The sequence below is a fragment of the Chiroxiphia lanceolata genome, chromosome 7 (assembly GCF_009829145.1).
Source record: "Chiroxiphia lanceolata isolate bChiLan1 chromosome 7, bChiLan1.pri, whole genome shotgun sequence".
Taxonomy (NCBI): domain Eukaryota; kingdom Metazoa; phylum Chordata; class Aves; order Passeriformes; family Pipridae; genus Chiroxiphia; species Chiroxiphia lanceolata.
In genome coordinates, this window is record NC_045643.1 from 4,155,943 (window position 1) to 4,441,449 (window position 285,507).

General features: G+C 45.3%; 7 protein-coding genes across 11 annotated transcripts; 4 read left to right on the forward strand and 3 right to left on the reverse strand.

The window, feature by feature from the left end:
* Positions 1 to 2,206: 2,206 nt before the first annotated feature.
* On the reverse strand, positions 2,207 to 75,794 carry PCNT (pericentrin). The gene is given in 68 exon segments (XM_032692841.1): positions 2,207 to 2,606; positions 4,716 to 4,843; positions 6,261 to 6,417; positions 7,106 to 7,194; positions 8,299 to 8,537; positions 9,253 to 9,417; positions 11,517 to 11,593; positions 11,596 to 11,615; positions 11,880 to 11,974; positions 11,977 to 12,074; positions 12,077 to 12,158; positions 12,780 to 12,809; positions 12,811 to 12,831; positions 12,833 to 12,927; positions 12,930 to 12,986; positions 12,989 to 13,427; positions 13,429 to 13,467; positions 13,469 to 13,498; positions 15,281 to 15,411; positions 15,414 to 15,431; positions 15,945 to 16,100; positions 16,103 to 16,150; positions 17,968 to 18,096; positions 18,099 to 18,150; positions 18,152 to 18,163; positions 18,762 to 18,935; positions 19,184 to 19,381; positions 21,593 to 21,747; positions 22,180 to 22,276; positions 23,006 to 23,533; positions 25,928 to 27,046; positions 27,295 to 27,465; positions 27,898 to 28,050; positions 29,366 to 29,536; positions 30,776 to 31,003; positions 33,223 to 33,243; positions 33,782 to 33,901; positions 34,329 to 34,558; positions 42,646 to 42,789; positions 43,334 to 43,496; positions 44,758 to 44,969; positions 45,450 to 45,661; positions 46,468 to 46,619; positions 47,200 to 47,346; positions 50,165 to 50,329; positions 52,127 to 52,360; positions 53,006 to 53,582; positions 54,587 to 54,687; positions 54,690 to 55,064; positions 56,060 to 56,298; positions 57,089 to 57,305; positions 57,830 to 57,888; positions 57,891 to 57,907; positions 58,179 to 58,210; positions 58,212 to 58,441; positions 61,468 to 61,579; positions 62,110 to 62,246; positions 62,845 to 63,019; positions 63,194 to 63,252; positions 65,322 to 65,577; positions 66,491 to 66,667; positions 66,888 to 66,980; positions 67,066 to 69,540; positions 70,155 to 70,319; positions 71,971 to 72,114; positions 72,860 to 73,039; positions 73,818 to 73,868; positions 75,486 to 75,794. Coding segments are annotated over 68 exon segments (13,425 nt in total). The 3' UTR covers positions 2,207 to 2,562.
* A 5,463-nt stretch (positions 75,795 to 81,257) lies between these two features.
* Positions 81,258 to 94,600, forward strand: C7H21orf58 (chromosome 7 C21orf58 homolog). The gene is made up of 9 exons (XM_032692823.1): positions 81,258 to 81,336; positions 86,508 to 86,579; positions 88,118 to 88,175; positions 88,980 to 89,047; positions 89,663 to 89,806; positions 90,250 to 90,364; positions 91,775 to 91,914; positions 93,281 to 93,461; positions 94,515 to 94,600. The coding sequence occupies exons 2-8, from the start codon at positions 86,517 to 86,519 to the stop codon at positions 93,434 to 93,436; spliced, it is 744 nt and encodes a 247-aa protein (XP_032548714.1). The 5' UTR covers positions 81,258 to 81,336; positions 86,508 to 86,516; the 3' UTR covers positions 93,437 to 93,461; positions 94,515 to 94,600.
* Positions 94,601 to 96,394: 1,794 nt separating this feature from the next.
* On the forward strand, positions 96,395 to 105,976 carry KMO (kynurenine 3-monooxygenase). Its single transcript, XM_032692799.1, has 15 exons — positions 96,395 to 96,562; positions 97,683 to 97,752; positions 98,947 to 99,044; positions 99,955 to 100,044; positions 100,267 to 100,315; positions 100,915 to 101,002; positions 101,547 to 101,712; positions 102,173 to 102,244; positions 103,382 to 103,503; positions 104,270 to 104,417; positions 104,838 to 104,895; positions 105,000 to 105,082; positions 105,336 to 105,437; positions 105,528 to 105,587; positions 105,758 to 105,976. Exons 1-15 carry the CDS (start codon positions 96,509 to 96,511, stop codon positions 105,929 to 105,931), a joined length of 1,434 nt encoding a protein of 477 aa, XP_032548690.1. The 5' UTR covers positions 96,395 to 96,508; the 3' UTR covers positions 105,932 to 105,976.
* A 1,428-nt stretch (positions 105,977 to 107,404) lies between these two features.
* Positions 107,405 to 119,813, reverse strand: ITGB2 (integrin subunit beta 2). The gene is made up of 16 exons (XM_032692794.1): positions 119,694 to 119,813; positions 114,479 to 114,551; positions 114,060 to 114,148; positions 113,576 to 113,759; positions 113,193 to 113,363; positions 112,749 to 112,990; positions 112,260 to 112,415; positions 111,974 to 112,069; positions 111,751 to 111,840; positions 111,415 to 111,555; positions 110,978 to 111,162; positions 110,017 to 110,261; positions 109,580 to 109,799; positions 109,209 to 109,414; positions 108,932 to 109,098; positions 107,405 to 108,668 (listed from the first exon to the last, which is right to left on the reverse strand). Exons 2-16 carry the CDS (start codon positions 114,546 to 114,548, stop codon positions 108,606 to 108,608), a joined length of 2,325 nt encoding a protein of 774 aa, XP_032548685.1. The 5' UTR covers positions 114,549 to 114,551; positions 119,694 to 119,813; the 3' UTR covers positions 107,405 to 108,605.
* Positions 119,814 to 123,135: 3,322 nt separating this feature from the next.
* FAM207A (family with sequence similarity 207 member A) lies at positions 123,136 to 178,862 on the forward strand. 5 transcript variants are annotated; one of them, XM_032692826.1, is made up of 5 exons: positions 123,136 to 123,187; positions 125,264 to 125,372; positions 161,637 to 161,790; positions 164,988 to 165,053; positions 166,414 to 167,045. In XM_032692826.1, exons 1-5 carry the CDS (start codon positions 123,149 to 123,151, stop codon positions 166,538 to 166,540), a joined length of 495 nt encoding a protein of 164 aa, XP_032548717.1. In that variant the 5' UTR covers positions 123,136 to 123,148; the 3' UTR covers positions 166,541 to 167,045. The 5 variants fall into 5 exon arrangements, with proteins under 5 accessions (XP_032548717.1, XP_032548716.1, XP_032548715.1 ...); XM_032692825.1 differs by lacking the exons at positions 123,136 to 123,187; positions 166,414 to 167,045 and adding exons at positions 123,545 to 123,772; positions 178,225 to 178,862; XM_032692824.1 differs by lacking the exon at positions 123,136 to 123,187 and adding an exon at positions 123,563 to 123,772.
* Positions 178,863 to 180,389: 1,527 nt separating this feature from the next.
* Positions 180,390 to 181,268, reverse strand: LOC116789399 (translation initiation factor IF-2-like). Its single transcript, XM_032693201.1, has one exon. It carries the CDS (start codon positions 181,266 to 181,268, stop codon positions 180,390 to 180,392), a length of 879 nt encoding a protein of 292 aa, XP_032549092.1.
* A 27,607-nt stretch (positions 181,269 to 208,875) lies between these two features.
* Positions 208,876 to 252,145, forward strand: ADARB1 (adenosine deaminase RNA specific B1). The gene is given in 11 exon segments (XM_032692788.1): positions 208,876 to 208,895; positions 215,725 to 215,799; positions 222,133 to 223,064; positions 231,709 to 231,823; positions 233,692 to 233,860; positions 234,361 to 234,509; positions 235,110 to 235,278; positions 244,750 to 244,904; positions 244,907 to 244,930; positions 250,372 to 250,550; positions 251,312 to 252,145. Coding segments are annotated over 10 exon segments (2,097 nt in total). The 5' UTR covers positions 208,876 to 208,895; positions 215,725 to 215,771; the 3' UTR covers positions 251,489 to 252,145.
* The last annotated feature ends 33,362 nt before the right edge of the window (positions 252,146 to 285,507 follow it).

A 285,507-nucleotide genomic window follows, 5' to 3' on the forward strand; every position in this document is an offset into this window, starting at 1 on the left:
CCACAAGTTCCGGTGTGAGTGGGTGTGGCAAGACACCACGGGCATGATGAACTTCTGGCATTCCTGCAGCCTCCCAATGACTTGGGCAAAGGCAAATCCAGGACCTTGCCTGTGGTCCTACCAGGACTGCTCTGCCAGTAAGAATAACTTTCCTGGAACCAGAAAACAGGCAAGAAATCTGGGGAGAAGTTTTCTGCGCAAAACAGCTACCCCACTTGGGGTGATTGGGTTTACATTGGTATCACATATGGGGTTTCCAATTTCTCTGCTCATGTTACTGAGGTCAACATGTGTCCTGTGCGACTGCCCTTCCAAGGGCACAGGCACATCACACCAGCACTGGGAAAACCACACTGCTTAAAATTTCACCCCCAATACCAGGCAGAAATGTTTCTGCTTCCACTGTCCTTCAGAAAGCCATCTGTGGTATCAGGGAGCTGGTGGGAACGTAGCCACAGGTAATACCTATAGCTCAGATCCTGAAAGACTGCCCTGCCAGGGCTTGGGAAGAGCCCTGCGTGTCTTGGGACATAAAAACCCCCCTGTAGATTGATTAAAAAATGTGCCAATGCAAAGCCAAATTCCCTTGAAGCAGAACTATCCCTATGATGTGCCAACCACCCTTTAAAAGGTAATTTTACATGTCTAACTAAAAGTGTCAGATTTTAAAATTAGTCATTAATTTGGATTTGCAGTGTCAGTACTGAGTGGCTCACTCTGAGCAAAGGCCCTCTGGTATCACAGCCTTGCTTACAGTCAACACTGAACATTCAGGTGTGAGTATGCAATTACAGATTTGATTTAGTGCCAGTTCTGAACTCTGCTCTAGAAATGTGCATTGTTCCCAACAGAGCATAAACTCATGCTGTGCTAAGCAAAAAGGGCACCAGCACCATTCAGTGTGCAGTTTGACAATGTTGCATCGAGTCTTAAGACTCCTAGAATCTGATTTTTAAAAGAATTATGATGCACTGAGCCAGCATAAACTGTCAGTTCAAACTGGTTTAGAACTCTAGACCAAAAGGATGAGGAGGCAGTGGGAAAGGTCTTACCAACATCCACAGGCAGTAAATCACCAGTTTGCTGAAGAGCCAGGACAGCATCTCTGCTGTATCCAGCATGGTTCAGGTACAGCAGTCCATCAAGCCGGGCCCCATGTAATCCAGACTCTTCCTTCATTTAGGGCTGATCCTGGAGCTCCACAGCATTTCCTCCACATGGCACAGACACTCTTGGCACTGCTCACAGGCCACAAACTGCTCCTCAGCCCTACCCTGCCCCTCGACCAGGCTCATGTCCCACCCCACTTCTTGGAGGCCAGGCTCCTCTATCTTCAATCTTCTATCTCTACCACCTTTTTTTTCCAGAGAACTAAATGGTGATCTACCTGACAGATACATAAGGGCTTACCAGGACCAATATGGGATAAAAGCAGTTAAATAAGCAATAAAACAATCTGAGACAAACACCAATATATAACTGTCAATACCCTGTAGAGAAAAATCTTGTAACAGGCTGCAGCAGAATAATCTGCCTCCAGAAGAGATTTTTCTGATGCTCCAAAGTTAAATGCCACATCTGCTTCAAAGGTAGATCATGTTTCCAGGGGTTTAAAATATTTCTGGTATTATAATTCTGCCTATACTTTTTCTAAAGAAATACAGAAGTATCACAGAAAGAAGTCTTATTCAGCATGATATTTGGAATCTCTCTCATTTTTGCACTGAGACATTGTGATTGGAAATGGATTTGCCACCAGAATGCCTCTTTCCTCTCCTCTGACCAACTTCATATACATTTGGAACTGCCCCCGTGAAGGTACCTGCACACATACTGGACAGAGGATAAGATTTGCAACCAGGTGTTTCACTAACACTAGAGGTAGATACAGTTCAGAGGTTTTGTTTGGTAGGTTTGGCCAAAAATGCAGAGTTAAACAAAAGTTATGAGCCTTTTGAACTAAAGAAAGGAAGCTAAAAGTGTCCAGAGTAAATAGGACAGACTGAGGGAAGGAGAACTTACTTACTGTCAAACCAGAAGAGCAAACCCTAAATTCACAGATGGCTACAGGTATCTTTGATATTCGTGACAGTATTTGAGCTGTTCCTTTAGTCAGAATGATCCTACAGAAATATTAAAGCCCAAACAATTTTAGGAACAGCAAGATGAGTAAACAGGTAAGGTGAAAACAAATAACCATACGATGTAAGAATTCACTAATGAAATGCCATTTTAATAACTTTTTTTACAAGGAATCCATCTATACACTCTAGAAAAATAAACACCACAGAGACTTTTTGCAGCTTACAATACAGTGATGCAGTCACACTTCAGCTGTTAACTTAGAGTAATTTTACATGAGAGTGTAAAACATCATTCTCAGAGAAAAGTAAGTCCCTCTTAAGTACTAAAATATAATAAAAAGAGTCATATAAAAATCTGCTGTAAAAGCACTGCCCTTTATTCAGTTGCACAGGAGATTGATTGCAAGTGCCTCTGTTCAGTAAGGACCAGCTCAGAAGGAAGCAGTAACTCACAGGACAGATTTCATAAGCATTCCCATCACTTTTTCATGCTTCTCTGACGAGGAGAGCCTGGCACTTGTCCTAAATTTAAAAAAAAACCAAATGAATATTAGAAAACTGCTTGTGTTATGAAGCAACAGGGTGCAGTTAGCAGCACGTAAATTTTCTCAACGTGCTTCACCGAGCTACACTGAAAGCAATTCCCATTTTCACAAGCCACTTAGGAGCAATGCAAAACAGGATTTGAAAGCTTACACGCCTGCCAAAGCAAACCTTTACACACTGGGCCCAGTGCTCCATCACAGGCCTGCTTTATCCACAGTGACAGCTCGACTTTGGCACTCCTGTGGTGACACTGTTGCTGGGCAAGATCTTGTCACTGAGTAGATGTCCTAAAGTTCATTAGAAACTAGGAAGTCATTTGGCTCACAGAACTGTTCTAAAGGTTGCAATGTCACTCTGTAATGCCTGACATCATTGTCCTGGTAACATGGAGATGACAGAAATTATATGCACTTTCCACAGAATTTCTATTCATGGTGTCTCAGTTATGGAATACTTATTCCGCACTTGGAAGCAAAATGCCTTCCTTCAATAAAGGCTATCAGGTTTCAAGTTTAAAATTTATTTATCTATCTATCTGTATCTGCCATATAGCTGCAGTATTTGTGGAAAAGAACCCAACTCCCACAAAGTCATAGTAATAGAGTTTCTAGGTAAAGCCCTGCTGAGAATAATGTCGAAGTTCCCAAACTATTCCCATGGAACAGGTTGCCCAGGGAGGCTGTGGACTCGCCATGCCTGGAAGTGTTCAAGATCAGGATGGACAGGGCTTAGAGCAACCTGGTCTAGTGGAAGGTGTCCCTGCCCATGGCAGGGGGGTGGAATGGGATGATTTTTAAGATCTCGTCCAACCCAAACCCTTCTATGTGGATTGTCACTGCAGCTGCTGACTTTAGTGATATTTGGGCAAAGGCTGAAGGACAATTACAGGAGGCAAGCCCACCTGGGAAACAGCAGGTTATGCTTAGGCAAAGAAAAATGTAAGGTGTGCATGTGCAGTGTGGGAAGGAATCCAAACACACTCTACATCCCCTCAGTGCCACAGCTAAATATCGACCTGGTCAGCTTTTCAGCTTTTGGCTGCAGTCCAGAAAATAGGTGGAAGTGTTTTAAATAGCAAAGCTAAGGTCCACTACAATCCTTTGAGTGCTCTTTGATCAAGCTTAGAACTGGATTTACCAGCCTCCAGATCTTTTTTTTTTTAATCTATTATGGAACATAAGGAAGTGATAAATGAGGGAAGAACAGGAAGGGAAGTTTGTGCTGCAGAGAATGCCCTGCTCAGCTATTACAACAGCTGCCTTTGACTCTAAAGCAAATTAACCCTATACAAAGCTTCATTTAAACTGCAACACTCGCTTATTTAGACTTGGAAACAAGAGTGGGGACAGAAACCACATTAAATTATTCAGCCTTATCTCTGAAAAATTTCACTATGAACTTATTTTGAGAAATGGACTAGTTTTAGATACGATTCACGAAAAGGTTTCCTTCCAGAAACTTACTTAATCGTCCCCTACCAATCATTATAATTATTCACTAAAATGATGTTCTTTATGGGCAATATGTACAAAGAACCTTGTGGCCGGAGTAAAGAGATTTCTCTGAACAATTTCTCTGCATTCTGTAGGCCTTGCTTGACATTGCTTCAGAAGCTGTAAGCTATAATGTTTATACTTACAGACTGTGTAAAAATATGCGATGTTTATACTTGTTAGCTGTGTGTCTAGTTATATGGTTTGAGAACATAGTATGTTTATAGTAAGAAAGCCTTGAGAAACTAGAGAGAAAGGTACACCTGCAGATTTCGGAAAGCCCCTAAAGGCAGATTAATTAGGAAGGGCTTTGCATGCCAAGAATGATTTCAGGTCGCGTGGACAGAACATCAGGTCCAATGAACTGGAGACATGAGATGCGTGCACAGACTGAGCTATCCAATCACCTTCTTGTGAGCATGTACCCTGAACAAACTAAACTGTATAAAAGTTAACTGATTTAAATAATAAACTGGACATTGCTTTGATCACATTGATCGTCTGCCTTGTCTCTGTACCTCTCCATCAACAGAACTTTGCAAAAATCAACCCAGACTTCTGGGAGCTGTGGGGGCAAGAAAGTGGTTCTTACCTGGCTGCATCCCCCCCAGTCTTTGCTGGATAACCTCCAAGCGATGGATGTATTCTGTGAGCGATCGTTCGGGATCATGAGGTGGCACAAGTGACTTTTCTGAAGCTGAACTTGGGGACGGATGCAATCTTAAAAAGGAAAACAAATTATTTTCTTCTTCTCATGCTATAGTCTCAAATATACACAGTAAAGTTAAATTCATACAGGCAGGAATTCCGGGCAAAGAAAAGTGGAACAATAGTAAACACCACCACCACCAAAAAGTTATGAATACAACAATATAGACCGGGCAGCTTTGTATACAGGGGAGTCAAAAGAAAGGATGCTTTGGTAAAAGCTGGAGTATCTCTGAATCTTTCTCTACTGAACCACAACACAAAGTCCCTTGGGTAAGAAAGATGCAGTTAGAAGTGAGTCCAAATGGCCAAGTGAGACAAGACCCTCTGCACAGAAGGACCAAGGAGGAGCTGCATCCAGAAGTGCATGCTCCTCTTCAGCAAGGAAAATACTATCTTGAAGGCCAAGGTTGAAAAAGGGGCCCCTTTAGATGGGTCTCCTTTCTGGGCATTAACAACAAATTCCAAATATTAGCAGACATAAAGGACACTGCTATTTGTAGTTTGGATTTACTCCTTTTCCTTGCACCTTTCCATTAGCAGGAGGTAGCTCCTATCCATCCCTTCCTTCTGTATAGCTTTGCCAGGACACAAGAGCAGCAACAGGCATTGTTTAGCCTACCTTGGATCCACATCAGACCTGAGCTGCCACTCACTCAGCCACACTGAGCATCAGCCAGTGCTGCTGTTATTAACCTCCTGTTACATACCACACGGGTGACTTTCCTTGGCAGGGCCGTCAGACCCAGACACGTGTCATGACAGAGGAACAGGGTGGGGCAGAATTAAGTCTTTTGGGAAATGCATGCAGGTCTCCAACTCTCCAAGATGTTTTGTTAAATTCCATGCAAACCACAACACCACCTGGCTGTCACGGCAAGCATTGTCTGTGCCCCACATCAGTCAGCAATGCTAAAAAAACCTACAATAATTTGGAGAATCTCCTGTCTTTGCGTATCCCCAGATCACCAAAGCTACTTCTCTGCTGCTATTGTTTTTTCTTCATTTTGAAGAAAATTCTTGCCTGATCGTTGGGAGTTTCTAATTTAGCCATGAGGTTAAGAAACAACACATTCCAAGATGATGGGACTGAGACCAGCTACCTCCCATGTCAACTCCTGCAAAGGCAACAAGAATTGCCCTTCAGAGCAGGCTAGCAGACACAGCCTCTGTAAATTCTGTGCTCTGCCCAAATTAAATTGGGGAACACCACTAGGAATGCTCTCAGTCCAAGAACATCAGACACAATGCTTAAAGCAGACAAGAAGCTTTATTCTCCTGTACCATCCTGAAAGAAATAAAAACATTTACTAGATCTAGGAAAACAAACTCCTCTTCTGGTTCAAGTACCTCCTTTAACGAGTGGTTCCATTTTTATGGAAGGCTGTCTATGGGGGGGATTAAATCCAGGCAGGGATGTCCGACTGACCTGTGTGTGAGCAGAAGAAGATCGGGGAAGAGGCTCCCAAATCTTGCAATGCTGGTTCTGTGGCACAGCCCCACGTCCCTGTCCCGGGTAGGGGGAGAGCTGATGGGAACAGCTGGGGGCTGCTGCTCTTTCAGAACTTCTGTTCTAGCACCAGAGGCTGTGGCAAATAGGAAAGGGTTAAAAAACATGCGCTGGGAACCATTCAGAACAGGCTGTCAGAAACACATCCAATACACCCACAAGAACTACAGCAGAACACAGTAAAGTTTGGGTTTGAATGCAGATAAATACACTTTCTACAGCTAACTGGTTTTATGGTTTGGTTTGGGGGTTTTTTTTGTTGTTTTTTTTTAATCCAGATTTAACAGAAGTTTGACGCTATTTTGTAGTGAGGTTTTAGAAAGTTCAGCATTTGAGCATTCAAGTTTCCTAGGAATCACGCCACAGTGGGCTTATGCAAGAAGTTGGTGCTTTTTTAAAAAATAAATATTCCCAGCAACTTAGAAACAATGAAAATTATGTAGTATCAGGTAATACAAAATGCACTATTTCATCTGAATTTTGTTTAGTGTTGAAAAGGCACAAGTAATGGAATATTACATTAAGGGAGACAGTTCAAAGTACTGGGTGATGCATTAAGATGTTAGTTGAAATTCTTACAAAGACACCCATAAGTAACTCAAAGGAACAGTCAACTGTTCCTCAAGTAACTCAAGTCCTTACTGACCTGCATCAGAACATCCATCCATCTGCTCCACAAAATAAACAGATTTTGACACTTTCAAATGAAACACATCACTAAAGAGAAATTACAATAAAAACAACACACTTGTCCAAACACTTACCTGTGTTACCTCCTACACTGTGAGAAATGCTTTCACCCTGTGCGCTCTTCCTGCTGACTTTGTTCCACTTTTTCACCAAAAACTTTAACCTTAGTAAGAGAACAAATTTGTACAAGAATTAAAAATACACAAAAATACAGTAAATTTTAATATTATTTTTTGGTATAGAATACACTAAACAACGTAAGTAACAATCCCTGGGGGAATGAAGGGAGAATTCTTTAACTTCAGTCTTTGGAATGTAGGTTTTATCCCATTTTACCCTGCAATGATCCTTGACCTGCTGAAAAGGTTTGCCTGTTTTGGCTGTGCTCCTCCTCTCTGTTCCTAATCTCTAGAGAGAGCTCTGTGGCAGCTCTTCCTACCTGAGAGAAGTTTGGAGGCCACTGCTGATATTGCCATCATTATGGTATTCATGTCAAAGACATTGTGTCATCTCCTGAAAGAAACTTGCTACTAATCATTTTTACTAGACAAGGAAATCGCTCAGAAATAACCACCTATTACACTTAAAACTACTTTCTTTTTTATTAAATGGACTTAAAAGCCATTAGGAGATGGCATATTGTCTCACATACAGCTAACAAAACCCATTTGGTAGTGACAGAGCATGACAGAATCACGCCCAAGGAAATACAGGCTGCTGGATTCCAGAGAGAACCGTCCCTGACAGATCACGTTCTGATACAAGACAAACTATCCAGGGAGACCAAGGAGGTCAGCCCTGAAAGGACATTTGTAATGGCTGTGCACTGGTTCTAAAACATACTGCAGTTTTTTCACAGAATTATGGAATGGTTTGGGCTGGAAGGGACCTTAAAGCTCAGCTCATTCCACCCCCTGCCATGGGCAGGGACACCTTCCACTAGCCCAGGTTGCTTCAACCTGGCCTTGGACACTTCCAGAGATGGGGCAGCCACAGCTTCTCTGGGCAACCTGTGCCAGGGCCTCACCACCCTCACAGCCCAATACTTCCCAATATCCAATCTAAATCTACCCTCTTTCACCTTAAAGACCTTTTTTATACATCTTTAGTTTACTATGGATCAAACTCGGACAATGAGTCACGTTTGAACCAGCTTTGGAGACTGCTTTTGCTTAACATTAATGCAGGACAAGCCACAGGAGCTATCAACTTTTGAAATTCCCAGGGAAACACCACGTATGAGAGACAGGGAGTGTTTTTGCTTTACCTTGATATGGCAATGATGGCCCTGACCGCACACCTGAACTTGGTGAAAGGCCGGGACCGGGACCCAGAGAGCTGCAGGTCTGCAGGCGAGGGGTAGATCCCCATACGGGCAATGAGAGAGAGGGTTGCCTGCTCACAGTCCTGAAATCCACCCAGAAGTAGCAAGAGGTATTTCTTCTGATAAACTAGAGCCTTTCTAAAGCTCTCTGCTCGAATGTACTTCCTGTATAATCTCTGTAACTGCAGAAAGAAAAGGAAAATTTCTGATTTTGTCACAGCTGCTGTTGCAAAAACCCAGCCACAAACAAGCTGTCTTCAGGTCAAACATCCAGGTTGATACAATTCTGTACACAGGTAAAGAACACCCAAGTTTGGAGTGCCGACTGCCTTAAATGTCCTGACTGCTTTCAAGCAAAACTGTGATACTCAAAACTCTAAAACAGCTTAACTCTCTAACAAAGAAAATAAAATGGGCTTTAAAAAAAATTAGCCAGAAATCATGTGGGGAGAGATGCCTATCAGATTTGATTACAATCAAGATTAAAAAGTATTTAAGATTAGTGGGGTGGAGTTTAAAAATAATGGGTGTTTTCTATTTTCATGCTTAGACAAGAAATCTGAGTCTCCCTCTCATTTACAAGTAGGAAGTCCAAAGATCCAGGTTACTTTTGGTGCAAGAGTCTGTCTGCCACCAAGGAAGTTCCAAAGGAACTTCTCTGACGAAGTACTTATGGGGAAAATTTCTAATTTAAAATAATACATAAAACTGTTAATCTATAAAATCATTTTTTAAAACAGCAATTGAAGATTGCAGCAATAAGTGAAAGATAAATACCATCATCTGATAGATCCTTTTATCCCCAGCAAATCAGGTTGAAATGACATCTCCTGAAATGACACTGATGGCTCTCCAAGCTCCAGACAGCCCCTTTTCTGGCCATCCCCATCATTTTACCTTAGGATTGGAAGTTTCTACCACTGGTTTGTTTTCAATTTCAGCATTTGCTTTTGCCAGTTGGGATTCAGCCTGTTTCAGTGTGTTCTGCAGCACGTTCCTCTCTCGCTTCCAAGCCTCTCTTTCCAGCTCTTGAACAGAGTCACCATCATCTGTAGATCTGATCTAAAACAGAAATCAAAAGGAAGTGAGCCACGATGGGTTTACTTCCACAATCAAACATCTCAAAAGAGTAAACCCCAACTTTATGACAAATTAAAACTAATAATAATGAGCCTGAAAATCAGCAATGGCATTCAGGTGTTAAACAGTACAATGGGAAATTGAACTGCATGAGAAGCCCTTCTTAAGAAGTAAGGAATTTTTGTTCATCAAGCTATCTCTTCTCTGATCAGCCTTGCAGGGATCCCATTCCCTTTAATAACGGTCTCCTGAACCTTTTGAAAGGGAAACACATCATCTGACTTTATTCTCTATCCACAGGCAGCACAGAAATTGTGAAGAAAGATGTCTGTGTACATGCAAAAACAAGTTGTACATACAGCAAAATCAAGCTGTGAAGCATCTACAGAAATAAATTCTTAAAAAAAAAAAAAAAAATCACGTTCAATCCTCAGAAACTGTTGCCCAGAGAAGCTGTGGCTGCCCCATCCTTAGATGTGTTCAAGGCCAGGCTGGATGGGGCTTGGAGCAACCTGGTCTAGTAGAAGGTGTCCCCACCCATGGCAAGGGGTGGAACGAGATGAGCTTTAAGGTCCCTTCCAGCTCAAACCATGCTGTGATTCTGTGAAATTAAGTTTTGTGGTAAGTCATCTCTTGTAAGAATGAGACTCAGGACTCCAGGTCCAACTCTTCATGAAAGTTCTGCCTTCATAACCCTCTTTTATCAACTGCAAATGCAATGGTCAACAGTTACATCAGTGCATGATGTAGACCATATAAGAAAGAAAAGTAATTTAAGGCAGTTAATGTTTTATCCCTTGAAATAAAATCTATACATTAGAGAAGATTACACAACTGAGCCCAGTTTCTCCAAGCAACTTATTACAGCCTAACAAGGTTGTGCTGAAATATCTGAAGGAGTTCTACATAATTCATCTATGCACTTGATATCCACTGCACCACGTGGCATCTGATTGACCAGATGACTCCATATTCATTTGGGTAGAGATTTTTCACTCTGGCATTCTGCCAGGTTCCCTGTCCATTATTCCCTCATTTATCACAACTCAAAGAGATAACAGCAGTGAATTCCCTTTGGTCTCCAGACCATGTGGTTCAGTACCTTAAAGGAAGGAGATATTCAGGAAGGAGACTGAAGGAAAAGGTGATTGTGGAGGAAAAAAAAAAATCCAAGCCGGAAAAGAGAGCAGAGAAGTCTATGTAGCTATGTGACTGCAAAGCTGACAGAAGGAAAATATTGACTGTATTTTGTAAGCAGGTAGACACAGGGAGAGTTACAACATGCCCAGGCAGCTTGTCACACATTAGACTTGTGCTACAAGAGCACAGGAGGGCAGAAGCTACAAAACCATCTTCATGTATCAGACAGTCCATAACTCCTTCTCAAAGCTGTGTTTTCTAGAGATCAAGCAGGTGAGAGAAGCTTCAAACAGAAGCCAAAGACTGTTAGCCCTAAATCCCTAAATTTTGGCTGAAATGTGGTAAAAGATCTCTGTCTATTACGAGAGAAAGACATAAAAGTGCAAAGTTATATGGGGAATCAGATGGAATCTAAAAGTTATGTTTTCATGATGTATTTTGTACCAATAGACCTGAGTTCGGTCTTTGAGAATCCCTGGGCTTGTGTAAAATATTTGCAATACTGCAAATATAAGTCAGAAGAGCCCTCCCAAGGTGACAAACCACTATTGTGCTTTTTTGGAAAGTACTTGACATTTTGATGAAAAACAACTGTCTCTGGATGCTTAAGACACTGCAGCAACACATCCCAGGCCTTGTGATCCTTGGACATGCTACATATCTAAGAAAAAATTGCTGTCAGAAGCAGACCCTGGAATACAACAAAACAGCAAGAGTCGGATATTAAAACTTGTTAATAGAATGGTAGTGTGAGTACAGGAGTACACCTTCTTTCCCATTGCCAAGGCAAACCAGAATTTTCCTCAGAATGTTTTATTCAAAAACAAATGGGAGGGAGGAAAATCAATCTATCAATCTATCAATCAAATTACACATGTGCTGCAATCCAAAGAATACAGAAAACCTTAGTGATAACAACAATACATGCTATTTTCCTTAACCTGAGATGTAGGAGACAATAAATCTGATTTTAGTTCCCTTAAGGTCTGTAGTAAGGAGGCCACAGCTTCATCATTGACGCAGACCAATCATGAACCGTTCTGTTAAACAGAAATACCCTTTTCAGTATCAGGTTGATTTGTAATAATGTTAAAGCACATTTGATTCTTTCTCCCTACTGGATGATCTTTAAGTTGTGAGGCTTTACTCATGCACTATTCATCACACAACTACCAAAACCACAGAAATCAGCAAGTTCCATTAATTTTTAAGAATTAAAAGAGCACAGGGCTTTCAGCCATGACCGACACAGGTTAAGAAGCAGGATGGGAAAGTAAACCACTGTTTTATGAACAACAACTCACTTATCTAGAGTTTATAGATGAACTCGTTTCAGATGCACAGCTACAAAGAGCAACTGCTGCCTTATCTTCTCCAGCTGTTGCTGCTGCTGCAAAGGGGGGTTTCCCAGTTTCTTTTTGTCACAGACTGTCTGGCATTCCCATCTTTGTTTGAGGTACACAACAGCTCTTGCTGACGGTTTGGAGTTGGAGGATTCTTTCTCTTTCTTCTAATACTGCCAGCATTTCCTGCAGTTCTCTATTCTTTGTTCATCCCTCCGGTGCTGGCCGTTCCAAGTTTTGCTATTTGACAGAGGTAAGTAGTAGTTAATTGCGTCTTATGCATACACGACATCAACACCTAAACAGCATATCCATCTGGGTGTTCCTTAACTCACAGATCACTTTTGGGGGAAGGCCTAGAGCACTGCCTTCAGGGGCACCAGGAAGGCATTTAATGACACTGGAGTGGGCATTAACTCCATCCACCTTCTTACTGGCAAGTCTCCACAGAGCCTGCAAACCTCTCTCCTCTGTTACAATTGAGAGAGCTGAGAAACTAGAAGGGTGAAACCAATACTGTCACAAGCCATGATTAGGAGCCCAGTTCAAAATAAGGGCAATGGCATGAAACCCAGTTTAGTGTCCCATCCTGCATAGTTTAACCCCCATTCTTCTCTAGCTGTGAATAACCAGCAATTCCCAGCACGGAAAGATATAAGATCAACCTCTGTCAACAATAACCCAGACACACCCCTGAAACAGCATGAGAAATGGCAGGAAAAGAGATCCATCTAATGCGTTTTCAAGAATGCTTGTGTTTAACATAGGGAAACATTTCAATTAAAGAACATCATCCACAGGGGCTAAATCCCAACGGGTGGCTTTTTCAATCTAAGGCAAGACTCACAGAGACATTCTCACCATTCTCTCCTGATCTCTCTGCCAGTCTTTTCTGTTTCTCTAGCTCTGTCTGTTTGCTGCTGTCCTCCCACTCTCTCTCCCTCTCCTCTTCTTATGCTTATCTTGCTCTTCAGCATCTTGAAGAGCGACTGCAATTGTTCCCAGTCGCTTTCATCTTGGCCTCTCTTTCCTTCTGGGCCTCCAAGGAACGGATCCACTCTTGCTTTGAGCCTGAAGAGACTCCAGCATGGCTCGCAGTTTGTCGCTGACCTCCCTCTCCTTCTGGGTTTCCTCACAGCACATCTGTACCTCAGCCTCCAGCTGCCTTTTGGACTGAAATGGCCTTCTGATGCACCTTCTCAATAACAGCGCTAGCTCCACAGTCCGGGACCTCTCTTCTTCCAGTTGGGCTTGGAGCTCTTGGACGAAGGATTGTTCCAAGCAGGCAGCTCCTGTGCTGCAGGAAGCACCTTCTTTCACTCTCAGGCTCAACTGCTCTGTCAAAACACGTTCGTGGTTCAAGGAATCCAGGAGCTCCAATGAACGGTTCTTCTCAGCATCCAAGTTTTCTGTAGCTCCCGGAGTTTTGGTCTGTTCCTGGGACAGCAGCGCTTCACAGCGGGAGTGCTCGATCTGCAGCTCCTTGCGGAGATTATCGGTCACTGTTTTCCTCGTGCTCCAAGGACACAACCAGCTGCCGATTCTGCACCACCTTGCACATCCAGGGCAGCCTGCAGCTCCTGGGCAGGACAGGGAGAACACATCAGTATTCCAATACAAGCACTCATTTGTGGGGCTGGCTGGCATTCAGCAATTTCAGCCTCCTGTTTGAACCATGAAGATATTCAAGACTTACAATAGAGTAGTTCAGCTATTAAAAAGATTAATTTAAAACTAGGAGTGACAGAAAAATGCCTGTTAGCAACCTGGCACTAAGTAACAAACCCAAAGATTGTCATGTTAATATATTTGCCAGTACATTATTTCTTCTTCAATTAGTAAGAGCCTCATTAGGAAATCACTATTCTTTGCATCACTCGGTCCCATTAATAAGTGACATCTGAAGCAGCAATAACTCATGTTGTTTTTAAAAAGAAAAAATCTAAGCAGTAAGAGTAGATGTAAAACCTTGGGATTTTGCAGCCCATCTCTTTAAGCACAGAGACTGGAAAAAATAATCACAGAATGGTTTTAAGTTGCAAGGGACCTTCAAGACCATTTCATCCCAACTCCCCTGCCATGGGCAGGGACACCTTCCACTAGCCCAGGTTGCTCCAAGCCCCATCCAACCTGGCCTTGAACACTTCCAGGGATGGGGCAGCCACAGCTTCTCTGAGCAACCTGTGCCAGGGCCTCACCACCCCTCACAGGGAGAATTTCTTTTTATTCCTAATCTAAATCTACCCTCTTCAGTTTAAAATCCTCCCTAAGTCCATTTTGGGAGCCAGCCTCTCTTCAGAAGGAAAGGCAGGGACTGAAGGGGCAGTTCCAGGGCACTTGCAGACAGTCAGACATAGCACTGCTGTCCTAGGAGGGGGGTTTACCCTGCCTCTCCCTCCCAGCACCATCTCTCCTCTCCTAGAAAGCCAGGTCAGATGCCAAGTGGCAGCAGCCCCATTCCATAACAGGGCTTCAAGATGCTTTGTGAAAGCCAGACTAATCTGCTATACAACTACCCTTGTGGCAATGCACTTTTCTCCTGGTCTCTGCCCGCCCTGCATGAGCAGCTTTCCAAAAAGATGGAGGATGTAAGCAGCATGTCCTACCAAGCAGAGCAATAACAAAAATCCCAACAAAACCCATCCACAACCTAAACACCTACCAGAAAGAGGATGGGAGAAGCCAGGCTACAAGGAAATAGTCAGAATTGTGTTTCCTCACGGCATTAATTAGAATTGTTTGGAGTTCTTTGATAGAGATTAGTTTGGAGATTTAAGTTTAAAAAATAGTTTATGTTAAATCTTCTTCCTTTTCCAGTCACTGTAGGCTTTTTGAAGCACTGAGTCATTGCTATCACAGTCTTGGAGAGAAAGCTGGTTCATTTGTTTTCTGTTCAGTTTAGAAGGGAACAAGACTTGGTTAACCTCCAAAAATGAATGTTATATGGAAAGGCTCCAGTTGCTCTCTGCCAAGCCTATGTATCAATGGGTGGTTTTCTTTATAATCTCAATGATCATACCATCACACCCTTATGGCAAGTTTGCTCTGGAACCAAGGGTGCAGTTCCACAGTTGCAGAATCTGGCTGTCCCTGGTCAGCAAGGGGGCAGTACACAACAGCTGAAAACAGAAAATGGGAAAGGGAAAAACACTAAGAGATGTGGGGGGGGGGAAAGGCTTACAATTCTGGTTTATTTTCTGCACGTGCAATTAATGAAAGTAACTGAAAGCTTTAATTCTGTGAAAAAAATGTGCTGTGCACATTCAGAAGAGGTTTGGGGGAGGTTAACAGTTACTAAACAAAAAAAGACTCCATAAATAACCTGCTAGTTAACGTTATGCCCCAGGGGAACTGGGTGTTACCTCCAGAGCCTTGGTCTTTTCATCCTCTGCTTTCCTGTGCTGACGCTGTTGTTCCGCAAACCAACCTCGGAGCTCAGATTCCTTCAGCTGTTCAGCCTGCAAGTCTCCAAGTGCAGCTGCCAAATCCTTTCCTTCTTTTCCAGTTCAAAAACTGCCAAGTTCAAAATGACATATCTGTGTTCAGAACAAAACATCCTTCACCAGCAACTACCAACATGACATTTTGGGTTGTTTTCCTCTGAGTTGGTCTATTGATTTGTTTCTTGAAGGTGGCTTCTGCTCTTTCTAAAGAGAGTCAGTTTTCAAGTCGCAACTATTTAGCATCTGAAAGTCATTTACCCTCCCTGCAAGCCAATCTAGAAGAATTGCCCTATTTAGTAACAACTAAGATAGGGAGAAGTTATTTGTCCTGGCAGAGCAAAGCTGTTGCCCTGTGAGAGGAAAGAAAAAACATTGGCATACACTAGGAAGCGAGTGGAGGAAACATACCCAGGGATGACAGAAGCTAGTAAAGAAAACATATCCCAGAAAAGTGAGAGAGAGGTTAGTTTTCCTCCCTATGTTTCCAAGTGTTAAGCCATTTGGTGTGTCCAATTACTACAAAGCTTTCTCGCAGACCTGTGATAAAATCAAATAAATTAATAAATCTACTTCTCACCGTAACTGATTTTATTCCTCTGAAGCTCTTCCAGGGATTTCTGCAACCTTTCGTTCTCTTGCTTACTTCATGAAGTGCCTGATTTCAGGGCTGCTTTTTCTTGGTTCAGGAGATCACATGTGCCAGAGGCTCTTTTCTGCTCTTCAGAGAGAGTCCTCTGCAGTCACTTACAATAGATTTTTCCTGCTGAAGCTTATATTCCAATAATGCAACTAGGACAAGAAAACTTAACACTTATATATATTATAGAAAAACTGACAAATATTATGTCCACACTAATTCAAATTGGGGGGGGGGAATCAGCTGTATTAAAGTGTTCTTGTCTGGAGAATTAATTCTTTCAAAACATGAAAGGAAAGATGCACAAACCACTGCAGCTCTGCTGCTAATGGACCAAGCAAAGTGAGCAGAACACGAGAGCTGGTGGACTATGACTCTATGATTGTGATATACGTAAGTAACCTGTTACTAATGGATTCTAACCCCAAGCAAAACCTATCCACTAACAGATCTATTTTATGGCACGAGTCACTAAATAAACCTATCTTTTGCCAGCTCTGTTCAGTAGTAGAAACAAGTTTCCCCCAAATTTGGAGGTTGTCATGATGAATGTACCCATGTCTGCAGTATTATGTAATGTAAATATGTTATTGTAAACAAAATTAGCAATAAACTTCTGGACTTCCAGAGAATTCCCTCTATTGGACAGTGCATGTGTTGGTATTAATAAGTTTTTTAAGTGGTTGAATGCTGATGACAGTAAAGGGAAAAAACAAAAACAGGAAAAAGCAGTGCTTTGCTTTGAAGATTATGTTTTATTTGATCAAGGACACTTGCATTGGTTTCTTTATTATCTAAAGGGAACCTGCAGTGAAAACCAGGCTTGCTTATTTAGTCAGGCACATGGCTTAGGGGTGGGCTTGGCAGTGTTAAGTTTATGACTGGACGCCACGACCTAAAGGGCTTATTCCCACCTAAATGATTCTGTGATTCCATAGTAGCAACATAATATAAACATTTCCTGAAAACAAACAGAGATATTTTACTGTCCTCGTTGGGTTTTCTCCTGTAATGCACTACTTGCATACAGCTTCTATTGCTTCAGGCTATTTTAAAGTTTCATAGAATCATAGAAAAGCACTGGGGTTGGAAGGGACCTCCGAGATCATCAAGTCCAACCCTTAATCCACTACCACTGCGGTTGCTAGACCATGGCACTAAGTGCCACATCCAGTCTTGTCTTAAAAACCTCCAGGGATGGAGAATCCACCACTTCCCTGGGCAGCCCATTCCAATGTCTGACCACCCCCTCTGTAAAGAAATTCTTTCTAACATCTAACCTAAAACCTCCCCTGGCACAGCTTAACATCAAGCCCTCTTGTCTTGCTGATAGTTTGCCTGGGAAAAGAGACCAACCCCCACCTGGCTACAACCTCCTTTCACGTAGTTGTAGAGAGTGATGAGGTCTCCCCTCAGCCTCTTCCAGGTTGAACAGCCCCAGCTCCCTCAGCCTCTCCTCATAGGACTTGTGCTCGAGTCCCTTCACCAACCTTTGTTGCTCTCCTCTGGACCTGCTCCAGCACCTCAATGTCCCTCCTGAGCTGAGGGGCCCAGAACTGGACACAGCACTCCAGGTGTGGCCTCACCAGCACTGAGTCCAGGGAAGAATCACTTCCTTGGACCTGCTGGCCACACTGTTCCTGATACAGGCCAGGATGCCAGTTGGCCTTCTTGGCCACCTGGGCACACTGCGGCTCAGTTCATTTTCCTGTCAATCCAAACTCCCAGGTCCCTCTCTGCCTGGCTTTCTCTTTTCTTTCCACAAGATTTGTCTTACTACTGATATTAGAAAGAAAAAGCCCTTCCTCTGCTCACATTGCAGGCAACCTGAGTGCATTAGTAAAACTGAAGAACTGTACAGCACCTGCTTCTTTGCAAAACATCTTTTTTTGCCTTTACCTTCAAGGCAAAAAGGAACTGACGCAGAAGTCAGAAAGAACTGACACAGCAGACAGATAATAAGAGTTACCTTTCCTCCGAAGGTGGTGCTCCTGTTTGTTCCCGTGATCTTCTGCATTGGTAAGAGTTTCCTGTAACTGCTGGAGCTTCTCCTGGTTCTGCAGGTGTGTCATGCGGAGCTGAGCTCGGAGGTCCTGGATTCTGAGAGCAAGCTATTCCGGTCCGAGGAGAAAAGGTGCTCTACAACCATCTGTCCTCTGCTCCTCCTGGAAACAACCAAGGCCTGTTCAATCCACAAGGTTATTTCCATCTGTTCTGCAAAGATAAACTCTAAGGAAAGGGTTCCAGCAGCAGTCAAGTTTATACAAAAGCACTGTATGCTTCATACTAACTCAAAAGGTTAACATTATGTAAGGAACCCCCACTTCACTTCCTTTACATTTTTAAATACATAGCAGTTACTACAGACCATCTGGCCACAACCTAAAAACTAAATATATCAGCAAAAAAAAAATCCCAGATTCGGAATTAGTTCAATATATATCCTTGGCAAGAGAGGTCTGTGAAGCTCTGGATAAATGGGAGGGAAGGAAAGAATTCTATCAAATATTTCTTACTCACTATTCCAGTCTTTCTGAGGTCATCTAAAATAACCAATAGGTTTCGTACACAATGTGCAAAGTCTGGGAAAAATGGTAGGAAAGCAGAGACTCTAAAACCCTACTGATCCCACACCATCTGTTTTAATATACAAGATAAGATTTAACAACAGAAGCAATAAAAAAAAAAAACCCACAACTTTAAAAGAAATAACAGGGAATAAGAAGTTATTTATGGGTAGAACACTTTAAGAGATTTTCTTACTTGCTGTTTCATTATATACTCCAGTTTTTCCATTAATGAACCTGCATCACCAGATGCAGGATTGGAGAAGTGAGACTTCAAGTCAATTTGCAACACGCTTCTCTCCTTCTCAAACACGCTCTGTACTGCTTGCAGAAGCTCTCCTCTCCAGTCAGCAGCAACACCTGAAGTTTCCTGTTAAAATAATTCTTTTTTAAATGGCATCTCTCTCAATCTCTAACCCAGTGTCTTTCATACCTTTACTGTGTAAGAGTATACCTGTTAACTTAAGCAGACCAAAAGTGTTTAAAGAGAACTGTTTGAATCTCAGAAAGGAAAGAGTCCCTTACTCCTAACACACACACACAAACCTCATAACAATATACATTTCTGTATATAAAAAACCAGGTTACCCTGCTTTAAAGGATATTTGATTGCCATACCTTGTCTCCTCTCTCTGCCACCTTGCCAAGGTAATCCCTCAGGGACTGTATAGCATCCAGCAGGGCTAAGCCCTCCTTCTGCCAGCCCTCCACCGCCACTTGTGTCTGAGGAACGTCCTTCAGCTCCCTGAAACCAAAGGGATGTTCTGACAAAGCCAATATTTTGCGGCTCTCCTCATACACCATCTTCAGCACAGTCTGAGAAGGTAAAAAAAAAAAAAAAACAAAACCAGAAATGGAAACAGGCATCAGCATCCTGAGAGAGTGTAAGAAGAGGATGGGATAGCACTACAAAAATAAGGTGGCTGTGTACATCAACATGCTAATATGCAAGTAAGGCATAATTATTAATATACAATTATGCCAGAGGGCTGTACTTTCACTTTGTTGTTTCTGAACTATTTAGCTAACCTTCCTGGGAATAAATGAAATTCTGTCAAGTCTGAAGCCGTGTAGCTAAGCCACCAGAAAACTGAATTATGAATTTAGAAAACTTTGGCTTAATTTAGCCGATTATGTACAAATAACATCTCCCAAAATAATCAGTTTTAATAATTTACACAGTGGAAAATTGTTTCCTCTGACACTGTCAGGCCAAATAATATATTTTAAATAAATTCCCTCTTCACAAACTATTACATCATGCACAGATGTTTCCTGGCCTCTTTCAAGGAAGGTCACTGGAGATTTAGGTCCTTTTCTTACACACATCTCATTAGAAATATGCCAGCTTTCATGTGAAGCTGTTCCTCACTGCTACTCACTTTAACAACAACAACAACAACAACAGAGCACTTTTCTTTAACTCTTGATATTCTTTCCTTGCACTTATTTCAATGACTTAACTTTTGAACCAACTTGAGTTGCTTTTCCATCACTGGAACCAAAATAGTGATTACTTCAAGAATCAATAAAACCTTTAGTGAACAATAACATCAAAAGCACAAGTAAAGTGTTCAAACGAAACATTTAGTACTGGAATATGCACTCAGATCTTACAGCCAGTAAAGTCTAGATTGATGATACATAAAAGAAACTAAATAAAAAATAAATCTGTTACTTAAGGTAAAATAAAATTCACTCTTCTATGATGTCTCTGAGACTACACTTTAGAGAATTGTTGTTTTTTTAGATACAGAATCATAGAATGGTTTTCAGTTAGAAGGGACCTTTAAAGACCATATCTAGTCCACCTCCCCTGCCACGGGCACGGGGGACATCTTCTATTAGTCCACTTTGCTCAAAGCCCCATCCAACCTAATTTTGAATGCTTCTAGGGATCTAGAAGCACCTCCCTGCACAAACTGTGCCAGTGCCCCACAGCCCTCACTGGGTGCTTCAGTGCCTCTCAGTAAGGAATCTCCAATTAATAAACACCTTATGTGCTTTTCTGGTAGCACTGGTTCTAATGGCAGCAGGTGGTTGCACCAGCTTTGCATGGTTGGCTTTTCCTGGATCACTCCAGTTACTCCATATGCTCTTCCTTCTCCAACCCTAGAGCATCATGTCTGTTATGAAGGGCCCCTGCGGAGGGCAGGGGAAGGTTCCTCCTTCTGACTCGAGCAGCGATGAAGTCCCAGTCTCCTTCATCCTGTGAGATCTGTGTCAGTCAGCTGAAGTGAGTTTGAATTCAGGCCTGCCTTGCCCCTGCACTGCCTTACTGTACTGCACAAATCTTCCTACACTGTGCTGAGCAAGCTGCAAGAACCTGCTAAGTGTATTAGGAGGCAGCACTCACTTTCTAGGAAGTGTATTTCTTCTAGTTTCTTATTACTCAAGAACTCACTATAACCTACTGCACTTATCAGTCTCATAGGTGAGAATTTCTCCCTTTCCACAGCTGGAATTCTTGGAATGGCTGAGAGCTTGTTCAGCTTGCTCACCAAACCAAAGAATGCCAGGTACACACTTTCCTCAACTTGCCTTTCTGTCTAGAGTGAGCACTCACTGCGTAGTCTTCTGTGTATTCCTCATGCTCCTTGAAGTGACTCTGAAATATCCCTCCACACCTTGCAAAGGTGTTTCCACAGCTCTCCATCACATCAGAATGACAAGAACAGGCAGGGCAGTATGATCTCAGCTAGCTATGGTTGCTCCTGAAACAGCTTTCTGTGAAGCCTCCAAGACAAACCCATAAAGCAGATCAACCAGGCCTTGAACCACCACATTCTGAAACATCACCAGTGCTGTCCTAGCAAAACTAATTCAGTTGCAGCAAGCACAAGCAAATGCCAGTAATTTTGCCACAAGAGATGAAAAATGACTCAAGAACCATAACCAACTCAAAGTTTAAAGCATTACAGAGCAGTTTTCAGTGCAAATGTAGCAGCCAACTCCCTTTCCTGTTAGCACTTCATTTTCGCTGTCCAGTTTTAATCTGCTGCTCTGCTTGTATTAATCATACATTACCTTCAGCTGTGGTGAAAGTACTTCCTTCTCTTTCACTGATTCCATAATATCTGGGAACACTCCACAGTACCGCAGATAAGCCATGACACTGGCATCTAGGTGGTCTGATGTTTGGAGCTCCTGCTTTAGTTTAGCTGCCAAATTTGAGCTGGTATCTGAAGGAACAGACAACCCCCCCACGCCCACAAGTGTTATAAATATGAAAAGAACCTGAAACCAGAACAACCACTTGCAAAATAACCATGATATCTTCTCCCAGTCTGAATGCAGGGTCCGATCAAGTTGGTTGGTTAAGATTTTAACTAACTTAAACAAGTTAAGAGGCAGGAAATTGTGTTTAGCACCAGAGAAAGTGTTGTAGTTAAAAATCAGGACTCAAGCCCCCTGCCCCCTTTTCAGTATATGAAGATGAGAAGGTAAAAGCAGGCACAAATATACAAATGTTTCTAAACAAAGAACACCCTGTCAGAGGCACAGTTTTCCAATAAAAGACCTAAAAGTAAAAGAAAATGGGAAAAAAGAGGAAACATAATGTTTTTATAATAAAGTTAACATAAGGTGAAAGGAATCTACAAAGTTAAACTTACTGCTGCCACATCCACTGCTCATCACAGATGCTCTTGATCTTACATCATCTTGTAAATCAGAAGGGGTTAAAGTCAGGTTATCAGCCTCTCTCATCTGCTTGGAAATAAAATTTTCACATTTATTTAGTTTTCTGAGTCCAGCTGTTGTTTTCTGCATTCATGATAACTTTGTTACTAGTGCAGATCTTAGCAAATGCCTACTTGATCATAATATTAGAAATGGCAAATACCACGATGAATGCAACCCTGGTGCTCTCTGGAAGCCATTCCATCTCAATTTTTCCCTCTTTTAACAGTCTTAAGAAACAGATGTGTATTTATATTTAATTGCCCCTCAAAAGCAAGGCATAAAAATGTACAACTGAAAATAAATTTTCTTAAGTACAGACTTTATCTTCCTGTGAAATTACAGGATATAGACAATATATAAATATATATATATACATACATAATATATAAAATATTTCCATTAAAAAAAATTCCTCTATTCTCCAATTTTGAAAGAGACTCTGCTAACACTCAACAACAGATATTTGTAAGTGGGGAGCTGTTTCAGTACACTGAGTACTGTGGTAGCAAAGGTTTTACAGGTTTTAGCTCAATTATGGCACATGAAGTGTTATCACATTTTATCAAGTTGATAAACTTTATCAAGTTTATCAGTTATTATCACAGTAAGAGAGGAATTAACAACATTACTGGACCCACCCCCAGCACTGTGTAGGTTTCTACTCCTTGGAGCCAATGGCCCATCAAGGATCCCAGGGGGACAGAGCTGAGCAGTCTTGTTTAATAAGAATTAAACCAGACTTGAAATAACACTTACCAAAATCTTCTTCCGCATGTCTTCGTCATCATCAACAGAATAGGTGCTTTCAGAGAAACCTGGAGATTTTTTGTCTACTCCCACCATTGCATCCCCACTGCCATTGTCAGCCAGCCTAGAATATCCCAGTGATACAGAATTATCTCCTTGCAGGGATGACCTTGTGTGCATAATTTCAAAATCCGTGTTTTCAACTTCTGAAAAGGGCGTCAGGTGAAGCACTGGTTGAAGTTCCATGCTTGAATCTTGTTTTCTCATGATTTCAGGTGAGCCCCAGGAACACATACTTGCAAATAAATTCTGAAAGTCTTTTGAAATGTCTTTGTCTATGTCCAAATTGTGTTTTGGAGAGTCAGGTGTTTGACGAATTTCCAGCATTTGCTGGCAATGCTTTTTCAAATCTTGATCCTCTTCAGAGCTGTAGGTCACATCCAGTTCCTGAAGCAAGATGTTTTCTTGTGATTGCTTAATCTGAGTTTTTGGATTTGTGCTGTGAGTTGTCAAGTCAAACAGAACTTCATCTTTTTCCTACAATGAAATAACACATATTAATTGTTTAATGGAATTTGAATATGATTTTACAAACTGAGAAACGTGTTTAAAAAAGATCTTTTAAAATTGGGTGATTTTTTCCTTCAGGCGCTTCATCTAAGTAATTTTAAGCTAAAAATTTGACCTCTTCAATTCTGTGGCTGAGTCTAAATGATGCACTATTTGAGAAGATATTTTAGTTTACTTTAAACCTGTCGACATGGAAATTTAATTTCATCCTCCATACCTCTTACATTGTCAGATACAGTGAATAATTGTTTTCTCTCTCATCTCAGACCATCACCTTAATCCTTTTGTGTTAATCATCCCTCTTAGCTAAGTCCTAGCCTATTTTAAGCCTAGTGCTGGCTGCAAGTACTTCCCTCTTCTCACTGCTCCTCCAGCTTTCATTTTAATACATTTCCTGATTTTCACACTGCTTCCACTTTTGAACCCAAGGATAACAGTATGAGGGTTCTTTGCTCCTCTAAGAATGCTGCCAATATTGTACTTTTTCCAATACTGGGATGAGCAGATCCATAGGAAAAAGTCTATTGTAATGAATGCTTGAAGACACAATAGTTTACTTACTTTGACTCAACATTCTCCAACTTCGATGACCATCCCTCCTCAGCCTGCTTTAAAACTCTTAACACTTAAACTATGGAAATACATAATACTGACATACAGACATCAATTAAACGTTTCAGAATCTGAGTTTCTACTCGAAAAATTATTTTTAAATCATTTAACTGCCCCCAGAATTCCAGCAAAGCTTTATGTCCCTCAAAATTTTACCAGCTCTCTCTTCACTGAACCCTGAGTTACTTGGGTTCCTTAAACAGGGATCTAACAATCCCTACCTGTATAAGCAACATGGTCCAGTAGCCATCAGACAGAAGTCTGCTGCCTTGTACAGACACATTCAGTGGTCTGAAGTATATCAGTCTGCATAGGTCATTCAACACTCTTCCCACCTGTTTCCTTTTCCTGAGGGATTTCTGGGACAGACCCTGAATGTACAGTATCCCCTACGCAAATGGCACTGATGGAAACTAGAACTTCTAGGCAGATAAAAATACAAGCACCAGGAATGGTCACATTTTGCACAGCTACGCTCTTCATTCTACTTTAAGAATTAACACGTCATTTTACATGTTAATTATCCTATAATTTCTTTAAATAAGTCAACTACCTTGAACGTTTATATCCATATCATACTGCCAATCAGGACCCCCAAAATCCGCATAAGCACTCAAACTCTTTTTTCATACAAGCCCTCTTACTAACACTTATCACCTCTATAAGCCAGCCTTAAAAGATGGTAAGTCAATGCATGACAGCTCTTTGAAAAAAGGGTCACCTGGGTCCTACTGCTCTCTAAAATTGAGTGATTGAGTTTAATAAGATCAGGTTATTTGGAGCAACTGGTTCTAGGAAAGATTCAGAATAATTACAAGAAAGAGTCACAGATTCCTAAAAAAAAAAAAAAAACAACAAAAAAACCAACCAAAAAAAAGGAAACGAAGTATTTTCAAGTAGTTCCCCAATACAGCCATAAAGGATGGCAAACACAGTCTTGGTAGCTCAGGGTGGGTTGACCTTGGTTGGCTTGCAGATGCCCACCCAGGTGCACTCTCAGTCTCCCTCCTCAACAGATGAGGAGGGAAAAAATATGATGGAAAGAGCTCATGGATGGAGAAAAAGAAAAGGATATCACCTACTAACTACTCTCACAGGCAAAATAGATTGTACTTGAGGAATACGTATTTAATCTATTGCCACTCAAATGCAGCTGGATGGCAAGAAACAAAGACAAATACTGAAAGAGCTCCCTCCCACCTTTTCTCCCAGGCTTGCTCATTGATCCCAAACTCCTCTTGCTTCTACCTCTGCTCTAGCATGGTCTTTTCCATGGGCTCTTTCTCACACTTTTTTCCCCCCTTACTCCTCACTGCTTGTCCAGCATTTTGGTCTTTGAAATATGTTTTTTCAGGCAGTGCCACATATATGGATAGTGGGCTTGGCTGTGTCCTGTGGTGGACATAGCTGTGCCCAGCATGGAGCAGCCCTGGGCCCCCTGCAGCTCCCCCACTGCCATCTCCTTGTAATCTACACCCAAAACATACCTTAGGATCCATGGTCAAAACCACACCCAGCTCAGAAAAGCTGGATAAGGTTTCTGTGGGTGCTTGCCCTATTCTTAGCCCTTCCAGGCATCCATTTGTAGCTATTGCTGGAGAAAGGACAGAGAGAGACAGACCCTTCAACTGACTCACCACAGCCATCCTTATGTCACAGTATTCACCTTCTCCCTTTCTTACAGCACACAGAAGGATAAACTATAAGGCTTTATACAACAAAAATACTATTAAGAAACAAATCATATACCAGTTTAGCAGTAGGGGAAGCCAGTACTGGGAATGACTGATCATTATTTGCTTCCAGTTCTTCTAATTCCTCCACTCCCTTTTTAAGGACTACTCCTTTTCTTTCTCTCTGGCAGAATGGTTTGAGAAAGTTAGTCCCTTTGTGACCTAGTTGCTCCTTTAGCTTGTGTGACTCCAACTGGGAAACTTCAGCTCTTTCCGATCGTAAGGCTTCAAGCTCTTTCATATGGGCCTTGATTTGATCTTTCAGTTTTACAGTGCTACCTTGTAGTTCCTTGATTTCTCTCAAATAAGCTACTTCTTTCTGATTCAGTGCTTGCACCTGGAAATCCAGTCTAGAAACTTCTAATTGAAGACTATAAACATCTTGGGCCTGACTTGTATCTTTCTTTTCCAACTCAGTCTGGAGCTCTGCTGCCTTTTCTGTTAAATACTCCAGCTCGGTGGTGTCAGCTTCTCTTTGATCCGCCATTGTCTTAATCTGCATCTCCTTCTCTAGAATATTTGCTTCCTTTTCTCTCACGGTATCTTCAAGTTCTTGAACTCGAGATTCAGTTATCTTTGTTTCAACCTCTCTCTGAGACAAACATGTTTGGGAAAGGCTGTATTCTTCCTGAAGTGCCTCATGCTGGATTCTCAGAGAGGCTAGCTCTGCAACATACTGCTCTGATGACTCTCGCAACTGTTGGCATTTTTTCTCCAGAATTTCCACTTCCATTTTGAACTGCAGTTCCTTCTCTTCCAGTTGCTGTTGCAGAGTTTGTCTAGCAGCTGAGACAAGCTCCAGTTCCTCCTGAAGTTCTCTCACTTTGGAGAGTAGTGATGCACTGCTTCTGTTTGGATCAGGATCATCCTGACAATCCACCAGTCCCTTCTTCAACTCATTCTGAAGGTTTTCCACTGGCTTTCCCAATGCAACCTGATAGAAGTCATCTTGGTTGTCACTATCTTCATGACAAACTGGTCCAAACTGTGCCAGTTCTTTTTGAAGCTTCTCAATTACTCCATGGAGTTGCTCTACCTCTTCATCCTTGTCCTTGCGCAACCTCTCCTGGTCAACGCGAAGGTGCTCGACCAGTGATTTGAGTTCTTCAATTTCAGATTTTTGATCTTCCACAAACTAAACAAAAGGATAATGACTGAATATTACTGCATGTAGACACAATTACTATTGCACATAGAGTTTACATTTTTCTTCTGAATCACACGTTCAACACCAGAAAGAACCGCACACTTCAGCTGGTAGCTACTCAAAATAATCTCTACTTTCCTAAGAGAGTTATCAAACAGATTTCATTTACCATAAGATTCTGCTCACCTTGCTTCCCCCAAAAAATCAAGCAATGAACATACAGTAAGCACTCTTACTTTATTCTCCAGAGCATTCTGTAGCTCGAGCTGGAGTCTCTTCATCTGCTCATTCAAGTGATCGATTTCTTGATTCTTTTCTTCAAGTAGTGCTTGTGGGAATGACAAAGCTGAGGAATCATTAATACCCAGGTTCTGACTTTGCTTCACATGAAGTTTTGTGAGATCCTCCTGTCCAGGAAAAGCAATAATCTCATTAGAAAGGACTGACTTCCTCTCTCAACCTAATGGCAGAACAGAACTAGGGGCTTTATTTAAACATTCTCCTCTGTACTGTAACATTGAAGAACTCAGGAACACAACTACAGCTATTTTATTTGAGTTTGTACCGCCAGATTAGACTGCCACAACCCAGAAAATTACCCAAGCTTCTGATTTAAATCAAATGTAGAAGATAATGCTACAAGTATGAATCTAGAATATTGGTGGGCTTTGGTTCTAAAATACCCAGCATTAGTCTTGTTTAACAGTAATGCAATATTCCCCTGGCAAGAGAAACAAATCAATTATCTGTTTACAACATCATGAGATGATGACTATAACACTCAAGACAGAAGGTTTCTGACATTTTAGCCAGTGCACACTAGAGCTAAGGAAACCTACCTTCAAGTGTGCATTCTCTACCTGAAGCTGGCTGATGCTGGAAGTGCTAAGGTTTTTTTGCATCTTTAACTGCAAGTTCAGCTGCAATATCTCCTCGTTTTTGCTGCTCAAGTTATCTTTATATTGGTGTAGTTGGTCTAGCAAGCTTGCAATCTAAAAAAAAGAAGAAAATGCATAGTTGTTTCAATTAAGTTCTCTTATTTAAGTAGAAAAGATAAAAGTTCATTCGCTGTCTTACTTAATGACAACAAGTAACTTCAGCAATTTCTATGATTTAAACTCTAATCAACCTGAACTAATGGAATAGCTGAGACATAAAAACAGAGTGAGAAACTTGTGTTCCAGCTCCTCATCTGTAAAACCAAAGTACTGCAAAGGTGGGTTTCCATTTTCTTTAAAAAAAAAAAAACCACAAAACTAACTGCTCACATGAGATATGTTAACCTGTACTGTGAACAACCAAGGCTTGACTGATGTAGTTTGCAGTAACAATAGGAGACATATTTGCATTGGATGTGCAACTTAATCACAAGCAGTTAACATAAACACCATTCTCCTCCTCCCAGAAGACAAAAATTAGCATTGAAGTGCCAATCCCACTAAGAGACATCAAACAGATAAGTCAATAACCACATATTCCTGTTTTTGAAAGAGCAGTGGAAGCAGTGTGATTTTGCCATCCACAGGTTTTATCATCTCTTGCCATAATGGGTAGCAAGGTATAGGGGCTTAGGGAATCTGACTATTGAAGTTAAACTTCATAAGAGACATGGAAATCCCATCTGTAAGAAATCAATTTTTATTATCTTACTGCTCTTGAAAGAATGGTGTACAATTGACTGGAGGATCATCCCATTTTTCTTCTTTGCATATCCTGAACTGGACCGGATGTTTCTATATCATAGATATTATAATAATTATGTAATAATAATAATGTAAACATACAGCAGGGTTTTGTATGCATCCGTGCATGTAAATCCAACAGAAGTTCCAAATAATGTGACAAGAGCTATCCCTCATTCTCGAAGTCAAACAACAGAAGTTCCAAATAACGTGACAAGAGCTATCCCTCATTCTCGAAGTCAAACAACAGAAGTTCCAAATAACGTGACAAGAGCTATCCCTCATTCTCGAAGTCAAACAAAAAGCTGTCTACCTTCTACTCCACTTCAACTTTGGAAGGAAAGGGAAATCAGTTTACAGCTGATACTGATCAGTCTCAAAGCTGATGAGAACCATCACAAGACAGTTTCCAGTGGGAAAGGAGATGAGTACAAAACCAAGTAAGAAAAAGGAAGGTTAGTTAAGGCCAAAGCACAGAGAATTCTGGGTAAGAAGGCACATTTATTAATACATTAAATCATTCGGGTTTTGAATGAATTAAATTCCCAGCTATAAGTGTGTACAAAATATTTATGCAATTACAAGAGCAACTCAAGAGTCTGCAGGACTCTACTAAAGCTCTCACCTCTCTCTCCTTGGCCTGAAGTGCTTCCTGCTCTGCCTGTAGCTGCTCCTTTAGCACAGGGGCAGAACTGCCATCCACTGGCACTCGGTGCCTTGCTTCATCCAGTTTAGACTGCAGGGCAGAGATCTGGATCAGGTTATTGTACTGCTGCTGTTGCAATGCCTCTTTATCCTGAAAAAAAAATATTCATGTTAGAATTAATTGCTGTCAATATAGAAACTTTCCTAACCAGAACAATGCTGCCAAAACACTTCAGCGTCCCTGACAAACCCAGTACAGGAAAAGCACATAATCTCAACAGCCTATAAAGAAATAGGAATTCAAAACAATTCAGTGTTTTAGCTCACTGAAGTTTTACTCCTTTATTTTTTCTAATTAAAAAAACCTTGCCAACAGAAGCACCACAGTCTCCATCCAATCCAAGGCAGACAGAAAATGAATGGGTATGGCTTTTGTATGTGTGGATAAAACCACAGAAAGGCTTAAGCTGGGAAAGGTCTCTAGAGCTCCTTGGTCCAGCATCTGACTCAAAGGAGAACGAACTTGGCTCTGCTCAGGGCATTCTGATACAGCAGAGGCATCACTGCCACTCTGAGCCCCCTTTTTCAACATCTGGCTGCCCCCAGTAGGACCCCTTCACCCTACCACTGAATTGGGATTCCCCCTGTTGCAGTTTATACTCATATCTTCTCATCCTTTCACTATGCACCTCCAAGTCTGACTCCACCTTCTCTATAACCTCCTATTATGTGACTGTGGGCAAAAAGATCTCTACAAAGCTCCCAACAATACTCAATCTGGGAAAACTGTTGGCAGGAAACTGAACATTTACTTTAAGATGGTAGAAAAAAAAGTTAATCAAATATTTGTTCAAAGACAAATACTTTTGCTAAATGGAATGTAATTCTTAACTCTAAGCTGTGATTAAATCTGCAGTAGTAACAAAGCACTAAAAACTTCAGATTATGGTGAACAGATTTGGCTTTAAAGACACAGAGCAAGAAGGGCTACAGATTAAGATAATATGACTTTAAACATAGGGACTTACGAAGACCCTCAGTGTTTAATATTCAGTAACATCACCTTCTCAGAAACTTCCAGGCAAGCACAAGAGCAGCTCTGAACCACACAAGCATGACAACTATTAAAAGCAAGCTCCACAGTAAGACTTGGACTAAGTTTTATTAGTAGCGTATAAGCTACACTACTTACAAGCAGTACTTAAGTCTCTATAGTGGACTTGGAGTATGTAAAACCAGATTTTATTTAAAACTGTGGCTGTGATATCTGCCATTAATACACCAGTTTAACTCACCACTGGGTGCGGGGAGTCACAAGCACCACCAATAACCCCTACAAAGCCACTGCCACATAATGCCAACCCCACTTCAATAAGGATTTAAAAATTACTTGTTTCAGTTCAGTTTCCACTTTCTTCATTTTCTGCAGCTGTTGTTCCAATGAATGTACAGTCTTGGAGACCTCAGCACCGCTGCACTTCAGCTCTTGGATCTGTGCCACCAGTTTTTCTATCTCTTTATCACGAGCTGTAATTTCCTGGTGTTTTCGCTCCTTTTCTAATAACAGTTTATTGTAATCATCCATCTTCTCCTTTAGTTCTGCTTGCAAAGATTCTACCTTTACAGAAATCACAGTGTACATACATTCAGGCAATATAACAAACTTTCAATTGGAAGCAGGAGTGATTTTACTTAAAGCAGTGGAGTTTTACTACAGTCTAAAGAAGTGCTAAAATCCCAGGTGAAAATAAAACTAGACGTGGACAGAAAGGATGAAAAAGTAAAATTAACTTTCTGAAATCTTGTTTTCCAAAGGGAGCAGCTCTTAGGTAGACATTTGATTTAATTTTTAATTAAATAATATTTGCAGTATTCTCACAAAATACTAGATGAAGGCATGCTCTCAAAGGAGCCTTGTGGTGTGGGGGATTTGTTTTAAGATTAAAAAAAACCCCAAGACTACATGAATTATTATGAACAGCATTAGATTTATTTCTGTAACCTCAGAACCCTCTTCCAATATTCCAAGGAATTCCTGTTTAAAGGAAGATACCAAGAACTGAAAGACAAATATGCAATGTAACATACCCAATGCCTACAAATCAGAGAGATTCCCAGGAGTCAACATAGGATAGGTACTTCTTTTTCCAAAAATCATTTAAATACGAAGAGGATACCAATTTTGAATTTGAGCTCACTGAGATCCAACCATACACAGCTGCAGGAAAACAGTCATTCATTCATCCCAGTAATCAAGGTGAAGGCAAGGCTAGGAGCTTTGGTGGGGGTGTGTGACAGAATCTACCTCAAGGCATGATAAAGTCATTAAGCACATTGAAAGCAAGCTCAGGCAGGAAAGCAGTTGGAAAGGAGAAATAACCTGGTCAACACCAATGAGCAAGGAAGATGAAACTTCACAAAATAAATGCTTTGTTCATCAGTAAGTGTCTGAATTGATGCAAATCCCACTTGGACATTATAAAATAAAAATTCTTTGCATTAAGACAGAACTTTATGTCTTCAAAGTATTATACAGATACTACTAAAGCAGCAAAACACACTCTAGCCAAATAGAGAAAAAGAGTCAAATTAATAAGCATGGAGAGTGTCAGAGGCTGGTTAAGAAAACCAAAAGTGATTAACATCATATTTTCAACTGCTTACAGGCACATAAACATTTCCTTAATTATGTATGTATCTTACTGTCTTCTCATCTCATCAGCAACTGACCAACTGTTAAGCATAACACAGTTAAGGCCTTATAGTAAAGCTTTTGGGTATAGAAAAATATTCTAGAAGTCTAACCTTTCTAATGCTATAAAATTTGGACATCAGAATCCCAAAACTATGACACTTCAGACATGAAAAGTGTGATTTTAACACCACATTGCTAGGAAGCTGGTATTGCAATCCTGTAGCTAAGGAAAGAAACGCTTCCACAACCTTCACCCTCACGGAGCACACTGCAGCTCCCAAATACCAGCCAGCACTCTTTCCCCAAAATAATCCCACTCCCACATACCTCAAGCCCAGTGAACAGCAGAGAGGGCAACTGTGAGCTTGTTATAGCTGCTACATGCAGGAATTAGCAGTTCACTTGAACTGGTGTGGTTTGCAGCGAGTTAAGCGCTTCCTGATGTTACAGCTGCATTAAACAACCAAATAAATCCTGACGTTTCCTTTTTGGCGTGGAATGCCTGCATTCCTCACCCTACCTACAAATGTCACTTGCTTAGTTACCATCCTAGTGTGTCTTTCTCCAAGTTAAGTTTTCATCCTTTCTGAAAGGGGTTGCAAAGCTACAGCAGTTAATTTTTTCACACGCCCTCCAGCATGGAAAATTTGCTCTATCAAAGATGCGGTTGCTCTTACAAGACAAGTTTTTCTAACACTGAGGTACACAATTCCATAAACTATACATAAATAAACAGATAGAAATGTAACTAAGTAGTTTACACATTGAAGTTTTGGTAAGCACCAGGTCACAAACAAAAGCTGAAGGCTAAGGCACAGTATCACCACCATTCCAGTATCTTTGTTCCATATACTCCAAACCTCAACTTCTCCTTTCATGACAAAAAGCTCTGGTACAGTGAATAACTGCCTGTAATACCTTTGAGCAATAAGCCAGGAGAACAAACTATTTATGCAAAGGAAATTAAACTGAAAGCAGTTCCTCATTCCCTGAAAGAATTCTGCCACCCTAAAACCTGTAGCCTTAGCTCCAAGTCACGCCTTGACATATCAAGAAGAGGAGGAAAAGTTAAAGCAGATCTAGAAAGGATTGAAAGTAAAAGGAAAGAAAAGTTAAAGAGATGTTCATGCTGTTTTCCATACCTGTAGAATCAATTCACAGTTCTGTATAATGTTCATTTATGTGAAAAAACACAACCAACCAAAAAAAAGAAAAAGAAAAAGAAAAAGCAAAAGTTAATGTTTGAAACCAAGCATCAAAAAAATGAACATGTGTAAACAAGGGCTCATTATAAACCTAAATAGGATGTTCTTTGCAGACAAAGAACATCTCTATTATAACTGCTATAGCTGGAAAAAAATAAATACATTTAGAACCCAGAAGTCATCCCTCAGATGTGCTCTGTAGAGCAGAGTGTCTCTAGTGTTGTCCTCCTGGTTCACTTAAATCAGACTCAGAGGCTGTGAAACCTTACTGTAAAGCACATACAACAGTTCTTTCCATCACTCTAACAAATAATATAAGTGCATTCTCACTGCCTAAATGTAGTTCAGTCAGTTGGGGAAGAAAAATCTGCTCTCTGGGCAACAACGGAGGGGGGGAAAAAAGTCTCCCAGGAGCCATATCTCCAAGAAAGCACAGGTTTTGTTATTTAATTGCAGTAAACAAACTCCTTTGGTCATTAAGTGTTATTTTACTCACTCTGTATTCTCTGGGCTGTCCTGAAGTCTGTGATTTTGCTGACAGTTTTAACTGTTCTTCCAGTTTCTGAATCTCCTGCTGAAAATCATCGCGTTCATGTTCTCTTTCTATAGCTTGTTCCTGTAAACCCAGCCAGAGAGAAAGAAACTTGGCATTTCATTACAATATTGTGAACAAGAATGCTTTGGGGGTTGTTTTTGTGGTGAAGAAACTGTCCATTTAAAAATAATTAACACCTTCTAGTAGCCCTGAAAGCATATCTACAATTACAGAGAAGGGAAAAAAACCCACCTTTTTGACTTCAGTGTACATAAAAACTACAACTATCAATTAATAAAAAGGAAGAATTATCCTGCAATACTACAGAGAGGGAATTGAAAAAATTAACTTTTTTATTTCTTTTATGAGACTAGAATACCAAAGTCTTAATTTCAAACAAAACTAAAAATATACCATTTTAGGAACCATCTTCTAAGTTGCAGTCAAAAACCAGGAGAAGAATTTATCACCTCCAAACCCATGGAAATGTGGTCCCAGGCTCACTTACGTCCATGAACTGCCGCTGGTTTTTAAGCTGTTTTTCAAGAACTTGAATTTGCTGTTTTAATTCAGCAACCTCCAGTAACTGTGTAGCCAGGTCCTGGTTACTGTGCAGCTGTTCTTCCAGTTCCACCTCCAAAACCTTCATTTGAGAGCGTAAGTTGGAATGGTCCTTTTCTGCCTGACACTGAAGCTCTAATTTCTCCTTTGATAAAAATTCTACTTCCTTGAGTAGACCTGAACAAGAACACAAAAATAACAAAAGTCTGTCAGTGCAGGGCACAAAAATCAAATGTTTCAGATGAGATTAAATTCAGGTATTTTGGACAGCATCAAAACAAAGAAAAATATTCCTGAGATGGGCTAGAAGAGACACAACAGGAATTCTGATGCATGACTGCTCATGGGGTCTCCAAAAGCCATCTTAATAAAGGAGGCCAGGGGTATCTGTTCTCAATCCCTAAGTGAATCCTGGTTGGAGACATTCTAAACCCTTAGAAAGCTTTCACCTTCACCCCTGGAGACCTCCTAATTCCAGAGAGCCCCATCTCACCTGATCAGGAATCCTTCAAGTTCACTCCCTAGGTCCTCGCCTTCTCAACCCCAGTTCCACACTCTTCTTGCCCCTGAGGCTCTTTCCAAACCACACCAGTCCTCAATCCTCCCAATTCACTCCATTCCAGAGGTGCTCCATCCCCAGGTTTAAGCCCCAAACACCATTGTCAGCCACCTAATCTTTCATACCAACCCTTCCAACTGTCCCATCCTTTGCTGCTCTGTCCTAAATCCTTGCCACCCTTCTTTCCCAGTTCTCTTAATCGAGCCAGCCAATATAGAATTCTTGATTCCTCCACACTCTCATGCCAAGATCTTCCTTAGACATCCACTATCCAGTTTCTCCATTACTCCCTGCCTCATGTCATGCTGGATATACTGCCCCTGCCATCTATACTGGTAAATTAGCACCCAGTCCATCTTTCCAGTGGCCACTGGTGCCCAGCCCAACCCTGAGGCCAGCTGCTATGAGAAAGCAAAGTTATTGTATTTCTCTGAACCAGAGTGGGGATTAAAACCTGCAGAAAAATCATGCTTACAGAAAATTGGTCCAGTTCTCAGATTACAAAGGGAAGAAACACCTGGGGAAAAAGATGGTACATCTACAGACTGCAAAAGCATTACCACAAATAGGAAAATGTATATAGTTTAAATTATTTAAGTTATCAAGAGTTAATTTATAGCTACAAACTGAATTTTCAATCAGTTGGATGCACTCAATACGCTGTTTAGGGGGCCAAAACTGAGACTCTACTGTGAACACTCATGAAGCAAAGCTACTTTTATGTAAACATAGAGTATGCTGAGTATGAAAAACAGAAGCCTATTTTGTATCAAAGCAAGGTCCTGCAAGAGATCATCATTTTACTTTTCAAATGTTCCATCATCACCTTAAATGTTTTCAGTCAAAGGTAAGTCTAAGGACCTTAAGTGGTCATCCAGCCCACTTTCCAGAATGGACAACCACAGCCTGCCTGCAACATTTTTTTCTAGGGTTTCACTATCCACAGGTATTTAATTACATCTCTACACACTTGAAAATAAGCAACATTTCCATATTCATGCTTAAGAGGATAAGTGTCACAGGTTTGGAAACAATATTTACACTAAACATTGGGGAAAATGTCACCATGGTGAGGATAATGGAACAGAATGTGCAGGGTCTGGGAAATCTCTGGCTCTGGAAATCAAACAGGCTGGACAAAGAGAAACAAGGAAAGTAGATTCTGATTTGGGACAAAAGTATGGACTACATGAGCTCTCGAGGGCCACAGCAACCCCGTGATTCCAGGATTTAGTCACACTGGTCTCACTGCAGCAACTATACTTTCTCTGCATTAAGACGATATTAAGATATGCAAGTAAAAACTAAGAGGTTAATTGAGCAAATAAAAACTCAGCACACATGGAACTGTACCAGATTCTTTAATCAATTTGCTAAGCACCCATGGCCACCTTCTGAAACCAGCTGAAGTGGACATAAAATTGCTCCTTGGTCCCTTTGCACAGCCAATATGAGAGCATGGCACACCTAGCTGAAGGAAACACAAACCACTTTATTTTGCACTCACTCTACACAGCATGTTAGCCCTGCCCTCTCTTACACATTAGTATACTGGTACTGGGCTCCTTCTGCCAGTTTAAGTTTGCTTTCGGCTGATAAATACAAATCCCACACAGATTACAAATCTCAAAAAGCTCCCGTCCTGGTAAGTACTTCCTGTCTTTGAGAGATTGCAGTTGTCGATTACAACTACATTCCCCTCTAAGCACTCATTTTGCACATGTACAATTACCAGGAGCCATGGACTATATAAAAACAACGGGGCCACACTCTCTACCTTTTCTAGCATTGTGCTAAATAATCACAATAAATATTCATAAGTTCATTGAGTTGTGGATGTAATTCAGGCTCTGGCAGAATGCATGAAATGAAGAGTCTCCCCCAGTTTCTCTCCCAGCCCCCTTGCAGCTGCATTGGATGTATCATATATCACATGTACCATGAGATGCAGCAGAGCAAGCAGCTGAAACACACAGAAAAAAGCCAACAGTCTGAATTCCACTAGGAGACAATCCCAGTCACAGCTGCAAAACAGAGGATATCTTTTGCCAAGAGTTGGGTTTTGGCAGGCTGGAGATGGGAATAATGGGAATAAAATAGCACTCTATAGTGTATTTGGTTACACATGGTGCAGAGAGGAGGGCAAGGTCCTGTGCACACTGTTATTTGTGCACCCAGAGGAAGGTCATGGACGTAGACAGACCCTGTGAGAAAAGAACTGACATTTGGGAAAACGAGCACAGGAATTTTTCCTTCTATATCCTAAGAAACATGGCTGATGCCTTCCCTTTAGCTTCCAAAGGAACAGTAGTGCTTTCTGAGGAACAAAATACTGATTAGATAACACTGAGTTACCCAGTCACAGTCACCTCCTCAGACAGAAATGCAAGTTAATGGAAAAAAAATAATTAGGGAAACGGATTTTACCTGGAATCAGCAGTATTTAATAGAAAGCAGGTATCAAATTTTGGCAATCTCAGTAAGTGCAATCTGTTTGACCAATTTTTGACCTTTTTTTTTGGTTTTTTTTAAGCACATGTCCCCAACTGTATAAATAGAATTTCAAGCAACACAAACAGATCACCAGCTCACAGATCTGTTCCTTTGTAGACAAAACCTGCTATTTTATTAATGCTTATTCAAATCATGCAATTCCCCTTCAGTAATGCCGCAGCACACTCCTCCCCACTCCCAAAATCATTAGCAAATGCCAAGCTCCATTCTGAGTGCATTTAATTAGCGAGGCCATTCTACTCACATTAGTTACTCCACATCAAAAACGGGAGGAGGCGTCAGCTTTTCAAGGAATAAGCCATGTCAACCCAAACAAGATGATTTATATTTATCACGTTTTCCACCTACTACAAACAATTCCAAGCCAGAGGAAGAGTACTACAGATGGCTGGGGTGGGAGAAAGGGGATGAATTTTAGGACTCGGCACTTGCAGCAAAAGTAACTGTTCAAGTTGTAACGAGTTGCTGGCAAGAGCTGGGCTGCTGCTACTGGGAGAATGTCAATCCCAAAATACACTGTAACCAGCTCAGTTATACATCCCCTCTCTTTCAGAGAGCAGCAGCAAATTTCAGGACAGTGAGGCGGTCACCAAAAATAGGTTAAATAAAAATAGTGTTTGAGGGAGATCTGAACGGAGAGAAGGAATAAAGATACAGTAACAGGCAAGACAGCTCAGTGCAGCTTTTTCACTCCAACAGGAATTTACCCTGGTAACCTTTTATTCACTTGAGGGTTTTGGTTTACCCAGCTCACGCTCTTCTGGGGAAAAGTCTAGAAACAAGAGACAGTGAATATACAAGAGAACACATCTATGAATATATATATATGTGTGTGTAAATAAAATTAATCTAAAAAATTATAGGAGAATTATATTTTAAGTGGACCACAAAACAATCATAGCAACTAAGAATGTATCAGATCTAAATGTCAGCCACTCAGGAGTTAAGTGTGCCTACTTTAGTTTAGGAGGAAAAAAATAAAAATGCCTTTTCCAATTTGGCACCTACAAATTTTACTTCAGCAACAGACTTCCAAAGTCAATGTATAACTCCACAGATCCTTCTTGCTTATTTTGGGTTTCCTCTTTCCTCCCATAATTCATTCTGCTCTCCTCTTCTTTTTTCTGACCTACCAATCTTCTAAAATCACTAAAAATCTGTATGGAATACAGATAGGGCCTACCTTTTCTTTTTGGCATAATTGTATTTCATCTTTATTATGACACAAAGCTCCTGATGATCTACATTGATTCATGTCTGTAATAGGACTAGAGCTACTACAGAAATGGTTTTACATTATAACCCTGCAAGCTTGTTGCAACATCCTTGGCCAGTCACTTCTGCATTTTCTAAGACAATCAATACTATGTTTTTGCAATTTTCACTATATAGAGGTGGAATAATCAATGCCTCAAATCTTCCTTTTATCTCCTGTCAGGGGATCTAAAGCAGCATTTGGCCCAGCAGGACTCCCTGGCACAGGTCCTGCAATCTGTCACACATTTCCATAACCCACAGTCGTACTTGTGTTCAACACCACCAAGGAATGATTTTGCATTTCCTATGGGATATGTTACTCAATGCCATAATCACTGCTGTAAAGCAAGCACAGCCCCTGGACCAGTTTATGTTCTGCTGTCTTTCCCCTGAGGAAGAGAGCTCAGAGACAGACACAACTATTAATACTAACTTAGGTACTATGCATTTAGTAGCAATATGACATGGTGTAATAATTTCAAACTGAAGAGGGTAGACTCAGACTAGATAGAAGATAAGAAATTTTTCATGATAAGGGTGGTGAAACACTGGCAGTTTGCCCACAGTGGTGGTGGATGCCCCATCCCATGAAACGTTCAAGGTCAAGTTGGACAGGGCTCTGAGCAACCTGGTCTAGTGGCTGGCGACAGGGCTGGAAGGCCTGTCCTGTGAGGAGAGGCTGAGGGCTCCGGGTTTGTCTAGGCTGGAGAAAGAGAGGCTGAGGGGTGACCTCAGGAAACTGCTCCTGAAACTTCCCAAGGAGGGAATGTGGGGAGGGAGATGCTAGTCTTCTCTCCCTGGTTTTCAGTGATAGGAGTGTGGGAATGGTTCAAAGCCACACCAGGAAAGATTCAGAGTGGACATTGGCAAGCATTTATTTACCAAGAGGGTGGTCAAACCCTGGAACAGGCTTTCTAGAGAGGTGGTGGATGCCCCAAGCCTGTCAGTGCTCAAGAGGCATTTGGTCAATGTCCTTAATAACATGCTTTAACTTTGGGCTGACTAAAAGTTGTCAGGATGGATTGCTCTAAGTCAGTTCTAAGTGAAAATATTCTAGTCTGGTCTAGTCTAGTGGAAGATGTCTCTGTTACTACAGGAGGGTCAGACTAGATGACCTTTAAAGCATCCTTCCAACACAAATAATTCTATGATTCTATGTACAACATGAGTATTTTGATTGTACTATGCTTTAAAGGTCAAATGCAGAACCACAAGAGCAGGACAACGGCAGAGTTGAGACTCGGAGAGGCAAGAGGCAGGTAACAGTTTTTCACTAGAAAACTGTTACTTGCTGTCTTTATTTCTGACCTAAGCATGTTGCCCTGTGTACAACTCCCTGTTACACAGTCTGCTCAGTCAGAAAAGATCTATGCAATATAGCTGAGGGTGGCATTGTGGTGACACAGCTGAGGGTAGTGTAATGTTGGCGTTACCAGAAATGGAAAGGCAGTGATCACAAACAGTAAAATTTCTACTAGAAGATAATACAGAGAAATTCACTTACAGAAGTACTAGAAGGGCACTAAGGCTGCTAGTTCAAGAAGTCAAAACTATATAATGCCATTTAAATAATTCACAGAGTTATCATTAAGAAGCAGCACAACCTAGTCTTGAGTTGCTTTGCAGTGCAAATCACATAACTCTGAACTTTCTCCTGTTAATCAAAAAGTTATCTTATATGTAAACCAGCTATACTACACTGAGATTCTTCAGGGTCTTTATTAAATCACTGCTGTCACTGTTAAAATATGTGCTCTTTCATTTGCAGTGCAAGTTTTCTCTTTTTGAATATTAGTAGACTTCATCCACTATGTTGAAGAGTTTCCCCTTACACTACTCCACTTCCCCACACAAGCTCCCTGTAATTAGCTTACATCATATCACCTACTTACTTGATTACTTGCACCTACTTACCCGAATATGATTTAGTATTTCAGTGGCTCTGGCCTGCAGTGAGTCACCCTAAAAGCTTAAGATCCTTGCCTCACCTTATCCTCTGCAAGAGCACTACCTCATTCAGCTTTTTCAACCCATATACTTTCCTTTAAAAACCTAAACAGTCTCTATCCTTGACCATTAAAATTCTTCCCGTCACCCTGACCGACCACGTGTGTGTGTTTGGACAGGACAAGGCTGGGGAGCAGGGGAAAAGCTTATGTCTGAAACTGAGTACACATCATCACAATTCAAATAATCTTCCAGAAGAAGTTTATTTTTTTCTGTCATTATTAAGCTATCTCCTTAGTCCTAAAAGCAGTCAAAAGCCTCCAAGCTCCAACTCTTTCGACTGCAGTACCAAAGAACCAGCATTTCAGTTATTAATTAGGTGCCAATTACCTGTTGCCACTAAGTGGAGTTAACACACGCCTCTTATTTGCTTCAACACTTACAGAATCATAGAATCAGCTGGGTTGGAAGGGACCTCCGAGATCATCAAGTCCAACCCTTAATCCACTACCACTGCGGTTACTAGGCCATGGCACTAAGTGCCACATCCAGTCCCTTTTTAAAAATCTCCAGGGACAGAGAATCCACCACTTCCCTGGGCAGCCCATTCCAATGTCTGACCACCCCCTCTGTAAAGAAATTCTTTCTAACATCTAACCTAAACCTCCCCTGGCACAGCTTAACATCGAGCCCTCTTGTCTTGCTGATGGTTGCCTGGGAAGAGACCAACCCCCACCTGGCTACAATCTCCCTTCAGGTAGTTGTAGAGAGTGATGAGGTCTCCCCTCAGCCTCCTCCAGGCTGAACAGCCCCAGCTCCCTCAGCCTCTCCTCATGTGGAGGACTTGTGCTCGAATCCCTTCACCAGCCTCGTTGGTCTCCTCTGGACCTGCTCCAGCACCTCAATGTCTTTCCTGAACTGAGGGGCTCAGAACTGGACACAGCACTCCAGGTGTGACCTCACCAGTGCTGAGTCCAGGGGAAGAATCACTTCCTTGGACCTGTTGGCCACACTGTTCCTGATACAGGATGCCATTGGCCTTCTTGGCCACCTGGGCACACTGCTGGCTCATGTTCAGCTTCTTGTCAATCCAAACTCCCAGGTCCCTCTCTGTCTGGCTGCTCTCCAGCCACTCTGTCCCCAGCCTGTAGCACTGCATGGGGTTGTTGTGGCCAAAGTGCAGGACCCGACACTTGGCCTTGTTGAACCTCATCCCATTGGAATCAGCCCAACTCTCCAACCTATCCAGGTCCCTCTGCAGAGCCCTCCTGCCTTCCAGCTGATTGACACTCCCCCCCAGCTTAGTGTCATCTGCAAATTTGCTGACGATGGACTCAATCCCCTCATCTAAATCATCAATAAAGATATTAAATAGAACTGGGTCCAACACTGATCCCTGGGGGACACCACTAGTGACCGGTCGCCAACTGGATGCAGCTCCATTCCCCACCACTCTCTGGGCCCGGCGCTCAAGCCAGTTCCCGACCCAGCACAAAGTGCCCCTGTCCAAGCCGTGGGCTGCCAGCTTTTTCAGGAGAATGCTGTGGGAGACAGTGTCAAAGGCCTTGCTGAAGTCCAGATAGACCACATCCACAGCCTTCTCCTCATCCACCAGGCGAGTCACCTGATCATAAAAGGAGATCAGGTTGGTCAGACAGGACCTGCCCTTCCTAAACCCGTGCTGGCTGAGTCTGATCCCTTGTCAGTGGGTGTTGTGTGATTGCACTGAGGATGATCTATCCCTTTCTAACTAAGCACAGAGCTACAGCAGTACTGTTCACTAACAGCATTATCATCTTACAAGCAAAGAACCAGCTGCTTTATTTTACTTGCTGCTTTTACAGGAAGACCCTCTCACGTCTGTGCCAGTTTGAGCTGCTCACCGGGTCATCAAACCAAGCACTGATTCATTACAGAAACACACTGCAGCCTGCCCTGATAGGGGACAACTTTGTTTTCCACTCCAAGTGCCATACTCACTCCTCACCAAGAATTGCCTGCTCCTGGGTCAGCTCCTGGAAGCGTTCCCGCATGTTTTCCAGCTCCACAACAAGGCGACGCTCGGACTCCTCTTTCAGGTTCAAGGCCTCTTCTAATGCAGCTTTTTCTGTGACGTAGCCTTCGATAATGCCTAAAATCCCAAGTCAGAATGCAAATAAAGACACGGACAAACTCATCTATAGGGAAGAAGCAGCTTGAAAACATGAGTAAGCAAGTTTTGGCAAATGACCGAAGGTGACATGGAAAGGAAGAAGTAAAAGATGACTTAAGTTTACACTGTAGTTAGACTTTTTGAAGTACCTTAAGGAATAGAATACATTAACTGATACATTTTAACAGATTTTACAAGGCTGCCATGTTACAGAATGTCTCCAAGTCTACAGAATTCAAATGGGGATCATTAAGCTTCTGATGGCCTGGGATCAGCTCACAACATCCTGACACATCCTCTGCTGGGGGCTGAGGTTTGAAGAACAGAATCTCCAGAAAGGAAGATCAGATGTTAGATTCAGAGCCCAAGAAATCCAGGCCATAGAAAGCACAGAATCACAGACCAAGCCGAGTTGGAAGGAACCCACAAGGATCATCAAGTCACACCACAGGTATTGGGAGGAACGAGCCATGAGTAAAGGACACTGAAACCTCATTAAATTACATTAATTTCATTTTCTTACCCTCTGCTTTATGAAGCTCTAGTGCCAGCTGGTTCTTGGCCTCGCTCTCCTCGTTGAGGCACTCCATCAGCTCCTGGTGCTGACTCACCACCTGGGCAGTCTCCTGATTTCGGCGGCTGAACTCCTCTTCAAACTGTGCGTGGTTTTCATGCATTTTCTCCAGCTACAAGTGAAAAATTTCCCCAAGCATCAGATCTCAGATACACATGTAGCGTAATAACACTGCAGACATTTCAATAAAAACCCATCTATGCAATAAGGCCCAAGTTTTGAAGTTTCATTTCAGTACTAAGTTGACTTTGCCCAAAATCTCTGAACAATTATCACAATTGAACAGTATATAAATACAAGGATGTTTGTATGCTGCTATCCACATATTCCCACAACATTTTAACATCAGCCTGAGTTTTCCTGAACCTGTTTATTGATGTTGGAGAAGCATTGACATGAAGTGCAACAAAAACCTGTCAAAAAACCTCCCCTCAAAGTTACCAAATGAATCTAAAATGCTAGTTTAAATCTACTTAAGGCAACCAACTTATTGCCTTCCCACAGGAACTGCTAGAAGGCCAAATATATAGCCTTAAAACTGATTTCACATCTTCAGTGTTATATATAGAATCGTGGAAAAGTCTGGGTTGAAAGGGACCTTGAAGACCACACAGTTCCAAACCCCTGCCATTGACAGGGACACCTCTGTCCTAGTTAGAACATCTGGGACCAGTTCATCACTGTATGGGTATAACCCAAAACTGCGTATTCTATAGCCTTCCATGCCATTTCCCAGAAACTGTTATCAATGAACCATTTACACCATCTGCCCATAGAGCCTGACTCCTCAGGCTATAAACTAGGTGTTAAGAGGTCTGTGAGATAGGAGGATGCTCTTGTCCTTACACCCTTTGTGGAGCTCCCCACCCTGAGAGAAGTGCTGGGCATTCCTGCCTGAACTGGAGAATATATAATCTTGGAGTCTTGGAACTTTTTTAACCACTCGTGGATCCAGAGGAAGATTGCAGACCACCACTCGACCAGACTGCAACCACCACTTTTGACCAGACTGCAATCACCACTTTGACCAGACTGCAACCACCACTTTGACCAGACTGCAACCACCACTTTTGACCAGACTGCAACAGCACTCTCACCAACAGTTTTTCCCCTCTCCTTTTACTTTGGACTCCGGGGGCCCAAAGAACACCACTTTGTTCATGCCCCAAGGTGCTGGGTTATACACTTGGGTTTTGTGGGTTAAAACCAATTGTTTGTCTGTATAATCGTACTTACTGTATTATTTTATTAAATTGTTATTCTGACTTATAATCTCTCTTTTGAGTTGAGTTTGTTTCCCCTGCTGGTTTACCTTTAAACCAGCACAACCTTCCACTAGACCAGGCTGCTCTACATAGATTAAAAAGCTTTACTTGTTTAGTTGACTCTGTAACCAGTTCCAGAAGTCTCTCCACTGCAGTGCGCAAACGATGACAAATTTTCAGTATCATTTCTTCATTTTCACACGCCAATTCTGGCTTTGCAAAAACACTTTCACATAAGTACTGGCTCAACTCAGACCCCTCATCAGCCCCTGGAGACAGCTGGTTGTGTTCTGTGAGAGTTTCATCAAGCAGCTCCTCTACTGAAAACAAGCAAGCTGTTTAAAAACACACACACAAAAAAAAAAGACAGCTAGCAACAAAACCAGTCACTCAGATAACAACTGACATCAGACAGTGACCTTGGTTGGTCCTGGAGATGTACAAGGTAAACCTCAGACACATCAACAACTCAATGTCAAAAAATCACCACGGCTTTTCACAACGTTTGGGATTATTATTCTGTACATCAGGACCTGAAACTCCACATTCACCAAGTCCATCTTTCCTGTCCTATAATCCACCCAGGCTTTTCCAACAACGTTTTAGTAGTTGCACTATTAAAGAACCAAATTGAGACAACATGATATGCACTGTCTTAAGTGTGGAGCAGCTTTGAAAGACACAGAAACATTGCAACAAGAGATATCCTCTCTCAACTTCATCCATACAAAAGGAAAGGAAAAGGCAGTTTTCAAGAACATGAGCTGCTGATGTATCCAGGTTTGCCGATTTGGACTCACCTTTCTCTAGATGGTTTTCTCTGGCTTTGAAATATTGCATAAATCCCATTTCTTCCACAATAGTGTGAGCTTCTCTAGAATCTCCAGAAGCCAGGCTGTCATCAAGACAAAGACCAATCTTGCTACAGATAAGGTCCTCAATAGCTATTGTGGCCTTCACCAGTTCCATAAGCAACTTCAAAACCTGCTGATAAGATTCGCGCAGTTTTTCCCTAGAACGAAAGCACATCCAACACTTCAAAAATTGCATGCACTTGATTTGAAAGACACTCTGAACCTACTGAAAAGCTGACAGTCTAAAATGGGTATTTTGCCATAGTTTGACAGTTATCAGCAAAGATGATTCAGGTGACTCACAAAAAAAAACCCCAGGTAATTGTCAAAGAGCTGGCTCACCAAAACACCTTTGTTTTCTCCACAGGTAGATCATACTGCAATCCCAAGCATCTGAGTCTTCCACATTCATGGAAGCACCAGCAAGGAGTATACATCTACTACTATAGTATCAGTGACATCAAAATAACTAGGGGTGCTCTGGCAGAGCTGACAACAAAAATTGTATTTCTGAAAACATTTTAGTTTTAAGCAAAACAGTAAGCCAGTTTCCTAAAGATGAGAGAGAGGGAATTCTTCTTAAAGCTTATTCAGCATGACAGTTTCTCCAACCCACATATTCCCATGACACATCAAAACAATCCACATTGCACTGAGAGGTTTTGTGAACAAGAGGCTTTCTCCATTTCTTAGATTTTTCTGAGATGAGAGACAGTGGAAACCCCAAAACGCCAAAATCTTCACCAGACTGCACGAAAAAGAGCAAGAAAAGAACCCTTGCCAGATAGGTTGGTAATTTTAAAAAAACTTGAAAAATTTGCAAATAAAACTAGCATATCATCCTAAACTATTAATTTGAGCTGGCTTAATTTTGCCTGATTATTGATTTCTTTATGAGAAGTGAGAAAACAAGCAAACAAAAAACCCCAAGCAGTAAACATTATGTAACCAAAGCCGAACAAACCTTTCCTCCTTGGATTGCTCAATATCAGATCTCAACAAGGCTACCAAATTCCCTCCTTCTTGGTTTTCCCTGTCCTGCTGTTGAAGGAGTGCCTCCAGTTCAAAGTTGGTCTCCTCTATTTCATGCTTTAAAGACTCCACTTTCTTCTCCAGCTGTGGAAATGCAGTGACAACGCAACAAAGTCAATCATTTTGCCTAAACTTTGTTTTATAAACCCTATCTGAAAACAAGTTTCTGGAAAAATTACTATCTCCTCATATTAGTATGCTCAGATGACACCTTTATCCAATTAAAATGAATGCATATAAAAATAAAAATACATGTATGTATGTATACACCCACCCCTACCTCCAGATTTTGCTGCCAAAACAAATTAGTGGCATTTTGTTAGAAACTGTCTCATAAGTAAACAAAAACAAATAAGTCAAAATATCTATTGGGGAGGAAACTGCAAGGAAAGAAAAGCATTCTGCTCCAGTGCCAACCTTCTGACACCTCATCAAATCCTGCAAGAAGAGCTGGAATCAATAATGCACTGCCAGTAGGGAAATTCTCAAGTGTTACTCCTGTTTTTTCCCCTAAACAGGAAGGTCCAACAAAACAGTTTAATATACCACAAGAATTATACATGCAGTCCTTCAATATACACCTTGAGACAGAAGAGATCACTGTGCTAAAAAAGCCAACCCCAAAGCATATTTAAAATCTAGGTTTAAGATATTTTCCACACACCTGGATAATTACTGCTGTCTTTTCCTGCAGCTGGACTGATAACATCTCTTGCTCCTTTTGGTGAGCAGCCTGTGCCTTCTCTCTCTCCTGAATCAACATCTGCTCCTTGTCATGTAGTGATGCCTTTTTTTCAGCTTCAAATTCATCCTGCAGAAATCACATACGCTTGGATTTACAGAGAGAGGAAAGAAAACCCCCAAAACCACAAACACCACCACCATCCTCCCAGAAAAACCCCAATCAAACATCCCCCCTACTTTTTTTGTACTCTTCAGAAGTACACACTTTACCTCCTGGATTAACGAGCAGTGACTTACACAGTCAACACCCCCAGTCAACAAAATCATGCTCAAACCATGATCAAAATCAAGAAAAGTGTGGCCAGCAGAACCAGGGCAGTGATTATCCCTCTGTACTCAGCATTGCTGAGGCTGCGCCTTGAGTCCTCTGTCCAGTTCTGGGTCCCTCACTTCAAAAAGACATTGAGGTGCAAGTCCAGAGAAGAGCAACGGAGTTGGTGAAGGGTCTGGAGGGTAAGTCCTGTGAGGAGCAGCTGAGGGAGCTGAGGGTGTTTAGCCTGGAGAAGAGGAGGCTCAGGGGAGACCTTGTCATTCTCTTCGAGTACCTGAAAGGAGGTTGTAGCCAGGTGGGGTCAGGATCTGCTCCCAGGGAACAAGGGACAGGACAAGAAGAAACGGCCTCAAGCTGTACCAGGGGAGGTTCAGGTTGGACATCAGGAGGAATTTCTTCACAGAAAGGGTTTTCAGGCTTTCATAGAAGGGACTGCCCAGGTTAGTGATGGAGTCCCCATTCCTGGAGGCGTTTAAGAACAACTGGATGTGGCACTCAGTCCTCTGAGTTGACAAGGTGGGGATCAGGCACAGAGTAGACTCAATTATCTTGGAGGTCTTTTCCAACCTACATGATTCTGTGAAAGCACTCTGAAGGAAGGGATTATTAGACATTGCCCACTCCTGCATCAGCAAATAGGGGAGGGGAAACAAGGTCCTGCTATCCCTTTCCAAACAGAATCATAGAATACTTTTGGTTGGAAAAGCACTCCAAGATTACAAAATGCAACCATTAACCCAGCACTCCCAAGCCCACCGCTAAACCAAGTCTCTAAGCACCACATCCATGCTTTTTTTGAACATTTCCAGGAATGATGATTCCACACTGCCCTGGGCAGCCTGTTCCAATGCCTGACCACTCTTTCAGTGAAGAAATTTTCCCTTATACTCAATCTAATTCTCCCCTGGTGCAACTTGAGGCCATTTCCCCTGGTCCTGTCACTTGTTACCTGGGAGAAGAGGTTGATCTCCACCTCCTGTCTACACCCTCCTCTCAGGGAGTTGTAGGGAGTGAGAAGGTCTCCCCAAACCTCCTTTTCTCCAGGTTGAACACCTCCAGCCAATCCTCAGAGGACTTGTGATCCAGACCCTTCCCCCCTCCATTGCCCTTCTCTGAACATGCTGAAGAGGTTAAGAGGCTAAAAGGAACCCAGATTAGTGATTGTTTCTGCAATACCAGAATTGGGAAATGATCACAGTATAAAAAAAACTCTGGCAATTTTGTCTATGAACACCAATGCATTCCAAGGTGATTGCCAACTATTTCTTACACTGGCAAGTCAAGAAAACAGTTATTCCCCAGAGCAAGAAATAAGACTTCAGAACAGAGCACATGTAGTCACCTGATCCTTTGCAGAAGACTGAGTCAGTCCTTGCACTGTACTTAGCAGTTAAGAAGGTAAAAAGTGAACAGACACAAAGGAGTAGGAGGACTTTCCTTGACCTAGAACGCTGAATTTGCAGACAGTCTCTGAAACAGGCCTGCGTGTTGTTCTCAGATCCACTTAAAGTATCAGACCATAGAGAGGAATTCTGAATACTAGAAATCTGCTAGGCAAGGCAGAGGGAAGGAAAGAAGGAAACTGGCTGGCATGAAGACAACTGCATAAATGAGCACAGGGTAGTGGGCAGGGGAGGACTTGTAAAAATATGTATCAGCACACAATGCAGCTCAGCCTGACATTCCAAATAGATCCAGCCAGTCTCTTCTGAGACAAAACACCGGTCATTAAGCTTATGTGGGGGGAACCCATAAACAGCTGAACCTGCAGGAGAATTAGCCCTGGCAAAATTTCAATAAAAAGTGAGGTTTCTGGTGTCCCAAATGCTAATTAGGGCAGCATGAGAGAGAGAAAAGCAGGGACCACTTTTGGAGTATCTGCATAACACTCAGTCTGGTCCAGCTTCTGTGAGCTGAAGGCTGGGGTTCAGCTGAGGACAGCAATGTCAAATACACCTGCAGCAGCTTTTCAGGACACGCTTGTGTCCTCTGTTTCAAAAGAGAGTTGCACCAGACAGAGGGAAGTCAAAGAATGGTCAGGACTAGACAGAGGTCAGAGGCAGGAAACATCTTGAAGATGCTTATCATGATGGAAGTTTAGAACTCAAATGATGAATCCGTGAAAGCAGAGATTAACAACAACAAATATCTCATACACAAAGAGCTCACTGTCATCACAGACTTAGTAAAAGCTCAGATAACACTGAATATGTTTTTGCCAAACACACAAGAGTACAGTAGACACAGGATGACAGGCCAAGGGCAAAGTCTCTGCAGACACCAAGAAGAAATGTCTCAAATGACAAATTGAACATGTACACAAGGAATGTTGCTTAGAGTAAATATTTTCCACTGATTTTTTGGTTTTGTTTGAAGGACACCATTTCATATCCAATTCAAAACCTGAAAATAACCCTGTAGTAAATACAGCTGCTCACATCACACTGCTTTATTTCCAATGCTACCTTTCTAGTTTCTAACATGGCGAAAGCAAGGAAAAGATTTAACTCAGCGTCATTTTAGACACTGAAGAACAGAAATTTACACCAGTTGGTCTTTTCCAGCAGAACACTCTCCCAGTGCATATTCAGAAGTGCATTTTCACAGAGCCTACCTTCAGCTGTGCAATCTGCTGTTCCAGCAGCACTTCTGACTGACACTTCAACAGCTCAATCTCATCCTGGAACTGAAGCTGCTGCTTCAATTTTACCTCCTCAAACTGAGCCAGAAGAGCTTTCCTCACAGATTCTACTTCAGAGGCCGATGCAGAAGCATACAGCTGCAGACAAGTAAGGAATATAAAGTATTTTAGACGATAATATTAGAATTAGGGAAAAAATAAAACCAAACTAAACCCATCAAGCTCAACCAAATTCTTAAAAGCATGTTCACAATCCTCAAGGTCATACAGGGCTTCTTTCTATCATCATGCTGAGTACAGAAAAAGAAAGCTGATAAAAATAGATAAGAAGCAACTTGGCATTAGGTATCAACCCTGTATTCACAAGAATATCAGATCAGACTAATAAAGTATTCCTTATTCTTTCCAACAGATACTTCCCCAAGAGAAATTCAAAGAAATAAGGAGGAAAGAGGAGGAAAGAAACACAGGGAGAGCATATTTTGTTAAGAAGTGATTTCTCTTGTTCAAATGGGAACAAACAGTACACAGCTATATTTAATGCAATTATGAGATACAACAGAGAAAGGTTTGAGGATTTTTTTCGTTCATTTGGGGTTTTTTGCTTATTATTCTAAGTAGTAGTCATCAGAATGGTCATAAATCCTCTTTCTAGGATGAAGAGCTTAAAGACTGAGTAACCATTAGAACCTCCCAGAAAACTAACAAAACTACCTTCCTAGGCAATCTATTCTTCCAAAAGTGATTTGAGAGTTATTTGGAACACTATCCAACTTTCAAATTAGTAAGTGAAAAAGCCAAAGTTAATTGTATTTTAACATATTTTTCGTGGTTATAGCTGGATAAAGCTCATTTTCTTTGTGATTTTGCCTGCTACATGAATGTAACATATAACACAGGAAAGTGAAAAGTCTTCATCACTCATGGTTGCTTGCATGCACAGAAGTCAGACTGCATAAAAAAACTGAATGAACAGAAGATCTTAATTCCATTTTGATGCTTAAAGAGAACTTAGCATAATAATCAATCTTTTTAGCATTCAGTATCAAAGTAAACATCAAGCTTACACATAAACATTCCCAACAAGAAGAAATGTCAAAGTTTTAAGAGCAAATAGGAATATTTCTCAACCTCACTGAGAAATCACATTTGGGAAAGTAGTACCTACTATAATTTCTCTAAGAAAAGAAGAAATCAGTGTTAGAAGAAATAAATGTAGCAACGAATTTTTACTTAAAAAAGCAGTTGCTTTCCACAAATGGTTAATGACCTAAATTATTCCCTACTCCACCATGGCCAGTCTTCACGAACGAAGATTTGGGAAAGGTCTTTACCCTTCAAGCCTGCGCAGTGGATTTTTTAGGTGAGACACAGTGTGCGCTGAGCTGAGCCCACCCTTTAATCCTAAGGTTCATCTGCCAGGGCCGAGTGAGCTTGGACAGTGGCAGCGAGGTCCTCAGGACGTAGGTTTGTTTAGAGTGACCTTCTCTTAGATGGATGGCCTTACAGGGCTGACGAGCTCCATCTGCCCGAAGGAGTTCCCTGACCGGGAATCGAACCCGGGCTGCGGCAGTGAGAGCGCCGCATCCTAACCACTAGACCACCAGGGGTCCCTAGTTTTAAATCAAAATGGCAGCTTTAAAATTTTGAATTGAAGGATCTCAAAAGAAAGCAAGCCCAGCCCAGCCCCATAAGAGAGTACTGCAAACACGGGGCTTAATTTTTTTTTTTAAAAAATAAGTCTAATACACATATACAAATTGCCTTAAGTCCTTTCAGATAAAGCAAGGCCTAAAATGTAAATTTGTCTCTTCATATCTACTGGCACTATTAAAAAAACCCCAGAAGCATCTTAGTTCTAAGGTTAATAAAACTTGAATTTACTTTAAGATAAAGCATGGATTATTTGGTTTTAGGTATTAGCGACATTCTGACCTCTTGTTCATGTTCATGCTGTGCTTTTAGTTTCCCCAATTCTTCTTCCAGCTCCCTGGAGTACTCCTCCTTATGTTTCCTAATTTCTGCCTCATGAAGATCCTGAAGCTCTTGCAGTGCCTTTCTGTGCTTTTCCTCCATATGCAATACTTCCTCACGCAAGAGATCCAGAGCCAGACGTTTTTCTTCTTCCAGCAACTGCCTTTGATTTTGAAGAGCTATGTTCAAATCATCCTGTGTAAGCATTAATTAAAAAAGGGGAGGGGGGGGAAGAAATCATTACAAGTATCTTTGCAACCTCTTTGTACAACACATGTCCTGCTTCTCCTCCTGTATCAAAGCTTTTCCAAGTAAACAGGAACAATACTGCCTCGTGAATGATGAGCACACATACATATACATACCCTTACAGCATTTAAATGGGTTTATTTTTCTTGTCTACTGAAAGTTTTGTAAATCCCTTACTTATTAGGGAGGATCTTTAGATTCCTAGAGATGTGGTTTAACCTCCAAGATTACATTTACTTTTTTCTAATCACCTTCTGAAGAATTACACGGTAACTCTGTCAGAGAGAGAAGCTCTGAACCGCAAAATGGAGACTTTCAGGTCTGAATTCTGCTGAAAGATTTACCTCATTTGTACCTTTTCCACACACTGGAGATACAAAACTCATTAGAGTGAGCATTTGGGCAGGAGGCAACAGATTGGCTTAATTTTCAGCTAGAGTTCCTATTTCAGCTCTCAATGTGGCCACACACAAGTGTCAGTGCTGGTACAAAGAGGGCATAAAAACGTACCCTGAGAACTAGGGAAAAGGTGATCCCACACAATGTACCACGAAATTTTCACCTTCTATGACAGGTTTCTTCCTGACTCACCTTATGAGCTTCTTCTGCTTCAACAGCCATGGCTTTAAGCTTTTCCATATGAACAGTAGCTAGTTCAATTTTCAAATTATTCTGGGAAAGCTGAAGTTCTTCAGCATGCTTTAATTTCAGCATCTCAATCTCCTGGACCAGGTGTGCTTGATGCAGTTTATCCTGTTCTTGGAGCTGTTCCATGTGCTGCAGCTGTAGCTTCTCCAAAGCCTGACTATGTTCATCTCTTATATTCTGAATTTCAGACAGGTAGGATGACTCCAAGGAATCCAGATTTGATAAGTGTTTAGCCTCCAGCTCATCAATTTGGGCCTGATGCTTTATCTGTAGTTCAGCAACACAACCTTCAAGCTGAATCTGCTGTTTACTTTCCAGTGTAGATTTAAGAGTCTCAATTTCAGCTTGGTGTTTTGTTTGAAAATCAGCTGTCAGAGACAAAATTTGCTGCTTATGCTTCTCCTGTAGGTGCTGACTTTTGGAGTTCCAGCTCATCCACATGTTTCTTTTCAGCTCTTGGAGAAGAATCTCTTGCTCGGTTGTGAATTTCTGAGTCATAGCTTTGTGTTCCTCCATAAACCTGTATTATTTCCAAGAAAGTTAAGAAACTATTGTCAAAAAGGCACTGCTTGGTTTTTTTTTTAATAATTGAACTAATAAATAAAAATCAAAGGAAAATAAATAGATCCTACTTGCCTCCACAAGTTTTCCTTTATGCTCAAATACAGAACTAAATTCAAAGCAAGCCACAACAATGACTTCACAGCCACATAATTAAGGGTTTCTGCAATGTCACTTGTAGTATCTGGTTATTACTCGAGAGACCCCTATTAACTTACTAAAACTAAACACTGACACGTGAGAGCATCTAGGACATGGTATATACATTGCTACCTCTCAAATATGTTGCCTTCAAGGCAATGTCATAACAAACACCTCTAAAAACTTCTGCTAAAGACAGACATAAAACCACCATGGAAGCATTATGTGGGATATGTGGGGGCTCCTCCAAACTCATCTCTCTGAGGTCTGCTCAAAGTTTGATGCAGAAATAACTGTCTAAAGTGCTGCCGCTTGCTGTAATCAGTAACTATGGTATTTCTGGATGCAGACACCAATAACTAAAGAGCAATTAATTATTTAAAAGTTAAGTTTCTGCGCTCAGTGTTTTCTTACTGTCATTATTTCTCCAATCTTGTTCTGTGAGCAAAAAGTTTGCTCAAATTCATTTGAATCTTTGGAAATATTTAGAGAATTTTTCTACTTATCTGTCCTGTCACACTTCCTGTTTTCAAAGCCTGGCATATGATCTTCAGCTGGTGTTGTACTCTTAACAGGCAGAACTTGACTATGTTTTCTCTGCTAGACTAGATGAAATGCATTTACATAAAGCAAAATTATAGAGCAAGCCATAATAGACAGCATTCCTGTTCCTTGGGACAGCAAGCCTTACATATGTAAGTTAGTTAGTGCCATCAAGTGACAAATCTACACCACTACCACTCATTAAGTTTAAAACAAGAAAAAGTAACCGTAACAACGAGTGAACCGGTAAGGGAAACTGCTCACACACTCTGGACTTACTTGTTTTGTGCTTCCATAAGTTTCAGTGCACATTCTTCCTGCAGACACAGTGTAGCCTTTTCTATTTCCTTTGCCATGAGGGCTTTGGCTGCCTGCAGGTCCAGCCCTCGTGCTGCTGCTGGGCTTTCTGCGCAGCCTGCGCACTCGCAAGGCTGTCCTCCAGTTGCTGCAAGTTGTTTTGCTGCTCCTTCACCAGCTTCTCCAGTTCCCGAATTCTGGCAGCTTGGTGATCTCGAAGTTGATTCATTTCAGCTTCACGAAGTCCAAACTCTTTTTGCAATTCTGCTTCTCAGATTCTGCTCTGTTTTTGCAGCTCGACACGCAGCAGTGATAACTTCTCTTCTGCTTGGATTCTCTGGGCCTCACTTTCGCATTGCCATTTCTTCTCTTTTTCTTTGTACATAGTCTCTATTTTCTGGACTTCTTCTCTGGCTTCTCTTAACTTATTCTTGTGATCCTCACCAATTTCGTATTTTACCTGTGAACGCAATTATTAAAAAAAAAAAATGAATAAAACACCAAAACCAAACTGAAGTGCATGAAGTGAACATTCTCAGGCATTTAAGGTCCTGGAGAGATTCAATTCTTGTAGTGAAGTAACCCTTCCTAATGAAAGTAGGTTGAAATGGCAATTTATGAATTGACATGCATTAAATTGAATGCATTTTTGAGAAATAATTGGGGTAAGGAAGATAAGAAAAAACTAAGGTAAAATTCTAGCATTAATATGGTACTCTACATTGTTTTCTCTTTAGGTCACTTTTCTTTTCAGGAATTCAACTTATACAGCTATGGGCACCTTAGGTATTTATATTGGGTATGAATAAAATTCTCTTTTAAACTTCTCCTTCTACATTCCAGTGGTATTTTCCATGTAGTGTCCAAGTTCATGACAAGGGCAGTTCTTGGACATAACACAAAAGCCACATAAAAAGCATGTAGCATAAAAACAGAAGCCAAAGCTTCTGAGCAAATGACTGTTCAATGAAAGAAGGCAAAAAAAAAAAAAAAAAAAAAAGACTTTCTCTGGTTTTCTTCATCGTTTTTTAAGTCTGGAAAAGGATACACTTATCCATCTCTTTTTAAAAAGGGAGGAGAAGAAGACTTGAGAAATAAGAGCTTAATCTATCTAATTCTCATTAGCATTCAAATACTGCAACAAATTAAACAACTAATTAACATCCAGTTTAAGGTTATCCTCAGATGGGACAGCTGATTTAACCAGTAAGAGGGACAGTACTACGTAGGATTCTCTCAACTGTAAGACTTTGAACAGGAAGGTACAAGAGCTACACCAAAACAGACTTGTATTCCAACGTTTGTGTGTATCCAGGCAAGTCCATTTAAAGCTGAAGCCACTGTCCCTAACCCAGGGACATTTAAAGGCAAGTGCTGCCTCTGCCTCCCTTGGACCTCCCAACAGATCCGAGCTTGCCCAAATCTACACCAAACAGTTCTGTAACACAAATTAACCTTTTCCATTTCTTCTTTCAGATGCTTCTCATTCTGCTCAGAAAAATCTTTCTGCTTTACAATCTCTTCCTTTAAGCACTTTATTTCCTCTGAAAGCTCTGCAATACGCTGTTTCTCAGAGCTGAGGAGAGAGAGCTTGGCTTTGTGCTCCTCCTCCAGCACAGACACTCGCTCAGCCACCTCCATTTCAACCTGACATGCTGCATCATGAGCACTCTGGAGACGCAGTTTGGTGATCTCTGGAAAGAAAAAAAAAAGTAAAATAAAAACCCAAACCAGACAATGAAATGACATTCTGGAATTTATTTTATTTTAACAGATCCTACTAATGCACAGAAATAAAGCTGAATATTGTAAGCTTTACCCAGGCTAACTACAGGACAACAAGAATCCCATATCAGGATGATTTTATACTCTGTTCCACCTATGGAATTTATCAGTATCAACACACACAGAACAAATCATAAATCCTGTGGCCGGTCCTCCCTCCTTATTTGTAACAGCCACAGGAGTTGACTGTCTTTTTGGGTAGTGTAACAGCAGATTTATGGAAGTTTAATCTCCTCTTTTGTACATACTATTTACATAAAGCATTTCCCCAAAAATCAGATGGGACAATCTCTAAACGTTCTAATTTAAGTAGTTTTGACATACTGTCTACTATTAAAAATAAATAAAGATAACTGCGAATTAAAAAACTGTACTGATCCTTTCAACCAACATACAGTTGAATTATAGTTATAACAATATGTGTTAATTAGTTAACCGTAAGTTACAGATTTTAAATCCAAGTGTTTGTGTGACAGTGCCCTTCTAGGCATCAAAAATGGAAAGCTGATCCTTTTACAGTTTTAGTAGTTTTTACTACAGAATAAACAACTTCAGATCACCACATCTTTGGAAGTACAACTCAACATGCCCATAAGTGCTCGATAATAACAAATTTAAACAGATAAATCTGTTTAAAGAAAAATATAAGCCACACAAGCAGCTTACCATTTTCCTTCCCACTCTATCAGACCATCCTACCTTTAAAATGTTCTTCTGAAAGCTGGGCACGGAGTTGCTCAAGTTCTAAACAATGCTTTCTCTTCATAGCCTCAATTTCTGTCATGCATTTATCTGACAGATCCATCTTCATTTTCATCAGGTCCTCTTTATACTGAAGTGCAAGGGAGGATCTTAAGGAATCTAATTCATGCCTGTGTTGTTCTTTAAGTTGTTGCTGCAGACAGGCAAGTTCTTCCTACAAGTAAAGGGTTAGGAAGAGATCTTAGGAAGAAATCTGTCAATGAGAGGAAGGAAAATTCCTTTTTGAAACTTAGTCAACTTGAAACAAGTTGAGCAAAGATGTCAAGATCTTAAATTACAACAAGGTGCACGAAAATAGGTGCATAAATGAAAGGGGGACCAAGCTAGCATCTTGGTCTAAAGAGAACAGACAGTAAAGAAAGGCACAGTTACTATCAGGACTATAGAGAAGAGAAACAACAATTCTGCACTTGTGTAGAAGAGCTTTGTAGATGAATTCCTTACTCGTTACAGGATAAGCCAAAAAGCACATAAAACACATAAAATTACAGAACACTGTTTGATCTGTCCTGTTGGGTTGAGAACTATTTTAAGTCAATAAATCTACTTGTCAAAAATAATTAAGCCTTACTAAACGTCTGAAATTAATTAACTCTTTGTAAGAGCAAGGAATTAGACATCTATGTTCACACAGGTCATACAATGAACAAGAGAACTTTCAGTATATCAAAATCCTACCCGATGCTGATTTAGCCTGATCAAGTGCAACTCTTCTCTCTTTGTCAGCAGTATCTTCAAAAAACTGTGACAGAAGAACTGAGAAAAGGTTTTAAAGTTTTTAAGATTGTAACATGTCATGAATTGAGTTAAATTAACCTGATGACTTGCAGTGTACTACTGAAAGTAGGCAAAAAGCAACTACACAACTGCTCAGGGCTGGGCCCTCATCATGTCCTCACTATGTTTCTAACTACCTAATGCTCAATCTCAGAAGTGTTGTAGAGGCTAACTCCTCTTTTGCATTAAAAAAAAATAAAACGGAAGCATGCTGTCATTGCATGAGATGAAAGGAAAAAGAATAGATCACCTGATGTCTCCTGCCTGATCTTGACTCATTTCCCAACTCCGATAGTGAATAATCCTTCAGTTCTTGCAGTCTCTGATGCAACAAAGTCAATTCTTCTCTGTAGTTTTCTTCAGCAACTCTTAACTTCTCCTCAAAATAAAGCCTCAGTTGTACCAGTTGAGTTTCATGCTCATTGTTTCTTTGCTGACGCTGCTGTTCAAACTCTTGTTTAACGCTCTATTCCTTTACCTGTGATGCACGAGCCAGGAGCTGCTCTTTTAGCTCTGGAATGGAGGCAAAACCAACACAAGCACTAAGAATATGTATCTTTAGGCTAAGTAATTCTGTAAAGGTCAGATTTAGTTGCTGAATGTTGCGGTTTAGGAATGGTATCCCCCAATTAGTACTCCCACTAAAAAGACCATGAGCTGCTCCCCTCTCCTCCCTCTACAATGGGAGGCACAAAGGGGTAAGATCATGGGTTGAGATCAGAACAATTTGCTGGAAACAGCAATGAGGTAAGAAAACTAACAGTAACAGCAACACTATTAATAAAAAGTGTACAAAGGAGAGGATGATTCACATGGAAAAAACATGTTCATGGTGGACCTGGGGTCCACCATTAACAAACGGTGGGCAGCTTCCCCCTTCCACCATGTCCTTCTTCTCAGAAGCCAGAGAGTCCCTTCCCTTGCCCACAGCAATGACCTGATGTGGTACAGAATAACCTCACAGCCTCCAGAATAACCTCCAGGCTCTGCCCCCTCACAGCTACTGAAAAAACAATTCTGTCCTGGCTGGAACCAGGACACTTAGACAGCAGCAAAAAGTTATCCCACAAGCTACGTAAGAAAATGAACTTCTGAAAGACAAAACTTCTGAAAGACAAAAATGTGACTTCCTTTGAAGTCACATCTCATTTACACTGCATTCAGAGAACCCATCCTCATGATGAGAATCAAAATTATCAGCAGACCGCTAGTCCTCCTCGTTTCCTGCAGCTCTAGTCTAGTAACATGCAGAGCCCTGCACTATTGCTTAAACTTCACACCTGCTTGTTGTAGCACCCAGAAGCAGTGAATTAGTCAAAGTAATTTAATTTGCTCCAGACAAAACTACCCAAACAGAACAAACTTAGTACAAACTAAGCAGAAAAACAAAATCACGAGAATAAAAATAATAAAATCAATTCTGGATTACTTCATTGATGGTTTGGCTGCTCATCGTGTGCACAAACAGAAGCTGAACTCACTGAATTAAGAAGAACCATCCAACAAACCGGAATGGCAGCAGAAAGCAGCTATCAAAGGCTGGTTCAGCAAGCTGCCCTCCTTCCAGGGAGCGAGGACAATGGCCAGCACTGCAGCCTATTCAACAGCCCTCTGAGAGCTTTCTTCCCCACCTTCTGTATTAAAGCAGCAGTAACATACCAGAAAGTTAAAAGGTCAGGGGAAAAAAAAAAAGGACAAAAACCATGAGGAAGAGTTTTCCAGATAGTTCAACTTTCCAAATAACTACAGTTAGCTGAATCCCCAAAGAATCAACTGAAGAGGGAACTGCATTTTAGGCAGAAAGAACTTGGTTTAATTCTTTGAAAAGAAAGAACTTGCTTGGAGAAAAGCAGCTGCTTATATTACACAAAAAGAGAAACTTTAGAAACAGAAACAGAGGATGCCATCCAGGAGCAACACAGCTGACTGTCACACTGTGTTTTTTCTTGTAGCAAGCTGGAAAATGCACACTTGGAAGGAAAAAATTCTCACAATGAACATTCAAATAGAAAGAGTAAGAGAAGAAACAAGTGTTTAAGGCCAGGTTGGACCTGAGCAACCTGGTCTAGTGGAAGGTGTCTCTGCCCATGGCAGGGGGTTGGAATGAGAAGATCTTTAAGGTCCCTTCCAACACAAACCTCTCCATGATTCCACGATTCCGTGAAGCAAGTCCATGGCTCAGGCCTGCTTCCAAAGGGAGCAGTTGCCAGGTACGGGGACCGGTGGAAGCGGAAATCAAGTGACAAGAAGGGACTGGTAACACCATCAATGAGATAGGTAAAGGAAGTCCAATCTGCTGTGGGTAGGTTTTGCCTAATCAGCAAAGTCTACTGGCACAAAATTAACCCCCCAAAAAAGCGTTTAACAGCTTTGAACTAACATGTCATTCTTACATCAGAGCAGTAATCCATGATCCAGCTGCTATGATTTGAATCCACCACCAGGAGTCCCCCATCAATCCAAATGCATTGTCAAATGATCACTCAAGTGAAGAACAGCAGAGCAAAACAAACACTAAGATCTCACACACCAAAAGAGAGATCCTCACCTGGACCACAGGCCTGCATTCTGGTCTCACCATCTTCAAGTAAGATGAAGAAACAGAAAGCGTCCAAAGAATGGGAATGTGAGTGATTAGAAACATGAAAAGACATTTGAAAGGTTAAAGATTAGGGCTACAGAGAAGAAATATTCCAGTAAATACTATAAAGTGCTATGTGCTATAATTCTGTAATATCAAAATAAAGTTATGAAATAGTCAAGCCTGGCTAGATAGAAATTTTTTTAATGTATGACCCGAACAAACAAACAATAACCTCACAAAACCCTAATATACTTCAAAAGCGATTTACAGTTATATTATTCAGAAAATCTGAAATTGTATTTGAAGCACATTACATGTGCCTTCTGTTTTAACTACCCCAGCAGAAGTCAAGAACCTCATGTCACCGTCTCAACACAAGGTGAACAGAGGCAGAGTCAAGGTTAACTCATGGTCTCTAGGTTTTTTATTTTTCTAAAAGTTCTTCTTTCATGTATTACACATCTCCTTGTGCACACATATCTGAGACATGTTCATCTTCATTTCAAGCAAAAACCTGTCACCTCCAATCACTACACTGCAAAACCGGTGGTTTTATTTAATACACCTGGATCTTGAAACAGAAATACAAATAGGAGCATGTTATTGCACTGACCAGATCTTCTCCAGTTTTTAACTACATTATACCTAATTTGACATTCCAATGAAAAATATTTGGTTTTCACTAAAGATTTTTATAGTGTGCAGGAAGGGAGGGGGAAGGGAAAGGAAAACCACAGGAGCAAGCTTTTCCCCACAGTCACACCATGCTTTTTGACACTGCAGAACCTGTCATCTGACACCTCTCACTCCAGAAACAGACCACTGGGGTACAACGCACCGACACTGTGGCCTATCTGTGTGTTTCTGGTACATACTTCGAAGAATTTTGTGTCAATAATGTGTACTTCTGTGTGGAGAAGAGGCAAAAGATCAAATGTGTCAGTTTTGAACATACCACTTAGCTCCTGTCGGTTCGCTCGGGTACTGTCAAGCTGAGACCAAAGCTGGCGGATTTCTTCTTGTGACTGAGCCTGGAGTTGCTCATGCTTGACCTGAAGTTGGTCCAGCTACAGAAAACATGTTAAAAAAAAAGAAAAACAAACAACAAACCGTAACTTTTTAAACAATTCTGTTCTAATTGCTTATTCTATATGCAACAAAAATAGGTGTGTCAGAAACAGGTGGAAACACATAGTGACAACCAGGCTCTCAGCTCCTGACAGTATCACATACTCAGTAGTACTTAACTATTACACCCACTCCTCTGAGAGCGAGGAATTTGTTTCTGATGCCATATTTATCTTCGCTGGCAAAAAATAAAGCGTTAGCTAGATAAAAACACAACACAAGGACGAGAAAATTAAGCATATAAATACAGAGGAAGAGACATCACCTAATGGTCCAAAGGCAATTGCATTCCAGAGGTTTTGAACTCCTATGGAAACTCAGAGGATCTACCTGTTTCATGAGATGCATTTTGGTTTTTCAGTAACATCCCTAAATACAAGCAGGTCACCCAAATGATATGTATATGGTCTAGTTTTTGTTATGCAGAGAGTACTCAACCACTCTAAACAACTAAAGAAATGTAATTTACCTCCTTCTGAAGATTCTGTTCTTTTTCTTGGCTTTTCATCTTCATCTCTTCTAGGACATGGTTATGTTCAGCCTGCAGTTGTTCTTGTAATTTTGTAATGGCTAACTGGTGTTGCCTCTCCAGTTCTATACATTTTGCTAAAATTAAAAATGAGTTCTGTTACTCCATCATCCTGGTTAATGAATAACCTGTCCAGCTTTTGTGCAACAAAAATACACATGTATGTCTCTAGCCTGCATGTTAGCTTACAGGGAATCACAGAAATACTTCAATAGCAAAGTATTTGAAGGTCAAACACTTCCATCAGTGCTTTCTAGTTCTCTGCATCCCACACTGCTGGCCAAGAGACAGCCAGCTTTTGAAACTTTTGTTCCATTGAGCTTTAACTATTCACAATCCAAACATGATTTTTTGTTAGAAGAAGCTTCTATTAATATTAATCAGAATATTGATTAATCCAGAAACTGTCAAAACTGGTTTTCGACTGGAAGCAAAACAGCACCTCCCTTTAATATGTTTCTACCTCATATTCTGTGGAAGTCAAAATACAACAATGCTACCTCGGTTTTAAAAATTTTTTCATTTACAACCTGTTTTCTAGACAGTCATGCCACCATCCCAGCTTTTAAGTAACAGTACAAGCATATATCTTGTATTTGCTTTTACACATGTTGCAAAATAGTCGACTGTGCCACTGTTCAGTAAAACAACTGCTTTCCAGACCACAGTACTTACTTTTAGACTGTTCATTCTCAAGAGAAAGAAGCCCCAGCTCTGCTCTGACTTTTTCTAAATCCATTTCCAGAGATTTCTGCAGTTCCATCATCTCAGTCTGATGTTTTTCACATAGCTCTTCACACATGTTTTTTAAACGTGTGTCAGACTCTAATTCCCAGGCTCTTTTGAGGATCTAAAAGAGTAAGACAACATTATTAAAGCAAACATGTTTCGTAAATTATTACTTTTTTTTTTTCTCCATTTATTTGCCCTTTACAATAAATGTGTAGCAGATATGGGACTTGTACCAGCTCTTGTTTTCTGAAAGGAGCTTTACTGTTTCTTGTAGGAAGAACAGAATTTGTACCTCTAATGCCTGGAGACGAGCCTCTTCCATTTCCAATTCTATTTTCTTTCTCTGGTCAACTGTGAAATAAAATATTTATTAATAAATTTACATAAAATGTTATGATTAAATGATAAGTAGAAATATGATGAGGTTACAATTTTCAACATCAAATTCAAGGACTTAAATAGGCAGACACACCACAGGGTAAGGTGCTGGGTTCTATCCAAACCTGCTGTTCTGTTATATCCCAGTAATTTACTTTCATTTTAGAAAACAAGTATCTAGCAGTTACAGCTGCAAAGACAATTCAGAAGGTAAAGTTCATGTTACTAAAAGAAAATAAAACCCTAAAGATAGGAATTCAATGATGCCATTTTAGCGTTTCCCTGCACATCACTACGATCACAGAATCGTCTCCAGGGACACAGCAGGAGTAGCAGGCAGCAGTAGCAGGTAGGAAACATCAAATTTCTTCTATGAATGCCTAGGAAACAAATTGCAAGACAGATGCCATTATCTGCTCAGTTATCTCTGACACCAATGGCTTCTTCCTCCCCAGCTCTTCCCCAGATTCATTCCAGCTTCTTGTTCAGCCCCTTTTTTGGTCTGCAGGTACCCTGTAAAGGCCTATCAGCCACCTTCCCACAGCATCACAGCACTGTTGCCTTGGCTTATTTATAATATTCAATAATTTATAACATGCAACTATCTTTCAAGTCCTTCTGTGGGAAACAAGAACTTGGAGACTAAGCTGGTGCCAGCTACCCAGCTAATGGTCCAGGAGAGGCAGAAATATCATCTAAGCTACAAGACACTGTCCCAGCACTCAAAGAAGTTGGGTCATGTCTAATCTTTGCCTGTCTGAAGAGAAATGTCTGTCCTCTAGCCGCCCAGGTAACAGTATCCACAACTTCCCACCAAGCCTCCTGTATCACCTGATGCCAGATTCTTCTCAGCCTCTACACCCAAGTGGTTACATTCATATTAAGTTACATTGCCAAAAGGCACATCAACAGCATTGATACTAAGAACTGTATCTAGACCTCCTCCTGCTCCCAAGCCCCATTGTGCCATCAGTTCACTGCATGGTGGTAACAAATGGTTTCCTACTCTTAGGTCAAAAAGAAACAGCCCTAAATGAACATTCTCTTCCTCTCAGGGAAGGACAACTAAAGGAATGGGTCCTAAACCTTATTTCAGAGGTCAGTGGGGTGTGACCAGCAGTGCAGAGTCTAGCTGGAGGCCTGCAGGTAGCGGTGATCTCCAGGGATCCCTCTGGATATGATGAAAAACTTCTTTACTGTGAGGGTGACAGAGCCCTTGAACCTCAGGCTGCCCAGAGAGGTTGTGGAGTCTTCCTCTCTGGAGACACTCAAAACACGGCTGGACATGATCCCGTGTAACCTGCTGTGGGTGAACCTGCTCTAGCAGGGGTTTGGACTTGATGATCTCCAGAGGGCCCTTCCAACCCCAACCAGCCTGTGATTCTGTAAAGTTCTCCAGTGAATTGCTGCAAGACTCATCTTTCTCTAGAAATTCCTCAAGCTCTGCCATACAGGTCAGAAATGGTCTCCTGACCTGGGAAGAGGCGAATTTCCCAAACAATGCCAAGAGCACCATCAGCAGGCCTTCAGTACTGCGAAGTGCAGCTTTCCTCATGCTGATGCCAGAATACAATCTTATATGAAACAGATCCCAAAGGACACACAACTACAGGCTGTCACTGAGCTTCCTTTCTGACTCCTTTATCCTCCTTTTGAAACCACTGAGAGGGAAAGCCAGGAAGCTTTTTCAGAAAGACACTGGTAGTACTGACCTAGGGAAAGAAAACTCCAGAAGAAACAAAAGGGGTAAGAGTTCTACTCTTTGCACTGATTTAGTTCTTTATGAGAGCTTGGTCTAATGCCTCCTGAAAGCAACTAGTTCAGTTTAGAACACAGCAAAACACCCATACAGATGAAAAAAAGCTAAACTTGTGTCTGCACAACTTTATTTTCACATGTAAAACATGCACCCTTGCACGTGGCAGTCCAACCCCTGTCTCTATTCAAGGCAACACCAGCTGTCACTCAAAGGGCAGCTCTACACCAAGTCAGGAAACTGTGCAGGGAGAAAATACTGGGCCATTATTCCCCATTTTTAATACCTAGTTCTTGCTGATGCTTTGACTTCAGGTCTTCTTTTTCCTTCAGACATTGTTCTCTGATCTTCTCCCACTCCAGCTGATGGCGGCTTTGCAGGATGGCCACCTCCTGCGCACGTTTGTCGTTGAGCATCTCCCGCAGCTCCACAAGGGCAGTCTCCTTCTCTTTCCTCAGGTTTGCCTGCGTAAGCTCCAGCTGGGAAGTGTGCATATTGTTTAGGGTCAGGCGTAAAGCTTCCAGTTCAAGGCTGTGCAGTGTCTGTGATGGAGGAAAAGAAGGGTTTCTCCCTCCCCTCTCAGGAAATGTGTTCATTTTTTTCATGATCAGTTTCAGTTTCAGCTGTTAAACACAGCTAAGTTTTGCCTTTCTGTACTTGGAGAATGTTTTCTTTGTGGCAGAGACCCTTAAAAGAACACTTAAAAGAAGCTGACTTCTGTCACACACCAGCTCACCCCAACCCTTCACTGCCTATTGAAAAAATTCCTTATATTTGCTACTGGTTATAATTTGTTAAAAAAATTAAAATTCTGAAGTGGTATTGGAAAAGTAGAAATAAAATTCACCACACTTCATTAAAAAAAAGGGGGGGAATAGCCAACAGTTAGAAATGGCAGCTAAAACAGACCAACCAAACTTCTCAATTCTTAACCTAACCAGTACACCAACAGCTTGTAATTAGACCTAACGCTGGACATATTCTTTCCATTTCCACTTTGCATTTAGTGGAGGTGTTAAAAGACCCAGTAAATATCTAGAGGAAAAAAGTCAAGTTTTCATACTTCAGATGCAAGAAAGCATTCCTGATTGTACTAATGGGATACTTAAAAGTGGGTGGGGCTTAGTATTGTTCCTAAATTCACTTGTTAAACTTACCGAGACATGAAAAATTAGTTGTTTTTCTTCCTTAAACCCATCAATTTAAGCAATTAAGTTTTCTTCAGAATTAACGTTAAAATGTAACAGCAGTGAGGACCCTGGAAAACTCCTCTAGGAAACATCTAATACCACCCACCAAGAGACAACCTCTATTTCTTCAGTTGCAGCACTACATGAAAGAGCACATGCAATTCCCACAGAAATTAAAGGAGAAGGCTCCTTGATTTCTGTGCCTCCTGGAGATCATGAAACCTCAGGTCAGTACTACAGTAATCACTGTGTTTCTTCCTTTTACCTGGGACTGGAGCTGAGCTTGCTCCTGCTCTGCTTTGTGTGTGGCTGCCATTTGCTGCTGAAGTTCATCCAATAGGTGCTTCTGCTCTTCCTTCAGTTCAGCACGGAGCTTCTCCATTTCCTCTTCATGTTTAGCAGCCAGTTCAGAGATTTCACGATCGTGCTCTCGTTCATGTACCTGCAGAGACAGGTAGATGAAAAGCTTTCTTTCTTCAAAGTATGGTTGTTTAGCCCTAATTATTGAATCAGAATTCTCCCCTCCTGCTGACCCCAAATCAAAGACATCGTGGGAAAAAACAAAATTAATACATTTTTGCGTCTCCAAAATGTTTACGCTGCTTAAATGACAATGCAAAACAAGCTTATTTTTCCAAAATAAGCCCAATTACAGCATTTACCTTTTTTATTACAGCAATCTCTTCCTTTCTTTTTTCTTCCAGCTTCTCCTGTTTTTCCACTTTATCTTTTATTTCAGCATTTAACTCTTCTATCTGAAAACAGGCATACAAACATTTGCAATGGCAACCTTAAGCATTACGAAATCTCACGACTGCTGCAGTTACCAGAGTTTCCTACCTCTCTCTTGTGTGTCAAACTCACTTCAGTTAATTCAGCAATGTGCTGAGTGGCCATTTTATCCATTTCCTCTTTGTAATGTTTCTCCACCTTGGATTGAGCCTCCTGTGCAGCTTGTGCAGCCTGAAAGGATTCCTGCAAGCGAGCCTCAAGATTCAAATGAGCCTCTTTAAAATGGGCAATTTCTTCAGTCAACTGGTTCTTTTCCTCACTGTATTCAGTACTCTTTTCCTTTATTTCAGCAGTAAGTTTATGAATTTCTTGGTTGCAAAGGTTTAACCTGTCCTCATAGCCCAGTCTTTCACACTCCTGTACTTCTTTGAGGTTTTGCATTTCAGCATTAAGGTCATGTATGTTTTTCTCAAGGTCCTCAATGATGCCAGCATTCTCCGCTAGTGCTTTTTCTGCTTTCACCAAATCCTCCTCCACAGCAGATAATCTTTCTCCTAAGGCTGTTTTTTCCTTCAATAAAAGTGCTAAATTTTGTTCTTTATTATTGATTTCAGCTTTGAGTAACTCCTGTTCTTTTAGCAACATCTCCTCAGATACAGTTTTCTGCCCGAGCAGCTCTGCTATTCTCTGGTTTTTAGCCTTCTGCGCATCAAGCTGGCTTTGCATCTGATCCCTTTGACTTTGCAAAGCAGCCAACTGACGGCCAAAGAGAGACTGCACTTCGCTTGTCACAGAATCAGAAGCCATTTTCTGCTCTTGAACGTCTTTCACTAATTGCTCCTGAGCTCGCAGCTGCACCATCAACATTTCTCTTTCCTCTTGGAGGTCCTTCACCATTTCTTGCCAGACAGAGGGTTTTGACACTTGTGTCAGGGCCTCTACAGCACAGTGAGGCTGGCCTCCACCCTCACCCTGCTGCTTTACTAGAAACATGAGTTTATTTTCAAGTTCTTTCTCCATTTTTTCCAGTTCTTTTTCACAACAGATCCGTGCTGCACGTTCTTCCTCCAGTTCTGCCTGCATATGAGAGAGCTCAGACACTGCTTTTTCCCATTTTCCAACAGCTTCTTGGGTGTCCTGATAAGCTATCTTCAAGGTTGACTCCATCTGATGGAGCTGCTCAATTAGCTTCACACATCTCTCTGCTGAACACACTGTCTCACCATCCTTTACGTCACCATAGTCTCTTAGTTTGTTTTCCTGCAGGCAGTTATCTGGCACAAACGAAACAAATGCCTCCGCTCCCACCTCTTCAAAAGCTTCTTGAGCCAAGGCACTAGGACATGTTCCCTCATCAAAGCTAGAGTTTAATGGAGGAGATATAAAACCTGTGCTGGGTTCTAGAATCACACTGTTGTCTAGCCCATACGTACTGCATCCACCCTCCTCGATGGCACGACCTTCTGAAGTGCTGGATGCATAGGAGTCTTCTGGTGTTCCTGTGGAAATCAGATATTTAGCCAACATGCCTTCATCACCACTGAAGAGCCCCAGTTCTGACAAGTGTCCTTCAGACAGGTTATCTCCTTTGCTACTTTCATTATTCTCTGTGATCTCTGAATTCTTAATTTCTTCTAACTGATCCCTTGAGGATTCACACTGGGACTCCAGTTCTTCATGCACTGGCTTGTCTCCAGCTTCCAACTGCTGTGGTTTGTCCCACATCTCCTCAAGCCCTGCTACCTGCAACTCTGACACCCCTGATAAAATTGGGTTTTCCCTCAATTTCATTAGCTTTTTATTGGAGACAATCTCTCCATCACGCTTTTGCCCTGCATCTATACTTTTTTCAGCCTCATAAAGTCGCTTTTCATTTAATTCCTGGATGAAAGAATTCAGTTTCTGAATCTCTTCATTCAAGGACTGTTTTTCTTGTTTATATCGTTGGGCTTCCTTAGCCTGCTCTTCTGCATCAGAAAGTTGACACTTAAGGTCATCAATTAAATCCTTGTATTTAGTCTCAATTTCAGATTTCTCTCTCTGAAAGTCCTCTTTTTGGTTTTCAAGTCTCTTCCTCAAATTTTCGTTATTAATTTCAGACTCCTGAAGACTACTATTTAAGTCAATTATTATGCCATTCAAATTCTGAACATGTTCTTCAGAATTCAAAGCATAGAGTTCTTTTTTTAACTGTTCAAGCTCATTCTTGTATTTTAAAATTATTTCTTCTTCATATGCCTGCTTGGTTACTGCAATCTCTCTTCTGTAGCACTTCTCCAGCTCATTCCTCAAGTTACCCAACTGTCTGCAAATATCCTTCTCATGAATGGTTTTCAGTTCTTCAATATGTTGCTGTTCTTTCACTTTGGATAAAGCTATTTCATTCTTTAACTCTGTTATTTCTGAGTCCCGGAGAGAAAGTGTTTGTTGTAGTACAGACAAGCCAAATCTTTCTGTTGCCAGCAGATCCTGAAGACTTTTAATGCGTTGCTCTTTTTCATCTATGCTTTTGTATAGCTCTTGCATTGTACCTTTCATATCCTCTTCCATCTGGGCAAGGAGATTTTCTTTATCTTTGGTATTCTTAAAAACAAAACATTACATATGAAATACGCCATTGAAATATGATATGATTTTAATTGCCTTAAGCCTCATGCTTTTAATTTACCTTCAAGAACAATAATTAAGTGCAGGGTGTATCATTGGCCTATGCAAGAGAATTTTTAAGCACAGAGATTGGAAAGTACCACTGAAATACTCTTCAAATGTGAAAATAAAAATATCAAATTGCCTAAATGGTATGCCACTGACTCCAGAGAGAAGGGAAATAGCGGCTGTTGCAAACTTCAGCAATTTTAATTACAAATAAAATAACATCAAGAGCTACAGACACCTCTCCACCTCATAGCTCAGAAAAAATACCTCCCATAGGCAGGAGTAAGCCAACAGAACAGCCACATCAAATTTTGCCTCCTATGATTCACTTAAACGTTTAAGGCTTCTATCCATGGCATTGCTGGTTACAGTCTTAAAGGAGATCAGACCTTTTAAGCTGTTCCTTTAATGTTTGTAACCACAATCCCTACGGATTTACTTCTAAAGAAGATGACTTTTTTCATGATTGTGTCACTAGAGCAGGTCCGAGTTATCACCAAATTGGAAATAATTATTATAAACGAATCAGTGTCTGTTTTTACCTTTTGGGAAGACTCCAATTGTACTTCCAGGTCATGTGCTTTCTGGCGCAGCATCTCCAAGTGGGCATTTTGCTCTCTGAGACGATCCTGGAACAAGGACATTTGCTGCTGGGCTTCTAATCCTTCGTTTTTCCTGAGATTTTTACTCCTCAGCATCTGGTTAACCTGAGCACATAAAGGTACTCCCAGTCAGAAGTCAGTTTGTATCCAAACAACTCATGCACAAGACTCACTGTCTGCATAAAATACACTGCATTCATTTAATACAGATTTGCCCTATGGTTTTCATTCTCAACAGATAAGAATCTCCCTAAAAAGTCAGGCAAAACTTGTCATGTTTTAGGTACTATTACTTACTGTAAAGATGTGTTAGATGATTCATCCCTATGATGAATTCTCCAGTATTAAGAGCCTAAAAATCTAACATAATGAATCATACTGAATTCCTCCAATATGAAGCAGAACTTCCAATGGACTGGACATACCAATAAGAAGACAATGAACAAAACCAGTCTTCTCTGCAAAGGATTTACAGCTCATTACTAAAGGGTTTTGGTTTTTTTTTTTTCCTCTCTCCACATCCCTTCAAATGAAAACATTTCTACCATAGGGGTAACATAAAATGTGTTTTACTCATTTTTAAAATCTTTTTCTGAAGATGTTGCTAAAGCCAAGAAATAATACCTAAGATAGTATTAGTGCTTTCATCTATTATCAAAATTGACATGCTTCCACAAACAATGTGCATCCTATCACTGGAATTATTTGGAGTATGCCCCAAGTGCTATTTAGAGGCTTTATCCCGGTCTTTCAATGGCTTATGCAGCAAATCCCAACAAACATCTGTAGAGTAACTTTCACTGTTACCACCTATTTTACCAACAGCAACTAGAATTGCAAATAGAAGACAGTATCTTTTTTGTTATTTTACAAGATTTCATTTAGCAGACGATTTATTTTCCAGGGCATGAGCAACTCCAAGATAATCCCTGAACTAAAAAGTCCCAGGTTTGCCTTTTTTAAAATTTTTAAAACCCATTCTTTTCCTATCCAGACAGTCAAGACATGTAATCCCACCTAGAGCATTTCTTATCCTGCAAACCTGAAACGGTAAGTATACAGAAATATTTCTCTTTGGCTTATACTACGAGGCTCCAAAGACAATAAATATATGAGTTCAGAGAGAACAGCCATTAGAACACTGAGCATCACCAAAACATAAAGCATTTTTAAAATACATTTTAAAGTAGATGAAAGGCTGCAGTATCTCTCGTTATCCGGGGATTACATCCATGAACAACTTGTTGCACTGAAGCAGGTTCTCTGTGCCACAGGGGGTTGCCTCAACCATCTTCACGTTATTTTAAATCTCCTTCTTTGAGCCAAGTCACCTCAGTACAGCAAGTTTCTGTCTAAGAGCTGAGCTGTTCCAGTTGCCCAAGTATAAATTCCGAGATTGCTTTGGCAAAGGAAAAATGATCACGTGCAAACTCAAGTTATTACAGCAGTGGTCGTGTACAGACCCCCAAACCACCAACAATATTGTGTGAAGTTCCCTAACAAGGGCTTATTAACTGATGGACAAGGAAGTGTAATGACCTCCAAAAACATTACACAATCAAGTGGGAAATACAAGGATATTTCCGTGACTTCTCCGGAAAAAAATGCTCCACCTTGCCCTGAAATCACTTTCACTGCTGTGCTACAATATGAACTAGCAAGAGCTACATGATCAGTTCAATATGATTCCACATTCATAGTCCAAACCTGTTCTTACTCTCTTGGTAAGGACACAGAGACTGGAGGAGAGGCACACCTGATGTAACTGAAGCTGTAAATCATGGACCTGACCAGCAACGCGTGAAGCCTCTTCCTGCACGTCATCCCGGTCTTCCTTGGCCTGTTGAAGGCAGCTCGTGAGCTTCCTGATGATTTCATTCTGCTCTTGAACAGTAGTTTCCTACAGGGATCACAAGAAGTGCACTTTTGAAGCTAAACTATTCCTAGTATATTTGGAACCAAGTAAGTTTTCTTCAAAGCTGCTACAGAATCGTAGTTTTAACAAACTTGCACCAGAGGTGTTCAAAGACAATGGCAGGCGTGATGAAAGAGGAGTCTTACACTGATCTCAAGGATGACAAACCTAATCAAAAGTGACTTTTTAAACAAACTATAGGATACCAGTAATGAAATTAACATTTTTACTTCAAAATTTGTAGCTCTAATTGATGTAAAAGCAATAAGGTTTTCAAAAAGTATATAATGAATATTTAATGCTCCCTAAAATGAGTCCTATCTGTCAGCTCTTCCCTTCAGCCATGTGAAAGGAAGCTAATGAGATGGGACACATTAATCCTATTTCACGTTAATCAAATTAATCTTTTCAATTTATTTTTCACCAACAGGAAATGTCTTTGTTTCCCCAGTCCTAGAAGGAGGGGAAAAAAAAAGAAAACCACACAAAGGGGCAAATAGTTATTCTTAGGAATCACCTGGTAATAATTTACCTTTACATAGAACTGCTAGAGAAGGAGAATTCAATATATTATTTTTTAATATTTTGGAAGAGGATGCTGCTTTTTGTAGTTATCAAGGTGAAGCACTTCACACTAAAAAAAAATACTTCTTTTCAGTTTTGCCACCTAAATATTTTCAGGATTAAAGTGAAATATTATTATCCCATTATCCACTTCTATGAAACATACCTGAAGCTGCATAGAGTCGTTGTGCTGTGTGAGCTGGTCCTGCAGTTCATCCATCTGTGCAGTGAGTTTTTCCACTGCCTCCTGTTTCTCCAGAAGTCTGTTCTCCAGCTCAGCTATCCTTGCCTGACACATCTTAGCATCAGCCTCACTGTATTCTGCAGTAGAATTTATCCTGTCTTTCTTCATGAAAGAAACAAAAACATATTTATTCACTAAAATAATATACCATTTCTGGTTCGCAGTTAGTCTGAAAATAAACTCAGCTTCAAGGTTAAGTCCTAGGTAAATTCTACTTTTAAAGTAATTCAACACTGGGACTTTGTGTTTAATAGAAACACTATATACATGAAGTCCTTAATTGTTAAAAAATTCAAATAAAAAACATTAATAAATAATATATTTTCACATGATACTTTAAGGCACAAAAGTAAATTAAGCATGTATTGGGATATAAATACCTTCCAACAACTGACTGAAATTTGGGAGGGGGCAGGCAGAATACCACCAAACAAGCAAAATTTTTACATTCATTTGTGCTGACTGGAGAACAGTCCATCCACAGGAAAAATAACAATGTTAAGTTCTTCAATTAAAACTAAATTCCTGTGGTTTTGAGGAGCAATATTATTACAATTCTCACAGAAGATATACAGCATCTTGTATTTCATTTTAAATACTTTTTGTTTGTATCACATGAAACAACTAAGAACGAACCTACTTTTCTATTATAAACATCACTCAAATTTCTCTGGACAAAGTCTACAATTTCACTAAAACTTCTTAGCAACCAATTTCACAGACGGTACAGACAGAGAAGTGCCTGGTTTAGACTGTAAAATAGTGAAATCGCATCAGTTTTATCTCATTTGATAACAATGCCCAATTAATAATTTTAGAAAACCAACTATCACAGACCTATACAGGATCTTTTACTAAAAATACATTCTTTCACACTCACTTCAGTTGCATGATCGTTCAGTACGTCCCAGTTGGACAAATCAGCATTCCCCTGGTAAGTAACCAAATAAAACAGACACTAAATTGTGGCCATTTTAAAAGAAAATAAGGAAAATTAAGAGGGGAAAAAAAGGAAAATAAGGAAACCCAGAATTATTTTGGAAACACCCTAAGCACATGAGCCAGAAAGGTCCATGTTGTGAGATAACATATCAGTGAGAGACTGACTTTTAATGCTAAACCCAGCTGGTCTTCCATGGTAAAATGAAATAATTAACAGCAAAAACCAAACAAATAAGCAAAAATTATTACAAATGTCTACTTAAATTTAGGGCTAAGCCTCACCGCTGAGATTCAATGTTTGATCCTCACCTGTTGTGGCTGGCCAATACAGCTGAGCAGTCTCTGATCTCCTGCTAAATACTAGTAAATTGACAGGAGATTATTTAACAAACATGCTAAAACCATTCAGGTAACTACAAAAGAAGTACTTTTTTCTGACACACATCCATAAGGTAGCTTGGTATCTTGAAAGATGTTTCCCTTTCACTAAATTCCCAACAAGACCAAGATGATTATAGCACTATTTGGAAAAGGCAGCCCACAGCTCTCCCTGTATTTTGAATCTGCATGAAGTAGTTCCCAATGATTTACTGTCTCCCTGGAGGTGCCCTCTCCAGGTAACCTAGAATTCCAGCTGCTTTATAAACCAGTTATTTTGACAAAAGCTGGTTAGAAGTTGTAAGTGATTTTTGTTTCTTTTTGAATTTAAGTTCACATGAATATAGTAAGGACACTCCTGTGGCTGAGTGACAAAATACTGTGTTTTTTCTCAGACACTTCGGTGTGTAGCTTCATAACAGCCTTTGCATTATGTTGAAGATATCCTGAAAGCATCAGGGATACCCCCAAAACAGAAAGCAGGATGATACATGAAAATCGTATCCTCCATTATTGCAGGTTTGCAAATACACTAGTTTGATGCTGTTGTGGCATGCTGTGAAAACATACCAACAGCTGGAGAGATGCTTTTGATGTAGAAGGCACCACCTCCCCAAAACTCATGAATCTTTGCACAGAGAACATGATTACCTTTAGGGGGTCATCAGTACAAACATATTGAAACACATTAGCCACAAGCAGAGTCACATTTTAAACAAATCTGGTATTGGAAATAACATCTATACCGGCTTTACAATGGCTATTGAGAGTTTGCTGGAATAAATAATAATGTTTCAGAAAACATTAAGCACTTTTGAGCCAGCAAAGTGATACAAAACCAGACTAATAACATGCATTATAAAGTTCTGGCAGTTTTGCTCATCTGCTATACCTCTTAATCCAGATTTGCTATTACATGAAGTCACAGCCATGTAACCAGAAGAAGAGAAGTCCATGGCAGTGAAAGGTGAAAGACCACAACTTAGCAGGCTAACAGCTCCCTGACATTACCAGCTGTCCAGGCTGTATCATGGAGATGCCTTACTCCGTAAGTGACATCACTTTGTAACAGATTGAATTATTACAAGTGGAAATACACCAGTTTAATTCCTCCTCAATGGCAGCTCGTTGACAGTACCAGCGAACTCGCACCCAAGTACCACAATCACCTGGAACACTTGTTATCTGCAGATGGGGCGAAGCCAAGGCAAGAAATACTAAGATTTACCTCTGTTGTCGCCTCTAGTAGGTTGGTGTCTTCAGCCTTACTCTCTATGCCCTTACCAACACCTCTGGCTGCTACTGGGTGCTCTTCCTCCGGAACGTCATGCGCGTGGACAGCCGAGCCCTTCCTCTGCGCCGCCTTTTTCTGCGGCTGCGCGACGTCGCTCTTTGCTTTTCGCTGTCTGAAGTAAGCAAACTGTGCAGAAAAGATTGGAAGAGGTAGAGGGAGAGGTAAGCGAGGAAAAGGTAGCAGGACCACAAGATTAACACAGTCATGGGTGATGAAGATCCTATCTGGATAAAATCTATACATCTGCAGAAAAACTGCTTTGTCTCCCTACTTTCCATGCACTCAACACGTACTGGATGACTGAGCCATTAAGCAACAGATCTCACATCAGTGCTAAAGACTCATTTCAACACAAGAATCAAATTTTACTCAGTGAAACTTTGTGTGTTAATGACAATCCAGAATTACAGCAAGGCAGATCAGCGAAGGAACGAGTTGTCAATATACTAGAAGCATTAGGAAAAAATAATAATTGAGCAGTCTTTCTGCAAGACTAGCAAAAACGAGAACCCCCTTGTCACGGTGCCAAAGCCAGCGCACCCCTACAAATATATCTAAACAGATCCTTGCCAGCGTAAGCTTTGAGATTAAAATTAACGGAAGTGAATCCTCATGCTCCTTCCCTGCCACCCCCTTAAGAGAATACAGCAAAACTTCCTCGCCAGAAAGCAGCCTCCAGTACATAAATAGAAAATCAATTAAGCCAGGTCATTTTAATTTCTTCTGTTGAAGAATCAGATGCTCTACTTTATCAGGCTATCACAGCTCCACAAAGCCCCAGGGACCTGTAAAGAATGTCACTGACAGAATTTATTACTCAACTCTCCCTAGCACCTTAAACAGCTTAAAAAGGATTATTGTTATTTTCAACTCTAGTATTGTGTTTGGGGAGCATTTCCAAGTAACATCTCCCTCACAGCATAAATCCAGATATCCTTCTCACAAGGAAAAAGCCTTCTTCAAGGTTAAAGCCATGGCTTATCAAGTGCAGTGTTATATCCTTGTGATGAGATAAAACAGATAGTTGTATGATGACTGGATGCAAACATCGTTGCCAAGTTCTACCTGCAATACATATGAAAATCCAATGCTAGACAGCTTGGTTTTCCTGTCAAACAGCCACCTCACACAAAAATTTTGTCTGTGTCTTCTCATTCAGTTTGTGAAATGGATCTAGTTCAGTTCCCTCCCCTTACAGCAACTTCCACTGACAGCTTAGCTACTCCACAGAAATATGGATACACATCTGCTACAACTGAGCAGCCTGTTTAAAAGGTGTACTTGCAGAAAGACAAAGGTGTATTTGCTGTTTCTTACCAGCAGATAAAAAACACTTAGGTGCAAACAGCTTATTTTTAATTTCTATACTTATTAATACTGAATGCAGATTAAATGAAGATCACCTGATGTCCTGTGCTTTTCACGATAAGCAAAATGAACAGGCCAGTACATAAAGCTGCAGTAAGACACAAATACTGTTCTCTGAAATCAGGTGTTAACTCTAGCACTTACTGATGGCAATACATGTTAAAAATAGCTAGTGCACTAATTAACCTGATAACATGGGGAAAACGGGGCAGGAGGAAACTTGCAGAAAAACAGAGAATAGAGGAAACTGCTGAAGCAGGGAAAAAGGGAAAACAAGTGTAAAACAACCAGAAAAGATGAGAAAGGAAAGGCAGAGAGAGTGGGCACCATGGAAAGCAGTTAATGATTTCATGAAGGGACACGGAGTATCTGACATTAAAATACCAAGACTTGGCATGACTGAATACACAACCATGAATTTTTAAATGCACAGCCAAAAAAAACAAAACATATTTTGTCCCATTCACATGCACTAAACACACAAAATCATAATACGTATCATGCAAAAATAACCAACAATGCCAAAATTTAATGAAACTGCTGGACTTGGTGGAGTGGTTGGAGTCAAATATTCTTCAGACTTATGGAATCATTGGATGGGGAAAAGTTCTATTTAAAGCAATATCGGGTTTCCCAAGCCTTCAATCAGCAACACAAATTTAAGTGTCACTGTAAGAGTACATCAGATTCTCAGTCATCCAACACAAAACAGCAAGTGTGAATGTGAAGCAAGCGTGACATAACTGCCTCTCCCCCATTACAGTGAGATCCCATTGTGCCCCTTTTGAAGGATTTCACTCTCCCTTTGCTTTCTAGAAAAGTGCAAAGGCAAAAGCTTCACTTCTAGCCAAGATGCAGCATTCCACAGGAACCCCAAGAGCACTGTCCACCACAGCAGCCAAAGCAGCTCTCCATGACAGAACACCACCTTTCTGTGGGTACCAACACTCTGCAACTTCATTTCACCAGAAACAGTCAGTTAGAAGCTGACCTGCTGCTTTATGTGCTTCAGAAATTAGTACCAAAACCAACACCCACAGAAAATTGAACTGAACAGAAAACCACATCGCAACCAAACAGAAACAGGTTGTCCAAATAAACCTCTTGGATACAGCTCTTGGTTACAGCAAACATAAGCAATAAGTGCCCTCAGACAAAACCCAGAAATGTTTTCTAGAGCTTCTTCAAAATGATGAAGTGGAAGAACTTCCTGGAAAACCTGAACTCCTTTTTCATCTCCTAACGTGTAAAATACAGGAAGAGCAAAAGCTACTCACATCGGGGGTATGGCACACAGAGTTCTGTAACTAAAGACACAGGGGGCTGGCATGACTAGCTAATAAAAAGGAGAAAAAAGAAGCACTGAATACTTGGGGTTTGTTCTGTTTCTCCATTATTACACCTTGGCTATCAGTATTGCATTTATTATTTACTATTGTATTTATTAAAAACAGGAATCCGAAGTACCTGATACAGTCAGCACTTAGCTGCCAAATCATTACAATTTCCAACTAATAAAACAGTTGTTATTATTATGTGATAACTTAAATGCAAGTACTGATTTTAAAATGAAAACATTTACATTATATCTCTTTCCCAAGTCATTGCTTAGCAGACTAAAATCTACGGACGTCAATAATAAAATAATTGGGGGGGGGGGGGTTTGGGGGAGGAGGGAGGAGGTAAGCAAAAAGCCCCACAGCAGTTCACACCTCCCCACTGAAGCAGTATCAGACTGCAGTTACCATCACTGCACAGGCTACACAACCAGCCTCTCTCCTGTCCCCTGCTGTCCCCTTGTTACTTGTGCAGTGATGAGATGAGATGATTCAGGGAGCTGATCTGATGAACACTGAACACTTCTGTGTCAGACCGCAGATGGGATCACCTTAAACTGCTCTAAGCTGCACCACAGGAAGGAAAACCTGTACCTGTTCACGGTCCTGCCTCCCTTTCAAAACTCCACTTGCATTCAAGAGGAGGACAGCACAAAGAAAACAGGAAAAAAGAAAAACAAAAGAACAAAACAGGAGAAACGTCTCCTTATGGCTCTATTACACGAGGGCCTTTAAACATGAGCTATCCAAAGACAGTTTCTGAAGGAAGTTACAGTCCAGCAGCATGGCCACATCCTACCGTGGGATTAAGAACACACCACGGGCTACACTGAGGGGCATTTATTCCAGTAATTAGCCCAATATGCACCTGTTCCATAAGTCAGCTCTACAACTTCAGATATATAAGTAAAGATACAACAGCAGGGCAAGCACACAGCCACACATGGCAGATGTTGGGTATGAGCATAGTGATGAACGTGCATCTCACGTGCTTGCCTTACAAACCCTAACACACTACCTTTGTGTTTACTAAGCCCCAACGGATACTGCTTCCATTCATTCATCCATCCCGGTGTTTTTGAAAACTTCCTGGTGCCCACAGCCTGCCAGCCAAGGGACAGATCTCCGTGACATTTTAAGAAGCAGAGGAAGCACTACAACTCCCTCTGCCTTTCTAAACCCTTTCCTCTCCTCTCAGCATACCAGGTACATGACACTGTGCAGCAACAACATTGATGGGGCTGCTAATTATGCTTTTTTTTTTTAAATGGGAAGATGAGAGAGATTTAACACATAGTGCAAAAAAACAGTAAATGCAGCACTGGCTCTGCACACGTAACCTGAAACATAATGCAAGTCCGTGCTTTTTTTCTTTTCAATGGCAAACAACAGCTGTGCAACAGGTGGGAACTGGTAACTTATTCAAGCCAAGTCTATCACATTTTTTTCTCACTACAAACAGATTCTGCACTGAGAGTTAACTTATGTTAACAGAAATGTTAACATAGGTCTTAGCACAATAAGGTAACTTCTCAACCTGTGGCTGTAGCCACAGACTGGTAAGACATAGCCAGAAGGGAAATGTGACAGAAACAGCTCAAAACCCAGCAGAAATGCTGAATTAAAAGAAAAGTAACCAGGCATTTCTAACCAGCTTATTCAACACTGATACCAAAACAAAGCAGAATTTTTTTTATCTAAGGGGGTTAACACACATCAAGCGTTAATCATATGGCTGCAGACAGTAATTACTAAGAGAATGTTATCTTTATACATCAGCTGAGTTAGAAAGGACCCACAAGGATCATGGAGTCCAACTCTTAGCCCTGCCCAGGACCATCCCCAAGTGTCACACCCTGTGCCCCAGAGGATCATCCAAACACTCCTGGAGCTCTGGCAGCCTTGGTGCTGTGCTCACTGCCCTGGGGAGCCTGGTCAGTGCCCAACCACCCTCTGGGGGAAGAACCTTTCCCTGAGATCCAACCTGATCCTGCCCTAGCACAACTTCAGGCCTTTCCCTGGGGTCCTGTCCCTGGTCCCCACAGAGCAGAGATGGTGCTGCCCCTCCTCTGCCCCTCCCCAAGAAGTTGTAGCTGCAATAATAAATACTAAAACACACAACGTCTGCTCTTTGGGATCCTCACCTGGAAACGCAGTACTCCCCCAAATACCCGAATCCCAGATAAAATCGGGAGAGCTGGCAATTAAAAGCTAACACCAAAGCAAAGCAAAGCAGGACGTGGGGGCAGGCACACGCACTGCTGTCAGCTGCTCCGGGCTCACCTGGGACGGTGCCCGAGTGGCAGGATGGGAGCCCCCCGGGCAGCCTGCCGGGCATACTTTTCCCTGCAGAGCGGCGCTGCCCAAGTGAGTCCCCGCGGACTCCCGGCACAGCCGCTCAGCCCAGCTGCTGCCGGGACCCCGCACGGACCCCCGCCCCGCAGAGACCGCGGGCGGGCTGGGGCGATACCGCAACCCCCGGCCCTCGCAGCCCCCGCCCAGCCGGCACCTCTTCCCCTCACCTTGGCCCTGCCGGCCTCCAGCTTGCGCCGCCGCGTCTCCTCCGCCGCCTCCATGTGGAGGTCGGTGCGGCCCGGCCCACGCCCCCCACGCCGTCACCGGAGCGGGGACTGAGGGGCCGCGGTCATGGCCGCCCCGGGGCCGCGCCAGCACCGCCCTCTCAGCGGGGCTCCCCACGGATTGGCCAGAGCGCGGTACCTGGCAGGGTCACCGAGCAATGGCGAGAGCGTTCCTCATCCTGGCCCCGCCCACCCGCGCTAAATAACGCCTGGGATAGGCCGGGGCGCACCCCAGGCCCCGCCCACTCCCCGCCCCCCCGCGGCGGCCGCCAATGGGAGCCGCCCGCGCCGTTTCAAACGGGCCGCCGGCCACGGCCCCGCCCACGGCGGGAGGTGGCCAATGGCGCTCCCTGTTCCCGCCCGGGAGCCGGAGCTGCAGCCGCTGAGGGCGCCGCTGGGAGCCGCGCCCTTCCGTCTGTGGTGCCGGAAAACAACACTCTAGGACTTTCAAAAAGACAGCGAAAAGCACTCTTTTTACTACGGCGGCCGTGATGCGCAGGGGTATTTCCCAAAGCGTGCGTGCCTGGGTTACAAAAGCCTCTTGCTTTTATTTGGTTACCTAATTAACAGTTCAAAGCATTACCTAATGCTGTTACGCCCACTTCCGAAACCGTGCCTCCCACAGTACCGCCCTCGCCACGCCTCCCCAATTTGAGTCAGGAGTCTCAACAAGACCTCATCTTCATCTTCTCTTCTTCCTCCTCCTCGTCTCCTTTGGCACAGCATCACGCCTTCTGGAGCACCTCCAAGGCTTCTGAATAGCTTTGACTGGTTTTGTCAGATGTTACGTCCCTTTCTCAGTCCAGTTCACAGATAAGAGAAACCCTTTACGTTGTTAAAATTCTCATCTATCGAGCATTTTAGAAAACCGGTACAAAGGCACTAGTAAAATTACAATATACGTTTTAGGCTACATCTATGCCCTACCAGTGGCCAGTGCCGGCGGCCCTATTGGACACGGAGGTGTTGGCACAGGGGAGTGACCTGCCTAAAATCGGCGCTCAATTCGTGAGCTTTAGAAGCCAGGTGCTCTTTTATTCCAGCACGCTGGAATGATTTTGGTGTGTCAGGTGCCTCAGGAATCAGCTCGCTAAAATGCATCCCGTGACATCTCAGTTCCAGCTGATATGTCTGCATTACACAATTATTCATTTTTGTTCCCCGCATTCCTGTTCCATATTCCTGACGTTTCCAAACACTTACTAGCATATATCCATATCCTTATAAGGTTTCTGAGGGTCTCTGGTGGTCATGTCTGTATGAAGGCCCCAAAGCTCTGAGTGACCACCTTATGAATTTCTTTAAGATAACACTACGGGTTATACATCAACCAGGTATTGCCTGCTCGGCTGCTTCAGCTCCTTCCTTCATTGTTTCCTCACCTTAGTTGGCTGATGTCTTTAAATTGAGGCACAGTCATTTTCTGTGGTACATTCTGCTGCAAAAACTATTAGTTCTTGTTACGTCTCTAAACCCCAGTGTCAGCATCCAGCTCAATTATAAACTCCTGTGTGGAAATGTTGCCCTTTACAGCAGGCCTAGACAACCTTTTATAGATATATTTCATGTTTTACGAGGTCTCACTGCTTTATTTTCCTTGAGCCGTAAGGAAACGCAGAGTCCCTGCATCCAGGAGCACAGGTGCAACAAGAGTGACCTCTGGAGATAATTGTGAGATAACAAGGAAGAAATGAGGTGCTCTTTTCCTAATGTTGAGTATTATTAACCTTAGAGTCACCTACAAAAATGGTGGCTTCTTTGTCTTTTGAAGACATTAAAATCACACTGGAAAATACAGGTTTTAATCAAATTTGTTACTTGGCTCAGCTCAGAGGTAATCCGCAATACACTGGGTTTTTCTTCCTAAGAAACACTGACATCTGTGCATCTTTATGAACTAGCACCCCCTTTTCTATCCCCGATCCTTTCTGTGCCTTTGGCCCTTAAGTTGGGTTCTTCTGGAGGGTCATAGAAGTGTGGACTTTTGCCCCAGATTCAGACATTACATTGTGCAGGTCCTGAACTGGACCTAGCTTGCTCCTGTGGACTATTGCTGTCCAGCCTGTGTCAACCATCATGCAAGTATGTGGGAAGAAACATGGACGTATTCCTGTTCTCACAATAAACCATTTTGTAGCAATTTCCTGGTCTCCCACATTACAGACAACCAAAAAACCAGAGCAGTGTGCTCCAGAGAGAAAGCTGAGCAAGGCAGGGACAGCAAGGCTTTCTCTAGTGATCAGAAAGCTCATCTGCATCCAGAGCAAAGTGAAGATTAAGTTTTACCCACTGCAGAGGTTGCTGGTGGACAGTATATGTTGGCCTTACTCCACCTCTTTGTCCCTTTCTCACTGGAGAAGGTGGAGGGAAGGGAAGCAGCTGCTTGGAGCTTAATTTATAGATGGTTTTAAACCACAACACTGAGAAGTGAAAGGAAGCTTAAGCTTAGAACTAAGAAGTTTCTTAAAAGAAAAAGATAAAATATCACACCATTTATAATGGCAAACTTGCTAAATAAGATGTCATTTAAAAACAATTGATTTAAAATTAATTGCTGCTTTGACTTCTCGCTCCGGCTAAAAATGAATACTTCATGTTTCATGGAATCACAGAATGGTGTGGGTTGGAAGGGACCTTAGAGATCAACTTGTTCCGACTCCCTGCCATGGGCAGGGACACCTTCCACTATCCTGGGTTGCTCAGAGCTCCATCCAACCTGGCCCTGGACACTTCCAGGGATGGGGCAGCCACAGCTTCTCTGGGAAACCTGTGCAGGGCCTCCCCACCCTCACAGGGAAGAACTTTTTCCTAACATCTAATCTAAACCTACTCTCTTTTAGTTTGACTCCATTGCCCCTTGTCCTGTCACTCCAAGCCCTTGTCCAAAGTCTCTCTCCATCTTTCTTGGCAGCTCCCTTCAGGCACTGGAAGACCACAATTAGGACACCCCAAAGTCTTCTCTTCTCCAGGCTGAAAAATCCCAGTTCTCTCAGACTTTCCTCGTAGGAGAGGTGCTCCACCATCATCAAGTTTGTTTGGGCTTGATAGGTCTTGGTTTGTTGACAAATTATTTTTTTTTTTAAATAAACAACTGATGCATTATATTTTCTTATATCTCTGGCTGCTTGCTGAAATGTCAGGATTTCCAGTGCTGATCTAATTCAGTTGACTCAAATATTAATTTGCAACAGAAGGAGACAACTGATTGGAAGGAAATTATATGTTCTTCTGGTAATTTGTGGGGTTTTTTTTATTCTTTTAACTCCTTTAATACATTAAAACAGTCTTCTAAGACTGAAATGGTAGAGTCTGCTCTCTAGGGAACCAAAGCATGGAAGTTTATTGTCTCTGGACATTTCCAGGTGTGTCAGTTTGTTTTAATAAAATATTCTTTTAATATTGTCTTTTAGAACTCCTAGTTATTAAAATTAAGGGTATAAAGTATCAAAATCAATAAAAGACATCAGAGAAATGTAATACTGGTATGGACATCACCAGGTTATTTAATCCATTCTTGTATCTGAGGAGTATCTAATAGTCCTACAAAGTTCAAAGCATTTGTTTTTCATTGTTTCATATTGTTTGTAAACAACTTCTGTGAATTTTTTTTCTTTCATAGCTGCTCCATCATTTTTCTTACTAGTTAATTGAGATTTTTTTTTCATGTTTTTATCAGGTTTTTCTCTTTCTCATTAAGCCAAATGCCCAGCCTTTTCCAAACAGAACCCCCATACATCTTGGTTTTGATTGTATCCTCTCATTTATTTAAAGATTGCTGGCCTGTCCTCTTCTCACTATCCACTTACTAATTAAATAAAGGCAGTTCTTACAAGTCTTCCTCAGAACTTACATTTTGTAAATGTACCATTTTAAATTTTTTTTCTGCACTTCCTTTCCCTCTAAAGCCACCATGTCTAAAATTAGGCACAATGTCCAAACTCTGACTTCAGCACTGCTAAACAGAGCAGAATAATTGTCTCCTGTGAGGTGCATGTAGCCCTGCTGTTACTCCCTGGTAGAATTAAATTTGTCTGATTTTGCTCTTCTGCATCTTCATGCTCAAGTGTGATCCCTTGTTTGGGATTCAGTGTTGCTATAGATCCCTTTCAGCAAGATCCTGTGCCTGACTGGCACATTCCTGGCAAGTCATTAATTAGCAGGTTGTAAGCTGTCCCTAGAGCAGGGATCACACTGTGACCAAGGCATCCATAAGTGTGGGAAAAGAGAAATCCATTTAGTAGATTTACTGGAAAGCATTTATTTTTTTTTTACCTAGTGTTGGATCTCCTCCGGGATATCTGTCACATCAGGAAGAAGTTTCTCTCTCTTCCTTTCCCCTTTAGTCAACTCAGTTTCTTAACACTGGTGCTGTATTTTTAATGGAATATTTATACCTGGGTCTTTTTTTCAACCTTTCTTGTAACCCTCTATCTATACTGCAATGAAGGCTCTAGAAATTTAACTTTCAGGGGGCACTGTATTAAACCAGCTGATGGCAAAGCATCAGCTCAATATTCTCTAGCAATCAAAAAGGGGGTTTTTTGCCTAATAATGAAGTTTCTCTGACCTCTCCAGGGACTCCTAGCCTGTGTATTTTTTAAGGACAGACGACACACATGCCGTGGGGGTCACAGCTGGAGGAGCTGGTCTGTACTGCTCCCACACAGCTTGGAAGCATCTCTCAGCTTCTCCAGCTGCCGGCAGTGGCTCAGCTGCAGTTTTGCTGTGGCCTTCAAGTGAGAAAGGGGTTGTAACTTTGCTCTCCTAGGAGCAGAACTGGGCTTAAAACATGATACTGAGAATGAGTGTCTGCTACTTGGTTTCTTACGCCTCGACGTTCATTTTATGGATGTCACTGACAAATGTTACCCTGTTTTATGCTGGTAGGGGGAGCCACTCTACAGGTTGCTTAGGGGATGGTAAGCAAAAGGATGTTACACTACAGCCTCTTTACGGTTGAACTTAGCCAGGGAGGAGTTCCAGCTATGCTCCCTCATTTTCAGAGTTTTTACTTACTATGTGGCGATGAAAACTCGTGTGAAGGGTTATGCCCTTTACAGTGGGATAAACAGGTGTCAATAAGCAAAATCATAACCTGACCCTTTCCATTAGGCTTCTGTTAAGGAACCACTGGCTTTTATCTCTTTTTTTCTTGTCCATTAATGTGCTGGGCATTTGCTTTACTGAAGGTACACAAGCTTCTACGCCTGGAGATAAAATTGTTTATGTTATGCATCGACACTGCAAACTTAGCAACCAGGTTACAGGCACAAAACTCTGAGCTACTTAAAAGGCTCTAACAACACAGAGGCCAGGCTTAGTAACACGGCCAGGGGAAGGCTAGCAACCACCAAGAATGGACAAATAAATATTCAGCCTCAGTTTCCCTCCTGGGAGGGAGGCATCACGATCTGCAGCACAAAATTGTGTTGAGGGAAATGGCAGGGAAAGCTGTGCCTGTGACGTTGTGGTGACCACCTGTGCTCATTCTTACCTTGGAGTGAAACTGCAGCTTTTCTCTTCTTCTCGCGGGTTCTCCCAGTCTTGTATTAATATTTTTTAATAATGGAATTATTCTCCTGTGAAGATTGCGGAGGGGAAAGAATGACCACTGAAAGCCTACCTGCCTTTGTTTAGCTTTTTAACCTGGTTTTGCCTGCCTGCTCTTCCAGGAGACTACTATGATGGCAGATCCTTCAGTGGTGGACCACCTGACACGACTGAAACTCAAACTCCTAGAAAAGGTAAGGGAATAATTCCGCAGCAGTCACCTTTGCTCTGCTTTTTACTCTTGCCTGTTTAAGCAGTAACATTGTATTTTAAAATATTATACCTCTACTGAGGTACAATGGGGGTAGCCAACTGAGAACGTCTTTCTTCATGCAAGCAGAGGCAGACCAATGTGCAGCAGTGCTATAGCTAGTCACTTTCTTAAATAACATTGTACAAGCTTACATGGACCTAAGGTAAATTAAATAGACTTTGATCTTATGGGAGATGTCATCAGCTGAAAACCAGTTCGAGTTGTGACAGGCAAAATTTAGGAGTAAATTTTGGATAAAGAGGACCTCGGGTTGTTTTAAGGCAACTTCATGTCTGCTGTCACATCAGATATGTTGCCTGGTGAAACATGGGCTGGCAGCATATGAGGTGCTGCACAGAATCCCAGCTCCCCTTGCTTGTGATTCTGCACTCTGTGTTCTCCACTCTGCTCTGTTCCTCCACCCTCAGCACATCCGACATCCACTGGTGTGGATCTTCTGCTTCAATATCCTCCAGAAGCCACTTAGGGTGTTATCTGAGAGCAGAGTATTCTGAGTTGGAAGGGACCCACAAGGATCATCGAGTCCATCTCTGAAGTGAATGGCCTGTACAGGGATCAAACCCAAAGCCTTGGTGTTACCCGCACCATGCTCTAACCACCTGAGCTGATCTGGAAGGAAAGGCAATTTGTCTGGAGTTGTGGGTGCTGCAAGTGGTGTCTAACCTGTCTCCACAGCAGAGCCTTCTTTTTTAGATGCAGCAGCCATTGGAGGGCAAAGCTTTCAGCAGCGTGCAGCCGTGCAGAACCACGGAGGGAGCCTGTGTGCGAGTGAAAGGTCTCTAATTTCTGAGCATTGGGGAGCAACAAGGGCCAGCTGCTCTCTAAGGAGCAGGGAGTTGAGCATAATAACACATCAGCAGAGCAGGGGCCTCGCTGGAGGCAGAGCCAGAGATGGTGGCCAGGTTCAGCCAAGATTCCAGATCCATCAGGCAAGCTCACAGTGGTGAGGCAGGTCCATTGCCACCTTTGGAAGTGACTGAAGGTTGGGATCAAGGTTAAAAGAATCCGTGGCCAGTCACGGCATGGCTGGGGTTGCACTGCAGATTAATGCTCATCCAGTATAGTTCAGGTATGAACTGAAGACCTAGAGCTGAGATTAAAGGGGCACATGAGTGGCAGGTAGAGCTGAACAGGGTCATTTAGGCCTATTAGTGTACCAAATACCCCAAACTTGACATTATCAAGTTCTTCATACGATCCAGCTCTCTTCCCTACAACATAAATTATGTATAAATCTCCTGATTCACCATGTTATCAATTTTCAGGTCTGGAATGTCCTGGACGGTTGGAAGCATGACATTTCTGTTACTGTAACTAGATTTGTAGTGAGGACCAGCATTTGTCTCCACTTCTGCTTTATTTCCTCCATCCCAACCTATGTCATAAGGTAGGGCTGGAAATTCCTGCGAGCTTTGCTGCCTGACTCATAACCAGTTCTTATTATGGTTCTACCAACAGAGACTACAAAATGAACAGGAGAACCTGGAAAAGATGGAGTCATCTCTCCCAGCTGCAAGTAAGAGAAGCATTTGTTCTAATTATGGACATAATTTAGAAAGAGCTTAGTGATGTTCTCAGGGAGGAGTTCCTCAGTCGATCATCCCATTCCAGTACACAGGCACTGTTTATAATTATATTACCTATAGGTTAAAGGCTCCCAGTAAAAGCTCAATGATATTTCTAGATTGTAACCTGGGCTCCCATTCATTGAGCTGATGGACAAATAGTTGGGAAACTTCCAATGCTATGGCCAAAAATTAAAAATCCCTATAACAACTTAGAGTTTCAAAATCTGAAGTGATGCTTTCCAGAGCAGATGCCAGGCATGTCTCCAATGTATCTGAAAACATTCTTCCTTATTTTCATTTCAAGCAAGTTCTGAATCAACCACATGTGGGGAGAACTGAAGAGGAAGTTGATTCAGAACAAAAAAAGAAAAAGCAAAGTTGACATTCAAAACTGAGTTCATTTTGATGTGTCACAACAGTCAGTCATCCTCTGCATATACAGAGTACATCTAGAAACTTTCAGGCTGAAATGAGTTCCTAAGCCAGGAGGTTAAAAGGGGGCTTTAGAGAGCCACCTAAAGAGTTTCATTTCAGAGAGAGTGCATTGCCTTTGTAGAGCTGTGGAACAGCTGTGACTGCACATGCCACGGAGTCGTTATCCATACATGCATTTCCCAAGCAGCCAAAAGCTTTTTGTGGAAGAAGCCAAGCTATCTTATAACACATTTTCCAAATTAATCTCATAATGTAGGTGCTGTAATAGCTCTGTATTTGTGATCCTTTGAGAAGATAATGGACTTTTCCTCCTTCAGGGAACAGACCTGAGGACATGCTCCAAAGTGCCCTGAGGCGAAGGAAAGATCTGCTGCAGGAGCTCAGGGTAAAAGCCCTCTCTGTGGCCAGAAGCAACAGAAAGGGCCCATTTACCTGCACATCCACTGCTGATGTGGATTCAGTGTTTTCCTATCCTTTGGTTCTTGGGCTGGGCACTATCAGTGCTTTGCTGCTTTGGAATATGGAGGCTGGGACAGCTAATCAGGGAGGGGGGCCTGGGGAGCACTTTGGCTTCCCTCACTACAGCTAAGGAAGCTTGCACCTGCTTCAGGTAGTTGGTGACTTGATTCTGGTTGTCTTGAACTGCTGTATCATAAGCTTTCTGGGGTAGTGCCAAAATACAAAGAAGGGATTTTTAATGCTGCTGAAGTAGGGACAATAGTAACTGTTACTCATTCCTAGTTTGTGGGGGGTACCAACCATTAATGAAATGTTTTCCCAGATTTTGGCTTCTCGTTCTGCACTTTTTTTTTTCCCCCATTCTTTTTTTGCTTGTGCTTCAAGATATGTGGGAAGGAAAACTTCCCTTATGCTTACGCAGGTACTGGCTGTGCCCTGCTGCAGGTTCCCAGGGGGTGATCCCATTTAGTCTAGAGAGCACAACAACACAGTCTGCCTTTCTGTGACCAGGTTTTCTTTAAGAAGAGACTTGATTTTGCAGGAGCAGCACCTTCTGGAAGAGCTTTCACAGCCACCTGCACCAGCTGGAGGACATTGTCATAATCACAGAGCTGTCCCCCCACAAGTCTACCAGATCCCTTTTCCAGCTCCCCAAGAGGAGCCACCAAGGATTATCCAGCAGACAGTAAGGACTGTCTCCTAGGAAACATCACTAGCACTGTGCCAGTCTGAGAAAACAACCGTTTGGGAGCTGTATGGCATTGCTCATCCCACCAAAAGGGAAGATACACCTCTTGCTCTTGTGTGGGACCCTTGCTACCCTCAGCAAAAGCTAAGGGGAATCACCTTACAAATAAGGCCCAAAATTAACAATGTGCATGGTTTACCCTAGGGACAAGGCGGCAAAAGGAGGGGCAGGATTGCCCAGGCCTGGCCATTCAATCAGGCTCTAATGCACATCATTGTCTGCTCATGCAGCCCACAACCTCAACAGCTTCCCCAGGAGGATCTCGTGGGAGACAATGCCCAAAATTTTCCTGAAGTCCAGGCAGACTACAGCCCTTCCCAAAGATGAGGGAGCTGGCAAAAACCAACCCAAACTTCTCCATTTCCCTTCCTTTTTTCCAGATCCCACCTCAGCCTGCCACCATCATCCAGCAGCTGCCTCAGCCATCCCCTGTGATCACGCAGATCCCCCCTGCCCAGCCCTTTGCAGCCCCCCGCTCTGGAAGCATTAAGGAAGGTGAGGTGCTCTGTGCAGCAGCCAGCTCCCATCAGCAGGCCAGGGTAGGGCAAGTGAGGTGTCATGGCACATGGGAGGGGGCACGGGACAGTGTGCAAGCTGGTTAATGATGGGCTGTTTCATGAACAGGCTGCCGGTGGAGCTGTGGGAGTTGCACTCCATAACTGGGATGGGCACCAGTTCCGAGAGGCTTTCAGACAAACTCTTTTCACTAAAACTAAAGAAAGAAGGGTTACAAACTCAAGGGGAGCTTGGGAAGGCAGAACAGCTCAGCTCATGGCACTGAGCAATATTAACAAGATCAAACGTGTGTGCCCAGGTGATTCTAAAATTAACACACAGGCTTCTAAAATCTGGTTTTATTCTTCTGTCCCCTCTTAACCTGCTGTTCAATCTCCTCAGGCTTTTATTATGCCCTGTGTTTGGAAACAAGACAGAATAGTGGAAAGTGCTGATCTAAATATAGTGCAATGCCAATAAAAGGGTTTGTTTCTAAACATAGGTGGAATAACACATGAACTAAAACCTGGGATGACTTCCCTGGCTCAGCCTTCAGCCAAAGTTTTCTTTAACCCACACAGAAATCTTCAGTCACGAAACTACAGCATTTCTCAGCTCATTCTTCATTTAAGTATCTGGATTTTTGAATAAGAGTTTATTTTCACGAACAAAATAGTCTCAATTCATTCATGACTCTTCTGAAGCTGCCACATGTAAAATACTTTTTGTATGACCAGTAAAAAGGAAAAGGAGAGTCACCTTGATCTTTCTTCCCCTACTTTTTTTTTCTCGCCTCTTCCTCTTCACCTTACCCCAGGTGAATTATTTACACTGCACAGGCCCTTTGTGATCCCAGAGACTGTGGTAAGGAGATCTGATGTGCATGCAGTGGCAGTTTGAGGGCTGGACTAGATGATCTTAAAGGTCTTTTCCATCCTTTATGATTCTATGAGTCAGTGGACTCTCAAGGTGGCACTTCAATGTCACGCAAATTTGAGGAAACCTCTCACATGGAAAGCAATGGTCTGGGGCCAAAGCAACGGAGAGCACATTCTGTGCATCCAGGAGTAAGGGAGGGCTACAGCCCCAGCCCTTGTCCAGCCTCTCAGCACAACCAGAGGTGTGGGCTTGCAGGGAAATGAACAGACAGAAGATGCTCATCAGCAGCTTTCCAGTAGAAGGGAGGAGAAAGAGGAAAGCTGGTATGAACAGTCTCATTCAAAGGCATTAATTTTGCACTGTCTGGGCAAATAATGCCAATACTCTTAATGTGCCCCTGTCAGCTGCTTTGCCTTGGTCACAGTGGCCCATCTGTGTGCTGGAGGGCACTCCCCACTGTCATGCCTCTGCTGCTTGTCAGTCGTTGGTAAAGCTCTTATTTTCTTCCTTGGGGGGGTGACCTCTTCCCAGATATGGTAGAGATGATGCTGATGCAGAATGCTCAGATGCACCAGATCGTGATGCAGAACATGATGCTGAAGGCTCTGCCACCGGCGGCGTTCGCGCAGCGCACGGAACCCGGCTCTACCCCACTCCAGCACATGCAGCAGGTAACAACCCCTGGGCCTGAGGGGCATCCTTGCTCACACGAGGCAATGGCTGATCTCCTGGGGAGGATACAGGGCCTGGACAAAACACACAGAGAGTCTGGGACATCTAACAGCTGTGCACAACTTCAAACCCACAACGCCAGGAGCCTATTTCTGAGGCGGCACAGCCTTTTTGCCATGAGGAGCACTGTGACAGGACCCCATGGAAGAATGTTTCCTCACAAGTGCAGACTGGATTCAGTCCAGCTCTGAAAGCAACCTGGCCTGTAGGGTTGAACCACTAACACAAGACACCTTACACTGAGTATCTGCTGCTGCAGGTCCCTAGCTGGAAACAACAGGGAAAAAGCTGGAGAGGGGCCTTTGGCAAGGGCAGGCAGTAGTAGAACAGTGGGGAATGGCTTTAAACTGAAAGAGGATAGGTTTAGATTAAATATTGGGAAGGAATTCTTCCCTGTAGGGTAGTGAGGCCCTGGCACAGAGAAGCTGTGGCTGCCCCATCCCTGCAAGTGCTCAAGGCCAGGTTGGACAGGGCTTGGAGCAACCTGGGCTAGTGGAAGGTGTCCCTGCCCATGGCTGGGGCTTGGAATGAGAGGGTCTTGAATGTCCCTTCCGACCCACACCATTCTGTAATTCTATGAATATTCGTGTTACAAATTATTTTATTAGTAAATGCTGACCTGGCAGTATCAAATGGATTAGAGCTGAAGCGCAGATTTTGTGATGGTACCTGGAGCCTCTCTGCTCTAGTTCTTGCCTCAATGAAAATTAGTTGCTACTCAGCTCTGAAAAGACAGATTCTTAGATATATTTTAGTATGTACAGCCCTATAGGGATTTTTTCAAAATGTGTCCTGTACCTGATGAGGGGTAGGTAAATTTGAACATATCCCTAAATGCCCAATTCCTAAACTATTTTTAACAAGGTGATAGAGCTCCTTAGGATCCTTAAGTGCTTTGGAAAAATGTTCAGTCTCTCCTCCGTGGCATTTATTATCAAAGAAGAAAGGAAAGTTGATCTTTGTAGAGGAGGGGATATGCTAGTGTTGCAAAACCTTCCTCTATACTTTTCTTACCCCGTGACCTTCAGGCTAACTTTTCCTTGTGCTGAAAGAAAGAATGCATCCCCTGATCCCCCCGCTTCTCCAGGCCATCCTGTCACTCTGCATTTCCCTGGCATTGATCGATGGAATAAGTTGGAGGGAGTGGGATCTGAGTGCCTCTGAGTATCAGGGGAAATCTGAAGTCACCAAGTGTTTGTTGGACCTTCTGAACTGGTGGTTGAGTGGGACCACAGCCCCTCAGCCAGAGACCTTTCCCATGGGGGCACAGGTTTCTCCACCCACACTTTGTCTCTCTCCAACAAGGACCTGCAGCTTGCTGCTCCCCTGGCAATGAAGGCAGATCGTCCCAGGCCACCCGTGGTGCACCACCACCACCACTACCCTCCCCCAGGGGTGCTCCCAGTGCCTCCCAGGGGCTTCCCATCCCCATCCACGGCACACCACTGGACCTGGACATAGGCAGCTTGCTCTCTACCCAGCCTAGGTACGTAAACAGGCAGCTGTGACATACCCTTCCAGCCCATTCTTCCTGCAAGGGTGAGGTAGCAAGGCAGATTGTGGAATAAACATGAGGATCAGACAAGATCTACAGGTGATACCAAGCCATGTCCCTGCCTCACAGAGCCCCTGCCCTGCCATGCTGTGGGGCTCTGCTCTGCAGGGGCTCTTACCCTGGGTTCTGGGTCTCCCTGTGAACCCAGCAGTCACCTGCTAAACAAGGGGGTTGTATGTGTTTTACACTCAGGCTGAGGTTCCCATCAGGATTTGCGTTCTTAAAACACTGCTGAGACATTTGCTAACTGGAAATTCTTGGGGAAAAAAACCTCACCAGCTGAGAAAAAACAGTACGAAGGGAGAGGAGCATCAGAAATAAAGCTGAACCTGTGCCTGCAGCTCGGGGAGAAGGGTTTCACGTGCAGGAAAGGATGATGCTCCCAGGTCTGTAGAGCCCTTGAGCCCTGCACAGAGCTCAACAGCCAGCTCCTCCAGGTGCTCACTTGCTTTGTTGCCTTCCTCTGAGCTTATCCTGGTTGGCTTGTTAGGTGCTAGAAAGTTCTTACGTGCCAAGGCTGGCTGGTAAAGAAATGCACTTTGCTGGAGCACAGGGGGTGGCATGGGGACACACCGCTGCATCAGTGAGAACATAGCTTTTATTTCTGTGCTGTGGCTCTTTCAGAGCCTTAGTGAACAGAAGGACAGGATGGTGGCAGCTGCAGCCCTAGGCCCCTGTGACCTGCTGGCAGGGTTATCTGTACGGCCTTCTTTAGCAGAGGATTTGAATTCCTGAACAGATTATTTACCTAATGGGATTATAAGGGATAAACATTTCTACCTATTTCCCTTTTACATGGGTTTGTAATCTGAACCAGTAAAGAACTCCTGGCTCCTTTCGGAATCAGTGCAATTCGCTGTTTGAGCTGTCTCCTTCCCCTTCTTCAGCTGCCTTCCACCATGAGTTATGAGACCAAACATCTTCTTGCATCTGCAGCACTGCTGGCTATTACCAAACACAATAAACACATCTTTCTCATTGCAGGTGGCCCACATACTGACAGGATGGGATCCTCTGCAAGTGGACCATAGCCTTTCTAAAAGTAATAAAATCCTGATGTTCTTCCTTGAGTATTGGCATGTCTTTTTCTTCAGCAACAGAAATCAAGCACTTTTCCCTCCTTTACTTTTCCCACTAGTTTTCAGAGGGTAGGCTTTAATCCATGCCCATGCTATCCTCTTCTTTTTGTTTTCATTTACAGCTCCTTAAAAGGCTCAAAGATTTTTACAGGCAACACTTTTTCATGCTCTCAGCATCCTGGTTGTCCTTAATATAGAAAGATGAACAATGATTTCATACCACTTTCTCAGTGTCTTCCCACCTTCTCCTGTTTTTAAAGCAGAGAATATCTGTACATTGGGTTTGCCTTGTGCAGTTTGCAAGTGAGTCTGATTAAGATGACCCAGGGACCTAAATTTCATTGGGAACAAAGAAAACATAGTAACAGCCACTGCAGGAAGCTAGTGGTGTGCAGTCTGTGCTCCAAAAACAATTAATGAATAATTTATTTACTATGTAAAACCTACCTTGCTCTTTGCCCTCCCTGCTCTGTTGTCTGTGCTGGGTGTGTGTGAGTCAATCAGACAGTTTGGATCAATCCACTGCTGTGGAGATCAGAGAAACCCACTGGAGGCTCTTTAGTGGTGACTGGGTTGGACGCAGTGCCAGGGCCCATGGGGACCAACAGCCTTTAACAACCCCAGCCAGCCCACCTGGGACCCCTGCTCTCCCCAAGGCCAGCATTCCCATATAACTTTGGACCTGGGGCTGCTTGTGGCTCCTGTCAACTCTGTTTGTTGAGTTGCTGGCCCTTGATGGGCTGGCAGCCAGGACATGCCACAAGGAATGGTGCTGTGCTTGTGGAGGGATTTGATCTTTCTCTTTCAAGACTCTTATAACTCTCTACAACTTCTCACTCTCTGCCTGAAAGAGGAAATGGCCTCAAGCTGCACCACGGAAGGTTTAGACTGGACATTAGGAAGAAATTCTTAACTGAAAGGTTTGTCAAGCATTGGAAGAGGCTGCCCAGGGAAGCAGTTAAGTCCTCCCCCATCCCTGTGGGTCTCTAAAAGTCGTGTAGATGTGGCACTCAGGGTCATGGCTTGGTGGTGGGCTTGGCCGTGCTGGGTTAACAATTGGACTCAAATACCGCAGAGGACTTTTCCTACCCTCAGGATTCTATGAGCCAAATCTGTTGGTTTGGGCTGTGCATGGCAGGTTGAGCAACAAATGGTGGTCAGTGTGTGCTAATGCATCTGTTTTCAGTGTCTGCTGTTTAACTATTGTGTGCAGGCTGTAATTGGCTCCTCCCTTTGCAAAGCTTGCTGTGTGCAGCCCTGGCTCAGCAGAGCATTTCCTCCCAAGGATGGGCATGTGAAATGGTGCCTGTAGAGGCATCTCACAGCCTCATTCAAGTCCTGGAAAGCTTCTGCAGATTAGGCATGGACCTTCTGCCCAGCATCACACCCCAAAATGTTTGAGTCACACGCAGCTTCCTTGGATGAAAGATGTCCCCAAAGACAGGACGAGGCTCCTGGGCAAGCAGAGTGGCTCACATCTCAGCCTCAAGAGAGAGCCTGTGCAACCCCAAAAGCTACTCTGCATTGTCCCACCAGTGCCCCTGCAGCTGCAGTCCAGTGAAGCACTAGCAAAAGCCTGGCAGATGCAGGTTCTCCTCCTACTCTGTGAGTGTTCTTGAGGACTGTGGAATTGCTTTACAATTTCTGAAAGAGGCCTTTGGATAAAGCCTGGCTGAGTAACGCCAAGTCCCCATCTCTGCCCCCGAGGCTCAGCCAGGCTGACTCGCTGACACTCTCTGTGCTGGGAGTTAAACTTTAATACGAACCAGGGGAGAGGAGCCCAGGCGTGACTCAGCCTCCCATGTTCTTCCCCTCCCCACTGGAGAGGGTGGTGTGGCAGGACAGGGAGCAGGACAGGACACAGCAGGGAGCACCTGCGGCCCAGGGGCTGCCCTGGTGATGGAGCCCTGTGACCCACACGGGAAGAGAGTTGCTGTTATCGGAGGTGGCCTGGTAGGAAATGCCCTTTAGTTGCTGCATGACTGTGTTTGCCAGGGAGCTGGGGCTGTAAAAGCACTGCCTGAGCGTGGTTGGATATTTGTCTTGAAATCATTCCTCTGTGAGATGATGGGGCGTCGGAGAGGGGCTGGTTTTGTTCCTGCTGTGGGAGGCTCTTGTCCTTTTCTCTGAGGAAGGGGTTTGGGTGGTGGTGGAGCAATGGTGCCCAGGTACCATTAAATAACAGGCCTTGATGGGCTGCCAGATCCCCCTGCCCCTTGGCTGTTTCTAGCTGTAACCAAGTCACCAGTGTGAAATGCTTTGCAAGGACTGAGACTCAGTAAACGCCAGGCTAAGAGGAAATGCCTTCCTCTGCCCACTTTTGTTTGGGAACAGTTTTCATCCCCTGCTACTTGGGTAGTGGTCTGACTCTAAAGGCCAGGCTGGATGGGGCTCTGAGTAACCTGGTCTAGTGGAAGGTGTCCCTGCTCATGGCAGGGGGTTGGAATGAGATGGTCTTTAGGGTCTCTTCCTAACCCAAACAATTCTCTGAGTCTATGATCCTATGATAGCATGGAACATTGCAGCACCTAACATCTCTCTCTTGACTTTTTGGAAGTTAGCTTCTTGGAAAAGAGTGATGACATAAGAGTCTGTAGTTCTGACAGCAATTAGTGATGGAAATAAACAAGAAAAAATTGATTTAAATAACAAACAGGACATATTCATGCTGTTCTCCCCCACTGTGTTCCCAAGGGAACACTGCAGCACCCGGAATTCTATTGAGGAAGATAAACACAGTCCAGAGAGGAGCTGGGAGCTTGCCTGTACCAGCTCCTGCTACCTCTGGCTGAAGAGATTAACCCTGCTGCACTCAGTCACTGTGTGTAAACAAGCCTGAGTTTGGTATGACTCTATATGAAGAGTTTTGATGGGTGGCTTTGGTCTTGGAGACTTTGCAGACACATCAGGTCTGCCAGAGGACTGCTCTTCAGCAAAAAGTCCTCTAAGACTCTTGGTCAAAGGACTTACCTGTACATGCTGAGCTGCAACCCCGATCACTGCTTTCCCTTGATGCATCTCAGTAGTGACCTGTGGAATACTTCATCCACCATTCCTGGTCCTTCTCTTGTAGGTGGGTGCGTTAAATGCCTGTTTCTTTGCTAGACGAGGTTTCCATGTTGATGTTTACGAAGCCAGAGAAGGTAAGCTCAGCCTGATCATTACTGTGTGAGCTCACTGAAACCACAGAAAAAAAAAGAAATCTGAAAGTGTGACAGTTTGGGGATATTCTTTTCACTCTTCCCTTTAGGTCCTGTTGGGGGAGGGGAGCATTTATTTGAAGTATGTTGCCTTGTGTGGAGAGAACCCACCCTTCAGCTACTAAAACAATGCCCTTTTTATGTTCTTGGCTTAAATATTGATTCAAATCCTCACCTTTCAAACTTAGTCTCTGCACGAAGCATTATAGTCCAGAGCTGTACCAGAAGGAGAGATGGAGTGCTCTCAGGAAGCCTCCAAGTCCTCAAGGTGCCACAAAAGAGAAATCATGACTTAGAGCCAAGGTGCTGGCTGAAAGGCAGAGAAATCGTTCACCTTCAGTATCTGTCAGCTGGCAGACAAAGAGAACCTGGGCAGAGGTGGCAAGCCAAGCAGCAGGTGAAAACGACACCATGGAAGGTGAAACTCAGGCATGCAGTGAAGGGAAGGAGAAGCCGCTCCTGACACGTGATCTCTGTGGAAACTCTTCCTGCTCTGACAGACATCAGGATGGGCAGTTCTGCTGCATGGTTCATGGTTGCTAGAAGTTCCACAGGTTCACAAAGCCTCTGATTGCCTTCTGAGTTGGATGGATTTTACTGCTGTACTCCAGCTTTTGGCCCATTGCTGACAGCAAGATGCATGAGGAGGCTCTGTCCCCTGCACTGGCCAGGCAATCTGGGAAGGCTGAGTGAGGCAATTCTGAGGAGGAACAGGCTGGTACACAGACATCTGTATCTGAACAGGAGTGAAGAAGGTGACCTGCCAATGTCCCAGAAAGTGTCAGTCTGTGGGGTCTCAGCAGAACCTGCCAGGCATTCGTCGCTCAGCCCTCTCCATTTAGAGGGGAAATGGCTCTTAATGATAAGGGGCCTCCTGGCACTCTGGGGAGCTGTTAGGATCCAGCATTCCCTTTGCACCACTGGGCTGCAGCTGCTTCTCCCCGGGTAGAGGTGGCCCAGAAGCTGCTCAGCCCAACACCTAAATGCGCCTTTTGACACTTGCCCCCTCTGCACCCAGAGCGGGAGGATGGGGACTCCCCACTGCCCCTCCTGCCGTTGCTGCAGGGGGCTTGGAGATGCTGCCCAGACCAGGCTGTGGTGTCAGTGCCTCCATAACCAACTGTTCTTCCCACGCAGACATCCGAGTGGCCAGCTTTGCCCGTGGCAGAAGCATTAACTTGGCCCTGTCTCACAGAGGACGCCAAGCCCTCCGAGCCGTGGGGATGGAGGAGCAGGTACCCTGGCAGATCCTGTTGGTGGTGGGCTCTCTGTGGTTAGAACACTCTTGACTTCAGCTGGCGATGGACAGGCTCTTTTCTGCTCCTCAAGCATGCAGAGGTAGCTCTGCTTTCATGCGGGTGGAAGTAGATGTCTCCCAGGTAGACCTCTCCCAGGCAGACCTCTTCCACTGCATGCCTGCAGCCTGGCTCTCCCCTGCTCCATGGCACAGCTGCCAGCAGGATCTCCCCCAGCCTGGAGGCAGCACCCAGCCCCAGGCAGCTGGGCTCTGCTCCTGGCAGTGGGTGCTTCCCCAGGACACCAAACACTCAGGCAACACCTACCAGTGTTCACCTCCCTTCCATGCTCTCCTTCCTCCTGGAGGTGAGGGCAAACAGGGCAGGAGTAGACTGACTCCCAAAAGAGCTGATGTCCTAAAGCAGGATGCAATAAAGGGGTCTGGTTTCTGCACTGACATGTCCAAATTCTCCCACAAAGCCTTCATTCTGCAAGGTGCTGGCTACCATTTAACATCCACCTGTTGGTAGTGATGGGATGTACTCGACCCTGGATCTCTGCAGAGGAGCCCAAGCTTTGACAACACATATCCCAGTCCCAGGATGTAATTCGTCTGTCCTCCCCTGCCCTGTCCAGCACCCTGGGATTTTTCATGTCCCTTCTATCCAAAAATAATTTCCCCCTGATTTTTATGAGAATGAGCTTGTGAGTAACCTCAGTAAACTGTAGTGACTTGGTGTGACAGCCCTGTAAAATTTTCCCTGGTGACTTGGATAAGCACATGGAAAGGTAGGAGCAGAAAGCACCCCATTTTTCCTCAAGTGCAGTGCTTGGGGAGGGGGGTGATGCTTGGTAACTTGTGTTAAAACCCCATACTTTTAGCCAGAAGTGTGTTTCCTTCTGTTTCAGATTGTGTCCAAGGGCATTCCCATGCAGGCAAGGAGGATACACACACCTTCAGGGAAAAAGTACTCTATCCCTTACGGGAAGAAGAACCAGGTACTGAAGATGCTTTGCAGGGCACAGGGGGCCTGTGTCTGGCATTTGTGCCTCTGTGTCTTGGGCAGTCTGGGGCTCATGCTCTTGGGGAGGATGCAGGAAGGGGATTGCGTGACCTCTGGGTTCAGTGGGGCTGTTTGAAGGGGGGAGGGTTTCCTGTCTGGCCATGCAGAGCAAAACTTCAGCAAAACCTTCTGAACCCCCTGTTTGTTTGCCTTGCAGTACATTCTGTCTGTGGACAGAGCAAACTTAAACAAAGAGCTGCTGACAGGTAGGTCGTCACTTCTGTTTGCAAATATTTCTACACCCTTTTTCCTGAGGATTTCGGGTTTGCCCCATAACCAGCAGATTTTGGGCACTAAGCTCCCTTACCCGGCTCTCAGAAAGTGCAAACATGAACTAGCCGTGTTTTTAAGAAGAAAACCTGTGCTGTTTCCCAGCTAAAGCAGGACATGCCTCCTCGTCCTTGTCATGTTTTGTGGCATTTTCCATAGCTCCTGATTGTAGAGAGACAAATAGAAATTGGAGCACTATAGGCAAGTATATAATCGTAACAGGCCAAATTTCCAGTGCTTCCCCATTAACTGCAGGCACCTCATCCCATCCTGAAATTCAGTGGAGTGATGGTGGAAAGTAGTCAATGACTCATGTCATTTTGAGGAAGAAAGAAATCTTTGCAGGAGTCCTTGCATTTTTTAAATAGTTTTTACCATAGCTGATCAGTCCCAGTGTGCCCTGCCTGCTGGCCCTCACTCACCCAGCAAATTATTTCCTGTAATGGCAAAACCCCCTATAATTTAGGGATCTCTTGGAAATATTTTTGGAGTGACAGTAAACCCCTCTACATTAAGTTGTCTTTTCTTTTCACAGCTGCTGAGAAGTACTCCAACACCAAGCTGTACTTTGGACACAAGCTTGTGGAGTGCAATGCAGAGTTGGGGACGTTATCCATAAAAAGGTAATCCCTGGGCAAGCGTGGGATCAAGTGTTGTGGTCAGTTAGTTTCTGCTTAATCATTCATACAACCTCAAACAATTGAGCAATCTTAGTGTTGAAACTAGTGTGTATGTGTGGAAGGTGTCCCTGCCCATGGCAAGGGGTTGGAACGAGATAAGCTTTTAGGTCCCTTCCAACTCAAATCATTCTGTAATTCTGTGACCTTGTTTCACAGTTAGGTGAAGTTCTAGTCATGACCCAACCCACCTGGGCATGCAGGCTCAGCAGTGTTACCCCAAGGCTGTCTGCTGCATTGTTGGGTACAGCTGGTAGAGTTATGCTTTTGATAACCTACAGGATAATTATTTGTCCTAACACTGAGTTTCCCAGGCCATGAAAGCCAATCTTCCCTCACCCCAGAAGATTAATAATGCTGGAGGTGACCCAGTCATTTTGCAAAAGGTGCTGAGCTGTCCTGGAGTTACAGCAAGATTAATCATAGAATGGTTAGAGTTGGAAGGGACCTTAAAGATCAGATTGATCCAAGGGACTCTCTTTGCTTTCAGATCTGACCAGCAGACCTTGGAAGTCACCTATGACCTCATTGTGGGCTGTGATGGAGCCTTCTCAACAGTCAGAAAACAGTTCATGAGGCAAACGCGCTTTAACTACAGTCAGCAGTACATTCCTCATGGCTACATGGAGCTGACCATCCCTCCCAAAGATGGAGATGTAAGTGTGCCTGTCCCAGAGGTTGCTGTGACCTTTGCAGCTTGGACACCCTGCCCCCTTCTCATGGTGGCTCTGCTAGAACAGCTTTAGAGAAACTAATTTCTTACCTGGGGTTCAGGAAAGGGGTTAAACCTTTCCTGGGAGAAGGCAGGGATCTCTTCCTCTTCCAGAGGTTGGTACCTGGCTGCAAAAATCCTAGAGAGCCTATCCTGGAGCATTGGGGTTAACTCTAGCTCTGAGAGGTCCTGAGGGTATGGGAACATGTCTGAAAGGGTATCAGCAACTGCAGAGCAGCAGATTTTTTTCCATTTTTCCCATATTTCTTACCCTTTCATCTTCCCATGTGTCTCTCTGAAGCATCAGGTACCAGACAGGGGCCCTGTAGTTGTTGTGTCTTCCCATGGTACAAAGAATGGGAACTAGTGTCAAGGATACAAGGTGATTTTCTCTTCTCTTTCAGTTTGCCATGGAACCAAACTGCCTCCATATCTGGCCAAGAAACACCTTCATGATGATTGCACTGCCCAACATGGTGATAACCCATGGTCATGCTCTCTTGGGGCACAGGATGGAGCTGGTGGGGATGAACTGGCTGTGGTGGCCGGGATTGGGAGGGCCAAAAATCACAGAATAACAGACTCGCAGGATCAATTAGGTTGGAAAAGACCTTTGAAATCTTTCAGTCCAACCTATGACCAAACACCACCATGTCAACTAGTTCATGGCACTGATACCACTTCCAGGTTTCCTTAAGCACCTTCAGCGATGCTGACTTTACCACCTCCCTGGGCAGCCCATTCCAATACCTAATCACCCTTTCTGTGAAGAAATTCTTCCTAATGTCCAATCTAAACCTGCCCTGGCACAGCTTAAGACTGTGCTGGTTGCTGGTTGCCTGGGAGAAGATCCCAACCTCCACCTGGCTACACCCTCCCCTCAGGTAGTTGTAGGGAGCAAGAAGGTCTCTCCTGAGCCTCCTCTTCTCCAGGCTGAACAACTCCAGCTCCCTCAGCCTCTCTTCATAGGGCTTGTGCTCCAGATCCTTCACAAGCCTTGTTGCCCTTCTCTGGACCTGCTCCAGCCCCTCAATGTCCTTCCTGAACTGAGGAGCCCAGAGCTGGACACAGCACTCCAGGGGTGGCCTCACCAGTGCCAAGTACAGGGGAGGAATCACTTTCCTGCTCCTGCTGCCACACTGTTCCTGATACAGACCAGGATGCTATTGGTCTTCTTGGCCACCTGGGCACGCTGCTGGGTCCTGTTCAGAGAAGGTGCCAGGAGGGACACCCACCCCTTTCACAGCCTGAGGTGGAGCCAGTCCTGCCTCCTGTGCTGAGCAGGTACCTGTGACACCTCTCCCTGCCCATGCATCTGAGCCCACCCAAACCCCCCAAACCAGCCCTCTGCAGCTGGATACCAGGAGCACCAGGACAGTGTGCCAGGTCCATGCTGGCCAGTCACACACCGTCTGGTTCTACCTGCCCCCTGCCTGCCCTGAGCTTGGGCAAGCCCACCATGGGAAAGGGGGTGGCCGGGCACTCGTCCTTTGCCTCTCCAGTGGGTCACTGCTATTGCCAGGTGACAGGCTGGGCAATGAGCTGCTGCTCCATGTGCCACATGCTCTCTATGCTCTCTGGACTTCTTACTGACCTTCCTCCCCGGCTGGCAGGACAAGTCCTTCACCTGCACGCTTTTCATGCCCTTTGAGGAATTTGAGAAGCTCACGATGGGGGACCAAGTGCTGGGCTTTTTCCAGACCTACTTCCCAGACGCCATCCCCCTCATCGGAGAGTAAGTGTCCTCATCTCCCCTTCTCTCTCATCAACACAGTGCTGTGAAGCCAGGGAACAAATCACTCAGCCTTGGGCCCTGGTGGTGGGGTTGTGATGGATCCCCCTTTGTGGACTCTCTCACTGCTGGGCAAATGGCACAAGGGTAACAGCACAGAGCTGGAGCATCCCACCCCTCCTGGGGGCCCTGGTGGCAGTGGGGACCAGGACCAGCCTTTCCAGTACATGTTCTGATGGCTGTGTCTCTGTTCAGTACATCCTCATTTTCCTGCCAAGAGGGAAGCCTCCCCAGACAGTGGAAGCTCCAGCTCACACTATTAATGCTTCTGCTTTGCAACACAGCTATCTGTTATGAGATGGGCTTTTTTTGGATTATATCAATGGTCTCAGCTGTGTTTGGCAGTTTTATTTCCTCTTAAGACTTATTGCAGGACTTCATATTAACTCAGAAACTCAGATATTCTCTGATATATCCTTCCTACAACAACCAACGTCCACCACTGCTCACAGTAAGAGGACCAAGATGTCAACACTCAAATTGTGTGCAGAGCTTGAAACCTGCAGACAAAACCTTTGGTCCATAGGGGGAAAGTTAATGAAATAGATTACCTGGCTCCCACATTTTTCCCAGCACAAATAGCCTAGGACATGGGTTTGGGTTTTGCATCCCAAAGCTGACAGTGCCTTCCTGAGCTGGGATGTGGCACGACTTACACTTCTTCTCTCTTGTGGTCCCACAACTGAAGTATCTGTTGTTTTGCCTGAAGGCAAGAGCTGAAGCATGACTACTTTGTGCTGCCAGCCCAGGCCATGGTATCTGTGAAGTGTTCTTCCTACCACCTCGCTTCCCGGTGCGTGCTGATGGGAGATGCTGCGCATGCTGTTGTGCCCTTCTACGGACAGGGCATGAATGCGGTAGGTTCAGGGCTGGCCCTGGTCCGTGTTAGTGGGGTCCCCACTCTTTTCACCCACAATTGCCTGGTTTTAGTGTGTAGGTCCACAGAGTTCATGGGCTGGCCTGTTCCACAGCCTGATGTCCTCTGCATTGGCAGGTGTTGAGCTCCAGTCAGGGTGTCCTCCTGGGGAGGAGAGGTGACAGGGCAGTGATGCTACCTTCTCATGGGGCAGAGGACTGTGTGGGAGGGGGTAAAGGCTACTGGGAAACGCAATCCCCTGGATTTCTCTCAAGACCCCTGGCAGAGTGGCCTGGAATAAGACTCCCACCTGAGGCTGTAGTTAGTGGGACCAAAAGCTATGCTACCTAAGCATTCATGGGAGCACTTCTCATGAACATGTGGCTCCTTATGCCTATTAACCCCCTAATTTTCCTCCCAGGGTTTTGAAGACTGTCTGGTCTTTGATGAATTAATGGACCAGTTCCACAACGACCTTGGTGAGTGATGTGGCTGGGGAGGAGTGGGAGCAGAGGAACACCTATCTGAGGATGAGGGCAGCTGGATACCCTGCAGCCCGTGAACCATTGCTTTCTTCTGCCAGGTGCCTGCCTCCCTGAGTTCTCCAGACTGAGGGTACCAGATGACCATGCGATTTCAGACTTAGCCATGTACAACTACGTGGAGGTAGGCACACGGACCTGTGGTCCCACGGGCCGTGCACACAGCAGTACTCTTAGGATGCACACAGCAGGCAAGATCCCTGCAAGACTCTATTTGGGCTCTCACCCTGGCAGACTTTAGCCTCAGAGCTCCTTGGGAATTCCACTGGCTAGGGAGGCTCTGTGTGACCTCTAGGACAGGCAGTAGAAGAGCTAGCAAAGCGCGGGGGAGCTCTGCCAAAATTCCTGGCAATGGCATGACTGTTGCTCTGCTGCAGATGCGTGAGCACGTGAATTCAACGTGGTTCATTTTCCGAAAGCACGTAGACAACTTTCTCCACGCCCTCATGCCTTCCACTGTTGTCCCGCTGTACACCATGGTAAGGCCAGTGTGTCCCCACTGCCTGGGCTGCCACCAGCTCCTCCTGGCTGCCTTTGTGGTGGTGACGACGCTCCTGCAATCCTCCCAGGTGACCTTCACCAGAATTCGCTACCATGAGGCACTTCAGCGCTGGAAATGGCAGAAAAAGGTTGGTGAAGGGTGCCCTCGGGAGCATCCTGCACGCCAGCACTGCTCAGCTGCCAGGGGAGATCTGGTGGTGGGATATCGCCAGGTGGGAGCAGGTGTGACGACTTCGCTTGGTGCTGCAGGGTAGGAGCAAACCTCTGATGACGTTGAGGTTTCCGTTTGCACTGGCAGGTAATTAATTGGGGGATCTTTGTCATGGGGACGGCAGGACTGGCTGGCACCTACCTGCTGATCAAGCGTCTGGCACGGAACTCGGGCTTCTGTGTGGAAAACTTGTGGGGCTGGTCCCGTTCCCTGAAGAATATTGGAAATCTTCCCTTTGGCACACAAGTGGGTGAAATGTAAGGGGAGCTCCTTGTAATAAAAGCGAAGGCATGGGCTGTCAGCTCAGCTGGATGATGTTGTTTCTCTTGGGATGTGGCTTGGCAGCTGCTCCAGCCCCTCAGAAGCAGTTTAGTCTCTCTCCCTCTGCCCAGGTGAGAGGAGCCCATCAGGGCACAGAGTGCTCAGGGAGCCTGTCCAGGGGCTCAGGTGTGTGTCTGCCTCATCTTGGCAGCCTGCTCCCAAGTGCTGTGGTGTGTAGATGTGGCGCTTAGGGATATGGTTTACTGATGGACCTGGCAGTGCTGGGTTAACAGTTAGACTCAATGACCATTTTTCCCAACCTTAGTGATTCCATGATTTTATGACCTGATCGGTGTGTGCTAGCCCGTACTGCAGACTGCTGCTCTTACCAAAATCAAGCCAACACCTTGGAAGTCCTCGAGCCAAAAAATAGCAGCAGGCTGGGATAGTGCTGGAAGGAGTATCAGGCCCACTTTCCTTCTTCATACCTTGCCCTAGACCCTCACAGTCACTGTTGAAGAACAACAAAATGGCCAAAATAAACTCCTGATTTGAGGCAGCACAGTCACTCTTGTTTGAGGTGGTTTACATACAGCTGCCAGCAAGTGGGCAGGGACAAGAACTGCTCTGCATCATTCAGTGAGTCGGTTTTGGCTTGCAAGGGAGCACCTTGAAGGGCATAGATGGCAAATTGGTGTAGAAGACAGCTTGTTTCTCTGGCCAGCATCTTTCCAAGGCACTGTACCGTGGGAGATGGTGGCAGCAATGACAGGGTGTGGCTGTAGTTTCTCCAATGAACACTTCAGCTGCTGCCCTTGCACCTAATTCTTAGAAGGACAGATGTATTTACTTTTGTTATGACCCAACCCGGAAGAAGGGGAGGGGGGTAACCCAGGTTCTTATCAATAATTCCCTTGGAGTGGATTAGAGTGAAACGACACTGAATAATCGGTGTCTGAAAACATATATAGGTAGGGTTTATTTTAACAATTTTCTTTTAACAGGTATGTTAGCATTTTGGGTGTTGTCATCTATATTATCTATCATAGGGATAAACCCTGGGGGGAAAATGCAGAAGGGAGAGAAAGGAAAGACAGGATAAGGGTAAGGGAGAGTAAGGGAAAGAAAAGCTGAGAGCGGAAAGATGTCTATAGTCACCGCCCACGGGGTCCAGAGATGGAACTTGGTAGTTGCAGCTTCCATGTCTGTCAGCTGAAGTGGTGGCCTTGATCCATTGGGGGTGAAGGAGGGAAGCCCCCACACTCAAAGAAGTTATGAGTTACTATATCCATGGTTAGTGTCACAGGCCATGCCACGAGCCTCCAGCATCTCCTGGGGCTGTGCTGAGTTTCTGTGAGGGGCCAGGCAAAAGGGTTTTTCCAGCCTTTCAAGATTGGCAGGGGAAGATGGGCTTTGATGGGCCATCAGAGGTATAATGCAAAAGTCCTGCAGAAGTCTGCAAAAGTCCCTTGACAATCCTAGAATGCATAAATCATTAACCGTTTCAGTCTCTGACAACTTTATATATTAAATCTTTATTCATGTTAAACCCCTTCAGAGAGCAAAAGAAAACGTGACACAATACAACCATATGCAAATTAATCCCAAACTGAAAGCAAATAAGGAACTGTATCGCTGTTTCACAGGAGCAACCCCACAATGTGAGAGCAATTGGCTGCTGTGTGTGGTTGGGATAAGTGCTGAGCGGGAGGTGCTCTAGGCACTGCCAGGTGTTTTGCACAGCTGGCTCTTGGTATGTCTGACCAGCTCAAAGAGCAGGGAGAAAATGCCCTGAGGGGTGGTGGAAGAAGCTGTGTCTGAGCTCCAACCTGCAGAGAATTTTTCAGCTGCTCAGTGCCAAAGTTTCATAGGTCAAACAGTGGCTCTTTCACCTCCTTGCTGTGCAGAGGACTTCAAGGCATTATGGAGGCAAGCCAGGCATGCAGGAGCCCAAGCAGAACCTAGCCTGAGGTAGGTCTGAGAGGAGCACATCAGGAAACAGTTGATGATTTGGGAAAAAGATTCAGTGCACGTTCCCCAGCTGCTCTTCATCCCTAGGTACAGGTGCTCACTAGCCTTTAGGGCACATCGCATCACTGCAGCCTCCAGAGCAGACTGCCAGCCTGGAGGACCCTCCACATCCTACTCAGCAGTGAGTTCTCTGGAAACCAGTGCATAGTGGTAGAGACCAGTTCAGCAGGGGAGGGCATGGAGCAGCCTAGGAGCAGATCCTGCTGGAGCAGAAGAGACATGGCAGTTTTGAAATCCCAGCTCAAAATCAAAGCTGGAAGCACTCTGTGAGCTCGGCTGGCTTTGGGGCTTGGTGTTTAAGACTCCTGGTAGAAGGCAAAGTTGTCATCAGGAGATGAGACAGTCAGTGACCAGTCCAGGAGATGCTGCGCGTTCCCATGGTGAAGCCTGCTCTGCAGTCCCATCCACAGCAAAGCCGTGTCTGTTCCCTTCTCCCATCCCCACTAATCCAACCATTGAGCACTAGGCCAGGACGCTGGCATGGCACAGTCCCTCAGCCAGCACCTGACGTGGAAGAAGGGAACAAACCATAGGATAAAGAAGAGGAGGTGGGAGCCTTAGTTTAAGATTTCCTTAGTTTGAGGTTTCTTTAGCTTGGCATTTCCTTATTAAACAGTGGGTCCCAGCGCTGCCAGGCATTGCCTCATTCGTTAAACCTGGGGTTGACAACAGTGGTGGTGGCACTCTTGAAGAGGGGATTATCAGCCTGGAGGGAGAGAAGTGAGAGGCTTGTGTTGTGTTGTGTTACCTGCCCAACACCTCCCAGTGCCATGGGCACAGACAGCACTGGCAGAAGAGCCCACAGGCTGTTTAGCCCCCTCCAAACTGCAGCTGGGCTGAACAACAGGCCAGTGGGGAGGGCTCAGGTCTACCTGGCTACCTCTGGGAAGGATGTCCCCTCTTGCTGTCCCCACCCCAGGATACATGACCATCCCAGCACACCCCAGTGCCACAGACAGGCTCTCTTACGTCATTCCACTTGGCTTTGGACTTCTCCTTCTCAAACCGGCGGTATTCCCGGCGGTCAAACAGCTCTGTCAGGCACCGCCAGATGAGCAGGACCACCAGGCCAATGAGGACCACGCCAGCGATGGTGCCACCCACAATGAGCGCGATGTTGGGAGGCTCCGGGCACTCTGCGGGGCAGACAGACCGTGTTGGGTTGCAGCAAGGTGAAGCAGCAAGGCTGCCATGACAGGGCTGGCAGCCTGCCTGTGGCAGGGCAGGGGAAGTGGGGCTGGGGTACCTTTTTCAGGTTCAATGTAGACGGTGTATATATCGTCACCATCCTCCTGGAACATATGGAAGGACATCCAGCAGTTCTGGGAATCCTTCTCCCTGCATTTCCTGCTGCCCTCGATCAGCTTCTCGGACTTCCGGATGTTGGGGCAGGCCTGGGAGCAGTTCTTCTCAAAGGGGCCGCTCCCGAAGGCCTTGCACTCCACACAGGAGCTGCAAAACAAGCAGCCACAGCTCACATCTGCAGGGGCACAGACCCACTCACCTGGCTTTGGCCGCAGCTGGGCTCTACCCAGGAACAGGCAGGGCTTGCCTGCCTCTGCCTGGGATACTGGGGATCTCTGCTGCCCCTGTGCCCTCCCTGTGCGCGTCACTCACATGTATCTACCACAGGGTGAAGTGCAGCCTGGGCATTCCTGGCAGAAGGGGGGCTGGTACCCGCCTCGGCACTGGCAGCGGTTGCAAAGGCAGGTCCCGCGGAGGCTGCACACGTTCTTGTTGGCGTTCAGGCAATCCTCTGTCGACTGACGGCACTGGCAGGCACTGCCCTGGTACCCAGGCTCGCAGATGCACTGCCCGCAGTAGCATTTCCCGCGCTCTGGGGGGGGAAGACCTTTCAGATTCTGCAGCCATCCAGGTGACTCTCCCTCTGCCTGTGCCTGGAGAGCATCGCCCACCCTGCGTTCGCCATGCCACCCTCCACGAGATGCTCAAGGAGGTCCTCCGGGCTGGCGTGGTGGGACCCAGCAGCCTCAAACCCATGCCCACAGGTTATGACATGAAAAGGCATTTAATTCTTCTAAGCAGCGCCTCACCTGGGCCGCCACAGGGGAAGCCGTTGTGGAACTCGCAGTTCGTGCTGTCGCACTCGCAGTAGGTGCCGTAGATCTCCCTGCCAGGCACGTCGCTGGTGTGGCAGACACACTGCCCGCACACACAGTCCCCCAGCCCCGAGCAGATCAGTGAGCTGTTGTCCTTCCGACAGCTGACCTCCAGCTCCTTGCTGGTTTTGCCTTTGGTGTCACACTCGCAGTTCTTCCCCGTGTAGCCTGGGTTGCAGCTGCCGCCAAAGGGGAGGAGTGAGCTCGGGTCAGCGGCCACCCAAAATGCCATGGGACATGCACGGGGCCCAGACCTCTACCGCAGCAGAGCAAATCTGGGACAGCCCCACAGAAAACCAGTGTTGGTTAGCATGCTGGTGCTAAATCCATGCTGCAGCAGGGTGGCTGACTGGGAGGAAACCTCAGAAATGCTGCTTTTCCCCCCATCGTTCTCACAGCACCAAATGGTTGCCCAAAAATTATTGTTATAATTTTCAAACTTTGCCAAGGAGATTCTCAGGAGTATTTCCTGAGGAAACCCAATCTCTTCCTCTCCCTGTCACCGAGGGGCCATGAAGAAATAATTATACTAAAAGCCCTAAGTGAACTGCAGCCCAGAAGTGTCATTTTGAGAGATTTCTACAGAAACCTGTGTCTGCTCAGTAGGTAGGTTGGTGGATGCTTTGATATTGGGATGGATGGTTGCATAGCTGTATGGATGGAGGTCCTTGGGAAAGCAGCAGAGGCTCCACCAACAAAAGAGGCAGCTCACTGTGTCCCCTGCCTCTGTGAATGCAGGGTACAGTTCCAAGGGAAATGCATGAATCCACTTCCCCGAATAAAAAAATTTGTGCAAAGGTGCAGAGCCCAGGCCCTGGCTTGGCCCAACATCTCTCTCCCAGTAGCTCCCCAGATCTGGCAGCATTTGAAATAGTGTTTTGGGTGGTGCACACACCTGCAGATCCCACAGACGATGCTGCCCTGACCACTGCAGGCAGCCAGGTCGGGCTGCTCGTCACAGTGGCAGTCACAGTTGCTGTCCACGTGGACAGTGAGGGTGTCTGTGAAGCCCAGGGGCCGGATGGTGAAGGACTGGCTTTGGATGCACTCCTTGGCTGTGACCTTCACTTTGAAGATGACCTAGAAAGTGCAGAGTAAGATAGAGAAGGGCCAGAAGCCCAGCTATTGGAGGGTGGTATCAGCCCTAGGCTGAGGACACACACATCCAGCACAATGGAGGATCCCCCTCATCCCACAGCATTTTGGACACTCTTGGTATTAAATTAATGTAGACAGAAAGCCTGGAACAGCAGCCATAGTTCCTGTCATTAAACAGGATGGGCATCAGGAACTGTGCAAGCTGTGGGGTGCTCCTAGTACAAGAGCACATACCTCATCGTTGATCTTGACATTGTCGCACTGGCCTCTTGCTCCATCCATGGTGTCCTGGTTATTACTGCATTTGGAGTCATATTTGACATCCAGGACATCTGGTAGGGTGGAATGTTCCAGGATGATCAGTGAGGACAGGTTCTGTGGGAAAATGGTGGAGAAAGTGCCACCAATCCAAGAGGAGACCAGAGCAAGGGGGTGTGGGGTTGCAGGTCAGGGTTCCCTCCAGCCCAGAGAAAAGAGGCAGGGAGCACCCCAGGCCGGGATCTCAGCTGCCTGGAGTGGTTCTGGAAATGCAAGTGATAGCATTGGAAAGGTGGGAACTCCAGCACTTACATTGTAGGCCACCTGGATGAGTTCAATGATATTGCTGGAGTCCTCATTCAGCTCTCCCACTGCTGATTTTGGGATCATCTCACTGAGTTTCTGCCAGTGGAGAGCAAAGAGGTGAGCATTCCTTGCCACGTGACAACGGAGCAGGAGACAGTGGCAGGAGGACACTGTGCCTGTCCTCTTGGAAAGGGAATGGAGGCACCTGGACCATCTGAAATATCCTTACCTTGTAAACATCCACCATCCTACTGGTGACAGCAAAGATGGGCTGAATGTTGTTTTCAGCAAGTTTCTGGACCAGCTGGCCAACAGATGGGTAGTCCTGGGTGGGGAGAGGGATACCAGACTCAGCACTAGCTCCCCCACCAGCAGAAGAGTGGACAGTTTGGGTATGGCAGCCCAAATTATGGTGACTATGGTGACGTTCTGGCCTCTGCAACAGGGGTTTTTTACATGACAATTTTTTTTCTGCCTGAGGGTGTGGAGACGCAGAGCAGCCCCCAGGTACTTACGAACTCGTTGCTCCTTTTGTACATGTTGTCCTCCAAGTGGCACTGGCCATCATTGGGGGTCAGGATGCCCGCGAGCTTGCCATCGCCGGCGAAGTGGAAGCCGTCATCAGTGGCATACACCAGCAAGCGGGTCACATTGCGCCAGCCTATCAGGTCCTGCAAGTGGCACAGAGAATGGCCCCTGTCCCTGAGTGGGGCTGGGAGGACAGTGCCAGTGGGCGTGGTGTGGCCCTTGCCAAAGTCTCATGTCAGCCACAGCACGGGGCAGGGGGCACAGGAAAGGTGGGTAACAGGAGATCAGGGTCAGGAAGCTCTGGGGTAAGATGCTCTCTTGTGCTCCCCGGAGTAACCTGCCCTGCTGCCAAATCAGAACTCACACACCATGGGCTTCCAGAGCCCAGCTGGAGAGGGGCAGAGCCACCTCCTGAGAGCCAGCCTGTGTGTGGGTCGCAGCCCCCATGGCTGAGCAGGGAGGCCGCAGGGACTCACCCCACACACTGCTGCCTGCATCATGGCATCCAGCCCCCCCTCTGGGGCATCCAAGTTCCCTGAGATGAACTGCTTCCCCACTTCGTTCTCAAACTGCTTGGCATTGTCGGTCAGTGACAGGATGTGCTTGAAGGCGAAGGGAGGCTGGCACTGCTTGTCCTTGTTGGGGCAGGGGTTCTGCAGCTTCTCAGGGTGCGTGTTGACAAAGGGCAGCACCGTCTTGTCCACAAAGGAGCCAAACCCTACGGCAGCCAGACTATAGTTTCAGGGAGAGGACACAGGGCACGGACAATCTGCTGGCCACAGTGTACGTGGCCATGTCCCTTGCCCTGGCACACTCTTCAGCCGGGCAGAGGACATCCACTGCCCAGTTCCCTCATCCCCCTCCAGCCCTGCAGCTCTTCCCAGCAGCAAACAGCTGTGCCACGCCAGAGACAGGCTCACCAATGCGTCGAGAAGGGGTGGTGCTCTCCAGCGCTCTGAGCAGCTCCCCTCCCAGCTTCTTCACCTTCTGCAGATCATCCAGCATGGAGTAGGAGAGGTCCATGAGGTAGTAGAGATCAATGGGATACCCCATGGCACGGCGAAACTTTGCCTCGAACACAGCAGGCTGGCCTGCGGGACAGGGATGCTGGGATCAGCTGCCGTGTTGTGCCATCTCGTGCCACTACCCACCCCTCTTCTCTTTGGGAAGAAAAGGGGCGGAAATGCAGCCTTTGGGACAATGTTGCTGTGTCCCAGCTAAGTCTGGGGGCGAGTGGAAGGGTGTTGGGCACGCTGGACAGCCCACGAGTGCCAGGGTGTCGGGAACACCAGGCAGAGCGTACCTATCCTCAGTTTCAGGCGCACCTCCTGGGGAGTCAGCTGCACATCATTGCTTAAGGGATGGTCCTGTGCTGTTTTGATGTCGTTGACTGGGAACTCAATCTCACTGCGTGGGCACCCCCTCTGCTCCAGCTGCTCGATGGTGTCGCAGCGGATGGAGTCCGGCTCACCGGCTTTGGTGAAATTCTGTGTGTGGCAACATCAGCAGGGAAAAAAATCAGAGGAGCAGGAGGTGAACAGGCATGTTCAGAGATGACCCAGCCCCCATGCCAGGTCTCCAGGGTATTGATGGAGAAAAGATAAGCTTTGATGGGTATTGATGGAGAAAGGTCGTGTTTGTCAGGTCACTCCTGGCCCTATCCACCACACAGGACAGGAAACACTCCCACAGTGCAGCCAGGTAGAGCCAGGCCGGCAGGGTGACCGTCCTGCTGCCTATTAGCTGACTGCTGGGGGTTCACATCTTGACAGGCTACATGGACCTACCAGCTTCTTGCACCAGGCGCAGCCAGGACCAGACCGGATGCAATCCCTGCACGTCCCCGCCTTGATCTTGGGGCACTCCATGGAAAAGGCTGAAATGGAAAGAAGACAGAATGGGCATAGGGGGCACTTGGGGAAGGCTGGTCTGCAGCAGCAACAGCCACAGATGCTCAGACACCCAGAACCAGGCACTTGTGCTGTCCTGAGCCTGTCTCCTACCTATAAAACCCATTCTGGGGGCCCTGACAGGGTCCTCACCTGCCTCACTGTCCCTCAGCTCGGGGACAGATCCCTGGAAGCACAAGATCTGTCCCTTGCACATCTCTCAATGCAATGTTCCCACTGCTGTTGGGCCGCACTTGGGTTACCCCTGTGTCTCACTGCCCACATAAGGTGCTGGGGGGAAGGCAGGTTGGGCTCACCTGTCGTCACCAGCAGCAGCACCCAGGTCACTGCTGGCAGCTGGAGGCAGTGGTCACGGTCACGCAGCATCTTCTGCAAGACAAAAGCATTCCTGTGACCACCTGGGATGTGCTCCAGGAGTGGGGCAGCCACAGCTTCTTTGGGCAACCTGTGCCAGGGCTTCACCACCCTCACAGGGAAGAACTTCTTTGTAATATCCAATCTAAACCTACTATCTGTCACTTTAAATCCATTTCCCCTTGTCCCATCACTACATGCCCTTGTAAAAAGTTCCTCTCCAGATTTCTTGTAGGTATCTTTCAGGCACTGAAAGGCCCTAATAAAGTTACACCTCAATAAGATTACTCTTCTCCCTATACAATTATATCTACATAACAATGTAAAACCTCAAGCATTGCGTCTAGTTTCGTACTAGATGTTTTTTCCACTTCTGTGTCGAGCTATATTTGGATGGAAATTGGAACTAAAATTAACAAAAGGACCATTTCTATTAATTAACTAGTGTGGTGTGCTTGATACATGGGAAAAAAAAAGTCTGTTACTACTTGCTTTACATTTGACTGATTCATCAAGGAAATTAAGTATTTCTTGTAGTGAATTAATATGAGTTTCCCTGCTGAAGGTTTCTAACAAGCAAGGGTCTCCACCACAGTCCCATCTCCTGGGCAAGCGGAGAGGCTGGCTCACGCTGTGTGATGTGGTCCAGCCTGCTGGTGTGGTGACCTGTCCTAGTTCCGTCCAGGACAGGGTTAATTTTTGCAGTAGCCAAGAGGGGTGTTGCCAGGTTCCTCCTGGTGAGCGCTCATGTGTGAATCATTCGCCTCTCTCCTACTCTATGTCATTACTGTAATAGTGTGGTGGCCTTGCAACATGGATGCACATGGGGAAGTGAGAAAAGAGGAATTTGTTAGAAGAAGAAAAAGGACTAAGAAAGCATGAAGGAACAACAGATGTCACTCTTTTTAGCAGTATTAGTCACGGTGTCTGGAAACCAGGTCATCAGTTTCAAAATAGCTCTGATGCTGCCCTGAGTAAGAAAATAACCACTCCTCAGCTCCTGCCATCATGCCCTCCTGTGAACTTGCTGTATAAACAGCACAGAGTGACACAGAAATGAGAAAAAAAGGGAAACCTTCAAAAAGCACTGAGACATGTGAGTACTGCCCAGATCCCCTTCTGAGATGTCAAGATGTCCTGTCTTAGCTCATTATCCTCTGTAAGATACCAGACAAGCTTAGGATGACACTGGTCAGCCTTGAAAGAATGTCTGGTTTCCTCCTGACTGTAGAGAGAAGGTCTAGGTAGGTTGGTGGGTAATGTTGGCACAGTGAGGTTTGATGCCCAGCTGTGGTATGGACTTGGAGATGTGCCAGGACTCTGAGGCCACCATTGATTATGGCAGGGGCCATCTGGAAGCCCACCCTGCCCTGGAGCCAGTCTCCCTGGCAGAGGTCCACAGCCAACACCACAGGGCTGCACAGCCAACAAGAGGCACCTCTGGGGCCATGCAGCCAAACTCTCATGATGACATGGCTTGGGAGCTCACTCTGCCCTGTCTGGTGCAAGACCATCCTATGGTGGGTGGACAGACCCCTTCTCCACAAAGATATCCTCTGCAAGTCCCTCTCCACCAACACAGTCCCCCTTGGTAAGTTTTTAAGGGCATCATTTATTGTCACAGCTGCAACGTCCCTGTCTGTGTGACATGCAATCCCTGGGCTTAGCTGTCCCAACACATTTCTATCACCTCCAGATTCTGCCAGCACAGCTTGAGCTTGTAGGAGGGAAAAGTGGCTTCCTCCCTTGTTTCCTGTAGCACCTGGTGATCGACACCCCAAATGTGCCTAATTAGGCTCCAGTTCTGCTACAAGCCAGAAGTTCCCACACAGGCTGTGGGAACAAAACCCACAGATTTAGTGAGCTCCTGCTATTCCACCTGCCCAGTGTTTCCAAATGTTTAATTTCTGCTGCCATGCCAAAGTGTGGGGCAGTGATGGAATAGAGCTCTGTGAGCTCCTCATTCTTGCTGGAGGTTGGAGTTTCCTGCTTACAGGCCCATCTCATAAAATAGAGCAAGTTTCCAACTAAAACAGGATTAAAAAAGCTCCCAAACCCAGGAAACAAAGTGGGAACCTCAATACACCTCCAGTGCTGGCTGCTATCAAGTGTTGCAATGTAGGGTTCATGTCATGGTCTGGATTTGGATGCCTATTTCATCTCCAAAGTGGTTTCTTGCCCTTGTCACAAGATCCTGAAGCACACCCAGATGCTAGGAGAGAGCAGCAGCAGGAAGCTCAACATTTCTTCTGTTCTGCCATGGAGGGAAATTACGCCCTGGTGTGGGGGTGGGTGAGTGCATATGTGATGCAGGGTTAATCTCAAAGAGAACAAATAGGGCTTTCTGCCTTTGTCTGCCTCTTTACAGCATTCAGAGGAGTGCAAAGCAGGTTTTTGGTCTGACTCTCATAAGCAGGGCCCTAGCATGGGCCTCAGCAGCATTTCCTCCAACCCCCTTAATGATCCCTCCGGCTCATTCCAGACCTAAGCAGTCACTGCCAGTCCTGGGTCTCATCTCCTGGGTGTGCTCTGCCTGCGATGTTGGGGTTTTTTCCCTTCTGTTTCATAAATTCAGGCAAGCAGAGGGGTGCACGTAGTCCATCCTCCTGCACTGGTGTGAAGGAGCAGAATTGCAGAGCTTTACAACCACCCTCATCCTGGGGTTGGGAGTGGGGTGCCGAGATCGAGCACCCCATCTAAGGGCAGGACACATTGTCACCAGGCTCTGCTTCCTGGCCAGGGCTGCATGGTGGCATCAGGGGAAGAAGCCTGCACCTCGGGACCAGGGTCCTCCTTGGCCCTGAGCTCTGATCTCTCACATATCTCGGGTGGGTCAGGATCAGGGCTCTGCTTCAGCAGGAGACTTTTGCAGAAGCCTCCAGGGTACTCCACCAGTGGAGCATCTCTCTTAGGGCAAAACATCCTCCAAGGGTCTGTGAGCCAGAAGATGTGAAGGGGCCCTCAGGGAAGGTGCATGAGTTAAAAGTTGGGTGCTGTCCTGTATGTGGGCAGGGCTCAGAGCTGGAGCACGCCAGCACTTAGGGTGTGCTGGGGGATACTGTTGGGATGAACAGCAAGCTGGGATTTATAAATAGGGCTGAAGGGGAAGTGTTGATGCCAGCAGCGATCTTGTTGCTATAAATAAAACGGGTGTTCAACAGTAGAGATGAGTGTTGCAGTCTCTTAGCCACAACTCCCCATCAGTGCTTTGCTAAACATGTGCTCTCCTGCAAAACAGGAGGACATGCACTCGTGCCCAGGATCCTGGCAGGACTCCTGGGGTGTTTGCACCATCCACCTGTAACAGTGAAGAGCCGCTAGTGTCAGTGCTCCTGGGCACTTCCTCCAAGCATCACTGGTGCTGCATCACCATCATGCTGTGATGGAGATGCCAGGTACCACACCCAGAAGTGCTGCTCCTTCCCACCTCTCCAAACTGGGCAATCCCAGACCCCGAGTACAGAAGGGAAATGAGCAAACTGAGAATGGGAGTGTGGATGTCACCTGACTTCGAGCTGTTCCTTCCATCACTTGGTTGTGTGATGTGGATAAATCGCACCAAGGCAGGTGGCCATACACAGGACTTACCCATCCATGCAGAGTATCACATTCAGTGTGTGTGTATATGTATTTTTAAATATTTTTATATACATATAATACATGGATATATAATACATATAAATTACAGGACAAATATAAAAAATAAAAATATATGAATGTTATTTTTAATATATAAAAAGAATATATACATTCCCATGTCCTATTTTAGGAAATATGAATATATTTTATATATCTTTCCTTCCAGCAGCCTCCAGTGCCTGCAGAGGACAGATCTGCGGGGTGAGCTCTCCCCTGTGTGCACCAAGTCCCTAACTAGTCTGTGGAGTCCATTTGCTCTGAGCACCAGGATCCCTGAGTGCCTGTGGGACCCTTGCCCTGCCCTGTGAGGGAGGGAAAGAGGGGATTTGTGCTGCTGGGTCTCCCTAGGTCAAAGCCCTGCTTGGGTGGGAAAGAGCTGCCAGCTGGTTGTCCTGCCCTGGGTAGTCCAGGGGCACCACGCTCTCCAGCACACTGAGATCACTCCTAGCAGCACCAGAATGGGGACAGAAAAGTGCAAAACCACCGTGTGAAGCAAAGTGCAAAACCACCGTGTGAAGCAGGATGTGACAGCTATGATAGCAAAAAGCACCATGTAGGGCCTCCCCACACCTTGCAGTAGCCATGTTCAGTGTCCGTGCTGGCCCCAGGGCATGATGTCACTGCACACATTCACATCTTTGCTTCTCACCTGCCAGGAGGCTGGGAGCTGTGGCTGTGACATTGGGAAGAGCATCAAAAATGAGGGCCAGGTTGCTTTTCCCTGTCATCTGGGGTGTGCCCCACATTCCATCTGCATCCAAGAGCCACTGAGATGTTGGGAAGGACCTGCTGTCCCCAGGGTCACTTGGCTGAGGAGTATTTGATGTGTGCAGCACACAGAGGTATGGAGAAGAAGAGCAAGGCTCTCACTCCCACTCCCAGCTATTCCCCCCAGGCGTGCAGGGACAACCAGGAAGGTCCCTGCAATGGGTGGTGACACCGTGCTGAGCCCCCCCCCCAGGCTGCCGTCCCTGCCACGCTCACGCCACACCGCCACGTCAGTTCCCTCTTTCCCACCACACCCTGCAGGCAGGGAGTGAGACCCCATGAGGAAGAGGGGGGTCCCAGGAGGGGGACTGGCACAGCCCCCAGCCCTGGTGCTGCAGGCAGGCCCACAGCCCATGCCGCTTTCCCCAGTGCCATGTGTAAGGGCGTGAGAGGAGCACACTGCTCCCTTTCTGCTCTGCTTTCTGAGCCCACAGGGTGGTGAGGAAAGGGTTATTCGGGGTCTGACGCCCTCCCCACAACAGCCACCTGCAGTTCCAGGCTCAATGCTACCTCCAGAAGCAAAACCATTACAGACTAGGCAAGCTGCCTTTGCAAAGGCTGCACAGACTGACCCACCTGCGGGAGGGACACCGCACCAATCTCCCTGAACTCCAGTGGCCAAAAGTTACATCAGGAATGATAAAACAATTCCCTGGAAACACCAGAGCTACATAACCCCTTTGTTGCCTGGTTGCCTTCCCCCCCAGAAAGGAGGAACAGAAGCACATAAAATAGAGAAGCTGTGCTCACCTGGCATCCAGTCTTCACCTCTTTCCTGTGCTTGGGCTGGGATGAGGATGGTCTCACCCTCTCAAACTTGGTTGGGAAAAGCAGCCAGGCATCCAGAGCTCTGCGATGTACCCCAATCTTTCCTTCCTATTTCTGTCTTGCTGGAGGAAGGAGGAAGTCAGAGTGGTAACTGTGGGAAGGCGTGTTCCCCCAAGAACCCAGCCAGTCCCACTCATACTGGTCAAACCCACAGCATCTTGCCTTGGGGGGCTGGGGCTCAACTCCCTGGGCTACCCAGGGGGCTTACAGCCCTCCCACTGCACCTGGGAAAGGGACCCACCCAAAACCCACCCTTTCTGCCCACTTTTCACCTTTCACAGTGCTGCTGGGAACCATCCCAGACCCCAGTGGGCACACAAAGCTGGCAGTGGGGGAAACTAGTTCGTTTGAGAGCTATTGACTGTCCTTGGGTGTGGAGAGGACGGGGAGCTGGCTCCCCTCAGGCTCTGGGTTGGGCTCTGAAATGTTTATGCTGGAGTAGTGAGGTCTCCTTGCACGGCAGAGGATGCAGGCGCTGTCCTCGCAGTGGCAAAGCTCAGGGCTGCATGGGGAACTTTATTTAAGCAGCCTTCAAATTTTCTTGTGCCGGCTGCAATAATTCCTTCCAAAGCAATTGCAGCAGCACGTCCCTGAGCAGAGAGGAACCAGCTACTGTCAACTTGCTCTTAACCTCTTCAAGGCACTACAGTAAAAGTTATTAACTGAAGTCATTTAGAAAACATATGAGATTGTAGATTTTTTTTTTAAAGATAATGTGAGGCTTTGCTAATTTCTTTGTAGGTTTCCCTTCCAAGCAACCTGATGTTGACTCACCATGTTGCATTATCACAGACTCACAGACAGGTTTGGGTTGGAAGCGACCTTACAGACCATCTCATTCCAACCCCCTGCCATGGGCAGGGCGACCTGAGGCATTATAAAACCCTGATGCTGTTCACCTGCTGCTGTGTTACAGTTACAGAGCTGGGTTTATTTTTGCAGCACTGTAAAAGAGATTGCAGTGCCAGCAAAAATTTCTGTGCACTAATGGATGCTCCATGGGTTAATGCTTTTATTAAAGAAGACAGCAGAGCCCTGGCTTGGTTTCTTCACAGTCAGGTATAGCAGGAAAGCAACACAGTAGTGCTGGCAGTGGGATGGGAGCACTGGAGCAGCTGATGCAGGATACAGTGGGGATGGGGCCTGAGGACGAGCCAGCTGGGAGCTGGGGTGCTCACCCCAGCTTGGGTGGCTACAGCTGGATGCTGCAGAGCAGCCCCCAGGCCAGGAGTGAGTGGGCTGGGGCGGATGAAGCTGGGAAGGCTGGTGGGGCTTCCTGCAGGTGGTGGAGGTTGCAGATCTGAGGGAAGGAAGTGTGGTTGAGTGAGATGAGCTGTAATTTTGCTTTCGTATTGCATGAGGCCCTTAACGAGCTGCTCTATCCTCCTCAGTTATTTCATAGGGTTTGTCCAACCACTCTGTTCCAACTGACTAAAGGTTGAGGGAAGACAGTGGGAGAGCTGGGAGCCCCTGGAGTTGGAGCGGCAGGAGCAGAGCAGGTGTACCATTGGTCCTTGTAGCCAAAGCTGAAGCTTGCTGGTATATCCCACTTTCTCCCAGCTGTTCCTCATGCTCTCCTGCAGATTTAGCCTTGAGCGTTGCAGCTGAAGGAGGTGGGCACCCTTTGGGGACATGTGCTTGGTCACGGCGTGTACGCTCTCCAGCCCGTCTGTAAGCATTTTAAGCTGTTAAACATTCCTCTTTCTATTTTCTTTCAGCTGCCTTTATTTTTATTTGTTCCTCATTTTATTTTTACTAGAGTAGATTGTGTTTCCCCTCACCACTGTCTGGAGGACTGCTGCGGCTTTTGCAGGATACACTCAAGCAGCTAGGGCGGGTGGCATCCAGCTGGGTACTCTCAGAGTGGCTGTTCCCCAAAGTCACTGATTTTGGTGATCAGAGATGTTATTTTGGGCCTTTGCTCCTAAATGATGCTCATCCAGCCTACAGCAAGGGAGTTTTCCTGTTATTATTTTCTATTCCTGATGAACATTAAATCTTTCTATCCCTAACAAACATTAAATCTGGTGGATGCCCCATCCCTCGAAGTGTTCCAGGCCAGGCTGGACGGGGCTCAGAGCAGCCTGGTCTAGTGGTAGAGGAGTGGAACAAGATGATCTTTAAGGTCCCTTTCAACCATTATGTAATTCCATGATTCCCAGGTGTGTCCCCAGCCACATACTCCAACTGAAAGAGAGGATTCAGGCAGCTATGGGATCTCCACCCTCAGAAATATTTTGTATTTTCAACCTTGTAGTATTTGCACAGGGGTACACCTGATTGTGACCAGGTACCTGGGTATGACAGTGTATGAAGTTTAATAAGGGCTGCACCAGATTCTGCACCTGTGACGGGGCAACCCTGTCTGTGTGTATAGACCGGGGAACGAGAGGCTGGAGAGCATCTGCAGGAAGGGCCTTGGGGGTCCTGGTCAAGGGAAAGTTGAATATGAGTTTGCAGTGCCCTGGCAGCCAGGAGGGACATCGGTGTCCTGGGCGCTGTCAGGCAAAGCACTGCCAGCCAGCCGAGGGAGGGGATTGTCTCACTCTGCTCTGCTCTAGGGTAGCCTCACTTCAATATTGTGTGCAGTTCTGGGCACTGCAATATAAGAAAGACATTAAGCTATCAGAAAGCATCCAAAGGAGGGCAACGAAGATGGTGAAGGTGCTTATAAGGAGCAGGTCAGTTTGTTTGTTCATCCTGGAGGAGGCGGAGGGGAGACCTCATTGTGGTCTTCAACATCTTCACAAGGGGCAGCAGCAACCTCTGCTCTCTGCGACCAGTGACAGGACTCGAGGAAACGGCTGGAGCTGAGTCAGGGGAGGTTTAGGCTGAATGTTAGGAAAAGGTTCTTCACCCAGAGGGTGGTTGAGCACTGGAACAGGTTCCTCAGGGTCACAACACCAAGCCTGACTGAGTTCAAGAAGCGTTTGGACAACGCTCTTGGGCACATGGTGGAATTCTTTGGGTGTCCTGTGCAGGGCCAGGAGTTGGACTCGATGATCCTCATGAGTCCCCTCCAACTCAGGATATTCTATGATTCTATGCTCTTTCCCAGCACCTTCCCAAAGGCCTCTCCCCACATTTTCTTGGTACCCACTGGGAGGGTCACCAGCTGTGCACTTCTGTGGCCCAGTGTCAGGTCCTGGGAAACACAGCTCAGAGGACGGGGAGGGCAGTGAACATGGAAAATGAAGATGTATTAAGCAGGGAGCACCTGTCAGGGCTTGTTAAGATCAAAACAACCGTGGCTCCAGGCCTGGAGCTTTTTATTCACCTTGGAGGGAAGAGAAGCAGCTTAGCGTTTCACCCCCTTCTTTGTGTGGAACGGTGCAGATGGGGCTCGAGTTGCTTCGTTGGAGTGTCTGCCCGGACCCATGACTGGCAGGTGTTCGGGCTCCCTGGAGGCTCGCCGGGTATTTTCTGCTGTTTCAACTACAGAAATAATTTCTGGCATGAAGTTTTACGAGCTGTTTTCTGCCCTGCCGTGGCAGCCCGGTCTCTGGCTGGTTCTACCGAGAGCTCTGTGTCGCAGAGTGTCCGGGTTCAACCTAAGGGCGCCGAGCGAGCACCTGAACACCCTCCGGCTGCCTCCAGGAGCCGCCTCGGGCAGGCTGCCCGCCCCACCGCCCGCCACACGGCAACCACCGGCGGGCGGCCGGCGGCACAGCGCGGACACTTCAGCCGCCGCCATCCCGCCCCAGCGCTACGAGCGGACAGGGAGCGCTTCCCGAATTCTGCCCGCGCAGGGCAGGTAGGGAGGAACACCCCCCAGTGCCCGGGCCCGGGGCGGCCCCAGAGGCAGGCGGTGCAGCCGGAAGATCCCGCCCCGGTGGGGGCGGCACCGGGCGCGGCACAGGGCGGGCTGTCCCTTCGCGCTCCGCGCCGCCATGGTGGGGAAGGCCAAGCGCCCGCGGCTGCACCGCACCGCCCCCCGGGCCTGGTCCGCCCGGGACCTGCCGCCGCTCCCCGCGCCCGAGCCGGGCCCCGGCCCCGGGAAGGTACCGCGGGCGGGCAGACGCGGGCCGCAGTGACACCCTCGTCCCCACTCCCGCAGGAAGGGCCGGTTCCGCAGCCCCGCTCGGCCCCTCCGGCTCCCGGGGCTGCCCCGAGCGCGGAGCCCCGGCGCGGTGTCGGTGGATGACCCGCGGGCCCGGCCGCGGGGAGGCGCCAGTGGTGGGCGGCAGGGGCGGGCGGGCCCCGCAGGCCGGGCCGAGGGCTGTTCCCGCTTAGGAAAGCCCTGCCGGACCCTTGGTGCTGCTCCTACGGGCTCGCTGCTGCCGGGCAGCTCCTGCTGCCCCGCGCCGCCGCTCCCCCGCTGGAGCGTGTGACGTGGGCACGGCGGGCCGGGAGGCCGAACGGGGGAGCCCGGGGAGCCCTCCAGCACCGGGCCCTGCCTGTGTGCAATGGGAGGCCCAGCGTGCTGCCCCAGGGCGGGTATCACCGCCCCGCAGCAGCAGCTGCGATCCCCAGGCTTGCAGAGAGCCCACGCAGGGTGGTGACAGATGTAGGGGGGTGGCAGCACTGCTCCTGCTGCTGGCGACAGGGTGCCTGTGCTGCGTTGCAGTGGGGGTAACTTGGATGCAGCAGTGAGGATCATTGCCAAGAAGTGTTGGGAGAGAAGGGGTGAGAGAAGAGGCTGCCTGGCTCATTTTGCAGTGGTTCTCTTTGATTTTAGGTTAGGGCAGGTGGAGAGGAGCTGTCAGTTTGCACACACGATCATGTAGGAGATGCAGACAGTGTCTGGTTTCCCCAGCTGTGTTATGAGTACACAGTTCAGATTAAAGCTGGATGCCTTCCCTAGCCCTCTCACAGCAAGAACACAACAGCAGTAAATGTTTTTATGTGCCTAAGCTTTCCTTGTGAGGGCGGAGGAATCACCTGTGCCAAATACAGCTGGGTTTATACCACTATGAAGTTATGTGTCAGTGCTGGTAGATACTGCTGGCTAAAGTAATACATTCTTCTAATCCAGCCAGAGTAGCTACTGCAGAGCTTAGGACTTAGAGGCGTTGCATGCTTAAAGCATGATGCCAAAGATCTAGTGAGTTGCTAGTAGTCACTGAATCTGCTTAATGTGCATCGCTTCAGGCTTTAATCCCCTAATCTGCTCATTTGTTGCTTATCTGTATTGTTCTGTACCTGTAATAAATCTGTCGTTTCCTAAGGATGCTGTTTGAAGCTCTTCTGGGAGAGCTCTCCTGAATGCACTTCAGTGAGGCGAGGTCGGGTTGAAGCAGAAATCTATTAGGACCAGAACAGTCCAAAATGAGACTTTGTGAAACTTCCTTCTGTGTGGAAGAGCCTGGCGGGGGGAGGGCAGGCCAATGGGGTGACTTACCTGCCCCTGCCAACTCAGGAGAGGCACCTGCTCCCTACCACTGTCCCCTTCTGGATGGTGCTAGGTTTGATTTTTTGGGGGGGGATTTTTTAACTAAATGTTGCCTGGTCGTGTTTATACTGATTTCTGGTTCATGTTTCTTTTGGATAAGGACTGGGACTTCTCATCTTCTGATGTCTTTTCTGGGCTGAAGATTGACCCTGATACCCTGGTCAAGAAGCTCGACTTGGACTCCAGAAGCATCATTTCCTCCAGGACAGGTTTGTTGTATTTTGAATGAGTGCCACGTAAGGTTGTGAGCAAAGACACTGGGGACTGTATTTGCCGTGACTGTCAGAACAAGCCCAGGGGAATACAACCCAAACATCCCTTCCCATGTTCCTGCGAGGGCCTTTAAAAGAGGTTTGGTTTTGTTTGGGGTGGAGGCAGAACAGCAAGGATGTGCTTGGTGATCCCTAGATGGGGAACAAGCTTCATGTTATCTGTGGGGTGTCCTCATGCAGCCAAAGACTCCCAGGGGTTGAGAGGACAGCAGGGGCCAGGCTGCGACCTGATCTCTGAGCTTCCTTTGTGGCTGCTTTTGCCTCACTAGCAGCTGCCATTTGTAACCCAGTATTTTGTCAGCAAGTTGCTCGTTGTATACCAACAGTGCTATACACACTGCAGCCTGACTGCAGCAAGTCTTCTCCTCCTGTCCTTTGCTGTTGCTCCCTGGCTCAAGGACTCATGGCAGGAGTGTCCAGCTCACAGGGAGTATGGGGAGTGGGAGCAGGGTGGAGGTGATAGAGCCTTTTGATTTCTAGTCCCACAACAAGGAAGTGCTCCCTCTGACTGCTCGCTGACAGGCAGAGCTTTGTATCTGAAAGCAGGTTTCACCTCTGAATGGAACCTGATGGCACAGCAAGCTGTCCTGATGCAGGTGTGTGTGACTCCCAAATACCTTGTTTACAAACTAAATTAATTTCTTCTCTTTGTGCATATAAATACTACAGTGACTTTGTTTTCCTGTTCAGGGCTACAAACAAACCCAGTAACCACTCAAGGGCTAGTGGTTACCTGAGCAGTGGTGAGCTGCCTATTGGTCACATTTGGTCACAGAGCAGAGTGAGGAAGTGGAGGGGTTGTTTGAGGACACATTTGCCTGCTGCCTGCACAGTAACCTTGGTGAAATGCGTTGTTTTCAAAACAGCAAGTTCACTGTTGGTACCTCTCCTGGGAAAAGGACATGTATGCATCTGTGTGTGCATGTGCACATTGCCATCTCTTTAATTAAATCAGGCAGCATGTTGTTGAGGGCTGGCAGCCTGCAATCCCAGCCCTTCATTGCAGGCTACAGCTGCACACGTCTGGGTTATAAATAGAGCCGTGCTGCTGGTCCCTGTGCAGTGCTGATGATGCAGATGTGTGGTGCCTGACTGCCTCTCTCTAGGCTATGTGCTGGCTTCCTGCAGACAGTGATGCTGACCCTGATGCTTTGTATTCCCTCTCAATTTCCAGATGATCAGCTAAAAATAACTGTTCATTTGGGAGCTCAAAACTGTATTTCAACAGGCAAAAAGTGATTTGATTATTTTTTTTTTACATCCTCCTGAGCTGTGTGCCCTTTCTTCTTGCCTCACTCTGCTGCCATGTAGAGGCTTTTTCATTATGGAAATCAATTCATTTTTTTGTGTTAATTCAGTGAACTGTAACTAGGCTGTGCATACAATGGCAGACAGCCTGGAGTTAGAAAAGAGATTCTAGGCAGACATCCTTTGTCTCCTGGCATCTCTGGTCAGCTCAGACCCTGTTCAGCAGAAAATTCAGCTTCACTTCAACCTTTCCTCCACCCCATTCTTCCCTTCCCCCTCAGCTTAGTGCACAGGGCAGGAGGGTAGGATTCTCCTACACATTGCTATTTTAAGATTTAATAGCAAGACAAAAGCGTGCTTCTCTCCCACTTGCTTTTCAAGCTCTGAGAAGGTCAAGTTGGCAGACTGTAGGTGGGCTCACTCTATCTCGTGTGTTTTTCATAGCTAGAGAAGATTTTTTTTTCTGCCAAGGATGCTGTGTGCCAGTTGAGAAAGCAGGTGTGTTTGTCCTCTATCTGCGTGTGTGCCTCACGTTATCCAAGATTTATCAGAGATTATCCAAGACTGCTGATATCTGTGTGTTTTGTGTTTCGATCTGGCCTTGTACTGTGACTCTCTTCCAAATAAAATTTAGGCAGAGGAAGCGCTTGGAATTGGATTAAATTTTAGAAGATTTCAACTTGGAGCTCAACAGTGGCCAGAAAAGCAAATTGACTGCTGGGGAGTGGGAGGAAAAGAGAACAATGTGGAGAGCATTGTTATACCCTGAAAATAAATCCATGGCACATGCAGCTATTCAATGCTATGTGTAGCATCACAGAGGCTAACTAAACAACAGCAGAGCATGGTTACTTCCAGGGGATGAAAGGCTTCATCTGGAAGACCTGCTTTGATGTCCCAGAGCCAAAGGGATGCAATCCTGCAGGAAACCAAGCAATCGTCGTGGTGGGGCTTGGGGGCTGTCATCTGTGGTTACCAATAAGGGAGGCCACCTCTCTCTCTACATTATTTCCCCTTAGTTTTCCCCAGTTTGTAAGTGACCAGCTTTTGGCTGTGGTTATTCTGAGGGAACAGGGGGAAACACGATGTGTAAGTTGGAAAGTTCAGCGTCTCTGGCAGGGTTAACATCTCATTTAACACGAGTGGTTGTGTGTGCTGGTGCTGAAAGGAGATGGAAAGAGGCCCCTTGTTCTGGGAGGATAAACTGGGGGTGTTGTTTCTTGCCAGCCAGAGATCTTGTTTTTCTGGGGGTTGCTGGTGAATCCAGGGTGCCCTTTGGAAGTATCTGTTACTCTTGGTAATGGTCTGTTGTTTCCCTTGGACACAAGGCCGATTCAGCGTGCTTATTAGTGTAAGGTACCAGCTCATCAGGCTGTTCTGGCATCAGTAATCCTTGTGGCATGAGAAGGAGAGGGTGGAACTGTAACAAAAAATGTCACCAAAATGGAATTGATTGTAGGTGAGTCTTGCATTGTGTTACATAAAAAGCCAGTGGTCTAAAATGGAAAGTATTTTAATGCAGGAGCTCTGAGCTGTGTCGTGCTGTGAAAAAGACCTGTTGCCACTGCTTTCCCCTTCTCCGCTTTTTGTCTTTAATCATCAGCTCGTGTTAATGCCAAATTCCAGATGATTTCCACACGCACACAGGTAACAAAAGCCAGTGCCATCCCTGTGAATGCTGGAGTTCAGTCCATGAGTTACTTGCTTGCTTGGTGATTGTTTCCTATCAGGGTAGTTTACTTAGCCACTGTCGTAATATAAATTCAAAGGCTTTGCCATAATCTAATCCGTGCAGGTACCTCTGTGACTCATGGGAGTGAATAAATCTCATCTGGGTGAGCCTCTGTAGCGTGGGAATTAAATGTTTCCTACCAAGTCAGAAATAATGGCCTGTCAAATAGGGGATTGCCGCTGCTTTTTCTTGTTTGTTTTCTTTAGCTTTGCTTCCTCAGTGTTTGCTCATTGAAGCGAGGGCCTGTTCAGGCATTGCTCTGGCAAACCAGTTGCCTGTGAAAGTCTCTTTTTTTGGAGTGGATGATGAACCAGCTGTGGAACGATACGAACAACTGGACTGGTAGCTTCCTGCTTTATTTTCAGCTACTCCAGAAGGGAACTGTGACAAGCTGTGTTGTTGAGAAAGCAGAAGTGCAACAGCAGCAAGTTCATAATTGCTAGTGAAACCTTAGCTTTTCATCCTGATTTCTGAGTTTGTGGCCTGAGTAGCTTTTCCTGCAGATTCTCTAACTCCTCCTGTGCCACTGGTGAGCCAGGAAAATGTGAAATGTGGATTAAAACCATTTGCTTCCCCTGGTCCTGGACCTGTTATTGGTCTTTCAAGAGACCGTAAGGTGTACCAGAGGGTAGGTTTGGATTGGACTTAAAGAGTGAGAGTGGTGAGGCCCTGGCACAGGTTGTCCAGAGAAGCTGTGGCTGCCTCATCCTTGGAAGTGTTCAAGGCCATTTTGGATGGGGGTGGGGCTTGGAGCAACCTGGTCTAGTGACAAATGAAAGGCAGGTTGGACTACATGCTCTCTGAAGGTTTCTTCCATCCCAAATCACTCTGTGAGTCTGTGGTTCTGTACCAAGGTGTGGGGCATGGAGTCCTGTAGGACATCAGCCTGGACAGAGGTTGTGGTCTGAAGTCCAGGACTGTCTTGTGGCATGGGATCCTCTGTCAGTGGCACAGAGGGGAGTAGAGCAGTGAAATTACTGAGCATCTGACAAGGAATTCCCTTATCCTCCTGAAGAGATGTGGAGATAGGAGAGAATAAAATCAGACCGGGCAGGAACCTGACAGCAATGAAGAGAATTTCTAAAGTCTCCAGGCTGTGTACAGCCTTGCTTTCCCCCTTTCTGAGGTTCTCTGTGAGTTCCTTTTGTTACCAAGCCTCCCTCTGCAGTGTCACTGACTGCGCCCCTCTGGTTTGCACCTCAGCTTCTGCTCAGAAGTTCCATATTTGCTGGGTCTGTCACATTATCTGCTTCCTTCCACTTGGGCTCTGCACCTGCTTGTCCAATTCTTTTCCTCTTTTTGAAGCTTTAAAGAGAAGAGAGAAGCTGTGGTTGGTTGGCATTGTGGTCCTGTATTAACTTCATGCAATATGATTTGCTGTCCTGTTTTGAGTTTGTTTTCCTTTTTTTTATGGGTGATGTACCAGAATCCCTGTGACATCCCTCTGACAGTATTGCTGTTCCTGCAGTGTCTGGACTCGTGGTTACCCTTGCAGTGGATCCACTTTTCGTGTTGCTGGCAGAACTGCAGACATGACCAGGCTCCCTTTACTCTTCAGGAGTTCTTGACAGGATGCAAATCTTTGTGTCCTGTAATTTATTCCTGTCTGTTCATTGCATTTCTGCTTGTTTGTTGCCTTAAATATTATGGCTCTTCCTCTTTAATCCTCATCCCTGATCACCTGCCTCTTTGTTTGCATTTTGGGTTTTTCCCCTCTACTGGCATAATGGGGTGTTTAACAATAGAAGGATTAAAAAAAACCCAAACCTGTTTGTTTTAATGAATGCACCCCTTCTGAATATTAGTTCTAAGCATTTTCTGCTTTTTCTTATTGCATGCTTGGGGAATTTTTAAATCTGCTTGTGCTGGTCATTCAGCACATCCCTGGTGTGGAAAGCTGCTGGATCCTCACAGTTCTGCTGCTGTTGCTTTTCTTCAGCTTTCCATTCCGTGCTGGCAGCTGTCATGCCTGTCTTATGTTTGTTTTGTGCAGAACGTCTTCCCCAAGCTGTTCCCCACCATAACACCCCTCAGATGGAAAGGGGTGTAAACAGGTTGCTCCCCACTCTGAGGATGGCAGTGAGCAGCCTGTGAGGAGCTGCTGCAGCACCTCCGATGTGCGCATGGAGTGTGACGTGCGGCGCCAGTCCAAAATGACAAGGTGTTCCTGCTCTGTCTGTCTTTGTTATCAGCTGCCCAAGCTTTGGTCTGTGTGGATTTTGGGAGTGGTGAGATGCTCTCCCTGAAGCTGGTGTTGGAGGTAGGCTGCTGGCAATGCCCTTGGTGCTGTTGCACTGAAATAATTTTAACGTCTTTGAAAATACCTGGTTGGCGTGTGGATCTGGGAGGAGCAACTTTGCATTTAAGCTGGGAATTCTTGCTTTAGCTCCCCCCCTCCACCCTGTACCTTCTGCAAGATGTCTGTCTTCCTTCGTGTCACCCGCACAGGTCAAGGATGTGTCCCAGGACTGGGCATACAGGTCTCTGCTCAAATGGCAAATTTCCCTCTGTGAGCTGGTGTTGCTTCTGACATTGTGTGTGAAAGTGCTTGAAACCTCTAGTAACAGAATTTGCAAGAAAGGAAGAATTCCCAGGGAAGGGAAAATGCTAGGCAGAGATTAAACAGGCAAAGTGATATTCTTTACCCTCTCTCCCAGGCCCAAGGTTGGCCATCCTGGTAGCTTGATAAAGTGACAGATGGCAATTTACCATGTCTGGGTAAATGGCTTTAGTAGCAGTTTAAGTTCGTTTTCCCTTGCTTTTTAACTGAAATCTGTTTGGTTTGTTGACTGCATCATTAGGAGCTGCTCTTATCTTGACAATGCCAGATCGCCTTTTAAGGGCAGATGTGGTGTGTGAGAGTTTTCTAACAGGCTGTTATAAAACTGCACTGTGTTTGAAAGGAGCTGCGATAGCGGTAGGGGAAGCCTCTCCAGTGAGGTCACACGACCTCAGACTACAGGACACCTCAAACAGATTCTGTAGTTTTCAACAACTCACCTTGAAGCCAGAGGGTTTTTCTGTTCCTTTGGTCCAGAGGATTAAAGTCAGTGGGATCTTGATTCAGGAGTCAGATTGACCAAGTTCTGTAGCAGCGGTGAACAGCTGTGGGGACTGCTTGAAACAGAGAACAGTGACCTGCTGTGGGTAGCTCCTGGGAGAATTTGGAGTGAGAATCTTATTGAAAGCTAAAAACATTGGTGCCTTAAATGATAATAACTAAAAAAAAAAAAACAAAAAAAAGGTAAAAAATCCACACTGCTTAAAGTTGCTGTAACAATTTGTCTGTGCTGTGAGAATAGCTGTAGGAAGCTCCACTTTAATTAAAGTCAATGCAATTAATTTAAAAGTGGTAAATGAGTGTCTGAAACTCTGAAACTTGCACTATTTCCAGTGCTTTGACTTCCCTTCTGGAGACGGACCATTTCCATGTTGTGAGCGCCTTCTGCCAGATTATGGGAATCAGTTGTGTTAATATTTATGGAACTAATTAACTGTTTTGTTTTCTTCCCCTCCCTCTAGCTGTGGCTAAGTCCCTGTTCTTAAAATTAACATTAGAAAGCCCCAAAAGCTCTAATTAACTAGTGGCCATGGATACTGAGCATTACACAAACACAGGAAAGTTTTCTAGAGAGCCCCAGGCTTCCAAAATGTTTGCAGCCTGCTCCCGGGGAGGAGGCAGTCGGTGGTGGGAAGAGCCTGAAATGAGTCTTAGGAGTTTGAAGGATGTGTCAGATCCCTGTTCTTTCTTATTATGGTTGGCTCCTTGGCTGTGCCTGCTGTGTAATGCTCACCGGTAGCACTGGTGGAAGTTCAGTGCTTGCCCTGGAGCAGCCCTTCTGTGCTGCTGAGTGGCTGGAGAGGAGGGTACAGCTCAGTGAGGGACTGGGGACTCCTTTGGTGAGGCTCCTGAGCTGCTGCTCTGTGCTTTTGCAAAGCCTTCTTCTGGCCTTTGTGAAAGTTGAGTGCCCAAACATGTGCTTTTTAGGTCAAACATGTCAGTCCCTTGTGCCCCTGAAGGGACTGAATTTGAGGCCAGTGTGCCTCTTTGCCTTCCTGGTGAGGTGTGACAGGGCGTGGCAGTTGCAAGTCATGCCATGTCTTGCTGTGTGTGATCACGAGTTTTAAAAGGATACTAGTCTAGCCTGGTATTCTCCTGCTGAATAAATGAGTTTAAAATGGTCAGACATCCTTACTTACACAAAAATAGATCAGCCCTATTTAGGAGAGTACTGGAGCTGCAGCATTGCAGAAGACCGTTATGAACTGAAATCTTTGTCTTTGCTGTACTAACACTAAAGCTTTGGCATAATTGAGTTATAAAATTATAAGTGCTACAAAGAGAGAGGTGGAATGGCTCTGCACCTGTGGCAAAGGGACTTGCCAGCACAAGTCTCAGTAATGCAAACCTCTCATGGGGCATGAGAGGGGTAGTTTCACCCTGCATAAACTGAGAAACCGAATCCCAAGAGGGGTGAAGAAGGGCTTGTGCAGAGGGCAGATGGATATCTCTGGAAGTCAGAGCCCTTTCCTTCTCCCCAGCAGCAGTATGGGGCAGTGTCAAGCTGTCAAACCTCTCTGAAATACATGTCCCGGGAGTCTAACAGATGCTCTTTTTAGATAATTGGTAGAGGCTGGTAAAGGGTGGATGGGATGAGAGGTTTCCCTCTTCCGGGTTGCCCCTTCTGACTTGCCTTGACATGCTTTTTAGGTGCAGGAATAAGTCAGCCTCCTCTTTCTTCTGCTGACATCCCTGGGAAATGCCTGTGTGAGGAAGGTTATTTTGCTTGGGTATTTTTTCCATAAACTTCCGTGCTACATAAATCAGATTTCTCTTGTACTGACAGATAAATCTTTGCCCTGCTAATATGGGTCTTATTGAGGCTGTGTATTTAAAGGGAGATCTCAAGTGTTCATGTCTGTCATTCAGACTAAGAGGGATCTATAGTATTATTCTATTCTATGCAAGTTATCTTTTATTCTAGTCTTTGTGAGCAATTTATGGGTCAAGGTTTTCTTTATGCTTGGGTGAAAATGCATATGTCAGCTGAAGGTCTGTTTACCCCCTTTAGCATTTCAAAGTGGCACTATTGATGCTCATATGTGGCATAACTGGTAACAACACTTAATTTGGGTTTAGCTTTTTAGTCAAGTGGCTTATAAAAAGGAAATAAGAGGGGTTTTGTTGTTTTTTTTAAAATAAGGTTTTTAACACCGTAAATCTCAATGTACGTTGTCTAAGCTAACTGAAGGAAACACAACTATGCAAGGATTAAATGAGTAGGTACTGAAGTATTCTGGGTTGTTTGAAATGGTGATTTGGACAGGTTTAGATTGAACTTTGATTGAATTTGCAGTGTTGCAGTGAATTTGCAGTGTTGCAAATATTCCGTGAGGCTAACCACAAAAAATCCTGGAGAAAATCCTGCTGGAGGTGAATAGGTGTTCAAGCAAGTAGGGACTGTGAGCTGGAAGGTACTCTTGAAAACGTTCCATTTAGTGATATTGGTAACCAACTCCAATGAAACATGGTGTTCTAGAGAGCCTGTGGCAGGAAGTCTGAGGTAAGATGGGGCACACAAATTTGTTTCCCGACCCCCTTGTGCTGTGTGCTCGACTGTGCGTGGAGAACACACAGCAAATCAATAGATCTGCTTAAAGAGTCTGGGCTTCTGTGGGTGTCGTGGACATTCATGCCTCGTGTGGCTGTGTGTGTGCAGACTCTGGGCTCATTTCCTTTTGTTGCATTTCCTGGCTACACTGCTTTTTAACTTTGTTTTTCCTTATGTCTATTTTCATCTCAAAGATTATTTGTAAATTCAGGTCACCGAGTGTTCTTATGTAACGGGAATGTGCCTCTTTAGCATGGGGAGGACATTCCCAGCTGCCACGAGTAAAGGCTGTGTCTGTGCATGCAGGAGTTATTTTGCAATGTGCTTTGAGTTGAAATAACCTGGTGATCCTATTGATAGGGAGGCATGGAAAGGCTCTTCCAGACTGCAGAAATTCTGCTGCCAGAAATCCCAGTTTTAAATTGCTTTGTTCAGTGACACTTCCGTGTTTTGCTCAGTGAAGCCTCTGGCTATTGCTTTTGATTCATGCCAGTGATTTGTGACAGCAGGGCTGGGCTTAGGTGTGTGCTCCTCTGCAGATACAGGTGTGCTTGTTGCTTTAGTGCCTGTACCTGAGTGGGTTTTATTTATGGAAATAGCATAAAAATGTGCAGATACTACTAATGTGGAGTTATTATGACTTCTTCATATATTTTCTTCCTACAAAATAGAGGGCATTGGGCTGTTTACCTGTATTGGATGTAAGTAGCAAGATTTTGGTAGTGGGGGAGAGACCAGAGCTCTCATGTTCTGGACACACCCAGGTCCAGGTGTCCAGGAGCTGAAGTGCATTCAGTGCAGCCACAGCTGAGCCTGTCTGCCACAACGGTGCTGTGTCTGGAAAAACATGTAATTAAGAAGGAGTGAAAAAAAGAGGAGTAGAAAAAGTGAGAGCCCCGTGAAGACCAGGGACAGAAAAGGAGGAGAGGAGGTGCTCTCCCATGGGAAGGACCCCAGTGGGTAAGTGTGAGGAGGAAGGAGCAGTAGAGAGAGCGACTGTAATGCCATTCCCTGGCCCCTTGCACTGCTTAAGGGAGTCAGGAATGAAGGAGTCGGAATGAAGGAATGGAGCTGAGAAGGGTGGGGGAAGGTGTTTTAGTGTCTGTCATTGTTTTTCACCGCCTGATTCTATTTTCATTGGCAATACATTGCATTAATTTTCCCCATATCTAGTTGGTTTTGCCTGTGATGGTAATTGGTGAGTGATCTCCCTGTTGTTTATCTTAGCCCACAAACTTTTCATCTTATTTTCTTCCCCTGTTCTGTTGAGGAGGGGGAGAGAGGGAGCAGCTGGGTGGGCATCTGGCAGCTGGCCCAGGTCAACCCGTTGCATCACTGTAGCTCAGTAAAAATTGAGATGAAGCTCAGTACCAGGTAGAACTGTTGCTCTGTGGTTGTTCCTCTGCCTTCCTTACTGTCTCTTTCAACTGAATGTCTCCTGAGCATTGTGCAGATCCACCTTGCATGAAAACTGAATTCCTTTGCTTTTCATTAATGCTCACAGATGTTTAAGCAAGTCATTATCCCACGTGTCTGTGGTACGTGTGTACCTGTAATAACATTGTGGCCCTTGCATCCTGAGGGTCAGAATTAGAACCTCTCCCCTCCTTCTGTTCAGGGAAGGAAAGGGAACAGAACAGGGTACAGCCATATACTCTAAGTTCAGGGAAGTACAGAACAGATCTTGGGTCCATCCAGATGTTTCTTCTGCATGTCTTTGCTGTGTAGGAGGTGCTGCCTTGTTCCAGCTGTGCCTGCATTGTTGACAGCTCTGTAGCAAGAGAGCAGAACAAATCTGCCTGAACAGTGTTCTTTTTCAGATGTTAGAAGTGCTCATTAGAGGGCAGCAGAATAACTCTTCCTTTTTCTAGGTCAGGTCTATATTTTTGAATGATATTTTTCATCTCCGCAAGGCACAGAACAAAATTTTCCAGTTCCTCCTTCAGTTTTTCCTGGTGCAGTAAGTGTAAAAAACAACGATGCCTATATGAAAACCTTAGCCAGTATAAAAAAAAACAGGGAGTAATTATAGTAAAACCTGCTTCTTGGAAGCTTGGAAGGGTTGCAGGCTCAAACGAGGGAGAGCTTCTCTAAGATTAAACCACAAATGGTCAGCACAATATGTGGAAAAGCAGCCAAAGGAATCTTTCAGAGCTAACTTGTTTTTTGCTCAGCCTAATTCTTATTTGACTTATATGTCCATATGCATTTATGGATTTGTTTGCTGTACTCCAGCTGTGGCTGCCACCTTTTTCTGCTTGAAGAAAATGTTAAAGAACCAGTCTTACTTCATCTGAAAGTAATCTTTAAATGAGATCTGATGGTACCACCCCCCCATCGTCTGTAATGTAAACACTATAAATAATTTTGGCGCAGTCTTTAAAGGCTAAGTGAGGCTGGGATTTGGAGTCCAGCATCACAATACTTAAATGCATTATTTATTATGTAACATCCATGGAAGAAGGCTGTAGCACTGACTTTGCAGCTAGTGTGCTTCAGGCTTCAGAAAGAGCTATGTAGAAATCCTGGCTAGGAGTGAACATCTCCTGTATGAATATCTCCTGTACACGTCTTTGCACACTGTTGACCTTTGGGGGAGGTGAACTGGTTCCAGCAAAGGCAACTGGAATAGCAGGAATGGCAGGAAAAATATTTTTTTTTTCCAATTTTAGCAGCATCAGCCGTTGGTTTCCAACAGCTGGCTCTGATTTTTGGAAGGTCCTCAGTGGAAGCAAAGCTTCGTTAACTAATCTTTGCTTCTTGGCCTGGTGTGGTAGAGCACATATGAGGATTGGCAGGGGGGGACAACGACACGTTTCTCTCTTACCCGCAGTGTCTTGGTTGTTTTGACATTACATCCTGCAGATTTCCTTATCTCCCTATCCTCTACCCGAAGGTGTCCACCCAAAGGGGCAGGTTCCTCACGACTTGGTGGGTGCCATGTGTTCCTCACATGAGTGGGGGCTCTACCACAACACCGTGGACTTGGCTGCTGCTTTCTGTCCTGAATTATTTTTAGGATGGTGATATCCAAACCTGCAAACCTCTGAAATGGAACAGCCTTCTTGTTATCATCAAACATTGTTCCTGGCACAGTGGCTTGGATCAGTCCTGCCTCCTGGAGAAGTCCAGATTGTGCTTTGCACTCTTGGTTTGAGATCTGCCATGAAGCTGGCATTTCTTCACGTTGTGCTGCGACACCTCAGCAAAGGCAGGACAAAATGGGGAGGTCCTCATCAGGAAAGGAAAGCTGAACAAAGCCAGAAAAATGTGAAAAATAGCTCATAGCTCTTGGCAGCTCTTGGTCCATTAGGTAAAATTAATATCCTGTCAGCGGGGTAAAAATATTGAACTCAGACCAAGTGAAGACCCAGTGATGAGTCTGTAGGCATGTGGTTCTCAATCCATTGGACAGTGATCCATATTAGGAAATTAGCAGGCACAGTGCTCATGCCATAGCCCTTTTCATGCAGAGAAATACTGTTTCTGCCAGCATCTTCCATGCAATGTGGAAAGATCTGCTGGCCTCTCTTTTACAGTGAAAGCCTTTCTCTTCTGGGAACTAGTATGGTATTTTGTTGGAGATGCAGGTGTTCTCAGTAGGTGTACCTTTTTGGGCACGGTGAGCCTAAATATATCAAGATACTGCTTGGGAAGGGGGGTGTAGTTTTTGTGTTCAGGGAGCACTTTCTTCACAGGACGGATGCCAGTCCTTGTTCCCCTGTAAGCATGGGGATACTGAACGCAGAGAGGTGAAGGGGCAGGTGTGTCTCAAGGTTTGCTGTTGTAGTCTCAGACCTGGCAGCTCTGAAAGCTGAGAGCAAGGAGTGTCAGAGAACTACTCACAGTAGTTTGGATCCTTCCCCACCCCGTTATTTCTTTTAACGTCATGGGTGTTCTTGCCACAGGTCTATGCTGGCAGCTGCTGATCTCATCCCTGTGTGGGGTGGGTGGGGCTGGACCCACTTGTTCTAGTGCAGACACAGTGTAAATGAGACTTTTTACTGTCTGCCTGTGCTGCTGGTAGGGGGGGTAGAGAGAATCAAGTACAAAGTGTCAGAGCCCTGTCATTTTTTAAATATTTTGCTTGCTTTAAAATAGATTCTACCAGGATAATGTCATTCCGAGATGGGTGACTGATGCTGACCTGCAAGTTTCAAATAAAGAAAAGGGGAAGAGGTGATGGGCTGGAAAAAAATTTTAAAAAGCTGCTGCCTTTCCTAGAGAGGCCTAGATCTAGATTTTTCTTTTTTAAAGGTTTTATTTGCATTTAAGTGAGCCAAATGGGCATGCACATTGGAGTAGAGGGGCTAGCTCTAAGACTTTTTTGGAAAAACAACTCTCAGGTGACACAAGAGAGAATCTTTGTGTGAGAGTCTTGTGTGAGAATCATTGTGGGTAAGACAGAGAGTCCCCGACAGAGTAGTCAAACCTAGCTTTGTCAGGAGCTGAAGAATGCTGTGGGAGGTCTGCAGTGAAGTGATGATCACAGGGGTCTGTAGAGGGGCTTGGTAGTGGGGTGGTGCCTCTGTCCCCTGGAGCCAGGCAGAGGAGTGGGGTGGATGTAGGCCTGTCCAGGGGGGAAAATGCTGTGGGAGTGTCTGTGTTGTATAAGATGGCAGAGCTGGTGATCCTGCTGGTACCTCAGGGCTTTTGAGAGCTCTGGATTGTGAGCTGAAGCGGAAGAGCAGTTGAGACGGCATAAAAGTGGCAGCCACCAGAAGTGGCAGAGGATGCTGGAAGAGGTGGTGAAGCAGTGTTTGGACCAGTTCCACTTATGGGGCAGTCTGAGCTCACAGGAGGAGGGAAGGAGACTTGATGTGCTTGGGCATCACCTGGAATGAATGTTTTCATGGGCTAGGCTTCTTGAACTGTGTAATCAACACCACCACACAAAAAAAAACCCAAACCAATAGTTCACTGTGTAATGTTGGAGCGGTAGAACTGGTAAGATCCATTCAAGGTTAAAGGGCTGTTAGGAACACACAGGCTTCATGCAGACACAGGGTCACCTCAATCTGTCCTTTAGGGGCTTCTGCTTGGCAGCTCCAGTCTCGACCTTGTGCTGAAACATTTACTTATCAATGGCAGTCACTTGTCTAGTGCTGCAAGAAAAAAGTCACCTTGTGTCTGGTCTGGACATAACTTGCCCTTTGAGCTGGGAGGGCTATGTGGGGCAGGAGTGAGTCCCTGGGTGCAGCAGGTGTTAACCTGCAGTAGATGCTTGAGGCTGGTCTTGAGTTATCTCTCCGCTCCAATTGCAGACCAGAGCAACGTGGATTTCATGCCTTGTGCTTCTCCAGGTGATTACTTTTCTAGCTCCATTCTTCAAATGCTTCCCAGTTTTGGAATCTGCTGTGTGTGCTCCTAAAAAAGGAGAGGGGAAGGGTTACGCATTGCTGATCCTGCATGTTGATTGTTGCCCAACCGAGCTGGAAGCTGGAGATCAAGTGTATGCCTGTCACAAACAATTTGGGAAGTTTTCCAGGGTCTTCTCACCCTCCTTCCTACTTTATATTTATGCTAGTGTTTTAGTCCTCTGTGTGTGCAGCAGTTTATAAAACCACTTATTGTGCAAGTGTTGTTGGAACTGACCAATCAGAATGTGACTGGAATCGAGCTAATAACTCTTAAATTATGTAAATAATGAAAGTCTGCTGGTGTTATACAGGCTGAGTTGTGGAGCTGTTTTTGATGTCTAAATCTAAAATTATCTTGTATATATTGCCTAAGCAGGCTGTCAGGTAAAAGAAATTAATATGGTTACATTTAATATGTGACTGTTTGGTTGTAGAAGATGTGGTTGGACTTTGTGTTCCCTCAGTGCTCCCGAGCTGTAGGTGTTTGGGTTTCCTGGTGTGTAGGAGCTCTGACAGCTGCAGATGGTGGGATTAACTCCTTGACGTATTGTTGTGCAACAGATAGGGCAGCATGGGGAGGGAGAGCACACTGTGTTAATCTGCCACACAGACTTTAAAATCAAGGGCAAGCTCTGACGTGATTATTTTTTTCATTTCCTTGTCAATGCATGGAGTGTTGTGAGTGGGGAAATGAACCCACGCTGTGGGGAGCCTGAGACCAGACGCGTTAAAGAATCCAAAGAGAAGTGCCAGGAGAGGAGAATTAATCAACAGTTAAAATAACCCAGTGGAAATTTTGCCATGGTCCTAAAGCTCTGAGTAAGCTTCAGAGTAATTACTTCATGAAAAAAACTGATTGGAGCAGTCAGGAAGTGTCTCTAGAAGCTCTGCCTCTGCTTTTCTTTCTGCTGGTGTGTAGGCATTGCCTGAGGACTCGTGGCTGTGCTGGTGTAGAATGTGATGGCAGGTTCACTGAGCTTCTTTAGCACAGGGGCAGGAAAAGCACCCATGACTGGCCTCACCTCAAAGGCAACAGGCAGCCTGGGGTTTAGGAGCTCATAGCTGTGTCTGCAGCCAAATGCTGTCCTTCCCGAGCGTTGCTGTTTATCTGTAGATCGGTTTTTCAGCGTTGATGCCAAAGGTGTGGAATATGAGCAATGATTGAATGGATCATCAGAGATCTTCTTCCTGGAAAAGATGACTGTGAGAAAAGAGGAGCTGATGAAGTTTAGTAAAATAGGATTGCCACAGAGGTGAGGAGAGACTAAACTTGTTCCCAGTGAGCTAAGTGGAAAAAAACTAACTAGAAGATGCTGGGCTCGGGACAGGCAAAAATCTTTAAGCAAAATGGCAGTTAAGTTGCAGGACTCTTTGCACATATTTGTTCTGGATTTCTGGTGCCCACATGGGATGCCAAATAACTGGTCAGATCCCCCAAACTAAAAATACATTGGAGGTACTAAATGTATAGACTGTATACTTGGGCATTGTCTGCATGAAGCTGTGGTCAGGCCTGGTATGTTCTGAGCCCAGTTTCAGTGACCTTTCTTTGTCTCCTGAAGGTACAGACATTTACAGCTGGAGATAGGGCAGAGAGGCTGCCAGTGGTACAGCTAAATAGTGCCAGGGTGGAATTCTTTTTGTTTCTGCCCTGATCCCAAGTCCCAAATACATTCATGAAGTCAACTCTGCCGCTTGGCTATTTTAGCATAAGGTTGTCACTGTGTTTCTAGTTCAATTTGAAAACTGAAATGGAAGTGTTGAGAATCTAACCTGGCACAGGGTTAGATTGCTTTTAACACAATTCTGTGGCAGAGCTGCTGGAATGGAGAGCAGCTGATTAGTATGCTTAGGAGATACAAGTTAAGCTTTGGGCTTTTTTATCCATTTTGCCTGTAGCATTCTTGCAACTGGCTGGAAATTGATATATTTTCCCAGTTTGTTTTTGCAGTCATTAGTATGTACTTACTTTCTTCTCTCCTCTGCTTTCTGCTGCCCTTCAGATCCATCATGGAATTAATTGGTGAGGAAAAAAGATCAGGGAAAGAAATTTGTCCACTGCACATTGCAGGAGTTTGCTGGCAGTGCTATGTCAGATCAAGCACAGAATCATAACGCACCTTTATCTGCTCCACGTTTCTTGCTTCAGGATAGGATGTGCAGGTTTTGTCTGGAAAATAAGGCCTATGGCCAAGACTGGAAACACTGGCTACTTAGCACTAGGGAGGAGAGGAGAGGAGAGATTAAGGTTGAACAAGCAAGCAGGGGAAGAACAGTAGACAATAGAAATGCTGTCTCTGCTGTCCTGGAAAAAGGGTAAGCTGCTTCTAAGAGGTCCTAAGTCACTGTTTGGAGGCTGGGAAAGAGCCACTGTTTGGAAAGCAGAGACTGGGATCTCTTGGAAAGGGCAGAGATTGATTGGATTAACTAGGGCAGCATTGAAAGGCAAAACTCATCAACAAGGAAATGAAGTGGGGCAAGGCTTTTTTTAAGTCCTCTTTGTTGTTTAGTCTTGCCTGGGGGATTAGGTGCTGCGAGTTCCTTAGAAGAGGCTTGAACTTTCTCTCTGCCCCTTTGTCCCAGTAAAAGATGTGTCTGTGCCTCCTGGTGTGGCCCTTCCTGGAGCTTGGTCCCGGCACATTGCATAGTCTTGGATAGTGTGGTCTTCTGCCTAAGCCCTCCTCCTCACCTCGTGCCCATTCTTAAAGCAGACCAAAGCATTTAGTCCTCTCCTGTGTTTCTCCTGCAGTTCTGTTTTCTTCTGTTCATTGGTTTATTCTAAAATTCAAGCTGTATCTGTTTATTCCTTGTAAAATTCCCACATGCATGTCTGAAGGGAGGTTTCTGTCACGTCTGCATCTTTAATTTAGAGGCACGTGATCCTCTCTGCGTACATACTCTGGGCCAGGCAGGGCAGTGCAGTGTCTGAGGCAGTAGCAGTGGGTTTATGTGTATCCAGTCTCTGTTATTGTGCCTGGGACCAGTTAGGAATCTGCTGTTTGCAAACACAAAATATGTAACTTTTAAGACCGTGGCAGTCAGGATGCAGAAGTGGGCCTGTGTATGTCTCCAAATGTTAATCTGCTGTATTTTAATTCCATTTCTTTTCCTGCCTTTCTCTTTCCTGAGGTCCTTGTGGGGTAAAGTTTAGTATCCAGACATCTCTGGTTTTTTTCATGTCAGCAGGTCTCCAAGAGCCGATTCAGGCACTTTCTTCCTTGTTATGTGTGTCTGAAAGCTACTGCATCCTTGGTGGGCTTGCACAACTTCTTACCACCAGCTTCCTGACAGAGTCTTGAGCTTGGTGGCCTCACCTTTTACCAAGATCTCCCTTTTGGATATTCATCTGAGGCAGAGGTGATGACATCCCAATACCCCTAACGAGTGAGTAGGAAAGTAAGAGATGATGGAAAGCTCATTCATGGGACAGTTATGGGACTATAGGAGGAGAGGAGAGTCACCTGTGCCATGACAGGATAAGCTATACAGCTGTAGAGCAGGTAATCTGTGGGGAAGAAGAGAAGGAAGAGATCCCGTAGCAGTGTTCATCAGAACTGTTTAACAGACAGATGTGGGAGATACAGTCAGGGTTCACTCCAAAAGCTCTTCATTCAGAGCTTGCACCCAGGTTTCTCTCTTAGGAGTCCTACCAGCTACTCCCCTCCTTTACCTCCTTCTGTCTAACAACAGGGGGCTCTTCTGGACTCAAACCTATGTCTAAGTGTGGCTGGGAAATAGAACAAAGTTGTGGTGTCCTACCAGGTCCTGCCTCTGGTCACCTTCCTTCTCCCATGCCACGTGCTGCCTTATTTCCCAGTGGAGCTGTGGCCACTGCCTTTGGCTGGTGGTTCTTCTAATTAGGTCCTTGGGAAGAGGCAAAACTCAGCTGAGAAATCTGTAGCTAGAAACATCAAAGGAGAAGGTGAAATCAGGGAGGAAGGAAGATTTTTTTCAGGCTGTTGATGAGCTGGTGTTTAAGCAGATCAAAAACTACCATTTGATGTTGACCCCTGAGCTGTTTCTGAAGCTGCTTCTGTTTTGTACTTCCAGGCTGCCTTCAGGGTGGGAATTGGTGCTGGGATGTTTGATCAGGAGAGTTGTTTCTCTCCCTCCTTGTCTGATGGTCAGACACATGGTTCTCTGTGGTTCCTGTGTGGGGGAGAGCTGTGCTAGCAAGGTGAGGGTCGGGGTGGGTCAGCCAATGATTTTCATGTTTCTCTTGTTTCTCGTGGTTTGGTTAGTGCTGTCAATGCTGAATCTCCTACTGTGACAAGATCTTCCCCACCTTCCCATGAGGCTTGGCGTAGGAATTAGTGTGTCTTGTAGGAACAAAAGGGTATCCACATTGGGCACTCCCATCTTTTGACAGCAGCCAGCAGGGAAAACCTGGGCAATATGGCAACACTTTCCTTCCAATGCCTTAGCTGGGCATTTTGAAACTTCAAGCGCCTACTAACCGTTATGAAAAACAGACTAGTGAGCTGCAGAAGTAGAAGGCTGTAGATATCACCATTGCCAAATCTCGTGAGTCCCCCTGTTCTTCCAGCCCTGAGAGATTCTGCTGACATTCCCTCTGCCCTTGCTTGTGAACCTGTCCCAGGGGCTTGGGACTGCTTATGTGTTCATTCACATCAGGCTGGAATGAAGGCAACAGTTGGCCTAGAGATGTGTTGCTACTGATAAATTTTAACTTCTGTCTGAAATAGATTATGGGCACTTCAGACCTCAGGGCTGAAGTCTGAAAGATCAGTCTCAAGGAGCATCCTGTGCTCCTGACCACGTGTCTCCTTGGCGTGATGCTGACTTGGTTTGGTTCAGTTAAAGGAGCAGAAAGCTACCCTGGGTGCAGGTTTGTCTGGGGGGATACAGGCCAGTGCTGGGGGAGGCAGGGTGGAAGGAGCAGCAGCAAGCCCCTGGGTAAGCTAAGCCAAAGCTAAGCTCTCATTTGCCTGCCCCCTGAGCTGCTCTGTGCTGGAGTCTGCCCACTGTTGTCTCTGTGCCAAGTTTCCAAATGTCATGTGTTGATAATGCTGCTAGTATTGATATTGCTTCACTTTCCATGTTGATCTTTCCAGAGGAAACAGCCCTGGCTCTGTGTCATTAACATAGAAGTTGATTACAGTTGATTTTTTTTTTTCTTAATTTAGTTCCATTAGAGACAAGCAATCCAATACTGCATTCAGTATTCCCTGGAGCAGGACAGCACTTTCCAGGCCTCTTCCCTGCTCCCCAAAACACCCCCGAGCATCCTGCCAGCATCACTGCAGAGTTTGAGAGTGTGTCTGCAATCCCTTTAGCAGTAGGTCGGGTGTTGGCATACAGAGGCCTTTGAGTGGTGTTCTGGAGATGTTGCCTGTACAGGCATGCAGTGGAAGAGGCTGCCAGTGTGCCAAGACAGCAGATTTACTGAACAGTGTTTACTAAATGAAGTCAGGGCTCCTTCCCTGATGCATGGCCTAGCAAAGGCTGAGGGCTGCCCACCTGAGGTGTGGCTGGCTATACTTCAAGCTTTTTGACTATTACCTGACATGTTTAACTGGAATATGTATTTTGGTGAAATCCCAGCTTGATTATAGATGCTAAAGTGCTATTTCTGCCTGAGGGAAGGTTTTTTGAGGAAGTGCGGGAAGAGCGGATATGTGACTTTCAGCTTCCTTGTCCTTGAATCTCAGGCTATACAGCTCTCTGGACAGTGGTGGCAGGCTGGTCCTGCCTGCTGAAGGAGTATCCTCTTTGTTCCTGAGTGTTGCTGAAAAGGTAGCCTGAGGTCACTGCTTGCCAGTGTTAAAGGGGTGCATTCAGTCAGGACCATCCAGCAAATGCCTTCCCTCAGGTCTAGATTGCAACACAGCCTTTAGATGCTAATTTTGCAAATCTCCCAAGAAGAAATAGGAAAACTGTTAGCTGGGAAGAATACTTGTATGGATCTTCAAGAGTTTTTCTAGGATTTCTCACGGTTTCACCTGTGCTTTCATTGTATCCTTGCACTGGTGGACACTTGTGAAGAAGGGAGTGGTTCAGGAATACATTTTAGGTAGTCTTTTCCTAGTCTGGGCAAGTTCAAGTCCATGTTGCTGTTGGAATAGTCGCTGCCACAGGAAATGGTGGGGTACAGAGATCAGGCTTGGATGTTACTTTTGGGTCAGCTGTCATGTTTAAAAAGTAATAGGTTCATGTTTTTCTGCAAAGCACTGTGGTATAAGCACGGGTGCTTCTGAAAGGGAAGTTGTTGGAGTGAAGTATTTGGTGACCCTCTAGCAAACTAGAGGCAGGGGAAGTAATGACAGGAGGAATTCTCTCCTCTTTCAGCTCTCTTCTGCCTTCTGCTGTGCCCCTGAATGCTTATTCCTTCTCAACTAATGAAAGAAGAGGATGAAACTTGTCCAACCTGTGCCTACAGAGAGGACTTAGTGAGTAGGCTCTTCATGGGAGAGAAGTGATCCTCTTGCCTTCTTGAAAACATCTCTTCTCCTTGTCTGCCCAGATGGGCTTTCTGTGGGCTTTGGGTTTGCCGTGGCAGCCCTGTACCTGTCAGCTGGGAGACAAACCTCACTGTGCATTTAATGGTGTCCTGTGGATGTCCAGCCTCCTTTAATGTCCTTGTTTCTGCCCCTTCCCTTGCTGTTCTTGCTTCTCCCCTTTCTTACTGTGCAGGAGCTTCATCCTTATCTTCCTGTCATTTGAACCTGTCATTTCAGCCAGTTTTGGTATTCTTCTCTTGACCTTCATGGCTCAATTCTTTCTTCTTCACTGTGGAAACATTTGTGATGTGATCTTTTCTCTCCACTCTGCGCCACAGAAGCTCATGTACATAACTCCCACTTATTGCTGGTCTTGTTTTGTTTTTACCCTGAAGTTATGTAGCTGCACAGTCTACTCAGTTCAGTTTCTGGCTGACATTGTTGTATTGCCTGGAAATATAATTGAGTATTGATCACAGGGCATTCAGCTGTCAAATGAGTTAATATATTAATTACGTGTAACAGTGTGTCACTCCAGTAATGTTTGTTACCTCCTGGCTTAGGTAGCTTGAGGGTGTGTTGAGAGGAAGGGTGTTAGAGGGACCTTGGAGCAGCATGCTGTGTTTCCTTTCGGTTTTTGCCTTTTAATAGTTATGAGTCCTTTCACCAGTGGTGGTCTGGGCATTGCTGTTTTGCTGGTGCTGTTGTTTCTTGCCTGTTCCTGCTTGTTATTCTCTGCTGATCATAAATTTCTAGAAGCCTTTAACTACCTCAGTGGTTACTTCAAAAGCTGTTGGAAACCAGGTTGGAGTACTCCCAGTTAACATCATGCTTCTGGGGTCTTCCTGGGAAATGGCAGCACCTCCCCTTCCTCAGACAGAGCATCAATCTGTCCCGACCTGATTCGGGAGCTGAGTAGCTACCTGTTGGTAGATGCCTTCCTCTGTCAGGCTTCCACATCACAGGGAGTGCAAATAAATTCAACTTGTCCTCTTTACTCCCTGGAGGTTTTCATTGCTCTGACTCCCACCCCTCCTTTAGACCTAAAGAGTGCATCCATTGTGGATACATGGCTTAATAAGGAAGAAAATGTTTCTCTGCTGCGAAGTCTTGCTACCAGTTCACACTGGATTCTGTCTGTCAAAAATCTTCGAAAACCTCTGGCCAGAGGCACCTTTTAGTACGAGCTGTGTGATTAACCTGAAACTGTGTCCCTGCCAGCTTTCCCCATGCTACAACTAGAGTAGAACATCACATAAACTGACCTCAGTGTGTGTGGTGTCAGATTCCTGACGTGTCCAGAGAAGGGTATACCGAGCTACAGAAGGATCTGGGAGCACAGGCCTTGTGCTCCCAGGATGAGGAGCAGCTGAGGGAATGGGGGTTGTTTACCCTGGAGAAAGAGGGGCTCAGGGGGCACCTTCTTGCTCTCTACAACTACCTGAAAGGAGGGTGTAGCCAGGTGGGGGGGTTGGTCTCTTCTCCAAGGTAACAAGGGACAGGACAAGAAGAAATGGCCACAAGTTGCGCTAGGAAGGTTTAGATTGGATTATTGGGGAAAGTTTATTCACTGAAAAGATGGCCAGGTGTTGGAAGGGGGGCTGCTGAGGGCAGTGGTAGAGTCACATCCCTGGAAGTGTTAAAAGGCATGTGGATGTGGTGCTTAGGACAGGGTTAGTGCTGGAACCTGAAGTTGGACTTCATGATCTTAGATAGAGGTCATTTTCAACCTTAATGATTCCATGAGATATGGAGCTTTCCTCCTTTGTGTCCCTCCTGCTTAGTGACTGCAATGTCTGGTGATGAGCTAAACCCATTTTAGTACAAGGGTTTTAAGGTGTTTGGGGATTGAATACTGGTCTAGTCAGTTGTGTGGCTGTTCACGTTAGCGCAGTTGCAGTGTAGCTGAGTCTTGTTGAACTTCATGAGGTTCACGGGGGGCCCGCGGTCCCTCCATCCTGTCAGCAAGTTCAACAAGGCCAGCACAGGATACCTTACTGGTATAGGCTGTAGCAACCTCTCTCCATGGTTTAAGGCATCTGATGGAATGTCTGGGCAGGACATCTGCTTACTGTGAGACACGCTTAGAGCTGTTTTTATCTTGTAGAGTGGTTCCTATTTCACATTTTCTAATGAAAATTTGCCTAAAAGGGTCCATTTGTGCCCCTGAATTGTTAAAATGAGAAGAACCAAAGAAGCTGCATGTTATCTAATAACAACATGTTTTTCGGGCCGTCTTATGTATTTGCATTGAAACAGATGCAAAGGGAGGGTTGAAGGTGCAGGCCTTAGTGTGGAGTGTTTATGTAATAAATAGTTCTGTAACTGTTTCATAGAATCATAGAATATACTGAGTTGGAAGGAACCCATCAGACTGTCAAGTCCAACTCCTGGCCCTGCACAGGACACCCAGTATCCCTTGATGTGCCTGAGAGGTGTTATCCAATGCTTCTTGAACTCAGACATGCTTGGTGCTGGAACCAGTTCCCTGGGGAGCCTGTTCCAGTGCTCAGACACCCTCTGAAGGGAAGAACCTTTTCCTAATAACCAACCTAAACCTCCCCTGACACAACTTCGAGGCCGTTTCCTCTGGTCCTGTCAGTGGTCACAGAGAGCAGAGATTGATACTGCCTCTCCACTGTTCCTCCTGAGGAAGCTGCAGACCTTGATTGTGTCTCCCCTCAGTCTCCTCCAGGCTGAACAACCCAGGTGCCCTCAGCTGCTCCTCATACAGCTTCCCCTCCAGAACCCTTCCCCATGCCCATGGCCCTCCTTTGGACACTCTTTAATAGCTTAATGTCTTTTTCATGTTGAGGTGCCCAGACTGCCCCCAAAACTCGAGGTGAGGCCACTCCAGTGCGGAGTAGAGTGGACAATCACCTCCTCTGGACTGGCTGGTAATGCTGTTTTATTTTATTTAGTTTTAGTGTCTCTTCTTTCCCCAACACTTCCTGTCAGGTAAAGTGTGTGCTGCCTTTGCTGAGCAGACCAGAAGGGTGTGAAGCCCTAGAATTCCTCCTCCGTCTTTTCCTCCATCTGAGGAAAGGTCCAGCTGTAGCTCTTCCCACTGGCTGCACCCTGCCCTGTCAGTTGGTTAAGGGAGAGGTTCCTGCAGGTACGTGTTTCACAGTCGCACAGTGGAACACAGTCTAGTTGCCTGTCCTTCCCCATTTCAGTTGAAAGAAACAATTCCAGATGCTACAGTCTGTCTGAATCTCTCCCATGTCCTATTTTACCAGGAAAATGGCTTTGAATGCTAAACCTGACTCAGAGAAATAAGGAAAACTCAGTACTATCTACCAACAAACCAACAAATCCATGAAATGCATTATCTGGGAGGAGGGGGGAAAATGGGGCTCTGCATGTAACAGATTAGTGCTTACTGTAATCCCTGAGAAACAGCAAACAACTCCACACCTCGTTCTAGGTAGTCTCACACTTCCCCTGTGTGCAAATGGTCTGTTGCCAGGGCTGCAGTGGCACCTGACAGTGGCATATTTGCCTGTCTGCTGTGGAAGCCTGTCCCTGTGTGCTTTTGTCGCTCTGTGCTTTTGTCGCTCTGTGCTTTTGTCGCTCTGTGCTTTTGTCGCTCTGTGCTTTTGTCGCTCTGTGCTTTTGTCGCTCTGTGCTTTTGTCCCTCTGTGCTTTTGTCGCTCTGTGCTTTTGTCCCTCTGTCCTCTGAGCATCTTTAAATCCTTTTTTTTTTTTCCCCCTCTTTTCCCTGTTGTTGTCCATCCCCTCTCCTCTCCTCAGCACCCCATCAAGCCACTGCTTTGACTTCGAGGGGGAAATGCAGCATAAAAAGCTGCCTGTGCAGGTGTGGTTGGAGCTAGATGATCTTTAAGGGCCCTTCCAACCCAAGCCATCCTCTGATTCTGAAATAAAATGCAGGGTCGCCACTGAATCCATCCACTGGAATGTAATAACAAGTACAGCCGAGCAGAGCTGCTCCTCTAAGGAGCTGAAGAGCAGATATGAAGGGATAGGGTAAGAATGTTCTCGTAAAAGAAATGCCAGTACCAAAAACAGCACAAGAGGGGTTATAGGAACCAGTGGCCGGAGATGAAAATTTCCCTAGGGAATGCCAATTTGTCTACTAGCTAATATACAGTTAAAAGGCAAGAAAATTAAGGCAGATTAATGTTTTCTTGCTTTTTGCATAAATTACAAGCACCAGGTAAAATCCACTCTTTCAGATCTAGATCGTTCACTGTGTATACTGCAGAGATACTGAACTACTGCTTTTGAAATTTCTCGAAGGACAGTGTAGTCAAAGGTAATCCTATTAGCAGGAAAGGAAAGGATATTTTTGGGAAAAATCTCTTTCAAAACAGGCCTATAAGGTGTTGTCAAAGAGCATAGGAATGTTTCAGTATTCTGTCTCCCTTTGTAAGCCCTGAGAGAGAATTTATCCATTGGTAAATATGAATTACTCTTGGTCTCAGAATAAATCTCATTCAGAGATTTGTTGCTGTTTAAGCTGTTATAGAAAGGCTGTTCTGTTCTCTCATTGCCCTTTATTGGAACTGCAATATCCACACAAACTCTTGTGCATGTATTTTTGTTGTTACACTATAAATTTTTATCCTGTGTGAAAGGCAAGCCAACTGTCCAAATTGTGCTGTGGACTCTGTGAGCACAGCTTTGGTGGGTTCACCTTGGTGGTGTCACCTTGTGGGTTTTGTAAGAACCTTAAAAATATTTGCTGCAGAAAATAAGAAAACAGCTCAGAATGACACCTCCTCTTGTCCCCAGTACCTTGTTTTTAGATTGTGATGGCAACCTGTCGTGGTTTAGGGAATGGTACTCGCCATTTAGTGCCCCTCTGGACAGAATAACCTCCAGTCCTTGCCGTGGCTCCTCCTGGGCTACTGCAAAAATTAGCCTGTCCTGGCCAGAACCAGGACAGGGTTGTCAGGGCACTGTTTTGCAAGGGCACAGTCCCTTTCTGCCAAGGGAGTCACAGATCTGTGTGCTTCTCCTCGTGCACATGAACTGAGGATGTGCTCCCAAGGGAATGGATCTGTCCACACCATGCTGGCCTGCCAAGAAGTGGGTCATGTCCTGTTGGGGCTGCTGGGAAGTTCCCTCTCTCCCCTCTCTCCGTACTCTAGTGCTCTTGCCGTGTGGAACATGAGCTGGATGACAGAACCCTGCATGTCACCCTGTACAGTCAGCGTGGCTGAGGCTGGAGTCAAGAGCTGATCTGTGCTAAAACCTCATGTGCTCTGCTTGTGGCACTTTTTTGAAATCAGTACAGGCAAAGTTAGAAAGGAAAAAAAATCTTCTGCCAGTGCTTTCCATGCTACGCCAGGCAAGTGTTCTGTTTTTACAGCAAGTATCTTTCCAAGGATCACCCTCTTCAGGAGTGTTGAAAGTAGGTGCACCTGTGAAAAAATCTGAATTTTTTGTTTGGATGTTGCAAATAATCATAAAATCAGTAAGGTTGGAAGGAACCTTCAGGATTATCTAGTTCAGCCTCTGTTTAAGCAGGATCAGATACAGCATGTGTCCAGAACTGTGTCTAGTCAGGTTTGAATATCTCCATGAATGGAGATCTGGAGACTCCATAACCTCCTGACAGTTAAAAAAATCATAAAAATTATCCCAAAAATAAGTGATTCAGTGTGTGCCCATTGTCTCTTGTCACTGAGCACCACTGGAGAATAGTCTGGGCTCCCTCTTCTCCTTCTTTCCATCAGGGTATTATGCACATTGATAGATTTCCCTTGAGACCTCTTTACAGGCTGTCTCAACCTCTCCTCAAGTAAAAAATACTTCAGTCCTTAAAGCATCTTAGTGGCCCGCAGCGGGATTAACTCACGAAGTGTGTATCTTCCTTGTGCTGGGGAGCCCAGGAGTGGACCCAGCACTCCAGATGTGGCCTCACCGTGCTGAGCAGAGAGGAAGGATCATCTTGAGCTGCGGCAGCACTCCTTCTAGGACAAAGCTGCAAGGGCACATGGCTGGCTCATCTTCACTTGGTTGCCCCAGGACCCCCAGGGCCTTTCTGCAATGATGCTCTCCAGCTGGTCAGCTACTCTCTGTCACTTGTCTGAAGTGTGTGACACAGAGGAGAGGAGCGCAGGTGGAGGAGTGCTTCATAGCCCAAGTTCATGAGCGACTTCCCAGGAATAGTGCAAGTGCTGGATGGAAGAAGGAGGACAAGTGGCTTGCTATTCTCCACAAAGGAAAGAATGGCAATGGAACAGAGGCACTGCACCCCTGTTGGACCAGCGGGAGCAGCTATAGTGGATGTACTCCCAAGGAGAGTTATGTGCTGTTTACCTGAAAAGCTTTGCTAGGACTGGGTGCTGCAACTTTGGAAGGCTGGTCTCTTTGGGAAGTGAGGGCTGCCACACTCCCAGGGGAGCCTTCCCCCAAGAGTCTGGTCTTGGTGGCCTTGCATAGCCCTATATCTGAATATTTTATTTTATATATATGCCTGTATCTTTCCCCTATATACTGAATTGTGCGAGAAGAGGAAGATGGCAATGGATGGCAGTGCTAATGCCACTGTACAAATTCACCAGCTTCGAACCTGAGAGTTCATGTTTCTTAGGAATCTTGAGCAAGTGTTTCCTCCCAGGTGAGGAGGGTCCAGCCTTCCCTGGTGCTGCCTGAAGCAGCATTGGCCTGAGGTCTACTGTCTGCACTTCTTGAGATGTACATGGGTGTAAAAGCAAAGGGTTGGTTCTCCTCTCTGAGGGGCTGGGGCCATGAATCACCCTCGAAGCCATTGGTGGTTCCTCTGCTTACAGTTGCAAGGGGATGGTCAGGTTTCTTGGCTGAGTGGGAAAATCTGAGCTCTGCTGCAGACCTGCAGCTCCTTGGATCAGCTTGAGTGCAAGAAGGCTTTGCCATTCACAGAATCATAGAGTCTTAAGGTTGGAAAAGGCCTTTAAGGTCGAGGTCAACCATTCCCTCAGCACTGCCAGTATACCACCAAAGCATGTCCCCAAGCGCCACAGTCCTCCAGGATGGTGCACTGATGCCCCAGCCCCTGCTGCTCTCTTCTCTTTGGGACGGGTGACCTTTTGTGAGGTTGGAAGCTGCAGCAGAACTTGCCGAGAGCTTCTGGGCATAAAATTGAATTCACTGTGATCATAGTATTTAAACATTTTATGTGGCTTCACAGAGAGCAAATACATACCAAGGAAAGAAAGAAAAAGTCAACTTTTTTGGCCCTGCCATTCCTTGACAAATCAGAATATATCAAATATATCAGAATATATCAGAATATTTGTGCTACTGTTGGAAAAAACATACTGTTGCATGTACATGAAAAGGGGCAGAGGGGGTTGAATGTCTTTCTTGAAAGCAGACTCATTCTCCCAAAGCTGTAAAACCCCTGTTCTTGAGGAAATCACACCTGTTCTTGGAAAGTCCCTGACAACGGCATGTGTTTCCCAGGGCACCCTTCTGTGGGTGAGCCTTATGCTGTTTTGGTGGATTTTGAAGTATTCCAGCTGAGGGAGTACTGAGACCCTGCCTTTGTGTTTTGTTTTTTTATTTTCTTCTGGGGGCAGAAGAACATGAAGGGAAGTAGGTAAAATGTATCCAGCATTTCCAGGGATGGGACAAGCCACAGCCTTCTCTGGGAGAACCTGTGCCAGTGCCTCACCACCTCACAGGTCCAGAATTCTTTGTACACTCTAATCAAATGTTTCCTGTGTTAAGTTCAAAAGCTCTTCCTCCTTTTCCTTCCATTTCCCACTTCCATGCTTGGTGGAAGAACAGTATGAGGGTATCTCCAAATTTACTGAACACAGAGGTTGGTTGGCCTTTTGCTCACTGTAGTTGTGCAAGACTCCCAGAGAAAGGACAAATGTGCAAGCAACAGGAAGAAAGGATGGTGAGTGGTACCCCCTATATTCAAACAAAACTGTGCATCTGCAGTGTAATAAGAACAAGTTACTTTAAATGGAAAAAAAAAATAAAAAAAGGATGTTTTCTGCAGGACATGCTGATAGGAAATACATGGGGTTATTTACAATTTATTTTTTTTGATGAGAAATTTTTCACAGCCAGCAAGATGTACGTGAAAGCAGTATTTCAGTGTCCTGGACTAGTAATGGGTCTGACCTGATTTGCTGCCCCCCAGGGTGTTTGGAGCAGAATGGAGGTGATAGAAGAGAGGTACTAAACGAAATTCATCAGCAGAATAAAGCAGAGGCCACATGGTTGTCCTGCTGTCCTCCAGCACTACTTCTTGTGGGTGTTCCTCCCCTAAAACGGGGCTGGATGGGACTTAGAGCAACCTGGTGTAGTGGAGGGTGTACCTGCCCATGGCAGGGAGGTTGGAACTAGGTGGTCTTTGAGGGTCCCTTCTAACCCAACCCATTCTGTGATTCTCTGTGCTGTGAAATGGCAGTGCCGAGCACCTGGCTCAGATGGGGCATCCTGGAGTCCTTGTGGCACGTGTGATTCACAAATCTGAGTTCACTGCAGCGTGGTGCCTCTTTCAGCCTTGGTTATAAAAATAACCTTCCAGCTGCAAAAGTGGCACACGCTGGGCCACTTTGAGCATCCTCTGTGTGCCCGTCTGTGACTGACCCTTCAGAGGTCAGGCTGTGTGCTGGGGAGGGCTGCTGAGAGCATACAGTGGGAAAGATGAGGACACATAGAGTGGACGAGCCCTTGGGCAGAAGAGGAGAAGAAGGAGGTACTTTTGCCTTGTGGCAGGGGCCGAGTGTGCTTCAGACATTGCTTGGAAGGACAGACTTTCTCTATGGAACTGCCTTTCACAGACTGCTGTGCAGATTGTGACTTCCCAGTTCATCTCCTGAGGGGAAGTGCTCCCACATGTCATGTGTGCCCTTCTGCAGCTGACAAGAGCTGAGTCTCAGCTCTGCTGCGCATGGAGGCCTCGTGCCCATGCTGGAGCTGGTCGGAGCCTGGGGATGTTTACCAGGCCTGGCAGAGGCGTGACCTTGGTGTGAGGACACAAGTTACACTGCTCCCCTGGGTTTCCGATGGGAAGCCAGGCTTGGCAGTAGGCTTTGCTTTAAATAACCAGGGGATCTGGAGGGTTGGAGAATGCAGATCTCACATGATGTAGGAGGCCTTCTTCATCAGGGCAGGAGGGAAGCTTGTGTGCCGGTGTAACAATGTATACAAAAATAATGTAGCTTGTTTTGGAACATAAAAGGCAAATGCTGTATCCATGGTGAAACCTGCCCTGCCTCAACAGGAGCTGGCATCTTTTCCTCCAACACTGATTCCTGAGCCTGCTCAGGGTGTGGCAGGGCTTGGGCTGGATAAAACCTGAATGTGGTCTCTGTGCCCACATACAGGCTATCAAGCTGTCTCTTGGGGCTCCTCTAACAGCAAGAGAGCAAAGAGATTGGATACCCACTCCCTGTCTCTGTCCTTACCACCTCCAAGCCTTGGTCCCACTACTGACATGGGTTCCTCAGACACTTCTGCAGTCAATGCTTTCTGGAGCAGTGGAGCTGGAGGTCACTGACTGGGAGCTGTGGGTTGGGATGAGGGCAGGGAGCTGCCAGGTTGGCTCCCATGGAGCATCACCTCTACCAGAGGACATCTTGGCTGACTTTTTGCCTGGCCCATGTTGCCCCTCAGCTCTCTTCTGGGGAACACCTTCAGCTGCTGCACACTGACGTCTGTCAGGTCACACCACTGCGTGTGCCTCAGGAGACTGCAGTTACCATTTCCCAGGCCCTTTCACTGGACAAGGGCTGGCGGACAATTTACAAGTGACACTGTGTCATTCAGAAAAACAACCCAAAACCACACCCAATCCTCTGCTTTTGGATGTACTCTTTGCGACTTCTCTCGTGAACTCAGCCCACAACTGTAGGCATATGCTCGTTTTTGCTGCCGTTATACAACTGAGGCTAAAATTAACACATCTGTTGTTATTTAACTTCAATTTGCCAAAATATTATGTTTTGAGCAGCAACAGCTTTACTATTATGTATATCATCAGGGTTCTGGGAATAATAATTAATATTACATGTTGTTTCTTGATACCTCATACCCAAGGTGGAGCTTGGTGCTTTGCTGCAGCTGTGCAGGGGGGAGCAGATGCCTTGTGCTCGAAGGACTATTTGTCCACGTGGCACTGCATAGGTTATTGGATATTTCTGCTCATGGCCAAGTCCTCCAAGTAATGTAGTTTCCTGGAACTGTGAAACCTGTGTTTTCACCCTCTCAGTTGTGAAGTCAAATAGTTGAATCTTAGGGCATGGAAGCCTGTGGTGTTACAGCTTTAACCCAGTCCAGCTTCCTTCTGAATGCCTAGAATGTATAAAATGGGGATTTCTAAGGTAGGATTTATATATATACTTAGACTAAGGAGTCCCTTATGAAAAGCAGTCATATATATATATATGTATGAGTGCATATATATATTTAATTTTTTTTTTTTTTTAGTCTGAGTCCTTTACTAAAAAAAAACTCCAAGATTTTTGAATTAAGGAAGCTATCTTCAAAAACAAATCTGCTTCTCTGCCATGAAAGCAGGATGCTGAGGATTGCCAGGAGTAGTATCAAACGCTTGATCTGAGGGGGGAAAAAAGCTGTTGTGAGGTTTTTTGTAATCTGTTTATATTTGAGATGTCTTGTACTGCGCAGATCAGAGGGAAGAAAGAAAAAACACATTCTCTCTAAAAAGAATAATTGTCAAGTTTACAGTATGGAAATTACCCTCAGCTAATGTGCATGGGGCTTGCTTGCCTTTCCTGCACGCACAAGGTTTCAAAGGCAAGTGTTCTTAAATTACCTGTGGAATGGGCTGGAAAAGGGAACCCAAACCCTTCTGATTTCACAGGAAAATAATTAAAGTGAAGCTGTGGTCTGGCTTTGATCTCAAAGGTGCTTGCAAGCTAAATAAGAATAAAAGACTACCATGGGGACAGTCTGTGCTGTTAATTAACCAGACGAATTCTGCCTCCACTGTTCTCCAGTGGTTTTCCAGCGGTTTTGGCACTTGGCATCACAGCTCGACGTTGCCAAACACAACTTGGCACCTTCCAGCAGCAAAACAGCCTTCTGAGGGGCAAGTTGGGATATGGAAAATGGAGTGTCTGGGGAAGCAGGTGATGGAAAAGGCCAGGAATTGGCTGCTGACATGGGAGGGATCCAACTCCTTTTCCCCAGGCACCCCTTGGGAGATCTCCGGCTGCTGGCCTGGGTGCCGCCTGCCATCCCCAGCCAGCAGCAATATTGGGCTCTTGCCAAGAAAACAGCTTTTGTTTCCTTAAATATTCCACTACCATTTGGAGGGGGGTGAAAAACCCCCAAACTTGAATTGCTGTTATTACTAGAATTGGCCAGCTGGCTGAATTGCAGGGTTTTTTTAATTTTCATTAACAAATCCCGCCGGGCGCTGTTTTTCCAGTGAAGTCATGAGCATGTTTCCAGATGAGGGGCAGATCTTCCCAGCACTGCCATGGCTGAAATCTAGGCAGGCTGGGGCAGCCAGGGTGTCCTGTGCAGGCAGCCCTCTGGATATCATCAGGGTGCCATGTGCCACTTGGCCATAATTCATCCTTTTTTTCCCTGAAGCTGCAGAAATGTGGGGTGATGGGAGTGGTAGCTCAGAGTTGGTTATCGGTACAGGCAATTTGTTGTTTCGGCATCTGATTTGATGCCACAACAAACATGGTTTTATTTCTTGCTTTTTGGGTCTATTGACTGCAGGAATGTATTTTTTTTGGCATATGAAGAAGTGGAAGCTTCAGCTCTGTTCTCCGTGTCCTCTAGAAACTCAAAACATGGTGGTGATTGCTGGCTTTATGGAAAGGTGCCCCCAGCTCTAGCAGGCTTGTTCTGATCTTAAGGAATTACTAAAATATGATCCCGCTTTTGTTTAAATAATTCTAAAAGATTTGTAGCTTCAGAGAAGCCATCCTCAGTGAGTTGTTTGCAGAATTGCATTGAATTCCTTTCTTCTGTTTCTTTTGGGAAAAAGAAAGCTATTTTTTATTTTACAGGCTTAAGCATAAGCTCAAGTGAGAGGACTGATCTTTGGGGAGCTTGTTCCTCCATTGGCATTCTGGTATTCCCAGTACATTTCAGGAGAAAAGTTGACTAAAGTCAGTTTTATTTTAAACACCAGAGAAAAGATATAATTTTATAGCATCTGCAACAGATCACCAGTAAAAATATTTGTGATGTTATTTTATTTGGTATTGGATACCAGTGCTCAACAGCTGCTTTCCATACTGAATTTGGTAAATAGTAGTTACTAGCCTATTTTACAAGCTGTTACTGATCGACTGCTCCTTGCAGGGCTGTCCCAGGTATGTTTCAGAAATCATTCCCTGTGAGGGTGGTGAGGCCCTGGCACAGGTTGCCCAGAGAAGCTGTGGCTGCCCCATCCCTGGAAGTGTCCAAGGCCACGTTGGACAGGGCTTGGAGCAACCTGGGCTAGTGGAAGGTGTCCCTGCCCATGGCAGGGGGTTAGAACAAGATGGGCTTTAGGGTCCCTTCCAACCCAAACCATTCTAGGATTCTCTGCTGCTGATCTGATCTACTTGCTTGCTTCTTGTTTTTTAACTGACAGCAAGTCAGGTTTAATTCGTTTGGCTAAAAGTTGGAGGTGCAGTGTAGCCCGTGCAATGCCTGCAGCCTGCCTGACCTGCCAGCAAATTCAAAAGAATCGAGGGTTAAATGAAATCTGTTGTACGGGAGCCAGGCTCCATCTCATGTCTCTTCTCTTCTAGGTTTGAGAAGAAAAACAGGTTCTTTCCAAAAAGAAAAGATGAAGCTGAGGAAAGAAAGATGGCTGCAGAGTGAGTACGTCCAGTGAAGGCATGTCACACATCACAGAGCATGGCTCTGGTGGATCTCCCTGGTCATTGGTGTGGGTTAAGTGCTGGGAAGGGCTGATCTTCTCAGAAACCTTCACACCTGCTCCCCAGCAGTGGGGTTGAAGTCCCAGGTATTATTGCTCAGTGTTAAGCACCAGACCGACCATTGCCCCACATCTGTTTTTGATCTTTCCTCCACGTGTATATATCTGAGCTACATAAACTCCTTCTTTATCCAGATAGGACACTGTGCCCATGTAGATTTAGTGTATTTTTCTGTCTTTAAATAGCCCTGGTACGATAGGACGTGGCTGGTAGTGGAGGCTCCTTGTGGCCGAGGAGCCATGGATGTGGTAGGACAGCCTGCAGTAAGGGAGAACTCTGGGCACTGCTGGTTGTGTTACTGCTCTTTCCCATATGCTACAGGTCAGTGAACCCATTTACCAGACAGTCTGGCCTTTCTTGAGGCTGTGAAATATGAGCTAAACAAAACCAGCCCATGGCAGAAATGCTTCTGTTTCCTGTGGGAAGTGTCTGTATTTTTGCTTTGAGTGTTGCAGCGCAGTAAGAGACTATGCTGTCCTACCCAGTGTAGCAGAGGGATTCCTTGTGTCACCTGGAGGTGTTCTTGGGACAAGCTTTTCCCCTAACACCTTCTTGCCCAACAGAGTTGAAGGCAGACTGTGTTTGAGGCAGAGGGATATGGCTTTCTGCTACACCGTGTGCTCTGTGCGCCTGAGCTTAAGTCCATTCACCTGTGATTTCACCATTTGCAGAGAAAGTGTGTCTAGCTCCTCTTAGATAAAAAGCTGAGAATTTAACACTGTGTGTGTGAAGGAAACCTTCTCCCAAAAGCTTCACAGTGCCTTTGACATCTTCAACCCTTTGACACAAAGTATAGAGGGCTGTGCTAGTGAAGGTCAGCTGCTTTGGAAAAGCCCAGAAGCAAGATCCCTACACTCTCTTAATCCTGCCCTCCTGACACCCTTGTAGCATCCATCTTTCCCAAGATCATGTGTGTTATTTTGGCCCTGCTGTGGCCTGTTTCCCTCTCTCTTGTCTCTGAAATCACTAAGTTGAGGAAATACAAATGAAATACAGAGGCTTTGCTTTGAGAAGAACACCAACACCGTAAACTCTGGGCCAAATTAATCTCCCTTAGAAGATACTATGTGTTAGAAGTGCTTTACAGGCACAAAAGTACCTAAAACAAAATTTTTTTTTGTGGAGAAAGAACTCTTTGCCCCCCAAAAGAGAACCCAATTTGGACAGCTGAGGTTGTTACCACTGCATCTCTGTTTTCCTAAGTCTGAGTTTGTAGTTTCTTGTTGTCCCAGGGCTGCTCTTGTGACACTGGATGCCAAGACCCTGGGAACCAAAGTTCAGCCCAGTAGAGCAAATGCAAAACTTGGAGCTTTCTTCCATTCCAATAAGTAATCTTAGGAGAGACTAGAGAGGGGAAAAAACTTATGTAATGCTTCAGACATTAGAAGTATGCGCTTTTAAAAATATATATATTGCATGGCTCCTCAGACGAACAAGACTTCATAGGAAAAGAATTTGGGATGTTTGTGCAGAATCAGGTGTCTGAAAATTTTAAGCACATACTGTTTATGAAAGTAGTCAGCTTCATAAAGCCAGACCAAAAAAAGAAGTGATGCAGAACAGAAAGCTGTGTTCTTGGCAGGGATTGCTGCGAGGAGAAGCGTTTCCAATCCAGATTTGTCACAAACATCCATGTACAGCAGAATTGCAGTTCATGAAAAACTGTTGCTCTTCAACTCAGCCGAGTTGGAGAGCAAACAAGGCAGAGGTATTAAAGGAGCCAGCAGCCAGCCAGTGAATTTGAGTTCTGCTTCCTTGAGATTGTGGGAGCAGGATTAGACCTGAGATTGTGGTCTGTAAGTGGGACTGGCTGCTTTTTTGCTCCCACCAAAATACTTCTGTGGCCATGCTGCCTTGGAAGCTGTTGGCCTGCCTGTGCTACCAGCTTGGCCCCACAGCTTCTGGCACTCTGTCATATCCACACATGGAGTTTTTAGCTCAGCACTGAGGCTCATCCTTGCAGTTGTCCAAGGGACTTCTGGGTCAGGTTGGGGCATCTTGGAATTCAGCTGGAAGCTTGTATGAGTCCCGGGCTTTTGTGGGCTGTCCTAAAGGGCATGTTCTGCTGGAACTTGCCCTGGCAACTGCTGGCTCTGTGAAGCTTGGACAGCTGTGGGACTTACAACTACACCAGGGAGCCTCAAGGACTGAGGCAGAAGCCTGTGGGCTTTCAAAGCCCACCTCCCATGGCTGAAGGGGAGACTGATATAACATTTGTGGAGCTTTCTGTGCCCACAACCATGTCAGAGCTGCTGCAGGGAGACTGGGAAACGTGGTTCTGAGGAAGAGCCATCTGTCTCTGCCACTTAATGCAGTGCTTTTCGAAGGGTCCAGTTTATCCAGCATCTGGTGGCTTGCACTCCACTACGAGTCATGAAGGTGAGACCTTGGCTCGCTCCAAACTAAGTAAACAACTGAAATTAAGTCCATCTTTTCTGCCTGTGCTAGGAGACCACTGTTTGGTCCCAGCAGCAAAGCAGAGATGGGGCTGTGCCTGTTTAAGGCCAGATATGGAGCTGACTGTACTTGGTTTGTCCCTTCCCCTCTTGTTTCTCTCACCCAGTTCCATGCAAGGTCAGCGTGGGTTTTTTTGCCACACCAGGGCTCCTGTGCTGTGTTGCTGTGAGCGATGAACAGTGTAAGGGATGGGAGCAGTTCAGACAAAATCAGTGTGGGAATATCATTTCCCGTTGCACTGTCAGAAGAGATGTATATAGTTATAAGCAAACACAACCTGTAAGGGGGGAATGACCCAGCTGCATTATTTTTGATCTTTCCCTGGTTTAGGTCACTTCTGGCCTATTGTTCCTCTAGGTGGTTAAGCAGTCTATTAATTTCTTAGCTCAAGGCTTATCTCCTGCAGACACTTCTCCTTCCTTCAGTAGTGCCTTATTTCTGATTCAGAAATAGAAAGTGTGAAGATAATGAAGCAGAAGCAAAAAGCCGAAGCGAAGCGAAAAGCAACACCTGTGGTGGGAGACATGCAGCCCTTGATGGAAGCCCTACCTGAGCTCTCTGACCTGACCACAGGTGGCAGGGGCAGGAAGCCAGTCAAGAGGTACGTACCATTTTGGGGATGGGCTGTGTATTTCCCTTCTTTCTGCGGGATGAAGTGTCCTTCAGCTCAGCTTGTAGCTACAAGCTTCTAATTCTTCAAGGAGCATTTTTTTCTTGGTTTTTTTTTTTCCTATATGCCACCATTTATTCAGCCTGCCCTCTCTTTCAATGGGAATGAACAGCAGAAGTACAAGCAAAACTTCAAATCTTGCAGAGAACAGACAGTTGGTTGGCTGGAGTTTGGGGCCGGGGCTTACCTGAGCCTGAGTGGGTGGCTTTGCCCCCTTTCTGTCACGGTGTGATCTTTTCCAGTATGAGAATTAGAGGACATCAAATATATGTAGTGAGTAACAGGTTCAGTACAAGCAGGAGGCTTGCTGCTTTGCACAGCTCCTTGCCGCAGGTTGTCAGGGCTGAAGGAAGCCTGTGTGTTCAGGTGGGACCTGACAAATCCAGTGAGAACAGCTCCGTGGAGGGCTTGCTGCATGTCTATAAAGTGCAGCTGGTGCTAGGTCTCTGAGCAGCAAAGAGTGGAGAGGATGTGGCTGTACACTTGCCTTGATCTTAGAATCACAGACTGGTTTGGGTTGGAAGGGACCTTAAAGCCCATCTCGTTCCAAACCCTTGCCATTGTCAGGGACACCTTTCACTAGAGCAGGTTGTTCTATGCCCTCTCCAACCTGGCCTGAGACACTTCCAGGGATGGGGCAGCCACAGCATCTCTGAGCAACCTGTGCCAGGGCCTCACCACCCTTACAGGGAAGAATTTGTTATCAGAATCACAGAATATGCTGAGTTGGAAGGTACCCATCAGAATCATGAAGTCCAACTCTTGCCCTGCACAGGACACCCCAGCAATATCCAATCTATAACTGCTCTCTTGTCAGCGGGAAGCCATTCCCCCTTTGTCCTGTCACTCCAGACCCTTGTCCAGGATCCCTCTCCAGCTCTCTTGGAGCCATTTTAGAAACTGAAAGGGGCTCTAAGGTCTCCCCAGAGCCTTCTCTTCTCCAGTCAGAATTCCTCCAGTCTTATCCCTCTCTGGCCACCTGCTGCAGGCCAAAATACTCCTCCCAGCAACTGCAATGACCTCCTCTTCTGTAGTGCCCTTCATAGCAGAGGGTGTGTGGCACACCTGGAAGTGTTTGGTGATCTTGCACGAATCTCCAGCCTTGGAGATGTGCTGTCAGCTCCCTCCCTCCCCCAGACCTCCTGTGGGGGTGTGGAATCCCTAGTCTGTCCTTTTGGAAGCCTGAGTCAGCACAGTGGAGGTGGGAGTTTGACACTGGGTGATGTCAGCCAGATTTGCCTGTGACATGCCAACCCAAAAGCAGCCCCCCCTCAGTAATGGCATGGAGGAGCTACAGGGTCTTCTTCCCCTTGCTGGCTTCTGGCTTCCTGGATGTGTGTGCAGAAGTGTTTGAAATAATCAGAGGAGGCTTTTACAGGATTTGAATCATTGCAGAAAGGAAGGGTAATACTCTGGTGATTTGTCATCATTATTAATAAAAGATTAGATTCTCCAAGAATTTGATCTCCTGCAGGGTAAAGGCGCATTACAGGGAGGTTTTTATTCTGTTTTATAATGAATGAAGGCAATGAAGTGTAATGAATCTGGGCTGCTAACGTGGTCCAAGAGAACAGGCAATGTGCTGGTGGTTTTGGAAGGAAGTCCAGCCTGGGATGTACTCTAGAATAGCTTTCCTTTAGGCTTTGTCACCCTCTGCAGAGCTGCTCATTTCTGAAGGGGCTGCCATGGCGACTTGGTGGCACACACGGGTTTGGCAAGCCCTGCTCTGGTGACCATGGGTTGCCATCCAACTTGAGAAGGGATTTCCCTGAGCTTCTGTGAGCATTCCAGGCAAACTGGGACAAGAAATTGTTCCTGTGCTGAGCTGTTAAGAATGGGGGGAGGGAGAGGAGAGGAAAATGAGCAGGAGCTGATTGAGTAGAGAGGGGTGATGGAAGTGAGTAAGATGAATGAATATGAGGCAAGTGAGTAGGAGGGAAGGAAGAATGGGGGGAAAAAGGCAAAATAACAGGATGGAGGGTAGCATGTCAGAGAGGGAAATAGGAAGAGGATGTCACTGTAACACTGCCAGCAAGAGACCAGGTCCTGCTGTCTTGAAGAGAAGGCGAGGAACTGTTGTGTTTCCTAACCTTTGGGGCAGATCTGGTGAGGAAGGTTCTAGCTGCCAGCACCCACCAGTATGGGAAGATTCCTCCTTGAGGAATCTGCCCTGACAGAGGGGGGCAGCCCCTTGGGCTGTTGCTGGGGCTCAGCCTCAGGGCAAATAGGAGAGGAGCTACCCCATGGAGGCAGACCCTCTTCCCAACTTGTTTCTCCTATTAACTTTTATGTCTGTGTAGTGCTGAAGAATGGAAGTTTCTTCTTCTTTCCTTAATGTCCAGTTCTACCAGCAACTCCCCTTATGCACTTCAAGTCCCAAAAGCAATCGCTGCCCTTCCTGTGTGTCCCTTGCTGGGGCTCAGCGCTGCCTTTGTGGTAAATCTCTGCTGCTGCTTAGCATTGGGCATCCTGTGGGATGGGATTACACCTCTGGTCTCTTTGGACTTTGCCCAGGAGTCAGGATTGGGTTACAGAGAGTGCAGATCCATACCTGCTGCTGTGCTTCCGCTGCACACAGTGCACTATCCTGCATTCCAACGTATTATATCCCAGTGGTCCCACTGCGGGATCCAGAGCAGGGCTGGCAGTATCCCATGGATGCTTCTTGCTGAGTGTACATAGCACTGTCTGTAAGGGATGGCTGCCGAGGCTGGGGCTCTGCAGTGTCAGTAGGGAACGTGAGCCGTGCAGAGGTGACATGTGTGGCAGTGAGAGGAATTTCAATGGCATCTTTTCTCTAAGCAATGGGATCGGTTTGACCTGGAGGTCAGTGATAAGCAGAAAGTGATCTGGGCATGGACAGCTAATGACCAGTTCTGGAACTAAGCAATCCGGTTTTTCTGCAATGCCTCCTGCTCTGTCAGTCTGTGCCAGAAGGAGTTTGCATTTCCATGCAGTGCCTGGCTGTGAAATAACTGCCTTTCAGGACAATTTCCATGCAGGACAATTACGTGTCCTCTCTGGGAAGGTAGATGCAGAATTCCTGGACTGCTTCCATCTCCACAGCCATTTCTAAATCGCTGCTCTTCTCTAACACCGCTCACTTGTTTTGTTTCTTCTCTCCACAGCCATATAGCAAAGGCAGAACCATCAGACTTCTGTCTGATGAAACAAGCTCAGAAACATCGGCTCCTGTAAGTACCCAGTTACCAGTGTCCAGTCCTTGCTGAGCCTTACAGAATGGCTGAGACTGGAAGAGACCCCTGGGGGTCATGGGAAGGGACCCCTGGTCCAACCAGCAAGGTCACCTAGAACTGGTTGCTCAGGACCATGGCTTTTGAATATCAATAAGGATGGAGAGTTTAAATGCTTTTGAATGATTCCTGGGCTTAGTCTGGCAACTCTTTATTCCTCTGTGTAATCTGTTGGATAGTTTATACTGCCACTAGGCATCAAGAACTTCATTTTCACTCAGCACAGCTCTCCTGGGGCTACGCACTGTGATCTGGCACTGTTTGCTTTCATGTTTCCAGGATTTCTGTCAGTTCTGAGCCATTCAACTTCAAACTGAGGCTGAACAGTCAGGCTACAGATCTCCATCACACTCCATGAATACCCGTCTCTGTCAGAAATTGGCCACTGTTGGTGCTGGGATGCCTTCCTTGCTCAGTTCTGCCTTTCTTTACTTTTTGGTGGTCTGGGAAATCTGTGCTTCTTGGGAGGGAAATAGCTTGGAGGAAGGTCTTGAGGTTTGTTTCCCAGGATATTGGTTAGGGTAGGAGGTTCCCTAAGACTCACCATATTGCCCCATCTGCCACAACCCAAGCTTCAGGTTTGGCTCCTCTCTTCCCTCTGCCAGGGGCAGGGCTGGCATTGAAGGGAAGGCCCATACTTGGGAGGGGAGTAGCTGAATGCCAACAACTGTGTGTCTGGCAAGCCTGTGGAGAGCCTGGCAGCCTGAGGGAGATGGGGATGCTGCAATGAATGTGGCTGTGTGAAAACTCACAGGTTTTCTTTTACACTCCTGCTCTGTTCTTGTTTTTCCCTGGGTGCTTGCTTTTTAAGACAAGACCATTTCCACAGCAAGCAGCTGCTCTTCCCATGGCATCTAACTAGTGTTGCACATAGGATTACCAAGCCTCAGTGTTCAGCAATAAAAGTCAGTAGATGAGCTTTCAGAAGAGAATCTGATTTCGTGCTGGTGCAGTCTGAAGTAATTTTCATTCCTGGTGATTTACCAGATACCCACAGTCCCTTGATCTACTAGGGAAAAGTTCTGAAATAATAATTTCCAAGTGATGCTGGGCACTAACAAGATTGTTTCTGTCTCTGTGGCATGAGATCAAGCCTCTGGCTCCCATGAAGCTGGCAGCAATTTGAGCTTTGCCCTTGGCTAAATTAGGTTTATTTCTTGCACTGTCTCTTTCTGAGATTTACACCCAGGATCACTCTGTCTCAACAGAAATCCACTGCTTTATGAGTTTGGTCCTTATCTGCTGAGTTTCTTTTGCGTGAGGCACTTAGAGAATTTGCGTGTTGTTTTTCTTTCCTCAGAGAGGAGGAAGTGGCTCGGTTTCATGAGGTTATCACCGATCCCCAGTACAGAGCCAACCCCCTCATGGCCATCAGCAACCACCTCTCCAAGAGGCTGAGGCTGGGGGAAGAAGGGCATTCCCTCTAGAGTGTCAGCTGGGACCAGAGCAGCGCACCAGGGTGCAAAGTCTCTGGGCTGCGAAGGAGCACATCTCTGACATGACCTCTCAACCACTTCAGTCCTTGGAAGCAGTTCAGCAGATAATTAAATCCAACAGCCCTGGTTTCTGTCTGCAAGAATAACACAGCTCTCTCCTGATAGGGGCAGCTGCCCCTTTGCAGGCAGTCTGCACGGAGCAGGGTGTTCTGTGGGATCTTTGTACAGGCATTAATCTCAAGTGTCTTGATACATTTGCTCTTCTTGTGAGCAGGCACAATTTCTGAAATTGTGCCAATGACCATGCATCTGTTTTCTGTCATTTCCCTCCCCTTCCTGACAACTCTGAAAAGAGATTCCCAAGCGCTGTGTTGGAGTGGGTCAGGACTCCAAGCCCAGGAGACTGTTGGAGATCTGTCAGGATGAATGCTGCTGTTCACAGACATTGTTTTATGTGAGAAATTTAGCTTTGGAATAAACACACTTTCGTACAGCACTGAGTTTGGCTCCTGTTTTGGTAAATAGGAATTGAAATATGAGCTTACTTTCATCGCTGGAAAAACGACTTAAAGCAATTGTTTTTTCCTTGTGCACAGTGAATCAAGAGACTGCTACTGCCTCACACAACACAAGCAATGAGAAATCTCTGCAGATCACGTCTACCTCATGGACTTGCCTTCTCTTGGCCTTAAAAGCATGTGCTTCCCATGGGTGATGCTCACCCCTTTTGGCCTTTCTGTTCCCTGTTTGGCCTGCCCTATAGGAAGTGTCCCAAAATGTGTCCTGGCTGCAGGCTGTGAACTTCAGCCGGTCTCTTGCATGTCTGGGGCTGGGAACCTCTGCAGCGGGGGAAGGCCTCTCCTTCCTCCGAACACCAATGTTCACAAAACCCTAGGAAATTTTCATGGGGCACAGCTGAAGGCAGGGCCATCCCTTACTGGAGATGATCCCAGTTTGGCACACAAAAATATCAGTGCTATCTCTTGAACATAAAAAAAAGTTTACTGATGCTTCTTAACTTTGGGAAAGCAACCTGCTGCAACTGACTCTGACCCAAGTGAATGCCTAAAACCACCTGCAATGGGAGTGGCTGGCACCTTGATCATACTGATCTCCTGCCACACTGGTAATGCTGCTGTTTTTCTCTCTTTAAGCTGGACTGTTGAACGAAGGCAGTTTGCCTGATGCCACTTGGCTCTGGCAGTGCAGACACTGTCACTGATGCTGCCTGTTAGAGAAGTGTCACCGTGACAGCCCTGCTGCCCCAGGGCCTGGCTGGAGCTTCCTGCTGGCGGAGGCCATGGAGAGATGCTGACTGTGTCCTGTCCTCCAGCCTGTTGCTTTCGGGCTGGCTGGTCCCAGCTGCAGCCATCCTTGTGCTTAAATGGGGAGAAGGTGGGAGATGAAGAAGGTGAAGACATCCAAGAATTGAGATTGTTCAGCCTGGAGAAGGGAAAGCTCTGGGGAGACCTTAGAGCCCTCCCCTCTACCATTACCTAAAGGGTCTCCAAGAGAGCTGGAGAGGGACTTTGGACAAGGGCCTGGAGTGACAGGACAAGTGGGAATGGCTTCCCACTGCCAGAGGGCAGGGTTGGATGGGATAGTGGGAAGACATTCTTCCCTGTGAGGGTAGGGAGGCCCTGGCACAGGTTGCCCAGAGAAGCTGTGGCTGCTCCATCCCTGGAAGTGTCCAAGGCCAGGTTGGACGGGGCTTGGAGCAATCTGGGCTAGTGGAAGGTGTTTCTGCCCAAGGCAGGGAGTTGGAACAAGATGGTCTTTTAGGTTCTTCCCAACCCAAACCATTGTATAATTCTCGTATTCCATGATTCTAAGTACAGAGGAGGATGAAGGCTGCTCCTCTTGTTAGTGAACTGGGCTCTCAGGTGGATAGAGAAGTGTGTGTGCAGGGCAGGAGGCACAGGAGGCAGCTGGCATGGCATGTTCTTCCCAGGAACTTGTCCCTAGGGAAAAAAAGTGAATCTGAAAGACCATCAATCCCTGCCTTCCCAGGCTACTTAGTTTTCTTTTTTCAGGTGGTTCCAAGTAACTGAAGAGTTGGAGCAACGCTTGGATGGCCTGGATTGAAATGTTAAGGAAAATCCTCAGCTGGCAGCAGGGCTGGTTATAGGTATGTGCTAGGGTAGGTTTTGCTGTGGGTCATGTGCCAAGAGATAGCCTTCTACCTTGTTGTAGTTTAGGAATGGTACTCCCCAATTTAGTGCCCCAACAGAGACTCTCGCAAAGCAGACACTGCTCTCTCGCTCTCCCTTTCCCTCCCCCTTCCCACTCTGGCGGGGTGGAGTTGAGACTTGGAGGACAAAAGTGAAGATCTCAGAAACTTCCTCTTCCGTGTTCCCCCATAGGGTGATGTCATGGATGTGCTCTCAAGTGTTCTGGAGCCTCATCCTTCTCCAGTGCAGTCTGGAGCAGTCCATGGTAAATAGTGGGACTGTGTTTCCACCCTTGAGGCAGTCAGTTCCAGGTGTACTGCACACCTCTCCAGGTGTACTGCACACCTCTCCAGGTGAAAGCAAACCGTGGCCTGCATTCTGCTGCCAAAGGAATGGAGAAAAACACATTACCAATATCGATGGTGGCGCCACTTGGCTGCCCTGGACTCCAGTCCGTACCATCTGGTCTGTCCATCAGTACCTGTTGTTCTACAACCTCAGCAGTCCCACAGCAGAAGGATCCTCTGAGAAACCAGGTGAGGTATTCTGCTGTCTGATTTCCTCTGTCTCCACAGCAGCTATCCCCAAAGCCTTTTGTGTCCTTGAAATACCCTCTCCTGGGAGTATATGCCAAGGATAAACGGGGCCTCTGGGCCAGTCACAAGGGGATATTTCTGCCCTTTGTTCCTGGTCAGGCTCACTTCAGCTTCCAGAACAGTCAGCTGCTGGGATCCCCCTGTCAGCCCAGAAATAGAGATGGATTCTGCCCCTACATATCTTGATGGCATCAGGGTACATTGTGCTCTGGCATAAACTAAAGCCTTATACTCCTGTGGGTCCAATGTGCCATCAGATCCACACAGTCCAAAAATCCACTCATGACTACCCACCCTTTCTAAGAGCCCCTGCTGTTTGGGGCTGGAAAGGAGATTTCTGTGTACAAAACCAGCTCCAAGCACTTTGGAGCCCAAATAGCATTGCTGGGGTGAAGGGCTCTGTGTGTGTAGCTCTTTCCAGGACAGCAGCAAGGCAGGGGCTGTCCCCACCTCTCAGGCTGCACATGAACTGGTTACAGCCAGAGCTGGACACTGGAAATTTGGGCACCAGTAGTGCAGACATCCAGCACTTTTCCCCTGCTCACCCTGCTCGCTTGGTCCCATCCTTTCCCTTAAATGACTGGGTGCCAACAGAGCTGAAGCCTCACTCTCTGGGAAGTGAAGGGGTGGCTGACCAGGCAGAGGTGTTGAGCAGGGTGACCCCCCTCTGTACTGCGTGACAGTTGTACCCAGGTGGAGGTGTTGAGCCATGTGACCCCCCTTGGTACCTCCTGTAGCCGTGCTAGTGGCCCTTCATCTGCTTGCACAGCATCACTTCACCTCAAATGGGCCACTTGGCTGTGTGTGCAGCTCTTAGCCTGCTGTTTGAAAATGTTGGTCCCCTGGTAATTTAGCAGTAGTTAAACATGTGAGTGTTTAGAACTCCAGTTCACAGCCTGCTGCTGCAGGCATCTCCTGCCCCCGCCATCCGAGCAGTTGAGCAAAGGACTTAAAATCTGCCAGGAAACAGGCATCTGAGACGCAGAGTCGCCTTCGCAGTTGGCATGTTTTCAGGATGATATAAGCTTTCACGCCTTTTTTTTTTTCTTTCTTTCTTTTTTAAGATAGCAGAGTGGGAAAAAAATAGCTTCCAAGCTGTAAGGAGTAGTTGTGCCAGAGAGGAGGGCGGGGGCCCAACCCGGCAGCTCTAGGCTTGGCAAGAAGTGAGTAAGCAGCAAATGCGCAACAGCTCGGGACTGGAGAAATTTGGGACTACTTTTCTGAGCTGCTTGCTTCCTTGTTGGTGATTTTGCCTTTGAAGGCTGTTCAGAGAACTGTGTCTGAGAGGAGCCTGGGTATCCTGTCCATCTGGTGGTACCGGTGGATATTTTCAGCTGCACACAAAGTGGTGGGTGGAAGGGGATTCTCCCTTTCCAGCAGCCAGTGGGTAGTGTCTTTGGTATGCGGGTTGCAAAGGGATAATTTTTAATAGCAGCTCTTACTCCTCCCATGTTTCTCCCCAGTACCAGTGATGGCCCCTCGCAGTTGGTTCCTGCTGGAGCAAGGGTTGCATCAGGGCAGCAGCACAGCTCAGAAAAGCACAATGAGTCACACAGACCTGGTCCCAGCCCTTCATCTAACCCAAGGAAGTCCCTGGTGCGAGCACGGAGCCTTCCTCCTCCTTCCCTCCGCTGCCTGTCTTGTCTGCCCTACAAAGTTTTCCTTACAGACCTTGTACAAGCAAGCACCCCCATCCTCTTGGCCCGTGGAGACTATGACTTATGCTGGGTAGAGAGCACTTCTGCTCACGCTCCGGGTGTAGCCATGAGCTGCATTGTGCCCATGGCTTTCTTTTTTGCCTAGAGCTAAGCAGGTGTGACGGCTTTTTCCAGCATAACCCCACTCAACTCCAGCACTGAGGCACATGCTGGTGCTGTGGGTACTGGCAGAGTGGAGCTGGCTGTCTCCAAGGCTGCCAGGGAAACCTTGTGGAGGCTGGGGTCAGGCAGGAGAGCCTGGATAGCTCCTGCCAGCTGCTGGCTGGGTGCAGTGGAGCTGGGGGGCTACCATGGCTTCCTTGAGATGACTCCCAGGTTCTCCTCTCCATCAGCTGGCAGCAGACCCTGGGTCATGCCATGGTCTGATGCTACTCCAGCCCTCAGCTACACTTCTTACTCTACTTAATGTGACAGTGGCAGCTGTTGAGGAGCAGTGGGACTGTTGGGAACACTGGGTCTCTGCTGCAGTATGGTCGCTCTCCTCAGCTCCCTGGCCAGGGCACACTAGCACTGATTCCCTTTCCATGCATATCTTCACCACAGCCACGGGTCAGTCTGAGCTTTGAACCTCTGTGAGTCACCTGGGGGTACATCTGTAGGTTTGCTGTCTGGAGGGGAGGAGGTGTCTCCCAGCTCACAAAAAAGGACTTGCACTCCTCATCCTTCCCTAACTTCCCACGTCACCAGTCACACCCCAGCCCACAGGAACCTCTGCCTGGGACCCAGCTGGTCATGACTCAGCCTGGCCACAGCTGTCTTTGCAGCAGCCCAGGTCCTGATCACCTCCTTGTGAGCTGGAGTGCCTGGCTGGCTGTACTGTGTACGGGTGCAGGGTGATGTGTGGAGGTGGAGCCCCCAGGCCATGAAGAAGCCGTGTTTTCTCCTTTGAATAGTAGTGCTGAACTTCCCTCCTCCATCCCTGCCCCTGCATGCTCTGCCCAGGGCAGCTTGCCAGGGAGGTGGCTGCAGGTGCCAGCAGGCACCACGATGACGGTCGTCAACAGTCCCAGCACAGGCAGTGTGGCTGGTCCAGCACCCAGGGAGCTCCAGGGAGTTCAACCTCCAGTGACTCCTGCTCCTTCTGGCCCTGAATGTGGCTGGCAGAGGAGAGATCTGGCACTTCTGACCTTCTGCCACTCTTGCATGTTCCAGTATGTGCAGTGAGCCCTTTCCCTGTGTGGGGTTATTTCTCCCCCCCCCCCGATGCCCTCTTCCCTGGCTGATCCTTACGTTTCCCACCCTTTATGAAGCCACTTGCATGCTCGTACCTGTTTCTTTTGCCCTTTATTTACAGCACAGGTACCTCTGAAACCAACTCATGGTGGGTTCCTGCAGGAGCAGTCTCAGGGAACCTGAGTGCAGGAAACCTGCATGCAAATTCAAGCTGTGTAATGGTTTTGGAAGCAGATGAGATTGGCACCAGCAGCTCCTTTCATCCAGGTGTTGCACAAGAGAGGGGTGAGGTGAATCACCTGACCCAGCCTTTGCCTCTGAGCACAATTTGTCCCTGCCTGGAATCATGGGTTTCGCTATGGCCTTTTTGCCTTTGTTGGCTTCTCTGGCCTTGGTGGCCATCCTGCATGGATGTGCTGTCACATTACTGTGTCCTGGCCTTTTCAGAGCACTCAGGGAGGTGCAGGATGCCTCAGACCCTCCCTTGGGAGATGCAGTCCTACTCCTGCTCTTCACTTCCTGACCTTTCACCAGTTACTAATCCCAGGAGGGCTCTACCTCTTATCCCGTGGCAGCTCAGTTTCTTTAAGAGCTTTTGGGTATTCTTTAAGTGCTTAAGAGCATTACCACATGCCATTTTGAAATCCCCATAAAACTTGGTTAATTGGATCACCCTTATCTCCATACTCACCATTTCCTTGCAAGGGAAGATCATGCCCTGCCTGCTGACTCTTCCCTATGTGATATCTATCCGGGATCTGCTGATTCTGCTCTGAACCATGGTTGCTTCAGTGTGAGGCATTAAACCTGGCTTTGTGGTTTTAGTTTGATGAGCAATTTAATCCTGTTCAGATATTTTCCCTGGGAAAGGCAGCGATGTGTGGCTCTGTGGTTTCTCTCCCCCCAGTCTTAATGCCTCATTGGGTGCTCTAGAAACCCAAACTGGGACTGGAGTCAGGAGTGACGTTGCTGACAGGGCTCTGTCAGCTGAACAGTGGGATAAGGATTTTTGTGGTGCCTTTTTCCCTTAACCAATTCAATTGTTTCCTTATGAGGAAGCTGTTAAATAGTGCAGGCAAAACACAGTGCCTTGCCAGCAGCATTGTTAAGACTTAGACCTTAGCATCCGAATGCTCTGAGATTTTCCAGGTTGCTTGATTCCAAGTAGGGTGCATAAAATATCATCTAAGGGCTTCTCTCTGCTTTAACAATTGGTGTTTCCATGCCAGACAGGCTGTGTTGGTGACTCTGTGTGAATTCAGTGTCATTTTCCCATGAACTGCTCCCATTAGCACACAGGTCTGGCTGTGTCTGCTCATTGTGGCTCCTCATCCCAAACATCTGGGGAGCCAAAGTTGTCCCTGAGGGCGCTACCCCAGGGCAGTGAGGAGTGGGATCTGGACCCCTTGCTTAGTGTTCATAAAGTGAGGATTTCTGTGGTTTAATCTAGTGCAGGTTCTCTTTGACACTGAGTGACCTGGGGGACAGGGTGTGAGATGTCACAGGGCTGGTGGGGACCACAGCAGGGTGGCAGGGTCTCTGGTGCCATAGCAGGTCTGCTCAACGAGTGTGTAGGATGCAGTTTGCTGTGCAGGATTGTTGACAGTGGCATGCGACACATTGTTCACTTTATGCTCCCTGGACTTAATTTCAGTGACATAAATAGAAAAGGAAGCTAAAACAAAGAAATATCCCAAACAGGAAGGTGCTGGAAAGGGAGCAAATGTCAGGCCCCGAGCAGGTGAAGGCACATGATGCCAGGATATCCTCCCAAGGGAAGGAGATGGAGGAAGAGATAATCACCCTGGCCCAGGCAACCCTTTGTTGCACACTCAGCCAGCCTGGGAGGATGGACAGACAGACACCAGAAGGGGCCAGGAGGACAGACTGTTCTCAGCTGAACACTTCATCTGTATTTAAAGTGTGGTTTGTCTGGCTTTAGCCAGTCCCAGCTGTTTGAGGGACTGAGGGACAGAAGCCAACACATTCGAGGGGAGAGGCAAGAAGAGTGGCTTCCTTGTGGGATGCTTCTGCTCCTGGCCCCCTGATCTCCGCAGGCTCTGCGGCTGGGCAAGGAGGAGGGGGCTGCTCAGAGCCCTGCAGTGGGATAGGGCCACAGGGAGATCAGTGCCTCCCACAGCATGCCAGGGCTGCAAGCCCAGACACTGTCTGATGGGTTTATGAATGCACCCATGATGCCACGGGCCGGAGCTGTGCCGGCGGCTCTGGGCTCCAGGCTGGAAGCAGTGTTGGTTGTGCCAGGCAGAGGGGATGTGGCTGTGTTTACAGCTGTTTTGGATACGTCTCATCTGAACACGTATACAGCTGTCCTGGATACGTGTAATCACTGCTCACCAACATGATGGTTAGTCTAAACACCTTCCACTTCACTGGGTAAAACAACTGTTGCCTGCCGCATGAACCCGTTTGCTTTGGGAGCAGGGAGGTGTTGCTGTGGGAAGACACTTAACTCTTACAAATCTGTTGATGTTCCTCCACCCGCCTTCTGGTCCTCTGTGTAAAGGCAGAGCTCGTGCTGCTTTCAGGGGTCCCATGCCCACAGTACCTGATGTTGGTGGTGGGCTCTGAGTGAACACTAGGGGTGCTCGTCATTGCTTAGTGTGCAGTGCAGTGTATCAGAGAAGCAGGGGATACTGCAGGCACCTGTGGTGAGCTCTGGATGCTGCTACTGATGGTGACCAGCCTAATAGAAGTGGCAAACCGGTTCACGCAGTCCTTTTTCACACATTTTCCCCTTTTCCCAAAAATTGGGATTTTTAAGCCAGAGATGTTGTCCTTGTACTTGAATGGCACTTGCTGGATCTTGCTTCCAGTTTTCCCTCCTCCTAATTCCCAATGTTAAGTTTGCTTTTTTTGTTGTTTTGACCTCTCCTTGTCACAGCTCCACAGAAGGTCAGCTCGGTCTGTCTCTGTGCCAAAGCCTCGCAGCTGAGCAGTAACAGCCAAGCCTACATTGCATTTCTTCTGCCATGATCAGAACTTCCTTAGGTGCTCATGGTTTAAAAATTGGCCTTGTGTTGGTCACTGAGCAGGTTGGTTCATGATCTGTTGTTGGGCACTGCTGAGACTGTCCCCAGGGCAGTCCTGCGCTTTGGCTTCTGGTCCTGCCTGCCCACTGTGACCCAAGGGGGGCACTTTGCCATGTGTGGCACCACACAGCCACATGCCCACAGCCACCCAGCTGGCAAAGGGGGAGCCAGAGCCAGCTCCACCGTTCCTCCACCCTGTCCCACAAGTGGGATGAGAAGACAGGAGCATTGCTAAACTGCCTTGAATCGTGTGCTGGCCTTAGAAATTCATGTTGCAGACCATCTGCAAAGCAGTTAAATCTTTGATTAGGCAGCTATGCTCTCCAGTTGTCCTCCAGCAGGCAGCCACTGCCCCAGTGAGGATGCCATTGTCCTTTCATGGGACAGCCAGCTTGCCACTCTGCAAGGAATGGGTTAAACATCCTCCCTCCTCCTCTTTGCAGCATGGCTTTGGAAGCAGGTTCCCTTGGCTTGGCAGCTGCTCCACCGAGGATCATATGGCAACAGCAGGGAGAAACTACCAAGCTTGGATCTGCTGCCAGGGTTTTTCAGGGATGCAGCTTCTGTAGGGTTGGTGGCACAGAATGGTGGAGGAGGTGATGTATCTGGCAGTGCATCCACCTCATCCTCAGGTGAGGTCAAGGAATCTGAAAGTAGATCTGGATGAACTGGCATCTTAGATCCAAGGTGTGGCTCCAGTGCAGTGGGTGTGGGATGGGAATTCTATATTGCAAGAGCTGTGCACCAGAATGGCAGGGCCAGCAGACAGGGATGTGTTCAGCACCTGCCCTGAAGGCCATTGGGATGCTAAAACAGGAGCGTGTCACTTTGGACTCTGCTCTGTAGGTCAGAGCTCACGGGCAAAATGCCTGCAGAAGATGCCAGTGTGTGGTGCAGAGGGCACATGCAGACAGAGCTACTAAACAGCAGCAGGAGTTTCCAGCTGGTGGTCATGGGCACGGCAGCAAGGCAAGGTTTCAAGAAAATTCCCTGAAATCACAGGCAACACTTCTGGGAAGAGTGGGTCATTTCTGAAATCTGTGGCTCTGGCAAGCGCACAGTCATCTCAGCTCCTGAAACTCCCTGTCCCACAGGGATGTCCAATGTTGCACCAGCCTTGCTGGTGACACTGGCTGGCACATCAGCCACGGCTGGGGAATGCTGAGGGAGCACCACCAGCCTGTGTGGGAGCCTTATGCTGGGCACAGCCCCACACCCACCGGTGTTAATTGAGCCCTGAGCCATATCCTGGGGTGTGGGGACTCTAAGGAGCAAGGCCAATTTGCAAATCGTGTTGCCCTGAGGGGGAAGATCAGAGTGCGGAAATTGTGAAGCTGCTTTTGGCTTGTGGTGTTTTTGTGTGAGCGACAGCCTAGTATTTCCAATTTCCCAGGACTTTGATGAAAAAGTCATTGTTAAAAAGCCATTCATTTATTAAAATAAGTTTACAAAAAACAAACCAAGCCAAAAAAAACCAAACGAACAAAAAAAACCCTCACACAACAAGGTCTGGATGCTTTGGGAAAATGTGATGTCTCGTAAACATCAACAACTGTGTCACAGTGGTGCAGCTCAGCAAAGGCAGTGCTATTTGGGGAGGGGCCCCTTTCATCCCACAGTGGCAGGGAACCAAGCTGATCCATGGTGGAATTGGGCTGGCCATCCAGCAGGATGAGGAGTCTGGGAACACACTGTGCCTCCCACCCCACCCTCACCCCTGCACCATTTCACAGAATCACAGTGGGTCAGGTTGGAAGGGACCACAGATCTGGGATCTGGTCCAACCTCCCTGCTCAAGCAGGATTATCCCAGAGCACGTGGCACAGGTTTGCATCCAGACGGTTCTGGAATATCTCCAGTGAGGCAGATTCCACACACACTCGGGGCAATCTGTGCCAGTGCTCGGTCACTGCACAGGGAAGAAGTTCTTCCTCGTGTTCAGGTGGAACTTCCAGGGCATCAGTTTCTGCCCATCATCTCTTGTCATGTTGGTTGGCACCACCAAGAAGAGCCTGGCTCCATCTTCTTGGCACTCCCTCTTTAGATACTTATAGACATGGATGTCTATAAGCCTCTCTTCTTGAGGCTGAAAAGGCCCAACTCCTTCAGCCTTTCCTCAAAAAAGAGATGCTCCAGTCCCTTGATTAACTCTGCAGCTCTCCACTGGACCTGCTCCAGGAGCTTCATGTCTCTCTTGTACTGAGGAGCCCAGAACTGGACACAGCACTCCAGATGTGGCCTCCCCAGGGCTGACTAGAGGGGCAGGATCACCTCCCTCGACCTGCTGGCAATGTTCTTTCCCAGCGTGAGCCCTCATGGGGGCCCTGGGGCTGATTTTCCTCCCTCCAGTGGGGGGCTGGAGCTGGACAGAGCAGCCCTCCTTGTCCTTGGACTCCAGAGGGGCTAAAGGGGACATCCCTGGGTGCATTTCTGTCTGTCCAGGGGTGTACATCCAGATGTCCTTGGGGGGACCAGCTGTCCCTGGGCCAGCACCTCCTCAGCCTCTTCCAGCCCAGTGGAGTAGCACTCGCTCCTCATCAGTCATTAGTTCTGAGCCTTGCCCCCCTGCTCCTGCCCCAGCAGTGATTTCCCCAACATCCTGATGGGACACAACTGCTGTGGCCCATGACACAGAGGTGGAACTGAGGAACATGGTTTTGTCCTTGCTGGCTTCACTGTTAGTCCTAAAGTAGGGGAAAGAATGTAGTAGTTAGTGTTAAATTCCTTGAGCCAAAAATAAAATAGGGTAAGGAAATGCAGAAAGGCATTCCTGGAGGTGAAGGCTTCACCAGCCAAGAGCAGCCTACCCACAGGCACTGCTGCTCCCAGGCGGGGCAGAGGCAAAGGGTTGCATCTGAGAGAAGGAAATGCAAAAATGGATTGTTGTTTCCAGCACTGGCTTTTGTGCTGCTCCTATTTGTCTCCCTATGGATGCCTGCACAGATCCATATCCCACCAAGAACAAAGAGAGAAGGAAGAAGCCACATGTGAGCAGAACAGCTGCTCAGTGCTGCACCTGGAGCCCACGGTGGGCATAGAAGGGACGTGGTAATGTGGATGTCACCATCCAAACACTCTGGAGAAATGGGTGAGAAAGTAGAGTTCTCAGCACGAAGTTTTCATAATACCAAGGTGGTTGGTGCAGCAGCACATATCCAGGACCAGAGGAAATGGCCTCAAGCTGTACCAGGGGAAGTTTAGATTGGATATTGGGAAAAATTTCTCCACTGAAAGGGTGGTTGGGTAACCTCAAAGGGACAGATAGCTGGGAAAGTTAACATTTCTCCTTGACTAGTTGATATCTGTGGTCAGCTGTGGCCAGGAATGAGACTTTGGGACATTTTCTGCTATGAAGTGCAGAGAGGAGTGATACCGTGCTGCAGGTCTGAAAAATCACGAAAACTGGGAAGAGCAAGGCCAGTGCTGCATTCTGCTGTGTTCTGCAGCATTCCACAGGCTTAGCTTGGTTCGGGATCTGCAGATGTCTTTAAACTGCAATGATCTGCAATGGTTTTAAACTGAGAGTAGGTTTAGATTGGATATTGGGAAGAAATTCTTGGCTGTGAGGGTTGTTAGGCCCTGGCACAGATTACCCAGAGAAGCTGTGGCTGCCCCATCCCTGGATGTGTTCAAGGTAAGGTTGGACAGGGTTTGGTCTAGTGGAAGGTGTCCCTGCCCATGGCAGGGGGTTGGACAAAGGCTTTAAGGTCAGTTCCAACCCAAACCATTCTGGGATTCTGTGATTCTTTGTCAAGAGCAAAATGCAAGTCATTGCTCAGAAACCTGCTCCCCAAGTGGCCATGTGCTCTAAGCCTGCTGTCATAAAAAGACCGTGTGAGAGCCAAGTTTTAAAGTAATTATTTAATCGTGTTCTTCAGGAGGCTGAAGCCATAAGGCACACAGAGAGCCATGGTAGAAGCACTGATGAACTTTCCTGGTGGTGTTTGGGTGGAGATCACTGTTCTAGTTACAGGAGCTGGAACCACTTTATCACCACGTGGGTATAACCAAAAGTGTATATTCTACACCCTCTGTGTCATTTCTGAGGGACTCTTAATAATGGATCATTTGCTAAAGCTGCCCAGGGCACACCTGATACCTCAGGCTACGACCTGGGTGTTAAAGAACCCTGTGAGGAGTGTTTTTTTGTCTTCAAACCCATGACTCAGCTGCGATAACTCCCCTCCAGGAGGCATCAGCACCTTCACCTCCAGCCCAAGGGGGCATCTCTGCTAATGGGCCATAGTGGACTGGCAAAACAGGCAGCTGCAACAACCTACACCATCAAAGTCTCCAAAAATACCCCACAACTCACTGAGTTAAATCACCCACTGTGAAACTCCCTGCCCTGGGGGAGGTGCTGGACATTCCCACCCGAACCTGAGCACGTATCTTGGGGTTTTGGGACTTCTGGTACTGCTTCTCAGATCCAGAGGAGGACCAGAATTCCAACAGGACTGCGACTGTCACTCTTGACAAGGCTGTGATCATCACTTCAACAGGACCAGACCAACAGGTTTCTTTTCCTTTGCCCCCGGGGGGGGACCATGTGGAGCTCAGCACAGCGGTGAATGAACACCATTCTGTTCTTGTCCCAGGGCGTGGGCTTATACATCTGTCTTTGTGGGTTAAAACCAGTTTTCCTGTATCGTTGCATTTATTGTAATTTTTTTTTTCTTTTAGTAAATTGTAACTATGACTTGTAATCTCTTGAGTTGGGTTCATTTCTGCCGATTTCCTTTTAAACCAGCACAATCACTTACTGCTCCCTAGAAGACAGTTTGACCTTCTCATCTTGGTGTGGCGGGATGGACACGGACAGGGACATGGGCATGGACATGGACGTGGACAGGCACATTGACAGGGACATCTCATCCACGATGATGTTGGAACGGCAGAGGCTCAGTCCTCGGGCGCTGCAGCAGGTGCTGAGTATCCCCGGCCCAGCTCAGGAGTTGTCCCCAGCTCTGAGCCCCGCGGAGGCCGGTCCGGCACCCTTGCGGCTGTCCCTGGGCAGGGGCTGCGGGAGCGGGGGATCCCAACTGGGCAGGGGCTCCCTGAGGGACCGGGGGGGGGGCGGCGGGGGGGATTAATTAACCACTGCCCGCCCCTCGCCCCGCGTCTCCGTGCGCTCACCCAATCAGAGCCGCCCCCAGAGCGGCCAAGCCCCGCCCCCCATCGCCATCCTCCGCGCTGGGAGAGCGCGCGACCGCCGCTGGCCCCTCCCCGCGCGCGCCCCCTGCCAATGGGGGCGGTGGCGCTGCCCGCGGCCCCGCCCCTCCCCGCGCGCGGGGCTCGCGGCGCTGGCGGGCCCGGCGCGGCCTGCACGTTGGCGGCGCGCGCGCGGGGCCGCGGCGGCGCAGCGGGGCCGCCGCGGGGCTCGGCCGGGGCCGCGCATGGCGGAGCGGCGGCGGCAGGGCCCGGGAGAGCGGCGCGGCGCCGCGGGAGGTGAGCCGGGGCGGCGGCGGCGGGAGCGCCCCGCGGGACCTGTCCAGGTCCTGACGCGGTGGCAGGTGCCGGCGCCGGTGCCGGTGGCGGCGGGCCCGGGCCGCCCCGCACCTGTTGAGCGCGGCGGGGCCGGGCCGCGGCGAGGGCGCCGGTGCGGGGGCGCAGTGAGGCGCGGAGCGGTGCCCGGCCGGTACCGGCGGCGGGGCGCGGGCGGGCGCCCGGACGGACTCACCCGGGCAGGGGCCGCGGCGGCGAAGCCATTTTGAGGGGGTGGCGGCGCCGCGGGAAGTTTGGCCCCGGCCGCCCGCCCCGGGGACTCCTTCCCGGGCGCGGCGCCTTCCCCAGGCGCTCGGGGCCGCGGGGGACCGGGGAACCCGCCGTGCCCGGACCCCGCCGCTGCGGGGGGGTGGCTTGGCCGCCCTCCCCTTCCCCCGATGCCCCCCGGGCCGCCGAGCCCCTCTGGCGGTGCCGGGTCCGGCGCCCCCGGCCCCACCACCCGCCCTCTGCAGCGGGAGGCGGCGCGTCCTTGGAGAGCAACTCGGGCGTGAAATGCGGCTGCACATCCCAGCGCCTTCCCTTCCCGGCTGGATAACCTCCACCCCACCCCCTTCCACCACCCCTGAGTCCTTTCTCGTCTGTTGCTGTGACCTCCAGTGGGTTTTGGTTTTCATGGTTCCTCCGGGATTTGGTTGGATTTGGTCTGCGCTGGAGCGGAACTGCGGTCGTGAGGTCTGTGATTGAACTGTTAAAAGTCTCGTTTGATTAAAAAAATGTTCCCCCGAAGGGCGCCGGTCTGGTGCCTGGTGACCGAGGGGCAGTGCTGACCTGGACCACGCTTGGTTTCTGCCCATCTTCACCTGGCACCTCTCAAGGCTCGGGTGAGGGAGTCGTGCCAGAGAGGGGCTATGGAGCGTTCGGGACTCTGCACTTGGGCTGGTGAAACCACAAAATCGATGCATGAGCAGCGTGGCCACTGTCAGCCTCACTGGTCCTTGGCCTGGGCTTTTATTTATTTTTCTTTTCGGTGGTACATAAAAAAAAACCCCAAACCTTCATGTATTTTGTAGTGTAAACAAGGTTACAGTCTCGGTTCTTATTATTTTTTATTTTACCCGAGCGGTAATGAGCTCTCTGTGGCCGTGGGGCTCTCACAGACACGCTGCTGGCTCTGCAAGTTACCCATCGCCACTGTTTGAGTGAATTCGTAGTGTCCTTCTCGGAGCTGTTTTATGCTGGAGAGTGGTAGCAGGCCAACCTTCCAGAGTGCACAAGATGTTTAGAATAATTAGTGATGGAATACCCTTTTGAAATAATTGTTTGGGTTTATCTGGCACTCAGTTGTAGTGATATCTACCTCTAAAAATAGGCAGGCCCCTGTGTAATGAGCCTCGTAGTATAAACGAGTCACATCTTGAATGACTGTTGTTACTTCTGGGATGTCCGAGATAGATGCTTTTGGGGGTTTTGCCAAATCTTCTGTCTAACTTTTTTTTCCTGCTGCAGTGAATAATGTGGCCCTTGGCCCTTACGGCATGTAATTGTGTGCTGACCAGAGGCAAGGCTCAGAAACCCTTGCTGTTCAGGGCTGACACAGCCACGCAGAAAGCTTCCCACTGCTCCTCTGGCAGCCCAAGGTCGTGTTTTTTCCATTAAATCCATGCTCTGTGTGCTACCACTCTGACAGAGAGGTGGCCAGCAGTTGGCTTTGCCCGGTGACGGTGCATCGCTCTTGCTCTGAGGTGCTGCCTGATCCTGGCTGTGCTGCTCCCTCACAGGATGCCTTCCCCAAGTTTCCCGAGGCACAGCTGCGTGAGTGCACAGCTCTTGCTTTCAGCAGTTGAGAACAAGGATTGCATGAGGAATTTTCTCACGTTTTTCTGGGTGGTTATCAGGGCGTGACGGATGAGCTGTGGCCCAAACCTCCCATGCGCACGTGCTTGTTAAAGTTTGTTTTCAACAGCCAGCATGCTGGCCAAGGCTTCTCTGGTGTTACTGTTGTGCAAGAGCACTGGCTTCTCTGCTCGAGAGAAGGGAAAAAAAAAAAAACCCGCTTTCTTCAGCAGGAGGAGAATTTGCTCTATGAACACTTGTTTTCTGAGCAGGTACCAGGAAGGACATTGTGCTTGGTGTCTGAAATGGGAGATGTCTCATAACTTTACTCCCACTGTGCTCACAGACCTCAGCCCATTTTGATATTTGCCCCCAGTTTATCCAGATTTATCTGCTCAGTTGAAAGTTTAGTGCCCTTTTGTGGCATGTGTGTGTTTAGGGAATGGAAATGGGCTGTGTGTGTTTCGGGAATGGAAGAGCCCTCAGCAGCATGCTGCTATGAGCACTAAGTCTTCTGGAGTACTTTTATGATAACTAAATGGGACTTTTTTTCTCTTTTAAAAGCCACCTGTGTTTTGGTTTAAGTGAGTAAAAGTCTCCTTGGCAAACTCCCCCCACACTGCTACCTCCAGAGATCCTGTGAGGGAACAGGGCATTCCTGTTAAAACAGGGTGATGGCAACTCAGCATTGGTGTTTTGGAGATGTCATCTGTGATTTGAGGAAGTTTTGGGGACAGTAGTGGTGGATGCACCCCCGTTTCACTGCCTGTGGGGGCTGGATTGAGTGTGTTAGTGCTCCCGGATGCCAGGGCGGTTTTAGGTGAGGCTGAAGTAGGTTGTCTCCAGGTGCTAGCAGTGGGAGCGTCTTGTCAGGCTGGTACTTCTTGTGTTTGAAATCTGGTGGGTGCAGGACCCTGGGGACCTTTGCTGGAATGTCTGAGGACGTGGTCTAATGAAGAGAGACCAGTGCTCTTGCTGTTTCTGAACCAGTAGGTGCTTGGCACCTTTGACACTCAGGCCGTGCAGCCGCTGCAGCATGGATTTCAGCTTACGTTTAAGTGCCGAAGATTGAAACTGTGGGTTTGGGCTGTATTTATCAGTAGAAGCTGTTATTTATGTACCTTGGTTTTAAAGGAAATACCTCTATAGTAGAAATCTTGCGTGACCAAAAAAAAAAAAAAGCCTGGTGAGTGGATTATGTAAGCAAATTAAATGACGTTTTAAAGCAAGTTTTTTTCCTGTTTACAGACAGTGTGGCTGGTTGTTTTTGCTCTTTCCTACTGTTTAACATTTTTTCAGTCCTTTAAGTGAATTTTTTTTTTGTATGGTAGGTATGAGAAATAGTTATTTTTGCAATTAAAATCCTTGGTAGGTATGAGAAATAGTTATGTTTGCAGTTTAAATCCTTGAAGAGGCCATCAGCAGACTCTGGGAGCTGGCAGAAGCCAGCTGTAAGTACTGGAGGCTGTAGCTGACCACAGCAGCAGCACTTCTGTGCATTTAAAAAATAATTAATGTAAAAAAAAAAAAAAGAAACCCATGTAACTGATACTGCTGTGGGAGCTGAGCCCAGAGTGATGCTCCCGACAGTCATCCTCTCAACAATGTCTGGTTGCAAAGGGAATTGGGATCTCTTTCTGTTCTCTGCCTCTGTGTCAGCCGCGGTGTTTGTCTCTCCCTGTGCCGAGGGAATCCATCCCCTCCACAAAAGCGGCACGGGGTTACCTTGAGCCTCTGTTCTCGGCGGGAAGCACGGGGCTGAGTCAGTTCTGGCTGCCCAGGGCTGTGACTCAGTGCTGTCCCCTCGGATGCACGACCAGCGTGCTGCCGGCACAGCCAGGGAATAACCTGATTCCAGAGTATCCTCTGTGGGTATTGCCTGCTTAGAGGAGCCTGGGTTACAGGGGTCGGGCTGCTTTCAGTAGTGATGTGTGTGTCGGTGGAAGTTGGTTGTTACTGAGCTTTTATATATGATATGAGTATCTGTGGAAGCCAGGGAGCTCAGAGACCAGAAGCTTCTTTCCTTCCTACAGCGTTAGGGGTTTATGTCTTTGTGGATTGTGTCACTTGTTTTAATATTTATTTTTTTTTTTTTTACTTTATGTACTTTAAGAGGAATGGTGCTTTGTTTTTCTTGTGGAGAAATGTCTTCCCTGATGGTTCAGGGTAGGTCTCTTTGTATTTCTGTCTCCTAAAGTGAGGATGCTGTTTGTGCTTTTAAATCAGGATCGCTTCATAAAAAATGTCTTTATTGGGAACTCCTGCCACCTCCCTGTGCTTCTGAGCTCGATTTCCCATTGCATGGCATCACACTGGCAGTGCCTCTAAATCAAATTGGTCAACACCTTGAAAAAGTCCGTCAGATTTGACAAGAGAGCAGATATGTCACAGGCCAGTGCTGAGAAGTCGTGTGAGGGCAGGAATCTGCAAGGAGGAAGTTCTCAGATCAGTGCTCTGCTGAAAGAAAAGCTGTTGGCTGAGTGCAAAGAGATATTATTGGACATCAGAGGATGTTTGTGGGAGGGAGACAAACAGAAATTCAAGTTTCACAGGTAGTTCCAGTAGAAACTGTATCCTTATTTTCCCGAGTATCATTGTTCTCCATTGTGGAGGTGGAGAGGAGTGATCTAACCAGCAATCTTTCATTGTCATAGGTGATAGAAGAAAGGTTTTGGGTACAGTTCTTCACCCTGCCCTTGGGGGCTGAAGCGGGAGGGAGATGAATGAAGATTTTGAATTTCCCTGTAAAGGCTCTTGCAGTTGTTTGGGATAACGTCCTTTTATAGGTGCAGGAAAGCACCCGGGCCAGGATTTTTCTGCGCAGAGTGCTTTTGGCAGAGATGCAAAAGGAAGGGCTGCTCAGTGGATTGAAGAGGAATTTTGGTGTTTAATTTGTTTTAAAGAGATTTTAATAGAATGGACTTTTGGATCTTCATCTCGAGTCCTGGGGGTAAGATGGTGAGTATCCTGAGTATCCTCGTTCAGAGAAAACGTGGGAGGAATATACCCTATTTTGAATTTAAAGTAGAAATCTTCCTCATTTGGGGGTGAGTTTGGTGCTACATGGTAGAGGGTAGTCTCTGATTACTTTGTTTCCTGATGCTTTTGTTATTATGATACTTTTAAGTTGCATTAAAAATTTGGTGGTGGGCCGTGGGTAATACTGTGTTTGAGGACTATACCAATGCCAATTTATCTTTGTTCAAACTTTCAATTTACCAATGGTTCCTCTTTCTGCTCTTAATTTTGTTGTATCAGCTCTGGAAAGAGATGAACTGTTTAAAATCGGATCAAAAAGAGAACAAAGAAGTATGGAAAACACTAGTTTTTTTCATTTGTAAGATGTAATGTGAAAATGAAGTTTTTACATGGGAATTGTGAGGCAGCCTCAACTAGGGGTATTTTTTTCCCATTTAATCTGTGTAGGTTTTGAGATTTGCAGAGATAATTAGTACCTGCCTTTGCCGTTGTGAAGGGCTTCTACTGAAAGTGTTCAGTGTGTCTAAAATGAGGTTGATTTTTATTTAGGTTGATTTACTCAGCTCCTCAACTTTATTAGCAAATGAGCCTTTAAGTTTTAAGCTTTCACTGCCTTTTTCCTTGCTTAGTTATACTCTAATATTTGTGCACAGTCTGCTGGAAAATTATTAGAGGGGAAAAAATTATCTTTGACTTCTTTCTTTATATGCAGATTTTATAAAACTTCTTTTACAAAGGCCATTCTGAATCAAAATGCATTTTTATTTTTCCCCTGAAATATTGAGCACTGGTACTGAGTACTTAATAAAACCCCCCCAGAACTCTTTGTATGACTTCCAGTAAGAGCATAGTGGGGTCTTTAATTCAAAAGCATGATCAGCCCTATGTTTTCATTAATAAAGTTTGCACTCCATGCGGATTAGATGGAAAAGTCTGGCCAACCCCAGCAGAAGACTCCAGCTAGGGATAATATAAATACCAAGGTCCAGACCATAAATCAGGAAATTTGTGCTGCAGAAATTACTAGGGACTTGAGGGAGTATTGAAGGAAAATATCTCTGTAGGCTTGCTCTGGGGGAAAAGTACAGCCCTCAAGATGATGGAGCCTTGGTGTGGTCCATCCTGGCTGCTCTTTGGAAGATAGTAAGAAAAAATGCATTCTGATCAAACCCAGACTAAGATAATGCATTTTCAATGCTGCTTTTGGCCTTAGACTTGCCATGTTTTTCACGGCTAAAAACAGAGGATCAGTGCTGGTATATGTAAATCTCTCAAAAATGAGAAGAATTAATATAAGCTGATGGCTGAACTGTGCTTTGTTTGGGAGAAACTTGTAATAAAGCTGGCTCAGTGGGGGAACCCGGGTTATATCCCTCCTCCACTGCCCATGTTTTAAAACTTGCTCTTGACATGCACAAGTAGCTCACACTGGGAGATCAAAGGAGGGGGAAATAACTTCTCTTTTGTCAGATGCTTTCTCACTTTTATAACCCCAATAGCCCTCAGTCAAGTTTACACCTGGAAAGCACTTTGTAGCGTGTGTTTTCCTCAGAATGGAAACTAGTATGGGGTGTTATGTGGGGAGAGAGATCTCCTTCAGAATAGCTTCTGAATCTGTGGGAGAAATAGCATTTTCTCACTTAAATTTTGGTAGCTACAACTTGTCAGCTGGTTGAGCAGCCCCTTTTGGATGCTGACTCTGTGCAGGTTTGCAGCTCCTTGGACCTACTGCCTGTGGGGTCTTGCACAAAGTCTGGGTGCTGTTTCACAGGCGACTGTCCAGTCATATTCCATGTTAAACCAGGCTCATCTTTTCCAGCTAGACTAAAGCGTATTCCCATTGTTTTTTATCTGTAAGCTTTTCAGAGTAGCCATGTGGCACACTTACATTTTCTCAGCAGCGGTGGCTTTGATGTCTTCTCTGGAACTGCAGCCCCTCTCTTGGTTAGAAGCACTCTAAGTGTTATCATTGGAGCTCTAAGAGCAGATCTGCTTTCCTGGGATTTAATGTGTATTATACAGACTTTCTCGTTGTCATATTTTCACAGATGCTTTTTATCTCCTGCTGCTTACCAGCGCCAAGTGGTGTTCTGCAGTTGGATGTCATGTGATACTGTGTTTTGATAACAAAGAGGAGCTGGAAATTAATGCTTAACTCAAACCAGTGATCCTGGCAGTTGTGGGTTGGGTGTGTGCACCAGCATTTTAATTTGAGTTGGGAACACACTTCTGAGTGTTCAAAAAACACATAGATGTGGTGCACAGGGACATGGTTTTGTGATGGACTGACAGTGTTAGGTTAATGGTTGGACTCAATGGTCTTAGAGGTGATTTCCAAACTTAATGATTCCATGATTCTGTGACAATCTCCTGCTTGTCTCCATCTCTATGCTTGGGCTGGCATGGAGGTGGGAGAGCGTGTGCGGGCTCCCTTGGGGGACAGTGAGTGCAGAGATGAGCTACAGGGACATGTCTGCTGCCTATAAGTTTGTGATTGGACTGTGCTTCTATCCCTAATGAGTGTTCAGACTTTGATTAATCAGCAGCTAAATTGGGACCCTTTGCTGAGTTGGCGGCTCTTAAGAACGTGAGACAGAAAAGTGCAGCTGAGGCAAGCGGAAGCAGGAAGGTCTGGTTGGGAGCATGTGTGCCTGTGCTTTTGGCAAGGTACAGGCAAAGGGGCAAAGTCTCCCAGAAAAACCTTTTATGAAAATGGAGACAATCTTCTCTTCACTCCATAACCTACTATACATGCTTGAACTGGTGACAGCTCAAGCCCAGTAGCCTCCCCTCTATTCCGTGAGGACTGTCAGGTCCTTCCATCCAACAAAAAACCAACAAAATTTGGTTTTTCCCCGTGTCTTCGCAAAAAATCCGGAAAGTTACGTTAAATACAACTCTGCTGTTTTCCATGAGGATGATAATGAGTTGGGAATGCTTCTCAACTAGTGCAAATGGTGCATTAGTCTGAAAGCCTTTGGGTAGTTTGTCCCTGCTTGATGCTTTGATATCAATTGATTTCCACAGACTTTAGTGCTGACGAATGCGGATAATGAGGGATAGTGAGTACTACTGTAGCTCTGTTGGTTGGTTTTTTTTTTTTTCCCCTGGTGCAACCTAGTTTCTCTTCTCTTATCCCCTGAAAGCTATTCTTAGTAAATGGTTGTTTTTCTTGAATTAAGTCAGTGAATAATCAGTATTTCATTCACTGTCCTTACATATGCTTAAATATAGTATTAACCTAATCTTCTTATATGCTTTTGCTTCTGCTGCTCCTAAGTTCCTAAAGGAATCAGGTTCACTATTAATAAGATCTATGAATGAACTTGCCTGGAAATAAAATAGTTCTTTTGGGCTTTGGCTTGTATTTATTGCCAAGGTGGTAATTTATTTATATTTTTGGAAGACAGTACCATTCTTCATGCTTATAACTTCTGTGAAATCAAGAGTACTTCCTCTGTGTACAAATTCCTTAGATACAGTCTGTGATATGTTTTGGGTTTTTTTTCCTACTTGGAAAGTAAAATGACTGTTTGGTGAGGAGAGAGGGAGGGAAGGAGGAAGGAAGGGAGGATGGGAAGGCGCTCTCCGTGGTACCGAGCGGGGCGGGGAGGGAGGCTCGTTCCGCCCTGCTGATCTCGGCGCATCCCGTCTCGGTCCTGCTGCACGGGAGCAGCGCCAATGCCTTGCTTCGGCTGCTCACCCCCGTTTGCCGAAGGTACCGAGTTTGCATGACCGCTGTGCCTAGCGACTCTGCCTGCCCTGTCCCCCCTGCTCCCTCTGCCCCCAGCTCTGCTGAGGCCTCCAGCACACCAGGAATATCATCTCTTAACATTAGACCACGGTCACGTCACTCCGGAGAAGGAGTAGATATGATAACTTGGATAAATATAGCTTAAATAAATATAGCTAGTGTTCCTCTAACTCCATAGTTTTTAATCAGTTTGTCGTTCTCCTATGGCTGCATTTCAGATCGTGATGGCTGACTGGCTTTTTTGTAGCCCAGCACTACTGGACAGTATTCCCAACCCCACTGCTCATTTTTCATCTCTTCTCGTGCATTTTTTTCTCAGACAAAACCAACTGCTCCTCGTGCAGACTTTAGTCTGGTTTCAGAGTCAGCAGCTCAGCTGAATGGGAGCCATGGTCCTTCTGAGGTCCTTCTCAGTTTGCCCAGCTCAAGTATGGACACACACAGCTTCTCTCAGCATCTGTGGTGCCCTTGCTGGCTTTCAGCATAAGCCTGCTTTAAGTTCAGAGTTCACAGAATATCCAGAGTTGGAAGGGACCCACAAGGATTATGGAGTCCAACTCCTGGCCCTGCACAGGACAACCCCGAGAAGAGCTGTTCTTTGTTCTCCTTTCAATCTGTTCTTTCCTCAGTCACTTGTTCAGTAGATTTACTTTCTTTTAAAGTTGCCTTTCCAGTCTTAAGTGAGCTTCCCCAGTAGATGTGAACATTTTCTAAATAGCTGCTCTTGATGGCTTTCAGTGAATGTGGAAGGGACTGGAAATACAGCATTTTATTCTTGTAATAAAAGCTCTGTTGAGGAATATGGCTATTGACTGTTACTCTCTTGCCAGACTATCACCTGATCTATAGGACAACTTGGCTGAAACAGGCTGCCTTGAATGCTAAAGGAAAAAAAGCCAATATTTGAAGGTCATAGCTTTTAGAGTGCAGTAGTAGAAAGTAGGGAGAGGAATTTTTCTCCCTGTAGCTTTCAGTGTAGCAGAGCTCCTCAGCATTAGCAAAGGTTTTGGCTTGGGTATTTGTGCTCCTCCCTGGGTCGTGACCTTCCTTGCTGCCTTCTAATGCATTCTTGCCTAGGTTTGGTACATCGCTGTACTCCAAACTGGACATAAATTGTAAAAATACAAAATACAAATAAATACAAAAATTGTATTAATTGTATCCATGGGTATTTTTACATCCAGTGGTGCTTCAAATGCATACAAACACCTCTTGCTCCAGCAGTTTGCTGCACTTCAGGTGTACATTGTCCTGGCAATATTGCTAGTGAATGCTACTTTAATGTGAGTGCAGTAGATTAGTTTTGAATAACTGACTTTTGGATATATCTTAGGAGGCTGCTGATGGTCTTATTGAAGGATTTCACCTCACAGAGCTAAAGTCTTGATTTCTTGTATAGAGCATGCGCACAGTGCATCAGTTATCCTTCAGAGAACAACCAACTCCCTGTATTTCTGAATCAATAGCTGCTTCTTTACTTCACAGAAAACTCATGCAGTATGTGTCTATACATGAAATACATGCATATGTATATTTTATATGCAATACTTTGTCTAGAATAAAAACTTCAGTCTAAAAATAATTTCACTGCAGTAAAAGGTCACTAAAGTAGGTGCATAATCCAAATTCCACTCAACATAGTTTTTTCACATATGAACTAACGTATTCTTTGCTTCTGTGGCTGAGGTCACTTAGGTAGTCTTGATGGCATTAAATGGCTCTTTCTCTCTGTAGTTTTGTTGTACTAAACCTGAAGCAAGTGTTATGTCTTGACTTATTTGCTCCCCTGGGTCGGTGTGCCAGGGAAACGGGAAATTTCCACCCTCTTGCTGGAGCGGGTCTGCCATAGTCTGTGCAGAAGCAATGCTCCTCTCTTTGGTAATCTGTTGCTGCTTTTAAAATCTTGGGGACCTATGATGGGGTCATCTTTGGCCCTTATGTGTGTATTGATGTAGGTGTGGAGAGCAGCAGAGGCAGAGGAAGGATGTGGTGATGGTCCAGCTACGTGTGTACCCTGTGAGATGGGGAGGATGGCAGCAGGCATCTTGCATGGCACTGCAGTGCTGTGCTTTTGCCTGGAGGGGAGATACAACAAGGCAAGGGAAACACAACTGGTTTCCAGCAAAACCACAAGCAAGTGCCCCATGTCCCCAGGTGAAGGCTGGCATCCCTTGGAGTTTTCATCCTTCCTTGCCAGCTCGGGGCTGGATGGCAGCAAGTACCGCTTGGCTGCTGCCTGCCTGCGCACACATGGAAGGCTGGCAACTCTGCCCTCCTCCTGGGGCCACCCAGACATGCTTTCTGGAATGCTGTAGAAAAATAGATGTGCTTGTGGCTAATCTACTGTACTTGCTCTGCCAGCATTTGCAGAGTGTATCAATTCTACCTGAAAAGCATTGATTGTTTCTTGCCCTTGGTTCTGTACAGCGCTCCCTTCCAGGATAGATAATTGCTTCCCTCTTTCCCTCTCCCCCCTGTATTTGCACAGCCAGACTCTGATTTGTTCTTTTAGGCAGAGCAGCTCTTGGGACACTTCCCTTGAACTCCCTGTGCCATGTATCACCCTGTAGTCCTTCCCTATTTGCCTTCTGCTTTGAAGTGATGCTGATTTGCAAGAGATAGCAAACAGGTCCTGTATGCAGTTTTCCCATGCCTCATGCAGTGACAAGTACCTGATATTAATAATTCTCTTGTATTGGTAAATTTTCCCCCTGGCAGGACCGTTCTCTCCCTTTTTAAGCCCTCTCATTCTGGAAGTTGCCATCATCTCTGCAGAACTAGTTAATTACTGTGGTGTCCTGTCAAATACCACATTGATTTATTCTTATTGATACAAGTGGTATTAACTCCATCACTTCCCCATCTGACTGATGATGGTGACTGTTACAAAAGAGTTAGAGTTTCTTGAGAGGGGGACACTTGGAAAAGCCATTTGGATATCAAGGTGAGGTCAGTACTCTGGTTTCTAACCAAAGCTTCACTGATGCACGTGAGATCTCTGGTAAACTGGTAGTACACGGTTTGGTTGATGGGTTCCTGTAGGGTACATGATCCTCTCTGAAGCTATTGAACTTGAAGGATCGAATGTGGGATCAACAAAAAAAAACACCAATATGTTGTAATGTTGCTAAATTATATTTAAAATAACACCAGAAGCTCAATATGTGTAACTGAAATAAATACCATTCCTCTCACCCATTGTTAAGACTTAAATTTTATTAACTCCTGGGGGTAAAAAAACCACATGACTTATATTTTTGTGCCTTTTTAAGACCTAAATTTCTTCACCCCCCTTTTTTTATAATATGGCTGCTAGTAGCTGTTACTGCCATAGTATAGTTTTGTGAGCAACCACCATTTAAGTAACTTGGGCCCTCTGATTTCAAGGAAAACTAATAAATTTGGAAGGACTCTTGTCTATAAATGCACAAAGGGTGGAGAAGCCACTGAGAGCTGCAGCAGCTCAAGACATGGATCTCTAGATAGCTGTAGCAGGTGTTAAAGCTGAGCCAGTTGGGATGCTTGTGGAAAAGAGCACAAGCAGTATGGGAATCCCCATGCTCTGGTAAGCCACAGCTGAACAGCCCACAAACATAGGGAAAGGTGAGGTTTTGGATGTAAGTTGGGAAAAGCATTTTGTATTTCATATGGAGCAGTGAAATTAATTATTTCAGCTTGACACATTTTGAACATCTGTGTTTCTATTCAAGATTACAGTGCTTTAACCAATTTTTTTTCAACCCTAGTATTTTATTTTTTTGTTACTGGAACTTTTCCAACCACACAAATGGCAAGAAAAAATGTTCCTTCTATCTACCCACTACAAGGACAAGCAGTGATAGCACAAAGGGGAATGACATTAAGCAGAAAGAGAGTAGATAGATATAGAGAGTTAGATCAGATATAAGGAAGAAATTCTTAACTTGGAAGATAGTGAGGCACTGGCACAGGTTGCCCAGAGAAATTGTTGCTACCCATCCCTGGAATCATTAAAGGCCAGGCTGAATGGGGCTTGGAGCAACTTGGTCTAGTGGAAAGTGTCCCTACCCATGGCAAGGGGTGGGACTGGATGTCCCTTCCAACCCAAACCATTTTGTGATTCTATGATCTGAAGCTTTCATAAACAACTAATTAATTCTTCCCCTCTAAATATGTGTAGTTTCACGTTTGTCTTGCTGAAAGATTCTTTGGGGCCACTTCTTGTAACTAACTGAGTAGGTAAAACAGACATATTTCGACTCTCATTGGTCTCATTTCCTTTGGGTATCAGGAACAACTTTCAATACTCAGCAAAAGATGTTATCTGAAAAGCTATTTATCAGTTTTTATCTGAACTAAAAGGACTAATGTATGAGTTACCTCCTGACAATTCAGCCCTTGGAGGAGAATGTATCAAAACTCTCTTCTGTGGTCTCCAGTCATCATCTTGATACACTCTCAAGTCTTAGTCAGGTTGCCCTCTGCTGTTGTTTTTGCTGAAGGAGGATCTTACTGCTCTCTACAGCTATTTGAAAGGAGATTGTAGCCACATAGGGGTCAGTCTCTTCTCCCATGTAACAAGTGACAGAACAAGAGGAAATGGCCTCAAGTTGTGCCAGAGCAGGTTTAGATTAAATAGTAGGAAAAATTTCTTCACTGAAAGGGTGGTCAGGTGCTGACACAGGCTGCCCAGGGCAGTGGTGGAGTCACCATCACTGGAAGTATTCAAAAGGTGTGTGGATGTGGCACTTGGGAACATGGTTCAGTTGTGAACATGGAGGTCCTGGGTTAACAGTTGGACTTGATGATCTTAGAGGTATTTCTCATCCTTAGTGATTCTGATTCCATATGCAAGTAATACAGGCCAAGAGTCCTGACCTGTGCCCAGTCATGCCAGCATCTTCCCTCTCTCTTCCTCCCCTCCTGCCCTATCCAAATCTAGGTGCTTTCTCTGCTTGTCTTATCAAACTTGGGGGATGTATTACAATTTCTTGACTAAGAAGGTGGTAAGTGCCATTTCTGCACAACGTGGCTGTAAAATGTCTAATATTCTGTGATGGCAAACACTCTGCCCACACACCAGAGTAGTGATGGCAGTCAGATTTTACACCATAAGTGTGGTTGGTGTTTGTTTTTTGTATTTTGGGGTTTTTTTTAACATACAGATTTTTAATATTGAATAACACAAGGAACTGTTCTGGAAGGGGCAGTGTGAGTCAGTCTTGTGTTAGAGAGGAACTCAGAAGACTGACTGGGAGTCAAGGTGCATCAACAGTCAGCTTGAAGTTCTTCAAATATACTCATATTTTAGTGGGGGAAAAGCAGAAATGTGACTGTAGAAGTGAGAGGTAACACACATATTCTTAGAAGTCCAGCAGCTTGTTCTTCCTGAAATATTGCAGTGATGAGACACAGATGCCAAAATCCTGGAAGCTTCCACCATGGAAATGCAGATTGTCAGTTAGACTTGAGTCACAAACACAGGGTACTTCAAGTTTGGCTTGCTGCTGCCATGCTCCCGCTCTGGGACAGGGTCAGAGCGGGCCTCCCTGGGGAAGAAAACCCAGTTTGCTCTCCTGCAGTCTCCAGCTCTTCTCAGATCACAAAATAGCTCTATATCCATAAATAGGGAAGCAGCAAGAAAACAACTGACCTGGAAATGTGATTTCCAGCTTACCCAATCCTTTGTTAGGAAAACAGCGTGATTCAGGTTTCTTTCGTAGTGTTTTTAACTTCTCTGTGCGTGGAGCTCCTGTAGTGTTCAAGTTAAAGCCAAAGGATTAAAGAGCTCTGAAACTCTCCCACATTAGATGCATAATATATATTTAAAAAATAATAATATTAAGCCTGGTAGAAAGGCTGTTGGTGGGTGTCCTGGCTTTGGGTACACACATGCAATCCATGATTTTTGGTTCCCCAGTGTAGTTTGTGCTTTCTGGCATTTTGAGCACAGCAGACACAGTTTCGTGATGTATCTCCCATGGGGAAAGCTGTTGGTGAGCTGCAGGCTGATGGAGAATGATTGGCATTGGGATTAGTGTCAAAGGATAAGCCCAAAATTCCCCCTCTGCCCTCATGAGGCTCCACCTGGAGTACTGTGTCCAGGTTTGGGGTCCTCAGCATAAAAATGATGCGGGCTTGTTAGAGCGGGTCCGGAGCAGGCCATGGAGATGCTCTGAGGGCTGGAGCCCCTCTGCTCTGGAACCAGGCTGGGAGAGCTGGGGGTGTTCACCTGAGAAGAGAGGGCTCTGAGGAGACCTTAGAGCCTCTTCCAGTGCCTAAAGGGGCACCAAGAAAGCTGGAGAGGGACTTTGGACAAGGGCCTGGAGGGACAGGACAAAGGGGAATGGCTTCCCACTGACAGACAGCAGGATTAGATGGGATAGTGGGAAGAAATTCTTCCCTGTGAGAGTAGGGAGACCCTGGCACAGGTTACCCAGAGAAACTGTGGCTGCTCCATCCGTGGAAATGTCCAAGGCCAAGTTGGATGGGGCTTGGAGCAACCTGGGCTAGTGGGAAGTGTCCCTGCCCTGGAAGGTGTCCCCTCTCTGGCAGCGGGGTTGGAACAAGATGATCTTTGAGGTCCCTTTCAACCCAAACCGTTCTGTGTTCCTGTGATTCTATGAAATGTGTACAGTGTCTGTGTTAAACCCTTTTTCCAGTCTGTAGATTTTAGTTTGGTGAAGTCTTTTTACTGAAGTTGCAGCACCCTCTTCTACTGCTTTATCTTCATCTTGGTGGTATAAACTGCAATCAAGTTGCCTCTCACCAACAAACTTAAAGAATTCTTTGGTTAGGTGTTTAAAAGTAGAAGTCTCAGAATAAGGTGCCTTGTTTTGGCACTCCTGAAGCAATAAAGTTCATTTAAGGACTGTGGAGAGTGACTTCCCACTGTAAAAGCTAGAGAAGATATTCATACGTCCTTAGTGCAGGACATAATCTCATGTTTTTGCACACTGCTGAACTGAGTGATATTTATTTGGCATCTTTTATTATTCTGAGGCATTTTTCTGAAGACTAATGTTAAGTACAAAGTGCTCACATGCATCTAATCTTTGCTTTAGGGTGGGAGTAAGACAGAAAATAATCAGTCTGCCTTGTTCTGGAGGCTGAAAAGTATCGCTGCTGTTCAAAGAGAGAAAGATTTGCATTCCTGTAATATATGCTGAACACACGTAAAAGAAGCATGAAAGAGGTTGTACAGGTGTTTTTTTAGAATGCGTTGAGCTGAACCCCCAGTCAATCACTGTAGCAGAGACAAGAACTTCCAGCAGCTTTATCAGCTGGTGCAGGAACGTCTGTTGCAAAGAAGTGGGACATCTTCCTCCAGTGCCAGAATTGGTCAGTGTGGCTGGGATGGGTGGGTTGTCCTGTCCCTGCTGATCCTGTAGCCTAAATTCCTGTCCACAGTCTATCTGTAGTCCAGATTAAGGGGTTTTTTTTAGCTGTTGTCTAAAAAGTACTAATACTTTTGATTTCTTAAATTCCATTGCCTTTCAAAAGCTGCTGCTTAGTCTGGAGGTTGAATTATTGTACTATTTCAGTTTGACTAATGTTTAAAACAGCTAAATGAGTAATGTAAATGTTTAAACATTACCTATAGTGAAATCATCAACAAGATTAAATCTTAAGTTCCCCTGAACACATTTATGGTACTTTTGCTCATGTGAATAATTCCTTCGGCTTCAGTCACATTCTCTTTTAAGGTAACTGCTCTTACCCATGCTTTTACAGATGATCCTCTAAAAGGAGGAGTGGCATTAAAATAATTGATTTTGAAATCATTGTGTTTCAAGTACTGAAATTTTGTGTTGAGGTTTTAGGCTGTCAATTGTACCAAGGCATCAGTTAATACAATTTTTCGAACATAAGAGATGACAAAATTAAAAGTCAGAAATAAAGAGTTCTTCGCTGGTATTATGTGAATATGTGAAACTATTTTTCATGAGAGAATGTTTGAAAAATAATTTATGCTGTGTTTGCTCTGAGTATTGAATATTTGAGTATTCCAGAATAAATGAGGAACATATTATTATTTGATACCTGCAGTAAAAGCAGTCACCGCTTGGATATTATGACATGGAGTAGCATCCTTTTGTTTTCTACCCATAGATTCCTGTTGCTTAATAACTGCTGAATTTTCATAGCTTTTGAAGTGTCAGTGAACTAGGTTTCAGTGTCTTACAAACAAATGCTTTCTATACATAAGTTCAAAAAGAGTTTGTTTTATGTCAAGGGAAGGAGACACATTTGACAGCTTTTGTATCATGTATGGTTAGGATGCGGCGCTTTCACCGCCGCGGCCCGGGTTCGATTCCCGGTCAGAGAAAAAGTCCCCCAGGTAGATGGAGCTCGTCAGCCCTGTAAGGCCATCCATCTAAGAGAAGGTCACTCTGTACAAACCTACGTCCTGAGGACCTCACTGCCACCGTCCAAGCTTGCTCGGCCCCGGCAGATGAACCTCAGGTTTAAAGGGTGGGCTCAGCTCAGCGCACACTGTGTCTCACCTAAAAAATCCACTGCGCAGGCTCGAAGGGTAAAGACCCTTCCCAAATCTTCGTTCGCGAAGACTGGCCATACATACAATACAAACTGCACTTATTGCTTTTTCCAATTGCAACATGTATGTCCTTTTCTCCTAAGCTTTTTTTTTTTTTTCATTGTGGTGACCAGTTGCTAGACTTTCTTAATTTATTTTAGAATTTTAAATGAGCAATTCAAAAGGGCCATAGGGATTGTGGTTTGGATTTGGGCTATTATTTCTTTAGTTCATTCTGATAAACTGAGGTAGTTGCCATCACAGATGTCAAACTGTTTCTTCAAGTTTAGATGGAAAAACTGTTTTGAGAGGAAAACCAAGTTCTGTAGTTGTGCTGTTCAACTGAGTTTATAGTTTACAGCAGAGACTCTTCTACTTTGTGCATGAAAAGACATGTCATGTCATAGAATCACAGAATGAGCTGAGTTGGAAGGGACCCATTAGGATCATCAAGTCCAACTCCTGGCCCTACACAGGACACCCCAAGAACCCCACCATGTGCCTGAGAGTGTTGTCCAAACTCTCCTTGAACTCATGTCCTTTATTTCATACTAACACTGTTGTTTTCTGGGATCAGGAGCCAAGTCTGCCATGAAGGCATCTCTCATGTTCCCTAAACAACTTCCACACAGGCAGGTAGTGATAGAACAAGGGGGAATGGTTTTAAACTGAGAGAGGAGAGATTTAGCTTAGATGTTTGGAAGAAATTCTTCCCTGTGAGGGTGGTGAGGCACTGGCACAGGTTGTCCAGAGAAGCTGTGGCTGCCCCATCCCTGGAAGTGTCCAACGCCAGGTTGGACAGGGATTGGAGCAACCTGGTCTAGTGGAAAGTGTCCTTGCCCATGGCAGAGTGTGGAATGAGATGAGCTTTAAGATTCCTTCCAACCCAAACCATTCTGTAATTCTGTGAGCTGAAAAATGCAGTTGATTATCCACCTCTAGGCAGTGCTATTCCCTAAGCCAGTGGGAAAATTGGAAGGGCAGAGGACACCAGATTTTACATACCTGTGGTTTTTGTCATGTGTAGGCAGTTGAGATGCCTCAGCAGATTACTTTTGTTTTTCAACACTGGAGAAGTAAAATAAATAGGAAAGTAACTACATAAAGATTGGAAGTAGTGTTTTTTTATCCTGGCCATGCAACTGGTGCTGAGTGCCTCCAGGTAGCTACCATGAGTTTGGGTGGGTTTTGCTGGTTTGTGTCTTGAGTTGATCTCTCAAAAGCTATTATTTAGAGATATTCCTGAATGGAATATTGTCGTGTTCTTCAGATGACTTTCAAGTATCTTTTGCTGCCCTGGGAAAAATCACGAGCACGTTTCTGAACTTTTTAGAGTAAATTAAGTCGCTACTAAGGGATGAAGAATTGGTTTACTGATTTTTATTTTTTTCTTTATTTTTTTGGAAGGTAACAGTGAAGTACTGAGCTCCTAGAGGAGCCCCTTCTGGCAGGCTCTCCCTACAGAAGGTGTTGGGGAAGCATGTCATGACTTGAACAAGCCCCAGAATATCCATCTGCCACTGGGCAGAGCCAGGTAGGAAGTGCTGGAGATGAGAGTTTTGTTCCTGGCTTTTATAACATAACATAGAAAGGGAAATACCACTGTTTAAAGTTTTCACTGGTCTAAGGTGTTACAAGTGTCAGTTTTTCCTCCACCTGTCTTCACTGCTCACGGTAAAACAAAAGCGAAAAATAAGCTTTTTTTTCATGGTTCTTACCCTGACTGGTTCTTTCCCTATAAAACTGACTGCAGCTGTCAATATGTAAGGATTTTTGGTATTTAGTGGTAAACTCAGTTTAAGTCCAAGTCTCAGTGGATTGTTTTTAGTTTGTTGGAATATCAGGGAATTATCAACTGTAGTAATATGGCATATAAGGCAGATAATATAAAATCTAAAATAACTCAAGGAAAACTAGTATGAAAACTTAGTTACTAGCTCATGTAGAAAGAGGATTATCAAAACCTTATTTTTAAAGCAAAATATGGTTTTGGTGGATGTTGCCATAAATATGTGGTTTTCACATAACATCTAATTTATAGCTCATATTCCAAGGATTTGGAAGAATTGTGGGTACGGGAATGGTAGGTTGGGACTTTGTTGACCCTGCTTTGAGTTTTCTGGGCATTTTTTCTGCTTCATGCTAAGACCAGTGTGGTATTGGTATTTATTTTTCATTTTTCTTGGAAAAAGCCACCATGAAATGTTGAGAAATGGAACTGTCTTTGGGGGGGGGGAAGCTGAGACTGAATTAGTGCAATATTCAAGTATGTGGACTTCAAATATTGTGTCAGATCCCTCCCTGACCAAAGCAGTTTAAGATCCGAGATGCACATCCATCCATGCGCGTTGTCCGTAGCTGTGCTCTGTGTGGCTTCGATTCAGGGAAGGTTTCTGTAGGGTGCCAGCACCCTCTCATGGGCAGTGTGACAGCTGAGAATTTGTGTGACTTGCTGAACCATTTCAGAACAGTGTTATCTTCACACTGATAAGGTCCCATCGATATTTTCTTAGAACTAGGAGGTTATCTATAAAATTAAAGCTGCCTGCTCCCGATCCAACAGCTGTGCCTATTCACGGAAATAAAATTTCTCATAGCATTTCTCCTCCCTGTTGTCCTGTATCCTTCTTAGAATCATGGAATCACTGAATGGTTTGGTTGGAAGAGACCTTAAAGATCATCCAGGTCCAACCCCATGGGCAGGGAAGGAGGGGGGTCTTATCCTAAATCTGCCACTTCTCTTCCACTCCACTGCTGGTAGTTGAGGGATTTTCCATTTTTGCAGAGAATGCTGACTGATGGCAGTGGGATCAAGAAACTGGTATTTGGAAAGGGGATTGTTGTACGAGGTGCTGTTTGTGTGGATTGAAATCAACCCCTACAAATAAAACTGAAGATCTAAATTTAAAATACTTAACAAGATGACAACTCTGGATTTGCATGCAGGATAAATTGGCTGTGATAACTTAGAAAGATAAGAACCTCCTTTAAAACTGTTTAAGATTTTTCCTCCAATTAGCTGTTACTTCCCTTAACAGCACTGGGTAGCTGCATTGAGTATTTTTTAAATGATGTTTTGGAAATACTGATGTGACTTACTGGGAGATCTAGGCTGCTCAGTTTTTCTCTCTGAATAGTGACCATTTTTGCCTTGGAAACACATCTTAAACACATTTCTGACAATCACAGGTATGTGGGGAGTCCTTCAGAAAAATAAGTTGATTTCAGTTTTAAGCCATTATTTGCCACATTTTTGCTGACCCTTTCTCCTAGAAGGTGCAGAGACTGCAGATTGGGTTCAACTAAATAGCTTCTTGTACCTCAGTGGTGTTTCTGAGCTTCATATTAAGTATCTACAGTCTTTTTTTTTTTTTTTTTTTTTTAATTTATTTTTTTCCCAACCAGGAATGTCCAGAATGGTCTGTCCCTTGCCCTTTGCTGGAATCACAAAGGACTGGGCTCTGAGACTCTGTATATTCAGTGTGGACTGTTTACTTTTCAAGAATCAGAAAGTTGTCCCTTTTAAAGTCAGGAGTTGCCATTTGTGATGCGCCTAAATTTGCAAAGAACCAAACAACTAACTTGTGTTTTCTCTTTTTGCAGATTGCAGAATCAGCATGTGTCTCCAATAGTTAAAAAGGTAAGCATACCATGTTTTGCAAACATACAGCAGGATACTCTGTTTCCTGATTGATGCATTTAGGTCATAACTTAGAGGAGAAGAGACTTCATCTTAATATATTTAAAAGGTTTTTTAAACAATTGATTGTTTTATGTGAAACTTTTATGTTTGTACTCTAAATCCCTTCAAAGCTGTTGGATCAGCACAGTTTGAAAACAGAGAGATTATTGGTTAGAAATATCTAACAATATCAAGTTGATATTACAAAAACTTCATTACTCTTCTGGCTACAAATTTGCATCCAATCCGTATTAATAAAGTAAATAATCAAAGCTGGCATGTAGGAGAGTTTGTCAGGTGTTTGAGCAAAGCTTAATAACTGATTTTGGTGGGAAAGGAGGAAATAGGTCCCATTGATAAGTCTATCTCTTAGTACCAAACATCACCCTACCCGCGTGACTGTTTTGGGGTTTTTAAATCTTTTTATGAAATAGCTTCAAGATTCTTGAGTCTCTTTTAACCTCCTTTAAGACTATTTTAGATTTTTCCTCCAATTAGCTGTTACTTCCCTTTGCAGCACTGGGTAGCTGCACTGAGTATCTTTTAAATTATATTGGAAATATTGATGTGACTTACTGGGAGATCTAGGCTGCTTAGTTTTTCTCTCTGAATAGTGACCATTTTTGCCTTGGAAACACATCTTAAACACATTTCTGACGGTCACAGGTATGTGAGGAGTCCTTCAGAAATAAAATACATTAAAAATTAGATGCTCAGTCCTCAAAGTAAGCCAGTAAGAAGGATATAGACAAAGGATACAAAATTTGATAATAAATATATGTTCCAAAATAGTTTATTGTGGAATAAACCTGCAAACATCCTAGGTTATTTCTAATTTGGAGTGGGGCTCTTGGCTTCCTTGGTCAAGGGAGCAATAGATGCAACCTCAATTATTTATGTAACAGCAGATGGTGCTGTTGGAGTGGATTTAATCACATGAGGAGTAAACTCCAAGCTGAGGTAAAAACCAGAGCTCTCAGGGTTCCTGGTGTGCAGCCAGCAGCTCTGTGATCTGGGATTTCCTGTTCTCAGGCTGTAGTTAGCCTCTACTAATTCTAGCAGTTGCTGCTAATTTATATTCATTCTTGCTGAAGTACACTAAACTAGAAGGAAAACTACTGTTGGCCTGTAATAATGCTTTTCTTGTGTTCGAAAAATACACAACTTGCTCGTGGGGGCAAAAAAATAAAAAAGATCACTAAAAGTGCTTACCAAATACAGTGTGACTATTTCTTTGAAGAATTTCTAAAGTAAGCTGATAGTAGGGGCCAAATCTATAAGAAAATGGGATTTTCAAGGATGGTTTTGGTGCATAGAGATTTTCATGTGATATATTAAAACATATGGTATGTGAGATATATATATATATATATTTATTTTTTTTTATATATATATATAATAGAGGCTGCACCATGGCCTCGAGCCTCCTGCTGCCAGGGAACCTGGATGGGAAGGGACTAGAGGTGGCACAGCTACAGAGTCTCCAGGTTGGGCTCATAAATCCTTCATGACAACACCCCATCTATCACAAGCCATAAATCACAAGCCATAAATCCATGGAGACCTAGGCTGGCTTTGTTCCACTGAACTAGGTGATGGAGGGGAGAACTGAGAAGATGCTGAAGTTTTCTCAGTCTTGCTGTGTTGTTTCTGATCTTGCCTGGATTAGTTTACCTCATGGGTTTGTATGGAGTACGCTCCAGTTGTTCAGTGTCTCTGTGTTCCTGGTTCAGTGATGCAGGAGAAATGGGAGTATTCAAGATGTGTAGGTCCCAAATTCCATCTGAGAACTGCTTTTTCTTTGGAGAGTAGGCAGTCCAGTTTCTCCTTGATGCCTCAGTGTGTGTCAAATCTGTGAAATACAAGATGTTACGGGATTTACTGCTTTCGGCATGCACGTTAACACTGAAGTTTTGTTCTGGTGTGCAGCATTTACCTCCTTGCACTTGGCTTTCAACTTGCTTTTGTCTAATCATGCAGAACTTATAATATATTTAAGGGTACTAGATTTTTAATTTCATACACAGGGTTTAATTTCATATTACAGGGTTGTTCAGTCTGGAGAAGAGAAGGCTCTGAGGAGACCTCATTGCAACCTTCCAGTTCTGAAAGGGGGCTTATGAAAAAGAGGGAGAGTGACTTTTGACACAGTCAGATAGTGATAGAACAAGGGAAAATAGTTTTAAACTGTAAGAGGAGAGATTTAGATTAGAAGTTAGGAAGAAATTCTTCCCTGTGAGGGTGGTGAGGCCCTGGCACAGGTTGCCCAGAGAAGCTGTCAATGCCTCATCCCTGGAAGTGTTCAAGGCCAGTTTGGACAGGGCTTGGTCTAGTAGAAAGCGTCCCTGCCCATGGCAGGAGGTTGGAACAAGATGAGCTTTTTTTTAAGGTCCTTTCCAACCCAAACCACTGGTCTGTGATTTGACTCTATGATGTTTTTTCTTTCCTAAAGCTGTTGTTAGTGTTCCACCTGCAAGTGAATGTAGTTGGTCACTGAGTTTCTCTCCCAAGTGCACTGTGTACATTCTTTAGTCAGTCAGATTTTAGAGACCTTTTTCTTTCTTAAAAGCTGCCAACCTTGAAGCTGAGATTGTCTCAGGTCTTCTTCCTGAGTCTTATACCCCAGAGTCACTTTGCCTTGGGGAGCAGAGGTAGAATAGGAGCTGCTTTTGGGGAGAAGAGCTTTGGGGGTGACCTGGAGGAGTCTCTTTTCAGTCTTTACACCAAGTTCTGTGAACGAAATCTCTGACAGGTTAGGGCAGATAAATTAATTATTAAAACCAAAATCACTTTTTGACTTCAAATACCTAATGCAGCAACTCTTCTCTGAAAAGGAAGGAGAAATACATGTTGTTATGTGTATCTTTCTGGAATGTGGTGAGAAGAATGTGGTGAAAGTTTCAGCGGCTGGAAGAATTATGGTAAAGAGCTCGGTGGTTTTACAGGCTGCTTTTTGCATTTAACAAAGTGTGCTGTTTTCTCAGAGGAGCAAAATGACTTCTCATCCCCCTAAGGGGTGATTTTTCCTTTTCTCTCTGTGTATCAATGTTGCTGTTTCTTCAAAGCCATGTAGACATAGATACCTCACCCTCCACGTCCTTGCTCTGTCAGACACAGCTTATTGGGGATTGAGATGTGAAACTTGGGCTGAAACTGTTAATTAGTGTGCAGAAGAGCGTGCTAAATTAGGCACAGCACTAGTTTAGTGAGTTGCTTTTAGATGAGACTTCCTCCTGGGCATCTTAGTGGTCAACACGTGGTAGCATGGCTATGGCATTGATGGCTTGTTTCTCCATGGCAAGTTCTCCTTTTTAAATTGTGTCAGCTGAGCTCAAAACATCCTGTTGCTATTTCTTCATCCTCAGAGAAGCAGTGTCCATTAACATCGATGCTGAAGTAGAACTTCAGTTCCTCTGAAGTGGGGAAGTTTGAAGCCTTTAGTGCTTAGGCTTCAGACAAAAAATTATTTAAGTCAACAAGTTGACTCAATCTCTGCTTTCCATAACAGACTGGAGATGAAAAAGCTGGTACCTGGGATCTGAAGGATTGTCATAGGGTGGAGCTCCTTGCTAGCATTTCAACCCAATCCCAGTGGTGACCCCGAGCATGTTGCTTTTGGCTAGTGAAATACTGCTGATTTAAGATGCCAGTGGCAATGTTTTTCAAAAAAGGCCAGCCTGGATAGTTGTCAAAATATGATGGTGCATGTAAGTCATCTACCTGAGTTCATCCAGATTCAGTGGTGTGCTGTGTTCCAAAGAGCCAAGGCCTGATGTACTGAAAAATAAAGGTCTGACTGCAGCTGAAGGTGACTGGTCAGAGAAATCTCATCACTGAAGAAACCTGTGGAGCTTGCACCTGCAAGCATTCCCTGCTGGAGTGTGCTTTTTTTGCCCTGTGAGGTTTAATCTGAAGGCAGGATTAAAGGATAGCTGCAACCCCCAGACTGTGCTGATGATCCATAGGATCCACAAGATGAACGTGTGTTTGGTTGGTTGCTCAGATGGGGGAAACAGGATAATACCACATCATCCCATAATGTCACATGTTGCTTTTTAGTTTATGAAAAGGCTGGAAAATGCCGCAGTTTATGTTGACATTGGGAAGGCTCTTGGTCAGACCTGATGTACAAACCCTTGCATGTAAAATCCATGACTAAAACATATTTCAGATTGGAGTATTTATGCATTCCTGCTATTCTCAAATATATTTTGTGCATTTTTGAGGCAGTGCATGAAATGTGAACATGAGAAACAGTTATAAAGGATGCCTAAGGCATCTTGGGTTTATGCACTAGGGCATATAAATATTTCCTTGCTTATGTCTCTCCTTGTTTCTGAGCTTTAAGAATGAAGAGTTGCCCACCTTTTTTGATAACAAAATAAAATTATTTCTGCCTTTCCACGCCCAGCAGTGATGGTATCTTTGATACAACCATTCTAAGAGAACTGTCCTTCCTTGCCCCTTCTATGTGGCAAAGGGTTAATTGTCATATGTGCCTCTTGCAGTGGGTAGGGGTGAGCTGCATCCTGCCTTCATCCTTGTTCACTGGACTGTGCATTGGTGCACTCCAGGCTTTGAGGAGCTGGGGAAAGAGAGCACAGGGATAACCCTCCTTTTGGGAATACCTTGCTGCCACTTTGGGTGGGGGCCAGGGGGCTGGTGGGGAGTAGGTGGGTGCATGGCATTACCTCAAACCATGGTTCTCAGTATGGGGACCTTCTGTAGCCCAGCCCGACCGCGCTGGAAATGGAGAAGGACAAAACGATCAGAGAGGAAAGGTATTGTTTTAATTGCTGCATGGTTGAGACAAAGTAGTTGAAGGAGGGGTTGTAGTGGTGGGGTAAATGTAGTTTTCAGGTGAGGCTTGAACCTTCACTGCAAAGTGCAACTTCAGTGTTTGTGGTTTGGGTTCATGAGAAATTCGATTTGTCAGAAATATTTTGAGCAAGATCCTTCAATGTTTCCCAGCATTTTATTTCACTTGACTTTCAAAGTTTGGAAGGAGAGGACTTTTTTAACAAATAGGAAACTTCTCTAAAACTGCAGCTTTCTGACGTACGCTATCGTCCAATAGTTCTGTGTCATCTCTCAAGTTATGTGGTTTTTTGCATATATGCCATTTTCTGTAGGTAAAACATTGTTAGCTGCTAAATTTCCCTTTCAAGGTAAATTTAGGTTTTCCCTCAATGATGAGGATAAACCAAGCTAGTTTTTAAGATATTTGACAACTCTTTTTTTGTATGCAGTGAATACCTGGAATATCCAAACAAAAGAAATGTAGGTTATCTCTCTCTATGTCCTCATGTGGGGTGTACTTGCTATTGCCAACATTTACTTAAAAATGTTTCAAGCAGTCTCTTGGGGAAATAAAGGCAAATACTGTTGTGTTAGCAGGTACATTTTTAAGTACTTCTGATGTTCTTCCTATCTTTAGAAATACTCTATAGGAATTAAAGACTTCAAAACCGGAAGAGAATTAAAAGTGGACTTTTTCCTGGCTCTACTTAAATTAGCATATATTTAGATGTTGTTTTCCTGTTTGAAGTGGCTGGCTTGTAGTGCATCTAGAAAATGAAAGATGTTTGTAGTCTGAATATTGCAGGGTGTGGTGTTGTGCAGAATCCCTTGGCTTCAGCAAGTGAATTTAGGTAACAGCTGGATGGAGGTTTGTTGCTCCATGTTATAAGCAAAAAAATGCCCTATACTTACTACACTAGCATAGTACAGTCAAAACCTCAATTTATTTTAGCAGTATACCTGAGAGAAAACAGTTCCTGCAACCATGGAGAGGCTTCCTCCACACAGAATGTGCTGTCAATGCACTGACCCGAATCAGTTAATATTTACATCAGTTATTCTTCATTGCTCTTTTTGAAAGTTCTGTTAATCTCCGAGCAGCAGTTAAGCTTCTTCCTTTACTCTTACGGGTTTTTTTCTGAAATAAGTTTTTCCAGTGCTCTCGGAGAATGTTACTGTAGTTGTGTCCCTTATCCCAGAGCAGGATTTTAGCAACAAAACTTGAGGGTTTGTCACACCTGCTGTCATACCAGCTTCAGTGAAGTCCTTTTGGAAGCTATCCTTCCTCAAGTGCCACTGACCATTACCCAACCTCAGTGTGGAGGCTTTGTGTCTGTAGGACCTGAGAGGTTTCTGGATGTCTGTCGCTAAATGGGTTATTTTCAGCAAATGTATTTATTAATGCAGTTTTGCTGCTTTTTTAAAGGTTTGGAAGGTCAAAGAAGTTGAAAATGCTTTTCCTTCTTCAATGGGAAATGATAAGTGAATCATTCATGACTTTCAGAAGTAATCAATCATACCTTGGCAAGAGGCTACTTTTTCTATAGTGAGCAGCCTAGGCTCAGAGTCCTTTTTTGTGAAAAAATCTCCTTGAACACTGGTTGGGGCATCCACAACATTCATACAGTTTGAGTATTCATACAGTTTACTGTCATGAGACAGGGACTCTGCCAGCCTGAGGTGAGGTAGCCAGGACTGTGGCTGTGTAGCCTGCAGATGGGATGAAATGTTCTGGGAAGTTCTGCATCCTTCTCAGGTCATCAAGAGTGTTTTAGCTTAGAGGACGAACAGGAAAACAGAAATGGGAACAGGGGGGAACAGCTTTAAGCTCAAAGAGAAGAGATTTAGATTAGATGCTGGATGGAAGTTCTTCCCTGTAAGGGTGGCGAGGCCCTGGCACAGGTTGCCCAGAGAAACTATCGATGTCCCATCCCTGGAAGTGTCCCAGGGCAGGTTGGAGAGGGCTTGGAGCAACCTGGAAGGTGTCCCTGCCCATGGCAGGGGGTGAAATGAGATGAGCTTTAAGGATCCTTCCAACCCAAACCACTCTAGGGTTCTAGGATGATTCTGTGTTTTGTTACACACCAGTGGAGAAGCTGTAGTGCACAAGGTGAATGGTGGCAGAGGCATGGAAGAAAGTTTGGCACTCTGAAACCCAGAGTTTACCTAAAGCTTTGATGAATAAGCTGAAGTTTACATAGTCGTTTTGTGCATAGTCTTTGAATTAAAAACAAAGAAAGAGTTGTGAAAATTCTGTGAATTGTTTTAGGCGATCCTGGGAGCCTCAGGGGAAGTAGTACATGTAGATCAAGAATTTCAGTTCTGCACCCATTGCAGTTCTGCTCTGCTGGTGCCAAAATCAGTGAGGAGTTTTACTGCCCTTCTTAGTTGTCAGAGTTTTACAATTTGTTGAGTTGATGCTGCCTGGCTAGTGGAGCATCTGAACAGCTTCGCTGTGCTCAGAAATGTGGTTTTGTGTCTTTTTCTCAGCACCTCCCTTCCCTGTTTGGGGAGATTCCTCTTAGTTACTCGAATGGACGTCTTCTGCAGACAGGCCTGGGGAGTGAAGAGGATTCATGTTCCCTTCAGGCCCCACACTGGGATGATGATACACGTTTATAATGGTGGTAAATTCAGGATATCTGCTTATGTAGGCTTTGTTTGTGAAGCTGTGTGGTGTGGCGACAAACACAGAGATATATTTAGTTCTGATTCTACCATCAGAAGTGTGGCATTAATTATTGTAATAATTGCTAATGGCATTTTACATTTTTGCTAATGGCTGTTTGGCTCTTGCTGTGAAAAGTAACCTGTGAAGATTGTTGAGGGTTTAAGCTGATGGTAAACAGATTTCATTGTTTTAAATTACTGAATTACAATACTTAGCACGGATGTTAAAGTTGCAGACTTACACATCTATATGTATTTTTTAATGTCATTCTTAATTTCTCAGTTTCTGATATTTGTTTTTGTAATAGGGTTGTCTATTAGTAGTATTATTTATTATTGGTAGTATTATTGGTATTTATTATTAGTGGTGGTGACCAGGAGCCCCGGGCTGCCGGGGGCCTTTCCAGCGCTCCGGGGGGCAGGACCCCCTGCTGGGGGGGCTTCCCGTGCCTCGTGACCGGGAGCCCCGGGCTGCCGGGGGCCTTTCCCGCACTCCGGGGGCGGGACCCCCTGCTGGGGGGGCTTCCCATGCCTCGTGGCGGTTGTGCCCCTGGGCGCGGCCATTGCAGGAGAAAGGAGAGACAAGGGGAGCCTTGCCGGCAGGTACTGCGCCTCCATGAAAGAGGAGAAGGAAGCTTCGGAGCACACAGAGGTTTGGAGTTCCAGGGTTGGGGGGGGAGGGGTTGGGGGGGGGAGGATTAGCATAGTGTCAAACGGGCCGTGGGGGTCCGCCAACCAGCAGGAGGGAGAGCAGCACAATCCCGTATGAAGTGTCGCAGGTGAGTAGTGTGCCTGAAGATATGTGGAAACACAGTGGGGGAAGGATAAGGTCAGGGTGGATAGTGGGTTCTTTTAGAATAATGGGGGTCCCCGCCAGGCTGGGGCCAATAAAAGGCAACCCCACCTGGATGGGTACTGGGGTCAGAATGTTTGCTTTGTTTGTTCTGTCTGTCTGGTTTTGGTTCTCCTGTGGCTACTGCCCAGGTTCGGCATGTACTGGATATACTTGCTTTGCTCTGTTACATCCTGAAACAGTGGACAGGACAAAGGGTTGTCCCTGGGTACCTCCTTCAGTTTGTTTATAGGTAGGTGATAATAAAGCAGGAAATGAAAGACTTGCCCAAAGCGTTCTAATAGGAATATAGTCTCTATACCCCGGTGTGGTTGCAAGCTATATAGTACATACCTCCAGTAGGGTCACCCATGCCAGACAGATCAAAACCGTAGGACCATTAAAATACATTCTTGGGCAGGATGAGCTCATTAGCCTCCTGGCAGTCATCCTAGGAGAAGGACAACTCCAATCCCAAACCCGGGCAGATGGAGCTTGCTTAGCCCTGTAAGGCCATCCATCTAAGAGAAGGTCACTCTAATCAAACCTACATCCTGAGGACCTCACTGCCTCCGTCCAAGCTCGCTCGGCCCTGGCAGATGAACCTCAGGATTAAAGGGTGGGTTCAGTTCCGCGCACACTGTGTCTCACCTAAAAAATCCATTGCGCAGGCTTGAAGGCTTTACCCACATGCAAAAAGTCCTGTAGCGACGGGCGAGGGTCGAAACGGCAGGTGAAAGGTGCACTGGGAGCCGCAGACTCAACTCCGCATGCAGGCGGTTCAGGATATTGGTCATTTGAGACTGACCGGAGATGACAGTCTCTTGGGGCAGCACCCTGAACGACCAAGCAGCCTTTTCAAGGACAGCACTGCTTGCTCCACTCGGAGAGGGGCCTAGAAAAGGTGGCCTAAACAAAGCTCATCTCCACTTTCACCCGGTTGGTTAACCGCAGGCCAACGGGCATCTTCTTCCAATGCGGTCGCACAAAGAGCAAAAGACAAAGGCATGCACCTGCCTCCAAAGGTGTACCTAAATTAACTCTAGCATGTTGGAATATCAGAACCATGCTCGATTCTGCGGATAGCGGACGTCCTGAGCGTCGGTCTGCCCTAATTGCCCATGAGCTGGCTCGTCTCAACATCGACATTGCCGCTCTCAGTGAAGTTCGCCTTCATGAAGAAGGCAACCTCAGAGAACATGGTGCCGGCTACACACTCTTTTGGTCAGGCAAGCCCAGAACCGAAAAACACCTCTCAGGAGTCAGCTTCATAATCAAAAACTCCATTGTTCCTAAACTCGAAAATCTGCCGACAGGTCACTCTGACCACATTATCTCCCTACGCCTTCCACTAAACAACAAGCAACATGTTGTCATCTTTAGTATATATGCCCCAACTCTCCAAGCTGACCCTGCTGAAAAAGATAAATTTTACACTGACCTGTACCTCCTTACCCAAAAGGTTCCTGCAGACGATAAGATCATTATCCTTGGTGATTTCAATGCCAGAGTAGGCAAGAATTTTGAAGCCTGGAAAGGAGTATTAGGCAAGCACGGTGTTGGAAACTGCAACGATAATGGTCGACTTCTGCTAGAATTCTGTGCAGAGCAACAACTCACCGTCACTAATACTATCTTTCAGCAGAAAGATAGTCTGAAGACAACCTGGATGCACCCCCGTTCTAAGCATTGGCACCTCATTGATTATGTCTTGGTGCGACAGAGGGATGCCTGCAATGTCCTCCATACCCGCGTGATGCCCAGTGCAGAATGCCAAACAGACCATCTGCTTGTGCGCTGTAAACTCAATTTTAAGCTCAAATTCAAACCAAAAAGGGGCAGCATCCCAAGGAGAAGACTCCAAGTTAACAATCTCCAATCAGCCACAGTAAGAGTCAGTTTCCAGGCAAACCTTCAAACCAGGCTCGAAAACATTCCCACAGCTTCTGCAGATTCCTCTCCTGAAACAGTCTGGCACCATATTAAAAACACCATCCTGCAATCCTCTGAAGAATCCTTAGGGTTCTCCCTCAAGAAGAACAAGGACTGGTTTGACGAAAACAACCAAGAAATCCAAGACTTGTTGAGGAAGAAGAGAACCGCCCACCAAGCACACCTTGCACTGCCATCCTGTCACGCAAGAAAAACAGCCTTTCGTCGCGCATGCAGTAAGCTCCAACAGAAACTCCATGACATCGATCCAAGTGGTGGATTGATCTAGCTGAAAAAACTCAATTATGCGCAGATACAGGTGATCACAAAGGTTTCTATGAGGCCTTGAAAACAGCATACAGGCCTACATACCAGGTACAAAGCCCTCTACTCAGCGCTGATGGTCAAACCCTTCTAACAGATAAAACCTCTGTTCTGAATCGATGGTCTGAACACTTTCAGACTCTTTTCAGTACCAACCGTGTAGTCCAAGATTCAGCAATTCAGTCCATCACACAACAACCAGTAAAGTATGAATTGGATACTACCCCCACTTTAGGAGAAACCCTCAAGGCCATACAGCAGGTGAAAATCGGCAAGGCAGCTGGGGTTGATGGAATTCCACCTGAAGTCTGGAAACACGGGGGCCTTGCACTCCACACCAAATTTCACGAGTTTGTGGTGCGCTGTTGGGAGCTCGGTGAACTACCATCAGACCTTCGTGATGCAGTCATCATCACTTTGTATAAGAAGAAAGGTATTAAATCAGATTGCTCAAACTATCGTGGTATTACTCTGCTCTCCATTGCTGGCAAAATCCAGGCAAGAATACTCTTGAACAGACTAATACCCACTATAGCAGAAGGAATTCTACCTGAAAGTCAGTGTGGTTTCAGAGCCAACAGGAGCACCACAGACATGGTATTTGTCCTCAGACAACTGCAAGAGAAGTGTAGGGAACAGAACAGAGGTCTCTATGTAACCTTTGTCGACCTCACCAAGGCTTTCGATACTGTGAGCAGAAAAGGTCTGTGGCAGATTTTGGAACGTTTAGGTTGTCCCCCCAAGTTCCTTAAAATGATCATCTCACTCCATGAGGATCAACACGGCCAAGTCAGATATGGCAACACACTTTCTGAGCCCTTTCTAATAAAGAATAGCATGAAACAAGGCTGAATTCTCGCTCCTACCCTATTCACCGTCTTCTTTAGCATGATACTCCAAAGGGCCACGGCAGACCTCGTTGATCAGGACGGTATCTACATTCGATACCGTACTGATGGAAGTCTATTCAATCTAAGGCGACTGAAGGCCCACACCAAGACCTTAAACTACCTTGTCCAGGAGCTGCTTTATGCTGATGATGCCGCCCTTGTTGCCCACACAGAAGCAACCCTGCAGCGTTTAACATCCTGCTATGCAGATGCTGCTGAGCTCTTTGGGCTGGAAGTCAGCTTAAAGAAGACAGAGGTCCTCCATCAACCTGCACCTCAGGAAGTCCCCCATCATCCCCACATCACCATTGGCCAATCAGAGCTCAGATCAGTCCAACAGTTTAATTACCTTGGTAGCCTCATCTCCTCAGATGGTAAGATCGACGGAGAGATAGACAGCAGGTTAGCTAAGGCATATAGTGCTTTTGGAAAACTCCATAAAAGAGTATGGCGTAATAAACACTTGAAGAAAAGCACCAAGATCGGTGTTTACAGAACCATAGTGTTGTCTACTCTCTTATATGGTTCCGAATCATGGGTCATCTACCGCCACCACCTGCGTCTCCTAGAACGCTTCCATCAACGCTGCCTCTGCACAATCCTTAACATCCGCTGGTCAGATTATGTGACCAATACATCTGTTCTAGAGCAAGCAGCAGTCACAAGTATTGAGGCCATGTTACTGAGAACGCAGCTGCGATGGGCAGGGCACGTCTCAAGGATGAAGGACCACTGCCTTCCTAAGATCTTGCTCTATGGTGAACTTACCACTGGCTGCCGCATGAGAGGAGCCTCGAAGAAAAGATACAAGGACTCCCTGAAACAACATCTCAGCCTTGGCCATATTGATCACCATAATTGGTCTACTCTGGCCTCAAATCGGGAGGTCTGGAGACACAGCATCTATAACGCTGCTGTCTCCTTCGAGAACACACTCAGGATCACTCTCGAGGAAAAAAGGCAACGCAGAAAGAACTGTGTCTTGCAGATTACACCATCTAAGGAGTCTTTCTACTGTGCCTTTTGCAATCGGATATGTCTGTCACGTATTGGCCTCATAAGCCACCAGCGTGCCTGTAGCAAATGTGGATAGTGCCTTCCCAAATCTTCGTTCGCGAAGCCTAGCCATGAAAATTATTAGTGGTATTGTTTTTAGTGTATTAGTTAGTCTTATTAGTGTATTACTTGTTTCTGCATCCCTACATATCTTTCATTCTTGCATAGAAGTTTTTGTGGGGATTATGTTTTTCTTCTTATGTTACCAAAACTAAAACCAAGTTGGCTTTAAAAAGACCAAATCAGAATAGTACAATTCATTATGTTTGACATTTAGAGCTGTACTCTGGATTTGCAGCATGCTTCTGTATGCTTTGCATGAATTGTCTACTGAAATGGTGAGTAGGGGTGGACTGTCCGGTTTCTTTTTGGACTTGGTAATTACATATTAAGGATTACTATAGTGTGCAATCTGTGTGTGAAGAACAACATCAGCACAACGTTCTGCCTTTTGTTATTAGCTAAACTGACTGCAGTTTAATGTCGAGTAGAATTAAAGCTAGATTTTCCCACCAGAGCTGGGAAGAAAAATTGAATAAATTCATTGTTACAGAGCAGGCATTTGGTTACATAAAATTAGTGTAGATTTTATTGTGTCAGCCTTGTCAAGCAACCGTGTTTTATTTATATGGTTCCTCTTCTTGATGACTTTGACTCCACTGTTTGACTTCCACCAGTGCTGGCACTTAAAGAAGTCTCAAAGCATTGGAATAACAAAGTATTTCACATTGGCAGCTGGATGAGAGACACAGATGTGTGTCTGCTGAGTGAAGAGTAAAACGTAATATAATAGAGCAGAAACTTCAGTGCTGAGAATTGTGCCATTGTGAAATCAAGCATCATCATCTTTCTGTGAGGGAACACACCTTCCAGTGCTCCCACAGCTTTGCGAGCATAAACCACCTCCTCTTCTCACCCTGTTCTCCCTGTTCCTTCCAGCAGCCACCTCAGCCCTTGGTTTCATTAGGGTTTGCCATTCCTGGCAGTGTCCTCATAGGACATCACCAGACCTCTCTTCTTCCCAGCCTGTTTGTAATAGTTTTGGAGACTGACAAGTATGAGACCAATTTCTGTGATTTGATCCACTCCAGTGTAAGAATGTGAAGCCCATTAATGCTCCACTACTTTTTCCTTGTTATAATAAGGGATCTTTTGTCAAAAGATTTACTCACTGGGTGATTTTTGGGGTCACTCATGGCATTATGAGGTTGGAACAATTAGCTAGAAAGCAACAGATATTATGTACTTAATTAGTTTTCAGGAAAAACTGAGCTAGCATAATTAAAAACAAACCAAACCAAACCATAAAACCCATCACTCTTAAATGACTGCTTTTGATTAGGATAGAAGTGTTGCCTTCTTTCAAACCAAATGCTAGGTATTTACATATTTTGGTGTGAGGTGCTTATATCCACCTTTAGATCAGTCTCTCTTGAAATGGAAGTCCCTGTGGTGAATAAAATCTATTTCCCCAATTCCAGGTAACCTTTATGTAATATCATCTTTTGTTTCAGTTAATTGGAAAGTCCGTATGTAGGAGAGAGAGTTCCATTACCCACTCTGGCCTGATGTGGGGCTGCATCTTTCAGTCATTGATGACCATCTCAGTTTTGGGAGGGATCTTGGGTCAGGATTTAAGCAAACATCCCAATGCAAAGCCAGGGCCTAGGCTTCTGCTTTTAAAGGACATTTAGTGCTTTGCCTTGTAAGCTGGTATCTTAAAGCTTAAATATCCCTCTCCCTGTTTTCCAGACAGGTGCAGTCTCCGCCAGCCAAGAAACCAGCAAAAATATTTCACAATGGATGTAGACGATGAAGAAAACATGAGTAAGATGTGTTTATTTACATAGTAATAAACTCTGTAATAGTTTCTGAAGGTGACTTTTTCTCACAAGCACGGGGATGACTGCAAAGGAACTTGGGATGCAGAAATAAAAATTCTTAAAATACAATATAGAAGAGTGAGCTGGAGCTTTTGCATTAGAAGTGTTTTCAATATGCTAATCTACTTATACCTTCTGTATTATACCTCACACCTTATATTTTTCTTATAACAACTGACTAATCAAACAACATATTTCCCTGTTCTGAACCAGCAGTGAAGAAGGGAGGTACCAGTAGTGCCCATGGGTTAAGTACCAGTAAGAAGTGAGGTGTGAGATGAAGGGGATGGAGTTGAAGAGTATAAAATAAAGGAGGGAAAGCAGAAATGGAGAAAGGAAAAGGCAAAGGAGGAGTTGGAAGAGCTCCCTGCGAGTCTCACATAGGGTGATTATTCTTATTAGATGCTGATTGTCCCAACCCTGAGCTACTGAATTATTAAAGTGCCTTTAAAGTACAAAAATAGTCAAATATAGTGATGATCTTGGTGCAGCAAAGTGCTGTGAGACTGCTAACTCTGGGCTGTAATGAAGAACTGATAACCTGTGAGAAAAGCATTCTCATTAAAACATTACAGAATATTTGTACTGTTATTTGCCTTTCAACTGTCTTTTTTTTTTTCTGTGAAGCAGAGAATTGTTCTGTTGTTGCTGTGCTGTGCCTGACTGTAAATGATTGAATATGGTGTAATAACAAATGTGCTTATTTTTCCCCTAAGTGACAGTGGCTAAAGGGTGCATCTGGCAAAGGTAACAAACCCAGCAATGTAGGAGCAGCAGAGTTGTAATTGAGTCTGGAGGAGTTACAGAAAAATTTTAGTGCGAGCTAAAGAAGATGGGTCAAACAAACCCCAAACAAACATCCTCCACCCTCCAAAAAACCAAAACAAAGCAAAAAATATTGTCTGAACTAGAATGCATCTTTTCTCCTTAGAGTGAAATAGCAAACTCAGCTGGAATATGCTTGCTAACATTTTCTTTTCCTTGGTATAAAAGAAATTACTTCAAATGGAAGCTTTAGCTATTTCTAAAAGTGATCTCCCTGAGGAGGACTTCAGAAAAGTAAAGTGTAATTGGGTAATTCACATAATTTTTTTGATAAAACATCCCTTTTTTCAGTAAGGAGTGTAACTGAGCATGAATAAAAGATGCCTTCCTGAACTGAAGGAATATATCATGTCTTTGCACGGGCATTCTGTCCCTGAGCAAAACACTACATTTTTGTCTGCTTCTGGGGTTTTTTGTGTGTTAGTGTGTCAATACGGGAAACCACTCATGGAATTTTTTAGCATTTCAGAAGCCTGGCTCCATTGAGTTGTTAAAATTTTCCGTGGAATGCATTTGTATAATGTCAGTTGTGTCCCAGAAGCATGTTTTGAGATGTCAGATCACTGTGTCCCCTTGGCTGAGCCCATTTAATAGAAAGATGACCTTCCTTTGCCCGTGTGCCCACACAAACATCATGAATTTGAAGTGTTAAATCATCACATTTGAGGGGAAGAAATCAAAGTTTAAGTTCTTAAGTTCTTCACTTTAATTTGAGTGAAGACATACGCTTTTTTAACTTTTTATCTCTCTTTATTTTTCTGTCTCTTAAAATTGTGGTGGCATATCAGAAGTTGCCTATTAATTTTTTTATTGTTTTATGTACCTGCATTTGGGGAAAAGTTTCTTAAAGGAAAGGAAAGTGGGCATATGCAGTCTTTGTTACCTGTGGTTTCATAACTAGGATTCCTTTGCAGAAGCCAGAATTAAAATTGTTTTGGTTCAGCTGAAATATAAGACAGTGATGTTGCTAAATTAACATCTCTGAGAAAACACTGTGTTTCCATCTTCAGCTTTTAAGGTCTTCCTCGTTTATCCATTGGCTATAGAGAAGATGTTACAGGAGATTTGGGGAAAGATATAGTTATTTGGAATATTTTTATTTGTTTTCTGTTGCTTTGCATTGCTGTTACTTCTACAGCACTCTGAACACTTGGGACACCAGCATGTAGCTGTCCTGACCTTTCTCTTTGATAATTTTTCCTCCTTTTTCAAAAAGATGCTCAGAAGAGAGCATGCTGGTTTTTAATGAAAAAAAGATATTTATTTAGAATGTCCCCAGGCCACTAAATGAGAGTAGCTACAATCATCATCTTTCAGTTCAACTAAGAGTCATCTAAATTTAATTAATTGTGCTCCAGATCAGACAGAGCAAGGAGAGTGCTGTCTCTCTGCAAGCAGGTAATGGAAGTTCCCCAATGGATAAAACATCTTAATTGGAGGCACTTTTTAATTACAGGAAATAAACCCAAAAATGAACCAATGCACTTGGAGAGATCTCATTCTTTACTGGCATGAAAATTTCCTGTGCCTTTTTTCTGCTTTGAGTGTCCTTGGGTTTGTAAGTTCTCAAACAAGATCTGGGGGGCAAGGACTTTCCTTCCACTGAAGTTGTTGGTGTGTGATACTGTCAGATATGATTTGAACCACGGCAGCTTCCACAGACATCAGTTAAATCTACAGTTGAAGCTGCCAACTAATTTTAGTGACCAGAAAATATGCCAACCTCATGAAAAATGTCCAACTTTTAAGTCATGGGTTGTATAAATGTTTAGGAAAACAGGATCTCAATCATCAAGTGTATTAATGCTGCTTTAAAGCATTAAATACACAGCAGACATGATGGTCCTCAAAGGGCTCTCTAAAGCATTCATTCCTTGAACACTTATTTAAAGACTAGAAAATGCATAGGCAAAAAGAACACTGAAAACCTAGGATTAGGCTGTTTTTAAACCTCTTGATTTTTGGGTCTGTTAGAAGATCCACCAAGACTATGCAACCTTCCTGAGGCAAGACACTGTTAATATATGGTCACTTGTCAACCTCCACAAAAGTTTAATCAAAAAGGAAGTAGAATAATAAAGAGCATCCATTACTGAATGTAGAAGAGTGTTTTATAATTCAGATTTTTTTTTTTTACTCCTGCCAACTCTCTCTTTTGCTTTATACTTTCTGACAGTGTTTTACAATTCTCATTTTCCCGTCCTATTTTAACTGTGATGCTGGCAGCACAAAACTTATCACCGGTCTCCAAATGAGACTGACAGACTTTAAAATTATCTAAACTATTTCTAGAATGTTCAAGGAGTGGTGATTCACATCTGTCATGACCTCAGGACAAGGGACAGCTAGAGCCCTATGGCGTAGAGGAGGGATGAGAAGGTTGAAATGCTAGAGATCTCTGTAAAAGTGTGCACAGCAGGGAGTGTTTAATATTAAAATCATCAAATTAAAAAAAGTAGCCAATAAAAACCAATAGATGCTTTAAGACTAGCAGTGGACGTTCAAAGCAAGCAATGGGAGATGTTTTCATGCAACATCTAATGAAGTTGTAAAGTGCTTTGGCCAGGACATTGTGGATACCAAGAGTTTATGGGGTCTTTAAAAGCAAATTAGGCATTTTGCAGGGGGGAGGATGGATGGCTCCCTGCCATGCTCTCTGAGACAGCCCAGAATTTCAAGGCTGCCCTGGGGAAGGGCCACTCTGTCCTTGGTATGTCCTGGAATGATACCCTCTCCTGAGGTCTGCTGGTGGCCCTGTCACAGATGGGGAGCTGGACAAGGAGAGGATGAACCTGGAAGGTGAGGTGCCTGGAAAAGGGAAGACTGTTTCTGAGCAGCAGGGAGAGGCTGGGCTGGAGGAGTTACTCCGTGTCTGAATATGGACAATATTAGAGATGATTTCTCTGACTCGAACAGGCTACATTTTGACTAATCTGTCAGATCTTCTCAGGCCCTAAGGCAATTAGAGGCCCTCACCACTGCTGGGCAGGACAGGCTAAAGAAAAGGACTGAAAGCACATCTTCACCCTCACTCTGAGGAGTTCCTTTCTCTTGCAGTCGGGTGACTCTGTGGGTTGAAACAAACACAGGTCCTTTTGGTTTGCGCAGGAATTGTTTTCTTTCCATCACCTGCTTGGATTTGGATCAACTCCACAGTGTAGAAAATTGCCTCTTTTCCTGGTTTCTTGGTTTGACTCGGGGTGCCAGCTCCCCACTTGCTTTCTCTCTTAACGTCTCCCACCCCGCAGGCTCTCCAAAGCTAACAAGCCCAGTAGCTCTCAGTCAAGGACTAGTTTTCTTCTCTTTTCTCTTATCAGACGAGGTAAGCCTGCAAGCTTGTTTCCTGCTCCCTGCAAGTTCCCCTTCTCTGTCAGGGCATCATTTCTCCTGCCTGAGTTGTGAGATGGATTAAGGAGTTCTTCCAGCTGCCATGCTTACATGCAAAAATTCCTTTTTTAGTGTTCAGCTGGAGCCTGTTCAACTTCTGTTTTCCTTCTGTGGTTTCCACAGGCATTGGTAGTTGTCTTCATATAAAAAGAAAGATAAAACCAGAGACCATTAATTAGTGTCAACTCAATGATTTATGTTCAGCCTAAAAGTCATGTTGGTTGGTTGATAACAAATTCCTGGTGCCACCTTTAAGGGCAGTGTTCCAGAAATGATGTTTTAGATGAGATGTAATTTTTGGAGATTACAGCTTCAGGTAAGAAACTCACTGTAAAGAAAGATTTAAAAATTCCCTCTATTTGTCCTTAGATTCCTCTACCATAAATATGTATTTATATACAGAATATATGCATGAACAATGTGTATTGACAGTTTTGACCCCATAGCCCACGTTCTGAGGCAGTATGTTTGTGGCTGAACAAGAGATACTTGATTAAATGTAGCAGATTTCTAGCAATGAAAGGCTTCGGGATACTCAGTGTTTCAATTCTTGACCAAATTTAATTGAATTAATGGCATGTTCAGTACTATACAATTCTCTGTTGTGCCACTGTGATTTAACAAAAATGTGTTCCTGTTTTGGCTCTTTCCTTTGATTTTTTTTTTCTTCTTTTCTTTCTCTTCGAGCACCGAAAGGAGTAACCTATCGAGCTTTTGCTGGAGGATGTTATAAATGAAAATTTAGTAACCATTCCATCAGCTTTGTAACCTGGGAGAAGTGATGTGTGCATGGTAGGGGATTCTTAGGGAAGACTGAAAGCGTCACTGAAATTTGTCACTTCGAGAGCTCCCACCTTGGTTTGCTCTCATTTCAATTAAAATTTATCACCTGGGATCAATGTAGATGTAATGTAGATATTTTGAAGTTTTGGAACAGAAGAGTTAGAAATACTTGACCTACTAAATTTGCCTTTTCATTCACACATGCCAATAGAAAGCACAAATAATCAATTTCTTTAGTTTCTTTATCAGCGTAAAAATGAGGTCTTTTGAAGTTACAGCAAATTTAATTCTTTAAATATAGCTCTGACATATCATTACCCCAGATTTCTACTTTGAAAATAAACCATTATATTGTTATTGACTTTCTCCCACCCCATTAAAATATCATCACTGTAAATGTGCAGCTTTTGTCCCACTTCTATTCCACATAGCCTTAAGAGAGGATCTTTATAATGATTTTTGGGTTTGTAGTTCTGTGACAGCAGTATTTTTGGCAAGGAATTGTGCTTGTAAATGGCAAATATAAGTTGGTTTTTTTAATAGAAGGCTGTATGGAAATATATAAAGTAGTCTTGTAGTCATGGTGGCACAGCAGGCAGCTGTAGTTCCTGAGTAAAATTTGGGTGAGGTGAAATGAATCTTTAGGAAAGGCATAAAAAAAGAATTGAATTAGGAAAATATGGAGTAGCTGAAGAGAAACAAAAGCATTTAAACACTCTTCAGTCATAGTACCTATCAAAGAGCTGCCTAATTTTTCATTGCTCAGGTTTTATTTATGTAATTTTTCAATTTGAGCAACTAAAAATCACTGAGGCAAAAAAGTGACATGACTAAAATAAGAATAAAATAGAATTAAATACCTGTCTCCAAGTTCTGGTCTTAAGCATCCATTTTTATTTTATTAATGGTAGTTGTTTGTTTTATGGGTATATTCTACCATAACTTATATTTCTGATTTAAGGCGTTTTTCAGGCTAAATGTAATTTATAAGTAAAAGTTCTGTTCCAGCATAATTTAAATGAAAAAACTAGAAGCTGTTGTGGGTTTTTGCTATGTGACTGTATCAAATGTGTAGCTTGAAGATCATTGAGTGTGTTATTTCTAGAATCACTGAGGTTGTATTACGTTATTATTATTATCTACGGTTGTATTGCAAAAATATTTAACCTGTGAGCACACATCACTTAACCAGTTACAAAGAGAGATAAAGGAATCTATAAATTTTGCATTTACAAGATCCTGCACCGAAGGCATTGTAAGTTACTCTTTCTGGGCACCGCAGGTTCGAGCAGCACCGACATTAAAGAAAACCGCAATGTGGACAACGTTCCCCCCAAAGACAGCAGTGGGACAGGGGCCGGGGAGGGGACACAGCTCTCCAACGGTGGCAGCAGCAGCAGCAGGAAGAGACCTTTGGAGGAGGGCAACAATGGCCATTCCAAATTTCGCCTCAAGAAGAGGAAGAAAATGCCCGGCCCTGTTCTGCCAAAGAACGCCCTGATGCAACTTAATGAGATCAAACCTGGTTTACAGTACAAACTCCTCTCCCAGACAGGGCCAGTCCATGCCCCCATGTTCGTGATGGCAGTGGAAGTCAATGGGCAGGTGTTTGAGGGATCTGGCCCAACGAAAAAGAAAGCCAAGCTTCACGCTGCCGAGAAGGCTCTGCGGTCTTTTGTCCAGTTCCCAAATGCCTCGGAAGCCCACCTGGCAATGGGAAGGACTCTGTCGGTCAACACAGACTTCACGTCTGACCAAGCGGACTTCCCTGACACCCTTTTCAATGGGTTCGAAACGCCAGTCCCTTCCGATGCTTCCTTTTACCTTGGCTCCAACGGGGACGGCTCCTTTAGCTCTGGTGGGGAATACGGTTTGCCGTCATCCACTGTGGCCAGCACCCTTTCCCAGTCGCCTCTGCCCCCGCCGTCACCCTACCCCACTGCCAGTGGCAAGAACCCCGTCATGATCCTCAATGAGCTGCGGCCGGGGCTGAAGTACGAGTTTCTCTCGGAGAGCGGAGAGAGCCACGCCAAAAACTTTGTCATGGCTGTGGCAGTGGATGGTCAGACTTTTGAGGGCTCGGGAAGGAACAAGAAGCTGGCAAAAGCTCGGGCGGCTCAGTCGGCCCTGGCATCCTTGTTTAACATGCAGCTGGACCAGACTCCATCTCGGCAACCCATTCCCAGCGAGGGGCTCCAGTTGCACTTGCCACAGGTGAGAAACCCTCTGGGTGTTGTTGGTAGCTTTTGGGTGATGACCAGGAGGAGCCAAGTCGTGCATACTGAGTCAGCTCTAACAGCATTTCGGCTGTTTATTCTGCTTCTGTAGAGCTGTGTGTGCATGTATATATATATATATGTCTGTATATATGTATTATACCACTTATGGCTTCTTACAATTTCATGAGCTCTTTGTATTCTCTTGCACAGAGAGGAGGCTTTGTTGATGATGTTTTCAGCCTTGATCATGTCATGTAAAAGAGCCCCAGCCCCAGTGCAGTGCCAGCTTGGATTATGGTTTATGCTGAGGAAAGGTTGAATCGCATCTTGCTCATCTCAGGCAGCAAGACTTAATTCAAGCTCAAGTCAGAATTACTGCTTTAAGTAAAACTATTATTTAATACAACAGTTCTTAGCAAAGAAGAAAATTGTTCTCTTCTGCAAACAGAAATTGTTGGTGTGAACAGAGCTGAGTGATGGAAGTCAAGGTCAGATTAAGTGAGACTGATGCAGTTGCCACTGATTTCCAGGGTCTAAACACAATCAGAGTGCATATATCCAAGATGTGTGGTTCAATAGCTGTCATCTGAAGGGTTGTGCTCTAAGCAAATTAATTAATATGCACATGGAAGTTACTTAGGCAAGTAAATCTTGGATGAGAAAGAATTTAAATCAAATAATTAATGAACTAGGGAAAATATCAACCATACCAGGCATAGACCAAAAATTTAAAGTAGATGGAATGGAGTAATTTTTATTTTTCTAATGAAGACTAATTCTCCCATGTTTTCTTGCTTGTGTTTCTCCCCAGTCAAACTATGCTAATGATTATTTGACTGCTTTCTACTGCATCTCTCGGGTCTTTTTAATGATATATACCTGTCTAAATTCAAATATTTGCCTGTGACTTTTTTTAAACTTTCTGTTTATTATGAGAATTTTAAGGCCTTGACCTTTTCAATCTCAAAACCATTGTTTTAGATTTTGTTATTATTCTAAGAGTATAAGTATTTTATGTTGTTTTCTCAAAATGAATGGACAATATGCATATTTTAGAACTTCCTATATGCTTTCTTTCACTGTTGCACAATTATTGTGTTACTTATGTTTCCTTCATTTTTGAATCCAGGGTCATGGTATTTTGTGTATTAAAATTTCTTCAGTAGATTCAGTAATTTCAGTTTGCATTCTCTGCTCCGCTTTTAAAAGTGGATTTGATCCAGACACCAAAAAAATTTCCCTGCGAGTAATTTATGTGTTATTAGTTCTCGAATCAGTAAAATGGTGAAAACTGGAATAGGGTAGTGTGAAAAAGCCCGAGGTGAGATGGGAAAGATCTACATGGGTGCTGCCTAATGTACAGCTGATTTCAAGTCATTTTTTCATTCAGGGGCTTTTGATCAGCTTGTTGTCAAGATATCATCCTTTCTGCACTTCACTATGTTGTATTGCTTTGATTTTAATTATAATTAGCCACTGAGTTATTGGAATTATATCAGGTCTGTTACATATTAGTGATTTTCATCTGGTATGTATTTGATTATTTAAGCATTTGTGGTATTTTTAAGTCCTGCTTTATTTATTCATTTTTTTTAAAGTCTGTGAGTTGTTTTAACTTTTTAGACTCTTACTGTGTAAAAGAGTGTTAAATTCAGAGATACTCCTAAAGTGGGGGAAGTTGGAGAGTACAGGAATGATGTGAATGAGGATACGATTTGTTGTAGGCCATGGACCAAATAAAAAAACGTTGATTGGGTTGGAAAAATGGAAACTAGAAACATGCAAGGGAGGAAAAATTCAAATACCAAATGCTTAGGGGAAATAATAGAAGTACAGTGTGGTTGTGCTGAGGAAGGTGTTGGAACTGACTGCCTGGGTGGCAGGTTCCAAACCTGCTTGTAAGTTGAGGTGTTCATTTGTGGTGAGAAAAGTGGATGAAGTGAGAAGTGTCAAGAGGAAAGATGATCCCTGTGACAGGGGTGGTCAGGGGTATGGCTGAAATGCACATCTGTGATCCCACCAGACCTCCTGGTAACTGCAGGGGCCCCAAGGGAAATTAAATGCGGAAATACAAGGTATCAAATGGTTCACAAGGGCAATTGCAATCAAAAACCAGGTTATGGCATGGGGGTAGGTATAATCTTACAGTCTGTACAGGGAATTACTGAGGTGCTGATGCTGTGATTTTAATTTAAGCTTGTCTGCTTGCTCCCAGCCTGACTTTTTGTGAGGGACAAAGCAAGATTCACTGCAGTGAGGAACAATTCTGTGCTGGGAAAGTGAGTTAAAGTCAGTAAGACACTCAACATGTGCCTCACAGTGGGTAAAAATGCCCCACTGAAAAAATCAGCACTCGTGCATTCATCACCTTGGCAGTGGGTGTGTTAGGATTGAAGAGGTTGTCAGACTTGCAATTAGAGAGACTTGCCTCTTCAAAGCAAGGAAAATATTTTTATGGTTAGCTCTGCTCTGTGAATTGATCATAAAATCATAGAATCACAGAATGGCTTGGGTTGGAAGGGCAGGAACGCCTTCCACTAGCCCAGGTTGCTCCAAGCCCCATCCAACCTGGCCTTGGACATTTCCAGGGATGGGGCAGCCACAGCTTCTCTGTGCAACCTATGCCAGGGCCTCACTCACCACCCTCACAGGGAAGGATTTCTTCCCACTATCCCATCTAACCCCGCCTCTGTCAGTGGGAAGCCCTTCCCTCCAGTCCTGTCACTCCATGCCCTTGTCCAAAGTCCCTTTCCAGCTCTCTCAGAGCCCCTTTAGGCACCAGAAGGGGCTCTAAGGTCTCACCGGAGCCTTCTCCAGGCTGAACAACTCTGGCTCCCTTAGTCCGTCTCCGGAGCAGAGGGGCTCCAGCTCTGGAGTATCTCCACGGCCTCCTCTCCAATAGGTGCCTGTATCTTTTTTTGTTGGAGGCCCCAGAACTGGATGCAACAATGAGGGGGTGTCTCACAAGAGCAGAGTAGAGAGGAAGAATCCCCCCCCCTCAACAACCACCCTCACATTACCTCCCACTCCTCAATGCAAGGAGCCACAGGATATACCAGGGGCTCTAAAATGTTTCCTCCAAGTTTCATTCTTTTCCACAGAAGAAAACTGGTTGTTTCAGCATTCTTAGATTAGTACCATTAAGAAGTTTAACTGCATGGCTTGTTTGCAGACTTAACAGTTGATGAGTACTGGAGAAGACAGCAAAATCTGGTTTCTGGGACAAAGATTATTGTTGAGCACTCAACCACAGCAAGAGCCATGCTGGGCCAGGCAAAAGCTCCTTCTCACACATGTCCCATCCCCTCTGCCACATCCCTGCCATCAGCCCCAGCACTGGGAAGCGTGAGGTTTGCAGGGGATGCTGGTGCTGGCTGAGACTATCTCCACTCACAGAGCTGATCCTGCTGTTGAGCATCGCCTTGAACATCTTAAGAGATGGGACAAGGATGTCCATGGACATCTCAGGAGCAGTGGATGCTCCCTCAGACTTGCTTATTTCTTCATTTTTGGTGTCTTTATCATCCTGAGAGAAGTCTCCCAGAGACCACTTGCTTTCTCTCCTTTGTTTCTTTTCCCTTAGACACTCCCTGCTTCCCAAGGAAGGCTGGGAAGGGTCTCACACCTCTGTCAAAGGTGGGATAGTGCTGTCCCTAAAAGACTCAGACCAACACCAAATGCTTTGGAAAAAAACTGAGAAAAGAACATATTGGTAGTGGTAATTCCCCAGCCAGTCCAGGCTGCTGGCATCACTCAGGGGAGTGTTTTCCATCAGATGATGGGAGCCTACTGGTGGAGCTATCACCTCTTTAGGCCACTGATGACCTCTGTTAGAAAACTTATATGGAGGTTTTCCTAATGCTATTTCCCGGATTTCCTCAAACTGCTTGCTTAAAAAGATAGCTGATTAGTCAGGTTGTGCAGAGAGGTAGAAATTGGAATTGTAAATATTGAGGCTTAAATACAGAGTTAAATACAGACTGTTGTGAGGGAAAGCAAGCTGAGCTACACAAGTAAGCAGTGTAGCTGCAGATGAGATAAATTTGAAAAAAACTCCACTAAAGAGAGTTTTTTTAATCATTCACCTAACTGCATTTATTCATTTTATCCTTTATATTGTTGTGGGCAAACATTGAAACAAAACATTAAGTGGGAGAAATGGAGTGAGAACCATTACTGCAAGGGCTACTGGTACTTAAAGTGCTTTTTTAATCCTTGTAATAATTGCTGTGCAATTGGAAGAAATGTAGAAGATGTATCAGCATAAGCAGTGAGAGACTCTACAGCCAGGCAGAATTTTCTTTAAATCAATACAGGAAAGTTTGGAGCATTATAAAACAATTACCCTGTTTTATTAGCGTAGATATGTTTCTATCTTCTTTGAATTGAGTGTGCTGGTCTTTGTTAGAGTGGAGGACCTGGCTGACCTTGATTTTACCTGCTGTGGAAAGTTCACATAAGCCCTAAACTGTGAAGGTAAGGAAAAAAAAAAACAACATGAAGGAGAACATTTCTGCTTGAGAAGGATCCCTGGAGATCCAAGGAGAGCACAGAAGTCTTGGGTCAGTTCCCTGGGGAGAGCTGTGTGCTCTGGGCCCAGGCAGTTCCCTTCTCCTGCTGCCTCTGATTCCACCATGCAAGTCATCACCAGCATTCAGCATGGATGGTCTCCATGACCTGCCATGGTCTTCCTCCAGCTCCAGGTGGACCTGGACTTCATCAGATTAAGGATATCTTCAAATATGGATGGTCAGGGTGGTTCTGGTACAACACTGCTGCAAGATGTGTATTGCCAAAACCAGTCTGTGTGTGTAGAAAAGGAGTGGATTCACTGTAACTTCATCAGAGAAAAGGACAATGCACCCAAAATATCTTGGAGCTCACATGCCTTGCCGAGCCAACTGTCAGATATTTTAGGTCTTTCCTTTTTTGAATTATCCAACTTTGAATAATGATTTAATGCAGGAGCAGGGATAGAGAAACTCTGTATGAGATGTTAGGGCATTCATGGGGAAGGTGAGACATGAGTTCAGTTTCTGTTCTGATTAATATTTATTTACATGAAAGGCAGTAGAGTCAGAGTGAGATGTGAAAGATCCCTCCCCATGCCTGGGATTGTGGAAACAGCTTCAAGTCCTTGGTTTTCAGATGGGGACAGCAAGGACATCCTTTTTTGGCCAGTAAATTTTGTTCCCAGCACTGCACTGGTCTGTTCATCGCCAACCTTATTCTCATCTCTTTCATGCTCTTAACTATGTCAATCCTTCTGGGACAGAAGGATAATTCTTCTAATTTATTGGGTAAATATTCTTATAAAAGACCGAAGTGACTTCAGTGACTACATCTATAGGCATTTAACAGTGTTTATTCCTCACCACCCAGCTGTTGTCACACAATTTGAGTATCAAATTGAAATAAAAAATCTTTAATATACCTGCCTGGGTTTTGGCAGTGATTTCCTCCCCACCCCCTCCCCTCCAGTTCCTCCTGGATCGTTTGCATCTCCAGTGGTCATTTTGTCTCAGTTGAGTTCTGTCTAGTCCTTTTTATCAGCCCTCCACAGTGTCTGGTTCTGTGTTCATCCAAGTGGTTTTAGGTTTCCTTGCCAGCAGCTTAGTTCCAGGCTGCAGCCCCATCCCTTTCTGCTGCACCAGCTTCCATCATCCCAGAGGGACTCACCATGTTCTCATTTGTCTACCAATGCTACAGTTTCCACTGCTTTGCTTGTTACGTGAAAAAAAGCATCCTTTTGGAAAAAAGCGAATGTATCCACCCTGTATGCCAGCATCCTACCCAGCTGCTGTTCAGGTAACCTTTTGTCAGAGGTATTGGCAGATATTAGTTTCTTCCCAGGAACACCTGGCAGTTTCATTTCCCAGCTTTGGGAAAGACTCCTCCAGTTACCACTCATCACACTCACTTTTTTTTTTTCTGAGAAAAGGTGAATTGTGTTGTTTATTCTCTGGGTGGCAAGCCTTTCTGGCAGGTTTGAAGCCTCTCTGAAGCATGGAATCATAGAATAGTTTGGGTTGGAAGGGACCTGAAGCATATATTCTCTTTGTGGATCAGGTCCATCCCTATTTGGAACAGCTTCTTTCCCCAGGATATTCCATGTCATTCAGCATGATTTTACCATTGCCTGGTAGTTTGTCAGCTGCCAGCCATGTTCTCCTGTCCAGCACTTCACGGTGTAAGGTAGAGCAGAAAATATATGGATTACAGAAATGAGAGCATAAAACTTGCAGCTGGGAAGCAGTATCCATAATTGTGCAGTGAGGTTATGGATAAAACAGTGGCATGGGGACTCAGTGCCTTGACCCTGCAGTGATCTGCCCACATGGCTACAGGGAGGTTAATAATCATTTAAGACTTTTGTGGTTTAATTTTCCATTTCTAAAACCAGGATGACTAAAAAAAACCCCATAATTATTTGCTTTCTGTTTCGTGTATTTACCTTAAAGTTCAGCTTTCTGTATTCAGTAAGTACTAGCACAATTAAATGCAGATTTAGTCTGTGGTTGTTGTGCTGTCAGAGCATGGACTTGAACCCAGTTTTGGGTCCTGCAACAAAAAGGCCTAGTCTGAAAATCAGTGCCTGACCAGACATGTTCATAGCCTCTGAGAAAAATTGTGTTCCTGAAAAATACAGTAAGTTTCTGAATTGCATCTATTCAAATGCATCAAGAAAATTGGTGTTTGCCATGTCAAGAGTCTTCTGACTCCACAAGTTGTGCAATCACAAAACATGGACCAAGGCTGGCGCAGAAGTGACCTGACTGCTGGTCAGTGTCTTCTGGCAGACTCTGGAAAAAGCTGTCGAGCTCTGGAACACATGAGCTTTAGTTATTCCTTCCTTGACTGCGAAACCTTTTCCAGAAGGAAGTTAACATTGAGAGCATCTCCACATTATTTCTAGGCTGTTGGTTCTCATGAACCTTGTTAAGGAAATGAGGGTGAGTGGAGCTGGCAGTCTTCAAACATTTTTCTTTTTTTTTTCCTCTTCTTTTTCCCCTTCTTTCCCCCTTCTTTCCCCCTTCTTTTCTCTTTTCCCTTTCTTTTCCCTTTCTTTTCCCTTTCTTTTCCCTTCCTTTTCCCTTTCTTTTCCCTTTCTTTTCCCTTTCTTTTTCCTTTCTTTTCCCTTTCTTTTCCTTTCTTTTCCCCTTCTTTCTCTCTTCCCCTTCTCTTTTCCCTTTCCTCCCTAGCAGTCTGTTTTTAGAACTGATTGTATTCAAGAGTTTGTGCCCTTTCAGCTGGGTGCCCTGTCTCTCTATACTGCTGCCCATCAGCTGTGTTGATTTGCCCTGGGCTCTCTGGAAGGGTGATGATAGTGATGATGTTCCATTCCTGAGAGCCCAAAACAAGTGTGCAAGCAGATGACACTCATCAACAAGTGTCCTTTTGGGCTTGACGTATTTGCTTACATGTATGTTTAGCATCACATTGGATGCTTGGGTATTCAAGACGTCTGTATCACAGAATCCCAGAATGGTTTGGGTTGGAAGGGGCCATGAAGCTCATCTCATTCCAACCCCCTGCCATGGGCAGGGACACCTTCCACTAGCCCAGGTTGCTCCAAGCCCTGTCCAACCTGGCCTTGAACACTTCCAGGGATGGGGCAGCCACAGCTTCTCTGGGCAACCGATGCCAGGGCCTCACTCAACATCTGTATGGCACTGGCAGGTGTGACACAGGACCTGTGTCCTTGTGGTGTGTGAACCTGTGGGCCAGTTGTATACCCCAGAACATCTCAGGTGCTGCTGGTTGTCAGCACATGGTTGCCTTGGCTTCAGTTTCTTTTCATGTGAAAATCCAACTATTTGGTCTCGACTCATCTGTTCTAACTGTTACAGTTCACGCTGTAAAAGTTCAACTTACAAGTTCAAACCTCGAAAACAGCAGGTAGGATGAGCTGCAGTGTTGAACTGAATTGTCATTCAACAGGATCAGGACTGGTAGTTTGAAGTTTTCCTTAATTTTCGAAGTTTATCCCCCTTGCAGCCTGACTGATAAGGCTGCAAATGTGACTGTTCAAGTTTTCCTGGGGGTGAAAAAGAGAAATCCTTCCTAATTTTGAGATAGCTTACTTGGGGTTAAATTTTCTATTCCTACCTTTGTATATGTCTTGTAAAAATAAGAAATAGAAAGTGTTAAACCAGTGTTGAAAGCAAAGTTGTCCTTATTTATGTAACAGCTAGATAAGGAATTAGATTGTTATAAAAGGTTGGTTTGAAGGGCCTGGATTTTTTTGCTTCTATTGTCTTGTCAGGTCCAATGTTAAGGATACTGAAATGATGCGTTTTGAGATTTGAGCATGAGAGTATAGACTTATCTGTCTATTTAGTTGTTCTCCCAAGCCTCAAATGGTCCTCACCATCATGAGCATTAGGTACTTTGATGCTTGGCTTAGGGCTGTCTAACCCTGTTTTAGTAGATGTGGAGCACACATACCTCTGCTTCTACTTGCAGAGAGCTGCGAGTGATGCCTCAATGTCAATTTTTAAAGTGAAAAATTAAAAACTCATTTCATTTATTATGTATAATCTCTTCAAACTGTAAATTTTTATAACTTATTGCTCCTGTAATTTTTATTTTTAATTTTTTTTTATTTTTCTAATATGCATTTTTTTGTGATCCCACAGGTTTTAGCTGATGCTGTTGCACGCTTGGTTGTAGATAAATTCAGTGATTTGACTGAAAATTTCACATCTCCGCATGCACGTCGAAAAGTTCTTGCTGGAATTGTCATGACAACAGGTAAATTGAAAAAAAAAAGTAGTATTTTAACTGCTTAAATACAAGAGCTCTGTTTGCATTCTAGTAAACTACCTTTTTTCAGTCAAGCGGTATTGAAATATATTTTTACTGTTTAATCTTGAAGGTGGACTAAATATAGTAAATAAATCTCAACTAAGGATATTTACAGAAAAGTTAGACCTGCAAGTACTTCTGTTTCCACAGAGTTCCAGTTTCCTGCCTGATTGAGACATCTGAGTAGCCCACGGTGTACAAAATGTAGCTTTTAAAATGAATCACAAAACTTTTTGAAAATAAATAAGTTTCCCCCCCATCAATCATGCAGATTGCATTCTTGTTTTCAGCCTATTATGTAAGAATTATGCTTCTTTCCAAGTTTTTAATATTTTGGACTTCGTTATTCTTGCTGTATTTTATTCTTAGTGCTTGATGGTGAGTCATTTTAGTAAAAATATCTGAAGAAAGCAGCTTAAGTTTTGGCAGATGGCAGTGGTGTGCACGTGTAAGCAGTGGTGTTGTGGTTCTCTGGCTGCTGACATGAGATCTGTGCTTGTCCGAATCTCCCAAAACAGTGAAGTTCTGCCCTAAACTGATCTACAACCACACTGCTGCTGAATTTTCCTCGTGCTAAGGTTGATCTTGGTCTTCAATCCATCTTAACCCTTGTTGGGACATTCATTTTGAGCCTCTCACGAGGCTGTCCCAGCTGTGTCCCCTCCTGGTCTCTTGCCCAGCCCCAGCACACGGGCCCTTGGCAGGTTTGGAAAGCCTTGATGCTCCTCAAGCACTGCTCAGGAACAGCCAAACCTCCATCTGGTACAAACACCATTTTAGCTCCAAATACAAAGCACTGTGAGGAACATGGTGTCGTTTTGTTTAATGTATTTTGTGGCATTTAAAAGGTTTTTATCTAATTACAGCCCTGTATCTGCAATTCTCAGAATAGCCATGTGCCAAAGAATCAAGACTTAATTAACACGTGAATACCTTTTGATTACCTGAAGAAATAGCTTTACACAGAATTAGAAAACATCTTTGCATGGATACATGTCTGGGGAACCTCTGGAATTAGATGACCCCATTGCATAGCCGTGTGTTACAGCTCCTTGCTTCTCCTCCAGCCCTTTGGGCAGGAGGGGCCTGCTGGGCTCAGGTTCATTTTTTTAACTTGTTGGGCTTTTTTTTCCCTGAGTGTCTTGCTAGGTGGCATTTTGACCTGTCTTTTTGAGTCCTTCATGCAGCTGGGATTTTTTTGAGTGATAAAGGTATTCTCTGTATAGAAAACACCCACCCAACGTATTTTTTTAAGTTCTGTTGTATGGGATGGTTTAATACCAAGAACTACACGTTATATTGCTGGTAATGTTTACGGTGATTTAAGCACTTAAATTTCTTCGTTCCCTAGTCTTACCTTCCTTGTTGTTAGTTCAGTACCCTTCTGTAATGTGCTGCTGCTTTAATAAACCAGTGCCTTTCAGATTTCTAAAGTCACTGTGAATGTCTGCATAGGTGGTCAGAAGGTACATGCTGAAAGTTACTGGCTGCCTGAACTTCAGGAAGAAAAGCACTTTGGGTCTCAAGCTTTAATAACTCTTCCTGAAGCAGCATTTTTTCCCTGCAGGTTTTCAATTTTTAACTTGTCTAAACTCCAACATGAAGAGCTCATGAGAACCAGAGACTGTACTGGTACAGGGAGGATATGGCTGACTGAAGCTTTTGTTTTAAAGAAAATAGTGGAAGAAAAAAAACATTTTTAAATAAGCAAACAGCACAAAAAAAAAGAGCCTTCTTTGGGTTTGGCAAGAAGATCACTCAGTAAATTATTTGTGATGTTAATTGCGTCTTCTTCCTGAAATTTTGTTTGGCAGGTACAGATGTGAAAGATGCCCTTGTAATAAGCGTTTCTACAGGAACAAAATGTATCAATGGTGAATACATGAGTGATCGTGGTCTTGCATTAAATGATTGCCACGCGGAAATTATAGCTCGACGGTGCCTGCTGAAGTTTCTGTATACACAACTTGAGCTTTACCTAAGGTAAGCTGGAGGGAAAAGGAAGATGAGCTGATACCACAGAGTTGAAAATCTGTCCATGTAAAACACGTGTCTTCATTATTTCAATGTGAAACTCTTGTCCTGTTGCATTAGGATGTTGAATTTAGAACTCGGGCCCTTTGCCCTCAAGTTTGACTTGAACAAAACATTTATTCAGTGAGGTGTCTCTCATGAAGGGGGAGGACAGGAAAAATAATTGGGAATAATTCTGTAAACTGCAGACATATAAATCAAAATAATATCAAGTGGGCTAAAAGGTGCTGGTGTTTCATTTGCTGGTAAGTGCCTGAAACCTCTTGACATCTGGAGATGTTTCGTGTCTTGGTGGTCCTTTAATTTTGTTAATTGTAATAACTGTTAGATTAATATTACAAAATTTTCAGCCATCCTGTGTTTGTTTTTAATGCCCTTTAAGACTGCACAGCTTGTGGCTATTCCCATGTTAATGTCAGTTTTGACTCTACCTTTCTTCTCTGTTTCAGCAATAAAGAAGATCAGCAAAAATCCATTTTTATCAGATCAGAGCAAGGCGGGTTTAAGCTGAAGGAGAATGTGCAGTTCCATCTCTATATCAGCACATCTCCTTGTGGTGATGCTCGGATTTTCTCACCCCACGAAGCAGCACAAGAGGGTATGACAGCAGTCCTCCTCAACCCCAGGGAGCTTAAATTATTCATGGAGCATGTACCAGTGGCATGGTTAAAATTTAGGTGTCTTCTTTCCTTTTAGCATAGAGGTGTGTTAGACAAAGATCTCTTCCAAAAAAATCTGAGCTGTTCTTTCTTTGTGGTAGAAGTTCAGTATAGAGTGATGAACCCTGTGGTCTTGAAGAGGCTGATGCTGAGATAAGCCAGTGAGTCAGCAAGTATTCCTACAGAACTAACCGTCCCTGTTTCCCTGTTTCCATCCTTTAACAGCGGTTCTCTGCATGCCCCTTCCACAGTCTGCCTTGTAACTTCATTTTAACGCTGTAACACACAGGGCAGAGCTGAAGAGCTGCCTACTGCTCCCGTAGCAAAAGCTTGATTTAACTGTAAGTGTGTCCTAGAAGGCAGTATTTGTGAGATATGTCTGATACTGTAGCTGATTTGCCAAGAGCAGTAGGAACTATGATGCAAGCGAGCAGTAACTGCAGACAAATACCTCAAATTGATTCTTCTTACTGTCATTCTGTCTGTAAAACCCTTTGAGAATGTTCCTCAGCTGACTCTAAGTGATTTTTGTCCTTCAGATCAAGGGGACAGGCACCCAAACCGCAAAGCCAGAGGACAGCTGCGGACAAAAATAGAATCTGGGGAAGGGACCATCCCTGTGCGCTCCACAACCACTATCCAGACGTGGGATGGTGTGTTGCAAGGAGAAAGGCTACTGACCATGTCCTGCAGTGACAAGATAGCAAGGTGAGACACTCAGCAATTGGTTCTTTGCTATTCATTTTACTGCTGAAGACGGGTATGCGCAAGGGGGTAATGGCCTTAAGCTGAAGCAGGGCAGGGTTAGATGGGATACTGGGAATAAATCCTTCCCTGTGAGGGTGGTGAGGCCCTGGCACAGGTTGCTCAGAGAAGCTGTGGCTGCCCATCCCTGGAAGTGTTCAAGGCCAGGTTGGACGGGGCTTGGAGCAACCTGGGCTAGTGGAAGGTGTCCCTGCCCATGGCAGGGAGTAGAACAAGATGAGCTTTAAGGTCCCTCCAACCCAAACCATTCTGAGATTCTAACAAGAAAGAGGAGTTTTATGGTACTTACAATGAATGTGTAGGGTATGATGGCCTATCTCATTAGACATAGCATGAGAGTGGCTGTAATCTATGATGAATCTCCTGCTTCTTCACCTGCAATTGGTGTCAGACCCTCTGCTGGCTTCATAGGCAAGGTGAAATCTTCTGTATTATTCAGCCACATAAAGTCATGACAGCTTTGTTTTGTATTTATATCACTCGGGGAATAGCAGAGGAATGTTTTAGATTTTTTTTTTTCCTGAAGTAGTATAGCATTATCAAAACAGTACAATAAATTATTGCATTATTTGGATAGCTCCTCCTATGATATACACCCTTGCCCCATCATTGAAATGTTCAGAGTCAGGGTTGGATGAGACTTGGAGCAACTTGGTCTAGTGGAAGGTGTCTCTGCCCATGGCAGGGGGTTGGAATGAGATGGTCTTGAAGGTCCCTTCCAGCCCAACCATTCTGAGATATCAAAGATACCTACATTTTCATACATAGATTAGAGTTTTATTATTTTGTACAGTGAAAAGTGTCCCTTTTAAAAAAATACTGAGACACACTTTTAGTTTTTAACTTTAAAATTATTTTAATTTAGTTTAAATAGTTTTATGATAGTGATTAAATATTTAGTTTCCAGAACCAGTACTTTAATTTATATTTCATCCAATTCCTTCTTTGTTGTCCTTTTTGACAAGATTAAGAGATTTTTTGTTGTTGTTTTCAAATTCATAAATGGACAAAGAAAATTTAGCAGTAGTATCCTTTAACAAGTATGGGAGAGTTGCAGCATAATTTTTTTTAAATGGAGTCTGTGTGTTTGCAGCCTCTGTGCTCTTGCAAAGGGATGAAAAATGCCAAATTTTTCAGCTAATGACATTTTAGTTATTTTTCAATTTTATATGTATTATATATACTGTAATTAAAATAGCTCTGCTTTTTTCTCAAGTCAGAACCTGATTCAAAATTTATTAAGGGTATTAAGTTGGAAATATCTGTGAACTGCCTTATGCCAAATCAAAAATAGAGGAGGAAGTTATGAATGGCTTTGTTCCTTTAGTCTTGTCTCAAGTAATCAGCATCTCTGCTGAAGGAAAACATTTTCTTTAGTTTAAATCTCCCTAAAATAAATGGATAGGGCCTTTCAGAAGCTATGACAGGCAGATGCAAAAAGGCTTATTCTACAAAATTGACATTTCAGCTTCTTTTATATACTATCCAATAAAATTCACCAAATAAACTCCCCAGTTTCAGCCTGGACTTCTCCCAACCATCTGCACATGGGATTCATGCCACATTCTTTTATCACATTGTCATTGCAAATATATATAAAAAAATGAAATGTAGCCAGTTGTTGAGCTAGAACACATTTGACTCTTTTGTTGATTTTTGTGTGATGCAGAACAGAATCCATCTCTCGCTTCAGTAGCTAGCTGTCACCTCTCCTGGGGCTAATGGGAATAATTTGTTTGTGCCAGTGAAGGAAGCAAATAGAACCCCTTGACACAGAACAAAGACTGTATGACGGGTAAGGAGGCCCAAATTTTCATATTCTTTTTTTTCTTTTTTTTTCTTTTTTTTTTCTTTTTTTTTTTGACATTTCCCTGACGTGTTTGTCCATTTACATTTGAAAGAATGCCTTGCTCTGTAGTGTCCAACAATGAGTCCTCCAGTATACCTCAGACCTGCTGATTTCCACTGAGCTTTCCCAAAGGTTCTCAGTCACAGCCTGGAAAAGATGTGGATAAATTTGGGGTGCAGGATTGCACTTGTATCAAACCCCTTGTATCTGAACTGCCTCATCTGTGTGGATTATCTGTATAATCCAAGTTGCTGCCTCTGAGTGCTTTACTGCAGTGTGCTGCCCAGCACCCTCCTGGATCCAGTAGGAACATCCAGGAAAAGTTGAAAGAAACATGGAAGGGCCACAAGTGTAATCCCATTTGGGTTGGAAGCATTAGAACAGGATTATCCTGGTGTGTTAGTGCTTGGTGGCTTTCCAGTGCAGTGTTAGGGTGATTTCTGTGACCAGAGTAACTTTAATGTACATGCATTTGTTTTAAATGTATCCTGACCTTGTTCCATGGTACTGATGTTGGGTTTTGTCATTCTCCTTTTGATGTGTTTTTCTGCCCACATTTTTGGTTTCAAATAGTGACTTCTCATGAAACATCCCAGTCGTGTCTAACATCCTGCTGAGAAGAGCGGAGTTTTTTCACCCAGTTTCTCTGGTAGGAAGGCTCTAGGAATTGAGAAGAATTTTTTAGGTTGAATTGTTGAAAGGGAAGTCATTGGTGCTCTTCTACTTTAAAGAAGAGAAAATATTTTTCTGATGATCTTTAGGTTCTGTCCACTGGCCTTGTTTCGTGCTTATTCAGAGTGGGAAATCCAAATGGAAGCTTGTAACTCAGTCTTTTTCTGTTTTTCCCCAAAAGAGAGAGCAGTTCTGCTCACCAGTTCTTAATCCAAGTGACAATGGCAATGTAAATTGGCCACTTTGATCTGTGGTGGCTGTGTGGCATTTAAATAAAATACCTGAGGGAAAGTGGTAAGAAACAACTACCTACCCAAGATGTAGCATCGTGTAACCTCTCAAACCAGGCTCACAGATGTGGAGCAAATCCAGGCAGTGCCAGAAAAACTGGGACGAGTCAGAGTTGTGTGGTTGCCTGCCTAGGTACAGCTACAAGGGGAAGCATTTTTCTTGTCTGTAGTTGCAAATGTAACAATATGTTTGTGAGAAGGGCTGCTGTCCAAGACCATGGACTTCTTGCACTTACTGATTTATAGTGTGGGCTGTGACCCAGTCGTAAAGATCTTGCTGCCTGTTTACAGAGTGGTTTATGAAGAGCACGGAATGGTCATGGAGATTCAATTAATCTCTTAAGGAAAAAAAGAGAAATAGTGTTTAAAGTGATGCCTCATGCATGTCAGGAGGCAAAGTGCTTTCTGGGGTAGTCCAGCACCTCACACAGTGATACCTTCTCTCCCTTGCCATCAGTTGCAAGTAACAGCTTGTGATAAACAAAGTGCCTACTGAGTAATTTTCATTTTTTTGTAGTAGTTGTTTATAAATAATATTGACAAGAGCAGCTCTTTGAACTGTAAACACTTGTCAGGTTTTGTTTGGTTAGTTGCAGGAGGCTTTTGTTTTCCTGAGATAAATTTGGACACCAGTTCCATGTGGACACCATTGCGGGTCACACATAGTGACTCACCTCCTCCATGCTGCTGTCTGCATAAAAATTAGTGGGAGTGATACCAAGACGTTTGATATTAACATCAAGATTTGTGACTTACTGCTGTTAGCCCCCCCCCCCATTTTTGCATTTTCTCTAAAATAGTGTGAATAACAGAATTTCTGTGCCTTTTGAGTTTAGAAAGTTCGGAGGAGAGTTTTTACCAGAAGCATATATTTTCAACCTGTTTTACTTTTGGCAAGAGGTGAACTAGCACACTGTGAAAGTGTTGCTGCAGGGTTAAATTTTACTTACCTTTGCAGGTATCAAGAGTTGTGAAATCACCTGCATGTCATGAAGAAATCAATAGACCTTTTAGGAATCCACTGTAGATACCTCTGAGCCACATGGTGGTCCAGAGCAAAAATGTGACAACATAGCAAGAAAGGGAGGACTGCTCTTGATTTGGGGTTGGTCTCTGGTTTCTCTGCTATCCTTTTTTCAGTGTAGTATGATTGAGAACAGTAGAAAGATTGAGGAAGTACATCCATCCTCCAGATTGTTATCAGCAGGATCTTTAGTAGTGAATATAGAATAAGAAAACCAGCGAGTGTGATAAATTTGTAAAATTCAGATTTCCCAGTGAGGTGCTCGTCTATAAGACCTCAGGTGAGCACACTACATAGAGAGTATCCTCTGTGTAAATTCTCAGGAGTTGAACACAACTCATGTGCATAAATCTGCAAAAGCCAAGGCTGGGGTTGAACCTGTAAAGGTGGTGGGATGTAGTGGTTTGAAAGAGCATTTCCCTGGACATCCCTCGAGCCTAAAATTACTTTGAGGATGAGGCAGAGGGCATGGCAAAACATTGGTAATGGGAAAATCTGGTTTTTTTTGGTCTCCCTATAGCTAAGCATGCATGGGCAACTGGGAACTGTAGAGCAAAGGGGAGGTGCAGGGCACCCCAAGCCGTGCTCCCATGGAGGTGTCTTAGCAGCGTTTCTGAACTGAAGTAGATCTTAGTTTGCACTTGTAACTTTTCAGATGGCTAAATTTTTCATGCTAAATGAAAATGTTCAATGAAAATTAGGGGGTTTTATTTAAGAAAAAGACTTTTTAAAAAAGTGCTAGTATAACTTGGATGGAAATCTCTTTAACATTCCTCCTGTGCATGGCATCTCCCTGCCTTGGCAGTGGTCCTGCAGTTGTTTGTGGAGCTGTGCTGTAAACTAGACTGAAAAAACTGCCTCTTCAAAATCCAGGGTCACGGTTTTGTTGTTTTTTAACAATAAAAATAAAATAACAGACTGGGGAGGATCAAGGCGGTGATAGGCAAACTCTTCTGCGGCCAAGCGTAGTGCTGGGAAAATGATGGGGTGTAAAAGTACTTTATAGCAGCAGCAGGTTGCAACATCCTTTAACTGTCATCCTCCTTCTCTTTTTTAACCGTTTGGCAGCAGTAGCTCATATGTGCAGGGGCGGGAATGCTGAACCTCCCAGTCCAGGTGCAGGTAGGGGCCACTGCAGTGTGTTGGCTGGCCCAAGGATAAAGGAGAACCATGGCTTTTGTTTGCAGCTTTTGTTTCCCTTTTCATGCTAAAGTACTTTGCTAGGTGAGCTTTAGAAATTTTGTTGCTTTGTCAGACATGGTAGGGCTTCAATGTCACCTCAGTGAGCCCCTGGTAGAGTGTGACCCTGAAGGATCTTCTATCTCAGAAAAGGCCAGTTCAGGATGAGTAAATAAATATGCCTTTGCTTGAACTTTCTGGCTTCATGTCAGGTTGCTGTGCATCCCTTGCAGAGCTGTAGACTTGAAGCTGAAAGAGTATTGCAGGCTGCCAAACACGTGGTGTCATGGGCAGAATGGAAGCTTCGCATAAGGCTTAGCCGGGAGACCCTCCTGCTGAGTCATGAGGTACAGAAAGGACCCCCTTGCTTCCTAAACTACTTCTCGGAAAGGAGTCTGGGTGCAGCTGGATCCAGTCTTAGGCCCAGGCTTGGTTAACAGTTTATGTCTGAAGGATTGTGCAGGTGTGATTGAACCTCTGTATGACTTTGTCCCACAGGATTAAGGATGGCAAACCAAATATAATGATATGAATAAATGATTTATTTAAATTGATTATGGTAATGATTAGACTAAAAGACCTTAATTAGAATTATTTGCTACACAGTACAGGTAGCTATAACTACTTTTATAGTGCGCTATTTGTTGAAGCAATTATATTAAAGTGAGCAAAACCAATTATTAAGTAGAGATTGATGTTACTCACCCATACTAATGATCATGGGCAAATCTCTTTCACTCAGCTTTGAGCAGCTTGTGTTTTAAGTGCCAGTTTTACTTTAAGTTTTGTTAAGGTTGTGAAAGAAAATTCTTGTAGTCAGAATGCTCAGAATATGTTAAACACTGTCACAAGACACATTTTATGCTTAGCTAAGAAAAACATGTCAGGTGTTCCCGGTGAGAAGGTGTTTCCCTGCTGAGGTGTTCTTTCCCATTGGCAAATCTCTTTTTACGTGCCTTACTTTAGGCATTTCAGTATCTCTGTTGATGCAGCATTCCTGTTTTCTGCTCATGCTTCTTTAACACCCAGGTTTGGATTTGTAAGCTAGATTTAAGTTGTTTCAGTTACTTAACTCTTTTCTGATGCTATTTTTAATGAGAAGAAAAAAAATGCTGTTGCTTAATTGCTTAGTTAGGAAGACAACACTGACTTAAAATTTTCAGCAGTACGTTTTGCTTTTTTCCACTCTGCACCTCCTGACTTGTGGTGAAATACAGAATTTGGCCCCTTAATTTCAAAAAAACTTGTGCTTTCAGTAGAGGTTAAGACTAGATTGGCAGCATTCTCACAATCTATGCTTCTACACTGGAGGACGAGGCAGTTTTACCATTTCAGGAGGCAATGCCTGCAGCCTTTTGAAAACTGATGTGTGGTGTTGGTGTAGTTTCTTCTCAGTTTACACCCATGAAGGTTGTTCCACTGTATGTGCTAATGGAAGTGAGATATTACTGTTTGACATAAAGAAGTATGATATGAAAAAGTAACATTGAGAAAGTCTCTATGCAGTCCTTCCTTTTTTCACTCTGCTACAATCTGCAGAACACAGGCACTAAGTCCTGTGAGGAGCATCTGAGGGAGCTGGAGGGGCTCATCCTGGAGAAAAGGAGCCTCAAGGGGGACCTTCTCACTCTCTGCAACTCCCGACAGGAGGGTGGGGCCAGGGGAAGATTGATCTCTTCTCCCAGGTGACAAGTGACAGGACCAGAGGAAACGGCCTCAAGCTGGGCCAGGGGAGGTCCAGGTTGGATTCTGGGGAAAAGTTTTTCACCAAAAGGGTGGTTGGGCACTGGAACGGGCTGCCCAGGGAAGTGGTAGAGTCAACATCCCTGCAAGTGTCCAAAGGGCGTGTGATGTGGCACCAGGGGACATGGTTCTGTGGTGAACATAGTTGTGCTGGGTTGGCAGTGGGACCCAGTGATCTTAGGGGGCTTTTCCAACCTCAGTGATTCTGTGATTCATTTGGGTGTCAGGTTTTATCTCTGCACTACAACCAGCTTCTGATATAAGAATACATTTTTGTAGACAAGTATATGTACTTTGGAAATTTTAACTATGGAAATTTAAAGCTAGTTTTATAAACCTAACCACCATCCAACCCTGCCCAATCAATATTAAGAGCTTGAGGCCTTGGCTGTATGAATGGTTTCTTCAAACCCTGTCCTTGCATCAAGCAAGTTGCTGTGAACCCAGCATTCATGAGCAAGTGCTGCAGCACTGAAGGTGCTTCAGCACAGCCCAGGAAAACATAAGGCCTGTGGGCAGTAGTACCAGTCCATACAGTTCACCTTGCAGAAGCTTGTTCAGGTGTTCACACTCGTTTTCATCAGAAGAAGTTTGTAAGACAAGTGGTCAGCTTTCATTTTCTGTGCCAGAGGACATCACCAAGTGTGGGAGGAAACGGCAAAACACAAGCTGTGGAAATACTGAAATCGGAAGTAAGGAAGAGAGCCTGGCAAAAGTTTTATTTAGGGGGTGAGGGCTTGCCAGAGGAGTGCTTTGGCCTTTTTTGAGATATTCGTCTGTCACTCAAACACTGGTCATGTAAAATGTGATGTACCTTGTCTGCAAGTCTCAGATACATTTGTAAGACCCCAGTTGCAATGTTCAGTCTTGAATTCCTTCCAGATGTTTCTTCCATAATATTACCTGCGTCTGTAGCAGTCCATGCTCTCCATGTAGGTAATACTGCAAATAACAAGAAAATATTATTGTGATTCATTTGGCACTTGAAATACCTCAAATCTACAAACTTCTAGTCATGATAGGATCCTTAAAAAGACATATTGATCCTGAAAAGCAATAATTTTCACTTGATATCTTTACTCTGACATTTGGTTGCTGATTGCATTTTATGCAATGTTATCAATGTTATACAAAGTATGCCTTTATTCCATGTAAAATAGACCTCATTTTTATTAGCACAGAATTTTTATTCATTCATTAGTGCCAGCTTTTTAATGACAGGTGAGTAAGTTAATGCACATTGCCTCCATTTTTATCCTCAGTAAAAATATGCAAAGAAATTGGTTCCTTGGATTGCAGTCTTTGTTTTACCCTTTTTTTTGCACATCCTGAAGAGCCAGCATGTGTAATTCAATTTTTGCAGTAGTGAAGCAGTTGTGATGTGCAGTTTCTAGCCTGAAGTGATGCTGAGGTGTAGCCATCCCAGCACAAACTGCAAGAATCACTGTTAGCAACATCCAAGTTACCTGTTTTCCTAGGGTAACCTTGCAGCCTGGTATAGGGTGGGATTTTTAATAAGGACAACCATTCTGTGGGAGCCCAAGAGCTTCCATTGTGCTCCTTTGTTTTATCCAAGCACCAGAGGAAACTTCCCTGCTGCTTGTGTCTGGATGCTGCAGTTTGACTCCAAGACCAGGCTGGATAGGGGCTCTGAGAAACGTGGTCTAGTGGAAGGTGTCCCTGACCACGGCCGGGAGTCGGAATGGGATGGTCTTTAAGGTCCCTTCCAGCCCAAATCATTCCGTGGTTCTCTGATTCTGACTGAAATATGCTATTTTCATAGTGCCAAGCTTTTTGCAAGTATTCCTCAGACAAATACAGAGAAAATACTCTGCAGAAGATATTGAGGTTTTCAGAAGTACTCTATATAACTGTTACAGACAGATTGAGAGCCAAAGCTTTTTCAAATGAACGCAACTGTCAAAAAAAAAAAAAATCAGGATTTTGCTCCTAGGCATGCTATATCCCTGCCACCAGACCTGATCCAGTGTAGATCACAGCGGTCCAGACAAGGGATTTTTGGTTGGAATATGTGAAGCAGCTAAAGGGAGCAAAGAGTACATGCTTTTTTTGCGTATTTTCAGTTTTCAGATTTAGTCTTCTCCCTGACTATGGATATTGCAAGGCAGTGCATGTGTCCTTTCTGGCAGCAGGATGTGGAAACAGTTGGGCTAGGGTGTCAAGGACTGGTTTTCCCTTATGGTGATAAGGTGTGGAGGTCTTGCAAACACAATCCTTTTGCTCTGGGAAGGATGCTTTACCCCCTGCCAGGTGTCTTTTGGAGGCAATAGCTGCTGTTTCTGAGAATCTCATGGTTTGGCTTTCTTCCACTGAATGATCCTGTCCATCTCTGGCACTAGGGTGCTAGAAAATGCATCACCAGACATGTTAGTGGAGAACTAAAGTTGTGGAGTCTGCTGCTGGCCTGTTGCTGTAGGTCATTTTCAGGATTACGCTGAGCATCCCCTAAGCTGATCTCTGAAATTTCTGGCAGGTGTCACAGTTTATGCTACCATGGTCATATGCCAGTCAGGAGAAAGGGTTGAAAATCTAGTCCATTGTGATTAACTGCTATTATGTCTGGCAGATGTTACTTGTTCCATTAAAAAGAAAGTGTTTTTTTGTTTTTTTTTGTTTTTTTTTTCCCTCCCTCTTAGGTGGAACGTATTGGGTATTCAAGGAGCCTTACTTAGCCTCTTTGTGGAGCCAATTTACTTCTCTAGCATCATCTTGGGGAGTTTATATCATGGGGATCATCTATCCAGAGCCGTTTACCAGAGGATAGCAGAGATAGAAGATCTACCACCTCTTTATCACTCAACAGACCTTTACTTAGTGGCAAGTATCTAATGGAGAAGGCCGTGCCGGTAACCAAGTCTGTTCCAGTAGCGATGTGATTTTGCAGTTCTCAAAACCTTACAAACTGCGTGCTGTGAGTAAACTGCTTGCTGGTTGCAACAAAGAAGCTGTGGTCTAAACATGATACAGACAGTCAGAAATACCATAGCAAGGACCCTTAAAAGTTGGAAAGAGCTGGGGGATGAATGTTTCAATGAGGCTTCACATCATTCCTGTCCGCAGCGTGCCCTACCAAGGTGTGAGACGAGTTGAAGGCTTAGTGAAGCCTCTTCCCACCCGTGGAATAGCATGTTAACACTCACTGTCACTTCTCTTGCATGGCAGATATTTGTTGAGTGGTTCCATCATTAATCAGTATGCCAAGATAGACACAATTTTTGGATCAATAATCAACTCAGAATGGATGGGGATAACATCTCATCTGTCTTAAATTCTAAAATGGCTTGTTACAGTAATGCTGTAAAAGCTTTAAAACTGAAATCTCATCCTCCCTCTGATTGTGTGCATTGCTGTTGTGGCTTAACCCCAACCAGCAACCAAGCCCCTGACAGCCACTCACTCAGTCCCTCACCAGCAGGACCAGGGAGAGGATTGGAAGGGTAAAAACCACAAAACTCATGGGTTGAGATAAAGACAGTTTAACAGGCAAAGCAAAAGCTGTGTACACAAGTAAACTAAAATAAGGAAGTCATTCTCTGCTTCCCATGGGCAGGCAGGTGTTCAGCCACCTCCAGGAGAGCAGAGTCCCATCCCACCCCACGGTGACTTGGGAAGACAAACACCATCACTCTACCCCAGCTGAAACCAGCACAACTGCATGTTTAAAGTTTTACATGGATTTTTAAAATAGATGTAGGGAGGGAATGGGGAAAAGAGCATTTTGAACTACGAGTATTTCTTTAGATAAGAAAGGTAATTAACAAGGATTCCCTGATCTAGAATGTATAAAAATGTTAAGTAACGTTTTTATCCTTATATTAGCAATTAAGTAACAGTTACAACACTCACTACCAAATATCTCTAATGGTTGTATGGCCACAGTAGATGATGTGTGGACTGTTTCTGCCTGATTTAGGGGAATTTTTATCAATCCTTCAAGATGGCAGGTTTGGGGCAGAGTGGGATGAGTTTTTGTTTTCCTTTTCACAGCGTATAACAGCACCTTGTCTTCTTTAAAATCATCTTTCTGCAATGGTGATATCATCTATTTGCTATGAAATAGCACCATCTGTTTAAACAGTTCAGCCAGGACTTGCTGAGCAGCAGAGAGAGTTCAGAAATGTTCTCAGCTTTTGAGTTTTCACAAAAACGCATATCTCAAAAACGTACAGAAAGCTTCTTTAGGAGGTTGGAGGGAGAACTATGTTGATGTATTTTATTTTACTAGCTCAGTCTTGAAGGCTAATCTTCTGACCTATGCTGTTAGGTTCAGCTGGGGCACTTGTGTAGCTGCCCATCTGCCCTTGGATTCATATATTTTTAGTGTATTCTTACCTGGAATCAGCACTGCAGAAATACCTGTCCCTAATTCTGTGTTCCTTCTTGTACCACACACAGAGCTGTGTGACTTATTTCTACCAGAGGGATGAACCAAAACAGAAATATCTGTCTTTCCCCACTGTTCCACCTGCCTAGCTGAGAAAGTACTGTAAAAACTGGTTTTCTTCTTCTTATAAAACAAGTTTTATGTCTGCTGGGGCAATTGCATTAAGTCAAAGTTATTTTAACTTTGGGATATTGTTATGTGCTGCTAAAATTGTCTTTTCATCATCTTTCTTCTTCTTTCGAAGAGATTTTTTTTTTACTTGCTGATTATCTTGTCACCACTGTAAGACCAAGATTTTAAGGTACAACCCATCCAACCCAGTATTCTTTCCACAGGTAGTTAGGCAGTGAAAAGCAAAAGGAATATTAACCTTCTGCAGGTATTTTGGGGAATCACAGTGGCAACTGCAGATCAGGGACATCCCGAGTCAGGTATTGAGAATCTTTGTGTTTAGAAATCCTTGACAGATCTTTCTTTGTCAGCTTCCGGTTCGGTTTTTTTAACTGGTTTTAACTTTTTACCATCTGCAGCCTCCTTGAGTAAGGAGGGGCTGTGGAATGTGCAAAGATCTGTGCAAAGGAACTTTCTGCTAATTTAATTAGATGTTCCTCAGTGCTCTGTGTGACCTGGGCTATAGGAAGTGGTCATGACACTCAGTTTTCTGTACCTCTGAGATATTCCTTCCTACATAAGTCCTATTTTCTGCAAGCTGAAGTGTCTTAGTCTACTTTGTTGTTCCTTGCACAGAGACCTTTTCATGTAAGGATCATACCTTTCATTTTGCACTTCCATTTTTGTGCCAGTGACACCAGGGCAGCACCTGATACTCCAGGTAAAGCAGCAATACTGATTTATGTGGTGGCATATACTCTGTTGAGATCCTTGATCCTTCACTAATAATTCCTAACATTCACTTTGATTACTGTTGGTCCTTGAGCTGACCTTTTGGTAGAACTGAATATTAGAAACTAAAATCTCATTCCTGAATGCTCCAATCCTGCTCCAAGTCCAGCACTCCTCGTGCACACTGCTTTGGGGGTTTATCTCGTGTTTGCCTAATATTTATCTGTGAGGAATTTCACCTGCCTTTTTATTGCCCAGACACTCAATGTGTGAGCTTTTTTTCTGCTACTCTTTGCAATTCCTTCTCTTACTGACTCTTTAAATAATTAAGTATATCACCAATCTTAATCACCTGGGCTTTTACCCCTGCACACTTTCCAGATCAGCACAGAGCTGGAAGCTCTCCAGCTGTGTTGCCTCTTCACAAGGAGACCATCTTCATCCAGGTGTTAGTGAATTCTGGTTTTAATAGACAAAAATAAATCCTTCAGCAGAGGACCTCTGGGGATTTTTTGGCCGTTCCCATGGTACCTTATCCTCCTGTTCACATTGGTATTTTTCAGCTCTCTGTCTCCTTTTTAATGAAGCTCTTTCAAGCTCTGTCCTCAAAAAACTGTCAAGATTTATGATTTATATAATCACTGGCACAAAGAGCTGTGACCTTTGCTTTTGCTTATTATATCCCTTTATAATAATACTCAGCAATAAGTTCTGAGCAATGTTCTCTAAATAGCTTAGTTATATCAGTTTTCAGTGGAGAGTAAAATATCTGACTTTCTATCCTAGTTTTCTTTCCCATTTCTAGTTTCAGCTTATTGTGCTATATTCGTGTCTGGATTTTGAGGGGGAAGATATGATCCACCAAAATTTTATCAGATGCTTTGATTTTTAGATGACCTTTATTCCCTGTCTGTGCTACCCATGATCCACCATCCACCATGAGACTCCTTTGCCATCTCTCCAGGGTTACTGCATACAATTAAGTAGCTGAACGGGTTGTTGTTATTTAAATCTATTTGAAATTCTAAATCTGGGTCAGTTTTTCTTTTTTAGATTTAACTAATTGATCGAAATAACCCAAAGAATGGAATTGTATAATTGCAATGGAAGTGTAGTGCATATTCAGCTTCCTCATCTTTATTTGTGAGACTGGGTGCAATGTCACAAGTGTTTTGTAGTACTCAGTGACCTCTATCAGAGCCTTATACTTATTTAATAGTGTATGGAATGAAAGCAAAGCTAATAATATAGGTATTATTAGATTAAAGAAAAAACAAGACAAAAAATTGTCATGTGGCAGCAATTTCTTAGCCCTCTTGCCTCAGTAGTTTTGGTAAAACCAACTTTTGTTACAATTCTCAACTTTTTCAGCTTATTTTAAAAAAATGAGGGATGGTAGGGTTATTTGCTATCATTATTAACTTAATTACTAGTTATCAGTCATAGTGACAAGGTTGATGTAAACCAAGTGTAAATATACAACACTTCAGTGATTGATATTTCAAAGTGTTTGTTTGTTTATTAAATGAGGAATTGATGATAGAAAGCAAACTGAATTTCTCTGTGTCATTCAGACCTCATGGGTCTTGCACACTCTCAGTGCTGGGTCCAGAGGTGCCGTGAGACTGAGCCAGCTGAGCCAGTCCTGCTCCCAGGTGTCTGACTTTGTTAGATTGTTTCAGGTATCAGCTAGAAATGCATCCTGCTGTGTTGCTTATGTTCAATTTCCACAAATCCTCTAGATTTTATTAAGTATAGGGCCTGGCATAACCTTGGAGTAGATTTGAAAGAGGTTCTCAGTGAGAGCTGCGTTAAAGTAAAAAATGAGATTTTTATTTATGAAAGAACAAATTGCCCTAGTGCTTTGCTCTCTGCTGGTGAGGTGACTGAGACATCTTAAACAGAGAGTTTTGCCACCCCTGTGATGCCTGAGGAGTCACACATGCACGGCAGCAGCTGCTGTGACCTTCAAGCACAATACTGCAGCCATTCTGTACGGTCCATCTTCGCAGCACTGGGCTGCTGTGGGGGAATAAATCCTACCCTGGGCAGGCAGACGGCCTCGTTTTGCACTTGGGTTTGATTGCTGGTGGCTTTGCTTCTCCATCCATAGAGGTGGAGCCATATTTGGAAGGTGTCACATGATTTAACACCTGAGCAAAATGATGAGAGTCTCTGGAGTCCTATGGTTCCCCATCTCTGGGCACGGTGTGCAACAGTGGGCATGCAAAGTGGGGAAGCAGCTGAAACACAAATGGATTTGTGCTCGAAAACTCCAATGTCTGCCAGTTCTGGCTTTGTGTGAAGTGTGCTGAGGATGGGGCTCACCTTTATAGAATCACAGAATGGTTTGTGTTGGAAGGGACCTTAAAGCTTATCTAGTTCCAAGCCCCTGCCATGGGCAGGGACACCTTCCACTAGCCCAGGTTGCTCCAAGTCCCGTCCAACCCAGCCTTGAACACTTCCAGGGTTCATATTTTCACATCCAGTTTGAAGTGAGATAAGCAACATGCACCTGAATTCTTACATCAGAGTGAAAGGGAATTGATTGAAGAGTTACAGCTGCCAAACTCTCACAGTGTTGGCTCCTTGCTACATTCAGCTACTGAGTGGGCTCTGAGAGCAGCAGTTTCTTGAGCTGGAGAAGAACAACTTTTGTTCTGCTTCATAACTATTTGCTGGTTAATGAATTTGTTCACTTGCAAGACCAGATCCTTGTGAGGAGGATGGCACTCCTGTTACTGTCCCATGAACACTTGCCACAGACCTCTCCATGATCCCCTTCAACAAGGAGGCTGGTTTCTCCAGCAATGCACACTTGCCCTGCTGGGAAGGACAGTAGAGAGCACTTTAGCCAGAATAAGAATGAGATGTCCATGGTGCTACCACCACAAGTTGGTGAGAAATCTGCAGGAGAATGCCCTCAAAGTAAAAGAGCAGTCTTACAAACAGATTGCTCCCCAACCAAAAAACAAAAAAAATAGTCAATAGTTTGTATGTGTTATTGTCTTAAACATCACTTTCCTTTCAGGTATCAGCAATGCAGAAGCCCGTCAGCCAGGGAAAGCCCCAAACTTCAGTGTGAACTGGACAGTAGGAGACACTGGTCTGGAAGTCATTAATGCCACAACTGGCAAGGATGAGATGGGCCGTGCGTCCCGCCTGTGTAAGCACGCGTTCTACAGCCGCTGGATGCGTATCCACGCCAAGGTACGGCCCCCAGGCTGCCACAGCTCCCACTGCCCAGTGCTTAGTGAAATATCTCTGTGTGCTCTCTGGACTCAGAAGCCACTTTGTGAACCTGTTTTAACCTAAGCCTGGTGTTAGAATCACAGCATCATCAAGGCCAGAAAAGATCTTTAAAGTCATCAAGTCCAACCATCAGCACAGCACTGCCATCGTGTTCACCGTTAAACCACCTCCTCTAGTGCCACATCCACACTTTTTTTTTTTTTTTAACACTTCCAGGGATGATGACCCCACCACTTCCCTGGGCAGCCTGTTCCACTGCTTTACAACCCTTTCCATAATTTTTTTTCCTAATACGTAATCTAAACCTCCCCTGGTGCAACTTGAGGCCAGTTACCTACTGCCCCACGCAGTAATGTAAAAGAATATATGTTTGTTAACTTACTCTTTAATGTGGTGCTGTCTGGTCCAAAATGCATACCCCTTGGTTTATAGCTGACTAAGCAAAGGATGTTGTCTCCTTTGAACTTGCCTTCTCATTTTTATTTATTTGGAAGGATAATCCCATTTTCACTGCAATTGAAACTACTGAGGTTTTCCTTTTTCCTCTCAGAAAGAAAAGCTACTAGAAAGAATGTCTGTGGCTTTTTGGCCTCAACCATTTTGTTTGGTAGATCCTTACATTGTTTTAATATTAGTTGTTTGAATAACTCAGTCACTGTCAAACTGTTTGGCTTAATAGGGTCTTGTCTGTCTTCTTTTCTTGTCTGTAATCCCCACAGCTTTCCTCCAGCTTGCGCTCAAAGATCCTCAAGCCCAACCTGTACCATGATACCAAGCAAGGAGCCACTGAGTATCAAACTGCCAAAGAGTGTTTGTTTAAAGCATTCCTGAAGGCAGGACTTGGAGCCTGGGTGGAGAAGCCCATAGAACAAGATCAGTTTTCACTCACGGTCTAATTCACAAACTGCACATCACTTTGGAAAGGGAGTTGTTCTGGAAATTCCTGGTGTCCAGCATTGCTTTCTGGCATCTCCACAGCCATCAAAACATCTTTTTACTGTTTGGAGTTGGGTTTCTTTGGGGTTTTTTTGAAACTTCACAGTAACTGTTTCTGTTTCACCTGAGTATTGAAACTCAATGATGATCTGACACATAATTGTATTTTGTTATAGGAAAGTAATTTCTGGTGTATTTCTAGAAATACTTTTGCTGTAGAAAACTTGCAGTAAGGCTGTCCTTACTGTATACAATGACTCATTTTTTCTGGGTTAAAATAATTTCTTTTTTAATTCAGTGTCATCAAGTGCATGAAGAAATTAAAAGTTTCTCTAGGTTTTACACCACACTTTTAGGAAGTAGCTTAATTTTTTAAAAATAGGTGACAAAGCTGATTCTATTGCTCTGTTAACTTGTTTTTGAACTGCAGATATTTTTACCACATAGACAACAGAGCCAGAATGGAGTCTGGACAGCTAGTTTTTCCCAATTCCTTGCTCTTTAAAGCCAGCTGCTGAAAATTTCATGTCTTTGATGTATGTATTTATTAGTCTGTGACCCAGTTTTTAACATGCAGCTTTTTATTCTGTTTTTAAAATACATTTACCTCCCATTTACACCCATTGTGAAGTCTTCATTTTTTTTACCATTGTAAACTGGAAACAGCAAAAATAATTATTTGTAAGTTAAGAAGTTTAGTCTATAATGTGCAGAAGCCTATAACATTTAGAAGTAGGTGACTTGTATATCCCAGGAACTCATCAGAATACAACCTTAACTGTAACAGTAATGTGACAGCTTAAAAAAATTTGCTCATTTTAAGGGCACTAAGCCTGAATTGCCAAACCAGTACCCTGTTGGGTATTAATGAGAAACTCTTGGAATGGACAAAACAGTTGTTAAAACTTATTTCCTGGGCATTATATCTGCTTTCACCCAAGTTGTTGTGTCTCCGAGGTTTCGTTGCCTTTTGGCTTTACATGTGTGATGGGCTTCATGAAGCTAATTGGGTGCACTCATTTGTTTTGACTGTTACTTTAAAAGTGTTTTTCCTAAAGGTGTAGACACTTCTGCTTTATGTCAAACTGTAAGATAGAAGCGGAATATTGTGAGGTCCGTTCGATGAACTGCTGTACAGGAGGAGTTCTTAAAACCGCTTTTTAGTTCATGACATCAGTGGCAGACGAGGTGATGTCTGGTACGGGACGTGTCCAAACACATCCCGTGGCTCGTGCCCATGGAGGTGTCACCTGTGCTCTCTGAAGAGCGTCTCAGAGACCCTCTGTGCTCCCTGTGCAAACCAGGTGATGCTTCATGGCATGGGGCTTCTCCTGACCAAACCAAATCCAACCAAACCAACACTCCAGCTCTTGGTTCCTGTTCTCTGCTTCACTGCCCTTTACCTGTGCCACGCAGGACGTCAGACCAGCAGGCTGGTCCGTGCTTTGAAGTCAAGGGTTGCTCATAGGCCCACATTGGGTCGGAGGTGCAGTTGGAGCTGTGCCGGCGCCTCTGCGGAGCAGTAGAGCGAGCAGGAATCAGTTCAGCCGCGTGGCCAAAGCCTGCATGTTGTGGAGCTGTAACTGGAGCCAGGTACCTCAGCCCCAGCACCTCTGGGGTTAGCAAGTACCTGGGGTGTTGGAGACTTTGGTGTAAAACCACTTTGGGACAATCATGAATGCCAAGACATTACTGCTCAAGTAGGAACCTATTTTCCACTTCAGGAAGTGACCAGACATGAAAATCACTCATGCATTAGTTGAAGCCTCAGGGTTAATGTCTTGGAAGTAAGGCACTGAGGTGCCAACAATACATTTGGGTGATTCTATGGATAATAGCAAGCACTGGTCTGGGAGGGCAAGAGAGTCTGTGACCTAGAGATCCCCTCAGAAAAGTCTGATGCTTCCAGAGGTTACTGCCTTTTCCAGATGCCAGGGGGACAGGCTGCAAGAGATGGGCTGTGTTAATTCACCCTCATGGGTGGCTTCAGTTACCCTGTCTGCTTCTCATTAAAACTAAAAGCACTCCCATGGCCCCTGCAAGCCCAACAAGGCTCTTGCAGTCATCATCCAACTGAGGTGTACACTGACCTATTCCAAAAGGAATTTAAATGCGTGTGGTCAGATTTTGCAAGCACTGGGCATTGGCCTTGTCTTGTTCATGTGGCAGAAGTTCTGTTTAGGGGCTGTAGTTGAGTATGGGAATGTTTCTGCAGGGTGGAGGAAAAGCTGTTCACACCGTGTGCATTTTCTCGAGATCATTACTGCTCTTAGGTGAAATACACATTTTTAAGGGACTCATTCGAAAGTTGGTGTCTCTCTGAAATTTTTTTGAGGACTAGAAAAGTAGTGACTCAAACTATTTTTTTTTAATGAAGTCAAAAATATGAGCAAAATATTTGTGTTATTATAGACTTAGTTTTTTAAGCTGTTCGAATGAACAATCAGAATTAAACTGTAAAGGAAATACGTTCCATGCCAAAACCTTTTGACAGAGGAGTGGTGTCAGGTTATTTATGAGGAATGAGTTGTCCTGTTTATAATTCTAGGATTTTAAAAAGAAGTTTTCCAGGGTTATGTGCAATCCATATCTGTCTTCTGGGAGTCAATAAAATACTGCTTGGCTTCCTTTAATCCCTCGTTCCTTTTTGTGCAGTTTACACACAAAAGGCAGTTGGGAGGGTTCCCTGCAAATCACTATCACTGAGCAAGAAGGGATAGTGATGTATATAATTTCAAGTGACTGCAAAAGATAAGGCAACTTAGCCTCTGGCAGTTGCCAGATTTTGTGGGAGACCAGTGCTGGAAGGCTGAGGGGTCTGGAAAGCTGGGTGGGTGGGAGCTGGCCTGCACAGGGGACTTGTACTGCTGCTCTAGGAGCTACTTCTGTTCTTTTACTTCCCCCCCCCATTTTTGATTGAATATTTATACAATTATTTTGATTGAATATTTATATAATTGTAATTGAGTGTTTGTCTCAGGATCTTCAAAGGACTTAGAGCAACAACTTTAATGTTGATGAATACTTGAAATCTAATTTAAGATGGTTTTTCTCCAGACAGCAGTCTGGCTATAGTAAAGTTTGTAGGTTATGAAAGGTAATTTTAAATATAGATGTTTGAAATATATAATATGATATATATATATATATATATGTTATGCAGGATCATTTTAAGAAAATCTGGGCCTAAAGGTTAACACTTGAAATATTGCTTATGGCTATACTCAGGACCTGGTAATAACTGTAGATTACTTCTTACTGCTTGTGTCTGAGTGTTTCATGTAGAACGTGTCAGCCACACTTCTCCCCCAGCGGTGTGGATGTCGCACAGGTAGTGATGGGAACGGTGACTCCACTTGCTTAGGGGTGTGAGCAGTGGGGTGTCTGGACAGCTGGCAATTCTCATCTTCTCCTTCTCTTAGAGAAATCTTTTCATGGCTGGTTACTTCATAGGAAGCTCAGCAGTAGAAGATTTTTGAGTGCTGTTGCTCTAAATTGAAAATAACTTGCTGCTGAGAGGGTGAGGATCTCAGAACTGGTGTTGTATTTCATCAATCCAGTTCTGAAGACAGGCTGGGAGAGGGGGTGTTCACCTGGAGAAGAGAAGGCTCTGTGGAGACCTTAGACCCCCTTCCATTGTCTAAAGGGGGCTCCAAGAGAGCTGGAGAGGGACTTTGAACAAGGGCTTGGAGTGACAGGACAAGGCAGAATGGCTTCCCACTGACAGAGGGTAGATTTTGATTGGATATAGGGAAGAAATTCTCCCGGTGAGGGTGGAGAGGCACAGGTTGCCCAGAGAAGCTGTGGCTGCCTCATCCCTGGAAGTGTCCAAGGCCAGGTTGGATGGAGCTTCGAGCAACCTGGGCTAGTGGAAGGTGTCCCTGCCCATGGCAGGGGGGTAGAACAAGATGGTCTTGAAGGTCCCTTTCAACTCAAACCATTCTATGATTCTGTGATGTCCAGGAGTGCTGTCTACCCCAGGGAGAACCCCAAACTCACCCTGCTCTCAGTGCAAACATGCATGAGTTAAAACTGTTGGTTCAGAGTGTTTAGTAGCATGAGGCAGAGCCTGTGTCATGGAGAAGTGCTGCCTTTGGAAACCAAGCTGTGTTTAAAAAAATAACCAGCCAGGAATTGAGAATCAGGTCTAAGAATTGACTTAGTCACAGTCACCACATAATTAAAATTTTGGTTTTTTTAAATATCCATGGTTTTCAAAGTAGTTGATTATTGCCATTCCTTAAATTAATGTTTGGAAGGCTCACGCTTGCAGAGAAGCTACACTTTGCATTCTTTGCGTTTTTATCATTATAAAGCTGTCCACTGTGAAAATTATCCCAAAATTTACTGGGAAGGAAGAAGAATTGCAATTCAGGGATACAGTCAGAACAAAAATGTCTCATGTCGCTTAAAACCTAAAAACCCGCAGAAATAAAATGTATAAAATACAATTATCCTGTCTCAGAATCACCGTGTGTTTTGTTGGGTTTCTTTATCTATTTATTTGTTTATTTATTTATTTTCTAGTAGGAAATGTTGTCAGTTGAGCTTAAAAGATTCCTGTGGGGAAGGAGGTAATGTTGATCCTGGGGTTACCTAGAGCTAACAGAGGCACAGGTTTTGGTAAGGACACAAGGAAGATTTTGGAAGGGATACTAAACTCTGTGCCACAGGGCTGGAAGGGGACAGTTTCCTGGGCTTGGTCCCTGTCCTACTGGTGGCTCAGTGGGATGGATGTGCTCAGCCATTGCTGAGTCAGCGTCTGATGGAAGCAGGAGGAGGAGGAAAGAGAAATTGAAATTGCTGCTTTCTCTAGTTTCTAATGTAGAAATGATGGCACAGGATGGGAAATTTGCTGGAGAGGCCCTTGGGCAGGAGACATGGGGAGCATGGACCAAAGGAATTACCCACTTGGCTTGCTGCCCTTCCTTTATGCAAACAACTGGTCTGGAGAATTTCCAACAATTTTGGGTTGATTCCCCATGCAAGAAAGTCGTGTGGGTCTCTGGGCAGGCAGGCTGGGTATTTAGAGCCACTGGCTGGGGAGGGTGTTTCATCACTAGGCAGGTGTTTGTCCCTAAAACACACCGGGGGGGGATGAAAATCAGTCCCTTAGTACATACACTGGCGTTGTGCACCTGAGCCAGTATGGTGCTTCCAATAAAACTGCTGCTTCCATCACTTCTGTTGAGCTGGGAACAATGCAAACCAAGGGGGGGCTGCAGAAACCAAGCTGGGGCTGGAATCCTGGACCTGGCAGGGCTGTGGGAGCAGATAGGACACGAGTTCCTTGTTGGGTCATGTCAGTGCATGGTGTTCTTTAGAGCCTTCACAGCCAAAGGGCTGTCCTGTCACCTGTGAATGAATGGGCAGTTAATTGCACCGGCAGCATTTGCGTAGGCAGGAATGAATCCTGTGGGTAGTTGTGTTTTGTTTTCTTCAGTCATTCCAGGAAGGAGGAATTGGGAGCCATGTTTGCAGCCAGCCTCGGCAGATGGAACAGTTTAAGGAATAACTGTTCTCTGGAGGGAAAGATCCACAGTTGATGTCACTGCACTGTTTTCACATTTTTAATATTGTCGTTGTTATCATACCAATATCATTTCTGTTGTAGTTTGACTGAGGCATCCTTAGCAAATTTAGGATCCAAGGGGGGTGTGTGTGTGAATATGTACTTATACAGACATATATATATTGCTGTATATTATTTGCATTAAGCAGTTATTCTTCCCCCATCTTCCTGTGTGATAGTGGAAATACATTGGTTTTACCTACCTGGTGTAAGGATATTAAAGAACACTCTCAGATACTGTCCTTGACACTTACTTTCTCCATTCATAACCCCAACTTCAAAGATAAGACCTTGTTATACCTCTGGTTTGTTGCTTCCCTTCCAGCACTCTTGTTCCTCTTCCAGTGTCACCCCTGAAGCACAATCCATTGGTTGATTATTCTAAGCAATGACTGTTTTGCATACTACCTTGCTTTGTTTAAGTAATGTTTGTACAGAGATTTCAAAAATATAAAGAGCTATATCATTGCTAAGTTTCATCATTATTTTTTTATATCAATATCACTGGTGGCAGCAAAACAATAAGTGAAACATCACAGATACTGTGCATGTCCTTAAAATGGTGGTTTTGGTTACATCCTGAAGAGCTGGCTAGAGCATGGGAGAGGGAAGGCAAGAAAGTATGTGACAGGTCTGACACTCCACTGTAGACACATGGCCTGTGTCACAGTGTGGGAAGGGCCGTGCCACTGCTGCTGCATGTCAAAAATGCTGTTTTGCACTCAAATCCCAAGTGGGTGTGTCCCTGACTTCTGCAGACTTGTAGTTGGTCACCAGCATTTCCATCTCAGCCTGTGTCTGGCACTGGGTTTGGATCATGCACGTGGTGGTAGCCTCGAGCCCTGCTGTGGTGAGAACTGAGTGAGCCCCGTGAGGTGCCAGCGCTGCCGCTGCCCGGGGTGGGAACCCAACTCCCCACGGCTGGGGATGGCAGAAAACCAACCACCTGATGCTCACCTCTAATCAGCACCTGTCCCAGTAAAGCAGGAAAGTCTGGTCCTAAATGGGCTGCCCTTGCATTCTGCTCAAGGGTCAGCTCTGGAGAATCTGGCTCTCTGCTCAGTTAGCTAGGCACAGAAATGTCAGCTCAGCTCAGATCGAGGGCTGCAGCAAAGGCTGAGGAAGGGCAGGGAGCCACTGACATGTGACGGTCTGGATCCAGCCCTCTGGAAGCAGGTGCATAACTCACAGGCCACTGACAGTGCTCTCGCCATGTACCTTTTCATGCACCAACAAAGCCAGCTGTTCGTCTGACCCTGCATGGAGGAAATTCGTCTTAAAAAGGAGTTAGATCCAGGTCAGTTCTGCTCCACAGCCAGCTGCTTGTGGGACTGACATGGATTGTAGCCCTCAGGCAGGTTTTTGTTCTCTCCATCACCTGGCTTATCAGATCAGTTTCTGATTAGGAACAGGAGCAAGGTGGGAGATCCCCTGCATAGGTGATGCACCGTTTTTGGAAAGACCCATTGTTAAGCTCTGTGACCTTTCCTAGGAACAACAGGGAAAGCAAAGACCAGGCACATGCAAAAGAAAACTCCCATCAGTGTGAAAGTGATCTCTGAAGTGGTGACTTGATGGGTTTAGGTTGGACTCGATGATCTCAGAGGTCTTTTTCAGCGTAATTGATTCTCTGGTTCTGTGCTACTAACTGCATGCTCCCCAGCTCAGCAACAACTTGGATGACGCCAGATAAATGGCACCACGTCAAGAGACACCAGACCCAAAAGCAGCTCCTGGCCAAGGCATGTTTCCCCACAGCCTGGTGGGTGGGTTTTGTCCAGCCAGGTGACATCCCCTCCTGCTGGGGCCATCTCGCTCAGGGATCTGTTGCACCAAACTCAGCAGTAGGTACTTGATGGAGGGCAGTTACAAAGGGAGGGTGGTGATGGCTGGGGCAGGAAGGGCAGGTGGAGGAGCTATTCCCCTGAAGGTGAAGCTGTGTTTACTCAGTTTACTTGACTTAGCAAATCAGTGCCTTGTGGCAAATCCCTCTGTGAGTTGTATGGAAAGGTTATGGGAGAGCCAAGTCTGGTGTGTTACCAGAAGCACCAACTGCAGATACAGTAGTGTGTTTGAATCGACTTTTTTTTTCTCTATCCTCTATCTAATCTCTACCACAGCCTCATAAAAAAGTTGGGCTCTGAATTTCAGTTCCAGACTCTGCAAATGGCCAGAATCACTGCAATTCACCCATGCCCCTGCCGCAGTGGGAACTCCGAGGTGTGACCTTGTTGGCACTGCTGCTGATTTGGCTCCTCCTGTTGAGAGATCAGCCCAGACATGGTGACCTTGGCTGCTGAAAACATGGGTTCTCTCCTTCCCAGAGCTTGCACTGAAGTGGGCTCTGTGGGTCACCATTCCCAGGGCTGCTGTTGGCTGGCACGTGCCATTATCCCCAACCTCCTCACAGGCAGGAACAAGGCTCTGTTTGCAGCCGTGGTTTGGCTTTGCATCTTCAGGGTAAACACATGAGACTCTAAACCAAAGCAAACAAACAGACTCTCACACATTATTCCCAAATAATCGACCACTGAGGTCACATGCCCTGACAAAGCAGCATTTTGAGAAAATGTCCACCACTGTGGACAAATGTGCACCAATCCTTTTACACACCTCTAGTATAAGGTAATTTTTAGGGTTCTGACTACCAAAATAATTTATTTTCAATGTATATCTCCAGTGTGTATTTTTTTTAATACATACACACCCAGTGTTTCCTATCTAAACTACAGTAATCATGGCATGGGGTCAAAGATGCACAAAGCCAAATTCGGTGCACAGTGCCTTAGGCACAGGAATGTTCCCTCTTGACAGCTTCCATTTTACATACAGGTATCAAATATCAATTTATACTCAGTACTGAAAAAATTACTTGTAAAATTTAGCTTAAAGACTATAAATTATTCAAAATCATGTTGTTTCAGTGCTAAATTTGCCTTCCAACTGTCAAACATTTTTACCAAATAGAAGTTAAGCATAGTAAATGCATGGCCACAGGTGACAAGCTACTTACTTTATGTAGTCCAAGAAATAAATAAATAAATATAAAATAAAAATAGTATGAGAGGTAGATGGACTCTTTGGACTCTGCAAGACTGAAAGTGTATGAGGGCGCATCATCATGATCATCATCATCATGGCTGGGCTTCGCAAACGAAGATTTGGGAAAGGCTCTATCCACATTTGTTACAAGCACGCTGGTGGCTAATAAGGCCAATGCGAGATAGACACGTCCGATTGCAAAAGGCACAGCAGAAGGACTCCTTAGGACGTATATTCTGCAAGGTATGGCTCTTTCTGCATTGTCTTTTCTCCTCAAGAGTGATCCTGCCTGTGTTCTCAAAGGCATCAGCAATGTTACAGATGGTGTGTCTCCAGGCCTCCCGATTGGAGGCCAGAGTAGACCAGTTATGTTGATCAATATGGCCAAGGTTGAGATGTTGTTTCAGGGAGTCCTTGTATCTTTTCTTCGAGGCTCCTCTCTTGCAGCAGCCAGTGGCAAGTTCACCATAGAGCAAGATCTTAGGGAGGCAGTGGTCCTTCATCCTTGAGACGTGCCCTGCCCAGCGCAGCTGTGTTCTCAGTAACATGGCTCAATACTTGTGACTGCTGCTTGCTCTAGAACAGATGTATTGGTCACATAATCTGACCAGTGGATGTTTTTTTGATGCATATTGTACCACATAATCATTATTCCATAGTGTAATTATTTTTAATTGTGTGGAGACAGCGTTGATGGAAGCGTTCTAGGAGACGCAGGTGGTGGCTGCGTAGATGACCCATGATTCGGAACCATAAAAGAGTAGACAACACTATGGCTTTGTAAACACTGATCTTGGTACTTTTCTTCAAGTGTTTATTACAATGAGGGTGCATATAGCTGAGGGGAAAAAAACGAAAAAGTGCAGCACACACTGGGGTGTGTGCAGTATACACTTACAAAGGGAATGTCAAGGGCTTCTGTTCTTAAACACGTTGTATGGGAGCAGCTGCTGGATGTTTCAGGTTTGAAGCTAGGCTCTGTGAGAGTGAAAAAATGTGGCATTATATAGCTGAGAAGGAAGGTGCAAAGCGCAGGTGTGGTATGTTGTTGAAAGTTTGCAATTAGAAAGAATTATACAGCAACTGCTTTTGTCTTGGTACATCTTTGTGTTTGGAGTCTCAGGACACGTTGGTCTCTGCATAACTGAACGTGTGTGATGATATGCATAGCTGAGCAGGAAAGTGCAGAGCACCACAGTGGGAGAGCAGTTCACTGGTTGCAAGGGAAAGTGATCGTCACTTGATTGGGATGAGAATAGAAGTTTCCAAATGTAAGGGCCCAGGTCTGAGAGCACATTTGTCTTGTGAGTTGCGGCTGGAAACAAAATTTTCAGTTTAGATTCAGACTGCAAGAAGGACAGAAATTGCTTTGGGGGCTGTGGCAACTGCTCCCAGCTCTGCTGCCTCCCTGTTCAGCCCCGTGGGCTGCCCCGCCGGAGCGGGGTTGGCACTGCAGCCGTTCATGGCTTCCCAGCACAGCCTAGTGTTCCTCACTGACCAAAAGAATGTGCAGCCTGACTGAAAGCCTCGTGGAGCTACTGCGGGATGTGGATGTAGAGGTGGTTGGGATGGCCTTGCCAAGTCCCCCGGAGGCACAGCTCTGTGGGGCAGGAGATGGGCACCAGACCTGCCAGGACTCGGGGTGGTGGCAGATCTCCTTCAACGAGGACTTGCCAGAGCTGCTGATTTTGGTGCAGCCCTGGCCAATGCGGTCAGAGCAGCATTAGTGCCCTTGCCCCCACGTTCCTTCTGTGTGTTACAGCCCCGTGTTCAGGAGGCCACCAGCCAGCACTTTTCCCAAGGAGCCCACGCCAGCTTGTGTGGAGGCCCCGTGGCCTTCCCACTGCGGCTGCGTCGGCAGCCGAGGGGTCTCCTTCTGCTGCTGTGGGCAGGCACAGCAGGGGAGGGTTTGCTTAGTTTTTCAGCTGTGCCTAAAGTTCGTGTCCAGCTGTCTTGGATGCTTTGGAGAACAGACTCCTTCCCTCCTGGGCAGGTTGGCTGGGCTGGGGGGGAGGCCCCAGGGCACGTGGCAGTGTGTCACAGGGCCCTTTGTGACACGGTGGGCATGGCCGATGGGATGGCATGGGGCCTTTTGTGACACGTGATGACATAGTACTGGTGGTGAGGTGGCCATGCCTCAGTGCTCCTCGGAGTGTGCGACAGGACAGATGGACAGAGCGGTGCTGTGCGGAGTCCCCGTGCAGCCAACTCCTTCCCTGCTGATCCGGAGCATTTTGGAAGCGTTACTCTTGCAGGTGCCCTCAAGGCAAGACTGCGGGACTTGGTGACCCGTAGCCTTCCAAGGTTTCCCCTACCCTTTCAGCAGGTGCCTTTGAGGCTCAACCGCAGGACTTGCTGACCTGGAGCCTTTACAAGAACTCTTCCATCCTTGTGGCAAGAGCCCTTGAGACCAGACTGTAGCTCTTCCATGGCTCCTCTCCTGCTGGTGCCCTCAAGGCCCCACTGTGGGACTTGGTGATCAGTAGCTTTTCTCAGGTTTTCCTGTTGCAGTTGCCCTTGATGCCAGACTGTGGAGTGGTGTGGAGACGCCTTAGCCTGTTTGGGATGAAGAAGGTGAAGGAAGGTGCTGGGGCTGCCCCAGTTCGGCAGCCTGAAAGAGTGGAGTGGTTCCAGCCCCTGCAGGAGGGTGAGTGGCAGAGCTGGACCTCATCCCACCCATCCCATCCCATCCCATCCCATCCCATCCCATCCCATCCCATCCCATCCCCTATGGACACGGCCAGGGAAAGGGAGGGGGGAAGAGAGCCCGGGGCTGATCGCTGGCAACTCCACGCACTAGGCATCCCAGGGCTGGCCCTGCCTGTGGAGCACAGGGCTGGGCCATGTTCTCCGGCCTGTCCCACAGCCCCTCAGCTCTGATCGCGCTCGCTCTTTGCCAGATCCAGGCCAGGACCGGACACAGGAGCAGGACCGCGCCCGTGGCCGCTTCTGCAGGGCAGCACAGGTACCTGCAGCCATGGCCTCCTGGGCTGGGCCTGCTGCCACTGCTCAGCCTGGCACCGCTGTCAGAGCTCTCCAGGGCACATCCCTGTCTTCCCTGGCCTTTGTTCTCCTGCAGACATTTAGCAACCTGATAGGACCTCCATGTAGAGAAATGATCACCATGCTGACTAAAGGCACGGCAAAGCCTGACACCATGCTAACTCAGAGTCTGGCTTCTGCTCCCAGTATGGATTTCTTGGGGAGAGAGTTGTGTCCCGTCGAGATGAAGTAAGCAGCCTGCGGCCAGGACTTGAGCCTCCCAGAGCTTCTGTATCCCACTCAAGCTGGGCCCCCTCAGCCTTTGAGGCCAGCCCGGAGTGGTGGGAAGGGAAGCACTTGTCAGGGGAAGCTGGGTAAGTTGCTTGGTCTGGCAGCTCTCCAGCTCTCTGCCGTGCCTCCTCCAGGTGCCGGCCTTTGTGAGGAAAATGCACCAGTCTCTCCTCCAACACACCTCCAGATGACAGGTTGTTTATCAACATTCTGAGGCTGACTGATGTGTACCTTGCTGATGTTGTGTGGGGATTTCGGCGGGACCAAGCCCCTGAGATGGGATGAGACAGAGTGACTGAAAATGGAGGCCCTGATCCTGACAACATACTGATGCATCCTGAGGAAGCTGCTGTGGGAACAGAGAACACTGTCTCATGAGAACAGGAACATTGTCTCATGAGAACAAGGACCTGTTTTGAATGAGAGTGGTTGGGAAAAACATCAACATGAGAGAAAATAAGAGCAGGTGTACAGGACTGTTTTTGGGAAAGAACAGGGTTGTTATGCGAAAGAGCAAAGTTGTTATGAGAAAGTAGAGTTTAGAGAACCCACCTATTAGCTGTAAGAATTCTAGTGTGTGAGTTTGAACTAACCTATCCGTGTGGATTATGTGTGTCCAAAAACTGTACTTAAGGGGCTGCAAAAGCAGCCCCGGAGTTCTGCTTTTCCTGGAAATAAAGTTTGCTGAACCTATTTCGTGTCGCAGTCCGTTCCAACAGCGACAATGTTGTGTTCACCCTCCTGTGCTGTGCCCCATCGTGTGACAGGTACAGGGCCCTGGGGCTTCAGGGCTTGGGGCTTAGCAGCCTTTAGAGCCCATCACCCTGTACATCCCATCCCACATGGTCTGCCAGAGGGATGGTGAGTTCCAGGACCCCCTGGCCCCTGTTTCCCAGCCCTGCCATGTCAGCCCCTGATCCTGCTGCCATGGTCCTTCCCTGCTCTTCAAGGCACTTTGGCTGGCACCCCCCTGACACAGAACTCTGGCCCCGCAGAGCTGCTGCAAGCACGTGGAAGACCATAGCCTCATCAGGAATGACAGTGGAGAAGGTGCTGCCAAAGCTGCTCTGCGTGATGGAGGACTGGCCACTGCACAGCACATCCACCTCCAACAGGGACAAAACAGATGTCTTTGCCCTGGCTGTGAGTTTCTGGAACTGGCCTTTGTTCAGCCACAGATTGCCTCCCTGGTGGCTCTCCTCCCCCCCCACCATCTCCTTGCCTCAGGCACTAGGCTGGAAATGTGGTTAGGGGCAGGTACAGGGGCAGCAGGCCAGGTGCTCCCCCTGTGTCTCCCCTGGCCTTTCCCTCCCCCACTTGAGCCCTGCCGCATGGATGTCTGGGCACTGAACGCTGTCTCCGGCTGGTTTCCTTTTTGCAGGCAACCAGGGTGATTTGGGAGATCCTCCGCCTGCCCTGGTGCCCAGAGCCACTGGTGAAATATTTCCCACCCCCTCCTTGTGCATCTGCTCTTCCAAGTCTTCATCAGCACAAAGCAGATGTCAGAGGAGGTCAACGCCTTCTGGAGGGGATGCCGGGAGAAACGCGGCCTTCCCACCAACTCCAACAGGTGCTCCACCCCAGTCCTCCCATCCCTGCCATGTGCCAGTGGCTGGGACCAGAGCTCTCAACATGGCCTGGGCTTTGCTCTGCACACAGGTTTGCAGGGCAGACAGTGAAGGCACTGCTTCGCCGTCTATGGTGTCTACATTTGGTGATGGCAATGGAATGGAAGCATGGCTGGGACACGCTCCTCAACGCTGACACCCACCACTACGCAGTGGGTCTGCTGGCCAGGTGAGACCCCCTTGTCCCCGCTGCCTCTGTCATTTCTGCCCTCTGCACGGGGCACCACACGCAGTGCCTGTGGTCGTGGGCCAGAGGGCCTTGTCACCAAGGGATGGCCGAGCAGAGTGGCAAAGGCTGGGAGAGGCGGGTTATCATGGTTTGAGAGCTCCAAAATCCAATTCCCTAGTCCAAGCTCCCTCCCACATCTCAACCTAATGTGAGATGGATTTCCAGACACCATAGGAGACTCAAAATGGGGGAAAGGGAATATATTACAATGACTGTACAAATAAATACTACAATACATTATATACAATCTTAATTATCTCTACCATGACATAAGTATTTACAATGGATCAAATCTCTTCTCCCCTCCAAATAAAAGTCCAGGAGGGAAGAAAGAAAGATCCTTTTCCACTCTCAGGGCAGCAATGTCTCTAAGGCAGCAGGTTCTCTTCTTCTCATGCAGCAGCTGTAGCTTGATCTCTGCCAGTACACACGAAGGGGTATCCAAGCCCCTCGGCCACTCGTCTTCAAGTGAGGGTCTTATCTTCCATGGACTGCATAGCAGGGACAAAACTTGCTTCACCACATCATATCATGGAGTGTAAGACCCCCATGAAGGTCCCTTCCTCAGGGGATTCACCCCTAAGTCAGAACATCTTGGGCAGCTTTCAGTTGAAAGCCTTTGCCTCAAGAGTTCTACCAGAGCTCCTGTGCTCTGTCTCAGGCTGCCAGCTTGGCAGCAGCGGCAAGGGGGGGGCCAAGGTCACCCCCTCTGCATTCCTTTAATCGTCCCAGTCCAGCTTTCCAGGACGCCTGAGCTTTTCAGCTTTTCTGCAGTGCTGCTGCAGTTTTAGGACTTCCATTCAGTAGGAGTCCATCCTTTCCACTTAGGAAAGGTCACAAAGAGTTTGGGGTTTTTGGTTCAGTTTCTTACCCCAACTCTGTCTGTAGAGCTTAGGTTTGCTCTCTCTGCTGCTCTCTCTCTCTCGGCTCTTTCTCTCCTTCCAGAAGTTCTCTCTGTTTGCTGCATGTCTGTTGTTGCTGCTCGGTCTTATCTCTCCTGGCTCTCTGCCACCGTTTCTTCGGTCAGTGCAGTTCTGCCGCCGCTTTTCAGTATCTCATGCTGCGGCTCACAGTGGAGAAACATCCTCTGGCTCAGCTACAGACACTTAGTCCAGTCTTACACTGTTCCAAGTCTCTGCAGCCCCTCAGCCGTGGGCTGGGGGGGGCCAGAGCCCCCCAGGGGGCTCCTACCCTCACTCCTTGTGGCTTTTACAACGTGGCTACTTCTCTTCCAACTACTACTAACTTTCTCTTCCCTTCTGCTTGTGATATGTTTATATTTTGCAGAAGTGCTCATTGGGTAAAACTTCAAAACTTAAATGGTCACCACCCCTGGGGTTTTACCATTTTATAACTTCAGGGGAAAACTGTTTCCCCCCACCACATGGATGCACAGGAGGAGCTGCCTGCCAGAGTGCCCTCGTCCCCTGCCGGGTGCTGGGGAAAGACCAGGGCTCTTTGAGTGAGTCTCAGGAGAGGTTTGCCCAGCCAGCTCATGGTTGATGTTGCCTATTTCCCCCTGCCAGGGAGATGCACCGTGCCTCGAGCCCCTTCTGTTCCCCGGTTGCCCTCTGCCTGCTGGGGCTGCTCATCAGGGAGAAGCCACGCTGGGAGCTTCCTGCCATGGCATTCCTTGTGGAGGTGAGCCTGATGGCAAGCGCTGCCTCGCCAAGCTGCCTCCACCTCTCTGCCCTCTCGCAGCCGCAGCTGCCCAGGATGGTGCCGTGCCCTGTGCTGCTGCTGGGCCCAGCCCTGTGCGGGTGCAGACTGCTGCCAGCCGAGCACTCTGTCACTGCTCCGTGCCTTTCAGGTCCTGGACTGCCTAGACATGGCTGACTGCGGTGAAAGCATCCTGGAGATCCTTTCAAGGCACCTACAGAGCGAATGCAAAGAGAGACGTCGCCTGGTGCTGAGAGGCCTGTGGTGCTGAGCAAGGATTCCATGATGGTGAGAAGGGGCAGTTAGCTGAAGCCGTGCTGGAATCCTGGGGCTGGGGAGTGCAGTCACTTGGCCTTGGCTGGGCTTCAGGAGCTGTGGCAGCTGCTGCCAGCTCTGCTACCTCCCCGCTCAGCTGGCCGAGTCCCTCGGGACAGGCCTTTGGCCTCTGGGCCCCGCGGCAGCACATGGGGCTGCCCCACCGGAGAGGGGTTGTTGCTGCAGCCCTTCATGGCTTCACAGCACAGCCTTGTGTTCCTCACAGGCCAAAAGAATGTGCAGTCTCTGTGAAAGCCTTGTGGAGCTACTGCAGGATGTGGATGTAGAGGTGGTCGGGATGGCCTTGCCGATGTTCATGAATATGCTGCAGAACAAAGACATCCTAATCTCCAGGCCCACTGCCCCGAAGCTGGCTGAGGCGCTCCAGCCACTCTTTGACAGTGTAAGGCTCTGTGCTCCTAGCCAGGGGTGCCGGGTGCTGCAAGGAAACTTTGGGCCTTGTGGATTTTCAGGCCTGTGCCCAGGTGGGCCTGGAGCAGCTGGTGCTGAGGTCTTTTCCTCTTCCTTTCCATCAGGACAACAGCCATGTGCAGGTCCTCTCCATTCGCCTTTTCCGAAAGGTGATGGAGTTGGTAGTGGCTGAGGGAAAGAAACCCCTGGAGAGATATGTGAGCCAGAGCCTGCTCCCACTCTTTTTACACTGGCATGAGGAGAAACAGGGACTGGCAGAGGTGAGGACTTTCTTGACTCTGGTGTCACCGTGGAAGGGGGTTGGGCTGTCTCCTGCCCTGGCACCTCTAAGGCTCCAGTCTCCTCCTGGCCTTGGTCCAGGGATACGGGTCCTGTGCCCTGGGCTGCGGTGCCATCTCCTGGACTCTGTAGCTCTGCAGGCCTCTCGGGAAGCTCTGCTTAGTGCAGCCAAGTTTCTGAAGAGGAGGGATCTCAATCAGCTGCTGAAGACAGAGCAGCCATTGAAATTTAGCGAGCGCCTGGTAAGGATGGCCCCGAAGCCCCAGTCCCCTTCAAGCCATGAGAAAAGACGACTGTCCCTCCTACACAAGCGTGATGGTTCAAGCCCTCTTTGACCAAAGAGCTGCAGTACTAAATTCATCTTCTGCATCGAGACAAGCGGTGTCCCTAGAAAAGCACCAAATGCCACTCAACAGGAGACCACCTGGAGACCAGAGGAAACCATCTGGAGCTCCAGGCACTTATGCTGAGCCCAACTGAACCTGCCAGGAAGGCCTTGTGGCTCCTGGTCTGTCCTTCCCTCTTGACCCATCCCTGCCTCCATACTGCTCCATCCCTTTAGCCTTCAGACCCAGCCCATTCCCTTCTCCTGCCCAGCTCATCCCTCCACTTCCCTTCCCTTAATAAACAGTTGGGTTTCTCCCCCCTATCTGCATCTTTGTGGAACTGAAATGGCAAAAGCTGAACCTGGAGCACACAGGGCCTTTCTTTTGCCCCTTGCACCGTGTGCAGAGACAGAGGGACAAGGGCAGCTCAGACTGGAAAGGTCTCTGTCCTGAAGGTGCAGTTCCAGAACATTGTGGAGTTAAAGATCTTGCTGGGCACACTGAAGGCCAGTCGTAGGACAAAGAGCCTGGATTTTAGCAGAGCCAACTTCAGTCTGCTCTGAACCAAGCTGAGGCATTCCATGGCAAGCATCCATGGAGGGCAAAGGAGCTTGGAATGCTGGAAGTTACTCAAGAATAGCTTCCTGAAAGCACAGCAATGGTCCATCCCTACAAAGGGGAAAGAAGAAGGTAGAAGCAGAGACCACCGTGGCTTAACAGTGAGTTTTGGGTGTGCTTGAAAGCAAAGGAAGAAGCAGCACACTGCCTGAGACACAGACACGTGCCTATCCCAGCGTAGGGAGCGCCACCAGGCAGTGCCTGGGTACCATGCCCAGGTCTGGTCCCCACAGTTCCAGAATCACAGCCCCTGCATCAGACACAGTTAGAAATCAAACCAAAGGAGACCAGAGGGAAGGAACAGTTCCAGTCTGTCTTGGGTGTTGCTGCAGAACAGCCACCGCTTCTTGCTCTGCCTGGATCTGGGCTTTGCTGACCCCAGAGCCAGCCAGGTTGTGCTCTGGTGCCCAGAGGCTGTTCAGAGAGGGCAGAGAGCGGAGAATCCTGGATATTGCTTACAAGAGCATCCTGCGGGAACAGGGATCTGGTGTCTCACTGATAACACTCAGGGTTTACTGCCAGGCCTGGAGGCAGGAGTTCAGGGCTGTGAAGATGCCAAAGCAGCCCGGCTGTGTCTGCAGAGGGCCTGGGGCTGGGAGTGTGAACCTACAGCTGGAAACACACTTGGAGCAATAGGAGCTGAAGTGGCTGTTCTTCAAGGAACAGAAGGAATTCAGCCTTGCCAGGGTTTCTTAAGTTTGTGTTAGTGTTTCCCAAGAAAACTACAGGTTTGGGTAAATGCCTTTGGAAGCAAGGGGCTTGTTCCTCAAGGAAAGTGCTTCCCAAAGAGTTCCCCGTGAGGTTGGTCCAAAGGTGTCCCTTTGGCTCTCCGTGTCCTTTCACTCCCTGTGGCCCATTGCACTTTGTAGAGAGGCAGAGGAAGGGGGAAGGCTGTGAAGAGCAGGTTTGGGTTCTGCCTGTGCCTACAGAGACCAAGCCAGGCAGCTGCCAGCAGGCTCTGCAGAGGTCTGAGCAGGAGCATCTCTGTGCAGCTGAGAGCCCCAAAGCTCTCAGTGAGAGCTGCGAATTGGAAGGCCTTTATCCACACCCTTATGCCATCTTACCTATCTGGGCTTTAGAATTCCCAGAAATGGGCCTTTGCCTCTTGCTTGGTGAAAGCTGCTCTGAGCCCGGGCCAGCACAGAAGGGGTGCGTGGGCCAGGTATGGTGGAGAGTCCTTCTCTCTGATCTTGGTGTGTCCCCAGCTTCAGGAAAGGGTTGGAAGGTTTGTCTGCCAAAGCATCCTGCTCATTGGCTCGTCCTGTGCATCTGAAGAGATCTAGGTGGGCCTTTTTGGCAGCTGGGCATTAACAGACCTTAAATTGGGGGCAAACTCAGCTGAGATACCCTGGGAGGTGTATCTGCTGCCACGGGAGGGTTTTTCTGGGTTGGGGGTGATCCTGGGGGTGTGAGGGGGTGCCACGTGTACACAGGCCAGCCAGTCCTGTCCCCCTGGGTCCCTGCAGTGCCCCCCAGCAATCCTGCCTCCACGTGTGGATGCTGGCCAAGGCTGGGCTGCAAGTGAGGCAGCTGGCTGTAAGCTTGCCTGGAGCTCCATGTGTGCTGGTTTAAAGGTAAACCAGCAGGGGAAGTGAACTCAACTCAAAGGAGAGATTATAAGTCATGATAACAATTTAATAAAATAATACAATAAATACAATTATACAGACAAACACTTGGTTTTAACCCACAAAACCCAATTGTATAACCCAGCACCCTGGGGTATGAACAGAGTGGTGTTTGTTGGGCCCCCTGAGTCCCAAGTAAAGGAGAGGGAAAAACCTGTTGGTGAGAGTGCTGTTATAGTCCAGTCGAAAGTGGTGGTTGCAGTCTGGTTGAAAAGTGGTGGTTGCAGTCCAGTTGAAAGTGGTGGTTGCAGTCTGGTTGAGAGTAGTGGTCTGCAGTCTGGTTGAGAGTGGTGGTCTGCAGTCTTCCTCTGGATCCCACGAGTGTTTAAAAAAGTCCCAAGACTCCAAGATTATATTCTCCAGTTCAGGTGGGAATGCCCTGTACCTCCCTCGGGGTGGGGAGTTCCACAATGAGTATGAGGACAGGAGCATCCTCCTATCTTGCAGGCTTCTTAACACCCAGTTTATAGCCTGAGGAGTCAGGCTGCTCTGGGCAGATGGTGTAAATGGTCTATTGATAACAGTTTCTGGGAAATGGTGTGGAAGGCTATAGAATACACAGTTTTGGGTTACACCCATACAGTGATGAACTGGTCCCAGCTGTTCTAATCAGGACACCATGTCAAGCTGTCGTGGGTTTATGTGGCTGGGTTTTGGTAGAGGGGGGAGCTAAAGGGGTGGCTTCTGTTAGAAGCTGCTAGAAGCTTCCCCTGTCCTATGGAGCCAATAATAGCTGGCTCCAGGAGGGACTTCTTGCTGCTGGCCAAGGGGAAGCCAATTAGAAGCAATAGTAATGCCTCTGTGATAACACATTTAAGAACAAGGTTGCTGCGCAGAAGAAATTCCAGCCAAGGGAATTGCCAACTAAAGCCTCCAGGTGGCTCTCAGTGGGAAGGGGCGGCAGCCTTGGCCTGGCCTGTGGCAGGTGTGGCGCTGGGTGTGGCTGGGCCAAGGGGCACGGGGGGCACCCACAGGCAAGGGTGGCAGAGAGGCCCCGCCAGTGGGTACTGTCCTCCCTTCCATCCCGGCTGAGCTGGGCCAGGCTGGACCAGGCTGGGGTGGCCCTGCCGTGGTGCAGCCCATGGAGGACCATTGGGGTGCAGAGACTCCCCTGCAACCCATGGAGGAGCTCATGCTGGAGCAGATGGATGCAGGAAGGAGGCCATTACCCCTTGGGAGGCCCAGGATGGAGTGGGGTCCTGCAGGAGACTTGTGGCCCATGGAGAGGGAACCCCGCATCGCAGCAGGTTATTCCCGGGTAGGACTTGCAGCCCCAGTGGGGGACCCACATCAGTACAGCTCATTCATGAAGGACTGTACCCCATGAAGGAGTGACCCTCAGGACAGCAGATTGGGAAGAACTCTGTCCAAGGGGTGGACTCACATTGCAGAGGTCCACCAAGGACTATCTCCCGTGGGAGGGACCCTACAGGAGCAGGGGAAGGACTCAGGGCTGTGTCCCCCCGTAGCCCGCGGTGCAGATCATGGTGAAGCAGGCTGTCCCCCTGCAGCCCATGAAGGACTATCAGGGTGCAGACACCTCTATGCCCCATATGGAGGAGTGACCCATGGGACAGATTGGGAAGAACTGCTGCCCGAGGAGTGGACTCATGTTGGAGAAATACATCAAGGACTGTCTCCCATGGGAGACAACTGACTGCAACCCCCATTCCCTGTCTCCCTGCATCACTGCGGGGGGAGGAGGGAGAACATGAAAGGAAGGAGGGGTGGGGGAAAGTATTTTTAAGACTGTTTTATTTCTCACTTTTTGGCTCTTATCCTGTTAGTAATAGATTTTAGTACTCTTTTCCCCACTTTGAGTGTCTTTTCCCTGTGAAGGTAATCAGTAAGTGACCTCTCCCAACTCTTATCGCTACTCATGAATCCTTAGCTGGTTTTTTCTCTCTCTCCTCTGTCTAGCTGCAGAAGGAGAGTGAGCGAGCGACTTCAGTGGGTGCCTGGAATCTGGCCAGGGTCAACCCACGGCACAAGCACAATGGTGTTCCTTCAGGACACAGCTGTGCTGAGGGGTCTCTCCTAAGCTGACAGATGCCTCCCACCTCTTGTGGGGCAAGTTGCTTTCCTATGGAATGTTCTCTGTTACTGGAGAGTAATAAGGGAGATGGAGAAAGAATTCGGTAGCTGGTTTGGATCACTGACCAGCAGTCCTGGTTAACTGGATAGACTTGCCAGTTGCCTGGAAATGAGCAAATGGAAGGCCCTCGAGCAAGAAGGGTGGGAAGGATGATGTGGGGAATTACGGGCCTGGTAGCCTGCCCTTGGTACCGGGGAAGGTGGTGGAGCAGATCATTCTGAGTGCCGTCCCTGGGCATGTGCATCTCCTGGAGGGTGGGAAGGCTCTGCAGAGGGATCCGCCAGAGATGCTGGGGCAGAGTGGGTATTGAGGTGTGGGAAATGAGCAAGAGGAGAAATTGCAATATTGAAGATGGATCGAGGCCCTAAAAGAGGCGACAAGAGATGAAGATGTTATTTAAGACTACAGAATATTCTCAGAGGCAATGGACTTTATTGACAGAGTTAGAGTTTAACGTTAAAATAGAGTTCCTATGTTGTATCCCATAATTTTTGTAAAAATTCCCTTAAACTGTTCGTCCCATTGTGATAAGTGATCTGAAGAAATTTGCTGTTCAAATTGGGGAATTAATAAAGTTGTTATATTGTGTTAACTACTCGGTTAAAGTTCATAAGTTAAGTTGTTATGAAATGTCTAACCACAAGGTTCTGTAAGCTGCGGATGATTAACACAACGCAATAATGATTAAGCACTTTACGATTTAGAAGCTGTTTGTTCTAAGCATATTAATAGGATCCAATATGGAGGGGTCGACCACGAGGAACCCGGGTGATCAACCGTCATCCCCATGGAAATTTCCAGGACCACGGCCTCATAGAGACTAATGACTTTAAAATTATTGGTGGGCACCCCTCGGCAACAGCAACTGCCCGCGAAAGGAGGAACCAACCCAAGGTTTACCCGCTGTCGCAGTCGTAGTGAGACTGGACTGTTTGCTAAAGAGGATGAGTTATGAGGTAGACCAAACTCCTCTCTCTTTGCAATTGTAATGTCAAATTAAGGGGCTTTACTAGAGGAAAATGTGGAAAAACAGAAGAAATAACAACCCTTTATTAAAAGATATATGTATGTTAGCAAAAACAGTAACAAGAAACAACAATAACAACAACAAGTCTAAATGGATACTCCTCTGTCCGTTAGCACAGTCCTAATTGTGGCCCGCCGGGGATGTTGTTGGATGCTGGAAGGTGCAGGGTCTGCAGCGCCCTGTTGTGGCCTGCAGGGGGCGCTGTGGGATCGCTGGAAGGTGCAGGACCTGCAGTACCTGGTCGTGGTCGGCAGGGGGCGCTGTGGGATCGCTGGGAGGTGCAGGACCTGCAGTACCTGGTCGTGGTCGACAGGGGGCGCTGTGGGCTCCGGCAGCCACCACGTGGGCAGAGGGGTCTGGAGGGAGCAGCCCTGGCCCGCAGGAGAAACCAAGAGGGAAACGGGGGGGGGACCCCTTCTCCTCAATGGAGGGAAGGGGTGAGGGAAAAAAAGAAGTTCACCCCTCAAGAGGACCCACTGTTCCCAGATGTCAGTGTTTCCAAAGCTCTCCCTCTTTCTCCCAGCAAGCACAGACCTCTCCGATGAAAAGAAGCAGCAAAGACTCATCGGCCCTGGCGGGAATCACACAACACTGGCAGTGCAGGGTTGGCAGGCAGGCCTTACCAGGACGGAAAAACCAGGGAAGAGAGCTGGCTCCCAGACCTTCCTCTAGAGATGCCTGAAAACAGTCCCCGTCCCTGTCCTGGTCCGAACACTCTGCCGTCTCTCCTGTCCTCCCCCTCTCTGTCCCCCACATTCCCCCCTCACCCCAGCAGTTAAAGGCTCATTAAGCAGATCAGCCAGTTCCTTTGTAAGTCTAATCGACTCCCTTCCCCCCTCCAAACTCTGTTTCTCTTACAGGGAAAGCAGGGGAAGGGAAAATTCCTCTCTCAGATTTATAACCCATAACACCCGCGAAGAGAGAACCAAGCAGGATGCTGCCCGCGAAGCCTCCACCAATGAACTGATGACGTGACTTTGGGGGGAGGTGACCACAGAGGGTATAACTGCTGCTGTTTCTGTTCCCCTTTTCGTGGACGCGGCGGAACGAGGGTTTTCCCGGTCGCCCGGCTGGCCGTTTTTGCTTGCTGGCATTAATAAATCTTTTGTTACCTTGCAACCTAAATTGATAGCCTCGTTTCATTGATCACAATTGGTGCCGTGACTCAGATGGAGACCCCTGAGCGGTAAGACTACTTTCTGGGGAGGGCGCCCCCGTCCCTTTTTGGACGGCCCTAGAGAGATCTTATTGTTCAGCATCTCCATACCGACCCATTTATTAAGGCCATACAAGCAAAAAGAAGGGTTTTCTGCGCAGGTCTCTGTAATCTCTTCATGCGGTCCAGACGACGTCCAGCTCAGTGAGGAGCTCGGACAGGTAATTGGTAGGTTCGGTTTGCGGGCGGGCGGCTGGCTCAGGAAGAAGTCAGCTGCAGTGGTTGTCTGGTTGCGGACAGTCCACTCCAGTGCTCCAGCGGGGGTGATGCCGTAAAGAGCGAAGACTCATCCAGGGAGAGGTGAGTATTGACCCCTCGCAGTGGGGAGGGGTTCCTGGGGTGTACCTGTGTGAGACGTTCTCTGAGAACGAGGCGAGTGTGGACCCCTTATTAGTGCGATTCCTGTGTTCCGTGAGGAAGCAGGCCACGAACAGCGGGAAGCGTTTGTGACTGAGTGTTTGTGTGCAAGAAAGAAGGCACCCCAGAAGATGGGATCCAGGAAGAGTAAGTTTCCCGTCCCATGGGTGGCTGTACGGTAGAGCAGCCAGGTGATTCCTCCGGTGGAGGCACCAGAGGAAGGTTCTTGGGGGAAGGGCCCAAGATTAAGTCTAGGAACTCGAAGTGGAACCCCCTGGGAGAAAGACAGTCTGTGCTAGGCAGCTGTGGCTCTCAGGGCAGAAGGAATCTTGTTAGGGAAGTATCTACCACAGAAAAAGAGGAACCTCTGAGTGAGGTTAAAATTAATGAAAAAGAGGAATCTCAGAGAGAGATTGGAAATAGTTCTCTAGAGGAAAAGAGATTAGTAAAAAGCGGCTTTGAGGCTAGGTCGCTGGGGATTCCACCTGACAGCCCCCTAGGTAAACTCCTGAGAAACTGGAGTTGTTACTCCTGCACTTTTAAAAGATCAAGGGAGAAAATGGTTTACTATTGTATTGAAGTGTGGGGAGGTAGAAAAATAGGAGACAGCACTTACTGGCCAATGTACGGTACTTTTGAAGATTGGGTCTGTGAACTTTTAAATCGGTATGTTATTGTCCAGAAGAGAGTTTTTATGCCGTTATATGGTTAGAAGCCAGTAAAATACTTACCTATTCCCCTTAAGGGAAAGAGGAGGCAGGTAAACTCTACTGAAAACCCAGAGTCCTGGAGTTCCTCTCCACCTATATTCCCCCTTGTAATGGAGGGAGCGCAAACCACACCGAGTGCCCCGGTGGAGTTAGGGTGGGAATCCGCCATCTTACCTGCTCAAGGGCGGGAATCCGCCATCTTACCTGCTCAGGGGCAGGAATCCACCATCTTACCTGCTCAAGGGCAAGAGTCCGCCATTTTACCTGCACAGGGACGGGGGGCCGCCATCTTATCTCCTACCCCTATACATACATCAGTAGAAAAGCCTACTGAGATGGCTTTAAATTTAAAAGAGCCTGAGGATCTTAAAGGTCCCCTTCCTCACTCCCAATTATACCCCCTCCGAGAGACAGCATTGACGGGCAGACAAGGTGGAATAGGGTTTGTGTCCGTATCTTTAAGCTCCGGAGATGTACGGGCCTTTAAAAAGGAAATGGGAAATTTACTAGAAGACCCTATAGGAGCTTCTGAAAGATTCAATCAATTCCTAGGGCCCAACACCTACACCTGGGATGAAATGCAGGCTATCCTAGGAATTTTATTCACTGTGGAGGAAAGGGGGATGATCAGAGGAGCCGGCATGAGAAACTGGGACAGAAGGCACCAGCAGGGACCAGCCGCTGATACAAAGTGGCCGGTTGAGAAGCCTAATTGCGATAATCAGAGGGCTGCCGATAGGGCTCAGATGGACGACCTAAGGAGTATAATAGTGCAGGGCATAAGAGAATCTGTCCCTAGGGAACAAAATATAGATAGAGCATTTAAGGAATACCAGAAAAAGGATGAATCTCCCACAGAGCGGTTGGAGAGACTGAGAAAGAGCTTCCAGTTGTACTTGGGTATGGATCCCGAGGACGATGTTATGAGACAAGCAGTGTTAAAGCTTAGATTTGTACAAGGATCGTGGGAGGATATTAGAAGAAAACTAGAAAAGAACAGAGATTGGCAAGCAAAAGGTTTAGATCTGCTACTGGGGAAGCTCAGGAAGTGTATGTTAGAAGAGAGGAGGTAAAAGAGGAAGAGAAACAAAAGAGAAAGGAGGACATTCAGAGAAAGCAGACAAGAGTCCTAGTAGCAGCTATCAAGGGAGAACAAAGAGATAACAGAGAGCCAAGTAGAAGAGAATCTTTTAGGTCTGAGAATGATGAGCAGCCGCCAAGATATAGGAGAATGAATTTCAGAAAGATTGAATGTCATCATTGTGGTCAGAGAGGACACATAAAGAGGGATTGCAAGAAGCGGTTGTAGGAGGAGCGAGTCTTTTTGGAGGACTGAGGGAGTCAGGGGCTCTATTTGCTGGGGACCCGAAAAAGTACAGAGCCCTTGATAAAACTAAAAGTGGGTCCTCAGGAACAAGTTGTCGAATTCCTTGTGGATTCGGGAGCAGAAAGATCTACTTTACAACAACTACCTCAAGGCTGTGCAATATCAGCAGATAAAACTCAAGTTATCCGAGCAAAAGGGGAACCTTTCAAAGTTCCTATAATTAAAAATGTTGAAATAGAGGCCTCTCACAAGTTTGCCTTGGGAACCTTTTTACTAGTTCCAGAGGCAGAATACAACCTGTTAGGGAGAGATTTAATGATAGAATTAGGGATTAATTTAGAGGTATCTGAACAGGAGTTAAAAGTAAAAATTTATGCACTAACAGCAGAAGATGAAACCAAAATCAATCCAGAGGTATGGTGTACCCCAGAAACAATAGGAAAATTGGATATAAAGCCTTTTGAGATATCTATAAAGGACCCAGATAAACCTATCAGAGTGAAACAATATCCAATCCCAAATGAGGGAAGAGTTGGCCTTAAGCCAATTGTAGAAAGATTATTGGCAAAGGGATTGCTGGAGCCTTGTATGTCTCCCCATAATACACCTATCTTACCTGTGAAAAAGTCAGATGGGACTTACCGATTGGTACAGGACTTAAGGGAGATAAATAAGCGAACCGTGACAAGATTCCCAGTGGTTGCAAATCCCTACACTCTACTGAGCTAAATTTCCCCAGAACACCAGTGGTATAGTGTCATAGATCTGAAAGATGCATTTTGGGCCTGCCCCCTACAGGTGGAAAGCGGGAATTTCTTCGCCTTTGAGTGGGAAGATCCAGACACTCATAGAAAACAGCAGCTGAGATGGACTGTTCTACCTCAAGGGTTTACTGAGTCACCAAATCTGTTTGGACAGGCTTTAGAACAGCTATTGGAGTCCTTTAAGCCCTGCAAAGGGGCAGTTTTAGTGCAATATGTTGATGACTTGCTGATAGCAGGGACAGATGCTGAAACTGTGAGAGATGAAAGCATCAGACTCCTAAATTTCCTAGGAGAAAAGGGACTGAAGGTGTCCAAGTCCAAGCTGCAATTTACAGAGGAGAAAGTGAAATACCTGGGGCACTGGTTGAGTAAAGGATGTAAGGGATTGGATCCTGATAGAGTAAAAGGGATACTATCTATGCAAGCACCTAAGAACAAGAGACAGATCAGAAAGATTTTAGGCCTTTTGGGGTACTGTAGACAATGGATAGAGAACTACAGTAATAAAGTAAAATTTCTTTATGAAAAGTTAGTCAGAGATGGATTAGTAAAGTGGAATAATGAGGATGAAGAAAGATTAAAAATTAAAAGAGGACCTGATAAATGCTCCTGTGCTTAGTCTGCCAGATACCAGAAAGCCTTTCTATTTGTTTGTAAATGTTGAGAATGGAACGGCTTATGCAGTGCTAACTCAAAAGTGGGCTGGGCATAAGAAACCTGTAGGTTATTATTCCAAGATCTTAGATCCAGTCAGCAAGGGGTGGCCCACATGCTTACAGGCAATAGTAGCCACTGCATTACTGGTGGAGGAGGCAGTTAAAATCACTTTTGGAGGAGAACTGAAAGTGTATACTCCCCATGATACCAGGGGAGTGCTAAAGCAAAGAGCGGATAAGTGGCTGACAGATAGCCGGTTGCTGAAATATGAGAGTATCTTATTGCACACCTCTAAACTAGAATTAGAGGTAACTCACTTGCAAAATCTGGCTGAGTTCCTATATGGAGAACCTGAAGGAAATATAGTACATGACTGTATACAAGTCATCAGCCTCCAGACCAAGATTAGGGAAGATTTGGAAGAAGAAAAGTTAGATACAGGTGAAAAGCTTTACATTGATGGGTCGTCCAGAGTTGTAGATGGAAGGAGAAAGTCTGATTATGCCATAGTGGATGGAAACACTTTCCAAGTTAGGGAATCTGGATCTTTGTCTAATACCTGGTCTGCCCAGGTTTGTGAACTGTATGCTCTGCTAAGATCTTTACAGATGTTAAATGGCAAGGTTGGAACTATTTATACAGATTCAAAATATGCCTTTGGAATAGTTCACACTTTTGGGAAAATATGGGAGGAACGTGGATTGATTAATGCCAAGGGCAGAGGGTTAGTGCATGAGAGCCTAATCAGAGAAATCTTGAAAGCTTTAAGAGGTCCAGCACAGATTGCTGTAGTGTATGTGCAAGGCCATCAGAAAGGACTAAAGGCTACAGCGAGAGGGAATAATTTAGCTGATGCTGAGGCAAAAAGAACAGCCTTACTGGTAGTGAATGAGCAGAAGTCAGAAGACGAACAGGTTCCCAAGTGCTTCAGTAATCGAGAAAAGAGAAGTTATTGCAAGTCGGTGCAAGAGAAGAGCGGGGAAAATGGTTGTTGTCAGATGGACGGGAGGTGATACCTAAGGGCCTGGCTCGTAAGATAATGGGAAGGCTGCACGAGCAAACACATTGGAGCACTCAGGCCCTGGTAGACCACTTTGAAAACAGATATGTATGTGCGATGTAGCCAAAAAAGTCCTAGAAGGGTGCTTGACGTGTAAGAAGGTGCATAGGGGACAACTGAGAGAGAGAATCAAAGGAGGAAGGGAACTGGCGAAAAGACCATTTGAGAAATCCAAGCTGACTTTACTGAATTGCCGAAGGTAGGGAGGTACCAGTATTTGTTGGTGTTGGTGGATCATCTGACTCATTTTGTAGAGGTTTTTCCCACTACACGATGCACTGCCAAAGCAGTATCTAAGATTTTACTGGAGGAAATCATACCTAGATACAGGGTAGTTAATGCCACAGATTCGGACAGAGAGACCCATTTCACTTCAAAGATAATTAAGGAAGTAACAGAATTACTGGGGACTAGGTGGGAATACCATACCCCATGGCATCCACAAAGCTCGGGAAGGGTAGAAAGGATGAATGGTGAGATTAAAAAGCATTTGACAAAACTGATGCTAGAAACCAAAATGAACTGGGTCAAATGTCTTCCTCTGGCATTATTGTATATCAACCCCGGATGGATACAGGTATTTCACCGTTCGAGATGATGTACGGTATGTCATATGATTTTGGAACTCCCATAGACAACCCAAAAGTTGAGGATATTCTCCTTCGAGAATATTTTGAACTAATGAAAAGGAGGTAGGAATTGAGGAAAAAGGATTAGTAACTCAGAGGCCACCTTTAGATACGTGCATACACAGATTCCAGACAGGAGATAAGGTGCTAATTAAGACCTGGAAGGAAACATCTTTAACTCCATGGTGGGAGGGGCCTTTTGTTGTTCTTCTCACTACAGACACTGCAGTCTGGACAGCCGAGTGAGGGTGGACTCATGCTTCAAGGGTGAAAGGATCAGTAACAGGCTGTGAGTGGAAAGTAACGTCAAATCCTGGAGACCTGCGAATGAGGATCAGGAAAGTACAGCCAACTGATGAATCCTAATGGAGAAGGCGTAAGATCTAGCCTATATACTTTCTTCCAGATACCCCAGGGACAAATTTTAAGGAAAGTGAACTTTGCCTCCTGGAGCCTAGAAAGACTGCCTGAACAGACCGGAGGCTCGGGACTGTATAAGATAGCTGGAACTCAAACTGTTTTACCTTTTTGTTGTGAAGTAGAGACAAATGTACCAGAAAGATATAATCCACACAGAATACCTTGCATAAAATATTCCAAGTCCACCCATTTCGGTTGGGTAGGGTGTAAGTGTAAGAAGTGTGTGTTTCACTAAAGGGACAATCCTATTGTATTAAGTGTAGGACGAGATCCACAGAATCAATAAGGGAACAATCGGCAAATGCAGAGATACTGAGAGTGTTTTGTGGTTGGGAGTGGCTAGTCCCAGAGACTTGGGAGATCTACGAAACTAATTGGACTAGGGCACTGATAGAGCTGTGCCGAACCAGATTCTCCTGGAAATTGGCAAAACCAAATCGGAGGAGACATATTGAATTATTGGGACTAATTGACAGAATCCAAAATTTAAACGTGGACGAGTCTCATCCCGAATCAGTAGAAGAAAGTTAAGTAAGCTGAGTCTGTCCCCTGAAGAATATCACTGCTGCCGAGAAGAGACTGAGACCCCGTTGTTCCCTGCACAGGAACAGACGAAGGGAGGCAGAGGAATAAAAGAGTGTGGGGAAAAGGTGACGCAAAAGGAAACCACTGAAAGTACAAAGGGAGAGACTCAAACAAAATGGGACCAAATTCAATAATTATTATTGCAATTGTGTTAGCAGGATCTCTGGTAAACGCCCACCAGCCATTTGAATGGACCTTAATTAGGTCCAAGGGTGAGGAAATTGTCCGGAAGGTAATAACAGCTACAGGTCCGAAATTTAATGTAACTGTGTGTGATCTGTTAATACCAAATATACCCCAAGGATGTGGTAAAGGGGGAGGCAAACCCTCCATTACAGTAATTAAGGGAGCCACCTACTGGTGCCCAACTTCTAATCCGGGGAAGTCGTACTGTAATTACCCCGGGCATTACCACTGTGGGTATTGGGGTTGTGAAACTATAGCTTTGGCCTGGAGGCCTGAAAGACCTGACAAATATCTTAGAGTACAGTGGGGACCCCCACATTGCGAACCACCTAAACTGGGGGGACTTGTGCTTCCCAATGATCCTTCCAATTGTGAATACCTACAAGTGCAGGTCCTACATCATGAGGACTGAGGATGGTTGACGGGACAGACATGGGGAGTAAGATTGGATAGGCTTTACGCGGATCCAGGAGCATATATAACCATAAAGAAACAACCACTGTTTATTCTCAGCCATTAGGACCTAATTTAGAAATGAAAACGTCTCGAGATAATGTTCGAGAGAAAGAGAAAGAAAAAGTAAAGGGAATCTCTGTTGATTTAGTGCCACAGGAATCTAAAGTTGCCCAAGTTCTTCCTACTAAATCATTTGAGAAAGAAAAAGTCACACGGAGGAACTGAAACCTTACTAAATATGGTAGAAACCTCTTATCGAACCATAAATTACACTGACCTAGACATGACCAAATCCTGCTGGTTATGCTATGATGTGAGACCTCCCTTCTATGAGGGGATAGGACTGAATTACACTTTCCGTTTGAGTACAGAGGATGACCCAAGCCAATGCAGATGGGGAGAGAAGGATATAGGTCTCACAATGTCACAAGTCAGAGGACAAGGGACATGTATTGGACATGTTCCTCCAGGTAGTGATGAATTAAAAAGCACCAAAGCAAATGAATTAAAAAGAGGGGTGAATAAGTGGGCTATACCATACCAGGGTGGATGGCGGATATGTTCCAAATCTGGTCTAGTTCCATGTGTGTCTCTACTTGTGTTTGAAAAGAATGATGAATTTTGTATTCAAATAACAGTTTTACCTCATATGTTATACCGTTCTGAAGAATCAGTTTTAGAATCTTGGGAAATAGATAGGCACAGAATACAAAAGAGGGAGCCCATAAGTGTGACTATAGCAATGATCCTAGGGTTGGGAGCCACGGGCACTGGAATTGCATCCTTAGTACAACATGGTCACGGCCTTACCGCCTTAAGGGCAGCAGTAGATGAAGACTTGGATAGGATAGAGAAATCAATTTCTTATTTGGAAACATCCCTTAACTCTCTATCAGAAGTTGTCTTGCAAAACAGGCGAGGGTTAGACCTGCTGTTCCTACAACAAGGAGGCTTATGTGTGGCCCTAGGAGAAGAGTGTTGTTTTTATGCCAATCATTCGGGAATTATTAAAGAATCTATGACCAAATTACGGGAGGGAATAATACAAGAAGAAGAGAGAAGGACACCTCCTATAATTGGCTAGATAGTTGGCACAATCAGTTCCCTTGGCTGACAACCCTAATTTCAACTCTAGCAGGACCTGTGATAATGTTGTTTGCAGCACTGATTTTTGGACCCTGTGTTCTAAATAAGGTTATAAATTTTGTTAAAAGCAGAATTGAAACTGTGCAGTTATTAACAGTAAAGCAATATGAGGATATGAGTGGGAGATCTTCTAGTGAAGATCAAACCTCCCTCTTAGAGGTAGCTAGAGAAGCAGTGATTGAATTCAACCAGCAAATTTACGAGGAAATTAGGAGGGGGGATTGTGATAAGTGATCTAAAGAAATTTGCTGTTCAAATTGGGGAATTAATAAAGTTGTTATATTGTGTTAACTACTTGGTTAAAGTTCATAAGTTAAGTTGTTATGAAATGTCTAACCACAAGGTTCTGTAAGCTGCGGATGATTAACACAACGCAATAATGATTAAGCACTTTACGATTTAAAAGCTGTTTGTTCTAAGCGTATTAATAGGATCCAATATGGAGGGGTCGACCACGAGGAACCCGGGTGATCAACCGTCATCCCCATGGAAATTTCCAGGACCACGGCCTCATAGAGACTAATGACTTTAAAATTATTGGTGGGCACCCCTCGGCAACAGCAATTGCCCGCGAAAGGAGGAACCAACCCAAGGTTTGCCCGCAAAGAGAGAACCAAGCAGGATGCTGCCCGCGAAGCCTCCACCAATGAACTGATGACGTGACTTTGGGGGGGAGGTGACCGCAGAGGGTATAACTGGTACTGTTTCTGTTCCCCTTTTCGTGGACGCGGTGGAACGAGGGTTTTCCCGGTCGCCCGGCTGGCCGTTTTTGCTTGCTGGCATTAATAAATCTTTTGTTACCTTGCAACCTAAATTGATAGTCTCATTTCATCGATCACACTCTCATATCCCTGTTTCCTTATAAACCCTCCCCCTCATCCTTATGGAGTTGTAAATTCCTCCTATACTTTCCTTGTATAGGATCTTTCAGGTTGGGGGAGTTGCGGGGGGGCGGGGGCAGAGAGGAGCTGCAGGTGCTGGGCAGCACAGGAGCGGAGAGAGCGGAAGGTCTCCTGGGAAGCACAGTTGCCACAGGCACGGACGGGAGTCTGTTGTTCGGAGAGGTTTTTTGGGTTTGGTGTGGACCAGGTAGAGCAGGGAGTCTGGTTTTGGTCGCCTGCTTTTTCTTTTCCTGAGAGGAAGTTTTTTTTTCCCCATGGGACACCTCATGGAGAACAACTGAGAGAGAGCAAACCATCTCAGAGCAAGGTATTCTGCTTTCAGACGGCCTGTGGGAACAAGGACTTTTTTTTTCTTTTCAGTGCTGGCTGTGAGCACAGGTGGCTGTGAGCAGCTGTTGAAGTGCCGGGACACTACACCCCAGGTTGCTGCGGGTTTCTCCCCCCACCTGGGGAAATGGGACTTGTGTTTTATTTCTGAAAGGTTTTGATTGCACCGTTGTTGTTTATTCAGATTTGGTTAATAAAAAGCTGTTTCTTTTCCTTTTCCACACTTCCACCTGAAGATTCTTGATTTCTAAGTTGAAATCCTGTTAAAGTAAGACACCTTGCCCCAATGTTCCTTCTGTGTGTCACAGCCCCGTCTTTGGGAGGGCCACTAGCTGGAACTTCTCACAAGGAGGCCATGCCAGCTTGTGTGGAGGCCCCATGCCCTTCCTGCTGCGGCTGCGTCGGCAGCCGAGGGGTCTCCTGCTGCCGTGGGCAGGCACAGCAGGGGAGGGTTTGCTTAGTTTTTCAGCTGTGCCTAAAGTTCATGTCCAGCTGTCTTAGATACTTTGGAGAATGGACTCCTTCCCTCCTGGGGCAGGTTGGCCGGGCTGGGGGTAGTGTGTCACAGGGCCCTTTGTGACACGTGATGACTTAGTAGTGGTGGTGAGGTGGCCACGCCTCAGTGCTCCTCGGAACATGCGACAGGACAGACAGGAAAGAGCGGTGCTGTGCGGAGCCCCCGCGCAACCAACTCGTTCCTTTCTGATCTGGAGCGTTTCGGTGGCTTTTCTGTGCTGCAAGTGCCCTCGAGGCCAGACCGCGGGACTCGGTGACACGGAGTTTTTGCGAGGTGTCTCCAATCCCTGCAGCAGCTGCCCTTGAGACCGCACTGCAGGACTTGCGTTTCATAGGCTTTTCTGTCTTTCAGGTGCCCTCGAGGCCAGACCGCGGGACTTGGTGACCCGGAGCTTCGGCGAGGAGTCTCCAGGCCCTGCGGCAGGTGCCCTCGAGGCCATTCTCTGGGGCTTCGTGCCCTGGAGCTTTTCCCTGGCGTCTCCAATCCCTGCAGCAGGTGCCCTTGAGGCCCGACTGTAAGATGGCAGAGAGACACTTCAGCCTGTGCAGGTTTCTTGGGAGGAAGAAGAAGGCAGGCCCTGGGACTGCCCCTGCACAG

Bases quoted from the DNA above. Each gene is read 5' to 3' on its own strand.
- FAM207A (XM_032692824.1), top strand. From the start codon at position 123,662: ATGGTGGGGAAGGCCAAGCGCCCGCGGCTGCACCGCACCGCCCCCCGG. The intron at 123,773-125,263 runs GTACCGCGGGCG...CTTTTGGATAAG, and splicing joins CGGGCCCCGGCCCCGGGAAG to GACTGGGACTTCTCATCTTC. The intron at 165,054-166,413 runs GTAAGTACCCAG...TTCTTTCCTCAG, and splicing joins GCTCAGAAACATCGGCTCCT to AGAGGAGGAAGTGGCTCGGT.
- C7H21orf58 (XM_032692823.1), top strand. From the start codon at position 86,517: ATGATGGCAGATCCTTCAGTGGTGGACCACCTGACACGACTGAAACTC. The intron at 86,580-88,117 runs GTAAGGGAATAA...TTCTACCAACAG, and splicing joins AACTCAAACTCCTAGAAAAG to AGACTACAAAATGAACAGGA. The intron at 91,915-93,280 runs GTAACAACCCCT...CTCTCCAACAAG, and splicing joins CACTCCAGCACATGCAGCAG to GACCTGCAGCTTGCTGCTCC.
- ITGB2 (XM_032692794.1), bottom strand. From the start codon at position 114,548: ATGCTGCGTGACCGTGACCACTGCCTCCAGCTGCCAGCAGTGACCTGG. The intron at 112,991-113,192 runs GTGAGCCTGTCT...TGGCTGCCGTAG, and splicing joins CACCCCTTCTCGACGCATTG to GGTTTGGCTCCTTTGTGGAC. The intron at 111,841-111,973 runs GTAAGGATATTT...CTCCACTGGCAG, and splicing joins GGATGGTGGATGTTTACAAG to AAACTCAGTGAGATGATCCC.
- KMO (XM_032692799.1), top strand. From the start codon at position 96,509: ATGGAGCCCTGTGACCCACACGGGAAGAGAGTTGCTGTTATCGGAGGT. The intron at 96,563-97,682 runs GTAGGAAATGCC...CTTCTCTTGTAG, and splicing joins CTGTTATCGGAGGTGGCCTG to GTGGGTGCGTTAAATGCCTG. The intron at 105,438-105,527 runs GTAAGGCCAGTG...CAATCCTCCCAG, and splicing joins TTGTCCCGCTGTACACCATG to GTGACCTTCACCAGAATTCG.
- LOC116789399 (XM_032693201.1), bottom strand. From the start codon at position 181,268: ATGTGCAGCCGCATTTCACGCCCGAGTTGCTCTCCAAGGACGCGCCGC.